The following is a 208,500-nucleotide window of genomic DNA, read 5'->3' on the forward strand; positions in this document are numbered from 1 at the left end:
CTAAAAGGGCAAGCTGCTCCAATTGACTCTTTTGCAGCATTGTATTGAGACCGGTGTAATTTCTTAGAACACCTATATTAGTAAACAAAATAAATGTAATTGCTTATATCAACTACAAATATTCGCTTTTATTTACTCTCAATTGAATCTTCACGGCAGGCATTCCAATCGAGCGACATGTTTTGCTTCTGAATAACTCAATTTCACAAGATGAATATGACTTAAAAAACGCGGGTATACTTTTTTTCGTCACGAACTCGCCGATTTGTCGAAGCGGCTTTTCGTCTCTGCGCATGCACATGAAAGAATCTGGTGTGACGTGCTCGTGCTCGACGCGTTTCCACCGTATTCCCGGAAACGTGTCGCTCTCTGGCATCGTCGCCGCTCCCTCATCGCGCCATTGAAAAGTCAGGGACGCTCACTCTAACCTATTGACTCCAGTACCCGCAGGTCCACGGTAAGTTTTCACTACACAAACATCTCGAAAATCTCACATTCCGCATACAGAAAATATCCAGCGGCGTCTGCGCGTGCAATGACGTTTTTTTCCGGCTACTTTGGCATCTTTCTTAGCTCGGGAGCTACAGCAGGTTGACACAAGACAGCAAGTTGATACATGCATTTCCTCCCTGCGCCGATTGCTATATTTACGGCCCCCTTATTAACCCGATTTATGGAAAGAATAAAAAAAAAAACTTAAATATCTGATTTAATGGTTCTTACTGCTGAGTATTGTTTTCACGGACACATGCGCATCACATCCTGCCACACCAGTCTTGTATGAATTGATTATCAGGCGTTGTCTGATGCAGCTCAACATCAAAGTTAATGATCACTTCTAAATGTGAGATTTTGCCACTTTGTAATACTTTCTATTTAGAGTCAATTTGGGATTGAGCCATGGGGTTTTGTTTCCACTAATCGATTTGACAGGACGTTTTTTTATCTCGTTCATGGGGTGGGGTGTACACACTTCCCCCGTTTTGAAATCCTTTCAAAGCCACCGTGCAATTTCACCCCTAAACCATTGAACTGATATAAAATATATGCGATATCCCCCTGAAATACTCTGTGAATGTAGATCGAATGGATACATTTTCTGAACGTGGATCTCCTGTAGATGAGACATTTTAGCAACCGATTGTATTATTGAACGCATTAATGATTTCTGGGTGTAATAAAAAAAAATCTAGAGTTTATTGAACTTTTTATAAACTTCCTGGTGCTGGAAATGATGGTCGATTAGCAGCATTAGCTTGCTAGCATAAGGATCAATTCAACTTTGCATAAAATAAACCATTTCTTTCTCTCTCTCTCTCGTGCACCTGTTTTCAGCCGTAATCTCCGATTCATTGTTTTGCGTTGGTTGTAAAACAGATTAATGATAGTAGGATGATACAGATTGTTTGTGTGTGAGAACACTGGAACACCTATCCAAATATATATATATTATATATATAATTCAATTGTCTATCTGAATCTGACGCTGAGTTTAACGTTTGCCTAGGCACAGACTGAATGTTTGGACGTATTTACATAACCATTTAATGTGTTTCGGATATGGTCGTATTTTCAAAAAGTCTCCACACTTGATTCGCAAAACGACCTCGCTGCTGAAAACACATAAATAGTCAAGGTTCCCTTTGCTTCCTGTGTAGTGCGAGACGGCGAATGGCGCGCTGTAGTTTCTAGTTCCTTCTTTCCGGAGCGAATTTACGATTCGTACTATGGTGACGTAAGTTCTCATGAATATTAATGATGCAACTTGACGTCCTCTCAGTATTTCCAACTGATTGGCTGAAAGGCAGACAAGGTTAACGAATAAGCGAATTCTACTAAGACGAAGGACTGTCTCTTGAATATTAATTAGGACATGTGACTGTACGCTCCCGTTTGGTTTCAAAGATATAACCATATTAATATTCATGAAGACCTCGCCGTAGTAAGATTGGTAACATCAGGGCGGTGTCTGAATGGCCTTCGCAGTTTTTAAACTTTGTACTTTGTTAAGAGTGTTGAGAACATCTATTCGGATAGTGAAACAGTTGAGAGTATTTGTCTCAAAGGTTAAATTCAATGACGTTCTCACCTTTTTCACCTCTCATGAGTTTGTGTATTTTATATAAAGGAATGAGTCCCTTATTAAATAAAGGATAGAATGCTATTAATGTTACGCAATTGTTGCCAAGATAATGGTATGACAAATAATAATGGTTCATTATTGGTACAATAATATTAATTGCACAACTCTAAAATCAAGCCCATTTATTATCAATGATAAGTAATGGTGTAATTTTAATTCAATTCTTATATAAAGGTTATTTATTTGAACCATTTTTAAGTCCGGATCGACCTAAATATACAAAAAAGATTACATTAAAAAACATTTAATTCCACTAAACTTAAATGTAAATAGAAGTAGCCACACACACTCACAAAAAGACTGAAGTTGTCCAACAAACAGCATTTTGTTCTTTTTTTCATTGGGATAGAAATGACTGCCATGTGAAATACTGCAGTGATGTGTTTCTTGAGGTCGTGACCAAGAAGACGTTAAAAAATGAAGCCGTAGGGAAGTGACTTCTATATACTTGACCACAATTACATTTTTCTTCTCTTTTAGCGGAGACTAAGGTAAAGGCAGGTGGCAAATGAATGTCACGTATCTTAATGCATTTGCCAGATATAACAGTTCAAGAACTTTTATGCATGTGACTTTTTTACCATTTATATCAATAATTTGTCTGCCTCTTTATAAACATTTCATTGTTTTGCATGTTGTTGTTTTTTTTTTTTAGAAGTGCATATATCAGGATATGTAAATTAGGAAAGGAAAAATTATCTTAAGCATGTTTAGGTCATGTCATTGTAGAGTCTTAGAGACAGATATCAAAGAGATCCTGCTTAAAGTTCATTTTTAGATATGGCCATCACAGTGGAGATGGGTCACTGATATTCCCACCTTTTGTAAGGGCTCCCAATGGCTTTTATGGACCCCAGATGGGGAGGATGTTGGGCAGCAGGGATGTCAAAATTACCAGCGCTGTGGTACCAAGTCGATACTAAAATAGAAAAGTGTTTCTGCTGTAGTACAGAGTATTCGATAACTACGCACTGTATGACTTGGAGTGGTGGTGGCGTAGTGGCTAAAGCACAGGGCTGTTAATCTGAAGGTCACTGGTTCGAACCCCACGGCCACCACCATTGTGTCCTTGAGCAAGGCACTTAACTCCAGGTTGTTCTGGGGGGATTGTCCCTGTAATAATTGCACTGTAAGTCGCTTTGGATAAAAGCGTCTGCCAAATGCATAAATGTAAATGTATGACTTAACACAAGGCTTTAAATGGCTCCCTCACAAATTTGCCATATTTATGAAAAAATTAATGAATTTTTAATAATAGTTCATTAATGAAAAAAATAATGAACTATTATTCTAATTAACATCGTCTTAGGTCCTAGTGTGACTATTAAACTGCAAAAGGATGTGATTTAATTAAACACATTTACTGTAAAGTGTGCAGCACATGCAGACAGTTTAAGCCGCTCCTATGTTAAATTTGACATTTTACGTATTAATAATCACACTGAGCCATTTAAAAAGCTTATCTGGAGATGTGAAGCTACCATCAAATAGCTCACAAACTGAAAAACCTTCATGTTAAAATAAAAGCTCAATTCAACTTGTGACAGAAATATGATATAGTTTTACTGTATAGTAAAATTTAATATTCACTGAAATGCATATTGACCATAAACATAATGTTTAATATCTCACAAGCAAGAGTGTTGTGCTAAATAAAAGTTTTAGCAATATTTTCAGTTATACTGTGATGCTCTGTTTGACAAAAAAATAAGACCATTGTTGTGTTTTGGTTATGCTGTTAGGATCTTTACAGAAGCACTTTATTTGTGATAGGGATGTTAATGATAAATCGAAAATCGATTCATTGTTGTAATAATTTGATTAAGCTTATTAATCGCCGCTTAATTTATTTCATGACAAATGTGTTCAATAATCATGACAGCAGACATTTATAAGGCTGTCTATACAGTCATCAGTGGCTAGAGGGCGCTTGACGCTGCATGTCATACGTCTTCTCCGGTTCACGAAAGAAGAGCCGCGCCTACGCATAGATCAGAGATGAAGCGGGCTCAATGTAAACGGTGTTGGAGCGTTTCTCTATAAATGAACATTTGTTTTCTGCACACACCGTGATAGTGTGTTAAAGTACAACATGATGACAAGCACGGATGATCTCCTTGTTTTCTTCCAACCTACAATTACGTCAGCGATCGCCGGGAAAGCACATTCAGCTGACATCTCACCATCATCGGACAAGCGGTTTGTTATGTACTGTGTTTGCGAAGCGTGTTATTTCATTTAATTTCCAGTGAAAAAATACATTCAAAGGTCCGAAATATTCCACGATCCAGTTTGTGAAGTTTTAATAAACTCAAACATGTATACTAGATATATCTTCAGTTATTTTTAACAGTAATTTACTACAGTAATTAAACAATTCACAAATGTGTACTAAACGCAGCCTAAATGTATTAAATACACTGAACTAAGAATATTTTAAAAGGAAAATGCCAATACTTGCATTTCTGAAATGTATTAATTTATATTATATACAAACAGCATGCTACAAGCGCATATTATTTGGAGTCCTACACATGCGTTTTGCGATATTAACGTTAACGATTAATTAATCATTAATTTCCACGATGATCAATTATGAAAATGTCTGAAAATTAACCCCTAATTTGAGAAAAAAATGCATTAGTATGTTGAAATGCAATTTTCATTTTATTAAAATTAAGAGTTTAATTAAACTTCAAAACATGGAATTCAGGAAAAAATAAAAGTGGAAAATACAAGATTTTGGAGATAAAAAATGATTTGCTTTAATTGATTATGTACATTGATATTAAAGTAGTTAAATTGTGTTCAATCAATTTCGCTGTGTGATAAATTCGTATCGAGAATCATCAAATTTGACTGGTATTGACTACAGAAATGTTGGTATCGTGAACACTACTGGGCTGTGTTGCCTGATGTTTGTGGAAATTAATCAAACATCCCAAATCTAATCTGCGTGTGAGTGTTGAGCTATGATTTGTGTTCTGAAACATTTAAAATGCAACAATGTCTGAAATTGAAAATAATTTTTTGCATTTTTCAAAAACAGTAAATCGGCATTAACAACAAATGCTGTTGATCGAGCGTAACTTGTATTCGACCGGGAACATTTCTTTTAGAGGTAGACCGATATATCAGTTTTACCGATTAATTTGTGCTTAATCTGTTGCTTTTTGGAACTATCGTTTATCGGCAAAAATCTATGCTGATAGTTGAATTTTGTTTTTGTTTTTCATTTGGCATTTCAAAATAAGAGTCCATGGTGTGTTTTGGGCTTGTTTATAGTTAAAAGTCCTGCATTATGCGCCAAATCGTCTAGTTATTATTGGGATTTTGGTTGGACAAAAAACTGCATTTGTTTTTTTCTTTTTTTTTTCCTGTTTTGCCTGCCATATTAAAAAAAATATATATATATTTTTTAACATTCTATAAATAATTTGTAAAATGTATCGACTGATTAATCGATTATAGGACTTTCCCACCACATTAGTTATTGATACTGGCAAAATCCACTATGTCGACCTCTAATATCTTTTAAGGTAATGTACATTGAAGTATCTCGAAGAGAGCTGGAACAGGAAGTTGAAGAAACAGTAAACATAAGGAATGCGAAGAAACAGTTAATGTAAGGAATGCAAAGACACATACACATCCACTTTATGGTGACGTGTTTGTAGTTAAAAATGGTTTGGTTTTGTTTTCCAACCCCCACCACCACTTCAGTTTTTGAGCTATCATGTTTATAACAAGAGCCAGAGCTGAGAGGGGGCTTTCTTGAAGTGTATACGATCTGTTCCTGTTCTCCTTTGTCACCTCTTTAATAGTTTCTTTTTCTATCTTCGTGGATCTCTTGTCTTGAAACTATGGACACATACTGTTGAATTTTGGCTCTGGTTGGAAATTGAGAATCGGTACTTATTCAGAACCTGTTCAAGTAAATCAAAATACTGGAACCAAATAATGTCCTTGAAATCTGCTTCTAAAATGAGCTGAGAGAAATCCTGACAGCTGTGTCATTATTGAATCAACAGTGACACGATTCAAAAGAAAATTTTGACTTTGTTTGAGTTGAATGTGAAGTTCTGGCTGCTGTTAAATAATGCAAGAACAATAAATAGACAAACTGTACCTGAGTTGTTATTGGAATTGTTGTGAACCCATATTGTTGGACATTAATAACTTGCGCATCACTATTCATTAGATTTATTTAGTAGGCGATATGACCAAAATCTTATATCAAGATACGAGTAATTGTATATAACGGTAACGATATATTTAACAATATAGTAATTTGGTTTTTTGAAAAAACAATACAGATTGGTTATAGTGCTGCCTATGTTTTTAATAATCCAGTCAGTGAATTAAATACTTCCAAATACTTCCTCTTATATAAGTTTCTCTTTTATTGGAACTTGACAGTTTAAAAAGAAAAGGGGGGGGGGGGGGAACATGGTTTTAAATCATTCGTACCATAATGCATTTCTGTCTATGTTGTAGACCATTATTTGTATTATTATAAACTTTACTCAAGATCTTTCTAAAGCAATGCAACAAAGAAAATAATGCACAAGTAAAAATTCATAATTTTGTGTAAGAAGTTGGATTTTTTTATCTTCTGCATAGTTTTCTTTTTTGCATTTCATTAAATATAAAAACTTGCAAAATAACTGAAATATTAAGGAGCCAAATGGCTGTTTTTAGTCACCAAATCACAGAATTTCTTGATTTAGGATGTCAGCTGATAACTCATTAATCAAATGTTTAATAAACCGTATACATAGTTGAGAAGATAAGTTTGCATTTCCTTTTGTCTCATAAGTTTTCACACCCCTTTCATAATTTATACAAATATAAGAGGTAAAATGTTTTTATTTAGTACTGCTCTTCAGAATCTACATTACAGATATTTACATAAAGTATAGGATGCGTATAGTAGTGTGTTTTCTTCTTGAGCATCAATTAATTTTTTCACCTTGTGTAATAGCTGTGTACAAGTCCCTCAATTGTTCTAAGTGGCAAAAGCTTGATTTTTTATATATATATATATATATATATTTTTTTTAATTGTTTTAAAATATTGCCCTAGTCTTTTTTTACGGTTGGTGTATGGCCCCAGACACAGAGTCTACAAGAGTGCAAATTGAATGAAATCCCAGATGCAGTTTATTGTGCTAACCCAATCGCAATCAATAATTACTAGAAGAACAAAAATGGTACACAATACGGGACATTTAGTTTATAAAGAAGCCCAAAATACTCATGTGACTCTTATTTTGAAACGTCTGCTCTCCCAGCTGTAAGCTCACTAATGGCTGATTCGCTGAGAAAGTAATCTGATTCAAACTGCTAACCTGAGCACCTGAGTTCAAACCCTCAGTTATTTTCGGGTGATTCATGAAAAAGACCCGATTAAAAGGTAATTTTTTCACGACTCTCGCACGTTGGGTTTGTTGTTGTGGTCTGTGCAGCTAGCTCGTCATCACGAGGAGACACACTGGTGGTGCGCACTCTAAAGATGTATTCATTAAAGATGATATCTGATGAAACCGCATGAATGCACACAACCCGACTGTTGCCAGTGGTTACTAGATTTCAAATTATTGTCGCAATCAATAATTTTTTTGGTCACAGTTGCAACCGTTTTAGTCGCCGTCTGGAGCTCTGAGATGAGAATTACATGAAACGCTTGTAGTTTTAGTAATGAGAATTATATGTAGTGCCAAATGCGAGATTAATGTTATTGAATTTGCTTCAGCGGCTACTGATATTTTGTTTATGTACTAAAAACCCTGTACGTGTTTCTTAAATTCAGTCTCACGCAAAGCCCTGCCCATTGACTGATAAGCCCATGCTGCAGACATGTACATTTACATGAGCAAAATCTCTATCGATAGACACTTCATATCATCACCACGATATATATCGTCATATTACTCTACTCTGAATGATGTATAAGTATTTTGCTTTCCACACTCGCTCCTTGTTTGTCATCAGTAGAACCAACTCTGAACTGAAAATCAGTATTGCCGACAGCAATAATGACTATACTGCTGAGCTCACTGTGATGCAGTGGATGGTGCTGATTGTGAAGTAAGTATGGCTGTTGCTCGGGAAGTCTCATCACAATCTGGGCATTTCCCCCTCAGAGATGCTAATGGAACTGCAGCCACCTGGCCAGAACACCACTGGCCTCCCTTTACTCTAATGTCCTCTGCTGCTCAGCGCTCTACATTCCTCGGTGCCTGCTTTTAAATCTTTTGAACATAACCATAAATCAGTGTCATTATATAACACTTCCTTGAGACAACCGACTTACTAGTTGATTTAAAAAGTATATGTAGATTTGCACATCCCTAAAACCTGTTATAACTCCCAACCATTTGTTGGAGGTAAACATTTGGCATGCGGGCAAGTGCTAACTTGTGCTTAAAATACTATCAATTGGACAAGTCAACAAATATGGCCACCAATAGCGAGTCAAGTTTCAGCAGCGTATAACTTAAATAGTGAAAGGCTGATCATTAGGAATTTTGGCGTATCTTTGGAGGGTTTCAAGGTGAGGGTGTGCTCCAAACGTTCTAAAAATCAGCCACAAGGTGGCGCTATAATAAGCTAATTTACATTTTTGCTTAGAACGTTGGAACCTTAAGGGCTAGACTATAAATTAGTATTTTCTATCAATTAATCAGGTGTCCACAAATCAAATGGCCATGTAGATTTTGATTTCCACCTGAAATTGTTTCAAGCACTTAATTCTATTTATAACCTACTTTTCCAAACTTGTCTTAGGGCGTTTGTCTGATTTGCATGCCATTTGGTATGTATCGTCTAAAGAAGTTTGTCTGATTTGCATGACATATGGTATTTATCGTCTAGAGATTCTACTGACCAAAAAATTATCAAAAGACTTGTAATAAATGTAATCTTTTGATATATGAGCCAATACATTTTCCGGCATGGCCCATAGTGACTTATTGACCTGCATCTTGTGAGCACAATGTTTAAACTTAAGAAACCTTGGTATACATAGAACAGGACACTCTGAAGAAAAATGCTAGATTTTTCTCCCAGACATAAGGCATCTGCCGCTGAACGCTTGCAAACATGATGTACGTCAGAGCGTTTTGTTGGCACGCTCTAAACCAAAGAAGCAATTTATGACATTTTTATTTTGTCAATTTCCCAAGAAGTGTCGATTTTGTTCTCTTAAAAACTATTTGCGAATAAAGCAGCCTTTCCATCCCATGTGTTTGTGATATTCGGATTTTTTGCGTAAAGCAAATGAATGGAAAGTGACTAGATGCTGTTCCAACCATTAGGGTACATCATGTTTTGAAAAAGAGAAGGATTCAAGAATAGATTTTCCAGGCAAAGGATGGGAACCATTTCCAAGGAAAAGCCAACTGGAAAAGAAGGGAATGTTTACAACAGAAGTATTCCCTGACTTCCAGGGAGTCATAGACATAAACAAAGTTCCTCTACTTTACCAGTGTGATCTAGACTTAGTCTTACGTCAAGGTCAAACTGAACGGATTTACCTTGCTTTTATATTACAACCTCTTTAAAAGACCTCTCTGTGAAAAATTGTGTTTAGAGAGCTATGTTTACGTACATTTGTGATGATTTTAATGGTACCGCCCAATAACATTATCATTCAATGAAGTCTAAAGCCCTGAGGTGTTGTGGTATGTGTTCAAAGTGTTCCCATACTGACTCATCCACTTTGTTTGGCCGGATCCCAAGAAGACTAAACTTAATTACAGAGTAAAAGTGCTTTAGTAATGCACTATTACCCACAATTCCTGCTTTTTGCTGAACTACAACAGTCACGCATGACCCCATGATTGAAAGCCAATTGTTCTTGCACAGTGTGGCTGTTCAATCTAGCTTCAACTCAACTTAAGATGGACGTTAAAGGGATGGCTTACCCAAAAATCCTTCACGGACTGTACAGTGCACAATGTCATCGGACCTATCCAGGTAGATGACCGTATACATTTGCAAAGCCCAATGGTCCGTCTGGCAGTGTCTGTCATTATATTGTCTACCTTGCCAGGCCATTTCACATGTTTCAAATCAAGAACACATCATAGATTGATCTTCATTGGGAAATGCATTCTTTTAACTCCGTTTAACTGGAATTTAAAGCACAGTTCATGCACATGGCTTTTGGAAATTTAAATTATGAGCTGAAAAATCCTCGCTTTCATTTAACGCATTCTCTCCATAGAATGCAGTTGAAGTTTTGCAAAAGCTGTTCATCCATTATCGTCCATCCATCTTTTACTTTTTATAGATCAAAAATTGTGTATCATGAGTGATCCTGCCCTGCGCTCTCCTGTCTGTGGAGCACAAATATCTCTAAGCCTGCTGGACTCGCACGCACTTAAGTGCTCTAGATATATTGTGCGAGACACGAACATGAAACCCGGATGCGTGTGTCAGATGCAGGGATCAAGACTAAAAAAATTACTTGGGAGCCATTGGCTTATGGATTTTATTAATTTTAGTTGCATAAAATTGATAAACTCAGCACCTGGACAGTGCTTATTTCGCCATCGAAATGTAAAAAAAAAAAAAAAGTCAGCGCTAACAAAGACTAGGTGAAAAAACTTACCATGACACTAATTAAACTATTTTATTTTAAACATCTGGCATCGGAAAATTAATCCACTTTAACAACGGGGTAATTATCGCAATCAAACACAATCAGCTATATCCACAACATAAGCATAATATTACACCTTACGTTTTTTATAGACAACGAAGCAAATTAATAGTTGCGTGCTATTCAGAATTGTGAATGAGCTGTTTCTGTAAAAAATGTGCTACACGTGATCTAATATCCTAAATTATAAAATGTGGAAAAATTTATAACAGATCCTAAAGCGTGAAGTAACAATACCAAAAAATGTTATAAAATTCTAATAATTATTGCCTTCATAACGAGTACTTCTAGTTAATATTTCAAAAAATGTGCTAGAATTACTGTAAGCTATACTTGCGTATGCTAGAATTTCAGAAGCTTCACATGTTGCATTTTGTTTATTTTATGTTTGATACATTAATTTTGTTTAAACACATTTATTTTATACAATTTATTATAATACAATGGTGTTTAAAGTAAATAAAAACAACATTATAATATAAACAAAGCATGTGTGGATAAAACACAGGATTGATATTTGTTGATAACAATGCCAAAACAAATGTTCATTGCTGTTTTGTATTTTGTGTGACAACCTTTTTTGCTATAGGATGGCCTGTTGTGATTTATTAAATAATCGCTTAAACACAGTTATTTAATCTAACCGTGGTTATTTGAGATAACCGCGATTATAGTGCACTTTAAATTAAAATAAAATGTAACTGTCTAATAAGGGAATGAATGGCGTGTTTTTGTGTGTCTCATTTAACTGAACTTCGAACATCTTAACTAGATGTAGACCGATATATCGGTTTTACCGATTAATCGGCACCGATTGGATCTATCGGAAAAAATAGTTGCAGATATTTTATATTCATTTTCCCCCCTATTTAATTCTTTATCGATAAACCTAATCTGGTAAAATATATACATACTAGGGCTGCATGGTATACCGGTGCTACGGTAGTATCACAATAAAATCTTAAAGCTTCAAAATACTGGCGATGCCACAGTATTTTTTATACAGTAGTACCGTAAGTTATGTTGTATGTGCGGTAGTAAATTGTTTTGCTAAAACTTTCATTTGAATCAGACCTTTAAAGTAGTCGTTTCGAGTGGCGTCCCCTTCACGCAGGGCGCAAAATGCTGTTTAGAATTTGCTCCTTACAAGGTATAGTTTATTTTTCAATGTGTGGTTTTTCCATGCTTCAAAAACACATCCCTGAATCCCAGCGTGTTTATTTGGTGGTCGGTTCTCCTTATGGATAATATTGATTTAAATAAAACTTTGGAGAGTGAGAAGCTTTTTAAAAAGCACAATTAACGTAGTGAGATTTGGAATTATTTTGCCTACAAAAACTTCAAGGGGGAAACACCAGAAACCTTATTAAACAAGTCGGACACATCCCACTGCTTCTGTGGAATGCATACAGTTTAGTGCCAATTCATTTAACGTAAATGCTTTATCTTTTACAGATTCATATTAATTTCATGTTTAATTTGGATTGTAAATGTTGCTAAATGTATAATATAGAGTGAATATGGGTAAAGTGATGGGACATTCATATGTATTTCATTAAATGATTTATAAGTCATTACATGTATTGACTTTCTTCTGCTGAACACAAATTAAGGTTTTTAGAAGAATAGTTGAGCTCTGTAGGTCCATTTTAATGCAAGTGAATGGTGACCAGATCTGTGAAGCTCCAAATAGCACAAAGGCAGCATACAAGTAATCCATAAGACTCCAGTGATTAAATCCATGTGTTCAAAAGTGATATAATGGGTGTGGGTGAGAAACAGATCAGTATTTGAGTCCTTTTTTACTATAAACTTTGACTTCAGAAGTCTCCTTGGCAATCTTGATTTCAAGCCATTTTTCCCAGTGCCATTTAGCACTCTGAACTGTACTAGTAAGTGTAATCGAGCTTGAAATCATGATTATTCCTGTAGACTGCAATTGCAAGATGTACATTTTGGTCTGTTCTCAACCAAATCAGATTAGATCACTTCAGAAGGCATGGATTAAACCCCTTATGGATTACTTTTATGTGCATTTTGGAGCTTCAAGGATTTGGGCTCTGTTGACTGTGATTCTAATAAAATTAATTTGTGTTATGCTGAAGAAAGTCAGTCATACACATCTGGGATGGCATGAGGGTGAAAAAATGAGAATTTTCATTTTTGGGTGAACTGTCCCTTTATATTTTTGATGTTTTAAAATGATGATTTTACTTTGAGATGTGTGGCAGAACTCATTTCATGATCACTGGTGGGAAAAGTAATGTAAAGAAAATAACACAAATTTGAGGTCAGTCTTGTTAAGGTTATAAAAAAAGTAAAAGTTAAATTATGATGTAAAACCTATTTAAATAAAAAAAAAAAGAAAAATACTTTAGATGTTTTCTACAGAATAATTTTTCCTCTGTCCCACTTTACCAGTACTGCTTAAAAACAAATCTGGGATTTGGTCAAAAGAGGGTCTTCAAAGGTTCTATTTACCAGTATCGATTGAAGCCTTCTTCATTTTTGCTTGTGATGAAGACATCCTAAGTGTTCTTCAAAGGTATAATGTTAGATCATGAGTCGTTAGGACCATAATTCAAAGTGTCCCTCTTTGTCCATATTTGCCATATAATATCTAAAACTAAAATTTATTTGAGAATTTTTATTTTAGTTAGTTTTGGAGTTATGAAAAATTATTTCAGTTTTTCCCCAATAATTTCAGTTTTATTTTTGTTTTAGTTAACGTAAATGATTACTCAGGCATAGGAAGGTGTCCTGTGTAAGTCCATATGAATTTCCCATGACAGGCCCATCTCTCTCCTTGTCACCTGTGTGACTGACTGAGCACCAGTGGGCGGAGCCAAGGGTGCATTGATGGAAAAATAGGCATTGCACATGCAGATCTATTTGTCCTTGTGACGTCACAAATTCCAAAGTTTTTGATTTTCAAATGCCATTTTCAGCACCTTCTCCAGATGGTCAAAGTATACTTTGGCTTTCCGCCTGCCGGTTCGTCTCGACTAGTGATTCACTGAAATGACATTTCTTGGCCCCAAGTGTAAATAAGTTTGTCCATGTGCTGTTTATAGCCAATATTCAGAGTCATAATCTCTACTGTGCTCCGTATAACTCAGGATATCTGAATCTCTTGAGTATGCAGATTAGTTTTGTCCGAAAAATCCTCTTTATCTGCACAGTTTGGCATCTCACTGCTCTTACCAACATTTCTTCTCCTTAATTGGCTCTAATCCTGATTTAATAATCTTATTGGGGTTATTGTTGCTCAGTAACGGGCCTAATCTCAGGCTTTGTGACCCTTATGTTAACATGTTAGTCAGTATTCCTTAGTGATATTAGCACTGGATAATCCCCAATTAGAGTGAGTTTACAAAGTGAGCAGGACAAAACCGAAGGAAAAAGCGAGTGGTGCAAATGTCGTTCAAGTCATCTTCGTAGTCAAGTGCACAAACTGGCTGTGACTGCACGCTCTGCCTTGTTTTGAATTTGATTGAATACTGCGCCATTATAAACTGAATACCACCTACCTTTTTTCTTACATAAAGAATAAAAACAAAATATCTTTTTCACCGTACTGCAATGACATTCATACATTTTAAGTGTGGCTGAAGTGTCCAAATACCTCCGTTGGGGCCACTTTACATACTACCATACTAGTTATACACTAATGAAATGGTGGTGGTAGTAGTAGTAGTATGACATTACGAACATGGCATTTGTTACAACAATGTTTAATGGCTAGGCCATTACGCTCAGTTTTGTGAATGTACCCTACAATCCCTCCAGCGTATAGAGATGACTGCCACTAGCTAACAATGTTTGCACTGGTTTACTTTGTTGGCAGAGACACACTGAAATTATGTAATCTATGCATGGATAATTTCAGCTAAACGGGGCTTGCGGTGGGTTCTTGTTGTCATGTTTTGCTGATTCTTCAGCAGAAACAGATTGTTGTTCTGTTTTCGTTCAGTCCTAATTAACCTCTGGAGCTCCAGAAGGAAAATGAGCTGCTTTATATTACACACCAGAATTATGTTACTCTGCTTACCTAAGCCATATAGCTGCTTGATTATCAATATCTATAAAAATTTCAAATGATAAATTAATTTTAAAATGGTTAACGTTAATAGCAGCAGTATATTTAAGAAATGCAAGGATTTGTATTTTTCTCTTAATAAATGTCAACTTTCAAACTAACTATTAATCGATAAATTAACAAATGTATTGTTTGCCCAAAAATGATAATTCTCTCTGATCATTTACTCCCTTATATCATCTTAAATTCAATTTCCATCAATTTCAAAGCTCCATAAAGGACATAAAGGCATCATAAGGTAATTCATATTCACATTCATTAAGATTAATCCATGAATTCAGAAACAGTGACCACGTTTACATGCACTTTGAGAACTGTTTATTCCAGGGTTTTTGCAGAAAACGGCATTTGAAACATGTAAACGAGAACGCTGATTTAAACGCCGTTTAAGGCATTAAGAAAAAGTGGTTTAACACACCTCGGTTTCTCCTCCATAACGCGGCTTATGTCATCATGTAAACGTCTGAAGAGTGGACATGTGCGTGAACATAACGGAGGACAAACATCATCGGGTGGAGCCAAATAACAATTGTGTACATTGTGGGAATCCTAGAATTTTACATAAAGTGAAACCCCACTATTGCAGCCCAATTCCGCTGCAGGCCGCGATGCAAAGTTTAGGAAACAAAAATGTCCTATGCACTTTCATGAGAGAAGCTCAATCATGTTCCGTTGCTGTCCACTCATGTTTTCATGAGAACTACTGGCATCGTATGGACTAAAACACTATATCTTTCTTGATAAATTATCATTTTTGGGTGAACTATCCTTTAATAGTGCAAATATACTTAAGAAATGCAAGGATTTGTATTTGTCTCTTAATTTCCTTTAGCGGATTAGAATGGGTTTCGTTAGTGGCACAAATACACTTTAATGCAAGGGTTGGTATTTCTCCAATTTTTGGTCCATTGTATTTTAATGCATTTTGAGTATTTATAGTACAAATTTAATTTGATTAGTTTCCTATTCATTTATTATCATTAATACAAATATTCTATATAGTAATAAGAATCAAATGAGAATCTAATGCGAATTACAAAAAAATAAATAAATCTAATTAAAACTTGAAGAGGGCCTGGGTAGCTCAGCAAGTAAAGATGCTGACTACCATCCCTGGAGTCACAAGTTTGAATCCAGGGTGTGCTGAGTGACTCCAGCCAGGTCTCCTAAACAACCAAATTGGCCCGGTTGCTAGGAAGGGTGGAGCCTCCACACGCGCCATGTCTCCACGGTAACACGCTAAACAAGCCAAGTGATAAGATGCACAGACGTGGAGGCAACTGAGATCCTCTCCAACCCAGATTGAGGCGAGTCACTACGCCACCACGAGGACTTGGAGCACATTGGGAATTCGGCATTCTAAATTGGTGAGAGAAAAAAAAAAGTAAAACTTGTCACCTAACAAGACACGATGAGAAGAAATCTGCATCAAGCAATTCATCTATCCACAGTTAATGCAAAACTACAGCGTGGCACAATCGCAGCAAATCGGATACATTTTCATGTTTAATGTACAGTTTGGAGAAGTAAAACTTTGGGCCAGTGAAAGTTCATAGTAGGCATGGCTACCCAGCATGACACCGCAAAAAAAAAATACAAAATAAACAAAATGTCCTGTTGTGGATGTGGCAGGTTATGACAAGAACTCTTAACAGGAAAGAAATAGCCTTTATCTGTTTTTAGCTTTTGTTTTTTGGAACCCTAGATGTGAATGTTAGTGTTTGACTACATTATAGTACATCAACCTTTACTTTTAACAAAGCACTGAAAGCCTGTTTTATATATGACATGTCTAGTTTACTTGCCTTACACTTACCCAATTTTAGAACTTCATTGTTTAGTGCTAATAGGATCATGGCCAACCCATTTCTGCATCTTTTTAATTTTTTTTTTTCTCACCTCGCTAAGCCTCAACTTTAAAATACACCCAATGGACCAATGTGCCAAAACACACAACAGAGTGCAGTGGCCCCGAATGGAAAAAGCATTGCAGTGTTATCCAAGTTTCTGCTTGGCATTAGCCCCAACACATGCTCTGCCAAAACTAAGACTGCTTTAAAAAGGCAACGATGTCTTTAAAGGGCCTTTTGCCATTTTAATAATGGGAATTGATGGATCGAGATAAGAGCCAGACTCGAACTCCCAGCCCCCACACAAGCGCCACTGCACAACAAGTCCATGCGCCGCCCACATTTGCAGGGTCTGACTTGCTGGTTTAATGCAGTCTTCAAGACGTCTGTGTGTCTTCCGAAGTATTGCACAAGCAACATCTGTCTTCAATGTATGAGATCTAAAAGCTGTTCTAGTACATTATAAGCTGTGGGGCTTTTTTAGTTCACAAGCTCTCTCGCTGCATATTTAGTGTGGTCCTCATTACATCTGTTTGGAACTTAAGATGGCAGATCTTGCACTTTGAAACCAGCTGTGGGATTTATAGGAACGGTTTATGCTGCTGGCTGTCAAGTGAGATTTCTCCTTGATGATTTGAAGGACTTATTAAGGGAAACATCTCTGTATCTGCGGCTCCTCAAACAACGTAACTGGCACTAATAGGGTACACTAGCAAACCTTGTGTAAAATAATAATAATAATAATAAAAAAAGCTTCTTGCAATTTGTTGAAGACATAAAAAAAACCATTGCTTTATTTTTTTTAAAGAGCGTCGGATAATTTCCATAATGAAGTATGATTAATAATCAAATAATTATTATTAATACTTAGTATTATTATAATAGTTATTAATATTATTACTATTAATGGTATTTTTTTATTATGCTTGCTGGTAGTAGTATTTATAATAGTAATACTTTAATAATAATTATTGCTATTACTAATGTTTTTATTAAGTTGGTGGTTTTTATTAAGTGGTGGTAGTAGTAGTATTATTTATAATATTTAATAATAATAAAACCAAAATTATTATTACAACTAATTTTATTATTATTAAGCTTGGTGGTAGTAGTAGTAGAAATTATGATACTAATTTAATAAAATAAAAAAAACATGGAATTGAGAACAATTAAAACCAAAAACACTGAATTTGGGAAAAATAAAACAATAAATGGATTTAATAGGGACTTAAATATTAGTGATAAGTGCCTCACTTTAATTATATGGTATCCTGCCCCTGTTATAAAAGTTAAAACTAGCCACGATTGGTCTTTCGCAGATGCATCTCCTATGTGTCAAAGCACGTTGAAGTGATTCAGTTGTGTTATGAGTGTGATTTTGTGCATTTAGCACGCAACACCATGTAAGGAAACAGAAGCGCCCTGGCGGGGTGTCTTAATAAGCAAAACGTGCTGCAGCTCTGCAGATGAGTCAAACAGGAAACTGAAAAAGCTTTGGTGAAGGTGAGGACCTCTAATATTGGCAAGTGGTGTTCAGACAGCGTTAACTCAGACTGTAGTGTGCTAGGATGGGGAGAGCAGACAAGTACACGTTCTAAAGCCACTGCAATGCACCAGAAGTTTTACTTGGATATCCTCCCAATCATTTCTGTATTCAGCATTTATCTTTAAAAGGCCACACTGGGAGAAGAGAAAGATGTCTTCACCTAAAGATGTGACCGTACCCTCTCGGCTTGGTACACTCACTTATTTACATGCACTTTAAAAAATACAATTTCAGTCAGAATTAAACAATTCGTTTTTCATACCTTGGTCCTCTTAGAAAGAAACAAACTTTGTTCACCGAGTAAAAAGTACAGAGTTCTCTTTGCCTTCACACTATTCGTGACCTCAATCATTAAGGGGTCTCAGTCCATTCTGCATTCACATTGTTGTTTTTGTGGAACCCAGACCCCTTTTTAAAATACAAAATGTATCATTTTTATTATGGCAATATAAAGTGTTAAGAGTACAATTAAATTGATAAACATGTTTAATACACTTAAAATGAATAATTGGCATTAGTACAGGTGTCTTTGTTCTGCAAAACATATTTTATTGATCTGTATCAAAAAAAGTACGATTACATAGTGTATTATATAAAATATATATTTTTTGTTATTCATTAAGAGGGAAAAGCAATGTATTAAACTGAATGCATTGTATTTTTATACAAACAATACTGTATTTAGAGGCAAAATTCAAGAAATTCAATCATGCATTATGGTAGTCGTGGATGGTTTTATCTATTGACAGATTCGGGCAACATCCATTCATTAATCGTAATCTCTTAACTGTTCCCACAGGCCATTCCAACCCTTGAGTCTTCATTTGCACAGAACACTGCAGAAAGATTTGAGTTTGTTTTATGAGGAGTTTAAATAGTTTTAATTTGCAACATTTCCATAGAAACGGAATAAGCGACTCGTCGCATCTCTTCTCTGTGCATCATCATTACTGGTTTACGGTAACCTGTCAGGGTCAAACATATTTGGCATTACACAAATGAGAAAATCAAATGAGCCCGGAGCACTTTGTGTTCACAATGCATATTATTAGCATACTCAGACCACCTCCCGAGATGATTCGATGAGGTCGATTGGATTGTTCACATATGTGCCAAAAATCCCACAAACCACGCTCGGCCCCTGAAGTGGATCGAGTGTGAAAACGCCCTAAAATGTAATGTAAACATTTTAGTCTGACTGAAATTGTACCAGTCCGATATGTCAGAGACTCTGGAATGACAGAGTTGGATAATATAATTGTAGCTTGCCTTCGTCCTGCATGTATACAAGTTAATTGAACCAAAGTTGACCCTGGCATTGTGTGTGTATGTTCAGTAAACGATTCACAACAAAATACTAAAATCTGAATTATTGTAATTTGTGAAAGTCCCTTATAATGTTTAAAGTCAACGTGAAATCAAAATGGTCCCGGTTTACTTTCTTTTTGGACGTTGTTGGTTTTATTGTGATCGATTAATCATGATTTTTATTTTTATCAGTGTAAACTTGATTCACCTTTCCTTTTTGGCTGATGACATGCGTCTTGAAATTTAAAACCAATTCTGGGATCGGACACGCACTTTTTGTCTTAAATCCATCCCTGCAAACTGCCATTTATTGGTACTTTTAAAATGTTCACGTCGTTTATATAAATTCAATTAAATTGCTATTAAATAGAAATAAAATCCATTGAGTAGAGGTCAGCCGATGTTGGATTGTGTCGATACCGATAACTTACTTGGATGGTGGAAAACAGTCGATAGTCGATTAATCGTCAAGTAGTAGATCAATATATCAATATATGGGCCATGTTTGCAGGTGATATTGCAGGTTATAAAAGTTTGATGCTTTTTGCTAAACCTCTGTGTGTTTGTGTGTTGTCCTGCAGCTGTCAATCATGGCCGAGCAGGAGCCCACCCCAGAGCAGCTAGCTGCCATCGCTGCAGAGAATGAAGAGAGTGAGGCGGTCAACTACAAACCGCCTGCACAGAAGAGCCTTCAGGAGATCCAGGAGCTTGACAAAGATGATGAAAGCCTGCGCAAGTACAAGGAGGCACTGCTGGGCTCTGTCGATGTGGCCATAGGTGACTGTCACCTCATTGTACACGTTCTCACCTCTCTCTGCCCTAGTTTGGCGGATGTTTCTTTGCATACACACTCACACACTGTGAAGGTCTTGGTGCGACAACAATCTCCTTGAATTAATTTCCTAAACCAGACATCAAGTTTTTATATTTTTCTATATACTACTATAAGTTGTCTATAAACTGTAAATGGAATTGAACAAACATGCACCGCCCTTATGAATTGGACCAGAAGAGAACCCAGTTGTTTTTACATTCACAATGTCCTTGGCCTTGATGGTGCATCTCTTTTTGTTCCACTTAAGTCCACTCAAATCATGTTCTTTTTTTATTTTTGGAACCCGGTTTAGATTGCCCCTAAAGTTGTTGTGTTGAACTTATTTTTGAAAGTACTAGAAAGAATGAAAAAAGGCTGTTAAATGTCAGTTCAATATGTCCTACTGGTTGCCTGCCACATCAGCTGATAGATGAGCAAAATTACCTGCCACTGAATAAAACGGTACACTTGTTTGGGAAGTTGGCTAAACGGCAGTCCTATCAACAAATCATATTTTATGGTGAGGCTTAAGCATGGAGTGAGGGGCTTAAAGAAATAGTTCACCCAAAAATGATAATTCTTTCATCATTTACTTACCCTTATGCCATCTCAAACTCATATGACTTTGTCTTCTGTGGAACACAAACAAAGATGTTTTCATGTGTTTACTGTATATCCATACTAGAGGTAGACAGATATATCGGTTTTACCAATTAATCGGTGCTGATAGTTGCTTTTTGGAATTATCGGTTATCAGCTAAATTCTGTAGATGGTTGCCAAAAGGTTTTTCATAATATAGTCATTTTAGTCCCAAGACTATGTTTTGGGCTTGTTTATACCTAGTCCCACATTATGCACCAACTCTTCATTTTTTCTGATTATTATTGTATTTTGTTTAAATTCTAGACTCTTTGTTTTTGCCCGCCATAATAAAGAAAGAACACTTTTTTTTTTTTTGTGAAAACTGTCGGCCAGTTAATTGGTTATCGGCCTTTCCCACCAACTTAGTTATCGGTATCAGCAAAATTCACAAAATCGGTCAAACTCTAATCCATATAGTGCAATTCAATGTAGTCCAACACTTTCAATCTCCAAAAAGGACATAAAGGCAGTATAAAATTAAGCCATAAGTTTGGGCTGTACACATAGCAGATGCAGCATTGCCAAGTTCATGGTTTTCACACCCAGTTGGGCTATTTAAAAATGATAGTTGCAGGATTTTTAGGGATACTTTTTATATACCGTCGACAAAAGGTTGATTGGTAAGAATATAAAATAAAAACGCTGACGCAACCGGGCTTCAAAGCATCACAGTCTTTAAGTCTGCACTGTGTTCCAATCAGGCCAGATGTCAAGATTTATTGTGAATAAGGATTTAAAATTACATCTGCCTCTTTCCCAAAGTGATTGTATTGCTTCAAAAGACATGGATTAAACCACTTAATATGGATGGAGTCATATGGATAACCTTTATTGGTTAGCCTTCATGTCCTTTTTTGGAGCTTGACAGTGTTGGACCTCATTGACTTGAATTGTATAACCAAAAATATATCATACATCCTTCAAAATATCTTTGTGTTCCGCGGAAGAGAGAATGTCATATGAGTTTGAGTCTGCATGAGAGTAAATGATAAATTAGAATTTTTGAGTGAACTATATCGGTTTAAACTGTATAAACCACTCGCCTCACTCTCATTTGTGTAGCATTAGGGATATTAGGCCTATACCATAAAGCTAGTTAAACAAACTCAGGGTTACAAGATTGGTTTCGATTTGATAAAACCAAACAAATCCGATCAGTTTTAATTGGTACCATGATGCTGCTCATCAACTTTCTCTGTTAACTCAGGCTTTGATCCTGAGTTTAACATTAGTTCACATGCTACATGCCCATGAAAGAATGACGCTAATGCAGCTAACAGCCAATCATGTGAGCATAAGAGAGAGAGAGCGAGAAAGGGAGAATGTGATTCACTTAAAATGTGATAGTTAAAAAAAGAAACGACCAAATAAAAGTTGGGCGCTCCTGGAGTAGCCAATGTCTGTCAACTGGAATTATATCAATTTTTATATTCAATCGTCGCATCTCTTCTCTACATTCAAACGTAGACTACAATCAAAACTCAGGCCACGTCAACGACAATATGCAATCTTCGTGATCAAATACATTTCTTGATAACTCGATTAATCATCAGAATTATCAACAGATTACTCTGATTACAAAAATAATCGATAGTGATAAACCTAGGTTAAAATCAGTATCACAATGTGGCCTTGTGCATGCACAAAGTGTTCCAGGTTTTCTTTTCACATTCCCATAATTCCAAACATTTTTGGGCTATTGCAGGTTACTATACAAAATCAACTGAGGCATGTAGTTTTGCGGACAGATGAGGAAATGGCAGAATTTATCTAGATTTATAATGTAAAACAAATCATTTTTAATTAGTTGTCAGCTAAAAATAACTCTTGAGTGTTTAATTGAGCCACATTGTAAAGCTCTGTGAATGTAAAGAAATTATAACAGAAATAATAATAAAATGCTTATCGTCAATTTAATAATAGTTCAATAATATTCAAGTTGTCTAATACTAAACACTTATGTAGATAATATATGAATGATTTCTTTTGGGTAACATTTTTATTACAATTAATTGGGGGCAAATGTTTGATATTTTTGTCTTTCCTTTTAAACAGCAGAAATATGAGATGTTACATGTTTTGCGTATCAGTTCAAATTCCAATCGCAATATTTCTCAAAATAATCACTGTGTTCGTCCAAATCATGCAGCCTTAATAGCCATGTTGTTCCAGGACCAACAAACATTGTTTATCCAGGAAATGTCCTACTTGGGTAAAACAAAAACCCATGTCTTTCTGGGCTAGTGCAGTATACCCTGAATTAAATGTTCTCAGACAGGGCCCCACGCCTGAGGCTGCAGTCTGCCAGCACCCTGTGAAGAGCACTCAAAAACAAGGTCATGTCTCTCGAGAGGCCCTGCTCCTTTATGCATTTATCAGCAGTCACTCATTCATTCACCTGAGGAGCGTCAAGAGACATGCATTGAATCAAGACTATTAATCTCATTATTTAATAAAGAGTGAATAAAGCATTTTCCCTCAGAGATTACGGCCGTTTTAGAGCACGTTTACTTGCTGAAAACAGACAGGGTGATGGTGCTGTTGCAGCAATAAACACACTAAAACATTAAACATGGACTTACAGTATTATGGCAAGCAATATTATTTAGAAGTTTTGCATATGTGGTTCTCAATGGGTTTTGTTTCAGGACCCAGATTTAACATTCAACATCAACTGGCGACCTAACGCAGAAACAAAATTGTTTATCGTACAAAAGAAAACCTATTTCTTTCAAATTTCCAATATAGTTTTTACTGATCGGTTATCTGCAAAAACTTTTTTATTCCCCCGTGTTCCTCCAGAGGATTCTACAGTTAGAACTGCTTCGTTCTACAGTAGTTCCACCAATAGTGGATTTTGCCAAAACCTATAACTAATATAGTGGAGAAGGCCATATATAGATATACATTGGCGGTCAGAAGTTTGAAATAATGTAAAGATTTCGCTCTTATGGAAAGAAATTGTTACTTTTATTCACCAAAGTGGCATTCAACTGATCACAATGTAAAGTCAGGACATTAATAATGTGAAAAATTACTATTACATTTTGAAAAAAAAAAAAATCAGAACTTCTTAAACTTCAAACGTGTTCTCATCAAAAAATCCTCCATGTGCAGCAATGACAGCTTTACAGATCCTTGGCATTCTAGCTGTCAGTTTGTCCAGATACTCAGGTGACATTTCACCCCACACTTCCTGTAGCACTTGCCATAGGTGTGGCTGTCTTGTCGGGCACTTCTCACGCACCTTACAGTCTAACTGATCCCACAAAATCTCAATGAGGTTAAGATCCATAACACTCTTTTCCGATTATCTGTTGTCCAATGTCTGTGTTTCTTTGCCCACTCTAACCTTTCTTTTTGTTTTTCTGTTTCAAAAGTGGCTTTTACTTTACAATTCTTCCCATAATGCCTGCACCCCTGAGTCTTCTCTTTACTGTTGTACATGAAACTGGTGTTGAGCGGGTAGAATTCAATGAAGCTGTCAGCGGAGGACATGTGAGGCGTCTGTTTCTCAAACTAGAGACTCTGATGTACTTATCCTCTTGTTTAGTTGCACATCTGTCCTTCCACATCTCTTTCTGTCCTTGTTAGAGCCAGTTGTGCTTTGTCTTTGAAGACTGTAGTTACACCTATGTATGAAATCTTCAGGTTTTTGGCAATTTCAAGCATTGTATAGCCTTCATTCCTCAAAACAATGATTTACTGAAGAGTTTCTAGAGAAAGATGTTTCTTTTTTGCAATTTTTTCCCTAATATTGACCTTAAGACATGCCAGTCTATTGCATATGTGGCAACTCAAAAACAAACACAAAGACAATGTTAAGCTTCATTTAACAAATTAAATAGCTTTCAAGTGTGTTTGATATAATGGTAAGTGATTTTCTAGTACATGCATGTATTTTAGCATGATTACTCAAGGATAAGGTGTTGGAGTGATGCTGCTGGAAATCTGGTCTGTCTAGATTTGATCAAATAGTGATGATGCTGTTTCTTACATCAGTAATGTATACTATGTGATCAGCTGAATTCCGCTTTGGTGAATTTCCTTCTAAAACAGCAAAATCTCTACATTATTCCAAACTTTGCTGCCAGTGTTTATCGATTTTAAAAGCTATTTGCCGATTAATAATTTATTGTCCTATTCCACCACATTAGTTATAAGTTTTGGTAAAATCAACTATCGGCCAACCTCAAGCATAGATCATCCGCATGAGGCATTGTTTTTCTTGACAAATGGACTGTCCACATACAAAAAAAAACAAACAATTGACACAAATTAAAAGAACTACTTGTAAATTGGTTATTTAGACAGAAATGTGTTTACTTTTGTACGTCCGCATCTTGGCGTGTCATTGGTGCATGCACCTGCTGTTAACTGTGCTAAAACTGGGCCATATATCATTAGTTTAGATGAATGTATTACCCAGGTTGCTTTATCCTATCCAGATGATTTCAATTATGTTTTCCAAAAGGGTGTTAAAAAATTACAAAAATCTGAATTGATGGTTGAGCTCTCATTTAGAGTAAAAAAAAAAAAAAAAAGGCCAAGGCTTAAGATTGAGGTTTTACAATTACCGGGGGCTTAAGGGGGTTTAGACCTACCCAATATTAGAATGTATAAGTTGTGTGCTTAAGGTTTATATCTAATTGGATAACAAAAGATGTCTCATCTGTATGGCTAAATATTGAAACGCACATCTAAATACCCTTTGCAAGGCCTATTGTTTTTTTTTAATTTTTTTTTTATAGTTTTGAAGTTATAAAGTAAAGTTGTGCCAATCACACTTAACATACTTTGGGCATGGTGGCTCGTTAGGTGTTTGGAGGACTGGTCGTACCTCTATCTTTACACCAATCTTAAATGACCAGATTTTCTACCAGGGATGACTGATGCAGGCTTTAGGCGCTGGTCTGAGATACTGGTGCATAGTCAGGCTCAAATATTTATTCATTAACAATATCCTAATGTCATTTCAACAGAATTTCAACATTTCCCAAAATCTCTTTCAGATTTCTCCAAATTAGGCATTATAAAGAGAGAACAACTTTTAAAAGATACAGTGAGGAAAATAAGTATTTGAACACCCTGCTATTTTGCAAGTTCTCCCACTTAGAAATCATGGAGGGGTCTGAAATTGTCATCGTAGGTGCATGTCCACTGTGAGAGACATAATCTAAAAAAAAATCCAGAAATCACAATGTATGATTTTTTAACTATTTATTTGTATGATACAGCTGCAAATAAGTATTTGAACACCTGAGAAAATCAATGTTAATATTTGGTACAGTAGCCTTTGTTTGCAATTACAGAGGTCAAACGTTTCCTGTAGTTTTTCACCAGGTTTGCACACACTGCAGGAGGGATTTTGGCCCACTCCTCCACACAGATATTCTCTAGATCAGTCAGGTTTCTGGGCTGTCGCTGAGAAACACGGAGTTTGAGCTCCCTCCAAAGATTCTCTATTGGGTTTAGGTCTGGAGACTGGCTAGGCCACGCCAGAACCTTGATATGCTTCTTACAGAGCCACTCCTTGGTTATCCTGGCTGTGTGCTTCGGGTCATTGTCATGTTGGAAGACCCAGCCTCGACCCATCTTCAATGCTCTAACTGAGGGAAGGAGGTTGTTCCCCAAAATCTCGCAATACATGGCCCCGGTCATCCTCTCCTTAATACAGTGCAGTCGCCCTGTCCCATGTGCAGAAAAACACCCCCAAAGCATGATGCTACCACCCCCATGCTTCACAGTAGGGATGGTGTTCTTGGGATGGTACTCATCATTCTTCTTCCTCCAAACACGGTTAGTGGAATTATGACCAAAAAGTTCTATTTTGGTCTCATCTGACCACATGACTTTCTCCCATGACTCCTCTGGATCATCCAAATGGTCATTGGCAAACTTAAGACTGGCATTGACATGTGCTGGTTTAAGCAGGGGAATCTTCCGTGCCATGCATGATTTCAAACCATGACGTCTTAGTGTATTACCAACAGTAACCTTGGAAATGGTGGTCCCAGCTCTTTTCAGGTCATTGACCAGCTCCTCCCGTGTAGTTCTGGGCTGATTTCTCACCTTTCTTAGGATCATTGAGACCCCACGAGGTGAGATCTTGCATGGAGCCCCAGTCCGAGGGAGATTGACAGTCATGTTTAGCTTCTTCCATTTTCTAATGATTGCTCCAACAGTGGACCTTTTTTCACCAAGCTGCTTGGCAATTTCCCCGTAGCCCTTTCCAGCCTTGTGGAGGTGTACAATTTTGTCTCTAGTGTCTTTGGACAGCTCTTTGGTCTTGGCCATGTTAGTAGTTGGATTCTATGGGGTGGACAGGTGTCTTTATGCAGCTAACGACCTCAAACAGGTGCATCTAATTTAGGATAATAAATGGAGTGGAGGTGGACATTTTAAAGGCAGACTAACAGGTCTTTGAGGGTCAGAATTCTAGCTGATAGACAGGTGTTCAAATACTTATTTGCAGCTGTATCATACAAATAAATAGTTAAAAAATCATATATTGTGATTTCTGGATTTTTTTTTTTAGATTATGTCTCTCACAGTGGACATGCACCTACGATGACAATTTCAGACCCCTCCATGATTTCTAAGTGGGAGAACTTGCAAAATAGCAGGGTGTTCAAATACTTATTTTCCTCACTGTAACTATAGAGAGAATGCTTTTCCAAGTAAATGTGAGAGTGTCAGTTAGCCTACTTTATAATACTTTATGCTGTATGACTGGACGCACAGGGTTCGTTATAATTGATGATGAAAAGTGGGATGAGATTTGGAAATATGCTAAAACGATATCAGTTTGTAATCGTACGAAAGCAATTCAGCTAACAGATTACACTTCTCTCTAATTGTAGACTATTTTAATCCTTCACTTTTTTGTCTTAAATGTAAGACTGAATCTGGTATTCTGACTCATTGTTTATGGTCATGCCATAAGTTGCAAAAATACTGGTGCAGCTTACTATGTGAAATGCAAAAGATTCTGAATGTAAACCTAGAACAAATCCCCTTGTCATTGTTTTTAGGCCATCTGTGTTGGGCACTTATTGACTGCTTTTCTTTATTATTTGGTCCAACTCATCAATTTCAAAAACTTTTTTTGTTATTAAATTTTAGTTTTATAATGAATATTGTGGCACAATTATATTTTTGTCTATAAAACTAATTTCTAACATTCAAGCATACGCCTTCAGATCAAAAGATTTTTAAGATCATGAGAAACATTTCAGGCGAGTGACCCCAAACTTTTGAATGGTAGTGTATTTTATTACAAAAAATAAACTGCTAAGAGTTACACAAAGCAGTTGTAGTGGGAATGTATCTGTTCAGACTCGCAGTCAAGGAGTATACTTTGAAAGGCTAAGTGCGCGAAACGGAATGGCACATGGGAAACCCATAGCATTTATTCCTGAAATGGTGCTTCTAACAGCAAAGCAATGTCAAATTTAAATCACTTTCAGCCATGCCATTGTCAACATTCATTTGCAGGGATTATGTTTTCTCACTTTCCATTTGTTGTTTTTCAGATCCCAATGCTCCCAATGTTCAAGTGACACGGCTAACTCTTGTGTGTGAGACCGCCCCCGCCCCGCTGACCCTTGACCTGCAAGGTGAGTAGACCGGACCACTTGTGAGTTCTTGTGTTAAATGGTGCTACAATGAAATACTGATCTAAAATTCTGGTTAAAATAAAAGCTAAGCTCAATCGACAGTAGTGAAACACCTATATAGCAACGAGAATGATTAATCGGCCCAAATCTGGCCATTTTTATATTATCGGCATCAGCTGATGACTTTGCCCAATTGAACGATTCGTGTCCAGAAATTATGGCTTTGTTGGTGGAAAATGCACATTTTCTGTTTTCAGAATTGTTTGGGTGGTTGAATTTGACTAAATATTGTAAGCTTAAAGGCATAGTTGACCGAAATTTGTCTCATTTACTCTCTTTACCCTCATGTCATCTCAGATGTGTATGATTTTGTTCAGCAGAACACAAATGAAAATTTTTAGAAGATTATTTCAGCTCTGTCGCTCCACACAATGCAAGTGAATGGGTGCCACATTTTTGAAGCTTCAAAAAGCTCATATAAAATTAAAACTGCGTGGCCTCGACCCTCGTGAATATTTAGTGAAAAAGTTTTAAATATTGATCTATTTCTTGCAGAAGACATTAATGACTTCTGGAGTCCTGTGGAATTTATTTATTTATTTTATGGCTTTGTGCTTTTTAGAACTTTGTAGTTTCTGTACCCATTCACTTGTATTTTATGGACCTACAGAGCTGAAATATTCTTCCAAAAATCTTTGTGTTCTGCAGAAGACACCAAGTCATGCACATCTGGGATAACATGAGGGTGAGCAAATTAGAGAATTTTCAGATTTGTGTGAACTATCCCCAAGTGTTCATTTCATTTTTACAGTTTTGTGTGCATCTGATTTACATAAATACACCTTAAAGGTGCTGTAAGCAATTTTAACATTCTGAAGCTGAGCTGAGCTGTTGAATTGGCCACTCCTCCTCATACCAAAACCCCGCCCTACAAAGATAATTTTGAGAGCAAAAGAGCAGAGTTGTTTGTTCCTGGGCTGTCAGTTAAACAGTGGCACAATAACGCCCTCAACTGACAAACATTATGAATCATAGCCTTAATGTCCATGGACACATAATTGCTGTTTACAAAGTCTACAGCTGTCACAGAGGCCGATGAGATATCTCAGGACAATTATTTCATTGAATAACTTTTAAGGGTGTAGGAACATTTTCCAAAAAATCACTTGCAGCACCTTTAAGGGTAAATCGGCCTTCAACCACCCTGCATCGGCCCATCTGTTGACCACTATCAACAACATCTGTGTTCATAGTAACATACTTAAAATGAAAGTCAAAGTGTGTTATCATAACTCTTGAGCATTTATATACCCAGTAATCTTTTAACTTATAAATTCTTGGTTTAGAGTGTACTTGTGTTGAGTAGGTTTCGGCCGATGCTGTGATGTTGTAACATTAAACTGAACAGTTTGTGGTCGATTCTCTGGCCTAAATTCATGACGTTATTAGTGAGTGTTATATGTGTTAGCTAATGAGACAAATTCCACCTCTGTTGAGATTTTAATCTTCCCCTCACATGACCCAGATAAACCACAACAGCCTGACAGAGCAGCTCAGAGTGAAACACAGCAAGAGAGAGAGTGAGAGACAGAAAGAGGATATGTGCATCATACAGCCATCTGCTGGGAACATGCTTTAACTGCACTCTGCTGCAATTCAGGCCAACGCCAGTTTCAACAGAAACCCTGATAACAGGGCCCAAAATTCACTTTGTGCCACAACCTCCAGTAGAGCATACATTTAGAATTTACTAGCCATTACATCTGTTATTCTTATATTGTTTATATTTGCTGCATGTTCACATGTGAAGCAACTAGGATTGCAAAGGGGCGGAACATTTCCGGAAACTTTCCACAGGAAGTTAAACTACATTTAATTTCCCTGTTATAGGCCAACCTGCAAATTTCCAGTGTATTCCCATTAATTGCCATGGAAAGTTTCCAACTTTGAAAATTCATGGAATTTTGCAACCCTAGATGCAACATGAAAAGGCTTAATGTGTTACCTTTTTCAGAAATGTATGACTGCATTACAACTCGATTTCTTACATCAGAGCATTGTGACCATGCACATGCTTGTACAGTATATGTGTAAACGATAACAATACAAAACATTTTCAGTAAATTGCCTGAGCAGATGTACTGAAATTGGACACGGCTACTGTTTTTACATGACCTCAAAATGATAGTTGAAAACATTAGTAAAAACATAGTTTAAAAAAGTACATGTTTTGTTGCAACCGCAGGAGATCTGGAGTCTTATAAGAAGCAATCGTTTGTGCTAAAGGAGGGAGTGGAGTACAGGATAAAGATCAACTTCAAGGTTAGTGCTGACCATGTGTGTGCATGTGCGTATGTGTATTCAATCGGGAAATATTTGAACGCACTTGCTTTAAAGGGATTGGCGATATGATCACAGCGAAGAGTAGTTTTATGTCATGGTAACAGTATATATATTATGAAATTGTTATATTTTAGGGTAATAAATGGCTTGTATATTAAAATAACCATGTGTTAATGCCCATTTTTGGATAATCCAGAGAGTTAAATCATCTCGATTGATAATTATCTTTTATGTTTGTAACTTGCATAATCCAAAAGATAGAATTATTCAATAAGCAAGCAATAGAGTGTATGCAAACATTTTGCACTGAACCTATACCTGTTTATCAGTTACACAATTTCTAAAATCATGTCACAATGGGCTTTTGGTCAAAAAGATGAACTCTGATTAGGGGTGTTGTGTCATGGACTCTTGATTTCACTTCTGGCTGGTCTTCCACAAATGGATGTATTTTTGTACGTGTCGATTTACAGGTAAACAAGGACATTGTCTCGGGACTGAAGTATGTACAGCAAACCTTTAGGAAAGGGGTGAAGAGTAAGTATGCTTTTAAAAATTACTAGAACTAGAATAATTTTCTAAAAAATTATAAATGCGTCCATACGTTTTGCTTTTGAGTTTTTGTAATTGTAATGATGTATTTATGGTAAACGGTTAGGGATAGTACAGACTGACAAAGGCAGGGCCCAGATGATGTCAATCAACTGTGCATCCTGGGGAGCCTTTCCCTTGATAAAGATGCACTCAACAATGATAACATGACAGTTTCTCATCACCAACATTTTTTTTTATTTTATCCCCTTTTCTCCCAATTTGGAATGCCCAATTCCTACTACTTAGTTGGTCCTCGTGGTGGCACGGATACTCGCCTCAATCCGGGTGACTGAGGAGAAGTCTCATATCTTATCATGTGGCTCGTTTTGCATGACACCGCAGAGACTCACAGTATGTGGAGGTTCATGCTACTCTCCGCGACCCATGTGCAATTTACCACACGCCCCATTGAGAGCGAGAAACACTAATCGCGACCATGAGGAGGTCACCCCATGTGACTCTACCCTCCCTAGCAACCAGGCTAATTTGTTTGCTTAGGAGACCTGACTGGAGTCACTCAGCACACCCTGGATTTGAACTTGCGACTCCAGGTGTGTTAGTCAGCGTCAATACTCGCTGAGCGACCCAGGCCCCCATCACCACCATTTTAAAATGTAAAACTGCATCTACACTGGGTCGCGATCGGGAAACCCGGTCACCGGGCCAGAGAGATGCGAAATCCACAGGCGAGTGGCTCTCTCTGGGCAACTCCTATCTGACACACAAACGCACATCCATTCATGCAGTATAAAGTGGTTGTCAGTCCTCGCAAATTGTATCACTTCGGGAAAGTTGAGTTTGCATGTTAAGAGTGTTCAGCGTATTCCCTAGACATAAACATATGTAGCGTGTGCTGGCAGACCAAATCTGACCTCTTCACTTGTTTTTTGTGTTTAGTTGACAAGTCGGACTATATGGTGGGCAGCTACGGGCCTCGGCCGAACGAATACGAGTTCCTGACACCTTTAGAGGAGGCACCCAAAGGCTTGCTGGCCCGTGGCACCTACAACATTAAATCCAAGTTCACTGATGACGACAAGCACGACCACCTGTCCTGGGAATGGAACCTCAATATCAAGAAGGAATGGAAAGATTGAGCTGATTCCAAACCCCAGTCATTTCCTTCCTATTATCTTCCTTGTTTCTCCCTCCCTTCCTTCCTCTCCCACTTCCTGCCATCATCATCATCATCATCATCATCATCATAATCTTGGATTAACTGATTTAAAGCAAAAGGATCTCTCACTCCGTCCACTTTCCTGCAGTTTTCATCTACCATCCTTTCCTCTATATTCCCATCCCTTTCCCTTTTCCTTTCCAATGAGTATTGAGGCTTTTCATGAAATATATTTGTGAAAACAAACAAAAACGTGCACAATCCTTATTTTGTGTTTTGGTTTGTTTGTAAATAAAAGTACAAATCTGAGGGAAAAAATATTCATAAAAACCTCATGGATACTTTTGACATGGTTGTTATTAGTAATCTTTACTCCACGTCTTCCTCTTGTGTCTGAAACCCTTCCCGTTTATCCAGTGTCGTTCCTTTTTCAAACATTCCTTCATTTTGTTTTAACCATGATCTGCCTTGATGAGTGTAATGTGAGAAGGTGCCACTTGCTCTTACTTTGCCACTGGCATTCCCTCAAGAACTCAAGTTTGCCTTTGCCCAGAGGGAAAGAAAACATGTCCGAAGCCTTTGAGATAAGTTGTAATGTAGAAATGTAAGTGATGTGGCGGAGCAGGTCTTTACTTGGCTCTTGGTATGTATGTGTGACCATGTATTGCTTTAGCTATGTAGGGTTCGCAGGATGTTGTAATCTTTCTTGAAACTGACGTCTCGTCAACTAGGGGGAGCTTTAATGGTGCAGGTTTTTCATTTTAACCATTTCATCGCCATGTGGCCTTAAAATATTCCTGTAGCAAAGTATTTAGGTGCTGCCTTTTAAGTGTCTAGTTTTCCAATCAAATCTTTGTCTTATGGAGCTCAAGTTGCTTTACTGACTCTTGTGTCCTTAAGGGACTAGTGGTCTCGTCTTTTACGTTAATCAATTGGCTTGATTCAGAATGGACCAAACTTGAAGGCCAGTAGTAGTTGGTCAATCTTGATGCGGAGCATTTGGTCCCTTCCCAAATTATTGTACCTCCCAACAGATTTATTCTTGCTCACAAACCTCCCGCTTTCCAAAAATGACTAGTGCTCAATTCGACGAATGTGCCCTTTGCTTGATGTTTTTGAGTGGAAAAGGGCTGATTACACTCACAGACCAAGTATTTAACTACTCAACCAAAATATTACAAACACCACTGATTGTGCCTCTAGTATTGTCAAAAACGAGCTGCTCAAGGTTTGGAAAACCTACGGGAACTGAAGTCAGAACTCTAAAGGAGGTGCATTTCTAGTTGCTACAGATTTGGAGGTCTAAGAGTCCACCTAAAGCTTAATAATCTCTAGTTTAACCTAAACTTTCCAACGAGAGGATGTGCTCCGATCACTGTACTGTTTTATACACACTTATTTCTTCGGCAACATTGCCTGCGAGGTAGGAACTTGCTGTGCTGGTCCAGAATGCTGCTTCTGTCTTCATTTGTTTGGTTTCTCTGTATACTTATCTCTATGAAAGCTGGAGATTACTGTTCACCTGTGTCAACATTAAAGTGTTCAGAACAGACATAACGTTTCTTTTGTTTTCCATTTTCTAACATGGATGCTGTGCCATTGTTACCTTGTTTTGCTACAGCAGGGCGACGTCTAGATGGTGAACCTCATTCTGCGAAATTCCCACAAGATTCACGTTTGCTGCAATCAAGGTTAGGGGTAGAATGGTCTCCATTTGCCACTTAATACCAAGACATACTTTGGCACAAAGCCCCTTATCTCTTTCAACCCTACCAATGCACCTGGGTTGGGACAATACCTCCCCCTCGCATCTCTGGTCTAGAGAGGTTTTTTCCTGTCTAGAATGGGATGTTTTGGGGAGACACTGTAAAAACTGTTAATTGAAAAGTACAATCCATAAATGATAATAGCCATGTAATGTAGGACCGTTTGCACTCCTAAGAACACATGAGATTGAAAAAAAAAATTCACATAAATGGGAAAAACTGAGTTAAGGACGTGTTAGTTGATGAGAGGTAAGCCTAGCGCCCATCCTCCCTATATTCAAACTATGCAAGTTGTGAAGGGCCCTCGATCTGCCAGGGGGGCCCCTGTGTTGTAGATGTTTAAAGTTCAGGTAATAATGCATAGCATAGTAGTAGACATGGCAAGGTTTTGAAGCGAAGCTACCCGCCTATCAGAAACCGAGAAAAGAAAAATGTTCCAGAAATGTCAAATGAGAGAACATGAAGGTATGTACTAAGTTTAAGTTGTGATTTTCAGTTGTTTTTTTTTTCTTTTCAATGACAATATTACAGACAGCATAATTTTCTTTAAAGCTGTTTTGAAACTGTACTGTGTAAAAGTTAAGCACTTGTGAAAAATTTTGCATAGTAATATTCAATAATGTCATGAAGTGTTTTAATTTATCAATTAACATCACACAAATTCCAGCTTACAAAAAAAGCTCTATCAATATTCAGTGTGACCACCTTTTAAAACAGCCCCAATTCTCCTAGATACACCTGGATACAGTTGTACTTGGTTGTTGGCAGATATGATGTTTCAAGCTTCTTGGAGAATTCTTCACAGTTCTTCATCTATTTAGTCTGTCTCGATTGCTTCTGTCTCTTCATGTAATCTCAGACTGACCTGATGTTCAGTGGGGGGTCTGTGGGGAACATGACATCTGTTGCAGGGCTCCCTGTTCTTCTAATCATAATCTTTTCTATTGGCAAAAGTAATGTTTGGGAGTCTAACATTTATATTTCCTATTGAAACACTAAAGCTAAAGATATAAATAACCATCTTAAGACAAATGCTTTAGTGAAACATCTTATGTGCCTAAAACTTTTGCACAGTACTGTGTATACAAATAAAAATGTCTCCTACCATTTATCATCTACAATTCTTATTTAATCCTTACATTATCATTGTAAAGCTCAAACTGCTGGTGTCCAGCTCTGATATTACAATGCCACACCAAAAGTCATTTCTTAACTTGTATCAGGAGTACACATCAAACATGCGAAATCAAAACACAACATTTGTTTCAGAATGTAATAATCACATACCTGTTCAGTCACGCGAGCTCTGCTGGATTTCATGTCAATGCGTCAATAAACAATATCCATAGTTTGCACATTTAGAGACATATTGATGTATTTTCTTATATTTATTGAAAAGCTATGAAACTCGTGTTATACTTTTTCAGAATGCTAGGTGGTGCTAGTGTTATTTTCGGTGGGCAAAGATTGTTTTATTCTGTGTCGCAGACTTTGTTGTTTACATTTTCCTGCTTTTTTTGTCAACTACATGCCTGATAGTCAATATATTTACAGCAACTCACCCGAATAACACTTCCACGTTTGGCACTGGTTCTTAAGCATGTTCAACTAGACAGTGGTGGTGGTGTAGTGGTCTAATGCACATAACTGGTGAACTGGTAATCAGAAAGCGGCTGCCAAATGCATAAATGTAGACAGCACGTTGGCCAAGCACTCACATTTGTGCACGTGTTCTTTTGTAAAGTACATTTCTGACTTTAGACAGTAGACGAATTACTGACAAATATAAACAAAACGTGGTTGGTTGCTTTATATGTCGCATAGGGGCAGGGTTATATAAAATAGTTAATACCACAAGAATAGACCTGTGTATTTGCCCATGACAGACTGCACAGGACACAAAATCTTTGGTGAATTTGTTATGCTTGAGAATATTACAATGCTAAAACAAAATTGTCTTGGAGTGGAACTTCGCAGTGGGGTTGGAAACCTTTAAAAGAGTGTGTGGTTTACATTATTCGTTTAGTAGATGCTTTTAAAAAAGTGACCTACAGATGAGAAGTACAACAGAAGCGATTCATCCCAAGGAGCCAGCAGTAAGAGAAGTGCCGGGTTACTCTAAAGGGGGGCATCACTTCCACTCATGGTTAAGGTTAGAGATAGGTGTGGCTAAAGAGCTACCTATACACCAATAAGCCAAAACCTTATGGCCACTCACAGGTGAATGTTGATCATCTCCAAACAAGGCCGCAAGTCAAGGTCTGGGTAGATTGAATGGTAAGAGAAAAATCAGTTTTCAGAACATGTTGAATGCAGGAGAAATGGGCTGGAGTAAAGACCTGAGTGATTTTGACAAGAGCCTAATTATTATGGCCGAGCATTTCTGAAATGGCAAGGCCTGTGTGGTGTTCCCAGTCAGCAGTGGTGAGTACCTATGACAGTGGTCCAAGGGGGGAGATTGTCTTGGTGCCAGATACCACAGGACAACTTCAGGGGTCTTGTAGAGTCCATGCCTCGGCAGGTCGGCATAGTTTTGGTGGCACATGGTCAAAATGTATTGGCTCATCAGTGCATCTTTGCTGGCAGTTTGGAGCTTCAGACCCTTTTTGGAGCTTAGCCTGTAGCTATATCCTTCTCGTGTTTTCCAAAGAAAAGCATTTTCTTAAACTTTTAAAATTGCAATTACTTCATGAAATTATAGTGCAGATTTTTCCAGTGACAATGTTTTTGAAGGGCAGACTGATACTCCAAATAAACAGTATTAATATCACGAGAATCACAAGAACTTTTTCAGAATGAGGGTTACCAACTGAACATTACCCTACAACAGAACCATCCTGATCTCTCAACGCAACAAACTCCTCCATTAAAGGTAATAAATGTATCAAACACCCTTAAAGCAAAGTGTCATTTAATATTGAACAAAAGTGTTTACACAACGCTTTGATTATTCATGATACTGTAATACACGTGATAAGAACATGAGAACGTAAATGAGCAATGATAAGCATCACAGGTATCCTTGGGGTGAATATGGTTACTGTCAAACCTATAGTAAGTATATGTTTCCTAAAAGTTCAACCCTGGAGAAGCACATTAGATACTAGGCAACTTCCTTTTAACAGACTAAGTCAACATTTGTCTCTTGATATGTGGCAACACACCATTTGGGAAACATTTGAACTAAATAACAGCTATTCCAATCGATTAACAGGAAGTTGCTACTTTACAGAGTATCATGTCACCTTAAAGAATGAATTAAGACATTCCATAAATGAGCAGAGGGAAATAATCAGGTGCTATGTTTAAGCAATAGTTCAACCAAATGAAAATTCTGACATTTACGCACTCTTGGCTCATTCCAAACCCATATGCTATAATTTTTTCATTGAAATAAACTGAGAAATTCATGAATATTCTTACTGCAGTTCATTTCCACATAACAGCAGTTAACATGAACATGTATGTCAAGCTCCAACACAACAATAAAAAAGCACCTTAAAAGTAGTCCATATGACTTCTGAGGCATATTCACAAGCAAATCAATCATATCGTTTTAGTAGAATTACAACGTAGTGCACAAGTCATATGGATTACTTTTATGGTGTTTTTTTTTTTTCCTAGTTGGAGCTTGACAGTCCTTGGTCACTATGACCTATCGTTGCATGGCAAGAGTCAAGTAAAGTTTCTTCAACAAAAAAAATTGTTTGTGTACTCTAGAAAAAAAATTAACAGCATGCAGGTTTGGAACAACCTAAGGGTAGTAAACAATGAACGATCTTTCATTTTTGGGTGAACGTCGTGACCCAAATGGGCTATTTTCCACTTTTCCTTCCTTTTGTGGTGGTTATGTCGCTCTTGGTCCTCTGCAAGCGAGAAAAGATCTCCTTGAAGAGGGCCTTGTACTCAGGAGTGTTCTGGCTCAGCCTCTTGTCCACAGCCTCCACCTGTCGGCTGATGCCCTCCAGGGCCTCTGGAGTTGAGGGTGTCTTGGGTGGAGTGGGTGGTTGCTGGGGCTCCATGGCCCGGCATTCCTTCATGGATGGGTCCCTAGATACAGGTCGTGAAGTTTGCACCTCAGCATGGCGTAGACTCTCCTCATGGCGTCTACACTTCCCTAGCAGCTCCTCATACTTCTCCAGAAGGGCGTGGTACTGCTCGTCCACCTCCCGTAGAATGGACATACCCCTCTTACGTACGCCATTGGCGTGAATTGCGTAGCTGCCTTTACGTCTACCTGAGGCATCAACAGCAGAAATGGCGTTCAGAGCAGTATCACTGCAGCTCTTCCGGACTGGCACCGGACCGCTGGAATCAGTTGCATCCCCATTCTGCATTCCCGTCATAATGGCGTCATCTGGCGTGTCTGTTTCTGGGGCGTTGTTGAGAAGTGTTTGCTCAAAACCTTCTTCGCCACTCAGCAGGCATGCGCGAGACTTGCGTAGCAGCTGCATCTCCAGGAGCTCCGCCTCCAGCTCATACACACGCCGCTGACAATTCTCGGCACCCATTAGACGCTGTTCCAGGCGCTCAAACTCCTGTAGCACCGCAGCACATTCCCGCTCAGCGGCCTCACGCCGACTGCGTTCAGCTGCCACAGCTGCGCGCAAAGACGTCACCATCACACGCAAGTGCTCGTTCTCTTCGTCCACTGGCTGACATTCCTCTAGGTCACCACTGCCTGGGTAAGACACCTTGAAACCATCTTCATACCTGAAGGAGGAAGATGTAACATTTAGGTTTTGAGATGGCAATAATAGGTTCTTTTCCACCATCTGACCAAATGGTTCTTGTTAGGGAATCATGCCGTTCCATACCAATCCTTGTTGGAAAGGTTGGCTTTTTGGCTTGGTGCAGTGAAATCAGGATAAGAATGGATTGACTGAGCACGTGACCAATCATGAGTCGCCACGTCACTAAAGGTGTTTCATCAAAACAGTTTGCTGTCCTGAGTATAGTTAGCTAACAGTGCTGAAAAAACAGATTGTAATCATACTAACCCGAACTGGGCTTAAGTGAAAATGCTACTGGAACCGTTCCTCTCCGTGCTCAAACATTCGGCCTGATGGTGAAAAAGTGTATAATGTTGCAGGCATAGCAGGGTTGCACAATTAATGAAAACAATTCGATTTACAACATTCCATTTACATCTACTCCCGTTGCATCAGAATTAAATGATTTTTTTTTCAGTGGTTGTCCACTAGAATACATCATACGTCTGAATGCATAAGCGTGTCAACAATGGCGTGACAAAACTATAACGCTCCTATTAACTGTGCAACAGCAATGAAGTAATTAAGGAACAAAGTTCTTGGTTTGGAAGTCTTGGTATGGCATTAAAGAAAAAGCATATTAATGAAAATTTTATTTATTGAAATGAATAGTCGTGATCACAATATCAAGGTAAATAATCACCAATTATGATTTTTGGCATCATTGTGTATTTGGCAATATTTTCAGTCTCCCCACACCTTCACACCAAATAATTTCATGACTTTTAGTCATTTGTGATTACCAGATAAAGATTGTTTTTAAATTATTATATAGAAGTTATATTCAGATTAGCATACTACTATTCTACTCCATTTCTGTACAGGTGAAACTCGAAAAATTTGAATATCGTGCAAAAGTTCATTAATTTCAGTAATTCAACTTAAAAGGTGAAACTAATATATTATATAGACTCATTACAAGCAAAGTAAGATATTTCAAGCCTTTATTTGATATAATTTTGATTATTATGGCTTACAGCTTATGAAAACCCCAAATTCAGAATCTCAGAAAATTAGAATATTACATGAAATCAATAAAAAAAAAGGATTTTAAATACAGAAATGTCGGCCCTCTGAAAAGTACAATCATGCATATGTACCCAGTACTTGGTTTGGGCCCCTTTTGCATTAATTACTGCCTCAATGGGGCGTGGCATGGATGCTATCAGCCTGTGGCACTGCTGAGGTGTTATGGAAGACCAAGATGCTTCAATAGCGGCCTTCAGCTCTTCTGCATTGTTTGGTCTCATGTCTCATCTTTCTCTTGGCAATGCCCCATAGATTCTCTATGGGGTTCAGGTCAGGCGAGTTTGCTGGCCAATCAAGCACAGTAATACCATGGTCATTGAACCAGGTTTTGGTACTTTTGGCAGTGTGGGCAGGTGCCAAGTCCTGCTGGAAAATGAAGTCAGCATCTCCATAAAGCTTGTCTGCTGAAGGAAGCATGAAGTGCTCTAAAATGTCCCGGTAGACGGCTGCGTTGACTCTGGACTTAATAAAGCACAGTGGACCAACACCAGCCGATGACATGGCTCCCCAAACCAACACAGACTGTGGAAACTTCACACTGGACTTCAAGCATCTTGGATTGTGTGCCTCTCCATTCTTCCTCCAGACTCTGGGACCTTGGTTTCCAAATGAGATGCAAAATTTGCTCTCATCAGAAAAGAGGACTTTGGACCACTGAGCAACAGACCAGTTCTTTTTTTCTTTAGCCCAGGTAAGACGTTTGACATTTGAAGCCCATGTCCAGGACCCGTCTGTGTGTGGTGGCTCTTGATGCAGTAACTCCAGCCTCAGTCCACTCCTTGTGAAGCTCCCCACACATTTGAATGGCCTTTTCCTGACAATCCTCTCCAGGCTACGGTCATCCCTGCTGCTTGTGCACCTTTTTCTTCCACACTTTTCCATTCCACTTAACTTTCTGTTAATGTGCTTTGATACAGCACTTTGAGAACATCCAACTTCTTTTGCAATTACCTTTTGAGGCTTTCCCTCCTTGTGGAGGGTGTCAATGATGGTTTTCTGCACAACTGTCAGGTCAGCAGTCTTCCCCATGATTGTGAATTCAACTGAACCAGACTGAGAGACCATTTAAAGGCTCAGGAACCCTTTGCAGGTGTTTAGCTGATTAGAGTGTGACACTTTGAGCCTACAATACTGAACCTTTTCACAATATTCTAATTTTCTGAGATTCTGAATTTGGGGTTTTCATAAGCTGTAAGCCATAATAATCAAAATTATATCAAATAAAGGCTTGAAATATCTTACTTTGCTTGTAATGAGTCGATATAATATATTAGTTTCACCTTTTAAGTTGAATTACTGAAATTAATGAACTTTTGCACGATATTCTAATTTTTCGAGTTTCACCTGTATATACAGGAAGTATGTATACTGTCCATGCATGATATGCAAATACACTCACTGAGCACTTTATTTGGAACACTATGGTCCTAATGGTTCAAAGTGTTGTGCATTCTGTGATGCTCTTCTGCTCACTGCAATTGTACAGAGCAGTTATCTGAGTTACTGTAGACTTTGTCAGCTCAAACCAGTCTGGCCATTCTCTGTTGAACTCTCTCATCAACAAGACATTTCCAACCATAGAACTTCCAGGCACCATTCTAAGTAAATTCTAGAGACTGTTGTGCGTGAAAATCCCAGGAGATCAGCAGTTACAAAAATACTCAAACCATAGCCCATCTGACACCAACAATCATGTCACAGTTGAAATCACTGAGATCAAATTTTTTTCTGATGATTAACTGAAGCTCCTGACCTGTATCTGCATGATTTAATACAGCCACGGTTGGCTGATTAGGTAAATTGCATGAATAAGTAGATGTAGAGTTGTAACTAGTAAAGTGCTCAGTGAGTGTACCCGGATGACCTAATAAAGTTGCCAAAATACTGTATACAGCACATATTGGTCATACTGCACAAAATACTATCAACCTGTTTTTCCATTTCCAAAGTCATTTCAGCTGTCTTTTTAGCATTTATTTTTTTACTTATTTGAAAGTTTGAGACATTTTTATACACAATAGAAATAAAAATGGAAAATAACAGTTTTATGTCTCAGAAGTTGAAGAAACACCCTCATAAACAACATGATAAGGTCAAGTGACAATGTAGCATATGGCTGTTTGAAACATTTATCATGGAATAATGGCTAATTCTTGACTTACTACTAAATAAAATAGACAGTATACAATGCAGTATTCAGACTGCATGTACAAAAATACATTTAGATTCTGATTAAATATTCAAGTTGACCATGGCTAGTACATGTTTTATCATCAATAGAAATTTCCATGGACTATTTACATTAAATGTGTTTAAGAAAATACAAAACATTAATTCAGAATATACTATGAGTGGACTTTAATTATGGAGGAAAAAAGTACCAGGATTTAAGAGTAATGAACTCCAAATCTCCAAGCCATTTCATTCTTGGCAATTATTTGTCATTGCTTGGTAAAATATTGTTCCCTCTGTTATATTTTCTTTCCCTGGGGAGACATTTTTCTATAAGACATTGCTCAAATGCAGACATGATGAATGTGGATGTACCTGGGAGCGGTGCAGAGTTCTTTGAGGCAGGGGAAAGAGTGCACAGTCGTTCTCCTCTCCTTCTTCTCTCTGCGAACCCTGAGCTCTTCCAGTGTACGCAGTTCCTCCACACGAGCAGTGAGCGTATCCACCTGACCCTGCAGCATCTCCATAGTACTTGTCAATCTGCATGAATATATTTACATATAATCAGTTTATTTTTCTATCCGACCTACCACAACAAACCATTTCAGAAATGTATAGTACTTCTGCATTGACCATAATGGGTTGGATTCTGAGAAAATGTAGAAATACATGCTGGAGACTTGACTGCATTTCCTTCACCATCAGCTACAATTCATACGTTGGCAAAATTTATATTTGTCTACAAAATTAATTTTAAGTAGATAAGCATTATCCTTTATATCAAAAGGTTCAGATTTCAATAACTAAAAAGGTACTGAAATAAAACACAGTAATTTAAATGTACAGAAAAAAATAAAAAATATCTGCAAAACTTTAATTTATTTTACACTAAATACACATTATATTTAACACATTAAATACACAAATACATTAAATGTGGTATAAAAAATTATGCAAAAATTCTATTAAAATTATAGATGATAAAATATAATTGAAAAATAATAATAATATAGCTGTAAGCAGCAATTATCGAGGTCCAAGCACTTATATGGCGAGATTACTAAAATAATCATGTGTGCTAAGTTTGTTAAGTTTGAAACATGCGCTAATAAGATACAGGCCAATCGGTCATAATGGGCCACACCCAAAAATTTATTGCCTAATAGTTTTCTAATGACTTAATGATTCAAAATTCTGTTGAATCCAAGTGGTAGAAAACTTTTCTTGCTGAAATGAACATTCATGTGATTATTTGGGGGTAGGGGCGCCGTATAGGGGGGAAAGTTAGGACCATTCCAAGTGGTCCCAACAAATAGGTAAAAACTAATTTAATTAAAAAAACATTTATTATTATATTATACACTATATAAACCATCATCATTGAGTATATTTCAAATAATAATAAAGTTAATTATGTCTTTGATTTTACTTATTTTGGCAATAAAAGTTAAATATCCACATTGACCAAAAAGTAAACATCCATATTGCCGACCACCCCCCTGTCTCTGCATGAAATGGTTTGGTCCTGCCTTAGCGCGCTCATCAGTGAGTGAATGACGGTGTTTAGTTGCAGACAGTTAGTCGATGCGCCAGAAACACAGATTACAATGTTGAGTAGTATAAGAAAATCTGGCTTTCAAAAAAGGAAAGAGAGAAAAGAGAGAGAGGAAAGACAAAGGAAAGGGTGTCAATCTGTAACCCAGTTTTTCACCAAGAAAGGTGGGTAGCCTTTAGTCTGTGAGTGGTGAGACAGAGCGTATTTAGGCCACGGAACAATCCAACCGTCTCCATTGACTTTGCATTGCGAGAGGCTGGCTCCTTGTCATTTATGACTTATAACAAAAAACAAAACAATGTTTAAAAGCTGCTGTGTGACAAGGTATACAGCAAACAAGCTAAATAACCCAGAAATAATTTTTTATAAGCTGTCGACACCAAAAAAACGGTTTATTTCAGGACATAAAAGGAGACTACTACCCGAACTACTCTGAGAACTACGCCCACTGGAACGCGACATGATATTGTAAAAAGAAAAAAAAACATTCATAATTTTAACCATGTCGTTTGCTTATTTTACCACCCTATGTGAACCTGAGAGGAGGAGATATATTCAATTTACCCATTCTTCCTTCTGATGCTTCACGTCTTATTGCCTGTATCTACTTTTGTCTCCTTAAAGGCTGGCTTTTATGGTTCTGAAGCTTATAAAAATGTATTTCTGGGTTTAGTTAGGCATTTTCTGTCTTTTGTTATGTGTCATAAATGACAAGGAGGCAACCTCTCGCAATGCAAAGTCAACGGAGACGGTTGGATTGTCTTCCCTCCCGGTGGGCGTGGTCTTCAGATTATGACGCGTTGCGCTCAGTCTCTGTAGCTAGCTAGCTAAAAAAAATAAAAATAAGTTAGCTAGCTGCAGGTGTTAGCCTACATTTCATCAACATTTAATCAGTGCAGGGAAACTTTTAGCAAGATATTCATATTAAATCATTGTCCATGCCCCTTTTAGCGGACTTAACAACAGATGAGTCAGCAGCACCCCAGTCTCCCCATAACTGCACCCCTCCCTGTCCCTGTGAAGAAGGTGAGCAACATCGTGTAAATGACTTGGCATCATTCCAGGGAGTCTGTGTGGGGTTCTCTGTCTCTCTTGCTCTTTTTACCATAACAAAAAAAAATTGAAATATTTATTAATGACAGAAATCAAACACAAATTATTTTCTCACATAATGACCATTATGACATAAATAAAAAAAACAACCTCCTGTCTGTACTGGATGCAGTTAGAAACAATGAGTAGCTTACCTCAACCTGCATGTAAGTTACAGACAATATTAAAATAATCCAGTTTGATGCGTAAATTTAGACTGAATTTTGGCCGTTAAATGACATCTATAGATACAGACTTTATTATACCTTTTAATTTGATGTCACTGTTAGTGTTAGTTTATGACCATATTCCAAACCTCAAAACCTATAATAACCCTGATGTGAAAATTCCATTTTACACGTCAACTTTATTTTGTTGTTGGCATATACGTGCAGTTAAGTTAGAAAATCTGCTGTTTTCATTGTTTTGAGATGATGATGTTAATTTACTTTGAATAAAATTTAATATATATTTAGTTTTTTTCTTTTTTTATAATCTGTCATTCATTTTACAATAAAAATACATTGAGACTGTAAAGGATTGCCTTTTTTATGGTGACTTTTAATCTTGCATCAAAGAGTGAACTGCATACTGTATGCAGACTTGCATTTACAAATCACCAGCAGTAAATATTGTGCTAGTATTGAACTACAAGAAACAAGACAGTTGCAAGCCTTTGATTAGAGTTATGTAAAGCTTTTGATGGCAAAGTTAGGCCCTAGAGATGTGGTGACAACAGCTGCGCAGAAGGGGCCCAATTAGATTTTTTTGTCATGGGCCCAAAATTCCTGGCGGCACCCCTGTTTGGGGGCACTGAAGGATTTGTAGAAACTACATAATTTTAATCTAGACTATACTGTAGTTAATAGCAAAAACCTTAGTTATTTTATTATAGCGCCACCTGGTGATTGATTCTCCAAAAATTGTATGTATAGGTTCATGTTGTAGATGCTCTGCTTGCTTATAATAAGGTTCATGACCATCGGCATTTCCATTTTTTTTAATCAAAAATCTGTTTTTGCTTGCTATTATGGGATATGAAGTATAGATTGATGTAAAAAATGTATAATTTAAAACATTTTAGCACAAGGCTGCAATGTTACAAAATGTGAAAAAAAAAAAATGAAGGGGTCTGAATACTTTCTGAATGCACTGTATACTTGAGCACATTTAATATGAACTTTGACGATAAAGTTAAATATGCTGCTGTGTTGGACCAAATTAACCAAATTTTAACAACAGCATATCACATACAACCCAACAAGTACTAGCCAATTTACCAATGCTACTATGGTGAAGGCTTGGCTCATGAATATTAAATACAGAAGATGTTTGCCCAGTAGTTATAGTTTTGGCCACTAATCAGCTAACAAATAAGTCTTATAGTGATTGTTTGGCTAGTGAATATTACTGCAATTGCTTAAAAGCTCCAGAAAGGTTATAATGCAAAGTCAGCATGACCAAATTCATATTCATGAACTAATCCTTTGCATTAGGATTCATCATTTCGTAAAATAACTAAGTTGGACCATTGCCATAGAAATAAATGATAGCGCTTAAAATGTAAAATTATTGGTATTGACAGAACAGAATTTTTGGCATCCCTAGTGTGGAGTGTATCACCCATGATGCTCTGATAATTTATAGCTCACCTTTCAATCTTCTGTTGAGACCCTTTGCTCTCCAGCACCAGTTTCTCATTGGTTATCTCCAGCTCACGCGCCGTCACGTCCAACTGCTCGTACACTTTAGCGTGCTGCTCGTTCATGTCACGTAACATCTCCATCTGCTTGGTCAAGTACTAATACATAAAGAGGCATATGAATTAGCCATATTCCATTTACTGCACCAACAGTACATAGTACTGTATGGAGTCTAGGGACTATTAAAAATATTCACTATATATTCAGAATGATTCCGCTGGTGATTTAATATCAAGCAAAATATTGCGATGATTTTATACGCTTTTTATTTGGCTATTACATTTCCTAAATTAAGTGTCATTGGATGAGTTTCGCAATGTATTTCCTATCTTTGTCTAGCAACTAGCAAGCATGACAGCAGTAAGACAAAGATAGCGTCTCTGATTTAAACTTATGTAGCAAAAATGGTCATAGCCATAACATTACTAGTTTCACATATCTAAATGTTGTGCAAACTATACATAATGAGGCCATGTGAACTGTATCCAGATATATCCTCATCACAGCACGCCATTGTTCATGGATGTGTAATCGAGTCTTTGTTTTGGTGGATCTGGAACAGAGACAACACGACTGCTGCCTCCCACTGCACGCGCTCAGCTAACAGTCTCTCATCTGTAAACACGCTCTATATGCTCCGGCTCATAATGAGACGATTAGCTAAAGGAAATCAGTCAAAATGATTCTTTGCTGAGATTAAAGATGATGACAGGGTTGTGCTCAATTCAGAATTGAATTAAAAGGCCTTTTAAATTACATTTCAATTCTTCAATTTGAATAGAAATTGAGGTCGCAAACAGGATGTAGATAATCATAAAACTGCTGCGAGTGTAGGTTTTAATAATACATTTAATTTTCAGTGTGAATTACCCAAAACTTTATGATGAAAGAACACTTAATTTCCTATAATACTCGAATTCACCCCAAATTTTGATGTCACGATTTCTTTCTAAAAAGTTATCAGGAAAAAAGTGCCAGACATTTTGTGGCAAAATGAATTGTTGTTAACGGTCAGAGAAATATGTCTAATCAGTTCAGAGAAATATATTCGACGTATCAGTGATTATGACGACGTTTTATAGCACGTTAAAATAAAAAATCTCAGATTTTAAGAATGAAGTCATAACATTACGGGAACTATTTTGAGAATAATCTCATAATAGGCCTTTTATGAGAAAGTTAAAGTTTGGAGCTGTAAAATTTCGATAAAAAAGTTGTAGTATTATGATATAAGTTAATATGAGGATACATTTGTTAAGTTATTAACATAAAAGTGATTAGGGCTGTCAACTGGAGCGAGTTTTTAAATTGACGTTGTTTCCATCACACACAAGACGACGCAAAAATACATATGAACCATAGTGTTATAGTACTGCAAAGAAAATGTCTGGCTGTTAAAAAAAAAGTGCATTTCATTTTAACTAAACTGCATTAAATAAAATAGTGAAAAGATTTATCCAGCTAATTTTCTCAAATGTTCTGTAAAAAGTCAAAATGAGGGAAAACACTTCAGTAGACAGTTCTCTGTTAATGTGGTGTTACTACAGTATTATTACCCCACACTCGAGCTTCATAATAACAGTGATACCACCGTGTTTTTCATTCATTACAGTTGCATGTACGGTAGCAATATTTCCAGACAGTAGTGGTATGTGGCATTTGGTGGTGAAGTGGCTCAGACAACGTTACGTCTAAATTCATTGTTTTTCGTTTTTCAAACGTTTTCCAAAAGTTCCTCATCCATATTGAAACATCTGAAAATGCTGAAAAAGGACAGCCCAGTGTATTTTCCATGTAAAGTCCGAAATGTAATTGTCCTCGAATTGCGCCGCCGGACAGGAAATCCTAATAAACTTCCCATTGCCTTTAAAGGGATTTAATGGGATTTTTTGTTGTACAAAGTAACATTTATCTTTAACAATGCTATCAATGTGAACAGCAGGCACAACATGGCCGCTACAACTTGGGATTCCATCATAATTGTTTTGGGTTTAATGAATCACATGACAACGAATACGTCATCGTTTTCAAACATCTCTGTTTCCCTGTCCACACTACTAAGATGCCGTTTTCAAATGTATCCACTTGGGAGAGCATTTTCGAAAGCTCTGTTGAATGGAAGGCCAAAACGTAGAGGAAAAAAAAAGTAAAGAGGCATTTTCAAATGAAAACGTATTAGTGTGGATGTGGCCAAACATCCCAGGAGCACAACAGAATGGAACAGAACGTAAGGACTGTGAGACGCGAATTTTCAAACTGAACTAATTTCCTGACAAAGCATTTTAATAACTTAATCTGAGAAACGCTGATAAGAAAGACATTTTTGCGTCCATCCACATGGTTTTCCAATTGTTTTTCTATATAAACAATAAACATTGACTGTTTTGCTGCTTTTTGTAGTCTAGTGGAGGAACGCTGTAAAACGTGTCTCGAGACACCTGCGTTTTGTTCAACTTTATTTGTTGCACGGTATATAGACCGTTTTTAGTGCAGGAGTGCCATCGGTCTGAAGTCATCATCAGTGCTTGCCACACAATACAATTTTACCACTCAAATGTGAGAAATATTTTTAAATATTCAGTAGCAGATGTAACCCTCAATACCTCGGAGTCATTCACTGGTTGCCATTTCAGATTGCACATTGGGGTTTCTCAAAACATTTCTCCTTTATTCACGCAATATTATGCTACTAATTTTCCAACCCCGGATCAAGGCAGGATGTTTTAGCCACAAAAAGAATCTGATAACAGGATGCATTTCCACTGCTAAGCAGAAAACATGCTTATGCAGATGTCCGGCTGTTCTGGAGCTGTACCTCGATCTCCTGCACCTGCTCTTCATTGTTGATATACATCTGCTGCAGCGAGTCTTCCAGCTCCTTATTGCGCTCCAGGAGGGTTTTACCCAGCTCAGCGGCCAAGTGCAGATCTACAAGAAAAGAGACAATAGACAGTATTAGGAAAAGGGTTTAATGGAATTGGTTTGGAAACAAAGAAATACACCAACAATATAGCACAACCTGTCGTACCATTCTGATGTTATGTACCTCAAAAAATACTTAAGAGTATCAAACAATACTTTGATGTAATCGGCTTAAAAAAAAATAGGAAACTGATTATTTGACCCAAGATGTGTGTGTGCTGTGTATATTTATGCTCATTAGAGTATTGGGGCATTCCTGTTTTGACATCAGTTGTGAGTTGAATGTAGTGTGCACTTCATGTGAGAAGTGCTGCCTATTTAAAGCGTCCCAAATCAATCCCTATGAGGTTTTGTAAGAGACCCCCCCCGCGTTGCAGTTGGAATTAGTGGCTTCAGTGTGTGAAAACCAAAGAAGGGAGCGAAACGAGGTCAGAGAAAATCCTGCTGTTTAATTCTGCCAAAAGGAGGGTATTTATTTTATCCTCATGTTTTTTTATTAACATGAGCCAGCCAAGACACAACTGAAGAAATCAAACACAAGAGACAGAGCGGCTGATCATGCTCTGCTGAAACTGAAGTGTGTACAAAATGTGTACTTTATTACCTTTTTTAATAAAACTGATTTTTACCAGATCAAACATATTTTTAAAGACACTCATCATTTTCCAATTTTGTAAAGGTGATGTGTGTCATTTCTGCACCACTTGCATTACTAATCCCAAAATAAGCGTTTCGCTGATAAATACGGGACAGTAGGCATTCCATACAAGACATCTTCATTTCGGCCACAATACAGAACGTCCTGGCCTATGAAAAATGTCACTATCCTTCCCAGGGAGGAAGTGACATCATGGAAGGTGCTTCATTGGATGGAGTTGAGTCACTGGCCACTATTACTCTCATATGAGTGCAAAGATTTGTCACTGGATAGATGCTGTCAGCCATTAATACAAACATACCAAAATGAGGAACCACAAAGCACCACACGTATAAATCACACAAGAGCATTTTTGTGCCACAGTAGAACACGGCTTCTTCTGTCTGTGTGTGTGGTAACTGATCCCATGGGGAAGTTTACTGGAGAGAAACACAAACCACTGAGGTGAGGACACGCATATTGTAAAGTATTCTGTCCTGATTCATTGCAAGTACCTTTCTTGCAGTCCATTACAGACATGCACTGATTCAGACATTTTGGCCAATATCGATATATGATGCAGACAGTTATTTTAATGTGATGGACGATATTATATATCAATACTGTTTTTCTCCAATCTAGAATTTGACATGCTAAAATCAGGCATCAAATCATTATGAAGTAGAAAATATATAAGCAATAATAATGCATTTACTGTATCTTGTATTTATTCACAAACGTGTGTATCTGTTATAATTATTATGTAATTAAATAAACCATTTGGTTCTATTATTAATTGTATGAAAGCGAGAGAGAGAGCGAGAGAGAGAGAGATTTTAGTTTCTTTAATGTGATATTATACTATGTGTCGTTTGGCCTTGTGTATGTTTTTGTGTTTTCTCCAGGAGGAGGAGGAGATAACACCTACACATTGAACATCTAAATAACTCATGTCTCTGAATTATTTACAGTTATTGTGCCCTCTCGAATTTGACTTTACCAAAACAACTTCCAAGGATTTGAATTGCTCTCCTTGGTACTCCTTTGACGTAAAGGAATAATGAGTAGCCATAACTTATAGCTAACCTCTGATATCTGACCTCAAGTTTGTTTCAACCAAGGATGGGACCTCGATTCATGTTGTGGCTAACAATTATTGTTTGCACGAAGACGGAAATCCATATTTGTGATATGTTCAAATGTTTGAAGTAGTTGACCTACCAGAATGCTAGAAATTGTGGTACGATGATGTAATTTGCATATGACACTAATCGCTTTGCAAAGTTAACTTCACTTCGACTTCCTGTCTTTCTAACTGTTGTATCTCTTCGACTCATGAAGCCTACTGAACCTGCAGAGAACAATCAGAGTAAACTCTCTCATTTCATTTTAGCAATACCTGACCTCAAAACCTTATTCTTCAATATACATAAGACGCAGCGGTTACCCCCAACAGTACAGAAGAGATTTTACCAATAATAAAGATTAGAATGGAAGATATAAACAATAATAATAATAGGATTATAGTTTACAGTAAAAATTAGATATAACCAATAAACAAATTGTAATGTACAGTAGAAAATATATGTAGGTTAAATAGATTATAAATGTACTAGAGAAGAGATATAACCGATAATAAAGAAAATTATTACATTGTATTAGTTATATCGGCAATATATCGGCACAGCTGAAAAACACATTTTGGTCGACACTAGTAGATCTAAAATTACAACTGAATATAAAGAAACCCTGATATATTCAGATTCAAAAATCAGCCCAATCAAACTAATGCCAATAAAACATGAATATTGGCCGATTCTGATATGGTAATCAATATATTGAGCATCCCAGTGCATTACGGTTACATTAACAATTGTCGTAGAGTAGAACTGTGCATTCTTGGAATTTGTAACAACAGCATAATGTCATTTTCAGTACAGTAGAGGGCATTCTTAAAAACAGCTTTGAAACAAGGTCAGTAGTGTTCTCTGGAGGACACAGAACCCAAATTAAACTCTTCCAATGGGGATGTGCGCTCTCTTCTAAGGTGTATTTCCAAGGTACTGTGCACATTAGCAGGCAAGCACAACACACACATTAACTGACACCATGAGTCACCCGCCCGAGGCTCATGTGCACTGAGCATTTCTGCACGTGTAGATTCACATCAACTCAAACTGTCATGACAGCAAACCAAGAATAAGTGCAAATCCATTCACACCTGCTACACAGGCCAATTTAACACTACTTCACAGCAAATGTACATCTTTTACCTGCATGGAACGTAAGTTAAGCAAGTTTTGACAAGACAACTAGACAAGTCGTTCTTGGATGCAAAAGTTGCGAACAATACTTAGGTATTTTGGGTGGCTGCAAGGGTGATATGTGTTGAGTAGTTTGTACGTGTTGATATATGGTTGCTAGGTTGATGCTAGGGTGTTCCTGGTAGATGCTTGGTAGTTAAATACCGGTTAAAGTCAAAAGAGCCCACACCCTAGTCTCTATGATATTCTGCTGCCATTGCAAGAAACCCTTTAAGTTAGGAGAACCTTTAATGACAGTGTCCTTACAATTTTACTAAGGGTTTTCGTCAAGTAAGAGGTTTCTTGCAACTGGTCCCTAAATATGACTTGGGTCCCACCTTCAAGGCAAGTTTCTTCTTTTGCCCGCTTTATCATCAACCAGGTGAAAATCGCAAGTCTGATCACTTCGGAAAGTAACAGCACATGATTTGAGGTATCAATCATATCCGTACATGCATCTAAAACAGTGTGGAAAAAGTCTGCAATCTAATGTGCATGTGTATTCAAGAGTAAAAAATAAATAAAGCAAGTGATGTCTCCGTCAAAAAGAGACACTGATTGGCTATTTTAAAAAAAGGGGGGTAATGACATTGTTCCATTTCTTTTTCTACAAGTGGCCCATCTCCTCCCCCTTACACAGTTTGTGATGTAGTCTTTCACCCTTGTGTCTGACCAGCTGTATCGTCCCCTACAAATGAGACAGTGGTGTCTGGATCCCTAATCAGATCAGCCCAGCCTTAATTCCACCCAGTCAAATAGTGAATTGTGCAGAGAGAAACAGTAGAGCAGACAGCATGATCCATCTCATCCTCAGCTGCAGCAAACAGAATGCACACTAAAGCTGTTTGCTGTGTACGATTTAGGGTTAAGGACTGGGAAGTATGACAGTAAATATTGTGCAACGACAGAAATGTGTCAACCGGAAGAGATTTTGGTATACAGTTTATATTGCGGTAGAAATTAGCCAGCAGGACTGCTAGAATTTATTTGCAATTGAGAGTGATCAAGAAATATGGAGTCTTGAGAAATTTAAGAGCACAACGTGCCCCAAACAAGTCAAGATGTGGAAGAACATGTTATTAAGTGGTGTTTTTCACTGATAATACAAATTATAATATTATAAAAGATAACCTATAGTAAAAATTATAATGATAGAACGTTAAAATAGATAATAAAGATTATAATGGTAGATGAGATATAAAAGATAAAGATTGTAATGATAGAAAAGATCATCAACAATCCATATTTTAATGATAGAAAAGATATAAACAATAGTAAAGATTATAATTATAATAAAGATTGTAATGATAGAAATATAAAACCGATAATACTTAATATAATGATATAACCTTTAATAAAAATTATAATGATAGAAAAAATAAAACCGATAATACAAATTATAATAAGGATAGAAAATATATAGCCTACAGTAAAAATTATAATGATAGAAAAGATATAACCTATAGTAAAACAGAACCCTTTCTACGATTCGTGTTCGAGGGCTGAGCATACCAGTACAAAGTCCTCCCCTTCGGCCTGTCCCCGTCCCCTAGCATCTTCACAAAGGTCACAGAGGCCGCCCTTGCCTCGCTTAGGGAAGTGGGCATCTGCATACTCAACTATCTTGATGACTGGCTGATCCTAGCTCACTCTTGAGAGGCACTATGCGCCCACAGGGACCAGGTGCTCAGGCACCTCAGCCGTTTAGGGCTTCAGGTCAACTGGGAAAAGAGTAAGCTCTCCCTAGTTCAGAGCATCTCTTTTCTTGGCATGGATTTAGACTCAGTCTCAATGGTAGCACGCCTCACAAACGAGCGCACACAGTCGGTGCTGAATTGCCTCTCGTCATTCAAAATAGGCACTGTGGCATATGGCATCCTCAGCCGTGGTCGCGCCGCTAGGGTCGATGCATATGAGACCGCTTCAGCACTGGTTTCAGACTTGAGTCGCGAGATGGGCATGGTGCCGCAGCATGTATCGTGTGATCTTCCCCCCCCCCTGCCGTCAGCTATTCAAACCCTGGACAGACCTCTGCTTCCTGCGGACAGGAGTCCCCCTGCAGCAGGTGACCAGATGCATCGTGGTCACCACAGATGCCTCCAAAGTGTGCAATGGGCATGCAGCCGCCGATCGGGTCCGCGGCTGCTTTGGCACATTAACTGCCTAGAGTTGGTGGCTGTACTTCTTGCCTTGCAGATGTTTCTACCGCTGATCCAAGACAAGCACGTCTTGATCCACTGTGACGGTGGCATACATAAATCGCCAAGGTGGTGTGCGCGCTCGTCATATGTCATAACTCGCCCGCCATCTCCTCCTTTGGAGTCAGCACCAACTGAGGTAGCTGCACACCACTCATTTCCCGGGCCGCCTCAACACGACAGCGGACACGCGAGTGGAGGCTCCACCCCCAGGTGGTTCAGCTGATCTGGGACTGTTATGGCAAAGCACAGGTAGACCTGTTCGCTTACCAGGAGAACTCCCATTGCCCGCTCTGGTACTCCCTCAGGTCGGAGACAAGTCCCCTCGGGACAGATGCATTGCCACACAGCTGGCCCACGGGGGCTGCGCAAGTATGCATTTCCCCCAGTGAGCCTACTTGCACAGGTGCTGTGCAAGGTCAGGGAGGATGGGGAACAAGTCACTGTAATGGCCCCTTACTGGCCCACCCGGACTTTGTTCTCGGATCACATGCTCCTTGCAACAGAACCTACCTGGCAGATCCCCCTGAGGAAAGACCTTCTTTCTCAGGGACGGGGACCCTCTGGCATCTGCGCCCAGACCTCTGGAACCTCCACGTCTGGCCCCTGGATGGGATGCGGAAGATCTGAGTGGTATACCACCAGCTGTCGTAGACACCAACCAAGCCAGAGCTCCCTCCACCAGGCAGCTTTATGCCCTAAAGTGGCGCCTGTTCGCAAATTGGTGTTCTTCCCAATTTGAAGACCCGCAGAGGTGCACAGTTGGGTCAGTGCTCTCATTCCTACAGGGAAAGCTGGAGGGGCGGCTGTTCCTTCCACCTTACAGGTATACGTTGCTGCTATAGCGGCCCACCATGATGCGGTGGATGGTAAGTGCCTAGGAAAGCACAACCTGATTATCAGTTTTCTAAGAGGTGCCCGTAGGTTGAAACCTCCCAGGCGATGCCTGTTCCCCTCATGGGATCTTGGGACCCCTCCGTGGTCCTTGCTGGCCTTCAGAGAACCCCCTTCGAGCCTCTAGAATCAGTCGAGCTAAGTGCCCTCTCCCAGAAGACAACCCTCCTGATTGCGCTCGCTTCCATCAAGAGCGTCTGAGACCTGCAAGCGTTCTCTCTCAGCGACACTTACCACGAGTTCGGTCCGGCAGATGCGCATGTCATCCTAAGACCTCGACTGGGCTATGTGCCTAAGGTTCCTACTACCCCTTTCAGGGACCAGGTAGTGAACCTGCAAGAGCTGCCCCGGGAAGAGGCAGACCCAGCCTTATCGTTGCTGTGTCCGGTATGTACTTTACGTACCACACACAGTGCTTTAGACTCTCTGAGAAGCTCTTTGTTTGCTTTGGCAGACAGCGGAAAGGGAATGCTGTCTCCAAACAGAGGCTTGCCCACTGGGTAGTCAACACCATCGCACGACCCAGGCCGAGCCCGCCCCCTTGCGGGTTCGAACACACTCTACAAGAAGTGTGGCATCCTCATGGGCACTGGCCAAGGACACCTCTCTAACAGACATCTGTAGAGCAGCAGGCTGAGTGACACACATTACCTTTGCAAGATTCTGCAATCTCCGGGTTGAGTCGGTTTGACCGGGTGTACCACTGGCGCTGGCGCCTTTCCCTTCCACTGAGGCAAATACATGTGTGTTTTCTCCCAGGCGAGTCAACTAAACTCATGCTCCCTAGATGTCTTTCATCCCAAAGCCCTCTGGTCCGCGAATTCAGCGGAGAAATTCCCGACCAGACCCACTATGGGTACTAACTACTCTGTACTGGCATAGGTGCTCCACAGGGTTTGGCCTTCACGGATTAATCTCCCCATGCGTATTTTCTGCAGTAAGTTCCCCCTGCCAGCGGACCCGCTTCTCCCTTGGGCAGCCCCCTCTGCCCTCCATTTGCTGTGTGTGTAGCAACTCCTCCCTCGCTAGGCAGGATCAGCCACTGCGCCACTTCCACATTGGGTGGAATTTTATTTTAGTTATTATTTAGAATTTGTAATTATTAGTGGGGTATCGGGGAGGGTTACGTACAGTCTGATGCTCATGCTTCTTGGCACGCTATAGCTTGCTGCACCAGCATTAGCAGATCACGTAACATGGTTCAGTGTAGGTGGCGCTATTGAATAGGGACCTCTTTATGTCACTACAATCTACACAACGTCGAGTGAGTGATAGAAGGGGAATGTCTAAGTTACTAGTGTAACCCCCGTTCCCTGATGGAGGGAACGAGACGTTGTGTTCCCCTTGCCACAACACTGTACCAAGAAGCTGTGATGGCCAAACCTTATTCTCGGCATGATCCCTGCCTTTTAAATTATTTTCCTACCACCCACAGACTGTTCCAGAATCAAGGGGTCACCAAGTTACCAACTTTAAAACCAAGTGTTATGTCATTAATCAAAATGGCTCTAACAGGCCAACGCTGATATTTCACTCTTTTCAGATATGAGCAGGCACTTCCTGAAATGGCATTTCCTCTCATGATAGATTACTTTCTCCAACCGCCTGACAGATACTGAAGTAGATCAATATGGAGTCTCTGTAAGAGACCCTATGTAACCCCTAATTAGGCCATTAGCACAAAGTGCATGAATATTACTGATCTAACTTCATTATGAATGAATCAAACTCTAAAAAAAGCTCTTAGAGTTCTTCTTGTAGCTGCCCAATGCATTTCTGAAGCATGTCTTACATGGACACATCTCATATTACCATAACATTGCTGATAAACCAAAGTTGATATGGAAGCCATCATAAAACTGGATAAGACAGATTAAAATATTGAAATAGAAAAAACTATTCATCCAACAAGTAATATAACATATTAATCCAACTGTAGGCTGTTTATAGTTGCCAAGCAACATAGCAACTTGGCAGATTACTAGAGAACATGCACTCATAGTTGTGCATTTATTACCATTTTACGCTAGCTTCGATCACTGCTAAGCCAATCAGAGTTAAGAGACGGAGCTAGTCTTGTTACGATACCAAATTTTAGTAGTCTGTATCAATACCAGTAAAATTTCATGATGCGTGATACCAATTTGGATATCACACACAAAAAAAGGAAATATGCCTTTGAACACACTCCTTTTGCCTATTAAAATGTTACATTTCAATGTAAAAAATACTTTAAACAATATAATTTTTCCTTCAAGCATTTCTCAAAGTTTTTTTTATTTTTTTTTATTGAAATTATGAAGTACTTTAGTGAAGATCCTCACAACATAATCTAAAACACAACATTAGTTTTATTTTGTTATATAAAATGCTGCTGAAAAAAGCATTCAAGAATCAATAAAAACGTTGATGAAAACTTATATTCAGTACAACAGCACTATTGCTTGTGAGATATATGTTCAACATAATAATAATAATAATAATAATAATAAAATACATTTTACTAAAAACAAGTAATATTTTCTGTCACATCCATCAAGCTTTTATTTTGAATCTAACTTTATTTTGACATGAAGGCTCTGTCTTTTTGATGGTAATTTCACACTTCAGGATAAGACTTTATTATATGACCAATATGCGGCGATTTAATTATATAAATAAACTATATAGTCTGCAGGTGCTGCGCACTTCATGGTGAATAAGCGCTCTCTTCCATCATCAACTACAACATGCACAGTGATGCCCATAAAATTTGTTTTTTTTTTATCAGTCTGTGTTTTCAGCATGTGAGCATCTTCATGTATTCACTTTGCAGCATACATCACATGCAGACTGTATATTTATTTAATGAAATCGCATCTGTTTGTGGTTTAATTATCACACTAGGACCTAACACAATTTTATTTGAATAATTGTCTGTATAAAAGTATGAGCATTTGAAAGAAGACATGTCAGTCAGACAGTGTGCAGGGATGGAACTGAGTCTGTGTTTGGTACTGGTACTGTAGAAACACTGGTATTGTTACATCTTTTAACCAACTTACTACCAAAGTACCGGTACTTTTGACAACATTAGTTGGAACTATCCATTTTGTGAAGAAATATTTATCTGGCAAGTTAACATTGCAAAATTGGTCTTTTAAAGCACAAAACCTTAATGCACAGCTGCAAATTGATTATTTGACTTGTTTGATGTTAATTTTTTTTTTTTTACAGTAACTGTTGGGAGAGGAATAACTTGACCTAACCCTCCTTCCCAAATGAAGCACATCTGCATTCCTCATCGGCAAAATAATTATTGTTCCAAGTTACATTTCAACCAACTTCTTCAAATAGTGAGAGTTCTCCTGTTCCCTTCCTTTTCATTTTCACTGCACTGTCCCAGATCCTTCAAATCTAATTCACATTCGGATAATAGGTCATCAATATTACCTGTCTTTTAAAGTGCAGCCTCACAAAGTGTCCTGAAAATCATAAATACAGGCACAGCCGGTTCTATAGCTCAGCATTTTATGGTGATTCAATACAGAGGGCAGCGAGAGGGCAATGACATCATCCTAAACCAACAGAGACAGGATTTATGCAGTGCAACCTCTTTAAAAATCTAAATAATTGGGCTTTGAATGAAACAAATCGAAGTGGAATATAATCCAAACAGTGGGTCATTTAGCTGCAACAGCTACCAAAAGTATTTTAATCTGATAGTGTATACAGTACCCAGATAGCACACGTACATCTCCGAGATGTCCATTTCAGATCTTTTCATCTGGAAAGCATCACAAACTAATTATCATCTGCTAAACATCTTCAAAAGATCAGAGTTACAAACCATCTAAATCACAAATGTCTCAAAGACATCTGATGAATGTCGTATTGACAACCGAGACTAAACGTCATACAACAACCTAAAAAAATATGCCTTCCAGATGTAAACACACACAACAAATTATGTACGTGGGCTAACAGGGTATGGTTCTGTTTTCAAAAATGTATTGTGACTTTTGAATCAATAAGAGTGGAAATATTGTGTAAAATGGTTTCATTAAAATTTGGTGTGCTTCTTGGCATTATTCAATTGTATTTGCTATCATGAAAAATTATTATAGCCTATCTGCATGCATTAATGGCAATCAGCCACCCTGCTCTCTAGATATCGGCCAATAATAATACAAATAAACACCAGGTATTTCAGATTAATTCTTGATCAATATGGCTTTTTCATTGACTCTTATATTTTTCAGTTGTATCTCTCACCCCCAATCTGTATATTTGGTTTCATCCTTGCTTTGACCCCACAGTCACAGTTGAAAATGAGCAGATTAAATTCAGACTCAGCAAATGTGGTCACAGATACAAAGACGTCATCTCTTTCCCATCCATCCGTGATCCCAAATGGTCTGAAGTCTCAAGATGGGCATCTTTAACCTCCAACATTAACCCTTTGTAAATTCATTTAATAACATAGCCCGATCAAGTATAAATAAGCCCCACAAAAGGTTGATGAAATCATTGTTTCTTTAGACAATAATCCATTGGTTGTCATTCGAACATGCCTCACTCTTTGTTGGCAAACCGATGCGGTTTGTGGTGTCTTTCAGTTCTCACCTTGCTCCAGGTCTCTCTGGTCGTACCATGGCTCATCCTCCTCCGTTACAAACTCCTCCATCCTGCCGGCACGGAGCATCAGTCACTCGCGGTTAACGGGCTGCCCGGAAGCACAAAGATGTGCCGATCTATCAAAGTGATAAAAACAAATGATCACAGATGTTCCGACCTGACTCTTTTTTGGCATTTTAGGCAAAAGCGATTTCCTATGCGTCAAGACTGAACGCAGCGTTAAAAGGACACATTGTTTACGTAAAACCGTATTTTTACGGTTTATTGGTAAATAATTGTTATTTCATGCAGATGCAGCCTCCGCGGTGGAGTGATCCGCTCAATGCTGCGACAATACATTAATTTAACAATGACAGCGCGTTACTTACTGCAAATACACGCTCCGTTTGGGTGAAATATTCCGGCATGCCAGGAGAAATTTTCTTCGAGATCAAATATGTCACGCTGCTGACATTTAGTTCTGTCACATTGAACCCCTCCCACCCACAGCCGTGCAAAGCGCAGATATCTCTCCTCGTCCGCTTTGTTGAGTTCCTAACAACATCCCCGTTGGTTTCGCCCGAAATGTTTAGTTTAATATTCATGAGCTACGAATTCGCTATTGGAAGACTGCCAGGCCACGTCACCACATTCTATTCATATTTAAGAACCAAGCCTCCGCCATTGGAAGGGTATAAACAACGTCCTTGCGACGTAATTAATATTCATGAACCAAATCGTAGCCGGCTGAATCGTATGAAGGCTTTCAAGAAAAAGTCAAAACTCATGAGAGAATTAAAGGATTATTCCGGGTTTAATACAAGTCAAGCTCAATCGACAACATTTGTGGCACAATGTTGATTACCACAAAAAATTACGTTTCCCTCCTTTTCTTTAAATTAAAAAACGTCTGGGTTACAGTGAGGCACTTACAATGAAAGTGAACGGGAGCCAATCCGTAAACATTAAAATACTATTTCAAAAGTATGAAAACAACACGTAAACAATATGCGTGGTAACATGATTTTAGTATGATAAACTCGCTTACTAACCTTTTCCGTGTAAAGTTATAGCCAATTTTACAACTTCGATGCCATGACGTCATGTCGTAAACCCAAAAATGACCACAAAAACAACGATTTAAACAACTTTACAGCTCAAATAATACACCAGTTTTAACAGACGAATTAATGTAAGTGCTTTTATAAAACTATAAGCTTGACATTTCTGCTTTTAAACCCTCAAAAAAATTCACTTCCATTGTAAGTGCCTCACTGAAAGAAAAGTCAACACTTTTTGTGGTAAACACACTGATCTATATATATATATATATATATATATATATATATATATATACTATATAGATCAGTGGGTAAACAACATAATTCCACAAATGTTGTCGGTGTCATTAATATTATAATAAGAGTCCAATTTTAGCCAGGTTAATTTAAATGTCCAAAAAAGAAAATAAAAGAATCCTTTTAACCACATAAATAAGAAATTACAATTGAGAAAATTAATCCCAAATTTAGGACCATTAGGATTTCTTAGCATTGTGATATTTTATAAAATAAAAATAAATAAAAAAAATCTGGACAATTAAACAGATTTTCCCTAATTCTCATTATTACATTATTTTATTTAAATTTATTAAAGTAAAACATTAATGTATGTAATTCTGTTTGATTAAAATTAGCATATGTATTATACATAAGCAAAGACATTGCCATTGGCTAGACTACCAAATCACGTCACCATAGTCTATTAATATGCATGATTCAGACCACTGCCATTGGTCGGTCACCGTGCAAGTCTTTGGTCATCATACTTTCTCTCCTCCTCCACTAAGAGGCACCAGCGCACACAATAATCACGTTTGCTCGGGAATCTGAGGGCTGTGAACAGGGATAATTAGGGCTCTTCATTCAGCAATGACTGTGGGCACAGTGAAGCGTTAAACTTGTTTATTTCAAGCAGGTTTCCCGCTGGGAGACGATCACATGTTTAAGATGTAATTTCAAAAGTGCCTAATAATAGCGCAAAGCAGTTTTAATGAAGAGAGACAAAAAAAATAGTTTTTTTTTGCTTTCATGAAACTGAAAAGCGAGACAAAGACAAATACAAAAAATGAAGAGACACCTGAGAAATTTTACAAATTGAAGTAAACATGGTGAATGATGTCATCATTTACTCACCTCATGTCTTTCCAAATCTGAATGAATTTCAGAACTGCCCAAATACTGAAAAATTCTCAGGGAGCTTTTTTCAATATATGGTTTATAGTGACCATGTCTGAAAAGCTCTAAAAAATAAATAAACCTAATAAAAGTCATTCGACTTGAGTACTATATTCCCACATAATAACTTTGAACAGACCAAAATGAAATTATAGTCTTTGTATGGAAAAGAGCTGTGCAAAGATAAGTAAATAATAATGACATAATGATCATTTTGGTGTGAACTATTCCTTTAAATGACTCATTGTAAAATACTTCGTCATTTTCCATTTGCGCTCATTTGCCCTTTAATGTAGTACAGTTCAATCTACTCTAAGTGCATTATCAGCTACTAATGCTACATAACAGTTATTGCGGCCCATAGCTTGTACAGACTTCAGCATCCAAAAAGAAATCAGCATCCTTTAGCAGTTCACATTAATGTGCAAATTATACTTGAATCAATCCCTCGATACAACTGAGATATACAGCAGCAAGTTGCTAAACATACAGTTTTCCTGACAATGAAGGGATTTCCAGAGGTTTTGTTGAAGAGATAAAAAAAACCAGACAAATTTCTATCTGTCCCCGACTTTCAAGTGTCTCCAGTCCGACTCACTCTCACAGCATTGTATCTTACTGAAGAAACACTTGATGAGGCTTTTTGCTTGCATTTTCACTGTGAATTAGAAAAAGAAATGGCAAATCAGCACAGTAGAAATTGATGATGTTGTTGATTTATTACTTGGTTAAAGATGTCCTCACCTTTGCCTCGGTATGACGTTTTTCCTTCAGTAAGAAGATGGGAGAGGAAACGGGCAAAGGATTTGAACAAATCCTGAGGACAAAAATATTTAAAGACGTAATTGTCTGTGAAACAGAATATGATTTCCTTGACTAATTTGTCACATATGAACTGAATATCTACAACATTGGTTACCTTAGTTGCAAATTTGCCCTTTTTGTAGAATGGATCCAGACAGTGGACCACAATATCTGCAGCTTCCTTAAGTGTCACAGGCTTTTGGGAAATCTCAGCAGCATCTCCATTCATTGTGTCAAACTGCGCCTCTTGCACCACAGGGTAAAATGTTACTCTCTTGATTTCCTTCAGCAAGCGGCTGCGTTTTGCAGGAGGAGATGGCGTTTTGTCGTCAGCTCTTTCCTCAAATGACTGAAGCAAAAGAAAATGTATTTTAATGAAAAATATTTGACATGAGCTTTTGATGAAGTGTTAAAGGGGCCATATCATACTTATATTTGATCATTTTTTCCACTTCTAAAGTTAATCAGTTATTTAGTTTATGTAGATTATTTTACATCCTCTCGTTTTGTTGCTGCTATGCCTTACGAAAAACGTATGATTTTTCATAGTTAAATGCGATTAATCTCGTGATTTTTCATAGTTAAATGCGAGTAATCTCGTGATTTTTCATAGTTAGATTAATCTCGTGATTTTTCATCATTAAACACGATTAATCTAGTGATTTTTCATAGTTAATCAGGAATAATCTCATGATTTTTCATAGTTAAATTAGATTAATCTCATGATTTTTCATAGTTAATCAGGAATAATCTCATGATTTTTCATAGTTAAATTAGATTAATCTCATGATTTTTCATAGTTAATCAGGAATAATCTCATGATTTTTCATAGTTAAATTAGATTAATCTCATGATTTTTCATAGTTAATCAGGAATAATCTCATGATTTTTCATCATTAAACGATTAATCTAGTGATTTTCATAGTTAATCAGATTAATCTAGTGATTTTTCATAGTTAATCAGGAATAATCTCATGATTTTTCATAGTTAAATTAGATTAATCTCATGATTTTTCATAGTTAATCAGGAATAATCTCATGATTTTTCATAGTTAAATTAGATTAATCTCATGATTTTTCATAGTTAATCAGGAATAATCTCATGATTTTTCATAGTTAAATTAGATTAATCTCATGATTTTTCATAGTTAATCAGGAATAATCTCATGATTTTTCATCATTAAACACGATTAATCTAGTGATTTTTCATAGTTAATCAGGAATAATCTCATGATTTTTCATCATTAAACACGATTAATCTAGTGATTTTTCATAGTTAAATTAGATTAATCTAGTGATTTTTCATAGTTAATCAGGAATAATCTCATGATTTTTCATAGTTAAATTAGATTAATCTCATGATTTTTCATAGTTAATCAGGAATAATCTCATGATTTTTCATAGTTAAATTAGATTAATCTCATGATTTTTCATAGTTAATCAGGAATAATCTCATGATTTTTCATAGTTAAATTAGATTAATCTAGTGATTTTTCATAGTTAATCAGGAATAATCTCATGATTTTTCATCATTAAACACGATTAATCTAGTGATTTTTCATAGTTAATCAGGAATAATCTCATGATTTTTCATCATTAAACACGATTAATCTAGTGATTTTTCATAGTTAAATTAGATTAATCTAGTGATTTTTCATAGTTAATCAGGAATAATCTCATGATTTTTCATAGTTAAATTAGATTAATCTCATGATTTTTCATAGTTAATCAGGAATAATCTCATGATTTTTCATAGTTAAATTAGATTAATCTCATGATTTTTCATAGTTAATCAGGAATAATCTCATGATTTTTCATAGTTAAATTAGATTAATCTCGTGATTTTTCATAGTTAATCGCAATGAATTGATTGATTTTTCATAGTTAAACCATGACTAGGTAGGACAAGTTTCGGAAGACTTTAAAAGCTTTAAATAGTTCATTTTTGTGGCTCAGTTTCAATTGAGTGCAACAATCAGGTCCCAGATGTAAACTTTGGATTTTCCACAAGGGAAATGATTATTAACAATAACTTATAAAACCATTAAAGACAGACCTACTGATCAATGATTCCTGCTGAAGAACTTAAGAACTAAACTATACATGAAAAATCAACTAATTAAAGAATTGCAGCTAACAAAGTGCACCAAAAGAGCTCTGCAACAACAGTCCTCAAACTACTTATATATTTGTATTATATGTCTGAATATTTTGTGACCAACTTGTTTTCCCAGATAAGTTACAGTTAGTTACCAACTTACCATTTGGTTAGATTTAGGGTAATGGAGGCACTAGCCAAATGATTAAACACTACCTTAAGGGTCTTCACATGGTCTTCCCAGGTCTTTGTAAAGACGAATGAATGAATGAATGTTACATTTATATAGCTCTTTTCAGACACTACATTCAAAGCGCTTTACACAGTGAACAGGGGAACCTCCTCAACCACCACCAGTGTGCAGCATCCACCTGGATGATGCGACGGCAGCCATAGTGCGCCAGTACACTCACCACACGCCAGCTATTGGAGAGTTATAGAGCCAATTACTGGATGGGGATTATTAGGAGGCAATGATTGAGGCAATGACGCCGTATATTGCAGGAAACGCTCTGGAGTGATGAATGCGGAGATCTCAGACATGCGTGGAGTAAGGGGCCTGCCAATATCCTATTACTAGATCTAATTTCGTGACATATTTAGCAGAACCCACCCCATCGACGCAATCCTCCATTCAGGGAAGAGGGAAGGAGTCTGGTTTCGTTATGGAGTTTACCTTGCGATAGTCCGTACAAAAGCAATATGAACAGAAAACAAGGTGAACTCCAAGGACTCTGGCTATGAACAGCCAGTTCATGTTGTAGCAAATACTTCACCTCGGTTCTCATCATGCCACGTTTTCTAGGGTTTACTCTATAGGGATGTTGTTTGACTGGGGAAGAGTTACCCATGTCAGTGTCATGACTCTGAACACAGAATCAGGGTCAGGTAGGAGGACAAGGACGTGGTCACCAGGTTGAAAACTATAGTACACACTTCATTTATCTTAACAGGCTTTAATTTTCGACTGAGCAGTGACCAAATTCACCATAGCAATGTCACAGGCATTATGAAGCTGCTCACGAACTGAAATAGTCAAGGATAGACACAGGGGAGGAGTTCTTAGCTAGCAGCTGCTCACGTAACAGTTATAGAAGCCCACAAACAGTGAGGCCAAAAACAAGATCAGCAGGGCAAAAACCAAGAGATTCCTGTTCTGATTCTCGAATTGCAAACACGAGAAACAGAAGACCCTCAGCCCAGTCTTTTCCACTGGCACTAGAGCACAACAGTATTGCTTCCGGATAGCGTGTCGTCGTGCATATAATAGTCAGAATATATTTGTGTCCAAACTTGGATTTGGGCAGGGGTCCCACACAATCAACGAGTGGGTGCTCAATGGGTTCTCTCATGACCAGGGTCAACTGGAGAGGGGCAATTGGCATATACAGTGTTGTACTTTTGTCTCTTTTCTGATTTTCAAATACTTTTTTCTTTATCTCAAAATCTTGTAATCTTTGATTCATGTCAGAGCTGGTCGGTTTGGTTCATGGCTTAGAACTCTTTAATGAAGGATTTTAAGAAATCTCTATGGATAAAATTATTGGGACAACACTTCTGGGACCAAGACAGCTGAAAAATTGGGCAGGCAATGTTGCGCTCTATAAATAATTTTTTGGACTGTGGAAGGAAGTTTTCAGTTAATATAGTATAATGAACTATTAATAAATATCAAAATTTGAAGAGATCAAGGGAAATTATATTTCTTATGATAGGACCCCTTTGATAAGAGTAATTGTTACTTGTTCCGGTGGACTTTGTTGGCCGTTATACTTCTGCTCCTCACTGAATGGACAACAAGAAAACAGAACAAAACATGTTGAAAAATTAAAGTAATTTCATCCATGACAAACACGAATCAAATTGCTTTGAGAAAGGGTCTTCTTCCATCCTACCCCTCAAGCTCTTGATCTGCAGTGACCTCTGGTATTAGCCCCATCTCGTCCAGCTTGGGCGTCACTTCGGCAGGGGGTCTTACATTCACATCAGTTTTCTCCATAAGACCAGCATTCTCTGAAGTGCTTTCAGCATCTATAAAGTTGCTATTCATCGCAGTAAAGTCATTGACATTAGATGAAGGTGAGTGATCCTGAGATGTGACTACAACAGGGCTTTCTTCCTTTGGCTCTGGTAGAACACTTCCTTCTTTTATTTGGGAGCTCTCTATGTGCTTTTTTCCAAAATACTGCGATATACAGCGTATGTCTTTGGCTGCTTCTGCTAGTTTTTGCTGTTTCTTGGTGAGTCTTTTGCTTGGGCTGCTCAGGGAGGAAGTTGTGCTGCTCTTGGCTTTGACAGAAGATGAGGTGGAAGATGTTATTTTACTGCTGTTCATCTTAGGTTTTCCTTCTGTTTCCTCCTCGTCCTCACAGATGGGGTCTTCAGGCATTTTATCCACAGTAAGAGACTCTATCTGAGAGTTCTTCAGAAAATCTCCTGCTGTCTGAAACAGGCTGGATGAACCACGGAATCCTGCACCTACTCGCTTTCTTTTCAGCTAGATAAAAGAAAAAGTAATAAACCATTTCATCAGTTTTCTATCTTAATTGTGGATATAATTTGATTGAACTTCAGCTTTTGTAATGTATAAATATTTGTTTGTAAATGAAAGGCAACATGGAATCAAATTCAACAATACATTTTCATCAAAATTTTATAATTTTCTTCATCTCTGAATCAACTTTACATTTCAGCTGATGTAGCCAAGATCAATTCATTTTATTTTGCCCAATCAAATCTCAGTTTAAGGTACGTTAAAGTTAAGTCCAGGGATGCAGACTCGTGAGAGGTGAAAGGATGAGTATGTCATAGCGAGTTGTATTTTTAGTTTAGTTTAAAAGCTTTTTTTTTTTTTAAGTGTTTAAAATTTAAGTGCCCATTTCAAGTTATTTTAATAAATAACATTTTGAAAATTTTACTAAATAAATTGGGTCAATTAGCTTAAAAAAGGTGACTTTAGCCAAAAGGTGAGTAGCTTGCATCCCTGTAAGTCACATTAAGTCATTTTAAGTCACATTAAGTCACATAAAGTAAGGTTAAGTTACATTACGTCACCTTATGTCATGTCACATTAAGTCAGTGTAAATTAAGTTATTTACTACATTGACTTTGTAGTAAATAACTTAATATTTTAAGTTATGTAACGTTGAAGTTACATTAAGACATGTTAAGCTACGTTAAGTCACATTAAGTTACGCCACGTTAAATTGTCACATTAAATATGTCATGTTATGTCACGTTATGTAACGATACGTTATGTTAAATTACATTGTTATGTTAAGTTAATTTGTCATGTTATTTTAAAGTCAAGTTACGTTGTGTCAAGTTATTGCAGTAAGTTACATCACGTTGACGTTATGTTAAGTTATTTTAAGTTACGTAACGTTAAAGTTAAGCTACATTAAGTCATGTTAAGTTATGTTATGTTACGTTAAGTTACATTAAATGAAGTCACGTTCTGTTAAGTCACCTCTAGTCATTTTACATTAAGTTACTTGTTATGTAATGTTACAGTTAGTCACGTAAGGTTACGTTACGTTACTTTACATAACATGAAGTCACGTTAAGTTTCGTTAAGTCCCAATAAGTCATTACTGTTATATCAGGTCACAATAAGTTACGATGTTACTTTAAGCTGTCACTTTACGTTGTGTTAAAGTTATGTTAAAATTAATTCACGTTAAGTTCCGTTACATTAAGTTATGTTAAATTACATTGTTACGTTAAGTTACGTATTCACGTTAAGTTGCATTTCATGTTAAATTGTTTATAAAAAACATGCACAGAAAGTAGTTTGAAAGGTGCTAAGTCCAAGAAATTGTCTAAATTCAAAAAAGAGCTTGCACACGTGCTTCCTGCACCACAAAAATGTTCCTTAATAAATAGCCATGTGATTAACATTTTGACCCACACAAAAGAGATTGAAGAAGACAGGGTTGAAATGTTAACTACATGGTTATTTATTAAAGATATTGTTGGAGCAGATTTTGGAGCAGGAAGTTATTTCACATTTCATTAAGTTACGTTTTGTCAAGTTATGTTGAGAAGGTGGGAACTGGGGGTGCTGTTGTTTTATGTCAAGCATGTGTTCATTTGTACATTAATATATATATGTGTGTGTGTGTGTGTTATATATATATATATATATATATATATATATATATATATATATATATATATATATATATATATATATATATATATATATATATATATATATATATATATATACATACACAGTATATTCATAAACATTTACATATATATATCTGTAAGGAAATCGTGTTCGGCTCACCGAGTAGACTTGTGAGGCTAAAGTGAAGCCCTGCAGATGTTCAGATTGAGATGAAGAAGTGGAGGGTGCTGGCTCTTCGTTAGCTGTATTTTGACTTTCGTGAAAGTCACTGGAGAACGCAACATTTCCAGTCATAACCTTCTTCATCTCTGACACCTGGAATATTAATATTAGAATATAAAAGTTATTTAACTTATTCGTGTAATTTGTCATTTATCATTGATAAATGCTCACATTTGTGCTTTAAAATTAGATTAACATGTGATGATTTGATATGGCAGAGGATCATTAAGACTCACTCTCTTGAGAACTGCAGCCTTGTAGAGGTTTGCTGATTTACTGCCTCTGAAGATCTCATGCTCTATTTCCACAGCCTGATAGAGTGTGTCAGAGCTACAGAGAGAAACAGAATGAGGACAAAAGAGCACAAATAATATTAGGGATGAGTTTAGCCCTTTATCACAACAGACAACACTCAAAAAAAGACTTCAAGACATTAAGGCTAGGTGACATTTTTGTGATTCGTAATAAAAATCACTTAAGCTATTTCAGAGCAAATGCATTAATATCAAGATGAATATTAAATATTTTCAAAAGTATGGAAAACATAATTGTATTTAGCTATATCGCCCAGCTTTGTTGCTGGTACATTGTTTGTTTGACCTCTGACCTGATGTTTGAATTACCTGGTCAGACACTCCTGGAGAAGAGACAGGCAGTGCTCTCTGCTCTAAAACACACACAAAACACAGCTCTTTAATTGAACCAGTCTCATTCTAATTGCATTTTAGAATTGATGTTTGAGAGTGTAGTGCACATGTGTGTCAGCAGGGGACTCCCTACTCACTAGATCTCACAGTACACAAATCTTATCAAAACCAAGCTTTGCTCATTTTAACAGTGTGCTCTTGGATGGAATGAATCATATAATGCTGCTCAGTGAAATGGTTGCAAATGCTGGGAGTATGTCAAAGTTCCATGGTATTACCATAACTTCACTTTGATACCACCATAGAACTTTTTTGTTAAGGTCATTTGGAAAATAAAACTTTCTTTAGGAAAATGTCAAAATGGTTAATGGGATGAACTGAAGTGACAGGTTTCTAGGTATATGAAATGGAAGGAAGCGAGGTGGCATAACAATGTTCATGGCGTCCTGTTACCTTCACTGTAAGTCTTGGGATTCTCTGACTGCTGGCATCCTTCAACGGACAGTCAACATCTGACAAAACACCATCAATGTGATGCTATACACTCACATAATGTGTCACACTGAAAACAAAACTTCCTCAAAATGAATCATGCATGTAACACTGTTATTTCTGCAACTATTCGGGTACTGACCTGGTGGAACAAACGTGTCTTTTGCCACATCGGAACCCTTCAAATAAGAAAACAAAAGACAAATGGTCAAAGAGGGACAAACAAGAGCGATGCCATCATCATCAAGACTTGAATGAACAAACGAAATCTGTTTTAACTAATTCAATTCTTGAATTGTTATTTTACATACTGAATACATAATTCAAACATTTACATTGTAGGTTGAGAAAAAGTATGTGAACCCCTAGGCTAATGTCGTCAACAAAAGCTAATTCGAGTCAGGAGTTGGCAAACCTGGCATCCAATTAAAGAAACAAGATTGGAGGTGTGGGTTAGAGATACTTTGACTTATAAAAAGCACTCAAACTTTTTGAGTTTGCTATTCACAAGAATAATCTGCTGACGTGGACCATGCCTCGCAAAAAAAGAGATCTCAGAATACCTAAGATCAAGAATTGTTGCTTTTGCATAACATTTTGCATAAAGGGTTAAAAAGTTATCACAAAGAGCTTATATATTTATATGTCAACAGTTAGACAAATTGTCTATAAAAGGAGACAATTTAGTACTGTGGCTACTCTCCCTAGAAGTGGCCGTTCAGCCAAGATGACTCAAAGGGTACACCGCAGAATGCTCAATGAGGAAATAAAAAAAAAAGAAAACCCTTGAGTGACATTTAAAGATTTGAAGGAATCATTGGAACTAGTTAACATCTCTGTGCATGAGTCTACTATACGGAAAACATTAAACAGACATTTTCTGTGTTCATGACAGGACAACATGAAGGAAGCTGCTGCTTTCCAACAAAAACATTGCTGCCCGCCTGAAATTTGTCAAAGACCATCTTGACACCACAATGCTGCAGGGAAAATGTTTTGTGGACTGATGAAACTAAGGTTGAATTTTTGGGGAAGAACACGCAGCACTACATATGGCGTAAAAAGGTCACCACATACCAACATGAAAACATCATTCCAAAGGTAAAGTGCGGTGGAGGGAGCATCATGATTTTGGGCTGCTTTGCTGCTACAGGGACTGGACCACTTGCCATCATCAAGGAAAAAATTAATTCCTAAGTTTATCAAGATATCCTACAGGATAATATCAAGGTTCCTGTAAGCCAGCTGAGACACAGTAAAAGTTTGGTGATGCAGCAAGACAATGACCCATAAAGAAGACTACATTTTCTTCTTCTTTGAAAAAACATGCACTGATGAATCTTTCAAAATAATACCAGGTAATCAGGGTATCATGCAGAACTTTAGTACATCTGTAGTTTCCTCAGATTTATGGATGAGGCCTCAAACACACAGCTGGAAAACATTTGTGGAGAACAGAAAGAAAGAGGGAGGAATGTCCTGGCAAAGACTCAGACTGGGGGCGAATGGGGGTGGATTATAGTTTATTGTTTTTTGTGTGAATGTATTACTGCACTCTTGAGTTTGTTTGTGTGATAAAAAGCAAATTTTAATCAGAGAACATGTTAAAGTTAAAGAGAAGGAGGGACAATTAACCACATTTCTCCCAATTCTCAAAACTGCAATGAGAAAAAAAAAAAAACATACAAAATGTAAATTGAAAGGTATTTGTACATCATGCTAGAATTTTTTTATAGCCTTTAATTATACTGATTAAAATAAAATTAAAACAATTAGTCATTACATAATTTCACTAATCATATCAGCAGCACCTGGGAAAGTGTGAACAGTACTAGTCAGGTGAAATCACTCTATCATTCTGATTGGATTATAAGAGCAGACCGATTGCTAAAAAAGGAGGGTTGAAGTGCTTCAAATTATTGTATTCTTGTTAGCAATGGTTACCTCTAAAGAAAGATGTGCAGCCATCATCGCTTTGCATCAAAATGGCCTCACATGCAAGGAAATTGCTGCAAAGAATATTGCATCTGAAAGAACCATTTACCGGATCATCAAGGAGAGAGGTTCAACTGCAGTGAAGAAGGCTTCAGGACGTCCCAGAATGTCCAGCAAGCACAACGACTGTCTCCTCCTGAGGAGTCAGCAACGGAATCATGTCACCACCAGTGCAGAGCTTGCTCAATATTGGCAGCAGGTTGGTGTGAGTGCATCTGCACGCACAGTGAGGCGAAGACTTTTGGACAATGGTCTGGTGTCAAGAAGGGCAGCAAAGAAGCCACTTCTCTCCAAGAAAAACATCAAGTACAGACTGAAATTTGGCAGGAAGTACAAGGATTGGACAGCAGAAGACTGGTGCAAAGTTATTTTCTCTGATGAAGCCCCCTTCTGACTGATGCTTTTCATCCAAGGGAGTGGGCTCTCTCACAATTCTGCCCAAAACACTGCCATGAATAAAGAATGGTATCAAAACGTCCTGCAAGAGCAACTTCTCCCAACGATTCAGGAGCAATTTGGTGATGATCCGTGCATTTTCCAGCATGATGGAGCAAGGCAAGAGTGATACTGAAGTGGCTCGGAGATCATTACATTGACATTTTGGATCCGTGGCCAGGCAACTCCCCGGATCATAATCCCATAGAGAACCTGTGGTCAATCCTCAAAGGCGAGTGGACAAGCAGAAGCCCACAAATTGTGATCAACTCCGAGCACTAATAAGGCAAGAATGGATCTCCATCAGTCAGGATTTGGCCCAGAAGCTGATATCCAGCATGCCAGAAGAACAAAGGTCAACACTGTATATATTGACTCTTTGCATATATTGAATAGCTAGAACTTTAGTTATGGTTAGTAAGCGAGAACAAAAATCATCTTAACATGCATATTGTTTGTGTCTTTTGGCTATACTTTTGAAACCGTGAGTATTTTAACATTTACAGATTGACCCCATTGTACGAGCCTCATTGTAACTTGCATTATTGTTTTTTTTTTTTTTTAAGAAAAGAATGAGTCAAAACAAATTTTTGGGGTAATCAATATTATGCCACAAATGCTGTCAATTGAGCTGAACTTGTATTGAACCCGGAACATTCCTTTAATAAATACATAGAGCTGTGATTGGTCTTCACTTGTTGCATTGTTTACATACTGAATTTCTAATTAATCTAATAACTTTCTTGCATGCATTTAAGAATTTTCCCTTTCCATTTCAAAAACTGTTGATTCTTGTGTACAGATGCGTGGGAAGATTAATGATGCTGCATTTTATTTATGCAAAAAAAGAAAAAAAGAAACTTCCAAAAAACACAATATTTATGCACAAATATTTATACATCTTAGAGGCATCTGTTGTATTGCATTCAATGCATGCTTATAAAATAATACTGTAATAGAGTAATAAGAATGAAATGACAATCACCATCAGAATAAATATGGAGATTACTTAAAATGAATTTATGAATGTATTATTTTTTTAATTTAAATAAAATATTAAATGCATTATAAAATGATAAAAAACAAAAACTATTAAATTAACCATTAAATCACTAAACAAATCAAAAAGTGTCCCTTGTATTTCATTTTTTTTGCATTATTTTTGGGTAGATTTTCATTAGGTACAATTTTATTATATATTTAAATATTTACTTAATTATAAAATTTTTTAGAAACGTGGCCCTCAATTAATAATAATAATAATAATAATAATAATAAATTAAAACATCCAGATGCATTAGAGTAATCATAATGAGATTTTGTTTTTGCATTGCAATAATGAGAATTTAGATGTAAAATGTGAAAATTCTCATGAAAATGTCATAGGCAAAAATCTTATGGCAATAATCTAAAAATAGGCTTTATTTTCTTTGTTTTCTTTACACGTTTACAACTGGTAAAACTCGAAGTGGACATGTTGTCGAGAGATTCACCTTTTTCTTGTACTACTGTGTGTGTTGTATTTACCTTTCTCAGGCTCATCTGCTTCTTAAAGAGATTTCCAAACTCTTTCTTCCTATTCCCTGACTCATCTTCCTCGCTATCGCCGCCTTCCTCATCATATCTGTTAAAACACCCACACACAAACTGTCTCAGTGTCGACAGACTAACTGCAGTGACTCATCCGGCTGATTCAGTAACCGGTCAGCTGACCTCTCGAACCCGTAACCCTTCTTGCCTCCCGCGTAGAGTCCAGGATCAAAGCCGAACGGTCCCCTGGGCTTTGCGCTCTGGTCTGGGCCGGTTCTGGTGCTGAGAGCAGCCGCTCTTGCCAGCTGAGCACAGACAAGTTTAGGGTTGCGACAGTAGTCACACGCACCAGCACAGTTGGGTTTCTGATCACCAAAAAACTGCGAGATGGTGGCGTGTCTGCACCTGAAAATGAAAAATAATGGAATGACTAAATGAATGCGGTCAAATTTTATCACCCTTTTGTCATTCCAAACCCATAAGAATTTCATTAGTGGAACACAATAAGGAGCTGTTTAGCAGAATGTATGCACTGCTCATTTCCATTCAATGGAAGTGAACTGGGAATGGAGCTGTCAAGCTTCAAAAATGGCAAAAAAGTGCCATAAATGTATCACAGAAGTACCATGAAAGTAGTTGAGTGCTCAGCGCTGTCTTCTGAAGACATGCAATAGTTATGTGTGAGGACAGACTGAAATGTATCTTTATTTAAGGGAATAGTTAAATCTAAAAATTACATTTCTGACATAATTTACTCACCTCCATGTGGTGTCAAACCTGTCACAAGAGTCATTCGTTCAGGAATCGGACTACACTGCTTGCACTGTATGTTGTGCACTTTAGAATAAAAAGAACCAGTTCATAAGAGTCATTCTTCCAGGAATCGGTCTACAATGGGCACATTGTAAGTTGCATGCTGTAGACTCAAAACAACTCATTCATAAAGAGTCATTCATTCAAGAATCTGACTACACTGGTCGCATTGTAAGTTGTGTACTGTAGACTCAAAAGAACCGGTTCATAAGAGTCATTCATTCAGGAATCGGACTATGCTTAAATGCTCCAGTCCCCATTTGTTGTAATTGCATGGAAAAGAGCAACCAGTACAGTATCCTTATGAGCAGCTAAACTGTTTTTCGTTGTTTTTAAAACAAATGACAAAAAAATCTATCTATCTAGTCTTCAAAATGTCTTCTTTTGTGTGAAGAAATAAAGATGTCTTGGTTTGGAATGACATGAAGGTGAGTAATGACATAAATGTCCTGTATTGGTGAACTATTCCTTCATTGAAGAACAGAGGGTGTTTAAGGTCTTCTACAAGTCCAAAGTCTTGTGCATACAGACATACAGTGTGAAGTCTAAAACAGAGATGTGCAACTCTCATTTCACACACTTCTGGGTTTCAGGTTTCAGAGTCAGAAATAGCTGGCAGGGGCAGAGAGAGACAGAGATTCCCCCGAAACAGAACGTTTACATGATCTCACACACAAAGACGCTCTGTGCCAACACTGCTTCCCAGAACCAGAGCTTCAACATTAAATATGACGCAAAATTCCTTCCTCAAACTATTCACAAAAATACTGATCGCTCTTGAACAATCATCTAAAATAATTCATGGAGTTCTCCTTTGTGAATGTAGACACTAAATGTCTGAAACCATATGGAATAAAACATCACAAAAGAAATGCAGAAAAACAAAACACTGAAGAAGACAGTAAAAAAAAAAGTGTTCATTTGAAGCCTCAGTCTCACACTAATAGGCTGTGAAAGTTTCCTTGACGGGCTGACAGATTCATAAATGTCTAGAATTCAAAAATGAACACCACCAACTGCTTGCAAATGAAGTTAAATCTAACAAAACCTGTCAAGAACACATTCTTTGGGCAATTAAGATTTTTTTTTTGCATTGCAAAAAGTCTCAATACATAATCGTACACTTAATGATATACATCATGGTAGTATTGCTTAATGGTTGGGATGGTGTTTTTCGGCTTGCAAGCCTCACTCTTTTTCCTCCAAACATAACATAATAGTCAATATGGCTAAACAGTAACATTTTTGTTTCATTAGACCAGAGGACATTTCTCCAAAAAGTAAGATCTTTGTTTTGGAGCAGTGGCTTCATCCTTGCTGAGCAGTCTTCCGGGTTATGTCTATATAGGACTCGTTTTACTGTGGATATAGATACTTGTCTACCGGGTTCCTTCCTTCACAAGGTCCTTTGCTGTTGTTCTGAGATTCATTTGCACTTTTCGCACCAAACTACGTTCATCTCTAAAAGGCAGAATTAATCTCTTTCCTGAGCGGTATGATGGCTGTGTGGTCCCATGGTGTTTATACTTGCATACTATCGTTTGTACAGAGGAACGTGGTACCTTCAGGCATTTGGAAATTGCTCCCAAGGATGAATCAGACTTGTGGACATCCACAGTTTTGTTTTCTGAGGTCTTGGCTGATTTCTTTTAATTTTCCCATGATGTCCATGAGTTTCAAGGTATGCTTTACAATACATTCACAGGTACACCTCCAATTCAGTACACCTCATATCAGAAGCTAATTGACTATAGGCTTGCCATAATTTTCTGGAATTTTCCAAGCTGCTTAAAGGCACAGTTAACTTAGTGTATGTAAACTTCTGCACTGTAATTGTGTTATAGTCAATTCAATAATCTATCTGTAAACAATTTTTTTAAAAATTACTTGTGTCATGCCCAAAACTATAGTTTGCTAATATTAAATTGAAGTTGAAGTGGTTAAAATGTGTTTTAATATAATCTTCTGACTTCAACTGCATGTTAAGGTTATATATATATATATATATATATATATATATATACACACATACATAAACACATACTAACAGGTACACATGTACACCTACTTATTCATGTAATTATCTAATCTTTTAATGTATAAAATCATGCAGATTTGGGTCAGGAGCTTCAGTTAATGTTCACATCAACCATCAGAATGGGAAAAAAAAAGAACAGATTTCAGTGATTTTGACCGTTGGTGACAGACGGGCTATTTTGAGTATTTTTGTAACTGCTGATCTCCTGGGATTTTCACACACACAACAGTCTCTAGAGTGTATAGAGTATAGCGCGAAAAACTAAAAACATCCAGTGAGCAGCAGTTCTGTGGTCAGAAACGCCTTGTTGATTAGAGGTCAACGGAGAATGGCCAGACTGGTTTGGGCTGACAGACAGGCTACGGTAACACAGATAACCACTCTGTACAATTGCAGTGAGCTGAATAGCATCTCAGAATGCACAACATGTCGAACCTTGAGGCAGATGAGCTACAGCAGCAGAAGACCATGTTAGGTTCCACTTCTGTCAGCAAAGAACAGAAAACTGAGGCTACACGCTATAACGTGAACAATTCAATTGAAAAACAAACTGAAATCTTTGAGAAAAAAAACAACAACCTGGTTGCATAAGTGTGCACACCCTTAAACTAATAATTTTTGTAGCACCTTTTGATTTTATTACAGCACTCAGTCTTTTTGGGTAGGAGTCTATTAGCATGGCACATCTTGACGTGGCAATATTTACCCACTCTTCTTTGCAAAAGCGCTCCAAATCTGTCAGATTGTGAGGACATCTCCTGTGCACAGCTCTCTTCAGATCACCCCAAAGATGTTCAATTGGATTCAGGTCTAGGCTCTGGCTGGGCCATTCCAAAACGTTAATCTTCTTTTGGTGAAGCCATGCTTTTGTGGATTTGGATGTGTGCTTTGGGTCATTGTCGTGCTGAAAGGTGAACTTCCTCTTCATCTTTCAAACAGACACCTGAAGGTTTTGTGCCAAAATTGCATGGTATTTGGAACCGTTCATAATTCCCTCCACCCTGACTAAGGCCCCAGTTCCAGCTGAAGAAAAACAGCCCCAAAGCATGATGCTGCCACCACCATGCTTCACTGTGGGTATGATGTTCTTTGGGTGATGTGCAGTGTTGTTTTTGCGCCAAACATACCTTTTGGACTTATGGCCAAAAAGTTCAACCTTGATTTCATCAGACCATAACACATTTTCCCACATGCTTTTGTGAAACTTGAAACTTCAGCCGGGCTTGGATGTTTTTCTTTGTAAGAAATGGCTTCCGTCTTGCCACCCTACCCCATAGCCCATTCATATGAAGAATACGGGAGATTGTTGTCACATGTAGCACACAGCCAGTACTTGCCAGAAATTCCTGCAGTTCCTTTAATGCTGCTGTAGGCCTCTTGGAAGCCTCCCTGACCAGTTTTGTTCTCATCTTTTCATCAATTTTGGAGGGACGTTCAGTTCTTGGTAATGTCTTTGTTGTGCCATATTTTCTCCACTTGATGATGACGTCTTCACTGTGTTCCATGGTATATCTAATGCTTTGTCAATTCTTTTGTACCCTTCTCCTGACTGATAGCTTTCAACAATGAGATCCCTCTGATGCTTTGGAAGCTCTCTGTGGACCATGGCTTTTGCTCTGAGATGCAACTAAGATAATGTCATGAAAATCCTACTAGAACAGCTGAACTTTATTTGTAATTAATCAGAGTCACTTTAAATGATGGTGTGTAATGACTTCTATTTAACATGAGTTTGAATGTGATTGGTTAATTCTGAACACAGCCACATCCCCAGTTATACGAGGGTGTGCACACTTATGCAACCAGGTTATTGTAATGTTTTTAAATTAAAATTTTTACCACACGAAGATTTCAGTTTGTTTTTCAATTGAATTGTTCACATTATAGGTCACATTAAAAGTGGAAAAAGTTCTGACATGATTTATCTTTGTCTCATTCTTTTACATCACAAAAACCTGGCATTTTAACAGGGGTGTGTAGACTTTTTATATCCACTGTACACAGTACTGTGCAAAGGTTTTAGGCACATAAGATGTTTCACAAAAGCATTTGTCTTAAGATGGTTATTTACATCTTCAGCTTTAGTGTCAATAGGAAATATTAACTATATTGACTCCCAAACATTACTTTTGCCAATAGAAAAGATTAGATTAGAAGAACAGGGAGCCCTGCAAGTGATGTCATGTTCCCCACAAAACCCCCCACTGAACATCGTGTCAGTCTGAGATTACATGAAGAGACACAAGTAAATAAAATAAAACAGAATAAACAGAATAAAATGACTAATTATTACATATACTATTTATATAAAATTGATAAAGTTTAATATATAATACATACAAATGTATATATTTATATATTGCAATATTTAATACATACATACATACATACATACACATTTTACTTTAATACAGAGAGAGAAAAGTTATTTTTTAGTAATAGTATTTTCATGGCAGTTAAGCACATTTATCTTCCAATTTAAATTCTTAATGTTGACTCTCACAATTGTGTCACAATTATGGTCCCGAAAATAGACTTAATTTACTTCAAGCTCAATTCATTTCTATGTAATTTTACTTGTGATGTTGGGTTGCAATTTTACCTGGCCATGTTTCAGTTAGATTAACCATTAAAAGACAATAAAAAGAGAAAAAACAAATCTAACAAATATTTACTTTTTGTTATATTTATTAATTTGTGATATAGAAAAATGGATGTCCTACATTTAGTGGCACCAGTGCATAAACACACACACTTACTAAATTAATATTGTTACACAAAACAGGCAGTTTAAAAAAAAAAAAAGACTACAAAACTTTGTTTGACTACAGGAGGAGAAAAGACTGAGCCACAAGACAAAAAGGGGGAGGGGATGGAGACTGACGAATAGAGAACGAGAGCTCCAGACTGACAGAACGTGGCTGAAGAGCTGAGAATCTAGAAAGCCATTTCCAAAAAGACTTGTTACACAGGAAAATTGAAAGCACATGAACACCACACACTGGAGAACATATACAACATGACGAGTTGTTGTTAGTCACCTAACAGTTAATATCAGCTGTATTACGGGACGCACAGCTCATGTGGACAACAGTAACTGGACACAAGTTCATATGAGGAATGTTACAGGGGATGTTATCTGGAAACCACTGGAATCTAAGGTAAAAGTGTTCAAATATATGGAGCTGGACATCTGTTTGCATGTATGTGTGTGTTTGGAAAAGGATGTCCTTCATTGAGACCCAAAAAGTATTTGGATGATTAGAGCACACTTAAATGTTTGAATGTCATTGCACTAGATAACACAAGTGGCATTTACAGTATTTGAAATGTGTACAGTATGGTTACTCTGCTAGGACACTGAAACAGGGGAACTGACCTCATACATCCACAAAAAAAATCCCCTTGACACCAGGATAGGGTTGCACCAGCTGTGCGTAAGGTCTCATTTAAGTTGGGATGTAAATTTCACACTAATGGCTTAGTAACTACTAGTTAGCTTGTAACTAAGTAAGTGCTTCATTTAGCTGCACCACCAGTTAAGGCAAACCTTAGCTAGTAAGTTGCAAGCTCTCCATAAAGTAATGTGAAGTCACATAATATGATGTTTCAATTTATTGAACCAATAAGCAGCCTTGAAGTTTGAAAACAGAAGTGTTAAAAAGCCATTAATTAATGTTATCTTGTTACGGTTGATTTTCTAATGCAACAGACTGGGAAAAAAAACACATTTATTATTTTGGCTTGACAAAGCAAATGTACTGTTACTCTAAAGACATGGTTTTTCCAAAATCCCTAAACCAAGACCAAAGTTATCAATTGTAACTCCTCATAGAGCTTTCGAGCTACATCCACCAAACTTGGTACAGACATTCAGACTTCTGATTTGGGTTGTTATGACTTTTCTAACTAATCGGATTTACGGTTTTCACAAAACGGAATGTCAAACCAGAAAAATCTTAGTCTGTCAATGTAAGTCTACGCGTAATGTTCAAATTAGCCAAGACTACTAAAAGCTGAAGTATGCATTTCTGCGACACAGAACAGAATTGTAAAAATAAACAATGCTCTCAAAACAGCTTTCGGAATACACCCTATGTCTGCAGTTTTTCAAACAGTCAGATAGTCCCGCCTCCAACTTATGCCATTGGTTGCAGCTATGTTGTTGAGGCGGGTTTCAGTGCTCAAAACGAACAGAGAAATTTTCATAGCGCCACAGAGACACGGTGTATTTGAGAAAACTAACCTATGAATGGCTTACTTATAGTTATCACTGTAGATTAAGCTGGGATAGGAGAAAGTGTTTTAACAACGAATAAGTTTCATTCTTCAGTTTTAAACTCTAAATGTCACAAAATTCAAATGTAAACAAACCCTCACAAGTTATTTAATCTGCTTTCATTTACTCTCTATCTCTCAGTCTCCCTATATATATATATATATATATATATATATATATATATATTGCTTTTGCAATTTATTAACATTTTATATTAACAATGTTATTAACGAAGTTTGACTTGACAAACTTTACCCATCGTATGCGTTTCTTTGCACGCCAGTGAAACTGTTTCATGCTGAGGATGTTCTCTTTCATAAATGTAAACAAGTGTAAATGTCAACTTCATCGTATATTTCTAACAGATTAAAGTCTATAATACAAAACATGAGATATTATTGCCATTGAATGAGTTGGATTTTTTGGGTACTATTGGAGGTAAACATGGTAAATATTAGTTTATTCGTAGGGTTACATTTCATTTAAGTTTAATGGCGCAACTCTCAATTATATAGTCTGACTGATCACACAGTGAATTCAGAAACAGGTTGATTTGAGCAAAACTCATTCTGTGCTTACTGAAATAAGAAACATAACACACCCACTCTAAGTAATGACCCCTTAGATCACAAAGCTAATCTGTTGGCTGAAGAAAACTTTTTAAATCCTACACAATTGCTGTATGTTTTTGATGTCTTAACTATGTAAATATTACAAAAACTAACTTTTAAATCGTCACATATATTATTTAATTGATTTAAACAGATCTAAATTGTGAAATTAAACATTTCTCTCTTCTGTCTTCTCCAGTAAGCTTACAAGCTTACTGTTAGCCTATTAGCTTAGCATACCACTTGCCAATTAGACAATCATACCTAGTGGGACAGCGGTATGATTGTATTCAATAGAACTTAAGTTGCAGTATATTTAATAATTTGACAAACTTTTCATTTTTTAATATTTGTGGTTTGGGTTAGTTTTAGTGGTAGGAAGAGATGTAGGTGTAGGATTGCTGCGGGACTCCAAATTAACACAACAAACAGAGAGTATGAATGTGACTTTCATCTGTTGCAAGACTTAATTTTGGCGGTTATTCGAAGGTGGTGTAAATTGTAGTGGCCATGTTTGGCATTCGTCTTGCAGGATGTAGACAGACCCTTCTCCACACAGGGGTGTCAAAAGCGAGTTGTATATCGAAATGTTTTTAGCTGTAAATGAACAGTGAACAGGAATGCATATTTTATTAACTATACCCCCAAAACACCAATTCTAAACCTAAAATGTAATCTTAGAAGGAAAATTAAAGCTCAGAACCAAGGTCGTCTTTCATTATGCAAACTCAATTAATTCCTGGTTGCAACAACTGACGAGAACCCAACCCTAACCCATGCTACCACAGTAGAAGGTAAACGCAATTGAACACATGCAAAATGTCTGATGGGATACGTCGTTTGTCAGTGCTTTGTCATGATGAGACCAATTCAGGTTACTGGAACATATGGAAGCAATATGCCGACTTCCTGTATGATCATGTTGGTTTAGTACAAACTGTAACTTAGTGTCCATTTACTCAGTCAATAGTCTAAGTTATAACTTGAGCATGGTTGGTGCAACAGGCGCAGTTAAAAGTCATTGCAAAAATGACTCAGAAAAGGGAAGTTAGTTCTGAGAAAAGCACTAACCATGTCAAGCATCATTTGCTTACAGATGCCACTTGCTTTTATATTTTGTGATCTAATGAAATGGCATTCAGACATTTTAAGGAGTGGCTTAATTGTCAAAATATGTCTAGTCTTGTCTAGTACATGGCACTTTTATTATTTCATTTATATTTGATAGTGTTGTTTGATATTTAGACACTCTTAGTAGTGGCAGACGGGCTGGTTTAAGTATTTCTGTAACTGCTGATCTTCTGGGATTTTCACACACAACAGTCTCCAGAATTTACTCAAATGGTGCCAAAATCAAAAAACATCCAGTGAGCAGCAGTTCTGTGTATGGAAATGTCTTGTTGATGAGAGAGTTCAACAGAGAATGGTCAGACAAAGTCTACAGTAACTCAGATAACTGCTCTGTACAATTGAGGTGAGAAGAATATAATCTCAGAATGCTACTTTGAGATTCATGAGGAGAACGTAATATTAGGCAGGTGGTTTTAATATTGTGGCTGATCGGTGTATACAGTGGCTGAAGTGTTGGGCTATTGTCCTGTATATTAAGACTCTTTTTCTGCCTGTTATAGAAAAATGAATAAATCAGAACATTCATTAGAATTACTTCACAGTGTTTTGATGATTCCTTTGTGATGTCATTAAAAGAAATTCTAAAGTCATCTGACTGTGGTGCTTGATCAAACAGCACTCACTGAAAACAACCCTAACCTAAAGAGTTCCTGGGAAAGAGGGCAGAACTGAGTAAATCAGAGGTAAGAAACATTTCATTCAACAGCAGAGCATTTATAGCATGTCACACCCACGAGCGTTTCTCCTTTGGAAACACACTCCTCACCCCTTCCTGAGGAACACCACAGCAAAAAATGTAATGACAAGTTCAACTAGCAGGTTCTGTTTTTTCACTCATTATCGCGAAGTACCACATGTCAAATTCTTCAGCAAAATGGAAAAAGATATGGTTTCCACACAGGAAATGTTCTGTACGGTCTCAGTGCTGACATTTGTTTGATTAATAACTGCCATCCCATAATCTGACAACACAAATTGGTCAAATTATCATAATAATTTATGTTCTTATATCTGGCCTCTCTTATATTTGCAACAAAAGAGTTTAAATCAGTCATTTGTGAATTCAGGGTTTAAGTGATGCCTCTTGAAATGCAAATCTACTGCCACAAGCTGCAAGACAATTGAGTCTTCTTAGAGCAGAGGTGATCAAATAAAGCATTAATCTAAAACATGAAAACTGCTAATCGAATCTAAATATCATGCACTTATTTTAATTACATCTATACACTTCTATCTGAGAAGTATGTACAATATAACAGTGACCATACAGGTACTGTCCGATATTAACTTTTTTCTTTTACACAATTCACACTAAACATGTTTGGGTAATTCTCACAAGCTTAAACCACTCCAGTTAGGATTATATAAAAATCTATATGAAATTCTATTCTGAAAGTTGACAACGAAAGATATATGTGCTCCATCTTGCTCATATGGATTGTCTTCTATGTGAGATTTTTTAAGAATTTTCTGGTTCATTTCTCATTACCACAATGCATCCAGCTTCAAAATTAGGACTATTAAATGTTATATAAACAAATTATAATTTTTTTAAATAAAATTTGGTAAAATTTTTTGTACCAAAGATCCAATAGTTAACAAAAATAATGTATAGAATAAAAGATATAGAATATATGACAATAGCATAAAAAAACATGGTGTCCTTCAAGCCATATCTCACTTTAAAACTGGATATTTGTCATCTCACTTTTTTTCACTAAACATTTTGTAGTTGTAGTGGTTCTGTTTCGGACATTTTATATTCTCATTTTGCAACTGATGCTAAATTTGTAAGAGAATGGATTTAATGATCAATTTTTGCACCTAAATTAGTTTTAAGATGAAGCAATTTGTAATGGGTGTCCCTATGAGTGTTTTGTGTTAGGTCATCTCATTACCGCAACAAACTATATCATTACCACACCATTTGTATAACGGTTTTGGTAATGACAAACTACACTGCGATGAAGATGAAGGATTTGCTGCTCAGTATTTAAAATTCAAATAACTGTACTTCTATTATGAATGCATTATACATGTTACATGAAACCTACAGTGTGCCACTGGTTTAATGGCAGGTTCCATTGTGACAACTTACCCCCAACAGTGTACCACAACTTATAATGTACAATACTTGAGTTTTACACATTCAAAAAACAATTAACAATTACTAATTACATTAATCCTTGGACCAGGAATTACACAAACCTTTTTAAAAACTGTTTGGGTTACTAGGTGTGAATTTGGTTAGTTTAGTGTTGCGGTAATGAGATAAATATTAGATTTTTAAATCAAATTTGGTTAGCAATGATTATTTGTTTAGAGCTGCTATTAAATGTTGACATATAAAGTTTTAATTAATTTGTATAATTTTTCAAACTAATCAGCTTCTCAGAAAAAGTCTTTTTTACCAGTTACAGTGATTTCAGACTTTACTTTTCATGTTCCAAAAGAGAAGAAACAAAATTATTACTTTTAAAAAATAATACTGTGTGGCCTTAAAGGGACAGTTCACCCAAAAATGAAAATTCTCTCATCATTTACTCACCCTCATGCCATCCCAGATGTGTATGACTTTCTTTCTTCTGCAGAACACAAATGAAGATTTTAGAATATTTCAGCTTTGTTGGTCCATACAATGTAAGTGAACGGTGACCAGAATTTTGAAGCTCCAAAAGCACATAAAGGAAACGTAAAAAGTAATCCATATGACTCCAATATTTAAATCCCTCAATCATCTATTCTAGTGTAAATTACAATGTTTTGATGCCTGATTCACATAAAGCATGTAAAAGAGAGAGAGAGAGAGAGAGAGAGAGAGAGAGAGAGAGAGAGAGAGAGAGAGAGAGAGAGAGAGCTAGGTAAACATTCTTGTGTGTGTTTGTTTACTTTTGATTTTGTTTGACAGTTGAAGTTTGAAGATTCCGTCAATGTAAGTCTATGTGATATTTACTACATTTGATTGTCTGTTGTGATAAACCCGTGAGTCTGATCAGTTAGAAAAGATATAGCACACAAAGTCAGAACAGTCTGAAGGTCTGTACCAAGTTTGGTGAATGTAGCTTGAAAGCTCTAGGAGTTACAATTGATAAGTTTGGTGTTGGTTTAGTGATTTTGAAAAAAACCCTAACCATGTCTGTTGAATGAATGTTACATTTGAATAGCGAATATTCTGACACTACACTCAAAGCGCTTTACACAGTGAACAGGGGACTCTCCTCAACCACCACCAGTGTGCAGCATCCACCTGGATGATGCGACGGCAGCCATAGTGCGCCAGTACACTCACCACACGCCAGCTATTGTTATTATTACATGTTCCCCTGCATACTTGAATCCCAATCGTGGTTAATCGTGGCATTCTGCCATTGTTATAGTGCTAAACTGTAAAACTGACTCTTGTCCCAGGCCACTGACTTCCTCTAAAGTTTAGCTAGTCTCATCAAGTAATACTCCCATGCTTGCTTTCTTCTTCGTTTAATAATTCTCAAATCAATATTTCATCTTATTTATATATTTTAGTATTTAGACATGGAATAAGTGAGGCTATCTGTATCAGCCAAAATGTCTGCATGCCACTTAAAAAATTTAGTAAACGTTGTTTATATGTTTGTACTTAGATTTCTGCTATTGGCCGTGTCGGTGATCAGAATGAGTGCATCAAATGACATCATGGGATTCCTCCGGCACATCTGGACCAGACTGCTGGGCCTTTCTCACGACCACCCGCTCATGCAGGTTGCGTTTCTCGTCATCCTGCTGTTCTTCTGTAAGCACAACCCTTCATCCAACACTACACTGGCATTACTGCCCTGCGGCCACATTTATTGTCATTTTGGAAGAGCTTTCATATGAACAGAAGCCTGCGAGCATACGAGAGGTTTTGACTGATTAAAGGGTGCCACAAATGCACATCCAAATTTAGCTTTCGATGTCAGTGAATGTGCAGTGCTAAAACTGAAAAGGCTGACTTTAAAAACTCTAACAAGTAGCTCTGGATAAACCGCTGGTTAATCTGATGGTCTTATCTGGCATCATAGACATAGCTCAATGTTTTCAATATGGTTCCATTCCAAAACCTAGCGAGCTGCCTTACCACCTATTGCCTACATAGGCAGCATCCTATTTGAACTGGAACCTTATAAAGGACTGATTTGGAAGTCTCTATTTAGGTAGCAACTCTAATGCCACATCCACACTAATCCGTTTTCGTTTGAAAACGCACTGATTTTGCTACGTTTAACCCTTTGTTTTATCCACAATGGAACGGCATTTTCCTCTTCGAACATGGTGATTTTTAAAAACACATACTTTGGAAAACTGTGACTTTAGGCAACTTGAAGGGATTAGTGTGGATGTCACTGTCAAGTCAGTTTGTTGAGCACAATTTGATTATGTCTTGTTGAAACATGTGACTAACTGGTTGCTTGGTTTTCACACAGTGACATTCATTGCTCTGGTCATCATTGGATGCGTTTACGGCCGCTGTGGCTGCTGCAAAGGGACCAGAAACAGAGTGTCTGCCATCTGATCTGCCACAATGAAACAACAAAAAGTGGGCTCCAAAGGGGGAGGAACATCAGACAAGACAGCAATGGGCCGAAATAAAGTGTTCATGGCATCTGATGGCTTTGATTTGTGGCTGCAGTGATAACACACATTATGGTGATAATACCCAGCCAGTGAAGGTGGCATAAACACTGCAAAGCTGTATGAAAAGGAAAGAGTGGGGGTAAGATGTGTCACCATCTTAATCCCGGAGACTGTGCACAATTGTTGTCATGTGACCATATTAGATAGGGCACATTATATACAGCTGACATTAGCTATGTTTACATCAACATTTTTTTAATGCTCATTTTGGGATGGAAACGCTGCTTTATTTGCACATTGTTTTTGCGATAATATGGTTTTTGCATTAATTAAATTCGCAACTTGGATGGAAACAAGTGATTGAGAGATGCACATGAGAAAAGTGATGAGCATATTTTTTGCATGTCGAAGTACATGTTCTACATGGCAGGTATATCCAGGTCTAAAATACAATATACAGGTGCTGGTCATATAATTAGAATATCATCAAAAAGTTGATTTATTTCAGTAATTCCATTCAAAAAGTGAAACTTGGATATTATATTCATTCATTACACACAGACTGATATATTTCAAATGTTTATTTCATTTAATTGTGATGATTAAAACTGACAACTAATGAAAATCCCAAATTCAGTATCTCCGAAAATTAGAATATTACTTAAGACCAATACAAAAAAAGGATTTTTAGAAATGTTGACCAACTGAAAAGTATGAACATGAAAAGTATGAACATGTACAGCACTCAATATTCAGTTGGGGCTCCTTTTGCCTGAATTACTGCAGCAATGCGGCGTGGCATGGAGTCGATCAGTCTGTGACACTGCTCGGGTGTTATGAGAGCCCAGGTTGCTCTGATAGTGTCCTTCAGCTCTTCTGCATTGTTGGGTCTGGCGTATCGCATCTTCCTCTTCACAATACCCCATAGATTTTCTATAGGGTTAAGGTCAGGCGAGTTTGCTGGCCAATTAAGAACAGGGATACCATGGTCCTTAAACCAGGTACTGGTAGCTTTGGCAGTGTGGGCAGGTGCCAAGTCCTGTTGGAAAATGAAATCTGCATCTCCATAAAGTTGGTCAGCAGCATGAAGCATGAAGTGCTCTAAAACTTCCTGGTACACGGCTGCGTTGACCTTGGACCTCAGAAAACACAGTGGACCAACACCAGCAGATGACATGGCACCCCAAACCATCACTGACTGTGGAAACTTTACACTGGACTTCAAGCAACGTGGATTCTGTGCCTCTCCTCTCTTCCTCCAGACTCTGGGACCTTGGTTTCCACATGAGATGCAAAATTTACTTTCATCAGAGAACATAACTTTGGACCACTCAGCAGCAGTCCAGTCCTTTTTGTCTTTAGCCCAGGCGAGACGTTTCTGACGCTGTGTCTTGTTCAAGAGTGGCTTGACACAAGGAATGCGACAGCTGAAACCCGTGTCTTGCACACGTCTGTGCGTGGTGGTTCTTGAAGCACTGACTCCAGCTGCAGTCCACTCTTTGTGAATCTCCCCCACATTTTTGAATGGGTTTTGTTTCACAATCCTCTCCAGGATGCGGTTATCCCTATTGCTTGTACACTTTTTTCTACCACATCTTTTCCTTCCCTTCGCCTCTCTATTCATGTGCTTGGACACAGAGCTCTGTGAACAGCCAGCCTCTTTAGCAATGACCTTTTGTGTCTTGCCCTCCTTGTGCAAGGTGTCAATGGTCATCTTTTGGACAGCTGTCAAGTCAGCAGTCTTCCCCATGATTGTGTAGCCTACAGAACTAGACTGAGAGACCATTTAAAGGCCTTTGCAGGTGTTTTGAGTTAATTAGCTGATTAGAGTGTGGCACCCGGTGTCTTCAATATTGAACCTTTTCACAATATTCTAATTTTCTGAGATACTGATTTTGGGGGTTTTCATTAGTTGTCAGTTATAATCATCAAAATTAAAAGGAATGAACACTTGAAATATATCAGTCTGTGTGGACTTAATGTATACATTATCCAAGTTTCACTTTTTGAATGGAATTACTGAAATAAATCAACTTTTTGATGATATTCTAATTATATGACCAGCACCTGTATATCATGCATGTTGATGAATTGTTAAGGTATAATACATGTACATTTATGCATTTGGCAGACGCTTTTATATAAAGCGACTTACAGTGCACTTATTACTGGGACAATCCACCCGGAGCAACCTGGAGTTAAGTGACTTTCTCAAGGACACAACAGTGGTGGCTGTGGGGATCAAACCGGCTTACCAGTTCTGTGCTTTAGCCCACTACGCCACCACCACAAATAATACCATGTAAATTAGTTGGCTAACGATTAGTCATTAATTACCGAATTATGCATTCTTCCTAAAATACTAGTCAGATGCTTGGGGGTAAGCTGTGCCAGTGGATTAACTGATAACGATCACATCATTACAGAGTTACATCCAAATGCAGAAAATACTACTATGAAGTCTTTGAACTGGGGTCTTCAAAAATAATTTTGAGGGAGAACTGGCAAAGAGAAACCCACTGTTCAAAGAAAATAACCAAGGGTTTTCTTCAAAAAGTTATGTATTGAAGAAGCTATCTTAGCATTATAAAGTTTGAGGAAGGAGGAAGCAACATTTCATATTTCCCTGCAACCTTGATGGTTGGAATGTGGAATAACAATGCCTTAGTCTGTTCAGTCCCACAAATTATCTTTTTGTAAACTAACTTCTTTGTATCAAGAATATAAAAAAATGTTATGCTTATGAAAATTTTTGAAAATCTGTTCACTATATTAAAATATTCTGAATAATGTAACTTTTTCTGGCTGGTTACTGGATCTTATCTTTTAGAAAATGTGAACAACTGCAGCAAAACGTGATTTTTGAATGGGAAAGTGCCTTTATAAATTGAATTTGTATAAATAAATAAAAAGTTTCAATAATGTTTTTTAATAAAGCTGTTGATTAAACGTGCTAAACATTGTTTTAACTAAAACAGGTCCCCCACAGTGATAGCAATAACAGAACACTACACAGCTGCACACAAAACAGAACAGAACTTTAGACATGTCTGAGGAGTATGTATTCGAAGAATTGATGCATTTCTATGCCCAGCCTTATTTTTAGAAAGTTTTTTGAGCGGTGCCAGTTCAGAGTGGATGGAGTTACCTGCACAATGCCGAAAATAGAAAACAGTACATTGTATAGAATGATTGACGCTCGGCAGTGCTGGTTAGGACAAAAACTCTTATTACCATAGAAAATATACCTTTTTTCACAAGTTTTATCATCTGTTTCTCACCCACACCTATCATATCACTTCTGAAGACATGGATTAAACCCTGTCTTCAGACTTGCTTTTGGAGCTTCAAAGTTTTGGCCATCATTTACTTGCATTGTTTGAACTTACAGAGCTGAAATATTCTCCTAAAAATCTTCATTTGTGTTCAGCAGAAGAAATAAAGTCAGACATGAGGGACAATTTTCATTTCTGAGTGAACTAAACTTTTAAGTTTTAAGTGGTACAGCTAACACCACTCTCACCTACATGAAGCCCATCAAGTAAAGTGATGAAGCAAATCAGAAGATCTTTTTATACATAGACAAAAATATCTGTCTGCGAAAGCTCTCTCTAGAGCAGCATGCCTCCCTCCCCCTTAAATATGAAGAGTGAGAAGCACTATGCTGTAGATAAATCACTCTGACAAACCAGTGCTAAAGCCTGCCCCCTGGTGTTTGCTTACACAAATGCAGACCTAGAATTTTGCCGAGTTAGAAACAGGAGGATGAAGGTTTTGTCTGTGTTTAGTCTATTCATTTTTAATAAATGTTTATTGGTCATTAAATCCAGTGTTTATTAGCTTATGTATGAACTCACCCTTCTTGTTCACAAAAAGCAATCATGGCATCAAAGTCCAGGATGGGCGCTTTATCCCGTTCTTTTTCCGATCCCCGCTTTTCCTGAATTAAAGAGTCATTTTCAAACACACAGTATATCAGACACAAACAATGACAAACTATAGCACATAAGAAGTGTCTTACTAACACGGAGTCTACACAAGAAATGAGCGGCACATCACCATGTCTATCCTGGAAGCCCTTTCAGATGCCACATGATGCTTTTTGACACACAGCAGAGTTACTCCAGATACTTTACTTTCCCAATCCATCTACAATAAAATTATTTTATACATAAATATCTTGTCAATTTTTTACTATGATTTTTATTTATGTATTTTAACGTGGCTCGCTTCCAGTGTAAACTGGCTGTAACTGGCTCTTAAAGCTGAATTGAGTAATCAAAAGCAAAAAGAATCATCGGTTTTCAAATAGATTACAAAAAACTCCTCCCATCTCCCATTGTTGGGACAAACAGGTAGTTCCCTTCCAAACTCACACCATTGGTTCAGCCAATGCTGTTATGTCTGGGGCCGGGACAAGTTGAGCCAATCAGACAAACATATTTCCATTCTTTTAGGTGCCACCAGTGGTACATACTGTAAATCACACATTTCAGCCTTAACTTTAAAGTACGAAGAAATCTTTCATGAAGATTTCATGGCCCTCCTAACCTGTTTGCGTGTGATCTCTTTGCGGATGAGGAAGCCGAGTTGGTCTCTGTCTTTGGGTGAGTAGTAAATCCTGCATGAGGAAGGCAGTCCATCACGGCCAGCTCTCCCGGACTCTTGATAATAACTCGCCAATGACTTCGCCACATTCCAGTGAACTACAAACCTTAAAACATACACTCTTATCAGAAATCTATACACGACTCAAACACAGTATATCATATACACACGTTAGAAATGTACTTTTTAAATAGATATGTATCTCACATGTAGAGAGAAATGTTTTACAATTGTGTAGAATGAGTAATGGGTAGAGTATTTTATCATAGCTGCAAAAAAGATTCAATATTAACTTTTTGCCACACTGGCCAATGGTGCGTGAATTGAGAAAATCAGCCACAAAACTGTATTTCTTTTAATGATTTTTATAAAAAAATAAAAAATATCTCTATATGTGTGTATACACACCAATCAGCCACAACATTAAAACCACCTGCCTAATATTGTGTAGGTCCCCCTCTTGCCGCCAAAACAGCACCAATCCACTCAGAGTAGCATTCTGAGATTATATTCTTCTCACCACAATTGTACAGATCGGTTATCTGAGTTACTGTAGACTTTGTCAGTTCAAACCAGTCTGGCCATTCTCTGTTGATCTCTCTCATCAACAAGGTGTTTCCATCTGCAGAACTGCCACTCACTGGATGTTTTTTGTTTTTGGCACCATTTGAGTAAATTCTGGAGACTGTTGTGTGTGAAAATCTCAGGAGATCCGCAGTTACAGAAATACTCAAACCAACCCAACAATCATGCCACAGTTCAAATCACTGATATCACATTTTTTTCTCCATTCTGATGGTTGATGTGAACATTAACTGACGCTCCTGACTTGTATCTACATAATTTTATGCACTGCTGCCACACGATTGGCTGGATGATTGTTGGTGTCAGATGGGCTATGGTTTGAGTATTTCTGTAACTGCTGATCTTCTGGGATTTTCACACACAACAGTCTCTAGAATTTACTCAAATGGTGCCAAAAACAAAAAAACATCGAGTGAGCAGCAGTTCTGCAGATGGAAACGTCTTGTTGATGAGAGACGTCAACAGAGAACGGCTTTTTCTTGCCACTGTATGTATATACTGTATATACACTCACCGACCACTTTATTAGGAACACCTGTACATCTACTTATTCATGCGATTATCTAATCAGCCAATCATGTGGCAGCAGTGCAATTCATAAAACCATGCAGATGTGGGTCAGGAGATTTAGGTAATGTGTAATATTTCTGGTTTAATCTTTTGGGGTTTCAATAAATGAATATAATTTTTCAAAATCAACGTCGACCAGTAGAAGAGAAGTGTGTGCCGATGCAATCACCGTTAAAGGAATGTTCCAGGTTTAATACAAGTTAAGCTCAACTGATTGATAATGTTGATTACCACAACTAATTTTGACTTGTTCAAAAAAATCTGGGTTACAGAAAGACACTTCTGGGGACAATGGAAGTGAATGGAGTCAATGAAAAAGCATGTGGCCAATGTTTTGAGGTTTTAAACACCTAAATGTGAAGCTTATATTTTTATAAAAGCACTTGCATTAATTCTTCTAATAAAACTTGTGTATTATTTGAGATTTAATGTTGTTATATTGTCATTATTACAGTCATTTTAGGGTTTGTTGACATAACATCGTCATGGTAACGAAGTTGTAAAATGAGCTTTAACTTTACACAGAAAAGGATAGTAAGTGACTTTATCACACTAAAATCATGTTTACACACATATCCTTCATGTCTTGTGGCTAAACTTTTGAAACAGTGAGTGTTTTAACGTGTTTTAAACACGGAACCAAGATTTTAGCTTTTTTTAATGAAAAGAAGGAGCGAGCCAAACTACATTTTTCTGGTTATCAACATTAACCACAAATGCTGTAGACTGAGATTAACTTGCATTGAACCCAGAATATTCATTTAATACTAGCCATGTTAATAGATTAAAATGATTAATAATACTTAGATTCTCTGTAATTTAACAGAGCCAACATCAAATCCTGAACCACGTTTTCAATGCTTATAAAAGGAATGTGTCCCATTTAACAATGAACACAAAATAATATATATTTTTTCAATTATTAATTTTAATCATTGCATACAGTCCATTTACTCCACCAACTTCCAATGAATGTACTGTATTTGTTTATTTCGCTAGTGCTTGACAAGGAATGGACTGAATAATATGATGAAGACAGTGCCATAGAAAAACCTCCATTGACCCGTTTAGTGCCAAACCCACTTGCACCTAGACTTAGCGTACGCTTGCACGAAAATACCAACACCTCATGACAATGCCCATTGACTTTGTGCTTGTGAGTTAAGGTGGCCTAATGTGATGACTATTTTAAATTTGTGTTGCCATGTAGAGTTCTGGAGAAAAAACTTTTATATGAGCAATATCTAAATAAACAGTTCATTAGGCTCTTAAAGATTCAAGTCATCTCTATACAGTATATATGAATATGAGTATATATGAATATGTGAAGGCAAACATGGTCGGTTTGTTTCCATATATCTAACATCATTTCAACAGAATTTTATTAAGGTGATGATGTGTTGTTTAAAAAAGCTTCATGAAACAAATTTGTTGGTGCATGACACATTGTTTTCCTTGTCTGAGGTTAGAATGTTGGGCTGTCTAACCGTTTGAAATGTTTGACTTCCTCCATAGCGTTTTAAGGTTTGTGCTGTGATAGACACGTGACTAGACACGTGTGCTCTGCATCGATTTTTCTAAAGCCAAACCAATTCCACACAACACAGGACGCACCAATTTTGCTTCACAATCTCCTCATCTTCTCGTTCAAAGGGATTTAAAGGAAATAGCAGCCGGTCCACCTTCCCTCTTTATTTCAACAGAATGTGCGTGTCACGTAAATAGAATGCTGTGCACATTTCTTGGGACGATAATCAATTTCTACCGGTTTATTGTGGCTACCGGTATACCCACCCATCCCTACATGTCTTTGATTCTAATCGTTTGCTTGCTTGCTTGTTTTATCAGCGAGGATCAGAAGATCATTTCTAAAGTTCGATTAAGTTGTAGTTCTTATAAACATACAGGCCAAATGGCGTTTTTATTTACAAGGCAAAGCCCATTTTAACACACATTTGGTGTTTGACGAGTGGACCCCGTGTACAGGTAACGTGTGACTCACCTGACATTGGCCTTGTCCACTCCCATACCAAAACTGATGGTGGCCACAATAACAGGCACTTTACCAGCCATCCAATCAGCCTGATTCTCTATGCGATCGCCCACCTTTAGACCTACAGAGACACAACACAATCCACAATGATCTTTGCCATGCAGCTATGCACAGTAACATTACAAACAAACATCAATAAGTCTGGAAAGGTGGCAGAGACAGAATCACCTGCGTGGTAGGGCTTGGACACAATTCCTAATTTAGTCAACTTATGTGCCACTTCTTCACAACCCTCTCTGGTTCGACAGTAAACAATCCCACATCCCTGCAAATCAAATATGGATATTTTACATTATATCATCTAGAATGACATATTCATGCAATATAATCAGGACTTTTCCAAGTTCAATACAAGTTAAGCTCAATCGACAGCATTTGTTGCATAACGTTGATTACCACAGATAACATTTAACTCGCCACTCGATTGTTTATATTAAAAAAGAAGAAGCAGAAAGCAGTTTCATTTAGGCTGAAAGTGAATGGGCCAATCAATAAACCCTCAAACATACCATGTTTCCACAAGATGTACATGTTAACATTGATAACATTAACATGATTTTTGGGACATAAAATCACTTACTAACTTTATCTGTGTAAAGTTTTATCCAGTGTTACAACTTTTTTGTCATGGCTACGTAACGCTGGTAAATCCTGTAATCTGGTCACGTTGTATCGCCATTAAATACATTATTTTAACACACTAAAATCATGTTAACATGGCTTCTCTTGACAGTGTGTATTGAAACGGTTTTGGAATGGCCCCATTTACTTCTATTGTAAATCCCTTTAAAGAAGTGATCATTTTTATAATATGTATTATTATTATTTTATAATAATTATTTATATATATATATATAAAAAAACAGTTTTATTACAATTATTTATATATTATTTTCTAACATTTATTATCATTTCTTTATTATAATTATTTCTATATCATACTATATTATTATTATTTATATATAACACTATATTATTATTATTAATATATAACACTATATTATTATTTATATATTACACTATTATTATTATTTATATATAACACTATATTATTATTATTATTTATATATTACACTAATATTATTATTATAATTATTTATATTTTACACTATTATAATTATTTATATATTACACTATTATTATTATTATTATTTATATATTACACTATTATTATTATTATTATTATTTATATATTACACTATTATAATTATTTATATATTACACTATTATTATTATTATTATTTATATATTACACTATTATTATTATTATTATAATTATTTATATATTACACTATTATAATTATTTATATATTACACTATTATAGGGCTGTCACGATTATGACATTTGGTGATGATTAATTGTCATTCATTTTTTATAATTGTAAAAAAAAATATATATATTTAGTATTATTTTTATAATAATTATTTCTATAACATTTATTATTATTTTATTATAATTATTTACATATTATTCTATATTGTTTTGTGATATTCAGTATTACACTGACTACCACAAAATATATTTTTCTAATATTTATTATTATTTTTATATTATGTATTATTTATTATTATCATTATTTACATATTATTCTATATCATTTTTTATTCATTATTTTTTTTTTTATACAATTATTTATATTTTATTCTATTTAACTTGTTGTGGTATTCAGCATTATGCAACAAACGTTGTCTATTGAGCTTGTATTGCTCCCGGAACATTCTTTTAAAGGAATAGTTCACCTGAAATTGAGAATTCTGTCAAAGGAGTTTTGCAGAATACCTAGACCGATGCTTTCCGAAGTCAAAGTGACAAAAAGTCACAATAAATGTAACCAATATGATTTTTGGAAATTACATTCCAAGTCTTCTGAAACCATTCAATAACTATGTGTGAGGAACAGACCAAAATGCAAGTCATTGTTCACTGAAATTCTTCCAGGACTAACTCATCGCCATAATCATCCGCTAGATTTAATTCTGTCATATGGAGTTTATGTTGATACCATAGAAATTCTGCCACAGAGCGAAAACATCTTAGATCATTACCTTGTTTCTTGTTTGCTGCGATCAGCTAATGTTACTCAACCTACACCACGCTATCGTTCAAGTCGAATTATTCTTTCGACCTCTAAAGATAGCTTCACTAATAATCTTCCAGATCTATCTCATACACTCAGTAAACCCCAAAGTCTAGAAGAACTTGATGAAATAACAGAAAAAATAAATACAGACATCTCTAGCACTCTTGACAGAATCGCCCCCCCTTCGATTAAAGAAAATTAAAGAAATAAGCTCTGCACCATGGTACAATGATCACACTCATGCTCTCAAGAGAGCAGCTTGGAAAATGGAGCACAAGTGGAAGAATACATAATTTAGAGGTATTTTGTGGTGCATGGAATGATAGTGTCTGTAGATACAGACAGGCACTAAAAGCTGCCAGGTCAGCATATTTTAACAAACTCATTGAAACTAACCACAACAATCCTAGATGTTTATTCAGTACTGTGGCTAAATTGGTTAGGAATAAAGCCTCAACAGAACCAGATATTCCATAGCAGAACAAGAGTAATGACTTCATGAATTTCTTTACTGATAAAATTGAAATAATCAGAAATAAATGGAATGGAATTATCATCTGTCACAGTACCTCAGAAAAGTGTCTCATAATTTTCCTCACATGCAACTTCAATCCTTCGCTGTCATAGGTCACGAAGAGCTAACAAAACTTATTGAAACATCAAAAGCCACAACATTATATTAGATTCAATACCAAGCAAGCTCTTTAAAGAGGTACACCCTGTAAGCTCAGAACCTCTTTCTTTAGCCTTTTAATAGTATTAACTCCTCGCAATCCTTAGGACATGTCCCAAGAAACTTTAAAATGGCAGTCAAATGCTTATTAAGAAGCCACAACTTGATCCTGGAGAACTGACTAATTACAGACCAATTTCCAATCTCCTGTTTATGTTTAAAATACTAGAAAAGGCAGTATCCTCCCAAATATGTTCATTTCTACAGAGAAATAGTATATATAAACAATTTCAGTCAGGATTTAGGACTCATCACAGTACAGAGACTGATAAGAGACTCTTATCAACTGATTGCGGCTGCATTTCTCTTCTAGAGCTTTTAGATCTTAGTGCTGCATTTGACACAATAGATCACGACATTCTCTTGAATAGGCTGGAGAATTATATTGGTATAAGTGGAAAAGCATTAGAATAGTTTAGGTCATATTTAGCAGACCGCTACAACTTTGTCTATGTAAATGAGGAATTGTCAATCCAAACAAAAGTAAAATATGGAGTGCCACAGGGATCAGTTTTAGGGCCTCTGCTTTTCTCCTTGTATATGCTTCCCCTGGGAGATATTATCAGGAATTGTGGAGTAAGTTTCCACTGTTATGCTGATGATTCCCAGCTTTATATTTCTTATTTCTGAATTCTTGAGATTTCACAATTCTCTAAATTAGCAGAGTGTATCAATGAAATAAAAGACTGGATGGCCAGAAATTTCCTTCTACTCAATTCCGACAAAATATAGGTACTAATTATTGGAGCAAAAAAACTCTAAAAATAAGCCACTACAATATAATTTGACTCTCGATGGATGTACGGTTACATCATCTTCAACAGCGAAGAACTTAGGTGTTATATTTGATACCAATCTGTCCTTTGAACATCAAATTACCAATGTTTGTAGAACAGCATTCTTCCACCTAAGAAATATTGCAAAATTAAGGCATATGCTCTCTGTTGCTGATGCTGAAAAACTAATTCTTGCGTTCATGACCTCAAGACTAGATTATTGTAATGCATTACTGGGAGGATGTCCAGCAAGATCAAAAAATAAACTTCAATTGGTTCAAAATTCAGCAGCCAGAGTGCTAACGTGAACCAAGGAATATGATCATATTAGCCCCATTTTATCATCGTTACATTGGCTACCTGTTCAATTTCTTATTCATTTTAATATTGTTAACTTAACTATACTACTACTACGTAAGCTTTAAATGGTCTAGCTCCGCAGTACTTAAGTGACATTCTACAATGCTATATTCCATCACGTTCATTACGATCGCAAAATTCTGGCCTGTTAATAGCTCCTAGAATATCAAAATCTACAAAAGGAGGTAGATCCTTTTCATATTTGGCTCCTAAACTATGCAATAGTCTCCCTAACACTGTTCGAGATGCAGACACACTCCCTCAGTTTAAGTCTAGACTAAAGACTCATCTATTTAGCCAGGCATACACCTAATTTATCCTCCGACCCACAATTAAGCTGATTTAGTTTAGTTTGCCGGAACCAGAAACATTGATCATGATCTATAACTCTAATTGAATGGCATCTATGCTTATATTATTTTATTTGTTTCCCTGTCTCAACCTAGGGACTCCTATCCTGAGGTCACCAGAACCGGCTGGATCCAGCACCATTCCTGCTTCGTGTTGGACTCCACTGCTACGTGTCGCTGATTGATGATGACTAAATGCACCCGGTGCCAGCCAAACATCACTTCATTCTATTATGATGGACTTCAGAGGATGAACTGATGCCAACTCTAACCATAAGACATGGGATACTTCATATTCCATTGCCTGAATTTTGGATTTAAAATAGACCTCACCAAAATTACCGGCAAGGTTGAACTGTGATGCACCTCACTGATCTCTGCCTGCATCACCTCGGCTTATTGATGGATTACACTCTTGAAATGGAATACAATGACTATCAATTAATTGCCAACAAAAGCCTTCATCAGCCAATTAACAAGGACAATGCATCTATCTAGGTGAACTTCTGCAGTTAATCCAGGATGGACTTCAAAGACATTGGTCAGTAAACTTACAGTTCAAACTAAATCTTTGTTTAAACACAGACCCTTAACACTTACTTAGTTTAATAATTTTAAACCATGATTTTAACTATACATAAGCAATATTGACATTATATTCATGATGTTAGCCAGGGGGTAACTGGCCCCCACAGTGATTCTGGTTTCTCTCAAAGTTATTTTTCTCCATTAATCTACATCTAATGGAGTTTTGTGTTCCTTGCCACAGTCGCCTTCAGCTTGCTCACTGGGGTTATTAATACAATTATTATTTAATTACTTAATTTTAAACACAATTCACAATCATATTTAATCAAACTACACAATGATCACTCTAAGACATTACAGATATACAGTTTCATTTTCTGTAAATGCCTGATTTCCTGTAAAGCTGCTTTGAAACGATGTGTGTTGTGAAAGGTGCTATACAAATAAAAATGACTAGACCTTAGCTCTCAAATCTAATTTGTATTTGTAAGTACATTCAATTATGGTGCGTCATGCGCACATTTCTGTGAATTCTGTGAATTCTTCCCAGGTTTGACAACAAAAACATCAAATGTCAATGGATCTTGTATGACTTGTCATTAAGGTGCAAAATCCTGACATGCCATATTTGAATGTATGCAAACCATAATAGATTTATAGAGCTGAATAGCATCAGTCCCCATTCACTTGTGTGTGGAAAAGAGCAGCTTGGACAACTTCACAAGGGTTCAGAAAAATCATGATCACTAGTAAATAATGACAACTTTTTGGGGAAGTTATCCATTTAACAACAGACTGACCTTTTCTGCCGAAGTTCCTCCCAGTGCCTCTTTAGCAAATGCAAGCAAGTGGACATAAGGATCAGGCAACAGATCACGGAAGATCACATCATAACTCAAGTTTTTACGGAAAACGGGCATGGTGAAGACGAGTGGTGATCTCAGTTTCAGCGAGCATCCGATGTCTTCCTGCACCCTCTTGGGAGCCGTTGCAGTTAACGCGATGCAGGGAACACCATGCAGACGAGAGCGGAGCTCGCCAAGCTTCAGATAATCGGGTCTGAAGTCATGACCCCACTGAGACACACAGTGAGCTTCATCCACCGCCAGATACGCCAGGAGACCACGAGAAGACAGCGAGTTCAGGCAGGGCTGAAACGATGGAGACGCCACCATCTCAGGAGTGATGTAGAGCAGTTTGAGTCGAGGACTCTCACTCTCCAGGTCTGCCAGGATCTGATGGCGCTCAGCGGAGGGGAGTTTGGAGTTGATGGAACGCGCTGGAACATTTAGAGCTTTGAGGTGCTCCACTTGATCCTGGAGAAGTACAAACAAACTGAATATGATGACAAATGTACTCATTAATTCAAAGGAAATGCATAACTTTGCATCTTTTACACTCCTCAGTGAAGGCTATTATATCTCGATGATATCAGTTTTGAACAGTATTTAAAAGGGTGGGATACATATTGTGGGTGTCACTCACCTGGATGAGAGCGATCAGTGGAGAAATGACCAATGTGATGCCATTGGCCAGAACTGCAGGGAGCTGATAGCACAGAGACTTCCCTGCACCAGTGGGCATGCACACAAAAACATCCCTGTCACCTGTCACACACACACACACACACACACACACACACACACACACACACACACACACACACACACACACACACACACACACACATACATATATAATTACTGCACCACTACACATACGACAACATAAACTGCTGATAAATATAGAGCATATTGCATTGTTAGTGTTCACATTAAACATCTGACAACATTAAGGTATATTAAACTGAATGATGTAGCCATCAGTTGAGCTCGCACTCAGCTAACTCCTGACAATTCTATTATAATAAACCTTTTCAAAAGTGTCGTTCTCACCCTTCAACACTGCTTTCACGACATCCTCCTGCTGCTGTGACCGAAACTGGTCGAATCCGAAGTGTTTCTTTAGAGCTCGACGAATGGCACTCATAATAACAACTACATCAACAATGTCAACATTCACTCAACTTTCATTCAGCTCTGAGCAAGAGTCGCGCACTGGTGACGTCATGCGATGAGTTCGGTGACGCAAATATTCTGCGCTCCTTTTGACATTTTCTAACGAATAAATAAATAGATGAAAGAGAAGTCAAAGGCCCTGGGCACACAAAAAAGCACCGATGATTTTATATATATATATATATCCGTGCTCTTATTATGTAAGTAACACCTTAATAATTTGATATTTATTATTAAACAAATATTTTTAAATTGAATTGTATTCATTTTAGATGGGGATTTCCTAACTAAGTCTATAAAACTAATAACATTTACATTTTCAATACATTTTCCCATTGGTCCTGCATTTTGTTTTATGTGTACTTTTTCCTGTGAATGAAAAATTTATATAAAATGTATAAATAATTTTTATTAAATTTAGATTAAAATTGATATTACGTGATATACTCCTCCATTTGCTAATTACATTTATTCGAATTATTCAATTTATTTATTTTGAATACTACTTCCTGCATACTTTTATTTCCCCGTTGCTACTGTTCAGATATCGGATCTGAAAACTACCTAAGAAAAAACAAGTGTTTTTAAGGAATGTTCCGGGTTCAATTCAAATGAAGTGCAATCGACAGCATTTGTGGCATAAAGTTGCTTACCACAAAAATTTATTTTGACTCGTCCCTCCTTTTTTTTTTAATTTTTTATAAATAAATAAAAACTAAAAGTAAAACTAAAATATGGGTTACAAAGAGCCATTTTTGGAGGGTTTAAAGGCAGAAATGTGAAGCTTGTTATTTTATAAAAGCACTAACATGAATTCTTCTGTTAAAACTCATGTTTTATTTGAGCTGAAAATAGTTTTTACAGTCATTTCAGGGTTTTAGTGTTTACAGCTTTATGTCAAGGCAACAAAGTTGGAAAATTGTCTTTAATTTTGCACAGATACAGATAGTAAGAGATTTTATCACACTAACATCATGCTAGTATACATAGGCATATCGTTTGCGCCTTGTGGCTGAACTTTTAAAACAGTGAGTATATTAACGATAATGGATTGGCCCCATTCAGTTCCATTGTAAGTGCCTCACTGGAACCCAGATTTTTCCTTTTTTTAGAAAAGTAGGGACAAGTCAAAATTTATTTTTGTGCAAATCAACATAATGCCACAAATGCTGTCGATTTAGCTCAACTTGTATTGAACCCAGAATATTCCTTTAAGTTATATTACTTGTGTAAGTTTAAAAGACAAAATAAAAGTGAAGACACTGAGATTAATTTATTTTATTTATTATTAAGTGCATTTTCATGTCATGATTTTAGTTTGTCAAATGAATGTGAAAGTGCAGACAGGGCAGGTGAACACATTGTAATAAGGTGCAGACAGCAGTATGTTCAGAATTACCACAGAAGCAGTAGCTGAAACAGATTATACACTAGTACTACTCTGATGGAATTAATGGTCTATACTGCTATATTGATCACTGTCAATCACTTAAATGTGACCAACTAACATGGCCCAGTGATATATCTAATGCTAATGAGAGGTCTAGGCCAGTGGTTCTCAACTGCTTTTGCTTTAGGACTCAGAAATTGGACATTATGAAGCCACCCAACACAGTACCAAAATTATTCATCATAAAAAAGTAAATAGACATGTCATTAAAATAAAACAGTGAAATTTATGAATATTACCAAGAACTGCATAGGCCGAACAATATTCAAAATCAATAACATGACATAAACTGACTGGGAAATTAACTTATTTTCTTTAGCCTTGCTTAGTTTTGTTTATGGTTTTCGAGGATGAGGGCATGGCACACAACCTGTTCATGCATTGTTTTGTCCTTGCTGTCCAGTCCGAACAGCCCTGCAGCCCATTTTTGGATCTCAACCCACTACTAACTGAGAACCACTGGTCTAGAGATTAAGCACTAGGCTCGGAGGGTCTCAACCCCACAGGCACATGCTGGGACACATGCATTGGCTCCTGTTTCTGGGAGACCTGATCACCAGATCTTTCATGATTTCCACCGTTCCGAAGATTGGGAAGAGCTTCTCGTCAAATGTTTCGTTGTAGGTGTAGATGTGGGAGCGGCTCTCCACATCGTAAAAGGACAGCTGGCCCTTGTCGATGTCCAGGTAAATGCCAACCTTATGGGGAATGGAGGTGGTGGGAAGGGCAGTGAACGGCACAGTGAGGGCCTTCATCTCTGTACCACGCTCCAAACGCAGGGTTAGGTAGCCAGTGGAAGTGTTGAGTGACTTGAAGCCCTTACGTAAGGCTGACTCTTTGGCCATACCGATACGCCAGTCCATTTCTCCAACGTCGACTTCCCAGTAGTGCCGGCCATTGCTGAAGCCTTCAGTTCCAACTGCGCACCACCAGCCGTCGAAACGCTGGTGGTAGTTGGGCACGTCTTTGCGCTCAAAACCACACCGCATGCGCTTCTCGTCCTCAGAGATCAGCAGGTCAGGGTTGGCAGTGTCCAGGTCAAGGGTCACCTCCACTATAATGGAACGAATGGAAGGTTGTGACTAATGTGAAATCTGTGATTAATGTGATAATCTATACATTATTTCACAAAAAAATTTCTTATAAGTAGATCATAATAATGGCTTTGTCCCACAACCAAGTGAGCTGCCTACATAGGCAGCATTTTAAGGCATCATAGCTGCACTCCTAATCCAAAATCTTCTAAGATAACTTCTTTTAGCCAAAATCTATGGCAGCATTGCATTTTTACTTTGCAGAGAAGGCAATCCCAGAATGCATTTTCTTGATGAACTTGGAAAAATCCATACAAGGCGGCAGACGAATCGAGAAACGTCAGTCATAATTCCTCAAATAAGCTTGAATTTCATTCAATACTGAAAATGATATAGTTAGCTTATAATATTTCCGCTGTTACCTATCACTCAGTGTCACTTAAAGTATAACAGCCGCAATGAGCACTCATCATAACATTCAAAATAACAAACTCAAGCGCTGGATCGCTACTTATTAATACACACATGAACTACATGGAAACTCCTGCTCAAGAACTTGCAATGTTTCTAGACACTTACCTGATGAAAACTATTTAAAAAAAAAGAAAGAGACACAATTGGCCAAGGAAAACTTAAATGGAGCATTAGTAGACAACATTAGCAGACAGCTGCTTATGGATGCAGTAGACAACAAGGCAGCTCATTAGGTTTTGGAACAGAATCAACATTTTACCTCCGGCATCACAGATCCAGTCCCATACTATATAAAAGAAAAACATAGTTAACTCGTATAATAAGTTCATAGTATGATTTACTTCAATTATGTATTACTTTAAATCTGTCTAGAATATCTACACAGACGGTCAGAGGTAAGGCAGGTGACTCACCTGTGTGAGGAATATATGGGATGGCACCTACATGAAAACCAAAAAAAATTATAAATAAATACATCGCTTACAATACATTTTATATCCAAATTCTCTTAGATTAATTATAGTGAATTTATAGTGAATTTCATGAAAATATATATATTTTTTTATTCATTATAGTGAATTTATTCTCTATGGACACCAAGTAGAAGATCTGACCTATGTTTTGGATCCTCTGTTTCCACATAAGCCACTTTTGGGGAATGTTCTCCTAAACACATATCAATCGAAACATATAAATCAGTTTTGGTGTTACTATAGAGCCAAATGTCCTCTTAATTCATCTTTTAAGTTACTAGATATTTTATTCTCTTTCACCTTGTCTAGTTCTTTGTGGAGTAGGATCCAGAACACCAGCTCCATAGCTGACTGCAGTGTGGCCATTTGGCCTCTTCTCCAGTGATTCTCAAAGTCATCCAAAACCACCACCACCTGCTCTCCAGGCCAGACACTTTGCTAAACAGGGAGGGAGAAGAAATTATTTTCTACACCAATACACTGCAATGTAGCACACAAAATATATTCGACTCAATGCAACTGATATGCAACTATTAAAAGACAAAACACAAACAAAACAGAAGGCTAGATATAATATTGATGTGTGTGTACCTCTGGTTGGGCCCTCAGGTCTTTGGTCCAGGTTAGAATGACTCTCATTGCACTCTCTATATCTAGCTCATTGATCAGAGCCTGATCCTTCCACTCATTTCTCTCTTGCCAGCCATCTGTCTGCATTGGCCTCTTCTGTTAGAAAAATATTTGATGATACATTAGCTTTGTCTTTGTACTGACTTTTAGACACTTTTTTTGCTTTGCTGTGATTCATTGCAACTAATGATTTGGTTGAAGAAATCTTCACTCTACTGCAAATGAAAGGGGAAGGCTGCTAAAAAAGTGCATTTGGAACCAAGGCTGTTAAAAAAAGTGTATCACCACTGGCTGTGATTTTGTCATTTTGAGAAGCATGAGAACAGAAAAAATGACTATTGAAATGTCACACTTCATCTCTGGTTAGGACAGGGTATAACAGTTAGTATCTCACCTTGCTCTCCAGCATGGCGGCCCACTCCAGTACGAAGGCCCGGCAGGTGAGCGTGGGCCAAACATCCTCGCTGCTGGAGATGTGCTCCAACACCTCTGACCTCTACACCACCCATGAGAGAAAAAGCATGCATGCAACCTTCATAAGAATACAGCTAAATGACTGTATAATCAACATCAGTTATGTGTCAGCATTGTGTGCCATTCAGAATTGAACAGAGAGTGCCTTTGAAATTCCAATTCAGTAACTGAATTTTAATTGATGTAGCAAACAAGACTCAGAATTGTAATTCAAATTTGAACTGAATAAAGTAGAATTTAAAATGGAATGAAATTCAAACTAATTAATATGGTCCTACAGTAACTGCTGTAAATATAGTATAGCTATTAATAATTTCATTTTTCAGTATGCATTACCCATAAACATGTTATCACAAACACAACATATGTGGTATTTCTATGATATTAATAATCAAATATTTGAAATTCCAATTGTAGAAAATTTAAACAAATTTTAACTGCCTAGGTGAACTTCTCTTAACAAGCCCATGTGGGTAATCAGAACACAATTTCAAAATAAAGGTCCCAGTAGGAAATAATTCAAAAACACAATCAAATATTAAATAGATATAAAATACAATTTAAATTGTTTAGCCATATATAGTTCTTGTGACCTTTGGTTTAAAGGGGTCATGAAATGCTCTTTTCTTAAAGTTTTATTATCTTCCTTGAGGTCCACTTAATATTGTCATAATTTAGTAATATATAATAAGTTTTCTCTCTGTCTCGGGCATTCTTACTGAAACGCTCAGTTTTGGTCTAAATGCCTCCTTAAAACTTTCAAATAAACACCCACGTTTCTGATTGGTTAATATCCCGCAGCCCCTTGAACACTCAAACTCAATCGGAAGAGAATTAACAATCTCAACAACATTATAAAACTACATTTCATTTCAATTCATTTTGCACATCCAACATATTGCATCCGAATATATTAAACTGCTCATCTGAAGCACAACCGTTAACACTCAGCACCATACACTTTTAAACAGTCATGACATTTGAAATATTCATGAATTAATTAGTTTACTTCCTATTTTGCTTTGGGTCCAATAGTGTTTTTAAATGCCCCATCTTTCAATAATAGATGCTTTGCAAAGCTTGAATCATATTATGCCTGGCTCAGAAGCAATCCACGGTTATATGAGCCAAAACCAAAAACAAAAAAAAAAAGGCAGCGGGAGGGCGATAAAACTAACTCAGGTTTGATCCAAGCAATAGAACAAAGAGTGAAAGCACCCTTATTGCATTGGGGATTAAGTTTTGAGTTCTGAAATTTAAAGTATGTTTTTATAGTAGAAAGACCTCTTATATGTCAAAAATATGAATTCCTCATGACATGACCCTTTTAATGGTGTACTAGACATTTATCTGTGGCTGTACCTGACAGACTCGTCTCAGATCCTTAGCAAGATTCACAATGAACTGCTGGCTCTCGTCCAGAGGTTCTCTCTTCTCATTTTTCGACTTCTTACGAAACTCCTGTCGACGTAAAATCAGTGAATATGTTTTAGTGAAACACAGACTGAAAATAATCTTGATTCGATCTTTGATGCACATTGCACACAACACTGGCCAAAGATAGCTACAACCGCAAGGCTTACAAAGCAATTTGATAGAATAATTGTTGCTGAGGATAAAAAGTTTGCCAGGTTTGTGGCATCAAATCTTTGAAAGAGTTTAGTTTGAAGCACTGATTGGCAAGCAAACTAGATATTCTTGAGCATAACTGTATATTCTTCTTTGTTTTCTTAAGCAATAAGGCATGAGATGCTATGCTATAAACTTGTTCCATAAAAGGTACATAAAAACAAAAGGAACTGTGTTTGGTTGCTTTCCATGTCAGTAAAATGGTCTCTTCCTGTCTAGTGGGTGGTTTGTGTCCAGAATAAGCTGCAATGTGGACCAGAACTTATGCTGATATTCAACAGTCTGGCTATGGCAGACTATTTTAAAGCAAGTTGTCAGTTCAGGCAACTAAGGATGAAGGCTACGGTCAAACAAACAAAAACAAAGTTTCATTAACATGCACCTCATGCATGTTCTACTTTCTGTGATTTTGTTTTCTCTTATTCAGTAGGAAGAAACTATTTCTTACTTACAGCTATGGAAATCAGTCACAATTATCAACAAAAAGAGCATCACCTTTAAACCAAAGGACAGAAATGAAGGACAAAAATGTATTATACCTGTAATGATGTCATAGCAATCTGAACACTATTTTGTACAATGTTATTTTATAAGTATAACAGATTGTCGAGATATTCTTTAACGGTACCTTAAACTTGGCTGAGACGTTCTTAGTTGGTTCATACAGAATCTGCAGGCACTGCATCATCTTGACTGGTGCTCAAGGAAATCCTTTAAGAGAGGAAATGACAACAGCAAAGAAATGAATTGAAGCTTTCTACCAATACTGCAGAGTCAGATTGATTCTAATGATTTTTCTTACAACTCACAATATTAGAATGTGTGTCACAGCATAAAATGTTTGAGCACAGCACAAAAAGTGATGTTTAAGCCAATTACATACCAGGAAAAATAGAACAATTATGTGAAGACAAACTTTGAATGCTGAATTGACAAAGCCTGGCCTAAAAATTAAAACAGCTTCAGAAAGTTCACAAAGGTTATTTTGGGCTTTATAAAATTTAAAATCTTGGTCAGTTTAAAAAGAAATTTAGAAGTTTAAAGGTTATATACGATTTGTGCAGAATACTGAAAAAACATTTGAACATGGAATGTTACTTTGAAAGTTGACATCTTGAGAACATTTTAGAAAAATAACATACATGGAGTTCTACACCATATATATCCTCCTGTATCAGTACAGCCCCTGCACCCGAGGAACTTGTGTCCACCTGTAATTTGAATGACAGGGCAAAGTGGAGCGGAGAGGACAGGAGTATTGCACAACAGGTCTTTAGCAGCGTTAAATGCACAGACACACTAAGGAGTCCACAAGAACTTCTTAGTAGTGCTGAGAAGATCTGTTAAAGGAGCAACTATGGCAGCAAAATTCTTACAAAAACTCCTATAATACCCTGCAATACCGAGAAAGCAGTGTAGCTCTCGGTTGTTATTAGAAGTACAAAAGTTAAGAATTGCGGCTACTTTTTCTTCCACAGGCCAAGGTAAGTAACTACAGCCTAGGCGAATTCACATTTTAACAAGTTTAAGGTCAACAAAGCATCAGCTAGTTTGCTAAAAACTTGTTCTAGACTACTTAGATGTTCTTCCCATGTATGTGAGTAAATCACGACATCATCTAAGGAGGCGTCACAGTCTGAAATCCCAGACAACACTCGCTTCATTAACCTTTTAAAGGTGGCAGGTGCATTCTGCATACCAAAGGCCATCACGGAATACTGGAGGAAGTTGTCAGGGGTGAAAAAGGCAGAACTCTCAGATGCACAAATGGTTAAAGGCACTTGCCAATATCCCTTGAGCAGGTCTAGTTTAGTGATGAAGCAAGTGGAACCAACTCTATCCAAGAAATCCTCAATTCTTGGTAAAGGAAAGGAGTCTGATCTAGTGACGCTATTCACTTTATGGTAATCGGTGCAAAAACAGATGGATTGCACTTGGCTGCATGAGAAACACACCATGACTTCCTCAGTCCATTGATTTTATGAAATATATCGCTTGTTGTGGGCATGTAAATATTTTGCGGCCATCCTTAGAATCTATTCTCAATTTGGCCGGTAACATCAGTGCAAAAGTGACCTTCCGTTGATGCAAAAGTTTCTTGCATTTCTTGCATTGATCATGTTTCTCTCTTGTCAAATTCACAAAGTCTGGGAACAAGAAAATGCTGTGGTTCTTCCAAGAAAGCCTTCCTTTACCCTTGGTCTCGCACAACACAAAATCTTTATTGGACGATCTCAGAAATTTGGCCAGAATTAACACAACTTCCAGCTTATGGGCTGTTATGTCGAGCAGAATTGGGAAGAGCTCATCTAGGAATTTCACCATATCTCGACCTTCTTTGTTCTCAGGAATTCCAACAATTCGGACGTTGTTTCACTGGCTACGATGCTCAAGGTCTTCCAGCTTTTTCCCAAAAGCACTGCAAGTCCATCTTGGTCACTAGTGGATTAGCAGCTAATTCCCTCTCCAATGACTCCAGATAATCAATCCGTTTCTTGACGTCCCCATTCTTGTAACCAACCGACATGCTAGATAGTTGACACTGGATTTCTCCTGCCATACTGTCCAAACCGAGTCCCTGGTATGCGGCCCTGTCTGGGGTGTCAGCTTGAGAATGTAAGTGTCTTTCAATGTCTCCAGAGCCAGAGGATTTTGAATTCTGACATATTGGCCTCACAGAACTGTTATAGACCAGGGTGTATAGAATCTCAATGGTTTATGACACAGATAGAATGAAAAACTAGCAAAGTGAGCAGAGCTCACTGTTCTCACATCCGACCCTCGCATGGCATCACACGACTCGTTGCGGTGGTGTTCTGATTGGTTGTTATGAAGTTGCCATGGTGTTCTGATTGGTTGCTATGCTGGTGTGGTGTTCTGATTGGTTGCTATGAAGATGCCATGGTATTCTGATTGGTTGCTATGCCGGTTTGGTGTTCTGAATGGTTGTTAAGCAGCTGTTGTGTTCTGATTGGTTGCTATGAATTTGATGTGGTGTTCTGATTGGTTGCTATGCTGGTGTGGTGTTCTGAGTGGTTACTATGCAGTTGATGTGGTGTTCTGATTGATTGATATGAAGTTACTTTTGTGTTCTGATTGGTTGCTATGAAGCTGCCATGGTGTTCTGATTGGTTGCTATGCCGGTGTGGTGTTCTGGATGGTTGCTCAGCAGCTGCTGCTGTGTTCTGATTGGTTGCTATGAAGTTGCTATGGTGTTCTGATTGGTTGCTATGAATCTGCCCTGATGTTCTGATTGGTTGCTGTGCCAGTGTGGTGTTCTGAGTGGTTGTCTTGAAGTTGCTGTGGTGTTTTGATTGGTTGCTATGAAGTTGATGTGGTGTTCTGATTGGTTGCTATGAATCTGCCCTGGTGTTCTGATTGGTTGCTGTGCCAGTGTGGTGTTCTGAGTGGTTGCTATGAAGTTGCTGTGGTGTTCTGATTGGTTGCTATGAAGTTCATGTGGTGTTCAGATTGGTTGATATGCTGGTGTGGTGTTCTGATTTGTTGCTATGCTGGTGCGGTGTTCTGAGTGGTGACTATGCAGTTGATGTGGTGTTTTGAATGGTTTCTATACAGTCGCTGTGGTGTTCTGAATGGTTCCTATGCCAGTGTGGTGTTCTGAGTGGTTTCTATGTGTTTGCTGTCATATTCTGACTGGTGGCTATGCAGTTGCTGTGGTGCTCTGAGTGATTGCTGAGCTGTTCATATGAGATTCCTAGTGTCGCAACTGTTCTGGCTGGTTGATAAGGGGTTACTAGGCAGTTAGTAGACAGATAGTCAGGAGGAGTTGACTTTGTCAAGCAAACAATAAAATGTACCAATTAACTGAGCATACTGATTGTTGAATTTCACAAGAGATACGTAAATGATTGAATACTACGCTGAAATACATGACTGATTCTTATTACCAAAACTGATCATAAGAATTTCAAATGGTTGCTATGCCATTAATATGATATTCTGAGATGTTTCTATACAGTTAGTGTGGTGTTTTGTGTGGTTGCTATGACATTGCTGTGATGTTCTGAGTGGTTGATATGCTGGTGTGGTGTTCTGGGTGGTTGCTATGCAGTTGCTGTGGTGTTCTAAGTGGTTGCTATGCAGTTGATGTGGTGTTCTGAGTGGATGCTTTGGAGTGGCTGTGGTGTTCTGAGTAGTTGCTATGGCAGACTCTGTGATGTTCTAATTGGTTGCTATGCAGTGGCTGTGGTGTTCTTAATGGTTGATATGAAGTTACTGTGGTGTTCAGAGAGTTGCCATGCAGTTACTGTGGTGTTCAGAGAGTTGCCATGCAGTGGCTCTGGTGTTCTGAGTGGTTGCTATAAAGTTTCTGCAGTGTTTAGAGTGGTTGCTATGCAGTTTCTGTGGTGTTGTGAGTGGTTGCTATGTAGTGGCTGTGGTGTTCTGAATGGTTGCTATGCAGTTGCTGTGAAGTTCTGAGTGGTTGCTAAGCAGTTGCTTTGGTGTTTTGAATGGTTGCTATGCAGTTGCTGTGGTGGTTGCTATGCAGTTGCTGTGGTGTTCTGAATGGTTGTATGCATTTGCTGTGTGTTCTGAGTGGTTGCTGTGTAGTTGCTGTGGTGTTCTGAATAGTTGCTATGAAGTTGCAGTGGTGCTCTGAGTGGTTGCTGGGCAGTTAATATAAGATTGCTATCTTGTAACTATCTAGTTGTTATGTGGTTGCTAAGCTGTTCCAGTTGTTTAGTAGAGCCTTGCCAACTGGTTACTAACTTGGTAAGTTAGTCTGGGTGGTTGCTAAGATGTTTTGTGTGTTTGATAGGTTTGCCAGGCAGTTGCTAAGTTGTTTTGGCTTGTTGACGAGTCTGCGTTTGTTTGTAGCTTGCAAGTCTGCTTAGCGTTGCTTATTTCTCTACCTTCATTGTTTTATCCTTTGCCATTTTACCACGTGCTTAGTTTTAAAAGTTTTCTACCATTTCAAAAGCGTGTATGGGTCATTGACGAATAAGGTTTTTAAAAGTGTAAAAAAAATATAATGGAGATATAACTAATTTTGAAACCATTTTTAGTTTACTTAGGTGTTAACAATAAGATTATGTGGTTTGTACAATCAATTAACACTGCTTTTGTCATTTTTTACAGGACTGACAGAATTTGAAACCAAAAAAAGTCATTCGGTTTAACCATGAATATATTTAAAATTATTAATTTGCAGATAATTATTCATGAACAAACCTGATTAGACATTGATGTTGAGATAGTATATAGTGTGTAACATGGAAGAAATATCAAATAAAAATTTCACTGATCTTGTAAATGTAGTAATTTTATTGGACTACTCTAAACCCTCCAACATATTCAAGTAAAACATTGCACAGGGAAAGGAGAAAAGGGGAAATATAGAAAAAAAAGCCTTATCTGCTTTATATTTGTATTATTGTAGTTCCTTTAGTTATTAAAAACAATATTATTCAATTTAAATATTTATATATATATTAATATTATTATTATATTAATATTTACCGAATGACCAAGGCCAGTTATACCGAATGACTATGTCTGCTGCCCTTGACATTATGCATATTTAAGACAATAAACAGACACAAATAGCTTCAAAAACACATTTTATTGTTACTATAATAGGCTATTAATGTAAAAATTACTTCAAACATTAAAACATTTTATTGATATTGGAATGAACATATTTACACTCGTATTGCAAATTATATTAATTAAAACATTGAAGTATTTAATTGTGTTTAAATTGTTAAACGATGAGCTGCTAGGCTATATATTTATGAAAAAGAATGTCAAACATTAAGACATTTCATTGTTATTGGAACAAACATTACATACAACTCATATTTGTTAATTATATTTAAGTCATTAAAACACTGAATCATTTAATGGTTCTTGGAACAAGTGCTACAACGATGAGCTACTATGCATTCATGAAAGCCATCCAGTCTCTGGAGCACAATCTAGAGGACCGTGAGTTTAGAGGTTCTGGCTCACTAACTGTTGCATGCAAGTCTTCTTTGAAGTAGAAGATTTTGTCAGGTTTGGCTGGCCAGATGAAGACATTTCTCTCCCCTGACTGCTGCATGCAGTTGACCTCAAGCTCATCTTCAATCACCTTAAGGACCTGGCCTACAAAGGGATGGTCATCATAAGAAACAATGACAAACTTTCCTCTCAGTTCACCAAGGCAGTCCTTTTGCTGGTCTTCGGCTAAGGCCTGTCTTTCCTTTCCTGGGATATTTTTGAAATCAACTTCCTGAGGGCTATAACACATGCACAGGAGGGGTCTGCTGCAAAAGCAGGAAACTTCACGATGATGTATTTTAGCCAGCTTCTCAGGAGGTTATTTGGTGCAATTTCATTGTACCTTTAACGGCGGGGAGATATAAGGGTAATGCCTCATCATACTTGCCACTGTCTTCAATCCAGAAGAATTTTACCTTTGAGTCACTGGCACTGAGCACACTGAAGAGCTCTTTTGGTGTCTGGATGTCTTGCTCACAGTGAACATAAGCATCGGCACATCGTTCACAGCCCCACCAACACCATCTGGGGCCCCTTGCCATGAGCCTTTTCAGAAAAGTTCCACGTCACTTGAGTGAACCCCTTAAGGAACGGGATTGTGCTGGTGAGGTAGAAGTTTTTCTTGTTCCGGTATTGTGTGACCGGACCATCGCTTATAACATGTAGTTTAGCAATGGTAGTGTTTAACTCTCTTACATCTTTTAAAACTGGCTCCAAGTGGGCCCATACTGCTCTCTCGTCGTGTCGTGTCTATAAATAATAAAAACAAATGATACCTTTCTCTTCTTTTGGCGAGCAACTGTTCTTTTTTAATAGGATCAGCAGTGATCCTTGCCCAGTAGTGAGCTGCTTTTTCTTTATTTGATAAAGGCATCTGCAAAGGTAAAATTCAGTCAAAATGATGTAATAATACACTATGCACATTTCCTATTAATAGAATGTTGTATTTATTAATTGCAAATATGTACAAATATGACCAACATACAGTGCTGTCATTCAGTACAACCAGTAGGTCATTCCGTATAACCAAAATTTCGGTTTAACCGAATGACACTTTTGGTTAAACTGAATGACAAAATCTTCACTCAGTGCTAACAGGCTGATATCTAGCTATCTAGCTAGTTAGTTAGCTAGCTATCTAGCAAAAGGACAATCAAACATTTTATATTTAGTACAAGTTTTTAAAATATTAAAATATTATCCATGTTTTATAGCGGTTGTACCGAATGACCTGATATTTCGGGACATGCGTATGAGCAAGTGAAAACATGAATTTTTATAATAGTTAAGAGAGAGTTACTTACTTTGCTTCACAACCGTGTGGTCATTTGCAGGTGTCTGAATGATGTCACATCCTGTCACATGATACTGAACACATGACTTGATCCAAAATGGTGCCTTTATATTGGTTTCTCCGAATGACATCAATGAAAATCATTTTTCCGGACATTCTTTCTCATAACAAAGCAACGACTTCTACACATAATTTGAATACCATTTTGCACAATGTTGATATATGATGTTATAAAATCATGCCAGAATAAAAATTATATAAATTTATTACATTTTAAGATATTTTAATCACAAATGAAATGGCTGTATTGGCCTCCGGACGGTTAAACCGAATGACATTTTGACACTTCAAAATCTTTAAAATACATTTATATGTAGTAAAATATAATTAAAATCTTTTGGATTCAATAAAAGAGATCAAGTTGTACTACCTTACATACTTTGGATGTCATATCTTTGTTTTTTATTATTATTAAGGCCTTTGGACAAAAAAATGACCCGTCACGTCATTGACCCGTATATTACTGTGCGCACCTGTTTTCTTTCTTTTCTTTTTTTGCTTGTCTATGCCTCGCATTTGAACTGTGTGCATTCGTTTTCTGCTCTGTGTATTACACAGATTATTGCATCAATCTCTGCTGATCAGGAACCACAACAACAAAAGTAAACAATTGTGTGAGGGACTCTAGTGAAAGGTAGTGAAGGTCATTGAGAAAGAGAAGCCGGTAGATACTGTTTCGGAAGCAGGTAGAACAGCGAGCAACAAACACACATTGGTTCCAGCTGTAAAGTCCCTGTAGCAGGGCATTTGGGTGAAGTCTCGTTGGCATACTTGCTCAGCAACACCACTCTCCCATTCCTGTTAGGGTTTTGAATCAATTCTCCCCACTCAGTGATGCACCCACTGAGAATCATGTTGAAAGTGCCCTTGTTATAGGAGATTCCATTGTAAGGAATGTGGAAATAGAGACTCCAGCCACTATTGTTAAATGCATTTCGGGGTCTCGGGCATCTGACATCAGATCAAATTTACAAGTGCTGGCTAATGTTAAATGTAGATTTTCTAAAAATGTTATTCATTTTGGCACTAACAATGACCGGCTTCGCCAGTCGAACATCACTAAAGATAATGTTAAAGAGATGTATGAACTTGCAAAAACTATGTCAGACTCTGTAATATGCTCTGGCCCCCTCCCTGCTTGTCGTGGTGATGAGGTTTATAGTAGTTAGTGTCACTAAATGGATGGATGTCTGAGTGGTATCCGGAGACTAGCATAGGATTTATAGCCGAATTTAGGTGTTATATTTGATACTAATCTGTCCTTTGAAAATCAAATTTCCAATGTTTGGAAATTTGCATTCTTCCACCTCAGAAATATTGCTAAATTGCGACACATGCTCTCTGTTGCTGATGCCGAAAAAAGAATTAATGCGTTCATGACCTCAAGACTAGATTATTGTAATGCATTAATGGGAGGATCTCCTGCCCAGATAGCAAAAAATGTCCGCACGGCTTCTTTTTGCCGCCGTCCCCAAGCTGTCGGCTATAGGTGCGTCCCACTGGCGGGGATGAAGCGTTTGCCGCCGAATTCGTCACTCCCATTTCTTGCGAGATGCCGCCGGCGGTCAGACGGCGGGCCGCCCGCTTCATTTTCTCTGGCGGTTGCCTCGCGGCAATCGACCGCGGCCGGCCGGCGGCAATCGACTGCAGCCGGCCGGCGGCAAGACGCTTTGAAATAGCCTACAAGGACAGCTTAGACTCTCAAAATCGACCAGCCATGTTGGCTATTATTATTTTTTGCTCCAAAGCCATTAGGGTTTATAACAGATTCTTGACTCTTGATTCCATGATAAGGTAAGGTTTAGGAAATTACATTTAAATTACTTTGAAACTCTGAAGCGATTATACAGTAATATATGTAAAATATATTGAATTATTTATGCACAGGTGAAAATTGTTTACATTTCTTTGATTGATGCACATTGAGACATGCAATAAACCAAAAATAATTCCTTTTTGTAAAACTTACTTGGCAATAAATATCTTTCTGATTAGGTTTTAAAATAGATATTTAATACAGGGTATGAACAATTTAGCAGAATAAATTGATGAAGTTAGGCTTTTCACCAATGCCTGTATCAGTGAACAGTGAAAGACATCTGCAACATGGCCAAAATATCGGGTATACTTTAATTATTTTTTATTAATTTGCAACCATGGTGATATCTATCATAAACATGAAAATCCCTGTTTTGACGTGAAGGATAAACTCAATGAAAAAGCGAAATTATCCTCTGGTTTCACAGTTAGCGCAGAAATTTCGTTTATGTCTACATTTTTTCCAACCTCAATTTTTTTTGTTATTTTACCTTTTACAGGTTTTGCAATTATGACCTGTACAAATGTTTAAGAAAGTGTTAAAGTCCCTGTAAAGGCAATAAAAAAATCTAAACGCATTATAAATGTTAAAAATGTATTGCTAAAACACGTGACAAAGACTGAACTGTGAAGTTCCGCTGTCGCCATATCTGTTTCCGGTTTACTTGCGCGTCGCCCAAAATGTCTTTTTACTCGATGTCTCCAGAATCTTCCGAAAATACGCGTCAGCGATGTTCATCGCATTGTTGATGCCTGGTCCCCTGCTCCGACAAGCAAGAGGGACAAGGGCTTTAAACTCTACATATCGAGTTATCTGCACAACTACAAGGGTAAGTATTTTAATCTAATGTGGTGTGCCGGCAGATAGCGGCTAAGCTAGTTCAGCCACGTGTTCATTTTTAATGTAACGTTAGTATAGAAGCTTGTTTTTTCTTAGTTTTAAAGCAGACTGTTTGTTAATTTTTGTGATAATTGTGATATCAATTATATTAACTTGGTCTCCTCTCAGTTTCTAATAAAGATCAGGACACCGGTGAAGTCACTGTCAGGGCATTGTGTTACAGGTCCATGAGAAAATCAGAATCAGCTTTATTGCCAAGTATGCTTACACATACAAGGAATTTGTCTAGGTGACAGGAGCTACCAGTCAACAACAATACAAACAATACCAAAAAACAGCAGCAAGACATAGGTAATTAAAAACAAAAAAGAACACAAAATAAATAATTATACATATACGTACATACACTCACCTTCATACATACACACACGTAGTGCAAATCTAATACAATCTGTATATAAAGAACAAAAAACAGTATATTATGTACAGAGCAATGTAAGTAAAAGCAGATAAACCTCACAGTTTGAGTGTATGGTGAAGCTACAATTAATAAGACCGCAGTTATAGGCTTGTTACTTTAATAGCCTGATGTTCCTGGGGACTCGGCTAAGGTTATTCATGTTTAATGTAACTCAAATCAAATGAAAACAGTTATTGTAGGCAGGTAAGTTTCATTAGCTGGTCCCCTCTGTGTAAAATGCGTTCTTTTTCAAGTTTTCAACTCAGTCATTCGTTTAAGATGCAATCTTGTGTTATAAGTATTAGGCTATCATGATTATACAGTGAGCAAGCTATATAAATAAGTATTTAATATAATAAAAGTGTAGAGCAACAACCGAGGGTGTAAGGTAAAGGCTGAATATTGTAGATTTATTACAATATGTTGCATGTTTGAATTAAAATACCTGTGGATATGCAACTTCCCACTAATGAAAGTTTTATTCAAAAGGAGCACACACTCTACAAAGGCCTGACTGGAGATTTGCCTGATCTATCCGTCCTTCAGGTGAGTAGGGATATAACAATAGCACATTTCACTGTACAGTATGATATATCAACCAAAATCTGTATACCAATATTTCATTTTCTTTTTCCTCCCTTTTACAAACAAATATTCTGCTTCAAAGAAAAAAATGAAATTGATGTTATCATAAGGGTTCTTCATTATGAACTTGTATGCCATGCATAACATAGTGTGGATAGAAATTACAGGGAAAGTTACTGGTATGATAATTGTGGTTATATTATATTACTATTATATTTAGTGTATTGCTAATCAATATATTGTTACTTCCCAGATGACAGCTGCTCGCTTCAAGAGCAGGTGAAGCAAGTTGGGACAATGTTGAAGACATTTGCTCGCACTGGGCAATCAGGTACAACTTGCAAACAACACCTGTGGTTGTTGGTTTAATTCCCACTGGGGCCACCTGTACATGTAGTAGACCTAGATATAAATGTCATAGTTTAGTAGTTGAAGGACCAGGACTGACTACTTTATTCTTTTATTCTGGGAACCCCTGTAGGTGCAGATCAAACCCTAATGCTGCGACGTCTTGGAATTTGGCGATGTTGTGCGTAGCATGGACGACAAAATGCTATGCTGCAACGTTTCAGTGCCAATGTGTCGGTTGGAGAGTTATCCCTGCCAGGGGATCTGTTACTCCCCCCTAGACACCCAGGAAGATTTGGCGTTGCTTGACAACTGTTTGAGGCAGGATAAAGAGCTCCAGCAACGATTTGTAAGTGTGCCGATTTCGTTTATAACGGTATAGGGTAATCTAAAAAGTAAAATTAAGATTGTACACTGCATATTCTACAGTCTGAATCCACAGCCTGTCACATTTTAAATTTATGAGAAGCTTCAGAGAAATGTAATTTGTAACATGTTTTTTTTTGTATTTTCAGCTTCCGTTTTTGGCAATCAAATGTGGGAGGGACCTAAAGACAACCGTGTGGCTGAATGCTTCAGAGTATCTTCTCTAATCACCTTTCCATCAATACAACCTGGACTGGTGTAGGGGATAAAGCATGTTTTAGAGACATGTTCCTGAAGACCATTGTTCAAAGTAAGTTGGATTTTTTTTTATATTTAAGTAGATGTGTATGACCTTATGCCATTCAAATGGAATGACAGATCTTTATTTTCTACAGGAGCCATCCGGAAGAACCCGGCAACACAGGATGCCACTGATGAGGCGATCCAGGTTAACGTTACCTGAAAGGAGCATCTGAACATGAAGGTGGAAAAAGCGCCGCACAGCTGAGAGGGACCCACAGCCGACCCCTTAAACCTAGGCTGACTACTGACACCCCAGCATCACTGACAACTGGAACCCTTTCTTTATCCTGCAGTCAGTAACATCAAGACCCCTAAAAAGCCTGCTAAAAGTGTCAGACTACACTCACCCAATCCACACTGTTCACTGTGGAAATTGCTCTTTTTTTTTTTTTTTTTTTTTTCTCGTGACCCTGCTTTGAGGGCAGCTCCTTGGATGAATATGGGATGGTTTGTCCTTTTATACAGGCACACGAGGAATCACTGAAGATATGCTAATTTGCACTGCCTCATTCTGGAGGTCGGGAAAACTGGTGATTCTTAGCCCACTACGCCACACAGTCCCCAACCTCTCCAGACATTATGATTGGCTGTGTTCTCTACAGCCAGATTTTCTGCTGTTAATTATATTTATTCCCACTTGTTGTCATGTGTAAGTTGAATGTCAAAATGTATATTATACCTGTTATCCTGCACATTCCTTGATACCAAAGATCTCAATTATTTCATATACAATTTGCTGCTTATTTCATTGTTACAGTGCTTAACTATTCTATTTTTAAATATAGCTTGTAACTCCTAGATACATCTAATACTTGATATTTGCACATTATCTGGTATCAAATATTCTACTTACCGTGACTTTAGTATTGGCTTATTTCATTCCGTCAGTGCTTAACAATTCTATTATAGTTTGTAAATCCTATTTCATACCTCTGATACTTGATATTGTACATTAACTAGTACCAAAAATTATACTTTCATTCCATCACAGTGCTTAACTGTTATTCTATTGTTACATATAGCTTGTAAATCCTTGTGCCACAGGTCAGCATTGCAGTTATAATGGTATATTCTACTCCAGAGCTTTACTCTAAATTATTACCACTTAACCTATTGTTAGAAATGACTTGTAAATATGATGTTATACCTCAATTTATTTGGTATCCTGCACTTTCTTTGGTACCAAATATCCTCATTGCTTGTGTTTACTGGTAATTCTTTTCATCCCAGAGCTGACCTCTTTATATTATTAACAATTATTGTAAGTGTTACAATAGTGTTTTTTAAAAAAAAAAGAAATTGGAAACCTGCATGTTCTTTTGTGTGTGTGTGTATATATAATGTTTGTATTTTTCTGTTATTTATATTTCAGTGATCTGACATCTTGTTTCAATGACAGTTACTGTACTTTGAAATGTGGAATTAAAACGCCAAATGGAAATTTGTCTGGTTTGATCAATCATTATTCTTGATAAACTGCATGCTATAAATATATATATATATATATATATACACAATAAGCGGCGGCAGATCGCTCGGAAAAAGTGTTGGCCTCCGACGGTCCGCCTTTCGATATAACGGCGGCGGAGCGGCGGCTGGCCAGCGGGCCGTCCGCGTATCGAAGAAGGCGGTAGGAAGGCGGCTGCCGCTTTTAAAAAGCGGCTGCCGCCGGCGGACCGCCGTCAAACGTGTTTGCGATCTCGCCATTCTGCCGCTTCTACTGCCGCCGGCGCACCGCCAGCGGACCGCCGACTTATTGCTATCTGGGTGCAAGTTCAATAAATACATTTCAAATGATTTAAAAAACAGCAGCCAGAGTGCTAACGAGAACCAAGAAATATGATCATATTAGCCCCATTTTATTGACGTTACATTTTCTACCTGTTAAATTTCGTCTAACTTTTAAAATTCTGTTAACTAAATACAAAGATTTGAATGGTCTAGCTCCGCAGTACTTAAGCAGCCTTCTACAATGCTGTTTTCCATTACGTTCATTACAACCACAAAATTCTGGCCTGTTAATAGTTCCTAAGAATATCAAAATCCACAAAAGGAGGTAGATCCTTTTCATATTTGGCTCCTAAACTATGGAATAGTCTCCCTAACACTGTTCGAGATGCAGACACACTCTCTCAGTTTAAGTCTAGACTAAAGACTCTTTTTAGCCAGGCATACACCTAATTTATCCTTGAACTCACAATTAGGCTGCTTTAGGGTGTATTCACACTTGGTAGGTTTGGTTCGATTAAAACAAACTCTGACGAGATTGCTCTGTTAGTGCGGTTCATTTGAACAAGTGTGAATGCTGTCACCCAAACCTTGGTGCGCACTAAACAAGCGAACCGAGACCGCCTGAAAAGTGGGTCTCGGTCCGCTTCCAAATGAACTCTGGTAAGGTTCGATTAATATATGAACGCAACATGGACAAAAGACATCTAAACGGACCAAAAACAGGAAGTCGTTTGCCTAATACTGACCTCAAGCATATCTGGTTCTTCTCAACATCGTCGGAACCGCCCATCGGCTGTCCTTGCAGCATATCTTTGTTTGTGTGTACATCGGAGGAATTTCTGCCGTCGTTTTGACTCCTTTACACATTTTATTAACTCTTTGTTTGTTCTCAGCTGGTAAAAATACCACCATATATACAAATATACATCCAACAAGCGCATTTCGCACAGCTTTGTTTTGGATGTTCGGTAAGTTCCATCAAAAAATATATGTCATGAAAGCTGTCCAATCAGGTTGTGACTTTTCCCTGATGCCTTTGGTTTTGTATCGTTAGGTTCAGTGATAAATATGCCAGTGTGAACCCTAAACGAACCAGGACTAAATGTATCAATTTCATTTTTGGTCCGGACCAAGAGGACCAAGAGAACCGAACTACAAGTGTGAACACATCATTAGTTAGGTCTCCTGGAACCAGAAACTTTGATCATGATCTATAACTCTATAAATGTAATGGCATCTATGCTTATATTATTCTATTTGTTTCCCTGTCTCAAGATCCAGCTCCATTCCGCTGAGTGATGTTGACTAAATGCAGCCAGTGCCAGCCAGACATCACTTCAGTCTACTACGATGGACATCAGAGGATGAACTGATGCCAACTTCAACCATAAGACATGGGATACTTCATATCAGGGCTGGACTGGGAAGAGAAATCGCTGTCCTTTTCTGCATATCGCGGCATCGTTTTGTGGTCCGCACTGCATAATGCAGCGGGTCATATTGGCTTATATTGGCCCATTCGGCCCTCCCAACACACCGGCCCGCTCGGTTCTCCCGATGACCAGTCCACCCCTGATCATCCCCAGAGTGTGTCAGCCCATCAGGAAAATGCCAAATTACCTGTCCAGCTCTGCTTCATATGCCATTGCCAGAACCTTGTACTTAGGAAAGACTTACCGAAATGACCTGCCGGTTGAACTGCGATTCTCACTGATCTCTACCTGCATCACCTTTGCCTATTGATGGACTACACTCTTAAAATGGAATACATAGACTATCAATGAATTGCCAACAAAACACTTCATCAGTCAACTAACAAAGGACAATGCATCTATGTCAATTTCTGCAGTTAATCCAGGATGGACGTCAAAGACATTTGTAATTAATCTTACAGTTCATACAAAATTTTGTTTAAACCTTAAAGGGTAACTAAACCCTAAACCAACTTTTTTTAGTTAATGATCTGTAAGCATGGGGCTTTATTAGTACTGGTCATTGATTCAAGTAATTTTTTTGACATTTGTGTATAAAGTGTTTAATTCTACAATATATGGTGTGAAAATGTCTGAGTGCTGCCCTCTTCAGGTTGAACGGTGGCTACTGCATTTGAATTTTCCTATTGGCTGTTGCGGTACTTCGTGACGTAAACGGTGACAGCTGACGTAAGCAGGTTCCAGATCACCACGCAAGATTCATGTACATGTCGTCTTGCGACCGTGTGAGGAATAATAATAACATAGAGTCAGACAGCAGCTGTCAATTAATCCATCACTATGAGTCTCAGGTGCCCCCCGCTCAGCCCCTCACTCGGTTCGTTCCCTCTATCCCCGCCGGGGTCTGCCCACTTTTCCAGCATTTTCAAATATTTCTAGTGGGTGGAGTCAGACTCTGAGCAGGTGTTTAGTTACCCTTTAACACTTACTTAGTTTACTCATTTTAAAAAACGACCTGCACTGCACATAAACAACTAATATTGGCATTATATTCATGTTATTAGTCAGGGGGGATCTGGCTCCCACAGTGAGTCTGGTTTCTCTCAAAGAGTTTTTTGTTCCTTGAAATATTCACCTTCAGCTTGCTCACAGGGGTTCTAAAAACAATTATTATTAATTATTAAATTTGTATACACAATTTACAATCATATTTACTCAAACTACACAATGATCACTCTAAGACTTTATAGATATTACAATTTCATTTTTTGTTAATGCATAACTTTTGTGAAGCTGCTTTGAAACGATGTGTATTGTGAAAAATGCTATACAAATAACTGACTTTTTTGACTGATTGTTGACTTTCACCACAGATAAATGATTGAACACAAAGCTGAAATACATGACTGATTCTTATCATCAAAATATTCACACCTTGCCCTTGACCTAAATAAAACAAATCTTCAACAACTCAATGTTTATACAACATAAGACCACATGGTCTCTACATTATGATGTGAAACAACAACAAAAAATCCATATAAAAGCTACATGTACATAATTTTTAAGGTAAATATAGGGTAATGTGACTGAGCTGTAGACACACACACACACACACACACACACACACACACATTCACTGGCGCATAAAGGCAGCACGATTTAGCCAGGTAGAGAATTACCTAACATTTAATCTCTTTCAGTTTAAAACCTAACAAACAAAACATTTTGTTATATAATTTTATATCATTATTATTATAAAATTAGGTTGTATGCTTTGTAAATTAAAGTGCACATACTCTTCTGGTAACTAGGCTAAATAAATGACTAAATTGATTATATGTTTCAATGGAAAACTGTGTTACTTATTATATAAATGATTTACTATTTATTTATTAAATAAATAAATATGAGAAACTTATGTAGCATTCAGTGCATTCAGAAATTTGACATCTCAGCACTAAATAATTATGCAAGTATTAAAATAAATATATTGTGCAATATGGCTACATATCAACTATAATTAATCCTATGCAATCCTATGAGGACAGAGAGAGATTTAAAAATAATCTTCGACATCATTTTCTAATATAATCAAATGGCTACTATATACAGGTAATAATGTTTGTGCATTGAGTTAAAAAGGCTCATTAATATCATTATACATTTAATATAATTAAAAACATGAGCAATGTTTTGACTGCATTGTGATGCTGGACCAAAAAAAGCATTATAGACCTGCAGAATTAATACTGGAAGAGACACATGATCTTCCATGTGTATTGATGAGGCAATGCCCTTGAATTACATTTTCAAGTCAATCCAAAACAGTGTATTTCGCATAATGATATTTACAGTGGCAGTTTATGTAAACGATGTCATGCTGACTTTACATAACAAATATGAGAAGAAAAATAAAGCCTGTTTTAATGTATAAAAAACAGCACGTAAATGTGTCTTCGCAACAACTGTCTTACCTGTAAGAGGTGTGCTGCCTGTATCGCTGAATGAACCCTTCTCAAGAGAAAAGATGCCAGGCGAGGAGGTGAAGAGTGAATACTGCGGCGAATACTTGACCTTGTTTACATCAATAACTTCGTGGAGCCGAACAGCATTCGGGTTTTTCCGGTGTTGTGCCGAAATGGGTGATCTAGAGAAATCTGTGACTAGAGGTCGCTGTTCATCAAACGTTGGCGCGAGAATGCGCTTGGCGCACGTGCACTTTATCGTGAGCGCGCCTGTTGACAATGCTGCGGAGAAACAGCCGAGTCGAGTGAGCGATGCTGTAAAATTGGGTTAATTTACTTAAATAAATATCCTTATTGTTATCTCTTCGCATGATTGATTTTTTTTCTGTTTGTATTTTGCCATTGTGAATATTATTTATGCATCAAATACATTAATAATCAATGTGTAATCCAGAGTTAATTGTTCATTTTTATTGTGTGTGTGTGCACAGTATAATAATTATTAATAATAATATTCACTATCATTCTTTTTTATCAAGAAAATTCACGTTGGATAATAATTTATTTTTTTCTAGTACGACATTTGATATTAGGACAAAAATCATATTCTTGATAATAAAGTATTTTATTGTTTTCCTGTAAAAATATCTGAAAATCCTTAAAACAAGATACATTTGACTTATCTTTTTTAGAAACAACACTGTAGCCTATAACATATTTAGGTATATGTATTTTGTCTTACTGTACTGGCAGAGTTTTTATAGTCAAAACAAGTGAACAAATCTACCAATGCTGAAGAAGTATTCCAAAGTATTTAGAATACAATACTGACCTTGAGAAATCTAACGGAATACATTCCAAATGACATTTTACAGCATGTAATCTGTAATCTGTAGTGGAATACATTTCAAAAGTAACCCTCCCAACCCTGTATATATATATATATATATATATATATATATATATATATATATATATATATATATATATACACACATACATACATACACACACTTGTACATCTACATATTCATGTGATTATCTAATCAGCCAATCATGTGGCAGCAGTGTAATGTATAAAATCATGCAGATACGGGTCAGGAGCTTCAGTTAATGTTCACATCTGTTCACATCTCAGTTCATAACTGAGACCACATTTTTCCCCATTCTGATGGTTGAAGTGAACATTAACTGAAGCTCCTGACCCGTATATGCTTGATTTTATGCACTGCTGCGACACGATTGGCTGATTAGATAATCACATGATTAAGCTGATGTACAAGTGTTATTTTAATTATTGAAGAAACACTCATCAGCAACTTTTTGAAGTACACCTATATATTCATTATTTATTTAAACTTAAATTTGTCCTTAATTTTTTATAATTCAAATTTTTATAAATAATCTACTAAATGTTTTTTCTTTATGAATAAAGTTCACAAAGACTTTACAAAAACATACACAGCATCACCTCATTTGAGTAACCTTTAATGTCAATTTCATGTGAAAACATTATACGTCAGTCTGCTATTGTGCTCCTTCATAAAGAGATTGAAATGAACAGTCACACTAAAAAAGAGCCACTGCAAACAGTGAATATTTTTAGTTACTGCCTTGTCAGATTGGTGACTCTGCTGTATGTCTATAGATATTAACATCAGACAAAAATGCTGTTTAGGGAGTAAAACAGAAGAGTTTAGACATTACCAGAATCAGTATGAAGAACATTAAAGACTTTAACATTAAAATCCTTTTTAGATAGAAATCAGTGGAGTTCACACATATATTCTGTGAAAAAATGTATTATTATAAATAATAGTAGTAATAATAATAATACCGATAATAATAATAATTATTATACATTTATATATATATATATATATATATATATATATATATATATATATATATATATATAATTGCTTAAATAACCATCACAATGGTAAACACACACATACACACACACGCACACACACACAAAATAAAAATGAACAATTAACTCTGGACTACACATTGATTTATTAATGTTTTTGATGCATAAATAACTGATGCATAAATTCACAATGGCAAAATACAAACAGAAAAAATAAATCATGGGAAGAGATAAGAATAAGGATATTTCTTTAAGTAAATTAACCCATTTTTACAGCATCGCTCACCTGACGCTCACATTTCTCCGCAGCATTGTCAAAAGATCCTCCAGCCGCGCTCACGATAAAGTGCACGTGCGCTAAGCGCGTTCTCGCGCCAAGGATTGAACAGCGACCACTAGTCACAGATGTCTCTAGATCGCCCATTTCGGCACAACACCTGTAGCATCAGATGTCGAATGAAGGCGACGCCATGTTTGTTGTGGCCGAAGGTATGTGCATTTTCTATTCTTTTCTTTAGGAATAGTTCAACCAAAAATGTAAATTCTCTCATCATATACTCACACTCATGCCACCCAGATGTCTATTTCTTTCTTCTGCTGAACAGAAACGAAGATTTTTAGAAGAATATTTCAGTTCTGTAGGTCCATACAATGCAAGTGAATGGTGACCAGATCTTTGAAGCGCCAAAAAGCACATAAAGTCAGCATAAAAGTAATCCATAAGACTCCAGTGCTTAAATCCATATCTTCAGAAGTGATTTGATAGGTGTGGGTGAGAAATAAATCTATATTTAAGTCTATCTTTTTTACAGCCAAAGGTTTGAATAATGTGCAGCTTTTGCTCTTATGGAAAGAAATTGGTACTTGTATTCACCAAAGTGACATTAAACTGATCACAATGTAAATTCAGGACATTAATAACATGGAAAATTACTATTACAATTTGAAAAAAAATGTCAGAACTTGTTAAACTACGTCAGCGAGTTCTCATCAAAAAATCCTCCATGTGTCAGTTTGTCCAGATACTCAGGTGACATTTCACCCCACACTTCACTAAATGAAAATAAACAATGGAAGTTTTGAAATGCATTGTTTAATGATATGTTGGATGATAATATTTGCCAGTGTTTATAAATAATAGATTTACATTGTATGTTAATATACAGTGAACTGATTTTTTTCTTCTTCTAAGTTCAGTTGATTGGGTATGATTTGGAAAGGCACTCACCTGTCTATATCTCACAGCTGAAAATGCATATCAGAGCAAAAACCAAGCCATGAGGTCAAAGGAACTGCCTGCAGAGCTCAAGAAACAAAACATTTTGGCTGCACTGAAGGTTCCCGAGAGCACAGTGGCCTCAATGAATCTTAAATGGAAACGTTTGGAACAACCAGGACTCTTCCTAGAGTTGGCCGCCTGGCTAAACAATCGTGTAGAAGGACCTTAGTAAGAGAGATGACCAAGAACTCGATTGTCACTCTGGTTGGGCTCCAGAGATCATGTTTGGAGATGGGAGAAACTTGCAGAAGGACAACCATCACTGCAACACTTAACCAATCTGGGCTTTATGGCAGAGTGGTCAGACGGAAACCTCTCCTCAGTGCCAGACACATAACAAAGCACCTACAAGATTCTCTGCTCTGATGAAAAGAACATTGAACTGTTTGGCCTCAATTCCAAGCATCATGTCTGGAGGAAACCAGGCACCGCTCATCACCTGTGCATTAGCATCCCAACGGTGAAGCATGGTGGTGGTAACATGGTGTTTTTCAGCGGCAGGGACTAGGGGACTGGTCAGGGTTGAAGGAAAGCTGAACGCAGCAAAATACAGAGATATCCTTAATGAAAACCTGGTCCAGAGCTCTCAGGACCTCAGACTGGACTGAACAGCCAAGACAACGCAAGAGTGGCTTTGGGACGACTCTGTGAATGTCCTTGAGTGGCCCAGCCAGAGCACAGACTTGAACCCAATTGAACTTCTCTGTAGAGACCTGAAAATGGCTGTCCACCGACAGTCCACATCCAACCTGATGTAACAGTCTGAACGGGACTCAAATCGACATCTCCGGTGTGGGAGGCGGGTGCGCTAACAAGGAGGCTAAAGGCTACAGCCTCTAGCGTCAGTCGCTAGTGCATCACTTGAGGTCAGGAGAGTGAGGTTTACACACTGCACAGCTATCTACCAGCTGGCTCCCATTACACTCACCCCCCTAAACCTCACTCCCATCCGGGTCACAGCACCATTGTAACCGGTCCTGATCACCCCGCTCCAAACAGGACTCGAACCGATGTCTCCAGCATGGGAGGCGATTGCGCTAACAAGGAGGCTAAAGGCTACAGCCTCTAACATCAGTCGCTAGTGCATCACTTGAGGTCAGGAGAGTGAGGTTTACACACTGCACAGCTATCTACCAGCTGGCTCCCGTTACACTTACAGAGCATAAGAGAATCTGCAGAGAAGAATGGTAGAAAATACCCAAATCCAGATGTGCAAAACTTGTCACATTATACCCAAAATGTCTTGAGGCTGTAATCGCTGCCACAGGTGCTTCAGCTAAGTACTGAGTTAAGGGTCTGAATGCTTGTGGGGGGTTGGAATGCCCAATTCCCAATGCACTCTAAGTCCTTGTGGTGGTGTAGTGACTTGCCTCAATCCAGGTAGCGGAGAACGAATCTCATTTGCCTCTGCGTCTGAGACAGTCAATGCACGCATCTTATCACATGGCTTGTTGAGTGTGTTTCCGTGGATACCTAGTGCGTGTGGAGACTTCACGCTATTCTCCGCTGTATCCACGCACAACTCACCACATACCCCACTGATGCCATGAACCACATTATAGCGACCACAAGGAGGTTTGTGACTGTACCCACCCTGGCAACTGCACCAATTCTTGGGTTTCAGTCACGTGATTATGATGACGCGCGAAGGCGGAGCGATTTCAGATGGAGGGCAGGAAGTAAACATGGAGAATATGTCTATGGAGGAAACCGTTGCGGAGAGTCCGTATTGAACGAATTTAGAACCAGTTTCAAGAAATAGATACAAGGAGTTAGTAAACGCATATGTTGGACGTGACGGGATTGTTGCTTGTGACTGTCACGGAACTGGCATCTGCGAGATTAAGGTAATATTACAAGTCTCTGTTGTAGTAAAGTCCCTAAATCTCGAGTCTGAGTCGTGTCTCAAGTCCTAAACTGAGCAAAAAGGCAGAAAATATATTTGTTAATCTATTGTTCACGTGTCCTTCTCGCTGTGATTTTAGTGTCCACACTCTCACCAAGATGAAGCCAATCTGCGCTTGTCTGCCTCATCAATGATGGGGATAATGTCATGCTGGACCGGACTCATGACTACTACTACCAAGTTCAGGGACAGCTTCACATTGTAGACGCTGAGTACTGTGATTTTGTTGTGTGGAACCACAATGAAATTTTTGTTGAAAGGATTTTGCCCGATCTTGAACTTTGGGATGATGTTATCCCTAAAGTTGAGTGCTTTTTTAGAAACTGAATACTTCCAGAAATACTGGGACAGCAAGTTACAAACTCACATGTGTAATGTACAGGGTTCCCACACCTTGGTTAACTTCAAATTCAAGGACCTTTCAAGGACTTTCCAGGTCCAATATCCTCAAATTCAATGTGGATGTGGGCACACATTTCAAGTGAGAGCAAGGTTGCATCGTGTTACCTTGTAAGATACATTGTTACAGTTTTCATGTGTCAAACACAACTATGCAAAAAAGCTTTTTGTTTTGCATTATTTTGATATATCTGACAAAGATCTGATATTCTATTTATCGTATTTCTGTTTTGCACAAAACTGAAGAATATTCGGTACATCCTATACTGTACTCTAAAATTATCTCTAACTTTTGAAATTTCATCGAAAAGAGCTTAGGCCCATGTAACCAGAAGATAGATTAAAATACTTTTAAGTTTTTCTTTCCTCATGGGTTTACATTATATTCAACATTACATTAAATAAAACATTTGTGATAATCTGTTAATTGATAATCTCTATTAAAAAGTATGTGTAAAAAGAGAATCGCACTGGTGCCAACTTTTTTTTAAATAAAAGTTACTGATAACTTCTGGATTTGAAATACAAATAGTGAGTAAGTGTTTGTGGTACAGCCGCGGATCAGTTGCGCACTGCAAATGCAGCATAATATGAAAGCGCTATAGCGCGTGCTGCTCCTGTACCATACGCACGCAGTATGTGTGAAACAGGCGTGACATTTCACAGCGAGACATTTAAGTAACAGCAAAAAACAGCTAGCAGCTAACATGCAATCAACATTTCTGTCAGATGCAGGCCATGGTAGGACTTACCTGCTTTCGATTTCCGAAGTGCCGTCTTGTGTGTAGATCCAGCCGCATGACTTGAGTGCCGCTTCTCCCATGCTATCCACTTTGATTGATTTACAACAGGCTTTGCACCTGGCTAAGTGATGGCCCTTTGGATCTCTGGCAAGCCATTCTTCATAATTTTCTTTGGTGAGCCAAATATCCTGAAATTTACATTTTCCAGGCATCACGTTTCAGCCTATTTTTGCAATGTCTTTGAGTGGGAAACGTTGAGGTACCAGCGCGCGTGAACGTCATGGCAACGTACAAAACAAAGTACCTCGCGCGGGAAACACTTAACGTAAATGCGCGTAACTAACGTAAATCAAGCAGGCTAGTATGCAGCATAAGCCACGAAGTGTTGGCGAAATAAAAAATTAATGGACAGATTTTTTTTTCCAGAAAACTTCTTGCACAAAATAAATTCAAGCACTTTCAAGGACCTGTATCTATGTATGTTTATTTTCAAGAACTTTCCAGGGCCTTGAATTTTATTTTTCAGATTCACAAACTTTCAAGGATTTCAAGGACCCGTGGGAACCCTGAATGTAATGAAAGGATCCAAGCACTCTTGAAAGTTGGCTGTGTGATATTGCTGTTATATCAATACGGTTGTATGAGACAAGATTACATTTTGACTATTGTTACGAGTGTGGTCTTTGTGAGTTCTGGCTGTTGTATAATTTAAATGAAAAGATTAAATGCCATTGAGAAGACAGAATTATACATGGTGGTTTATTTACAAGATTAGATTTTTCAACAATTGTTATAATAACAAGAACATTGTGTGCAATAACAGATTAGAATCCATTTCATTACATATAATACATATAGCCAGTACAATTGGACTAGTGGATAAAAGTATTACACTTTGTAAATGGGTGGCTCAGTGGTTGAGGCTCAGGGTTACTGACCAGAAGGTCAGGGGTTCAAGCCCCAGCACCACCAAGAAGCCACTGTTGGGCCCTTGAGCAAGGCCCTTAACTCCAGGTTGCTCTGGGGGGGGATTGTCCCTGTGATAAGTGCACTGTAAGTCGCTTTGGATAATACATATATTAAAAGCGTCTGCCAAATGCATATATATTACACTTGTTGAAAACATATTAACAGACTGATATGTGTCGGGGCTCAGGTACTACTACTCCCTGTCAGAGCCAAGAAGCAGGGCTCAGGTACTGGACTGACTGATTATTATCCCTATCCCTCCCTCCTCCTTACTCCAATGGGACAATAGACTCCGAAAAATTAGACAAGACACAGCAAATAACCCCAGTCTTGTCAATCAATGCTAGTGCCTCACTTTGTTTTGTTGCCATGTGCTCTGGGCATAGCCCTGCTTTGCAGAATCTGATATTTTCTTCTGACTAAACCGATAACTCTCTCAACATGAATACACAAATTCGCTATTTTTCTTGTGTCTGCCACCTCATACGCTGACAGCTGTTTTCTCCCCCTTGGTAAATGCAGGTATCTGTAGTGAAGCACAGTAAAATCCCACACTATCACCAATATTGAACCCACGGTCTGCTAGGACAATATCTCCAGGTAACAGGTTTTTTAGGAGGCCACTCTCTATTGTGATCTGTTTATCGCTGACTCTCCCTCCCCAGACACAAGATATGTAAGTGACATAGCCTTGGGGTGCAACACCAATCAGAAATTTTACAGTATGTTGATGCTTGTAGTTTGAACATGTCGCTCTGGCCACTCAATTTGAAATTCCAACCTTTCATGAAGTATGTCAATTACTTTATGCCAAACTCTAGAAGCAGTTGGCAGAGAGATCTTGAACCTGAAAGCTAAATCTTTCAGCGGGAGATTTAGTCTCAGCTTCATCAAAACTAAAATTAACTGTTCAAATTTAGACAGCACAGACATAGGACCACAGCTGATGTAGGGTTTGCACAGCTCAAAAATCTGAATTAAAACTAAGAAGTTGGGGAGCCCCGTGTAGAACATTGTCTTGTCTTCGTTTTTTTCAAAGGACTCCTTGTTGAACTGTGTGTCCAGTGCTTTGGCTCGAAGATCTCCCAGCTTTGTTGTGTTTTGTCTCAGAACATCCTCCATCTTCTCAATGTCATCCATTGTTAGCTCAGTCTGGCATCCGGCATCTACATAGCCTGCAACATATCAGTGGGGAGCATAATTAGTTAATTCATGAATATGAATTATGTGAATTGTTGTGAAGTTATCTTTTTGACAACCTTTTTACAAACATGCAAGTTCTCTGGTCCAATTATACAGAGTGATTTTAGTTAATATGAATTATGTGAATTGTTGTGAAGTAATCTTTTTACAAACATACAAGTTTTCTGGTCAACATTTGTAACAATTAATAATTATTAATAACAATGAATAATAATGCTGGTTACACATCTTAGTACAATAATTTACATTTATCATTTAATGTCCCATTCCCACTGATCCCCTCTGATTGTGGGTTGTTGTCAGCTGGCTGCCTCGGTTCAAATCAAATCAAATCAAATCAAATCAAATCACTTTATTGTCACACTACCATGTACACAAGTGCAACAGTAGGTGAAATTCTTGTGTGCAGTTCCGAGCAACATAGCAGTCATGACAGTGACGAGACATATACCAATTACAATAAACAACATACTTACACAAAACAATTTACAAATCAGATGTACACATACTTACACAACACAATAATTATATACAATGCAGAATATAGAACAGAATATACAATACAATAAGTGGGAGTATATGAAATATATATGTGTATATATATATATATAGCAGTTGTATTGAGGAGAATATGTTGACAGTCCAGTGTGAGATTATAGCTGAATAAAGTGCAGTGCTAATTATTGATCCTGATAGATCAAGAGTTCAACAGTCTGATTGCTTGGGGAAAAAGCTATCATGTAGTCGGCTGGTGCGTGGTCCTGATGCTGCAATACCGCCTGCCTGATGGTAGCAGTGAGAACAGCCCATGACTTGGGTGACTGGAGTCTCTGATGATCCTCCGAGCTTTTTCACACACCGCCTGGTGTATATGTCCTGGAGGGAGGAAGCTCACCTCCGATGATGTTCCTGGCAGTTCGCACCACCCTTTGCAGGGCTTTGCAGTTGTCGCGGTGCTATTGCCATACCAGGCGGTGATGCAGCCAGTCAGGATGCTCTCTACAGTACTGCTGTAGAACCGTGTGAGGATGTGGTGGTTCATTCCAAACTTCCTCAGCCGTCTCAGGAAGAAGAGGGCTGGTGAGCCTTCTTCACAACGGCCTCAGTGTGGGCCGGACCATGTGAGTTCCTCAGTAATGTGGACACCGAGGAACTTGAAGCTGCTGACTCTCTCCACCGGTGCTCCATTGATGGTGATGGGGCTGTGTTCTCCGTCTTTCTTCCTGAAGTCCACAACAAGCTCCTTGGTTTTACTGACGTTGAGGGAGAGGTTGTGCTCCTGACACCAGCGTGTCAGAGTCAGGTTCTGAGCTTTCGGCTGTCTGCGTCAGATCCGGGCTCTCATCTGTCTGTTGGAGATCCAACATAGCATCTGCACATTCCGACCGTCTTTGTTGGTCTTCCTTGATCTTCATCCTTTGCTCTCGTTTAAGAGACGCCTCTGATTTGGGCTTAGTTTTTTTGTAACCTAGGTTGACCGTCGGAGCCCAATCTACCGACTCTACGTCACCCAAAGCGCTAGGGCAACCTAAAAAGCACCAATGAAGTCCATATTAGACTACCGGTAACTTAATAAGCATTACTAAGTAAATGAGCATTTAATGACACCCTAATGCTATATAAACACAGACACAAAAAACACGTTGGCTAGCTAACATACCTCCGACGAAGTGGTCGCTGCAGACACGGGCATTAACAGACTCTGCTCCTCCCGACCGCAGACGTACGTTAAAAATCCGCTTTTTACATTTCTCACCTTTATGAGTGACAATCTTCGGTACTCTATAAAAACCCTTTCCCCTTTCTCGATTAGAACAATTGGAGCAGCCGTAAGCTACACAAAACATTGGCATTTTGCCAGACGGCAGATCCTCAGCTATTACACTTCCTGCCCTCCATCTGAAATGCGCGCTCTCGCGATGCAGCAGCGTGACGTCACGTGAAACCAACCTATTGGTTGATTAGGAAGCCTGACTGGAGTCCCTCAACACGCCCTGGATTCTAAATTGCAACTCCAAATGTGGTATTCAGTGTCTTTACTTGCTGAGCTACCCAGGCTCCCAGTTTTATTTATTTTTTTGGTTTTTGCTTTGTCATTACGGGTTATGGAGTGTAGACTGATTGATATAAATAAATAATTTTAAGCATTTTAGCATAAGGCTGCACTGTAACAAAACATGAAAAAAATGAAGTTTGAATATATCTGAATGCACTGTATTTATTTTTGTTTTATTTATTTTAGCTATAAACAAATTACCACAATTTCCAGCAAAATACCACCGTTTATATACAAACAATAACTAAAATATTAATAATAATAATTTAATCATGGAAATTAAGGACAAATTCAAAACTGTGCTTGTGTTTATTGTGCAAAAAGACTGTCCAAAGTTATTAAGACTACAGGTGTAAGAAAATCTGTCATTGTTCGCATGTGTTCTTACAGGAAAACTAATGCAAACAAAAGAAGGATTTTCTGTTCAAGAGCTCATTCTCTGTCACTAATGAACAATCGTTGGTTTTAAGGTCCGATTCATTGACCTGAGATCTAATGGAGAGGAAGGTGAGCAAATGAAATGACTCATTGAGCATGTCTTCAGTTGATTGACACATGTCATTCACTCTGTTTTGTGTCTCTGGTGAAAGGCAGTTTCTAGCTGTGCTGCCTAATGGACAGAAAACAGATCTCTGTTGTGTCTCTCTCATTAAGACACCACTGAAGACAATGAGGGCACTATAGGAGCTGAAGAGTTACGCTTCAAAACACTTTCAGGCTTTTGGGACTCTAACTGGATTAAGAGATCATCTGTTGCAACCTCCTAAAATGGCCACTAGAAGCCACCATTTCACAACCGTTCTTCAGTATCCTGCAACAGGCATCAGTTTTAGAGGAAAGCGTTACACTTGCTGTTTTGGATGGGTGAATCTTACTAAAACATGTCCAAATGATACTTTAGCAAAAAATCAGAAGGAAAAAAAAGAAATTATATTTTGCATAGAAATAAATGAAGCCTTAAATAATATATAATTGTTTCTTTTCGCAATACTGTTTTAAGAAAAGCGTTGGAAATATCTATTCGTTTTAGCGAATCGGTTCGTTCGAACAGTTCGTTAAAAAAATGATTCACAACAGTGTCATTTCTCAGAAGTGTTTTTAGAAGTGCGGTTACACTTTGCTGTTCGTCATAATATTTGAACTAGGTTAGCTTCTAGAGATCGGTCGTGTTGTTAAGCATTATTGATATCAACATTGTAAAAACTAAAAAAATCACTAAGCAACAACAGTGTTGCCGATATTGAAAATACAGTAGTAATAACTAATAATATTAATTAATGCCATTTTGCTAACGGCAGTGTTCCCATCTCAGTTTTTTTCCTCAACAAAGTCGTCCCGCAGTGGTTGCACTCTTTGCAAATCGATTTGTTCAAATTATTCAAAAGAATCGTTTTAAACGAATGATTCGTTCGCGAATCGGACGTCACTATTCTACATGAAAATTTGAGTAAAATGTACTTAACTGACATAAAAAATAATGTAATAATCCTAAAATGTGTGTTTTTTTTTTAATACAAATTATAATTTATTATGTGAAATAATGTGTAAAATTATAATTAGTATTTTAATATTTTTTTATATTATTTAATAATTTATTATATACTTTTCACTTAATATTTATGTATTATTTTATAATAATATATTTATGTATTCATCCATTTACGTATTAATTCATATTGCCCGAAATATAAGAAACCACATTTCTTAGCCCTTTCATTTCTTAATCAGCAGAAACATCTCATGGAGGAAGAAACCATTCATAAGACAAATCATATCCTGTATAATACTAAACAATCATTTAATTTAAAGTGTGATACTAATTAAATGAATCATTCATGCCTATCAATATTCTAAATCAGCATTTGCACTTTCTTTATTTACAGATCATTTTTTAATTGTATTTACATACAGTTCTATTTATTTGAACTATTTTATATACATTCAGTTTGTGAAGGTGTTGCTATTTCCATGGCAGCGAGATTAAAAATATGATTATGTCTAGCAATTCATACAACTGGCACACGTTGAAACAGTCATAAAACAACAGTCTAAAGAATCTTCTTTCTTCCTTTTCTTTCTTTTTTCTCAAAGTGTTGTCTTGCCCATCTCCTGCTTTTGAGAGATGCAAAGGTCTATGCAGAAGAAAATGAGGACACCAGTGACTGCAAACGTGTTACACATGAAACACAGTCATTTGAATTTTGTTTGTGGATGCAAACATATGAACTTCAACTCTGTGTACTGTACTTACAGAAAAAGGGAAAAAAGAAAAACCTTTAGAAGAAAACAAGATTTGCCGACTCATCCCTGAGCATACAATCACCAGAAACATGTCCAGCTCTTGTTTCTAACTACACTGTCACAAAGTTTGACGTTTATATACCGTAGAAAAATAAGCACATTCATTAATGGTCATTCAAAATAGAGAGACTGAACAAACATACAATCTGCAAGGCATCATTTGGTTTTGATAAACAACATACTATATATACACAGAAAACTTGAAAAACAGGAACACTATTCTCTCTGCCTGAAATAATGATAGAATTTTTTCTATCTATAGAAACTAATTTTGGAAAATGAATAGAACACCTCATGAAAAATCACACTTTTATGAAAAAAGGAAAGATCTTCCCTGTAATGTTTAAAACATGGCTTTAAATGGTATCACATTTCAAAACAATATATCAGTTTGGTTCAAAATAACCTGCCATATTTGTGATAAAGACAACATGAAATCAAAATGGACCTATATATATTGTACACTGTAAAAAGTGCTAACCTGCAAATGTTACCTAAAGGTTTTATTTCTAACTAATTTAATCCTTAAAATTAGTTTTGTTTAACAGTTTGTTTTTCTGCTGATGTCACCAAGACCGGGGGAAGAGTAATATTAACAAGGTTTCCCCTCTACCACCCCTAGAGTCACAAGTTCAAATTCAGGGTGTGCTGAGTGACTCCAGCTAGGTCTACTAAGCAACCAAATTGGCCCGGTTGCTAGGGAGGGTAGAGTCACATGGGGTAACCGCCTCGTGGTCGCTATAATGTGTGGTTCTCGCTATCGGTGGGGTGCGTGGATGCCGTGGAGAATAGAGTGAAGCCTCCACACGCTAGGTCTCCACAGTAACATGCTCACAACAAGCCACACGATAAGATGCATGGATTGACGGTCTCAGACGCGGAGGCAACTGAGATTCGTCCTCCGCCTTCAAGATTGAGGTGAGTCACTACGCCACCATGAGGACTTAGAGCGCATTGGGAATTGGGCATGCTAAATTGGGAGAAAAGGGGAGAAAATTAAAAAAAATTAAAATAAAAAAAAGTTTCCCCCCGGTCATGGAAAACCTGTAAAATATAATTTCAGGTATTTTATTGGCGAAGAAATAGTTATCACATTTTGAACATTAAAATCAACTTAAAACAATGTTCGCAACCCATTTTACTTCCACAGTCTCAAACATTTCCATTTGAAACAGGGTTCTGAGTAAATGACTTTCATGCGACACTGAAAAAGGAGGAAATATTGACATTATTTTGAATTAGTTGAGTGGGAAAAACAAAAACTTTTCTGCAACAAAGTATTGAGGAAATAATTAAAATGAAAATAATTAGTAATGTGACTACTTTTCTATGAATTAAAACCCAGCACTGTTTGTAACAGGGATTTGTGACAGGGATTTGTGACGTCAGCCAAAAATCTTTATTAAATATAACAAAAAAAATTTTTTCTTTAGAATAACGTGCAACAATGATTTAAACATAATAAGTCCATTTTGATTTCATGTGGACTTAAAATGTATTTTTCATGTCGTTTTTAACAGACATTATGCAGGGGGCTCTGGGTATCTCAGCAAATATTGACGCTGTCTAACACACCTGGAGTCACGAGTTCGAATCCAAGGTGTGCTGAGTGACTCCAGCCAGGTCTTCTAAGCAACCAAATTGGACCGGTTGCTAGGGAGGGAAGAGTCACATGGGGTAACCTCCTTGTGGTCGCGATTAGTGGTTCTCGCACTTTTAATGGGGCATTTGGTAAGTTTTGGATCGCGGAGAGTAGCATGAGGCAACTAAGACTCCGCCACCTGGATTGCGTGAGTAACCGCGCCACCACGAAGAATTGGGAGTGGCAATTGGGCATTCCGCAATTGGGAGAAAAGGAGATAAAAAAACAAAAACAGACATTATGCTGACATTCTTACTCTTCTTTTTCTTCTCTTCTCTTCCCTTTTTCCTGTAGTGATGCAACATCTTTCTCCTCAGCTTGTATGCAGTGAAAGTTATTGCATAGGTCAGGTCATATCCCATTTTTGCTGTCTTTTGCAAGCACAGCAGATTCAAGAACAGTTTGCTACATTGTTGGCCTGCTTAGAAAATGCAATCAGCCATCAGGGCATAAGTATCTCAACAGCTGTTCATTTTCCACTGCGAGTAGATTGCATTCTTCCCGTGAGCTGTACTTTAATTATCAGTGTTATTGGGACCTTGCAATGAGTCCATGTTGGGAGGTAGAGATTCATATGCAGGTAAATCTGTACCAGGTTCAGAGGTTGTGACCGGAGCATGTGGCGGCTCCTCGGGTGTCACAATGTCAAACGGGATGTCAATGGACTGGACAGACTGTTGGATGCTCTGCTCATATGTGGGAGGTGGCTATGGTAAAACACAGACAAAGATTGACTTAAAACACATGTGATACACAAATAAACATTACACAGTTTGTACAAGATAAATGCCTTGGGAGCAGTTCTTCAAATGTGATTCATTTTATGTCACACATGTTTAGATTTTTTTTTAAAGCAAACATAATACTTGGAAGGTGTTTAATGGATAATTATTTTCTTACAGATCAGACTTAGGCTATGTCAACATTTACCCGGATATATTTAAAAACGGCATTCTCGTTTTCTAAACGCTCTCCATCCACACTGACATTTTCAACTGTTTTCCAGAAGTTTCTTGTCCACACTGAAATGTATGAAAACACCAAGATCGCCTTACTGCACATGCAGAAAAATGTATGTTTTATGTACAGTATGAAACACAATTGTCCTCGTGTCCCGTTGCCTTTGAAGGAAGAATGTAATGTGAAGTTTGTACAAAATAACATTTATATTTAGCAACGCTATCAAAGCTGCTACAAGATGGGGAGCCATCTTATTTTTATTTTATATTTATCATAATTTGGAATGCCCAATTTCCACTACTATGTAGGTCCTTGTGGTGGCGCAGTTACTCACCCCAATCCAAGTGTGCGGAGGACAAGTCTCAGTTGCCTCTGCTTCTGAGACCGTCAATCCGCACATCTTATCACATGGCTCGTTGTGCATGACACCGCAGAGACTCACAGCATGTGGAGGTTCATGCTACTCTCCGTGAACCTTGCACAACTTACCACACACCCCATTGAGAGCGAGAACTAATAATCACGACCATGAGGAGATTACCCCATGTGACTCTACCCTCCCTAGCAACCGGGCCAATTTGGCTGCTTAGGAGACCTGGCTGGAGTCACTCTGGATGCCCTGGTTTCGAACTCGCAACTCCAGGGGTATGGGCCGCCATCTTGATTGTTTTGGTTTGAATAGATCATATGATTGCGTCACATTTTTACAAATATGTCATAATTTTCAAATATGTCCTTTTCCCTGTCCACACTGCAACGTGAAAACAGTGATTTCAAATGTATCCACTTGGGAAAGTGTTTTCTAAAAGCTCAATTTTCGCTGCCAAAAATGCAGTCTCAGGCCAAAATGTAGAGAAAAAGATGTTTTCAAACGAAAACATATTAGTCTGGATCAGGCGGTTTTCAAAGTCTTGCACAGTAAGCCCCCCCTCTGAGAAAATTGACAAGGCCGCACCCCCTTGATCTTTCTTTTCAGATTAACAAACATACAATAATGTTGTATAGGCCTTTACAATCGCAAAGTAAATAATAAATAAGATAGCTTATGGTAAATGTAAAAAATCTAATTCAAAATATAAGACAACAGGTACCTTCTGGACACCTTTTTGAAGTTTTATCATTATATTAGATATTAGATTTGTGAATGTCATAGAGCTGCGTAGTTTATTTGAGAGCACACATCTAGTTTCGAGCAAGAGTTGCATGCATCCGAGTGGATACATTCAGTACTTGATCCGCTCTCCCATGATATGCATGTTGTGGTCTCGACATTAAAAATATTATAACGTCACACGTCTGTGCTATGGTCTATTAAGCAGGACTATGGTCCATTATGGCAATACATTTAATTTATCTTCACAATAACATTTTTATTGTATTTATTTATCCTTTTATTTTACATGGTGAAATTATCATCCATCTCCACACTTCACCTGACATGCTCTGGCGCCTGCCCAATTGAAAACTGTGGGTGGACAATGAAATTATCCCCCAAAAAATCCAACAGACATCGAATTGGGACCCAAACTATATCTAGTGACCAAAATATCATAGAGATTTGAGGGTGGGCTTTGCCAGTAAGCAAACATCAAGCAACCACCCAGAACACCCCAGTAACTACATAGCAACAGCCTGGCAACAACTCACAACACCCTAGAATTGTGGTGATAAGTTTTGAACAGGCAAGCACCACTCTCATTTTCTTCAGAAATGTAAAAACCTACTTTCCTCATTTTGGTTCATTATTTTTTAATACCAGAGACAGTTAAGCCCAACTCCGTGCAATTGTATTAAAATTTATGAGAGAATTTGGAATGCCCATTATGGCGGACGTAGAAAAGGAAGTCCCGCCATATAGGTAAAAGAGCCAATCACCTTTTAGAAACATGTGCATTAGCTGGTCAAGCCTGAAAATTTTGTTTTTTAGCATGATCTGAGACAAAAAAAAGCACAATTTATGATACCATTGTTGTCAGATTTTACTGTTGATTTAATCTTGACTAACTGTTTTTGAGATTTCAGTCTTTCCCTTTTCAAGTAGATAGGAGCTGGACTTTCATTCCGCATTTATTAATAGAAAATAGCTGCCCAGGAGTGTTCCAGAGATGGCGGCCAAGTGGACTGACTTGCCTTGAGAATGACTTTGGTATTGCTGAGCAGGCCAGTGCATTTACAGAGATAAAGACCTTTGCACTATTTCACTATATATGGCTTAACATTTATTTAGGCAAATATATCTGGTATAGTTAATACTTCTGTCCTGCAGCAACTTCCTCTTTTACTATTGCATGGCTCTGTTCCAAAACCTATTGAGTTGCCTCACTTTCTACTGCTTACATAGGCCAAATGTCTTATAACCCTGCTAAAAAGACCAGCATTGCTGGTCACCAGCTTATGCTGTGTTTTGTGTGCTGGTCCCCTAGCATGGTATACTGGTGTCTACCCACAAGGCTTTAAAACTAGCTGAAACAGCTTCATCAAAAAGATCATGCAGGTCAACCAGCTTCACCAGCTAGGTTTTGCTGGTGAAAAGCATGGCTATGCAGGTAAATCAGCAGCAAACCAGCCCTAGTCAGCATAAATCAACCTAGACCAGCATGGGAATTTTTAGCAGGGAAGTCAATTGAAATAGAACCTCATTAGTGATGAATTTGAAACGCTCTACATCAGTGGCGACTGTTGCTTTTCAAGAGTACGGAAGCACAGACTACTGTTTTCGGTCTCTGCAATGTTGCTCACAAAAGCTGCTCAAACTACAACTCAAAAGTGAAATTTGTTTAACGAAAATAATTGCCTCAGCTTAAATCTGTTTTTGCAACAATAAAAGCGCAAATACCCGATTATAAAAGCTAAAATAAATGTGAATCAAATTGCAAATAACTGCGTGTATCTCTGAGAGTCAAACACTCTAAGATTTTACATTTCCAATGCTGTCACTCAAGTCCATTACTGTTTCAATTATGGGCTGTTTGTTGTGTAGTACTGCCCATTTGAGAGCTCAACCAATCATCATATACAGAAGTCAAGCTTCCAGGCGGGACAAAGATACATTGATTGAAAGCCCAATGTCCAATAAGCAATCAATGCTTACAGAGCCCTCATAGACTCCCAGGCCTTTTCTCTATGCTAAGAACACAAAGAACGGACGTGTTCTTGTGAAGACCGGTCTTGCCTAGTTAACTTGAAAGGACGTGAAAATTAGTTTTTAGATGTGCTGCCATATGTAGATTCAATAACCTCATATCGATATCTATTTGTTCCGGCGGTGGATGATGATGTCGAAAGAGTCCACAAGACAGTAAGAACGCATAATGGTGCATTCAAACCAGAGACGTCGAGAGTGTCAAATTGACCGGAAGTCATTCAATTTCTATGGCAGCAGGCATCTCTTGGTGGCGAGAAGCAGTGATTTGGGTGTTGTAGGCATCAGAGAAAAGTTAAAGTGCGGGCAACATTATGGTAATGCCTCTGTTCTGAACGCACGGTAAGAAACCACGGCGTCCGGGTGGAACCTCAATATAATGTGTTTATAGCCTCTTGCCCAATGGACATCGACTTTTTACATCTTGATTTAAATGGAATCAATATCTGCCAAATCTCCCATTAAAACACAGCCTGAAAGCAATCACCACTGCTCTTCATAGGCAACAACTGAAATTTGACTCACAACTGATTTTAATAGAGCTTGACGTTAGCATGTTGCTAAGCTAATGCTGTGATACTTTAATACGCATAAAAATACATAGCACACACACATATTAGTTAAATAGTACATTTTAAATTAAATTTTACATTTGTATATACTTTTCAATGTCAAATGATTTCTATTTATAATCAACATTTCTCTTGCTTTTTCCACCATCTTGAATGTTTCACTGAGCCTGTCGTCAAGAATTCTAGGATTGCCTTTTCTTCTATTAAGGAAATATGTGATTTGGTTAAAAGTAAGTATCTTAGGCCACATCCACACTAATTCATTTTAGTTTGAAAACTCAGTTTTCTGAGGTCACGTGACGCCATGTGAGGAGTAGACGTGTGAACAGCAAGCTCTGTACACTTTGCTAGTTTTTTAATTATTTTCATGTTATAATCTGGTGAGATTTGATTTGATCCTCGAGCTCTGGAGACATTAAAAGACACTTACGTGCTCGAGCTGAAACCTCTGACGGGCACGCGGAACAGGGACTCAATTTGAACAGTGCAGCGGGAGAAATCCAGTGTCAACTTTCCAACATGTCTGAGATGCTGACAAAGGTTGTTGCTGACTTGGAAGACTCGCTGTAATACGTCGATCGATTACGGCGATGGAAACAAAATTCTCTCAGTTGGTTACAAGAGTGGCAGATGTTGAGAAACAGATAGATTATCTTTTTTTATATCTAAGCCCCTCATTTCATCTGTTGTGAATTGCTCAATCGGAAACATCTTAGTCACGCTGAAGTGCCAAATGTCGCTGATGGCCTCAGATGGACCCGATTGAAATACAGATATAAGACTATTTTGTTGCGGAAAGTGGAGTTTTGGTTATTCAGGGCAAGACAGTCATACTTTGAGTCAGGGGACAATGCAGGGAAGCTTTTGGCTAGATATATAAAGCAGAGAGAGTCTTTTTCTTTCATTCTCTCACTGAAATCAGCTGGTGGGTTGTAAATTGGTCGTAAATTGGTCGTAAATTGCCAACTGAGCAATAAATTTAACATTGATTCTGAGACAACCTTGGAGGAGGGTAATTAATGCCTTACCTACAGGCAAAGCTCTGGAGTCAAATGGTATTGCCGCTGAATTTTGCTTGGTGGTAGAATGTCATTATCTTTTTAAGATTTTGGGAATGTATGTGTTCAGGAGTACATTTATTGGTTGGATTAAGTTACTTTATTGACACCCGGTAGCAGTGGTACAAACAAATGGCTTCATTTCAGATTATTTTACTCTGTGTAGGGGCACTCGGCAGGGTTGCCCTCTTTAGCCATTATTGTTCTGTCTTGCCCTGGAACCATTAGCAGCCGTGATAAGAAAGGAGGATGGAGGCAGGAGGTTTGGCGCATAAGCTCCTGCTTATGCAGATTATATTATTTTAATCTGCATTATTTTAATGGTCTCTGACCATACTAGATCTATGCCTCCACAGATTTATTCATTCATTTTCCAAGTTCTCATGATACAGAGTCAATTGGTCTAAATCCGTAGCTTTGGCTCTGACAGCATACTGCCCAGTAATGGCTTTTTAGCTGGGTGCCTTCCAGTGGCCCAAACAGGGCATTAAGTATTTGGGCATTTTATTCCCAGCAAATTTGTGTGATTTAGTTAATTTTGAACCTTTAATTAAAAAGGTTTTCGAGCAATGTGGGCAGGTGGGCTTCATTAAATTTATTTATGATTGGGAAAGTTAATATTATCAAAATGAATTGAATTCCAAATTCAACTACCTGCTACAGTCACTCCCTGTAGATGTCCCCCTCTCTTTTTTCAAGCAATTTGATAGTATAGTGAAGTCCTTCATTTGGAATGGTAAACAGACCAGACTACATTTCAACAAATTACATAGGCCGATTGACAAAGGTGGGCTAGGCCTACCCAAGATTTAGTTTTATTATTATGCGTTTGGTCTCAGGCATTTGGCTCATTGGTCGCTTCCACCTGAAATAGCCCCTCCCTGGTTTTCTATTGAACAGGAAGTCCTTGCCCCTATTTCGCCATTGCAAAGCCTTTCTATCAAACTAACCGGAGAAGTCATAACCCGTTATTTCCCATTTCCACGGGATTTGGACAAGAGTGGCCAGAGTATATAATTTTGACATTTATTTAAATGTTACCTCAAGCATATGGCTGAACCCCAAAATTATGTATCAACAAGTCCCCTTTCTGTTGGTCAGAGGTTACTACACTCGGCGACCTGTATGAGAGTGTTGAGATCTTTTGAGAATTTAGGTCATCATTTTGGGATTCCCATATCTCAGTTTTATAGCTATTTACAGCTGCGCCACATGCTCTGTACTGTTTTTGGGAGTAGCACACTAAGGCGTCAGGGGCTTTGGCAGAGGTGATTGCTGCTTTTTGAAAAGGTCATGAGGCATCATGTATTACTCCTGCCAACTCAGAGTCTGGGGGATGGAGCTTTCATTTCTATCAATAGATTATGGGAGAAAGATTTGAATTTGGTATTGCAGGAAGGAGGAAGGAGTATGGACTAGGATTATAAAAATGTCAAGTCTAAATCTAGAGTTGCAAGGGTTCGCCTTATACAATTTAAGATTTTACACCCCTCTAGATTATATAGGATTGGTCTTAAAGACACACACTCCTGCTTGTGATGCCAATCAGAAGTTGGAACTCTGTCTTTTGGGGGGTGTGTTAGGATTCAAGATTTTTGGTTGAGGGTTCAGTGTTATTTGTGTGATGTTTTGGGCACTCAAGTTTTACTATTCCACAGACTTTGTATTTTGGATGATGGGGCGGTCATAAATTTGGGGGACAAATTTATACAAATTGGGTTCTGACAAGTGTTATGATTGGCAGACAAGTTAATTTAAGGGGTTGGAAGTCGGACAGAGCGCCATCATTTCCGGAGTGGTGTGCGGAGATGGGGAGGGTGGCAGCTTTTGAAGAAGAGGTATCTAGAGGATTGGTAATTTGGACTTGTTTGTGGTAAAGTGGGGCAAATATCTTAGCTCTTGGGGAGGGTCAGTGGAGAGAGAGGTGTTGATGTTATGTGTGTGATTATTATATTTGATTTACTTATATATTTTATTTTTAATATTAGTTTGTGTGTGTCTTTAATCATGTGGGACCACTGAGGTGTTCTTGTGGGTGGGGTAAGTTTTGATTCTGTTTGTAAATGTTTTTGCTTTTATTTGTTAATATATGAATCAATAAAAAAATGAATTAATAGAAAACTCAGTTTTCTGTTTCCTATCATCATCGTTTTCCAAAGTATGTGGTAATTGAGTGTGTTAAAACACTGGTTGAGAGGTGCAAACTTTTGGAACATGTCCTACCATATGATGCCTTAAAATGCTGTCTACAATACATACTGTAGGCAGCTCACTAGTTTTTGGAACAGAGTGTATCTGCATTCTCTCTCTCTATCATTTAATAGCTGAGCTCATATCACTTGGCCTTCGCTTTAGCCTCCAAATAAAACAGCCCATTTTAGGACACACAGTTTAACTGTGGCCCTTAGCCAGGGAACAAGCTAATTACACTCAGTAATACACTTAATGGGCGAGGGATGCTCCCCTTGAGTGAAACATCCACCCAGTGAAACTAGGGGGAATAAAGGAGAAGACAGACGGACAATGAGTCGCATTCTCCCCTAATGTTTACCTTTCAAGAGCCGCCGCTTAATTATGTTTGATGTGCCTCAAATCCCATTAGCTTGTGTACTCATGCATTAACCTGGCACAAAATCAACATCAGTGAGCCTTGAAATACCCTGGGCTGGTATGCGTCATGGCAAAAGCGCAGGTGAATGATACTGGGCCTGTTCGTGCAGCAGCGAATGGCATCCATTTCTCAAATATGATCATATTACGGATCGTAAAATTGAGGGTCATTGAAAATCTATTGTTATTTACTTCAATTAGACCTGCAATGGATAAAACGGCTTACTGGGACACACACACAAGCAATACAATTGACATTAGTGGACGTCAATAAAGGTGACTTTTGGAAGCAATTTGAACATACAATGGAAAGTGTTTTCAAATGTTGTAAGTTTTTGCCTTTACAGATGTAGCTGATTTCAATGGTCCTGCAACATGCAACTTTTTCAAGAATCCCCAAGAGATTCAGAGAAATGGCCAATTAAAAATTGATTTTGTGAGTCATTCTTCAGGACTTAATAATTGGTGACAAAACTGTATAGACATATGTAAATTGCTGGTTGACCAATATGGGTTTTTTCAATGGCTGATGCCAATACCGATATCTAGAGAGCAGGATGGCTGATGGCCGAAATAAATGCCAATAAACATAATACAATTTACCTACAGCAAATTAAAAAAAAGTGAAACAAACATTTTTTTAATACACTTGAAAAGAAAAAACCTAGAAAACAAAGTGTTGACAAATCATCTGGTAGATTTTGGATCTGTCACAAGCGAAAGTTAATACTTTTGTTAATCAGCCAAGCAAACCCATAATCGGTCATCGCAAAATCGCCAAATATGGGCCGATTATCGGCCTGGTCGATATATTATACTATTACTAATGTAAATCTATGACTTTTCAAAAAATAGACCCCAATTAGATAATATCAATATATTTAAATAATATTTCTATCCATATTCTTCATGTTGATCAAAGTTAATGATGAGGACAGTCACTACATAAGACTATGTACACATTCTACCTGAAAATACTAAAACAAAATCAACACAATTTGAATAGATAATTTAATGTTTATGGTAGGGTTGGGAAATTTAATGCGTTCATTTATGTGATTAAAAAACGCAATTAATGCAGTATCCATTTTTGGCACTTACTGAAACTTCACTCATATTTTTCCCCACTTTCTGTGCCTAAAATTTACATATATACATTTCCAGGACTCGACTGCATATCCTAGCACAGAAACTGATTGTGTGGAGCAGTGCACGCTTATTACACGCAACACATGTTCCAGACATAATAAACACGAGAGCGGATTTACACTACGGAAGAATTTTTACTCACCCGTAAGTGGTGAGACAGGTGTGGGAGAGACATGAGCAAGTTGCCGTGTCTATTCGCATCGCCCACAAACGCTCACTTACAGTCATCTGAACTAATATCAAAATGAAACCACACAAGAGAGACCCAGTGTGTGTGCGATAGAGACTGAATGGCAGCCAGACAAAAATGAGATTTTAAACTTCAGCATTCAGTTTGTTTTATATCTGAATGTGTCTAATAATACATTAATAATGTACACTTAAGTTTATCTTGCCAATAAAGCTTGATATAAATTAAATCTGGCCATTTGATACAAGTATTAAATGCTAAATATTTGAACGTACATATTTAAATAACTAAAGTAAATAATGAATCCATAATTAATCGTTATTAATGAACAGAAAACTGCAATTAATTAGTTTAATATATTTTATCAATTCACAGCCTTAGTTTATGGGAAAAAACTGTTATTTCATATTGAGCCAATTGATTATATGAAATATAAGAGAAAAAATGATGACAGTAAAATTACATGTTGTGTCTACCGGCCACAGGTTAATTTGATTGTTATTAAGGCTAGATGAGTCACCTCTGTGTCGATAGGTCCATTTAGGCCAAAGCGGTCTGCTATCATCAGGTGGATCTGCCGTTGTCGGTCTTTCTTGCGTACACTCTCATACGAGGGCAGACGAGGCATAGAAGTCTCCTGTGAGGAGAGGTAGTAGTTGCTGGGAACACCAATGAGGAACAAAGATCCCGTCTAACAACCACACACAGAAACAGACAGTAACTCAATTATTTGATTGAAATTATATCACATGTATGAAAATGGAGTCGGTTTCCCAACAGTTCTTGAAGAATTGAAAGAAATACTGAAAATGTCACCCTCATGTACTAAAACTATTATTTTCTTTGTTTTATGAACCATAAATTGACATGTTTGGCATAATGTTGAACTTCTGTTTTTCAAGGAAAGCTGAGGGTGAGTTATAATTTCAAGCTCCAAAAAAAGTCCACAAATAAAAGCACTAAAAGGATGACTTGTGCGCTACTGAACCTTCCAAGTGTTCTGAATCTATACATTAGATTTAGCTGAGGAAGAGACTGAAACTTAAGTCATTTTTTCACAAGATTTAAAGTATAGATCACCATCAAATTACTTTGCTGATTACTTAATAAAAAAATAACACCAATACTAATTACTTTACTTTCAAGTAATTATCTGAAACACTTTTCAAAGGAAAGTTTTTGTTTTTCTATCAACAAATTCAAAATCATTTCTGTATTTCCTCCTTGTTCATTGTCACATTGACTCGTTAGGGGGCGCACATAAATCAGCAGCCACAGAAATGCAAACAGACATACTTATGAACATAATTAAAGTTATAAATGTATTCTACATACATCATTTTATTTAAGAAAATGTGTACCCCAAGTTGTGCTTAAAAGTAATTAACGTATTTGAACACTAGTAACTGTAATCTGATTACATGTTTAAAATGTAATAAGTTACACTACTTTTTTGACAATAAAGTAATCAGATTACTGTAAATAATTACTTTTTCATTAGATTACATCCAACACTGATTACCATCCACTTTCCTTGTATGAAAAACAGAAGCTTGACATGTTCTTCAAACACCTCGTTTATGTTTCACAGAGAAAAGAAAATAATACAGGTTTTGCACTGATGACATGATGACAAAAATTCATATTTGGGTGAACTATACTCATATATTCTCTGAAATGAAGATAAAATGACCACTAGAAAACACTTACCTGTGCGCTCACATTATCATGACCTGTGTTGTGTGTCTGCTCAACATCAGAGGTAGTGACTAGAGTCTGTCTGCTGTTGTAGTACTGAGGGGGAGCTTCCTGTTCAGTCAAAACATGACAAGCTCCTGTTATCATATATCTGATAACATAAGTGATTATTCAATCTTTCATAATTGATTACACTGACCCTAAAAGAATTGGGAGGCCATATAACATTTCTTTTTAAGGCATACTAATATAAAAATAAATAAACTCCTGTGACCTCTTATATGCTAATATTCTACAGCAATCATAATCAGCCCAAATGTAGTATAATGAACTTGGAATACAATTTTTTTTAAAATATTGTAAATAGGGCTGTCAATCAAAAAAATTACAATTAGTCAAATTAATTGCATGATATATCAATTAAATAATTTATTGAATTAAACGCAATTAATCACACATATAAATACAAATATTTCAATGTATTGTTATAAAATAATTATATTTAAATTAGGGCTGTCTATTTAAAGCATTAATTTACTGCAATAATTATATGAAAAATAATGTTACAAAAAATTTACGCATCAATTAATCATGCCCCCAATCTGTATGTAAGTTCAGTTATAAGAAATGTTTCTACCATCAGACCAATTCAAGCTAAATGTAGCACATTGATGTAGCAATAGGGGCAGTCAGCACTCCAGTTCTATAGGCAACACACCTGTCAAACCAACGAGAGCAACAGGAAGCTTAGCCTTTTGCACTCAAAAGACAGCTGGACCGAACGCAACAGAATGCAGGGATCTCAAGACACATTTAACAGCACTCCAAAAACACAGTGCCCATGACTAGAGATGCTGAAAACTAGTGAAAAATGATACAACCAAACTGAGACACTCCAAAAGCGCCTGTCTGACGCATGAGTATGTAGACCAACTACCAAAAGTAGCTTGGAGGGAAAAAGGCCAATAATATGGTTATGTTTAATGATATGGAAAATAAAACAAACAATATTTCGACTCTCAAGCTACTATATTCATTGCAAGTCAATACATCCCCAACCCTGATTTAAAGTCTAACAACCCCTTCTATTGTGTCCACAATGTCTCTCCTCCTTTCCCTACTTCTGCTATGTAAGATTAGACCTCTGGATGGCCATAAATTATCTTACTAAAGAGTGGACCACCAAGCAACTTCCTCCTCTGCCTCCCCACCCATCCAGGGCTAGATTAGGCAGGCGGGCCCCGCATGAGGCTGAGGAATTCCTCCAGCCCAGCTGGACACTCTGTGATTACCCCACACCTAATGGAAGCTTTGAGTCCCGCGACAATACAGTCTTATTGCGCCAACAGGGTGCTGTGTAACAAACCCATCACTGGTCTTTTGAGGGCCGGCCTCTGTTTCACACCCTTGTTTCTGTGGCAGGTACCACTTAACGAGCATGCTCTATTTTACAGGCCCATATGTCACCCGGAGAGCACCACAACACAGTCATTAGTGCAGTGGTCAGATGATGCTTGCAGAGTAAGGGAAGAAATTAACCAGGGCTCATATTATTTGAGCAAATGCAAAGGTATTTAAAAATGCTCCATAGTGATGGACTGGCAGCTGTGGTTGTGACTATGTTTCAGGTATTACAGAATGTAATTTTGGTGCCTGTCTAATTTTCACGTACATATCATTAAATTATATAATGTTAATATACCAACCAGCTGTTTTGCACTTTTCAATGTACTGTTTACCACCATAGTAACACAGGTGGAAAAACAGAAGGCCTGACCATAATTTCATCAAGAGTGGCACTGTAAGGAACAATGTTCAGTAAATATGTATAGATACCATCAGAGTAAAACACATGACACTAAAATAATGCAATAAACATTAACTAAACAACATAAAAGCTAACATAAAACCCATTTTTTACCGTAATGCCTTAGAATGTTTGACGTTTGAGTGTTTGTATCACTCCCATTATTCTCAAAGGGCATTTACATTACATTATTTTAGATTAGATATTTACTCTATCACACAATTTTTTCTCTCTATCACATTACATCACAATGCACATATCTGAAATGTAGGTGGTGCTCTAACGCATTTTAGCCCTCACAGTTGTGCTCGTCCATGGACATTCAGTCTAATTTTCAGTTCAAGCACCACCCCTGTTGTTTCATTGAATATCTGGGCCTCTGAGTGGACTAGAAGATCAATCTAGGTGTCATTAGAAAGCTGAGATCTCCTTTGCTATGATAGAAAATATGTTCTTCTGAATTGCATATTATGTTCTGGACATAGACTAAGATATAACAGATTATTCTTTTACTTCATAAAGTAAAAGCAGGTTTAATGTTTTTTTTTTTTTTAGCTATTTGGGGCTTATAGCAGCAGTTATCAGAGCATAAAAGAAACATTTATATTTGAAGAATTAAAGAAATCATATTTCACTTTTTGATTCTTATAAAAATCTATTAAACTGTTGTATTAGGGCAATAAAATAAACTGTACAGTCACATTCCTGAGTGAGAGCTTACATTTGATATATGACTTTGCATTTATGTGCTATGTGAAGGAATTGTATTTTTATATAAATATTTCTACCCCATTACCAGAGACTTTTAACGTTTGAAGTGTAATATTTTTTCGCTATATAGTTTAGAGTTTAAGGGGTAAAATTCAAGTGAAAACTACCATGCCATATGAACACTTTTAAATAATATAAAATTACTTATCTTACATTACAGTACTAAGAATTAGGTTCTTTCTTTGGTAATGAGAATCGGCTACTTAACAAATAAATAAAAAAGTGGACATGAAATATTGATTTGATTTGAGTTGAATTTATTTTATTATGTAAGAAGCAAGAGACTGTGGAATGATACGAGAGACATGAAACTATCACAGTAGGTAATCATTTGCCTGTGACAAAGGTCAATAATAAAGTATGGCGGTCATGAAATAAAATATTTTACAGTCAAATGCCGCAATTGATCAATCAGAATCAAGTATTACAGAGAACTGTGTAATATTCATTATATTCCATTCTAGGCTTATGTAGTTACAGGGTTCAGTATGTGTACAGTGACTCTGCTGACATTAATGACCTGTAGCTGTGAGATTAGTTCAGCATTTATGGTCTCAGAAATTAGTGTTATTTAATGTGTCACTAATGTGAAGTGCTTTTTGATAAAAACTTAAAGAAAACACACAGCAACACCAAAACAACTGTATAATCTAACATAGGAGCCACCCGTTTGTTAAATATGTATTCTATTGTGTTATGATATCTTTAAATCAATATCTAGTCAAAAGTTTCTGTCATTTTATTGGTAACCGATATAATTGTTCAGATAAAAACATTTTTTTTTAATTAATTGATTCAATTCAAAAAATTATTTAACATAAATGGATGACACACTATGCTTTTTGTCCAAAACAATGCACTCATAAAGGTAAAAATGCCCCTGAAAATCAACTCCAGATGGAAAATACTAATACGAGACAATATCTGAGGGTGTCTTACATATTAGTTTGAGTTTCCCCTTATATGTCACATCACAAGCCACAGTGGGACATTAAACAGCATTCTCTATGGGATAAAGACTTGCTCAGTTCATAAAGACTTGGAGGCACAACACTCGTTGCAGCTCTGACATCACTCATTGTGACGTATTCTGACCTTTCCCATCACCCCTCCCATCCTGGATGTGGAAAGACATGTTTAGTAAAAGTGAGGTCAAGGGTCACCTTCCCTCACTGGTTTTCACTTTCAACAGTTCTCGGAGTCCCCCCCAAAAAACAGAGACGTTCTTTTGTTTGAAGAAGCAAAAGCGTGTCAAATCAGGCCAGAAGTCGGGGGAGGACCCCTTCAACAGTGTGCCTTTTTCAGCACCTGACCTAAAGTACAACCATTGTGTCCTCTGACTCCCCACCAAAACATAGACTGTAACAGTCAGTTAGGGTACAAACACCTTGGAAACGAGTAAAGTAATCTTTTTAGAGTTTAATGTTTAGAGTTTTTGACTTTAGTGAGTGTTGAATCACTTACATTTTCAGCCAGTTTGAAGTCAACATGAAATCACTTTCACCTAATTTACTTTATAAACTCACGTTCCTGGTCTTATTGTTCATGATTAATCGGAATGTGTTCAAATAAAAATACAAATGTTTGTCTTTGTAATCTTTGATCTATACAGTGCTTCATCTCTGAAAAGATTTTCCTTTACATCTGATGTCACAAATTCATCTTCCTTATTGCCGAAACATTGCCTAAAGTCCGAAACATACTCTACCAGTGGCATAACTTGTATCTTACGGGCCCACCTGTCAGCCCACATCCTCAGCCCCTGTATTCAGACTGATCTCTCAGAGAAATCATAAACAGTAGGTTGACTTTTCATTAGCTAAAATTGTTGTGAGCTTACAGAAATTCTAAATACTGGCCCCAGTGGCCAAAGTGTTGTTGCTCCATTTTACGGGTGTACTGTCCATGGAGGGGCACCAAAAGTGACTTGTGGGTCAGTCCATAGATATTATATAGAGACTATATGATGTCTATGGGTCAGTCCATCTCAAGTGGTCCAATACAGGTTGCTTGATAATTTTTAATTTTCCTATTTTTTTTGCACATTCTTGTTTCTTAGATTTAAAACTTAAGTCCTAACGTAATGCTCAAGATTATGCTCAAATGCTCATATGATTATATGAATATTAAATGAATGCTCTATACTTTTAGGGTCAATTTATATAAGGGTTCAAGTCTAATTTTTCAGGGGGTACCTACCTTTTTATGGTAAGTGTGCATATAGTGTGCATGCAGAACATTACAGGTTTGAGACATCTCTCTTAATCTTTTATAGGGGCGAGAAAGTGCAATTTTTTAAAATTCCCCTTAATTTTGGGTTGAATATCTCTGGTGGGGGACCAGATAGGAACCTGACATTTTCACAGAAATAAATCCCCTATAGTAGCATTCTGCTACTGAGTCTGAGATTCCACTGGTTACAGAGCTATGGCTAGTAGAAATCTGGGGAAAAGCCTACTTTGTGTTATGAGTTAAGAGGCGGCTGTGGCTCAGTTGGTAGAGCGGGTCGGCCACTAATCGCAGGGTTGGTGGTTTGAATCACATGACTCCACATGCCGAAGTGTCCTTGAGCAAGACACTGAACCCCAAGTTGCTCCCAATGTCAGGCTAGCACCTTGCATGGCAGCTCTGCCTCCATTGGTGTGTGAATGGGTGAATAAGTCACAGTGTAAAGCGCTTTGAATACTGTTAAGGTTAAAAAGGCGCTATATAAGTGCAGACCATTGAGAAATGAACAGATGTAATATAAACATAACACATAACAAAAATGAACAGTATTTTACAGAAATTATGTTTATGATTGACATACAGTAGCTTATGCTTGTCAATGAGGTCTAAAATGTTACTACTTGTGATATTGGCAATAGTGCAGCATGATCTATCACAGGGTTCTTCAAAAGGTTCATAAACAAAAGCATTTAGTTTTAAGTAACCTTAATGAACTGTATGTGGAGTTTAAAAATCAGCACCCAGAGTTAAAGATAGGATCAAAATGTTGTGAACTGAGGCCAAAATGGAGTGTGCTGGCAGGAACTCACACTGTCTGTGTCTGCACACAACATCAGAACATCAAGCTGATGGTTGAGTCAGCAATGCTAAAAGTGGACTACAAGGCCCTGCTGGAACTTCTAGTCTGTGATAGAAGCAATTAAGACTGCATGCTCAACAAATGTGACCAGTGTCCAGGTATAGAGGCCTTATTGCAGATGCTCCAAGAATCAGACAAAGATGACACACTCCCTGATAACATCACCTTTAAGTAGTGGGTTATGAGTGACAGAGCAGATATGATCACTGTTGTTCTCCCAAGGGATGAATTCTCTGTTTCTCTGGCTGAGAAACTCAATGCGTTAAAGACACACCATTGGTTGAGGACATGTAATGTTAAAGCTGTAATATTTTTTTTAATTCTTCCACCCACCTGGACAAAGAACATTATTCAAAATGTCTACAGAGTAGTGTGGGTTCCCATTAACAATGTTCTCAGAAAACTGACACCTGCCGAATTGACTACTGTCACTGGACACTCCCACAACATTTCAGACAGACTGAGTGAGGAAATCTCTCAGCTTCTAATAAAAAGTGTACATGTAAAATACTGTTCATTTTTGTTATTTGTTATGCTTAACTTACAGCTGATCATTTCTCATAATGCATGAATAAAGTAGGCTTTTCCCCAGATTTCTACTAGCCCTAGCTCTGTAACCAGTGCAATCTCACACTCAAACTTTACAGCAAAATGCTACTATACAATTTTGGGTTCCTATCAGGTCCCCCACCAGAGATATTCAACCCAAAAGTGAGGGGAATTTAAAAAAAATGCCACTTTATCGCCCTCATAATAAAAGAGAAGTCTTAAACCAGTAATGTTCTGCATGCACACTATACTTACTGTACATAGGTACCCCCTAACAAAATTAAGACTGATACTTCAACCCTTCCCATTATAAATTGACCCTAAAAGTGGAACTTTGAGCAATCTTGAGCATTACATTAGGACTTAAGTTTTAAGTCTAAGTCTACAAGAATGCACAAAATGTTTATATATGTACACGTACCTTGTAATGTGATCTAGAGCTGTAGTTCCCAAACCTGTTCCTGGAGGCCCCCGAACACTGCGCTGTATTGTATATCTCCCTTTTCTGACACACCCAATACAGGTGGAGTCTCCATTAACAAGCTGATGAGTTGAATCGGTTGTGTTTGATTAGTAGTGGTTAGGAACCACTGCTCTCGACATCAGGTTGACAGGGTCTCCTACACTGCAGACGCAACTGCCTTCCAGTTGCACCACAAGGGAAGGTAAACACATTGGAACGATGTAAACATGTCTGATAGGAGATGCAGCTTGTCAGTGAGTCAGCATAATGTGGTTGATCCTAGGGTAATGAAACACTCGGAAACAACATGCTGACTTCTCATGTGATCATGTATCTGTTTTCGCCTTTTTTTCCTCCATGTGAGAGGAAGAATGTGGAGCCAGTTTCCCTGTGTTACTAAGATAAGGTTAAAGTTCCCTTACGGTGAACGGTCACAAAACAAACCGAACAGGAAAAGGATATTTTGAGGATAAGGTATGACTTCAGGCCCTGCTTTATTACCAGAACACACCAGATAAAGGGTGCTCTTTGACTTTAATCTAACGTCTGCTTTCACGAGCCACATCCTGATGACTGGACACATGAAAAGAGAAATGTTCTAACATGAGGTCAGGATATACAGAATAAAACGTCTACAGGAAACTGGTGACATGAGATAACCTATTGGTCTTTGATTAAAGCTTAACAAACTGGAATAAGCAGAAGAGACCTTTCAAAAAACGTTCTGTGGCATTACCATGATATAGTGATGGTATCAGATGCTAACACCATGGTACTTTACTAAATCGGCCGATCTTCGTCTTAAGTCTGTGATCGTCGATTGGCCGATTGTGCTTAGAATAAGGGTGGATCTTTTTGGCAGAATGCAGGGAATCATACATACACTGCTACTCTAATAAATTAGAGAGGATAAAGAGACTGAAAATGGGTATAAAAATTAATTAAACCACAAATAAACATTCAAATACAAATCTGAGCATACACGATGTAACATGAGTCGTGACAGACGTGTTGAGCAATAGAGACTGTTTGAGCGATCATGAGCACTTTCAGCTTCACTCCCTTCAATATGCTCACTCAAGGTGTCAATCAAACACTCTCCAGGTGCTCTTAAAATAGTTTTCTGTGAGGATCCCAATTTAAATCAAATGTTGGTCACATTACCACTAATCACAGCAATAATATTTTAACCATAAGAGCACCAAATCTTCACACATTTGCTTAATAATTAGTGATTTGTGTTACAGCAAAACAGAAATAAATGATTTCTCACTGGAGCAGTTTTAGAGCTTATATGGTTTTTCTTTTTTTTTTTTTTAAGTATCTCTGCTGTGTGTGATGCTCTTATGTTTTTTGGTTGCCAGTATGTCTCAATTACCTTTTGATATTGACAACAGAACTATGCACAACAGTTTTCCATACAAATAAATGTTAACAATTCACAATGAATGTAATTTTGAAGTAATTTTGGTAACTTTATAAAAGGTTCCATTCGTTAACATTAGTTAATGCATTAGTAATCATGAGTAATTAGTAATCCGCCAAGGCATAGACTCTACTAGACCCCTGAAGTTGTCCTGTGGTATCTGGCACCAAGATAATACCAGTAGATCAGTCAAGTCCTGTAAGTGGCGAGGTGGAGCCACCATGGATCGGACTTGTTGGTCCAGCACATCCCACACATGCTCAATCAGATTGAGATCTGGGAAATTTGGAGGCCAGGGCAACACCTTGAACTCTTCATCATGTTCCATTCAAACCATTCCAGAACAACGTGTGCAGTGTGGCAGGGCACATTATCCAGCGGAAAGAGACCACTGCCATCAGGGCATACCATTGCCATGAAGGGGTGTACCTGGTCTGCAACAAAAGTTTATTTTCTGTGACTTGTGCCACAGACCAAACGGGATAGCCTTCGTTGCCCTCATGCACTGATGAGCCTTGGGCGCCCAACACCCTGTCGCCGGTTTGTGGTTTGTCCCTCCTTGGACCACTGTTGGTAGATATTCACCACTGCTGACTGGAAGCACCCCACAAGCCTTGCCGTTTCAGAGATTCTCTGACCCAGTCATCTGGCCATGACAATCTGGCCCTTGCCCAAGTCGCTCAGGTCTTTACTCCTGCCCATTTCCCCTGCATTCAACATGTTGACTACAAGAACTGATTGTTTGGTTACCATCTAATCTACCCAGACCTTGACATGTGGCCTTGTTAGGAGATGATCAAAGTTATTCACTTTACCTAAGTGGTCATAATGTTTTGTCTCATCAGTGTATATAGCACAGTGTATATAGCACTGGAAGAACAGTTGACCGACAGGCAGTTCTCCGCCATTCTTTTTTAAATTTACCTTTTGATTATGCTCCAGTGGCATTATGGGATAGTGCCGTGTCCAGTGGATGCACACTTCAGAATCTCGCTGGATGTAGTAGGTCATTCAGGTATTTCTTGCCTACTGTTATATGGAAACTGAAGATTCGGACATACTGCTCCATTGACATGCTGCTTTTGGCATATTATATTGTAGGGAAGTATTCATATTTGCCACAATTAGACTACTAATATGTCACACTTTTCCACACATTAAATCTTCAACCACAGTGGAGGGTGAGAGAGGTCAGCCATGTCACCTGCATCCCTGTCATAACATCTCCACACTGGAAATGTACCTCCTCTGTTTTTTAGTCTTTTAGTCATCACATTCAGGGGAACATTCTCGCCGTTTTGTACTCCTCACTTAGCCTAGATGTTTCCATACTCAAAGGTCTGACTCAGAACAACTTGTGCTCAATGCGAATTATTCAGTTTAAGATGGTGATTTGGTGATTACCTCGCAATATAAATTTGACCGTAGTGAATCTTCTGTGGTTTTAAGTCTTGTTTATTTATTCTTCCTAGCGTAGATTACATTCTTGCTTACTTTGTCAAATATCCTATCTGACATGTACAACCTCCCCTGAGCTGAGTCATAGTGATTGGCATTTGGCATAGTGATGCTGTCGGGAGTCATACACTGTACCATACACTGATAAAACAAAGAGTGGGAGGTTTTCTTCATTAGAAAAATTATCAAACTAGGGAAGATGTAACTCTTTTAAAGGGGACCTATTATGCAAAATTCACTTTTACATGGTGCTTGCACATAAATGTCAGCAGTGTGTGTACACAACCACCCTACAATGTTAAAAGTCCACCCACTCCTCTTTCAATTTATTTCTATTATTTTTATTTTACAAATATATCTGAGAACTCAGACTCTTGAGCTGCAAAAAAAGAGCAACTTCTGAGCAATGCACTTTTCTTACCATATTAGAATGAGATTCCTGATAAACCCTTATTTTGCAGCAGAGGGGAAGCTTCCGGTACAGGATAAACAGCAGCACCACAATCAGCACAAAAAACACCAGACAACAGACTGTGAAACAGAGAAGACAACAGACAAAAGAAATGATATATACACTGTAAAAATAAAAAAAAAAAAAATGTCAGCTGTGGTTACCAGAATAATTATGTGAAAAGATACAGGAAAAATGTAAACAACTTTACAGAACAACCTGTACATTTTACAGTTTAGAACTCTTGTAATATACTTGACCATGATGGCAATGTAGAAAACAAATTCTATACACTTTACAGTTAAAAAACATCATAAACTTGATATTGACCTTCTGAAACTGTAAAACTCTGCTTTATACTTTATAAGGTATTGTTAATCGCCGTTAAAGTTACAGGAGCACATGATAACATGAAGTTCATCTATAGAGGCTCTAGCTGGAGCAACAACAAATAAACATATAGAAACAGAGCTCAGTGTCACTCACACAAACACTAAACACCATCAGAGTAACACATGTGAATATAAAATAATTCAATAAACAAATGTGTCCGAACTTTTGACTGGTAATGTATGTACATTATTGTAAATACAAACTTTGTCACATAACATTTCAAGAAAATGTGTTAAATACTTGTTATTATACTTAAAGTTATTGACTTTCTCTTAAAGGGATAGTACATCCAAAAATGAAAATTCTCTCATCATTTACTCACCCTCAAGCCATCCCAGATTTCTTTCTTCAGCTGAACACAAACGAAGATTTTCAGAAGAATATTTCAGCTCTGTTGGTCCATACAATGCAAGTGAATGGTGACCAGATCTTTGAATCTGCAAAAAGCACATAAAGGAAACATAAAAATAATCCATATGACTCTAGTGGTTAAATCAATGTCTTCATAAGCGATATAATCGATTTTGTGTGGGAACAGACAAAAATGAAATTCCTTTTTCTCTATAAATCTTGGCATGTGCAGTCTCTAGGCACGATCATTATTTCAAGCCCGATAACACTTACTAGTGCTTGACACATCTACATACTGCTAGATGACAAGAAGTGTAATCAAGCTTGAAATAATGATCAGCAAAAAAGACTGCTGATTTCAAGATTTATATTAAATAAATAGCTTAAATATTTATATGTTTCTCTCCCACACCTATCATCTCACTTCTGAAGACATGGATTAAACCACTAACATTTTATGGATTACTTTTATGCTGCCTTTATGTGCTTTTTGGACCTTCAAAGTTCTGGCCAATTTACACATCAGGGATGGCATGAGGGTGAATAAATTATAAGAGAATTTTCATGTTTCGGTGAAATATCCCTTTAAGAAAAGCCATTAAGATGTCCCTTTTGATTAGTACTGTAAGTATCATTGGGTTCAACCGTTTTAAATGAGATAATACTGCTGTTAGAACAAAACAAAAAACAATCAGAGATAAGTTCTTCTTTCGTTTAAGCATATAGGATATTTTGACTTACTTGCACCCACGATGACTGTCCTCTGGTCCATTGAGGAGCTGCTGGTGGTGGGGACAGTTGAAGGCACAGTGGTGGCCATCTCTGACAAAATCAACTTTCCTGAAAATCGGCACACACTGTCTCATATTAAGTCAGGACAAGAAACGTTTTTCTTTCTTCCCAGCTTCATTACAGATAATTTATTTTTTACTCGAGTCCCAGAACTTCAGTTGCGTACTGAACGTCAGTCACGACTCACATCCGACTCCTCACGAAGCACCAAAAACATTGTTGCCACTAGTGAAAGGACAGATCGAATCCTACTACGGTAAAGGCTTGCCTTGTGAATATTAATGAGGTACGTGAGTGGACGCTCCAGAAAGGTTGCCAGGTTACGTCTGCCTGGTCTGATTAATATTCATGAAGTTAACACTCATTGTAGTAGGATTCGTTTGATGGAGCCAGGAACATGGTAAATGAAACAAGAAGAAGAAAGCTGTGGGTTTGAATATTACATTACGTAGTATGGAAATACAGAAATAAAAAACAGAAACTGTACCATCTTATCTTAGAATCTAAAACGTATTCTTTCTGTGTCATACTTCTTTGTATCACTCAAATTAACAAGCTGTACAACCTTCACGCAAGATGTCCTGGTTGGCTTGTGGATGTGGAGGACTTTGCGCTTTTAAAGTGCGCCGCCTACCGGCTGCTTACCTTTACTACAGTCATTTATTCGCCACAGATCAACAGCAGCTGGGCGAAATGCTCTCAACTGAAATGTGTGTTGTGTATACATAATGAACATTGCTTAGAAACTACGACAGACGTATTATCAAATGACTAATGTTAATATAACTCGACGAAATCGCATAGGCCATGTTTATATTCATACATTCATAAATGAACTGACCGACTCATATATACACAAAGATTGTTTAGCCCAAGACATAGCACTTGTATTAAAATGAATGAGATAAATTGAAACATCCAATATGGCAGATGTAGAAAAAGGAAATCCCGCCTTACAGGTAAACGAGCCGTTCACCTTTTAGAAACACGACATCGCCTGTCAGTCAGCTCGAGTATGCGCGTGCGCATTAGCTGGACCAGCCTGAAAATAGCTATTTTTAACCGTGATGTGAGCCAAAGAATTACAATTTATGACACTGTCGCCGTCAGATTTAACTGCCGATTTGAAATATGTTCTTTGATTGTAATCTTGCCCAACCGTTTTGGAGATTTCGGTTTTTCTCCATTCAAGTAGATGAGAGCTGCACTTTTATGACAGGAAATAGTCTCACGAGGCCGTCCCAAAAATGCCCGACAGTGGACTGACTTGTTAGAAAGTTACTTTGATAAACATCATTAGTATTAATAAATGTATCAATTCATATATCTAGTATTTGTTTTTATTCTTTCTTTATAAAGGGCCATTAAATACAACTACTTGTTGATGAGGATGTCTTATTATGAAGAACATGCTTAAGGGTTATTTTATTATTTTGTTTCATGAATTTTATCATGCACCTCTAATATAGATGTTTTTCTCGTAAGCACTTGGTCATATGCTTCATTTCCTCTCTAGACACGATTCACATTGCCCTCTTTCAAATTTGGCTAAATGACTCACCTATCTTTTTCAACGGGCATTGATCGAGTTACAGAATGATTCATGGAGTCGACTCTCTCCGTGTGTCGTTCGTTCTGGCTGACATGACTCGTCGCTCAATGCGATTCACGGGGCTGAGGAAGAAAGATGGTTGCGAGCACCCGTGTACAGAAGCTCCTAAAACGGTATAAACTCGCAATCGCGGCCGGTTTAGCGATTTTGCTGATCCAGGGGCTGGTGGTATGGAGTCTGCGGAGTCTTGAGGAGGGAGAGGCTGAGGTAGGCGCTGTTTAATGAGGGGGAATGTGTTCTCCGTGTCCCAGATTTGCCGTTTGATGTGAGGGTTGAGGATAGCATGCTAGGCTAACCTAAAGTCTCATTATTTGAACTGTTACTTTAGTACTAGCGACATCGAATGTGACCAAACAGTTTGTAGCGACCTACCAGAGACGGTATTGTCATTTGAAACACACATACAGTTGAGATGATCAAGTGCTGTGTAGATCATCATTCAGAGCGATTTGTTTTCACCGGCGTCCACTTTTAAATGACTTGACTGACTTCACCTATGTGAGCTGTCTACATAGATAGCAATTTGGGGTATCTTAGTCTCAAAACCTAGCGAGGGTCCTACCGAGACAGCAGACATTTTGGGGCATTAATAGCAAGTGGGACTTTGATTATGGTCTGAAAATCTTATGAGCTGTCTAGTGTCTACCTAATTCTGGTGATCTTTCATCTTAGACAGCATTTTTGGTAGCGATAGTCTCAAAACCTTTTGAGAGTCTGAAAATCTCATGAGCTGGCTACATAGGCAGTGTGTTTAGGCGTCGTAATGTCACATTCTTGTGATCTTTCATCGTAGACATTATTCCTGGTTGCGATAGTCTCAAAACCTACTGAGCTGTCTACGTAGACTAAAAACATAGGGTTCTGTCTACGTAGACAGCATTTTTGGGCATCACGGACTCAAAAACATAGTGAGCTGTCTACGTAGACAGCATTTTTTCTCATCATAGTCTCAACCTAGTGAGCTTTCTAGATATTTTAAGCATTACAGTCTGAAAATCTTGTGAGCTGTCTAGGCAGTATGTTTGGGCATTGTAATCTCAAATTCTTATGATCTTTCATCGTAGACATTATTCTTGGTTGAGATAGACTCAAAACCTACTGAGCTGTCTACGTAGACTGCATTTTTGTTCATCATTGCTTCGAAACCTAGTGAGCTGTCTACGTAGACAGCATTTTTGTTCATCATTGCTTCGAAACCTAGTGAGCTGTCTACATAGACAGCATTTTTGTTCATCATTGCTTCGAAACCTAGTGAGCTGTCTACGTAGACAGTATTTTTGCTCTTCATAGCCTCAAAACCTAGTGAGCTGTGTATGTAGACAGCATTTTTGTTCATCATAGACTAAACTTACTGAGCTTTCCAGACATTTTAGGCATTACAGTCTGAAAATCTCATGAGTTGGCTACATAGGCAGTGTGTTTAGACATCGTAATGTCACATTCTTGTGATCTTTCATCGTAGACATTTTTCCTGGTAGTGATAGTCTCAAAACCTACTGAGCTGTCTACGTAGACTGCATTTTTGGGCATCACTGACTCAAAAACATAGTGAGCTGTCTACATAGACAGCATTTTTGCTCATCAAAGCCTAAAAGCATAGAGTTCTGTGTACATAGACAGCATTTTTTTCTCATCTTAGCCTCAACCTAGTGAGCTTTCCAGACATTTTAGGCATTACAGTCTGAAAATCTTGTGAGCTGTCTACCTAGGCAGTATGTTTGGGCATTGTAATCTCAAATTCTGGTGATCTTTCATCATAGACATTATTCTTGGTTGCGATTGTCTCAAAACCTACTGAGCTGTCTATGTAGACTGCATTTTTGCTCATCATAGCCTCAAAACCTAGTGAGCTGTCTTTGTAAACTGTGTTTTTTGGTGTCTGAGTCTAAAATTCTAGTGAGCTGTCTACGTAGACTGCATTTTTGCTCACCATAGCCTAAAAACACAGGGTTCTGTCTACGTAGAAAGTATTTTTGCTCATCATAGCCTCAAAACCTAGTGAGCTGTCTACGTAGACAGTATTTTTGTTCATCATAGCCTAAAAACTTACTGAGCTTTCCAGACATTTTAGGCATTACAGTCTGAAAATCTCATGAGCTGGCTACATAGGCAGTGTGTGTAGGCGTCGTAATGTCACATTCTTGTGATCTTTCATCGTAGACATTTTTCCTTGTAGCGATAGTCTCAAATCCTACTGAGCTGTCTATGTAGACAGCATTTTTGAGCATCACTGACTCAAAAATATAGTGAGCTGTCTACATAGACAGCATTTTTGCTCATCATAGCCTCAAAACCTAGTGAGCTGTCTTTGTAAACTGTGTTTTTTGGTGTCTGAGTCTAAAATTCTAGTGAGCTGTCTATGTAGACAACATTTTTGTCCATTGTGGTCTAAAAACCAGTAAACTGTCTTTGTAAACAGAAAATGTGGGTATTACAACTTCAAAGCTGTCACATTTTGGGGCATTGTAGTCTGGGAAGCATGTATATGGAAATCATGAAATCACTTTCTGGTGAGCTGACTTCATAGACAGCATTTTGGGCATCATAGCCTCAAAATCGAGTTAGTTATACCCTTCCAGATATTTTGGCCATTACAGTATCAAAATATAATTAGCTGCCTACCTAGACACATTTTTGGTTTTCATAGCATCAACATTTTGTGGGCTGGCTACAAAGTGTGCTGCCTCCATATGAGCTGCCTTTATAGATGGCATGTTTAGGCATTATTGTCTCAAAACCTAGTAATTATCGGAAGGCAACTAAAAAATGCTGCTGACTCAGAACTCATTAAAAACTGCTAAAATGCTGTTGTCGTGCTTATGATAACGTGTTTATGATTCTTAAAATTGCTGTCTTGCAGTAGACGGCTCACTAGGTTTTGAGAAACGACTTAAAATTGAGTCCATTATTCACTAAATGAGGCCCTGAGATGTTAATTGATTCAGTTCAGTGTTTACAGCCCCTATCAGGACTCAAAGTTATTTATTTTGCATCAGACAGGATTTGTAAAACTGCTGTCAATTAAATTAACCATGTGTGACCATCTCCTGGTGCCCAGATGACTGTAACTAATGATGTTGTCTAGTTGTCAAACATCTGAGCTGGTTCAAACCCCAGCAGGGTTGATTTGTGAATACAGTATCATTACTGTACCTTTCATCGCTGAACCTCATGTTACTCTGTGACAACTGAACCTTTAATAAGACTGTTTGACTCTTTAGATAGAAGGCCACACTAAATGATTCATAAATCAGCCTTAAGTTTGAAAGAAATCAAATATGTTTTTATTTTTTTGCCATATCGCTTGAAGGTTTGGGTAGCAAACCATGACTAACACACGGTATCTGGTTTATATCGGGCTCGTCGAACCGATACCCGATCCAGTTAAAAACGTCCATATCAGAACTGATACCAATCCAGGTATCATATCAGCTGATCCCAAATTTGGATGGTAACTTTTAGCAGCCAAGAATATTTGGAACTATGACGGTGTGCAAATAGTGAAACTAGAGCACTAGAAATCTAACGCGTTAAGCTCATTTGCCTCACGTGTGATTAAAGGGGGTCATGAAATGCTCTTTTTTTTTTATATAGATTTATTATCTTCCATGAGATCCATTGATAATGTGAGTACATTTATTTATTTTTTTGCATTAAAACAGTTAAATTTTAGTGATATGTGATAATTGTCCACCCTGTCTCTGGTTCTCTGTCTGAAACACTCAGTTTTGGCCTAAGCACCTCCTTTAAACTTCAACATAGATGCACATTGTTCTGATTGGATAACATCGTGCAGCCCCTAAAATTCAGCCATATTTGAAATGAACAAGACCCTCAACATTATAAAAAAAATGTTTTTACACAACTAATATTTAACACATTGCATCTGAATATATTAAACCCTTCATCTCAAGTACAGCTTTTAACACAACACTTTACTTTCTAGGGGTGTAAATCGGACATTTCATCACGATAGGACCTTGAATCGATTCTCTTGGCCTGCGATCCGATATTTGCCAATACTTCAAAGTCTGCCACGATACAATTCAATTCAGGGGCATGTGATCAATATTTCAATATTATGTGCTCTGCAAGCAAATTTATTGAACATTAAAACAGAATAACTGAAAATTATGAATTCAAAAAATCTCAAAATAATTAAACTTATATAAACTAAGTGCCAAAAATAAATTTCAGCTCCCATGGGCACCTAATTCCATCAATTCATAAAATGTGTGTTGAGCGCTCTCTTGTGAGCAGTCTGTGTCTGTTTACCACACATGGGACATGGGTTGTCCAAATATGGAATCTTCACTCTCTAGACAGCCAATGAGGACGATCTGACACATCTATGATGTAAACGATCACGTTTCAGTGAATCAATCCCAGAGAAACTCGTCATAGAGATGCCATTTAGCCATCATTGCATGCTATGACACTTTTTGAGGAATATTTCAGGATCGACGTATTTTATTATGTCAAGTGTGGGCTTGCTTTATCCAAAGCCGTCTGCTGTAAGTTGTGATAAGCCATTGTCTACAGTTATAGTTATAAACCAAAATGTGACGATGATTCGGTTTTCTCTGTTTATCATACATGTGCATTTCACACGCAAATACAAACTGTAGTTTGATTTCCAAGTGAAACAAATCTGCTCGATATATTCTGCTAATCGCGACCTTTCAAAAGATATATGACACATGGCTGTGTGATCTTTTGAAATTTTTACTGATTCTAAATATGATTGTTGCGATAGCAAATTTGCCAATTATTAATAGAAATGCATTTGGCAGACACTTTTATCCAAAGCGACTTACAGTGCCCTTATTACAGGGACAATCCCCCCTGGAGCAACCTGGAGTTAAGTGCCTTGCTCAAGGACACAATGGTGGTGGCTGTGGGGCTCGAACCAGCATCCATCTGATTACCAGATTACCAGTTATGTGCTTAGACCACTACACCACCACCACTCCACTAATATGGAACAGTTTTATTTATCAGTGAATTTAAAAGCAGTGTTTGAGAATTGGCCAGATCACCTTAATTCCTTGTAACGATAAGGGTCTAATCTTTAAAACAACACCTATTTTGTGCCGATTAATCAAGTGGTTGTTCAGTAATACCAAATTAATCTTTTTCTTGTGATCAGCGCCCAATGTTGGGCCAGATCACAATTTTAATCTCCTTACCAATAAATGTTGTACTGTCAAATGTGCATTTCAACTCACATATTTTTTGCATGGGTGCTACCAAAGCAGGTGCTGGTGCCACATTTTCAACTGGTCCTTTAAGGGCACAAGTAAACCCTGACATGGCCCAGGCTGAAATAGATTTTGACAGCACTGTTTTAATCTATTTCTTGACTAACACGCGTTAATACGGGTCCGGCGTTGCTCCGCTCTCCAAGTGAAATGTCCACAGAGTGGCGCCAAAAGCAAGTTTTATTTTTGTTGCAAATGTACACCCAAACCCTAAACCTAACTGTCAGCAGAGTGCCTTCAATTTTTGCCACCATATTTTAAATATCTGGGACACTTTATGTGCCATTTTTACCTCAAGTCCCATTTAATTTTTTAAGCTGATCCTAACTCAAGAAATGTGCAAAATTCTTTTCATTCCTACAGCAGCACAATCTTCAGTCTACTTTGACCTGTGTCTCTGTAGTGAGTCTCAGTGTGATGAAAGAGGCCATTGATTCTGCAGCATTTGCTCTCTGACCAAAGAATGAATTACTGCAGGTTATGTGATGTCAGTGTAACCTGTCCTGCATAAATGTGCAACATGCACCCAATGTGAAAACAGTGGTAATAACATTAACTAATGCCCATATGACTTCCCTGAATCTCCCCTGTTCTGTGGTGAGTTCCTTTTTTCATTGAAATTATTGAAGGACGGCAGTGTGCACTGACTCTGTCAGCTATGAAATGGTGCTGTTTAATGTTCTTACCTGCTGTAAGTCTTGTGGGTATAAGATCATTTCAGACAGGGTTTTAGGTAAGTTTTGTTCCAAAACCTAGCAAGCTGACTTTCTGTCGACTGCCTACATGGGCAGCTGCCTTCTAAGCTCACTAGGTTTTGGAGCAGAGCCATTGCTTCACTTGTAAAACCTACAGAGCTTCTACGTCCAAACAGTTGCTAATAGAGAAGCCCACTGATCACTGGCTGGTCCTCCTATTCCCACAATCCATAGTTTTTTGTGTGGGCAGCAGATGTATGGCACAAACCCAAACGTGCTGTGTTGTGCCTACAGCAGGAAGTGGTGGGAATTGCTTGTTATTCCTCCCTCTCCTGTTACGTATTTCCAGCGCCACTTTGGCATACCAGTGTAGAGTTGTGGTAAGTTTTAAAAAAAATGTTTTAAATATATTTTATTATTGTTCTACCACTGGATAAATTCTTGGTTTTGAATTATTTTTGGGAGCTTTCTGTCAGAAGAGCTGCAAGTCTTTTAATTGTACTCACACATTTTATGTGCATGTTTTCATAACTTGTGAAATATTAATACTATGCATAATATAATATGTTCAAAGCATCATTCAAAATAGTAAAATACACTAGCACTCTCACACCAAAGTATATAAAGTAAAACTGTGTAATTGAATGAAAAATCAGTTACAATTGTTATAAACAAAGCTCCTATCTACTTGAATGGGGAAAGACTGAAATCTTCAAAAATGATTGGTCAAGATTATAGACAAAGGAAATATTTCAAATAAGCAGTTCATTCTTACAACAATGGTATCATAAAATGTGCTGCTTTTGCTCAGATTACACTATAAAGTGCAATTTTTCAGGCTGGTTTCGAGTTGACTGACAATGTCTGTATCTAAAAGTTGATTGGCTCTTTTAACTGTAAGGCGGGACTTCCTTTTCTACATCCACCAAACTGGGCGTTTTAATTTCTACCATTCATTTTAATACAAGTGCTCCATCTCAGCTAAGCAGTCTCTGCTTATGCTCCCAATTTAAACGAGCACAAATGCAATGTGATACGATCCATTGATCTTGACGGAGTAAATCAGCATCATCAATGCTTTTCAAAGTCATTCAAAATTCCGCAGGCGAAGAAGGCATGGGTGGAAGTTGTGTGCATTCAAAAAACATGTTGCCAAGCATCCTCTTTTTAATGCTGCACTTTATATTCTGTGAGAGTGAAGTTATCTCGCCGTTAAAATTATATCCTTGTCTATTGTGAATATTGAGAGTAGCGGTGTACAAAACACCGCCCCCACAGGGGTTACTGCCAAAACAAGCAACTTCCGATTGGTCAACATGGCGAATTAGCCTGTCAAAGTTCAACAAACGTAAAACATTTTTGTCCTTAAGTCCATCGCACAAAATTCACACTGCACTGTTCCCATTGAAATGACTGTATTTCGCCAATGGAATTTTGCCATGTGAAGGTAAATGCGACCGCTCCCTAAGTTTCCCAATTACTTTTGTACTTTTGGTGATGGATTAATAATTAACAACCCCAGTTAAAAGGCTAAAGCACAGAATATTAACACCCTCTCTGAGAATCTGGTTGTCAAAATGTATCTCTTTAAAAAGGTAAAAAGTCCACATAGATAATTTATTACATTCCCGAGGGGTAGGACACAATAAAGATGAAAGGGGATGACTCCCGCTCAAACATCAGACTAGAGAACAAAGAGTATATAATTAAACAAGAATTTATTATTGTTATTAAGCATCAAAAAGCATCAGGCAAAAGGACTTCAGAGTGACCCCTCGCCCAAAATAACAAACAAAATATAATCTAGAAAATAAAATAACAAATTACCCCGAGAATTCAAAATAAAGTTACAAAGAGACTGGCATACCTACTCTAACAAAACGGAATTAAACTGGATTTAACAAAACAGGCTGCTTCAAAGTCGGAGAACTAGTCTCAGAAATAACATGTACATCAAAAAGCATGCCGTGTTTAGTCTGCTGACTGGCGGAGAGTCAGGGAAACACATCTGACAGGTGTTATAAGATTGCCATCAGGAACCACCAATTGCTGTCGCAAGGTGGAGCAACCAATTATCCAATTGATGACGTCCAGAGGTGGGTAGTAACGCACTACATTTACTCAGTTACATTTACTTGAGTAACTTTTTGGGAAAATTACTTTTGAGTATGTTTTATGGGTGGGTACTTTTTACTCTTACTCAAGTAACTTTCTGAAGAAAAGAATGTACTTTTACTTTGTTCCTGTCGGTACATTACTGGTTTTATTTAATAAGTCTTAATAAATGCGTAAATTATTGAGTTACAACAGTGGAACTCCACAGTTGCATGCTTTCACACGAGTCACGTTCAGTGTTACAAAACAAAAATGTCTTCACTCCACACACTGCCTTCATTTTACACCAAGACAAGGATATATTTCATGGGGAGGTAAGTTTTAGTGATTTGCGAATTGTGGGCTTGACTGTGTCATGGTGATATTCATCCTTTTTTAGTGTGAATCTGTAACTATGGGCTCTTATGACCTCAGTTTCTAAGTTTGCATTTTTATATCAGCATTGCAACATAGTGTGTACTGTATAAATCCTTGTAAACATCCGTGTGAAGTGCAAATGTCTTGCCCTGCCAATTTCGAAAAAATCTTAGGCACATAATTGTTTTCACAAAAAAAGATGGTCTTAAGATGGTTAATTTATATAACCTGCATTTAGTGTATCAGTAGGAAATATCAATTATAGATTTCAACATTCCCTTTGCAAATTGAATTAAATAGAAGAACAAGGGTCCTTACAACAAATGGTATGGCTCTCGCAGAGCCCACTCATCATTGAGTCAGTCTGAGATTATATAAAGAGACAGAAGCAATTGAAACAGCCTAAATAGATGAAGAACTGTGGAGAATTCTCCAAGAAGCTTGGAACATCCTATCTGCCAACAACCAAGAAAAACTGTATCCAGGTGTATCTAGGAGAATTGGGGCTGTTTTAAAGGCAAAGGTGGTCACGCCAAATATTGATTTAGCTTTTTTATGTTTACTGGACTTTGTGTATTTTCCCAAAATGTCTTCTTCTGCTAAACACAAAGATTTTTAGAAGAATATCTCAGCTCTGTTAGTTTATTCTAGAATGCAAGTGAATGGGTACCAAAACTTTGAAGCTCAGAAAGCACATAAAGTCAGCATAAAAGTTATCCATATGACTCCAGTGGTTCAATCCATGTCTTAAGAAGGGATATGATAAGTGGGGGTGAGAAACAGATCAATATTTAAAATCCTTTTTTACTAATAAATCTCCACTTTCACATTTTTCTTGTGTTTTTGGTGATTCAATTCTTGCATCTCACCACCTAATGTGTGGGGAGGAGAATGAATAGTTTAAAAAATACATTGTATATTATAAAGTTATGTATATTTATCTGTTTCTCACCCACACCTATCATATTGCTTCTGAAAATCACTGGAGTCTAATTACTTTTATACTGACTCTATGTGCTTTTTGAAGCTTCAAAGTTCTGGACACCAACTCGCCATTCACTTGCATTGTATGGACCAAAAGAGCTGAGATAGGACACCCTGAAGAAGGCATTTTTGCTGATACACGTAGGTTTGCAGCCCTTTTTTTCCCCTCTTTTTGTTATAACCATTGACAATAAAGGTTTTTTAACTATATATTTGATCTGGAAGTTGCCTTGATTCTCCTTTTTAGAGCCGAGATATGTTCTTCTAAAAATCTTAATTTGTGTTCAGCAGAAGAAAAAGTCATACACTTTTGGTGAACTATCCCTTTAATTTGATGCATGGAAGAAAGAAGTCATGGGTTTGGAACAACATGGTTTTGATTTATGACAATTTCCATTTATTTACAATAATATTAATAGTATTATTATTCTGTAATGCATGTTAAATGTGTATCATGTACTGAAATATAAGAGAGTATACATCCATTACTTTATACGTGAAAGTAACTAGTTACTCACTACTTGAGTATTCTTTTTATTGGATACTTTCTTACTCTAGTAATTTTTAAAAGGCCTTTAATCTGTTTCAATCAGTCCAATAAACTTAAACAAATTCTCAGTTCTGTTAGAAACAAAGAATCAACCATCTTGAGCGATCAATTGAACAAAGTAGGCCTTAAGAATATTTTCACTGTGAAGGCAGAGATCTTCTTTTTGCAAAGACATGGAGAATCCACCAATGGTTAGCAATAGAAGCCTCTTGATTCGGCTTGAAGCAGCCCCAGTGCTGGGACAGATGCCCAGCATGGCAGGAGGTCCACACAGAGTTCGATATCTGGCACCCAAGCTGTGTTGAGGCTGGCAGTAAACACTGCCCATTCCTGCTCTGATTGCATTTACACATTGTCATTGATTAAAACACAGCCTTGCATCGAACAATGCTTTGAGATGTGTGCAGCCATGCGCTCAGGTGCATCCTGGATTGATCAGAAACATGCAGCTGAATTGAGATATTTTAGATTGTCCAAAAACTATCAGTTAGGAACCCAAAACGAAAGGGCAAGTTATCTCTGGTCACTGTGGTGGCGGTACTCTGTTCTACCAATACTATAGAAAGACTAGTATTGTAACTTTTTTATTATTGTAGTATTGACTTGGTACTAAAGTACCAGCACTTTTGGCATCCCTAGGTTGACAAAGTAATAATTTGAGCATCAGCACGATGGCAAGAGACTTTCTGAGAGTTGCTGTCATTGCCGAAAGTTGGCCATTTTGAGATTATTGGTATCAACTGATCACTGTGCCAAATTACAAGAAGTCGCCCTTCCATCTAGGGACAAAATCTACCAACAGTTTTGTCAATGGATAGTGCACTTTTTCTGTTTTTAAATATTTTTAGTGACTTATGAGTAAATATTATATGAAATAGGAATTATTAATTCAGCAATGTCATGTCTTATTTGTTATCATTAAGATGTCTTAGGCCTAAGTATTAGTCCTACAAGTATATCGTCCATCAGTCATCCTGCTCTCTTGATATTGGTATTAGACCGATCACTGGACAACAATTTTCTTTACATTTTGGCAATGAGAATTTGGGTGAAAAATGTCATTAATTATAATACAAATAATGACACAATGTAAAACATGGACATGCTTTGAGAGGTTTCATTAAATTCACCTTTATTTATCTGTAGAGGCAGATTTTGCTTTGATTTAATGGCAGCAAGTGTTTTTTGTGTTTGTGCTGAGCTCTCACCCAAACCTCCTTCTCTTAGTCACTATCCTCATAATGAATCCCTGCTTCCTCCCACTTATTTCCATTAAATGAGTTAATGTGGCTAAAAATAGTTCCACCAGAATCCAAGGAAGCAACAAACAAAACAAACACATTTTTGCCTCTGGGCTCCCTGAAACGTCAACAAGTTTTGTTCTTGGAGTAAGAATTATTTGTCTGTTCTAAAACAGAATCCCTGCTCAGAGAATCAAGTTTTATTGCTTTTTTTTGGCATGAACAGAGTTTAAGAAAATCAGATTCATGCAAACAATTTACACACCCGGCATACTGTACATAAACATCCAAACATGAACCCTCTCAGGCCTAAGACATGTTGTAAAATGTGACAACACTATAATAGAGGAAGTATTAATAAAAATAAAAAAAAATTATAAAAAAGAAATAACTAAAGAAATTATTAAAAATGATAAATTAACAACAAAAGTATACAACAACGAAAAAATCCAAAGAACAAGTAAACACTTGCGAGCACGGTGTAGGATTATTTGGATTATTGTGCACCAAAACAGTCAATAATTAATAAATGATAATTTTCCACCCTGTCTGACCCTCTGTCTTAAACGCTCTGTTTTGGTCTAAGCGTCTCCTTAAAACTTCAGTGTAAATCCCCACTGTTATGATTGGCTAACATCATGCAGCCCCTTGAAATCGTATATATGAAACTCGATCTGAAGAGAATGAACAAGCACCAAAACATCATAAAACTAAAATTCAGTGTTAACACAACGCATTTCATTCAAATATATTAACCTCTTCATCTCAAGCACAACTGTTAACATTCACACCCTGTCTACACTGGACATGAGATGCAAAGCACATCATAAGCAATAGAACCCATTATAATCAATGATGCTGTCAACACTTGAAGCGTCCGATGTGGCGTGCTGACTGTAAACGGGTGTCCCGTTCCATTTTGCGCTGCAATCGCCAGCACTACTACTGCCAACAACACAAGTAAACATTTGTGCTCAAAAGAGCAACAGGTAGAGCAGCTGATGATACAGTCTTCTTTTTAGAGATGTAACTTGTCACCACATCTTTTAAAAGCGGCCTGAGATACATGACACCGGTCAAAGACGTCTGTCTAGTGCATGTTTATATACAAAAATTATTCAAAATAGTCCAGATGGTTCCCCTTTAGTGATCAGAAATAGTTAGGCCACACAAGTCCAGTATTTCCACTAGGAAGTTTTTCAGTAGTGGTGCTGTTGTGCGCACGTCTAAAAGCCTGCAGTGCTGGACTTGTATTAATGTGCGTCGGTCGAGGAATAGCCTAAAACAGGGGTGTCAAACTATTTCAGCCTGAGCTACATCAGGGTTTATTTGTGCCCTCAAAGGGCCCTTTGAAAATGTGGCGCCAGCACCTGCTTTGGTAGCACCCATGCAAATAATATTATGTTATGTGCATTGAAATGCACATTTGACAGTACAGCATTGATTTTGAGGTTGGGATGCAGATGAAAATTGAACACCTAATTTTTATAGGGCTAAATTGAAATATTCTGACAGTGTGAATAAGTTGGGTCTTCTTTAAAGATTCCTTTCATCAGACTCGGCTGATTCTTCTCTTGGAATTTCTAACGGCAAACAAAATAACAAAACATTTTCTTACAATCACAAAATAGAAAAATTAGCTCACTGGCCACTTGAAATTAAGTCAGTTTGACACATGGGTTATGTGGTGACAGCACTGAGTATGTGCGTGTATTTGTGTGTGTGGTGGGGTTTCTTTCGCAGTGATCATTTAAACATACCAAATATTGGCCGATTTATCACCCTCAGCGATATATCGTCGACATATCGTCGACCACTAATTAAGATGATTGCAAAATTCACAATGTTACTTAAATATATATCACCATCAAAATCGTTGTGGTATTTTATATATTGCCAAGTCTTAGTATGGTGTCACACCTCTAATTTATTTACTGTTTCTTTCTTAGCGGAAGCACAGGCGATCAAAGTTGCCCAACCACAATGGGCAAGACCACAAAATGAACCCTGTGGCTCAAAACAGCCTATCTGGAGCAAACCACAGCCAGTGGAAGCAGCGCCTGGATCGGCCCACTGTGACCAGGATTATCAGAAATGGGTCTAGACGGAGAAGCAAGCCCTCTTTGAAGGATAAGAGTCTTGGTGGGCCAGATGATGGAGTGGTTGTGGAAAAAGTTGGACACTACGATCCCTCTAGCAGCCGTAACTTCAGCGAGTCTCGGGCAGGCGAAATAGCTAAAATCCATCTAGTGGCTCTAGGAGAACCAGGCAGCGTTGAGGGTGCTCCTCAAATTCAAAGTAATAACTTTGTCCCCAAATGTGAGATCTCAGGCAAGGACGCCCTATCTGCCCTCCACCGTGCGGGTTCACGACAATGTAAACAAGAGATCGCCAACATCGTATGCCAGCACCAAGCAGGACAGCTCATGCCACAGTCTCTGCCTCAGTTCTGTTCACAGCGTGGTAATAAAACTCTTTTAATGCCTCAAACATACATAACAGCAAATGAAATCTATGCAATCTCGAGTCTGTCTGATGTGTAACTCGGCAGCCACGATTGATAACTCCTTCGGATGAGACGTTAAACCGAGGTCCTGACTCTCTGTGGTCATTAAAAACCCCAGGATGCTTCTCGTAAAGAGTAGGGGTGTAACCCCGGTGTCCTGGCCAAATTCCCCCCATTGGCCCCCATCTATCATGGCCTTGTATTAATCTCCATCCCTGAATTGGCTACATCAATCTACCATCTCCTCTCTGCCAATAGCTAGTGTGTGGTGGGCGTTCTGGCGCACTATGGCTGCCGTCGCATCATCCAGGTGGATGCTGCACACTGGTGGTGGTTGAGGAGATTCCCCCGATACTATGTAAAGCGCTTTGAGTGCCTAGAAAAGCGCTATATAAATATAATGAATTATTATTATTAATTAATTAAGTACACATTGCATTATCTGAGTTACGACAAGGTCATAGCAGAAATGAGTGTAAACTAATTCAACAGTCGGGTTTATGTAAGAAGAGAGAAATTGATAGCTAAAATCCACCATTGACTACTTGCCAAATGTGTAAATTAACAAGACATGTAACTGATTTGAGTTTAAATTATTTTATAAGCTTACTAGTAGAGATCGCACCGTGATCCGAGAAGTAGAAAAGATGACTCTCAAAACCCGGATGACCTTAAGTGGTGCAGTTTGTCTGCCTAATCTGCCTAAGCAAGATTGCACATTAAGTATGTTGACATGTTTACCAACTTCTTGAAAAATAACACGTTTAATGATGCAGACATTTAAAGGTAACTCGCCCTCTTGAGTACTGAGGTTTGTTACCAACACAGTAACATATAAACGTATGTTAAATATGTTCATGGAGACCCTTCACTTATAGTACACTGACCAAGCGTTCGCATCTGCATAATTGTGTAAAGTACATTGTTGCACTAACATCTTGCATTATCACATCCAATCACGTTTAAAGGCTACCTTGATTGACATCTAGTCATTTGTTATCTCCTCGTCTCTCTTTAGTAATTTCCAGTGCTGTCCAGAATGCAGATTTCGATACTGACCTCTCCAAGGTGGAGAACCCTGTCAGGGTGGTATTTGTGCTGGTGGTTCACGGACGAGCAGTCCGACAGCTGAAGCGTCTCCTCAAAGCCATCTATCACAAAGACCACTTTTACTACATCCATGTGGACAAGGTAAGATTGATCTCAATAGGTTCTATTTTTTTAAAAGGGGTAGTTAAGCTGAAAATGAAAATTCTTTCATCATTTATAGGGATGTCCCAATACCAATTTTTGGAGACAAGGACCGATACTTCCTTTTCGGTACTTACCAATACAATGCCGGTTTCTCATTTAGAGCTGACTTTATTGGTTTTAGCAACTGAAACTCAAAAGACATAAAAAAAATTGTGAGGGTGGGTTGCCCCAACACACAATATTACAGTTTCAAGACAAAAATGTATTTGAAAATCCGGCAAAAAGACAAAGGTACAAGTTTGTGTACTTGGCGTCTTTCGTGAGGGCACAGAGTACAATCCCATGAAGCATTGAGAATGACAAAATCGGAAAAATAGATCTATGGCAATTAGGGCCGGGACTCGATTAAAAAAATGTATCTAATTAATTAGAGGCTTTGTAATTAATTAATCGAAATTAATCGCATTTTAATTGCATAAATATTTGACCTGAGAACAGTGAGAAGTAATTTTTTTCACATGGATTTTTAGTATACCATTGAGTAATGACTGAATACATAAGCTTAAGCAACAAAATATTGTTTATGTTTGTTCAACCAAGTCCAGCAGACCAGTGCAATTTTTGCCATTAAGTGTAGCAATAGCATATTTAGAAATATAGTACATTTCAGAAATTCAGGTAGCCTATAGGTAGGTAGACCTTCTGTAAACTATGTTTTTTTTAAGTAAAACACAATACTTTCAAGTACATTCAGAACATTGGAAACCCTGACTATTAGAAAACATCTCTCTGTTGCTTCAGAGGCCATAAAAGACTAAGTCCAACTCTCAGTAACCTTGGCCAAAACAATAAAGAGTTCAACATAAAGTGCCAGTTGCACCAACAACATAATACATAGTTCAACATAAAGTGTACCATTTAAAATAAAATAAAAAAAAAGTGCCAGTGATTGACCTTAGTCCCTATTCTTCCAATATCCTGATGAAAATGCGTTGAGGTGATACTTGAGGCTCGATGTGCTGCGGTGATATGCGAATTCCTTGTTGCATAGCTTGCACACAACCATGCTCTTATCGACGCTTCCATCCGTTCGTTTTTTATAACAAAATTTCCCATCCACAGGGCCAACCAAAGCGGTCTCGTCAGCTTCTTCGTTCATGTTCACTGTGGTTTGTTGTTGTCTGAAGTCATGAACGCTAGTTGGTGCTCCAGTATAATCGGTCCGCCGAAACTCATCCAGTGAGAAACGTTCCGCGGTGCAAAAATAATTGTGATTAAAATGCGTAAAAAATGTTTAACGTGTTATTTTTTGTGTAATTAATTAATCTTAATTAACGCGTTAAAGTCTAATTAATTAATCTTAATTAACGCGTTAAAGTCCCGGCTCTAATGGAAATATATAAAACTATTGATTTTAGGATGTTGATTAGAAGTATAGAAACAATATACTTTGTTTATTGCGAAATATTCCAATATACACACCTATATAATTAATTTGAGAGTGAAGGGAGACCGACTCGTTTGCATCATTTAGTGTGTCATGGGAGTGGGTTGTCGCTTCCGGGCTTATTTTGCTGGCTTTTTGGCAGCGGTTCTCTAATTTCTGAAACTTTCTCTGCTGGATCATGGGTAATATAGTTGTTCAATGGGAATTCTGCTATTAAAGGTGATCATTTTAAACAATGAAGTTGAAATAATGCTGATGAATGGCTTCAACATAAGCATATATAATAGATAAACAACCTCTGAGCTCATGGTAGGTGTCATGTCGCTTTAAAATGTGTTTTCTACCCTGTTTCAGCAGTTCAGTGGTTTGTTTATCTTTGTAACCATAGTAACGTAGTACCAGCGCATGTTAGGAAACAGGAAGAAAAATTGCTATGTGCTAATTTGCTACAGGAATGCGCGAGCTCTACCAGTCGTCAGTTTCTGAGTCGATCGCTTTTCCTTTCCCCTTTTTGCTAAGGCAACGTCTGTGAGTATTTATCATCGTGTAACATTAGGTTACTGCTTATTTTAATTTTGTAAGACTATTGAGAAGGCTAATTTAGCTTTGTTTATTGCTGCTGTTGTTTTTTAATAGCTCTAATGTGTTAATCATATAAGCTGCACTGCTATGTTAGCTAATCGGTGCTATTTACACTGTTACTGTGTATTTGGGTTTGATTAATAATATAGACTTCTTATACTGTATTGCAGTTTCACAAAATTCCCAGTAAACTTCTTGGAAATGAATCAGCTGTGTCCTGGAGTTTCTTGGGAGTGTTTAAGCTGAATGGAATATAGTCCATGACAGTGAAAAGACGGCAACACAGCTAATGAGGGACACAAGGATTGCCATCCTACGAAGCAACTCAATACCGGGAGATAAGCGGCTAACACTACAGCGCCCTGTCGGCTTCACACTAGCTTCCTTCCCCTGATATTGAAAACACTGTGAGTCACAATGTCACAACGTAGCAAAAGTAAAAAAGGAAATGGAGATAACCAATCTGAGACTGTGCGTTCAAGAAGCAGTCGTTCATCTGGTACATTGTCCAGCTCGAAGATTAGCATGGCCGTCGCCATGGCAAAGGCAAAGGCTGAAGCATCGCAAGCTAGAGCGGCACATGCGCTAAAAGAAATTCAACTTAAAGTGGAGCAGGCACGAGTTCAAGCTATTCTTGATGCTTTAAATGATGAAAAAGAAAAGGATGCTGCCATAGCAGAGGCAAATGCTGTTGTGGCTGGTTTACAAGATATGGGCTTTGAAGTATGCAGTAAAGCTAACAGCCCGGTCCCTCAATCGGTCAAAGACCAGCGCGTCACAGCCTATGTGTCGGCACAAGCCAGCCTAAGCAGCAGGGGTCTACCCATCAGAACAGGGAGTGAATATGTTTCGCCAACGCTTCATTCTCCACACCCTCAACCAATTAATGTAATCTCTTCAACACCCCAACCACTCAACGCAAGTCAAACCCAAGCTGTTGCTTCTGCCGACATTATGTCACACCAAATTCCTCAGGCCCCTCAGACCAGTGGGGCACCGCCACAACAAAGCTTCAATCAGCCTCTCAACTCCTCTCCAGCTCTTCAGCTTGGTGGGAATCGTCCGCAACAGAACTTCAAACTGGGTTCCTCATCTCCTACACACGCACCTGCTCACAGGATGCCTTATGGAGCTAGCTATGACCATTCTACGTCCACTGGAGACCTCATCAAATACCTCGCCCGCAGCCACCTGGTGACTTCAGGCCTCACCACATATGATGACCAGCCAATGAACTATTGGGCCTGGAAAACATCGTTCATGAACGCTATCGTCGATTTAGACCTGTCTGCCGCAGGAGAACTCGACCTCCTCACCAAGTATCTGGGTAAAGAATCAACAGAACAAGTAAGAAGAATAAAAACAGTCAACATCAAGGATCCAGCAACTGGATTGCACATGGCATGGGGGCGCCTCGACGAAATATACGGCTCACCAGAGGCCGTCGAGCAGGCTTTATTCAACAAACTAGAAAACTTTCCAAAGGTCACAACAAAGGATCCACAGAGACTCAGGGATCTAGCCGACCTGTTGGCAGAGCTACAAGCCGCCAAGGAAGACGGCTATCTGGCAGGCTTGTCGTACTTGGATACCTCTAGAGGAATTAAGCCCATCATTGAGAAACTCCCATACAACATACAAGAAAAGTGGCTTTACTTTGGTACAAGATACAAACAGGAACATTTCGTTAGCTTCCCACCTTTCTCAGTGTTGGTAAACTTCATCGCCACGGAGGCAAGGGCTCGCACCGACCCAAGCTTTAACCTCTTCATGCAAGCTCCAGCAGAGAGAGAGAGAGTAAGTGGGAGAGGCCTACAAAGACATCCGTTTATGTTCACAAGACGCAGGTCTCAGGAACTGCTAAGGACGAGTGTAAAGAGAGTACAGAACGAATTGATCCAAATAAATACTGCCCTCTGCATAAAAAGCCCCACCCTCTGAGGAAATGCAGAGGCTTCCGTGAAAAGAGCATAAATGATCGCAAACAGCTTTTGAAAGATCATTACATCTGCTTTCGATGTTGCTCCTCCACAGAGCATCTTGCAAAGAACTGCACAGCTGAGATAAAATGTACAGAGTGTGAGAGCACCGCTCATGCGACAGCGCTTCACCCCTGCCCACCTACCTGGAAATCTAAGTCATTCCCTTCCACTTCAGATGACGGCGGGGAGGAGGACAGAGCAGAGATCCAGGAGGTCAAGTCGACGTGCACTCAAGTATGTGGTGAAGGATTGAGTGCCAGAGCATGTGCTAAGATCTGCCTCGTCAGCGTGTTCCCAAACGGACGCAGGGAGGAGTCCAAGAGAATGTACGCCATACTGGACGAGCAGAGCAATCGCTCCCTGGCGCGGTCGGAGTTCTTCGAGGTTTTTAAGATCTCCGGAAGTTCCTACTCATATACACTCAAGACCTGTGCGGGACGTTCGGAGACAGCGGGGAGGAGAGCCAGCGGTTACACTGTGGAGCCGGTGGACAAGATAGTAAGCATTTCTTTGCCTACACTCCTCGAGTGCAACCAAATCCCTAACGTTCGCACTGAGATTCCTACGCCGGAAGCAGCTTACCATCATGCCCACCTGAAGCACATCGCAGATAAGATTCCGCCTCTGGATCCGGATGCCAAAATACTCCTCTTACTGGGCAGAGACATCTTACAGGTACATAAGGTTCGTGAGCAGATAAGTGGCCCAGGAGATGCTCCGTTTGCTCAAAGGCTTGACCTAGGATGGGTCGTCGTCGGTGATGTGTGCCTCGGAGGTGCCCACAGACCACTTGAGGTGAGGAGTTACAAAACAACCACCTTAGAGAACGGTCGTACGAGTTATCTTCTGCCATGCAACAACCAGATCAGAGTGAAAGAGGTGTTTGGTCAAGTGCCTAAATCTCCACAACTAACCTCCACCCGTGGCTCAATGATGCCCAGTGGAGACTGCTTGGGGCAGAATGTCTTCGCTCGTACTTCCGACGACCACAGACTCGCTCCATCCATGGAGGATCTAGAGTTTCTGAAGATAATGGAAGCTGAGTGCTCTCAGGACAGCTCCAAAAGTTGAGTTGCACCTTTGCCCTTTCGGTCGCCGAGACAGCGGCTGCCTAACAACAGGAAACAGGCTTTCGACCGTCTTGTCTCACTCCGGCGCTCATTGGAAAAACAACCACAGATGAAAGTCGATTTCCTAGAGTTTATGGAGAAGATGCTCCAGAAGACACACGCAGAAGTTGCCCCGCCAGTGCAGCCTGGACAAGAGTGTTGGTACCTGCCCCTGTTCGGTGTGTACCATCCTAGGAAGCCGGATAAGATCCGTGTGGTCTTTGACAGCAGCGCGTCATGTGAAGGAGTGTCACTCAACGATGTCTTGCTCACTGGCCCTGACCTTAATAATAGCCTGCTAGGTGTTCTTATGAGGTTCAGGAAGGAACAGGTGGCGATCACTGCCGACATCGAGCACATGTTCCACTGCTTTGTCGTTAAGGAGGAACACCGTGATTTTCTCCGCTTCCTGTGGTATAGGAATAACGACCCTACCTCCGACATTGTTGAGTACAGAATGCAGGTTCATCTTTTTGGGAACAGTCCCTCGCCTGCCATCGCAGTGTATGGTATGCGACGGGCAGCTAAGGAAGCAGAAGCTGACTATGGCAGTGATGCAAGAAGGTTTATTGACCGCGAGTTCTACGTTGACGACGCTTTAAAGTCGTTCGGCACCTAGGAAGAGGCCATCAGCGTCCTCGGGCGAGCACAGAAGATGCTTGCAGCTTCTAACCTCAGGCTGCACAAAATTGCTTCAAATCGACCGGCAGTCATCGAAGCATTTCCATCCGAAGATCGCGCCAAGGACGTCAACAGCCTAAATCTCTTTGTTGATGATCTGCCCATCCAACGTAGCCTTGGATTGTTCTGGAACATGCGCACAGACACCTTCATGTTTCAAATCAAAGATGATCAGAAGCCATTCACTCGCAGAGGGGTACTCTCAACTGTGAACAGCCTCTATGATCCTCTAGGGTTCCTTGCACCCATTACGGTTCATGGAAGACTTATACTCAGGAAACTCACCACGCAAGCAGAGGACTGGGATTCACCTCTTCCCAAAGATATGGAGATTGAGTGGACTAGATGGAAACAGTCACTCCAAGACCTAGAGGGGCTCCAGGTACCACGCCCTTACACGTCCTTCTCCACCGCAGGTGCGCTAAAAAGAGAACTCTGTGTCATTGCAGACGGATCAGTCAAGGCAATAGCAGCCGTAGCCTACGTCAAGGTGACAAGCCACCAAGAACAGACCGAGATTGGCTTTGTCTTCGGGAAGGCAAAGTTGGCCCCCCAGCCTGGCTTAACTATACCGAGACTTGAGCTCTGTGCGGCTGTACTCGCCATCGAGATCGCCGAGATGGTAGTCACAGAGATGGACACAACATTCGACAACATCACCTACTACACAGATAGCAAGGTCGTATTGGGGTACATCCAGAACCAGTCAAGGAGATTCTATGTATACGTACACAACAGGGTCCAACGAATCCATCAATCACCTTGTTCCGGCCAGTGGAAGTATGTCCCAACGCATCTCAACCCTGACATTGGGTCAAGAACTGTTACACCAGCTTTGCTTAGCAGCACAACTTGGCTCAAAGGACCAGCCTTTCTCCATGATGCATCTTCGCATTCACCTGAGCTTCAAGAGACTTATAACCTTATTGAACCTGACACCGACTCTGAAGTGCGTCCCCAGGTGGTGACAAGTCTCACACATATTACCAGAGATGTGGTACACCCACAACGCTTTGGACGCTTCTCCAAGTTCAGCAATCTCCTCACAGCCATAGCGCACCTCATCCACGTGGCCCGTTCCTTTGCCCATTCCACCCAGAATAAATGTCAAGGGTGGCACATCTGTCGCTCTACAGAGGAAGAGTTGTTGAGGGCCAAAGTGTGCATTGTGAAGAGTGTCCAGAATGAGTGCTATACAGAGGAACTTAAGTGTATCAACTCAGGATCCAACATCCCATCTTCCAGCAGCCTGTGGAAATTGCACCCCACCATAGACCAAGGTCAACTTCTTAGAGTGGGAGGTCGGATTGGACAGTCAGATCTGAGCATGAACGAGACTCACCCCATCATCATTCCTGGCCAGCATCATCTCGCAACCCTGCTCGTGTCTCACTATCACGAAGCAGTGAAACACCAAGGAAGACATCTGACTGAAGGTGCCATTCGAGCGGCAGGGTTCTGGCTGATGGGAGCTAAACGCTGCATCAGTAGTCTGCTTCATAGATGTATCACTTGTAGAAAGCTCAGGGGAAAGACCGAACATCAGCAGATGGCAGCTCTGCCAGCAGAACGGCTACAAGTAGCACCTCCTTTTACCTACGTAGGTGTCGACGTCTTTGGACCATGGGACATTGTCTCACGCCGCACAAGAGGAGGAGTCTCCAACTCTAAACGATGGGCTGTGATGTTCTCATGCATGTGCTCAAGGGCAGTTCACATCGAGGTAATTGAAGCAATGAGTTCCAGCAGCTTTATCAATGCCTTGAGGAGGTTTTTTGCAGTCAGGGGCCCAGCAAAGCAGATCCGCTCTGACTGCGGAACTAACTTCATCGGCGCCTCTCGTTAGCTGGAGATGGGCAAGACTAATCCAGGCTTCAACAGTGTGGAAGAGTACCTGGACACTCAGAGCTGCACCTGGGTATTCAACCCGCCCCACGCGTCTCATATGGGTGGCGCGTGGGAATAAATGATTGGCATTGCTCGCCGTATTTTGGACTGCATGCTGCTCGAGCAGAGGAGGTCCCACCTGACACATGAAGTTCTGACCACACTCATGGCCGAGGTAGCCGCAATCATGAATGCTAGACCGCTCATCCCAGTGTCATCGGATCCGGAATCTCTTCTCATCCTCACCCCAGCAATGCTCCTGACTCTCAAGACAGGCTCTGCACCTCCTCCTCCGTCAGGAAGCTTTGAGGAAGCGCATCTCGTCAGAGAGGAGTGGAAGCGGGTTCAGGGCCTAGCAGACATGTTTTGGAACAGGTGGAAACATGAATACCTCAAAACATTGCAGCTTCGACACAAGTGGCAAGGAAAAAGGCCGAACCTCCAAGAAGAAGACATAGTTCTCTTGAAAGACAATCAGGCAAAGAGAAATCAATGGCCTACGGGCATCATCACAAAAAACTTTCTAGGAGAAGATGGATTGGTTCGGAAGGTTCAAGTGGAAGTCGTCAAGGATGGAATCAGAAAGACTTTTTCTCGGCCTATTACAGAAGTGGTTCTGCTTCTTTCCCCAAAGACTGATTCTGTTAATTGTTGTGGGCTCTTTAAAGACCCCAAGCGGGGAGTGTCATGTCACTTTAAAATGTGTTTTCTACCCTGTTTCAGCAGTTCAGTGGTTTGTTTATCTTTGTAACCATAGTAACGTAGTACCAGCGCATGTTAGGAAACAGGAAGAAAAATTGCTATGCGCTAATTTGCTACAGGAATGTGCGAGCTCTACCAGTCGTCAGTTTCTGAGTCGATCGCTTTTCCTTTCCCCTTTTTGCTAAGGCAACGTCTGTGAGTATTTATCATCGTGTAACATTAGGTTACTGCTTATTTTAATTTTGTAAGACTATTGAGAAGGCTAATTTAGCTTTGTTTATTGCTGCTGTTGTTTTTTACTAGCTCTAATGTGTTAATCATATAAGCTGCACTGCTATGTTAGCTAATCGGTGCTATTTACACTGTTACTGTGTATTTGGGTTTGATTAATAATATAGACTTCTTATACTGTATTGCAGTTTCACAAAATTCCCAGTAAACTTCTTGGAAATGAATCAGCTGTGTCCTGGAGTTTCTTGGGAGTGTTTAAGCTGAATGGAATATAGTCCATGACAGTAGGTCTGTCTTTAAAGGTTTATAATCTAGCATTGAAAATCAATTAGTCAATGGAAGAAATAAATGTGATTTTTACTTTCGAAACAAGACTGTTGCAATTTTGCTTGCCTCCTCTCTCCTCTCTCATTTCTGCTTCAGCCTGGGCTCTTCATTTCTGGCCACAAAAGTGGCACAAAACCAGTATCGGTATCGAGACATCCCTAATTATTTATTCACCCTAATTACTAACCTCAAGGCACTTGCATATCCCGGCTGCGGTTTCCTTGCAAGTGGTGCGAAGAATGCATACTGCTCTCTGAAGGCAATTTATTCATAGACAAGTAACTATGAGAAATGCATTATACTATAATAATGTGTGACCAGGAGCATCCAAAGATGCAAGTTATAGTGCTTCACATTCGTTCTAGTGTGAAAACATGCCTTTTAAAGACAAATGTCGGGGTCAGTCAGCTCACTCTGGAGAACAAAGGTGTGTGTGTGTGTGCGTTGGGGAGCTGAAGGTTGTCAGAACCCGTTTAGGCTGCCTGATATTGAAAGAACAGTTTCTCACACCTTGATATGTTTTGGTGCAACATCTGCTCTCTCTGTGTGTATATATATCTCATTTGATTCTAGAGTTTAATTTGAAGTTATTTCATGTTTTAGCTTCTAAAAAGTAAGTTCTTTTAAAGTGAAACTAAATTCCTGACAAGAAACCAGCACAGTCCCAGCAGCTGAGAAGAGTTGCCCAAACTTATCTGACAGCTAGAACTCCCTCAGAATCCAAGAGCAACCGCACTTTAAATATTAAAGAAATAGTAATAGTAGTTTATACTATAATTGATCATCTCTGCTGATTGAAAAGCTTATTCTTATAGGGCCATTGAAGAGCATTATATTGTCTCTTGTAGCGTTCAAACTACATGCATCGGGAGGTGCTGCAGATAGCGGAGCTTTACCCCAACGTGAGAACCACACCCTGGCGTATGGTCACCATCTGGGGAGGGGCCAGTCTGCTGAAGGCATACCTGCGCAGCATGCATGATCTGCTCTCAATGCCGGACTGGAAATGGGACTTCTTCATCAACCTCAGCGCCACTGACTTCCCCACAAGGTCAGCTCACTGCTAATGATGCACTTTCCACTGCTATTTATTTCACCTTTCAGATTTATTTTAGCAAATGTGTTAATGTTGTTCAAGCTTATAGATACATTTTGTTTTTGTAGTTACACACCCAATTCCAACATTGTTATTCAGACTAGTTAGTGAGTTATCTGGACGATAAGTCGACCAGTCACTCTTAAAAAAGCCCATAGTAGTTGTAGTTATCTATGAAAATGATAAAATGTCTTAAATTAGGGAGGCACCGATAATCCAATTCTTGATGTAACTGATACTTTTTGACATGTAATGGCTGATAACTAATAAATGGCCAATGTTATAGATCTATACAATTGTGCGCAAAAAAACAGTGAGAAAAAAAGAGGTCTGACTGATAACCAATGTGTTTTGATTATTAGTTACAAGAAAAGTTGGTTTGTGTTGGTCTGAAGCCAAGTGAACATGCAGTATTAGCTATAAACGTTTTGTAGCCCATAAATAAACTATTTTAAGCTATTTTAACATTTCAAATGTATTTAAACTAAAAGGCAAAAATAAATAGGGCACATTTTAAAGGAGACCTATTATGCCCCTTTTTACAAGAAGTAATATAAGTCTCAGGTGTCCCCAGAATGTGTCTGTGAAGTTTCAGCTCAAAATACCCCACGGATCATTTAATATACCATGTTGTAAAAGCCTCTTTTTTTAGTGGAATCAAAAACATGCTGTTTTCGTGTGTATCTCTTTAAATGCAAATGAGCTGCTGCTCCCCGCCCCCGACATAGCTCTAGTCTGGTGAATACAAACAGTGACAATGGTAACTTTAGCTGCATTAGCCGTGGAATCAGCTAACAAGCACATTCGGAAAGGTGATTTGTCAACATTCACAAAATCTAAAATGTGATAATTACATCTTCAGGATATAAAGCTGGAATACAAACAGTTGGTACTGATCCATGTTTGAGAATCACATTTTTTTGAAAATCCTGCTTTATATTGACACTCATTCAAAGCAGTCCAGTGTAAAATGATTTGCACAAACATACACACATTTTTTTTATGTTTTGGGGAACATTTCCTTCAAAAACGAAACTTCTTCAGTGACTCTGTTGCCGGGAGTACATGAAGACTCTTATGTTCAATTTTACAGCCAACAACAGAACACTTATGACGCTTACAAAGCTGAGACATTCTTCTTCTCACTGTATCTGCTCCAGTGCGGAAAAAAATCATCTGTGATAATAGGGTGGAGTCTGCCACCAGTCGTGACGTCACTTTACAGCAGAAACGTAAACGGTTCATTTTGACACTGTTTTTGATTCATAGAAATATAAGAAAGAGGAGTGGGTGGACTTTTAACATTGTAGGCAGAGCTGGACTGTTAATCTGGCATACCGGACATTTTCCCGATGGGCCGACGCATTTTGGGGCCCATCAGGGGCGGACTGGCCATCGGGAGAACTGAGTGGGCCGGTGGGTAGGCCGCGAAACGAACCGACTGGGCCGCGATAAGCTAAAACGTGCCGCCACGTTATGCAGAACGGACCACAAAACGCGCCGCGATATGCAGAAATGGACAGCGAACACCCCCCAACAACTTTTGGGCCAGTTGCTATGTAAAATCCCGGGCCGATTTCTCTTCCCAGTGCAGCCCTGATTGTAGTGTGGGTGTGTACACACACTGCCGACTCACGTTTATGTTCAAACACCATGTAAAAGTGAATTTTGCATTATAGGAACATAATTCAGAGCTGAAATAAGTTTTTTGAACATTTTCAAGTGACATTATTAAAAGTTGTGTAAACTTTTTTTTTTTTTTTTTAAAGCAATGAACTGAACTAATTTTAATGCATGAATGCACACAGCACTGCCATTGATATAGGCACATAGCAACTTACTATATTTGCCATAAACTCCCTATGCCTTTGAAGATATTGCCAGATGATGGCAAAAGTCATCTAAATCCTAAAATTAGGTGGAAATGACAGTTCACAAATTTCCAGATATATTTTTCTCCCTTACAAAATAGCTGATAAGCAATATGTTGCCGATATTCTTTCAATTCTTATATAAAATGCTGGAAGAGAATTTATGATATTGTGTAAATTATGAGTACCTAACCCTCGGCATTTCATTAGATCTTAATATTCTAGAAGAGAGGAAGATTTGTGTCTGCAGGTTTTAGCTTAGAGCTGCGTGGAAGCGTGATGAAGCAGGCAAATCTCTTTCTTTCTTTGCAGTCTGTTCTGGGAAGATTTCCGTAATGCATCAGCGCCTTAATAGTTCAGAATCCCTCCAGAATTCTGTGCTGTTTTCTTTTTTAAAAGCAAAGTCTAATAGCTGTATGTGGCTTGATGCACATGCAGACGTTGATGTCAACCAAATCCTGGCAGCAGCAGATAAATCCCTCCTGAAGACGTCTATACATTCACCCACGCACCCTGCTGTCAGCGCTACATCTCTGACTTAATCCTTCATTTTTTATTCCTCTTTTTTCTGCTCCTGCACTATCGGACTCAAACAGGACCAACGATGAGCTGGTGGCGTTTCTCTCCCAGAACCGTGACAAGAACTTCCTAAAGTCTCACGGCAGAGAAAATGCAAGGTAGATCATTGACCGTTCTAACGGACCGTTCTTGAAGTAAACCTATTACAGACGTTACACATCTATAATGCATCACAGATTCTTCCTTTTAATTGTGGGTCAGAGACAAATAAGGATGTCTGAGATAAGGAACAGGAAAAATAATTTTAATGTACATTTTGAAGTTAATTGGCCAAATTCCTAGAAACGTTATCTTTGCATTTATCTTGTTCTCATACGTTTGATGAACTTTTCTGTTTTCATCTTAATGAGTCATGTGTCAATTGGTTAGGTAAAAAACTTAGCACACATTTTCCTGAGGTATTTATAATTTATATGCTAATAATATTTTTGTTATTTGTTGACAAAAGTGTAATAAATGTTAATAATATGTTTTGGTTATACCACATTGACATTTGATGGACAAACGTTTTTCAACTGTTAATAATATGTTTTGGTTATGCCACATTGACGTTTGATGGACAAACGTTTTTCAAATGTTAATAATATGTTTTGGTTATACCACATTGACATTTGATGGACAAACGTTTTTCAAATGTTAATAATATGTTTTGGTTATGCCACATTGACGTTTGATGGACAAACGTTTTTCAAATGTTAATAATATGTTTTGGTTATGCCACATTGACATTTGATGGACAAACGTTTTTCAAATGTTAATAATATGTTCTGGTTATACCACATTGACATTTGATGGACAAACGTTTTTCAAATGTTAATATGTTTTGGTTATACCACATTGACATTTGATGGACAAACGTTTTTCAAATGTTAATAATATGTTCTGGTTATACCACATTGACATTTGATGGACAAACGTTTTTCAAATGTTAATATGTTTTGGTTATACCACATTGACATTTGATGGACAAACGTTTTTCAAATGTTAATATGTTTTGGTTATACCACATTGACATTTGATGGACAAACGTTTTTCAAATGTTAATATGTTTTGGTTATACCACATTGACATTTGATGGACAAACGTTTTTCAAATGTTAATAATATGTTTTGGTTATGCCACATTGACGTTTGATGGACAAACGTTTTTCAAATGTTAATAATATGTTTTGGTTATGCCACATTGACGTTTGATTTGGTGGTAAAAAAAAAATTCAACTTTTAATAATATTTTGAAATAAAAATGCTTAATTACTTAATAAATAATATCAAATGAGTATGCCGAATGACTTAAGGTTGTAGTTGTTTTCTTTAGAGGAATTGAGTTGCCTTCTGAGGACAATTATACTGCATTGACATTTTTGTAGCAAAACAATTTAATTTAATTTTGGTGACAATGGTCAACATCCTGGTCTCTCTCGTCGTGTAGGTTCATTAAAAAGCAGGGTTTGGATCGCCTGTTCCATGAATGTGACAACCACATGTGGCGTCTAGGTGAGCGCACCATCCCTGAGGGGCTGGATGTGTCTGGAGGCTCGGACTGGTTCTCCCTCACACGGAGGTTTGTGGAATATGTGGTGAACTCTCAGGATGACCTGGTGACGGGGCTCAAGCAGTTTTACACCTACGCTCTTCTGCCTGCTGAGGTACTGCACCATCTTTGCACTCATTCACATCTTCTGATTCTGTTTGCTCAAATATTGCTCTTCCAGCAGTCAGGACTTGCTCTTTGAAGTGGCCATATAATGGAAGCAGAATTTTAATTTTTGAAATGAGTTTGATATGGACATACTTTAACTTCCCCTGGGGGATCTACATTGGGCACACTTTCGAACAAAATCTGAAGAACTTTGAATTATGAATTTGGGGAATAATGTGCTTAATTGTCATGAAAATAATGTAGTAATGCAAAGAAATACAATACAAATTGATTATACTGTACGACCCCTTTAGAGATCTCACCCTCCTCCATTTCAGGCCTGCATTACTGTTGTATATTAATTCTGGTTGGATATCACTGTTCATAAGTCAAAGCTGTTTATATAAGTCTAGTTGATTCCATTGGCACAGCAGTTATCAGTAAACACAAGCGCTGTGTCCCTGAGGTTATATTTGTGTAATCCCTCTCTGTCTGGTTTTCAGTCTTTCTTTCACACTGTACTGGGAAACAGCCACATGTGTGAGACTCTTGTGGACAATAACCTGCGTGTGACCAACTGGAACAGGAAGCTGGGCTGTAAGTGCCAGTATAAGCACATAGTGGACTGGTGCGGCTGTTCACCTAATGACTTTAAACCAGCAGACCTCATTCGAATACAGGTACAGTATATAGTTATTTCATCCCACAGACATATTGAGTCAGGACAGACACTGTATCGAATGGGTGTCTGTTAATGTCTTGTACACATAGAGCGCAACTGTGACTGTCCACTTTGGACAACGCTTAAGTGAAGGTTTAATCATGATTTTCTCAATGGAGAAAATGAGCTGTTGGAGAACCCGACTGTTGTGCTGTATAATGTTGTAATATGAATGCTCAAATATTTCAGACTTGTTCCATCAGAGAATAGTTTCGCTACTGATGGGTCTTAGCAAATGATGGTTACGTGCTGTAAATCACCGCAGTTCATAGGCACAGACTCTACCACAACTCTTCTTTTCTTGCTCAACAGCAGCTGACACGGCCCACATTCTTTGCCCGTAAATTTGAGTCCACTGTGAACCAAGAGGCCATAGAGATTCTGGACACTCATTTGTACGGGCAGTACCCGCCAGGTACAGTGGCACTGAAAGCATACTGGGAGAGTCTGTTCGAGCATGCTGATGGGGTCTCGTCACTGAATGATGTGGCTCGTACTGCATACTCATCTTTCTTTAGACTGGCCCTTCGTAGACAGGAGAACACTCAAAGCATTACAGACACCTGCCGGTGAGAATGCCATCTGTCCATTCATCCATCTGTCTACCTGTCTGTTGAAATGTCTACTAGGCATGTCATGAACTATCGATATGTCTATTATTGATCTCTACATTATTTTATCGATATATTTTCGAGGTATTGATATATTAAAATTAGCCGACATTTAAATTAGAAGCCTAATTTGCATGCTTTGCAATTCACTGTCACATGCTGTAATAGATTTGGGAGACCACAAGAGGGTGATATAACATTTACTGAAGCAGGTCGCAAGGCATCGGTATCACAGTGTAGGATGGGTATTTTAGATCTCCTTGCACAGGATTCATACACGCAAAAGTTACGGCGGTCTTTTACTTTTTCAAGAATGAAAGTGGCCGGGTTTGCCGTTTAGTGTATTAAACTGATTTAACTGCGCAAACTGAATGATTGGAAATTATAAACCTATAATAGGTTTCTTTCAAGCTGTCAAACCACAAAAAGACATACTTGTTACTGGAAATACATTGTGTAGGCTTTATGAAAGATACATATAAATGATATATCATCCAGTGATGACTAGAGTAAATTATCTTTGTTCATAGATAATGATTTGGGTCAAATTTAATGAAAAAACTATGCGAGTTGCACTCCATGATGCTGCAGATTTTAAGCAGCCTCTGGAGACGGCGAGCCCGCACTGTGTATGTACCTAAAGAATATAGTTTTTTTTGTTGTTGTTTATTTTAGAATGCACCATGTCGTCTGCCAGACACGTCCAACCCCTTGTAATTTACCCTGCCTCTCACACTTCACCAAAGTTGTGTTGAGAAACATATTTGAAAACACAGACTACTGTGCAACGGGCAGCCCTATTTATATCTGAAAAAATTCCAATATATATATATCCATATTCATCAGGAAAATCTTCAGATTATCGATGCTTGAAAGGTCCCAAGCCTAACGTCTACCTATCTGTCTATTTGTCAGTCTAATGTCTACCTGTCTGTCTGACATTCTGTCTATCTGAATACTTGTCTGTCTACCTATCTACCTGTCTGTCCGTCTACCTGTCTGTCAGTCAACGTATCTGTTTGTCTACCTGACTGTCTGTCTGTCTGTCTGTCTGTCTGTCTGTCTGTCTACCTTTCTGACAATCTACCCATCTGTCTGTTTGTCTGTCCATCTTCCTGTCTGTCTGTCAGACTGTCTGTGTCAGTCAGTCAATAAAATAATAGTTTTACTGACTGACTGACGCACTGCCGTCTCCGGTCGGCCCTTATCCCTCTCGGAGGCTTAATTAACCCGATTAGGGTCCTGGTGTGTAACATCACGACCCGGCCCCGCCCTACCACAGTCTGTCTATCAACGCGTCTGTCTGTCTGTTTGTCTGTCCATCTACCTGGCTGTCAGTCTACCATCTGTTTCTCTGCCTGTCTGTTTGTCAGTCTGTGTGACCGTCCACCCATCTGTCCATCCACCCGTTTGTCCATCTACCTGTCTGTCAGTCTATGTCTGTCCATCAACCCGCCTGTCTATCTGTTTGTCTGTCTACCTTTCTGTCCATCTACATGTCTGTCAGTCTGTGTCTGTCCATCAACCCGCCTGTCTGTCTACCTGTCCATCTATCTGTGTGTCCGACCACCCATCTGTCCATCTACCCGTCTGTCTGTCTATTTACCCGTCTGTCTGTCTACCTGTCCAACTATCTGAGTCTGACCACCCATCTGTCTGTCTACCTGTTTGTCTGTCTACTTTTCTGTCCTTCTACCTGTCTGTCAGTCTGTCTGTACATTTACCCATCTGTCTGTCTGTCTGACTGACTATCTGTGTGTCCATCCACCCATCTGTCTGCCTGTCTGTCTGCAGGTATCGTACAGAGTCTTGAAAGGTTTGGTTTTCAAGGTTTGAAATATGTTTGAATTTTCCTTGAAAATGCTTGATTTTTTCCTTAGGTTGTTGACAGCTCTAAAAGATCTAAAATTGTTTTGAATTTGAAATAGATATTATGCAGTAATGTTATGTTTGTGATATCTCGTAAGCGCAGGAGCGCATGTGCACCACTACACATCTTTTTATTATGTTGCGTGCACACTGATGCCTTCAGTTTACCATTAAACAATGCTTGAGGGAATGTTATGAAATTACGACAGATATTACTGTTGTACTATTTTTTTACATTCAATAATAATAATTTAATATTACATTACAGTAATATATTATTACAGTTTGCTTATGAAACCTCTTAAGATATCACAGACGTCTCAGCATGATGTTTTACATTAAATAATTGATTATTCATCGGCCTTGTATTGATATGTTGGTACATTTACCAATTTTAATATGATAAACACAAATGTATATTTGATTAATATTATTCTTACATGAACTCATTTAGTGGAAAACATGACTTGCAGAAACCCTGTTTGATCAGCAGTGTTAAATGTACAAAGGCCTTGTTGAATGTGTGCCCCAGCCTCTGTGTATACATTTATTCTTTACATATTTTATCTCTCAATACAGCTGAAATCACTCAATATTCATAATAACATAATCTTCAAATCAGTCTGATAATTGCAGTCACGTCTTATAGTGGTGTATGGGGAAACAATGCCATCACACTAAATGTATTTCTGATACAGATGTGCATGTTTAGAGGTGATATTCCACATGCTTCTCATATCTTGTCACTGAATAGCTTGAAATAGCTTTTATTTGAAGTGGAAAAAACAAACCAACACAAACTTTAAAATCTTTAAAATTAGCTAAATCTATTTGATACTACTATTAATTTTCCACATGGAAATAAACAATTACAGTAACCAGGATTTGTTTTTCCCTATGGTAATTCACGTTCTACAGATAACCGGTGTTTCCAACTATGTGTGTGTGTTAATGCAAGACTTTAACTGTAATTATATTAAAGGATGAAACGTACTTCACGCAGATGTGAGCACTTGGTCAATGCATGGTCCCGTTGTTCTTACATTGCGTGCGCTCTTGCATTGCTCTGGCGGTTACAAACCTCAGACCACAAGGGGGCAATAGATTTTTTTAGGCATGACCATGAAACAGGTACTGCATCTGAAAACTGGATAAGTCTGCATTCGGAGGCTGTATACGGAGGCAGGATGAAACTACGTTGCTTTTCAAACTGTTCGGAGACCAGATCTTTAAGAGTTCCATTCATTCAAAACAGCTGTTAGTTAAGCCATTAACTGATTAGGAAGCATGTCAGCTGCCTACGTTTTCGGATTCAGCCCAGATGTGGTAGATGAGTGGATTGTTTAGGAGTGGGGAGAGACACGGAGAAAAAACAAGTTTGTTTAAGGAAAAAAATCAGCTTTTGGCAGCGCTGAGAATGCAGCGCGTACATGCGTCATGTTATGAATTGAGCGCTGACACATTACACACGCAACAATTTCTGTCCATCTACCTGTATGTCTGTCTATCTATCCATATGTCTGTCTGTCTATCGTACCCGTATGTCTGTCTGTCTATCTTACCCGTATGTCTGTCTGTCTATCTTACCCGTATGTCTGTCTGTCTATCTACCCGTATGTCTGTTTACCTTTCTGTCCATCTACCCGTATGTCTTTCTGTCTGTCCATCTGAGTGTCCAACCACTCGTCTGTCTGACTGTCCCTCTGTCTGTCCATCTACCTGTCTGTCTGTTTGTCAACCTCTTTCCATTTGTCACCTGTTTTTCCTGTCAGTCTGTCTAACTCTGTCTGTCAGTCTCCCTGTCTGTCCATCTACCTGTCTATCTCTTTGTCAACCTGTCTTTCCATCAGTCTGTCTTTCTGTCTACCCATCTGTCTTTCGAACCATCTACTAATCTATCGAATCGTCTTTATCTGTCTATCTTTCCATCCATTTGTCTATCTGTCTCTGTAACACTATCTTTTTGTATGTCCATTTGTCCATCTATCCAGTTGTTTAAATTCAGTTAATTATTCTTCCACAGGTTCGAGCCCATTGGCTACCCAATCTCTGTGCACCTGTATTTTTATGATGACCGTTTCCAAGGTTACCTGGTGAGGCAGGAAGTGCAGAATGTGGCTGGAAGGTCAAGGGAGATGCTGGAGGTGTGGGCTGTTCCCCAGGCAACACTACAGCTGGAGCACAACCTTCATGAGTTTGAGAGACTCAAACACCTTGAGGTGAGAGGAACTGAGGTGTGCAATGTAGAGGGTCTGGGGAGATCAATAGGATATTAAACAGTGTTTGATTACCACATAAAAGCTACATTTACAGGTTTGGAGTTTGAAGAACATTTGACACGTTTTCAAGTCAACATGAAACGCCATTCGCAACCCATTATACTTCCATAATCTGACATATTTCAGAATGAAATGGGATATTGAAAAGTAAGAGGGATTTGGGACATCAGCTGAAAATGAAAGTTGTTTTAGTGGTGGAGTGTGTTATTACATTTTGATGATAAGAATCAAAAATCAAGGAATCGTGCACAATAAGACCAGGAACATGTTTATTTCATGTTGGCTTCAACGTCATCTTTGTTTTGTGGATGCTATTGTGGACTAGGTTGGAACCGAATGGGATCCAAAGGAGCGAATCTTCCGTAACTTTGGCGGTGTGATGGGACCCCTGGACGAGCCGGTGGCTGTTCAGAAGTGGGCTCGCGGTCCCAACCTTACAGCCACCATAGTGTGGATCGACCCAGCACACATAGTTGCAGCATCCTATGACATCAGCATAGATGTGGAGGCAGAGTTCACTCAATACAAGCCGCCCCTGCAGCGCCCTCTCAGGCCTGGAGTGTGGACGGTGCGTGTGTTGCGGCTGTGGGAGCGAGTAGCAGAAGCTCGCTTCCTGATCATGCCTCTGGCCTTCAAGGGACGAGAGCCACTACGCACAGGTGAGACATTAATGCTTAAAGCCTTGTGACGTACACTGAAGATGAGTCAACTTTTATATTTCATTGTTTTTGCAGATTTGTTTGTTGATTTTAGTGCTGCAGAAATTTCTTGTAAAAATATTGATTAATGCTTTGGACTTTTATCTGTTGCTGTGACTATATTCTTGTCTCCCTCTTGTTATCTCTTCAGAAGACCATGGCTGGATGCATGCAGGTCCACCAGGAAACGTATACTTGGAGCAAAGCTTTCAGCAGCTCTCCCATGTGTTGAAGCTGCCGCCCAGTGAGCCCGCCCTACAGGAGGCACAGAAGAAGATCTCCCTAGTGGGCAAGCCGCTGGAGGCCTGGGTGGACAGTTCTGTTGGGGCCTTCTGGGTCACCGGAAATACGTGCTCTGAGCAGACCTCTTTATGTCCCACCATAGGACTCTGCACTATGACCTCTTGGAGCTCCTTGTCCCCAGACCCCAAATCAGAACTGGGGCCTGTCAAAAGTAATGGTCGCATTAGGTAGCCCATGAGAACTCGAACAATCGGAGGAGAATGGTGAAGGGCCTGAAGGACAGTCCATAAGAGTGATGTTTACGAGTTGTGGTCTTTGAGATCATCCCATTACTAATCGTTGAGGTTTAAGCAACTAGTTGAGGGTGAATCTACCTGAGAAGGTAGATACATTTGCACAAGAAGACTGCCAGACATTGTAGGAGCCTTATTCAATTGTCACACAGATCCGTTGTTACAAGGTTCTGAGTCTTATTAGCACATATTTTACAGTGTGGGTTTATGCTACAAAGACCCAAATCAGAACAATTTGACAATTTTAGGGGCCATGCACACAGGACACTTTTATTTTTCTTCTTCCCCATTTAAAAAAAGCTTGATGGATCCCAACAGAATGAAATCACACACAAGTTATTATTATAATTTTTTAACTGTTTTAAACTTTAACTTTAAATGCGAAGTCTTAAAAACGTGGTCCTCAAGGTGCAGGATGCAAAATGTGTCAGAATGGTTAAAGATATATATCTAGCGTACACTAAATGGAACAAAACGCAGGTGTCTCCTAAACGTTTTAAATGTTATATTTTAAACTTTAACCAAAGTCTCAAAAATGTGGTGCTCATGATGCAAGATGCTGAAAAAACAACAAAATGTGTCATGACAGTCAAATATATATATTTAGTGTACACTAAATGGAACAAAACGCACGTGTCTCATAACACGTTTTAATTATTACTTTAAACTTCAAGCAAAGTCTCAAAAATGTGGTGCTCATGACACAAGATGCTGAAAAACAGCAAAATGTGTCATGACAGTCAAAGATATATATCTAGCTTACACTAAATGGGACAAAATGCAGGTGTCTCATAACACATTTTAATTATTACTTTAAACTTCAAGCAAAGTCTCAAAAATGTGGTGCTCATGACGCAAGCAACAGAAACGATTGCTGATTTTATAATGAAGTAAACATTGTTTCAAAATCTTTAAGTATTCAAGACAAGTAAACAGTCCATAATAAAAAAAGAACAAAAACAAAAGACAAACATTAAATTAAGGGTACATCCAAACTTATAAGTTTCTGTATTCTGTTTCCTAATGTCACTGTTTTCAAAAAGTATGCGTTCATTTAGAGTGTTTTTGAAACTGAAAACGCTGTTCCAATGTGGATGAGAGGCGTAAATAAAGCGAAATCAATATGGTTTTTAAATTAAAACATATTAGTGCGAACATGAAAACCAGTGCTTGAATACTTCATACTACTGTTGAAAACGTATTTAAAAAGTAAATATTCAAACGTGTATCTGCATTACAGCAAGAGCACACGCACACACAAAGAAACCACATGTCTAGTTTCTCTCTCTACTCTTTCCTTTTTAAATTGCACCATTCTTTTATGCTTAAAAGTAATTCGATTACAGTTACTAATTACTTTGTCATTTGATTACATCCAAGAAGACAACATAAAATGTACCGATCTAGTGCATGTTTGCATTTAAACTACAAGTAAAATAACAGCGAAGATGGGTGCAAGAACATGTCCGTGTGAATGGCCCTTTTATTCTTTATTACAAGAAAATCAAGCAGTGCACATTATTTTCCTCTCTAAAACAGTGGCCAAAACTCTTATTTAAAAGTGTTGGAAGTAAGTCGCTGGAGTCCTCTGGCTGTATCGCTATGCTTTCAGAACAGATTGAAAAAGTGCACTTTACTGTAAGACAAAGTTCCTATCTGATTGGCTGAATTTCAGAGGAGGAGGCGGAGCTTGTAAAATCATTGGTCTGCGGAACAATAGGTTTTTCAGATGTTGCTCAGAGACGCAGCATTGCATGGAATCATTGTGTACAGCAACAAAACAAGTGAAACTTCATACGAACTAAAGCCGTCCATCCAGAGACCGTTTCGAATCAGAGTTTTGTAAAACTGTGACTATTTGTCATCATGTTGAAAGTCCTCAACAAGGACATGTTGTTGTCCATTGCTGCGAAGTTCACTGCACAAAGTTCACAATGTACGAAGACGTGGACTTTATTTTTCGAGACTGCCTGAACTGACGCTGCTGAAGATCAATATGTAATTTCACGGTCGCGCATACACTTGTACGTTTTTCTTCCAGTTTCATTCTCAACTTACGAGTAGTTTCCTTAATGTCGTTTGTGTATTTTGTGTAAAGATCACAAGATTAGGAGACTTGAGTTACACCATTATTTGTCCAAACTACTAGCTGCTGTTTTTGTTTATAAGAATAGTTCACCCAAAAATAAACATTCTATCATGGTTTACTCACCCTCATGTCGTTCCAAACCTGTATGATTTTCTTTCTTCAGTGGAACAGAAAAGACGGACTGCAAAGCTCCAAAAAGGACACTATTCTTTCATTGGATGGAAAAATTCAGCTTGGACATTTTGTGACTCTTGAGGATGAGTAAATAATGAACTTACTTTTTGGTGATCTTTGGGTAACTCATGTAGATAATAAATAGAAATTTGGATTAGAATATGTCCATCTTCATTTAAACATGTCATTAACTGGTTGTCACTTTTTTTTAACCACCACATTTTGTGATTTGTTTTCTGTTTTTGTTGTGTGCTTTTTGACTTTGGGGAAAACGTATCTTGTGCAACATGCTGCTCTTTATTTGGCAACTCTTATTTGGTCGATTTAAAGTGTCCCATGATTTAAAAGAGTTGTTTAAGGTTTTGATTTACTGGTAACACTTTACAATAAGGTTACATTTGTTAACATTAGTTAACATGAACTAACAATGACTAATACGGTTCAGTCTCGGTTGATGTTCATTTCAACATATAATAATACATTTTTAAAATGAAAAGTTATATATGTTAACACTTAATGCTTTGTGAACTAACATGATTGCACAATAGTTTATTATATAATTTAGCATTAATTATTCATAAATGCTGTTAAAACTACTAGTTAGTTCAAGATACCTCATGCATTTACTAATGTTTATGATCAGAACCTTGTTCTAAAGTGGTACTTAACAGAATTTCTAGATGTTTTAGGTTAAAAGTGTCCTTTTCCTTTTCATATATGTGCTTCAGCAATGCTTTTGTGCTAGACAACAAAACAAGTGGAATGATGTAAAGATGAATGAATTATATTTTTCTATTTAAAGTCATATTTTAACCTGTCGGTGAGAACTTGAGAATGTTGCTTCAGCTTTTATTTTATGCCTCGTTCTCCATCATCACTCAGTCACTGAAGGTCTGTACACTCCTGTCTTAAACTCTTAAAGATCGGGTCACATTGAATCAGAGACTCATTTTTGGGCTGATTGGCAGCAACAGATGACACAATAAAGATGTGAAATTGCATGGTCTCATTTGACTTATTTTTTGTATGGGAAAATCTTCAATTAAAATAATAGTTAACCCATAAATGAAAATTTTGACAATATTTACTCGCATGTCATTCCAAATATGTTTTTTTTAAAGAATCTTTTTCCTCACGCAAAGCTATCGTATGGCATCAGAAGACCTGGAATATAGTGCACAAGTTGTATGGACTACTCTTACTTTAGGGGGCTGAACTGTGAGAAGATTGTTTAAAGAATTTAATTTTGTGTTTCACAGAAAATTAACAGCATGTGGGTTTGGAACAACATGAGGTGAGTAAATAATGACAAAATGTGTCGATTTATTCCCAACAATCTAAAATTTATTTAATTCAATAAAGAATGATTTTAAAAGTGCACTAAGTAATATTTGTTTTTGTGTCATCTTGGACTTACACTGACACCTAGTGGTTTGGATGCAGCATCATTGAAAATCAATGGTTTTCAGTTTCAGATGTCATTGTAGAAATGTAGTATTCACAGTCAGTCATGATTACTGTAATCAATGAGTGAAAGTGTCCAATAACAGGACGGTTACTGAGATTAATCGAGTAGTATTCAGCTGGTCATGTGATCCTAACATGGCCGCCCCCGTGTGGACCCTCTCCATGTAGAATAAAACTGCTTTTATAAGATTACTGATATGACTGGAGTCTTCATTTTAATGTAAGTGATCATGATTTCCTACATATTTAGCTAAATTACAATTCATGTCTTTTACGAGTTAAGCTTTTTTAATGAGGAAAAAATGAGAGTACACCTTTAAGGTATCTAAATTCTAATCGCGATTGCCTTCATTGTGTCTTTGAGATGTTTTCTTTTTACAGATGTGGTTGAGTTCTACAACATTTTCTGCTAGTTTCACAATGCGTTACACTCTTTAGTCCCTTGAATACACTTTGTTTGGGTTGAATAAATTATAAGTCATGTGGAAACAAGCATGACCTTTACGAGATCACTCTTCAGGGGACTGCGCATATGAATACATAAATATAACTAGCTGCTATTTCAAATGCATCATGTATTTTAGTTGCTATAACAATAGTGAGAGTATTCCTTTTCAAACATTTAACTTTATGGTGTAAAATATTTGGGTATTTTACTGCATAATCTTGTATTATTAATATTATTTGAATCACATTTTCTCACGCTAGCTCTTTTTAACAGTCCTGCAGTGTGGCAAATACATTTTTCAATTCCAATAGTTGTTTAAAATTGAATGTGGAGTAGCTGTCACTCCACAGAACATTTGACGCTGATTAGTAACTATTGCATCTGTAATGGTAACATTTCGTCTTACCAGAAGTATTTTTATTAGATTTTTCTAGCTGCCATTTTGACTATTCTTTGTGACAAGAAAAAAAGCACGAAATTGTCTTGCAATCATTACGATTAAAGAATGTTCCGAATTAAAGTATCTCATTTATAATTAGTAAGAACTGGAATACTTACTAGACGGAAAAAGTTGATATCTGAACTACAATGCCTTTAAAATTCAACAACTCAAAATGTATTGAAAAATATTCAGTCAGACTCATCTTATGAAAATAGCCTGACTGTGGCTAATTGTTTTTAAAATTATATGATGTGGCTTCTTATAAGCGTAGTGGCAGTTCTGAGGTGAAATGTCCACTGAGTGGAGCTAAAAGCAAGTTACATTTTGTTTTTACATGAGGTTAAGGTTAATATTCTATCGAGTTTTAAATCAACAAAACTGACACCCCTCCTCTAAACCTTAACCCTAAACCTAACGGATAGTGCCAGAAAAGAAAATGTGAGGTTAAAAACGCAATTGCTGAATTTTGAGGTGCTTCTATGACCAGGGCCGTATTATGGTGCTCCGTGGCTTAATGTTTCGCTGGGCCCCTGTCAGTCACACTCAATCACCATGCACTACACGGATGGGTTTAACAATTGCGCACCTTCTCTGTGTTTTTATTTCACATGTTTTTGCACAGTAATTTTTAAGTAAAAGTTGTAACGATATAAAATTAAGTAAAATCTACTTTATGACACACACACACAAAAAAGTTAAGTCAAATGTATTACTTATTTTATTTACAGTGAAATATTCTCTAAATATGACAACATTTTCTACTTTAGGATTGTTACATGATGAGGCATTGTAAAGATAACAAACATTCATGAATAATAGTTATTTATAAGCTAGAGCATTCATTGTTACATATTTGAATTTAAGTACAAATGTAGAATTTACTTAACATTTTCAAGTTCACGCTTTAACTTTTTCAGTAAATATATATGTGCTATATTTACTTCACCTCAAAAACAAAAATAATTCTGTGCATTTTTGTTTTAGTGCCTCTAGTGTTCACCAGGAAACTGACACGAGTTTGCAAAAATATAGGTGCAGGTTGATTAGTCATTTTTGCGACACTAGCGCCACCGAATGGAATTGCAAAAATAAACAATAGCTGCGTGCGAAACCGCGTACTGTCACAGTATGAACTGTATTTGATGAAGGATGCACTAATCTACTGGCAAAACAGTACGTTCTTTTAGGTATGCATGCGAGTATTGTGAATAGATTTGAGACATACTTCATGAGATGTTGCATCGTATTGTGACATTATGATGTAATAACAACTGCTAAAACTATCTGTTTCGGTTTGGTTAAACAAGCACCATTTAAGCACAAGGAACAACTATCGTGGTATATATAACACTTACAGATAACTTGTAATTTACCACCATTTCTTTAAATCCAGTGTTTTGAATGTGACATTGCCTCAGCTCCCGAAGGATTATGGGATCATTAAGTGTCCAGACGATCCGCACTTCAAAACCTCGCCGGAAATAGTTGGTCATCCGAGTATATCTCGCTTAATGCTTCATGAATACTGTGGATTTGGACACACTACTCCATTGGCATACCATTTTTGGCATACTATATAGTAGAGAAGTATGGATATTCGGACACAGCGAATGTTTTCAAAATAGCTTCCTGAAAACGCCCCTCGTCTGCCGTTGGTCAAACAAAGTGATAGTCCCACCTCCAACTCAAGCCACTGGTTGATGATGTTGGGGCGGGTCTAAGCGGGGTGCTCTAAACAAACACAATAATTGTTATAGTGTCACAGAGACACGGTGTTTACAGTTTTCAAGAAAATAAACCTATGAATGGCTTTTAGTTGTCTCCGCATATTAAGATGGGATAGAAGAAAAAAATACTCAAATTCAAAACACTGAAAAAGTCACATACTTTAGCATTAAAGTTACAGCCACTTATGGTTAGGTACTGCTATTGTCATTTTTATTAATTCTACAGGCCTCTCTGATTTAGATATCAACCATTTGCTTCTTACTATAGGCTATCTATTCTATTTTTAGTAACAGATAAAATCAGATTTAATATAACCATTGACCGTTGACCTTTTGGCTTAGCACAATAAAAGATAAGTAAAGAAAAGCAGTTCCGTTATAAGTAAAAATGAAAAAGTTACGCTTTTTTTTTCATTTTAAATAATGGCACTAGTTTACGTAGATGTTGCCATTTTTGCAAAAATTACCACATTGTTATGGACTAAATTCTAAAGTGAAAAACTAGCAATTTATA

At 38.0% G+C, this 208,500-nt stretch overlaps 7 protein-coding genes across 9 annotated transcripts; 3 read left to right on the forward strand and 4 right to left on the reverse strand.

Moving 5' to 3' along the window:
* The first annotated feature begins 303 nt into the window (after positions 1 to 303).
* Positions 304 to 34,316, forward strand: arhgdia (Rho GDP dissociation inhibitor (GDI) alpha). The gene is made up of 6 exons (XM_052138658.1): positions 304 to 457; positions 20,196 to 20,391; positions 28,607 to 28,690; positions 30,936 to 31,012; positions 31,507 to 31,570; positions 32,525 to 34,316. The coding sequence occupies exons 2-6, from the start codon at positions 20,205 to 20,207 to the stop codon at positions 32,722 to 32,724; spliced, it is 612 nt and encodes a 203-aa protein (XP_051994618.1). The 5' UTR covers positions 304 to 457; positions 20,196 to 20,204; the 3' UTR covers positions 32,725 to 34,316.
* A 3,099-nt stretch (positions 34,317 to 37,415) lies between these two features.
* cdr2l (cerebellar degeneration-related protein 2-like) lies at positions 37,416 to 60,915 on the reverse strand. Its single transcript, XM_052138655.1, has 6 exons — positions 60,773 to 60,915; positions 60,393 to 60,520; positions 49,649 to 49,761; positions 46,783 to 46,931; positions 42,859 to 43,023; positions 37,416 to 39,223 (listed from the first exon to the last, which is right to left on the reverse strand). The coding sequence occupies exons 2-6, from the start codon at positions 60,469 to 60,471 to the stop codon at positions 38,326 to 38,328; spliced, it is 1,404 nt and encodes a 467-aa protein (XP_051994615.1). The 5' UTR covers positions 60,472 to 60,520; positions 60,773 to 60,915; the 3' UTR covers positions 37,416 to 38,325.
* A 1,146-nt stretch (positions 60,916 to 62,061) lies between these two features.
* On the reverse strand, positions 62,062 to 103,119 carry recql5 (RecQ helicase-like 5). The gene is made up of 19 exons (XM_052140126.1): positions 102,983 to 103,119; positions 102,573 to 102,694; positions 101,888 to 102,403; positions 96,428 to 96,524; positions 96,209 to 96,320; positions 92,995 to 93,157; positions 92,301 to 92,383; positions 75,162 to 75,383; positions 74,976 to 75,072; positions 71,161 to 71,197; positions 70,980 to 71,038; positions 70,503 to 70,546; positions 70,116 to 70,209; positions 69,817 to 69,972; positions 67,418 to 68,019; positions 67,265 to 67,307; positions 63,540 to 63,773; positions 63,365 to 63,437; positions 62,062 to 63,278 (listed from the first exon to the last, which is right to left on the reverse strand). Exons 1-19 carry the CDS (start codon positions 103,074 to 103,076, stop codon positions 63,178 to 63,180), a joined length of 2,949 nt encoding a protein of 982 aa, XP_051996086.1. The 5' UTR covers positions 103,077 to 103,119; the 3' UTR covers positions 62,062 to 63,177.
* On the forward strand, positions 80,699 to 88,928 carry smim5 (small integral membrane protein 5). The gene is made up of 3 exons (XM_052140127.1): positions 80,699 to 80,990; positions 87,471 to 87,619; positions 88,293 to 88,928. Exons 1-3 carry the CDS (start codon positions 80,950 to 80,952, stop codon positions 88,379 to 88,381), a joined length of 279 nt encoding a protein of 92 aa, XP_051996087.1. The 5' UTR covers positions 80,699 to 80,949; the 3' UTR covers positions 88,382 to 88,928.
* A 1,235-nt stretch (positions 103,120 to 104,354) lies between the features above and the next one.
* On the reverse strand, positions 104,355 to 127,214 carry si:ch211-120g10.1 (E3 ubiquitin-protein ligase TRIM21). The gene is made up of 10 exons (XM_052139477.1): positions 126,989 to 127,214; positions 109,898 to 109,980; positions 109,003 to 109,101; positions 107,561 to 107,662; positions 107,128 to 107,262; positions 106,837 to 106,974; positions 106,678 to 106,729; positions 106,477 to 106,503; positions 106,323 to 106,349; positions 104,355 to 105,609 (listed from the first exon to the last, which is right to left on the reverse strand). Exons 2-10 carry the CDS (start codon positions 109,955 to 109,957, stop codon positions 105,050 to 105,052), a joined length of 1,200 nt encoding a protein of 399 aa, XP_051995437.1. The 5' UTR covers positions 109,958 to 109,980; positions 126,989 to 127,214; the 3' UTR covers positions 104,355 to 105,049.
* Positions 127,215 to 139,271: 12,057 nt separating this feature from the next.
* Positions 139,272 to 164,448, reverse strand: si:ch73-364h19.1 (uncharacterized). Its single transcript, XM_052139930.1, has 5 exons — positions 164,228 to 164,448; positions 162,713 to 162,822; positions 152,742 to 152,840; positions 151,552 to 151,722; positions 139,272 to 142,057 (listed from the first exon to the last, which is right to left on the reverse strand). The coding sequence occupies exons 1-5, from the start codon at positions 164,304 to 164,306 to the stop codon at positions 141,866 to 141,868; spliced, it is 651 nt and encodes a 216-aa protein (XP_051995890.1). The 5' UTR covers positions 164,307 to 164,448; the 3' UTR covers positions 139,272 to 141,865.
* Positions 164,449 to 165,953: 1,505 nt separating this feature from the next.
* On the forward strand, positions 165,954 to 205,433 carry LOC127653313 (xylosyltransferase 2-like). 3 transcript variants are annotated; one of them, XR_007971790.1, is made up of 12 exons: positions 165,954 to 166,097; positions 179,043 to 179,556; positions 180,618 to 180,790; positions 190,590 to 190,792; positions 193,305 to 193,385; positions 194,716 to 194,932; positions 195,429 to 195,605; positions 195,959 to 196,215; positions 200,150 to 200,345; positions 200,731 to 201,064; positions 201,255 to 202,272; positions 202,424 to 205,432. XR_007971790.1 is itself a non-coding variant. In XM_052139960.1 (11 exons), the coding sequence occupies exons 1-11, from the start codon at positions 165,966 to 165,968 to the stop codon at positions 201,575 to 201,577; spliced, it is 2,604 nt and encodes an 867-aa protein (XP_051995920.1). In that variant the 5' UTR covers positions 165,954 to 165,965; the 3' UTR covers positions 201,578 to 205,433. The 3 variants fall into 3 exon arrangements, 2 of the variants coding, with proteins under 2 accessions (XP_051995920.1, XP_051995919.1); XM_052139960.1 differs by having other exon boundaries at positions 195,962 to 196,215; positions 201,255 to 205,433; XM_052139959.1 differs by having other exon boundaries at positions 201,255 to 205,432.
* The last annotated feature ends 3,067 nt before the right edge of the window (positions 205,434 to 208,500 follow it).

Source organism: Xyrauchen texanus, chromosome 12, assembly GCF_025860055.1.
Source record: "Xyrauchen texanus isolate HMW12.3.18 chromosome 12, RBS_HiC_50CHRs, whole genome shotgun sequence".
NCBI classification, from domain to species: Eukaryota; Metazoa; Chordata; class Actinopteri; order Cypriniformes; family Catostomidae; genus Xyrauchen; species Xyrauchen texanus.

Excerpts from the sequence above, each read along its gene's own strand:
- smim5 (XM_052140127.1), top strand. The coding sequence starts at position 80,950 with ATGTTACAGGGGATGTTATCTGGAAACCACTGGAATCTAAG. Across the intron at positions 80,991-87,470 it reads GGAAACCACTGGAATCTAAG|ATTTCTGCTATTGGCCGTGT; the intron begins GTAAAAGTGTTC and ends GTTTGTACTTAG. Across the intron at positions 87,620-88,292 it reads CGTCATCCTGCTGTTCTTCT|TGACATTCATTGCTCTGGTC; the intron begins GTAAGCACAACC and ends GTTTTCACACAG.
- si:ch211-120g10.1 (XM_052139477.1), bottom strand. The coding sequence starts at position 109,957 with ATGATGCAGTGCCTGCAGATTCTGTATGAACCAACTAAGAACGTCTCA. Across the intron at positions 107,663-109,002 it reads ATCTGAGACGAGTCTGTCAG|AGGTCAGAGGTGTTGGAGCA; the intron begins GTACAGCCACAG and ends TGGGTGGTGTAG. Across the intron at positions 106,975-107,127 it reads ACCTGAGGGCCCAACCAGAG|CAAAGTGTCTGGCCTGGAGA; the intron begins GTACACACACAT and ends CTCCCTGTTTAG.
- arhgdia (XM_052138658.1), top strand. The coding sequence starts at position 20,205 with ATGGCCGAGCAGGAGCCCACCCCAGAGCAGCTAGCTGCCATCGCTGCA. Across the intron at positions 28,691-30,935 it reads GCTGACCCTTGACCTGCAAG|GAGATCTGGAGTCTTATAAG; the intron begins GTGAGTAGACCG and ends TTGCAACCGCAG. Across the intron at positions 31,571-32,524 it reads CTTTAGGAAAGGGGTGAAGA|TTGACAAGTCGGACTATATG; the intron begins GTAAGTATGCTT and ends TTTTGTGTTTAG.
- recql5 (XM_052140126.1), bottom strand. The coding sequence starts at position 103,076 with ATGAGTGCCATTCGTCGAGCTCTAAAGAAACACTTCGGATTCGACCAG. Across the intron at positions 70,547-70,979 it reads TCCCAAGACTTACAGTGAAG|AGCAGAGAGCACTGCCTGTC; the intron begins GTAACAGGACGC and ends TGTGTGTTTTAG. Across the intron at positions 69,973-70,115 it reads AGGCTGCAGTTCTCAAGAGA|GTGTCAGAGATGAAGAAGGT; the intron begins GTGAGTCTTAAT and ends TTAATATTCCAG.
- si:ch73-364h19.1 (XM_052139930.1), bottom strand. The coding sequence starts at position 164,306 with ATGGCCACCACTGTGCCTTCAACTGTCCCCACCACCAGCAGCTCCTCA. Across the intron at positions 152,841-162,712 it reads AGGAATCTCATTCTAATATG|GAAGCTCCCCCTCAGTACTA; the intron begins GTAAGAAAAGTG and ends TTGACTGAACAG. Across the intron at positions 142,058-151,551 it reads ATGGACCTATCGACACAGAG|CCACCTCCCACATATGAGCA; the intron begins GTGACTCATCTA and ends GTTTTACCATAG.
- LOC127653313 (XM_052139959.1), top strand. The coding sequence starts at position 165,966 with ATGGTTGCGAGCACCCGTGTACAGAAGCTCCTAAAACGGTATAAACTC. Across the intron at positions 196,216-200,149 it reads AGCATTACAGACACCTGCCG|GTTCGAGCCCATTGGCTACC; the intron begins GTGAGAATGCCA and ends ATTCTTCCACAG. Across the intron at positions 200,346-200,730 it reads AGAGACTCAAACACCTTGAG|GTTGGAACCGAATGGGATCC; the intron begins GTGAGAGGAACT and ends ATTGTGGACTAG.
- cdr2l (XM_052138655.1), bottom strand. The coding sequence starts at position 60,471 with ATGCTCCGTGCCGGCAGGATGGAGGAGTTTGTAACGGAGGAGGATGAG. Across the intron at positions 49,762-60,392 it reads CCAGAGAGACCTGGAGCAAG|ATCTGCACTTGGCCGCTGAG; the intron begins GTGAGAACTGAA and ends CTTTTCTTGTAG. Across the intron at positions 43,024-46,782 it reads TCTCAACAGAAGATTGAAAG|ATTGACAAGTACTATGGAGA; the intron begins GTGAGCTATAAA and ends ATATTCATGCAG.